The 288,358-nt window shown below is 39.1% G+C and overlaps 2 protein-coding genes across 5 annotated transcripts; one reads left to right on the forward strand and one right to left on the reverse strand.

Annotated features, from left to right (window-relative positions):
• Positions 1-74,552: 74,552 nt before the first annotated feature.
• Positions 74,553-198,163, reverse strand: LOC126163067 (RNA-binding protein FUS-like). 4 transcript variants are annotated; one of them, XR_007535152.1, is made up of 11 exons: positions 198,040-198,163; positions 197,132-197,259; positions 185,791-185,925; positions 170,733-170,815; positions 164,841-165,039; positions 157,283-157,354; positions 150,152-150,444; positions 138,935-139,033; positions 134,153-134,221; positions 103,861-104,012; positions 74,553-76,192 (listed from the first exon to the last, which is right to left on the reverse strand). XR_007535152.1 is itself a non-coding variant. In XM_049919971.1 (9 exons), exons 2-9 carry the CDS (start codon positions 197,248-197,250, stop codon positions 137,723-137,725), a joined length of 1,062 nt encoding a protein of 353 aa, XP_049775928.1. In that variant the 5' UTR covers positions 197,251-197,259; positions 198,040-198,163; the 3' UTR covers positions 136,960-137,722. The 4 variants fall into 4 exon arrangements, 3 of the variants coding, with proteins under 3 accessions (XP_049775928.1, XP_049775930.1, XP_049775929.1); XM_049919971.1 differs by lacking the exons at positions 74,553-76,192; positions 103,861-104,012; positions 134,153-134,221 and adding an exon at positions 136,960-137,784; XM_049919973.1 differs by lacking the exons at positions 74,553-76,192; positions 103,861-104,012; positions 134,153-134,221; positions 185,791-185,925 and adding an exon at positions 136,960-137,784.
• A 14,621-nt stretch (positions 198,164-212,784) lies between these two features.
• LOC126161097 (zinc finger MYM-type protein 1-like) lies at positions 212,785-213,668 on the forward strand. The gene is made up of 2 exons (XM_049916959.1): positions 212,785-212,844; positions 212,943-213,668. The coding sequence occupies exons 1-2, from the start codon at positions 212,785-212,787 to the stop codon at positions 213,666-213,668; spliced, it is 786 nt and encodes a 261-aa protein (XP_049772916.1).
• Positions 213,669-288,358: the final 74,690 nt, after the last annotated feature.

Genomic DNA, 288,358 nt, shown 5'->3' on the forward strand with positions numbered 1-288,358 from the left:
TAATCTCCAATTGAAGTGACGATGACAAGTCATCGGGATAAACTGAAAAAGGACTGCTGAACACCTTAAGTTCCATTTCCAAACTACTGAGGTCTCGGAATCGTGTTTCAAACGACGTGATGAGCTGCTTTAACTTTGTTTGGTAATCGCCGAAAGTAGTACCTTCAGGTAGTTTTAAAGAAGCAAGACGATTGCAGAACGTTAAATGTACATTACTCATCTTCCTCTCAAGTAAATGTTCCTTTTCCATGAACGCTTTGATCTGGTCGTGCATATCAACGATTAGCTGCCCTTTGCCCTGCAATGACAGATTTAATTTATTCAGATGCATAGTTATGTCAGCTAGGAACGCCAGGTCTGATATCCATTTTATATCTTTCAGACAACGCATTTCTTCCCCTTTCATTTCGAGAAAAAGGGATATTTCCTCACAAACGGCAAAGAAACATCAAGAACTTTTCCCCGAATCAGCCAACGCACTGTACTGTGGTAAGGTGTATCCCCATACTCCGCTTCCATATCTTTCAGGAATCCTTAGAATTGGCGATGATTCATACCGTGACGCTGCACAAAATTCACACACTTCACGACATCTTTCATTACGCCACCTAGCTCTACTGTTTCACCACACTGTGCCTCTTGGTGAATAAACAATGAAGAGTCAAAATGTCTTTCCCGAATTCGTCCATGAGTTTATTTTTCAAACGAGAAGCAAAACCTTGGTGACGCCCGATCATTTGTGGTGCACCGTCTGTCGCTACAGAATGGAGCTTATCCCACGGCAAATTCATATTGTCCACTGATTCACAAACAACTTCAAAAATGTTACGTCCTGTTGCGGTGTAATCGAGTGGTACCACATCCAAGAGTTCTTCAGTAACTTGCAGCTCCATGTCGACACCACGCTCAAAGATTGCAAGCAGTCCGATATGTCGGTGCTTTCGTCAAGCGCTAGCGAAAATTCAAAAAAGCTCTCCGCCTTTTTTCTGAACTGTGTCTCTAAACCCGCTGTCATGTCCAGGATTCGACGAGACAAACTACATCAAATGCCTGCACCTCCCTGGGAAACAAACATTCTGCAACTGCTACCATGCACAGTTTTACGAGTGGTCCCACCGAAAACGGTTTGCCACTCGTCGCAATGCTGTGAGCGACCCCTGTAGGTTGCTCGAATTGCAGATTCAGTAGTTTTTTTCCGCTCTCATTCACCTGAAAATTATAAACGCATTACAGAACACGAACTATGTTGCACGTTTTGATACCCTCCGTATTACGAAACCGATTTTAAACTTACGTCTCCTGGTATGTCGTTCTTAAGCCTGACTACCAGTTCTGTGCGTGCAACGCCTTCTACCTGTTCGTAGTGCACTGCATGAAGGCGTATGTAATGTCGTTGTATATTGTACCTCTTCGCAGAATTAAATACTTTATGACATACAAGACACTGCGGACGACTATCCCTCTCAATGAATAGAAAGGTATCCTACAATAGAAGTACAGGGCTCCCGCGGCTAGTCATAGCTGTCATTGAACACGGATTATTGCGTCAGTTGCGGCTGCATGCGGCCAGGGGGCAGTGAGTTCGCTTTCCCCCTCCACGCGGGCTCCGAGCTGCCGCAGTGAGCGCTCCGGCTCCCTGGAGCTCGGTTGGAACAGTCTGCACTACAGTTTTAAAGGTAATACATGTGACCATAGTATATATCTAGCCCCCACAAACTGTGCAGAAATAATGGGCATCATCAGCTCTCTAAATCCCTCTAATTCAGCTGGGCATGATGGCCTAAATACTAATGTTTTGAAAAGTCTGTAGCCAAAATGTCTCTGTACCTCTGTCTGCAGCCGTCAACAATATAATACAATCAGGCACCTGTCCAGATAGACTAAAAATAGCACAGGTCACACCCACTTTTAGGTCACACCCACTTTTAAGAAAGGTGACAACAACAAAGCAGAAAACTACAGACCAGTCTCAATCCTTCCTGTCTTTTCCAAAATAGTAGAGAAAGTTATATACAACAGGATTATAAACTTTCTTAACAAACACAACCTGATGTTCGAAAATCAAAATGGATTCCTAAAAGGTAAATCAACTAGCACTGCAACTGCTCAACTAATTGAAGAGGTGTTAGGGGGTATCGAAAGCAAGGAACATGTGACAGGTGTATACCTAGACCTGTAAAAAGCCTTCGATTGTGTGAACGTTGACATCCTATTAGACAAGCTATGGAACATGGGCATTAGAGGCATTGCTTATGACCTAATAAAGTGTTATATGAGCAATAGAAAACAGTTTGTTCTGCTTAAAACGTAAAGTGGTGTCTACAAATCAGAGATCACTTGCATAAAATATGGCGTGCCCCAGGGCTCGGTGGTGGGCCCCATTCTGTTCTTGATCTATGTAAATGATATTAAATACTGTACTATAAATTCCAAAATTGTTCTGTATGCCGATGACATGTCCATTGTATGTAAAAAGGAATCCTGTAATGAACTAGAGGCCGAGTGCAATAATGTGACAAAAGAAATTGTTCAGTTTTTTAATGAAAGCCACTTAAATGTAAGCACCAGTAAAACATGTTTGATGGGGTTTAACAAAAGTAGTTTGAATAATGAAATTAAATTATACATGTGCAACGAATTGGTAAAGAAAGAGTCTAGTGTAAAATTCCTTGGCATAACAATCCAAAGCAACCTGAAATGGGACACACATATTGACTCCCTAGCAACTAAGTTGTCAAAAAATATATTTACAATCAGTACTACTAGCAAGTTCTGTAGAGACACTGTAGTCCTAAAGACTGCATACCATGCTCTTTTCTCCTCTCACTTGAACTACGGTATTGAAATTTGGGGGGCAACACCCAAAGCTAATCTAGATAAGCTACTCATTCTTCAAAAAGGGGTGTGAGAATAATCTGTGGAGCAAAATATAGGGAATCTTGTCACAACTTGTTTCCAAAAACAGAGGTGTTAGCTGTTATAAACACATACATTCTAAAAGCCATATTGCTTGTGAAATGACTGCACCCAAACACTTATTCAGATTTCCACCAGTACAATACTAGAAATAAAGAAAGATTTTACATTGGCAGCCACAGAACAGCACTTTGCGAAAAGGGGACTCAGTACGCAGGTATAAAATTAGCTAATGCACTGCGTAGTGCAGTCATGGCTCTTCCTACAGTTAAACTGAAACATCAGCTTAAGAAATTTTTAGTAAAACACCCTTTCTACACATTAGAAGAGTAGCATACTTATATGAAGAACAACAAATGCTTTGTGAAATTATGTGAATAGAAATCAGTAAACATCTTATTGTAATTTTGTTGTAAATTAACGACATATTCAGAAGAATGTGTCTTGTGTATTGTACAAATAACTTTAATCATTACTGTTTCTTTGTACATGTGCAGTGTACCATTCGATGTTGAATAAAGCTATTATTATTATTAAAAATTTTCCTTGATACCATAGCCCCAAAAAGAAAGAAAGAAAGAAAGAGAGAGAGAGAGAGAGAGAGAAGTTCTCTCAGATGCCATTTGATTCACTCACTTGTCCCATGACATCTGCCCAATGCTTCAGCCACTTGCAATGTTTCAGTCTCACTAAACAACTTGAGGATATTGTCTACATATGTAGGAAGTAACTTCATATATCGTGCAAAGTAGCGGAAATGATGTCATAATAAATATAGCCAAGTAGATAAAACAGGGTTATGAAAACTTCTTCACATGTGAGAGAATACATGGACATTTCTTCCAATCGGAACAAAAGTTACTCAAAATTCATTAACTAAGAAAGAATGGACAGATTGATTGAAGGAGACAACTTTCATATGTTGACAGAAAATAAGTAGAGGCAGCATTAGAAAATCCTACATAGATAGGAGTACTTGTGCTCTTTCAAGGCACTTGTCTTGACATGAGATTGTACCCACATTTTGAAAAACTACAGTAATGATATAGAAAAGTGTTAATGTTATACATTTCTTAATCTAACCATTCTCAGTATGACTATTTTTTGGTTTGTCAATCCACATCTTCCCAATATACCAACTTCTCCGTGACAACATTTCTAGCTTTCTCAATCTTCTAGAAAGATAGGCATTTTCAAAACTGTATGTTTGAAACAAACTTATAAGTAGCAGTTTGAGTCAAATCTATTAATTTCACAGTTTGGTTAGCTAAACGATGGTGGGATTTCCTTGGGAGAATTTGCTGTAGTGTTCTTACATTTTCAAAACGTTGTACTCTGTAAGGTTACACACATTTTGGCCAGCAAATCAGCCGCCCAGTATTGGTATGAGTTAAGATGAATTTATTGTGCACACTACCAGTCCAGTCGCGTCCAGGTGCTGAGACAAGGAGCATGTGACTGGGAACAGAAAAACGTCAGTATGGAAAATTTTGAAGCTTAAGAGGACAGATAATACTCCAAGAAATGGCAGTGTGTCAGAAAATCTGAAAGATGGCTAAATTATAGCTCTCTGAACTTTGACACTAAATCACAGTTACATATTAAAGTGAATTTGAATACATGTGATCTCAGAAAAATGATGCACATCCAGTGATGCAATAATATTTCAAGATCTTCAAAACCACAGAAGTCAATACTTCACAGCGAAGAAACATTTTGACAATGACCCTCCGAATTAACGACTTTAAATTGCAACAACAATTCTAACATGTTACAGTATTCTGTGATCCAGGTCCCAAATACTATTGCAACACAGGCAGTTTGGATGGGGGCTCTGAGCAAATGATTTTGCAACAGTTGCATGCATGAGAATGGATGGCAAAAGTTAGGTGCCTAGAAGTTTACCATGGAACTTCAAGAAAGAATAAAAATGCTATGCAGAGGCATACTGAATTCAACTGGAGAACTCGATGGCGGCATAGTGGCAGTGGTGGCCATGGCAATGTGAGTCACCAGCGGCGACTTCGAGTTAATCAGCATGGACAGCTCTGGCAGCAACAGTATGGCAGAAGCAGCCAGCATGATCGACAAGTTAGGTACCTGGGCCAATAGTGTTAACGTGTGTGGATCCATCAGTAATGGAGCTTTCAGCGATTAAGCAATCACAGATTATGTGTGGTTCAAATAATACTAGTGGGTCAGGCAGTTCAAAACATGAACATGGTGACAGGTACCTTGATAGGGACAATATTAGTGGGACAAATAGTCCGAAACCAAACACTGGTGATTATTTGTGACTGACTTAACGGCATGGTTAAGGGAAACTCTGGAAAATTTGAGTTCTAAAATGGTAATATTGGGGACAGAGATAGGACTAATAAAAACAGAGATAAGTTCAGTAGAGGCAAGTGTAGCAGAAACAGTAAAACCAGAGGTGCAGAAAATTAAATCAGGTATTGAAGGCATGATTGAGTCAAAATTAAAAGCTATAAGGGCCGATGTGGGCAAAATTTCTGAGGAGGTTGGGCTTGTTCACAGCAGAGTCAACACTGTAGGAAAAGATTTCAGTGACACATTAGAAAAGATACAGATCAAGCTGGGTGGCGAGATAAAGAAATGTGTGCAAAGGCAAAATGCACTTGAGGAAGCGACTACTAAATTAGCAAACAATTTGCCAGGTAGAGTAGCAAAATGTGAGAAAGAGGTGCTTAAGAACAGAGACCATTTTGAAGCTGTATTAATTAAAGAAGGTGTGCACTACGCACAGCAGTTTAGAGACATGAGGGCAGAATTAAATTCTTTGGCAACAAATCAGTCTACTACACTCACAGGTGTTCCATGGGTTAATTTCTATAATATATTGACAGACGTTTACTGGCAGTTGTTACGAGACTTAAGTGTAATAAAGTTTGTCATGATTAAGCAGAAATAAGTGAGGATTTGTTTAAGAGAGAACAGGTTTTATGTTGGCAGTTAATTGTGCGAATATTGCAGCTACTGATATCGTCAGTTCAGAGGAAAGAAACATTATATTTGACGCTTGTGAGGATGAGAAGATGCAGGATGACTTAGAGGTGGATCAGGAGTATAGAGAAGTGGATAATTGGGAAAGTACGTGTTTAGGAGGTGATGTTAGTACTGAATGTTACAGCAAAGAAGAAAGTGCCTGCTCTATAAATGACTGGATATGGTATGGAAAAATAATGAAGTTATTACTGCCACACTGCTAGGCACAGGAGGAATTTAAAGTAGCTAGATGTCTTGAATATGAGAAAAGACAAAACTGCGGCGAAGGAAGTGTTTAATAAATTGTTTGATAATGGTAATGAAACTGACGGTTGGTCAGATATCATGATGTGTGCCATAAATATGAAGGAGAAAGGCGGGGATAATGAAAGTGATCTTTTGAAGGAACAATGTTCAGAGAGGGTTGAAATTAAAAATGTGTAGCCTACAAGTAAAACAATCCATATTGATAAAGAAAGACAGTGTGCATTTCTTCAATCAAAAACATAAAATCATTACCTCATACTTTGTCGTCATACTTGTGTGTTTGTTTACTGAACAGTTTACTATTTTTTCAGTTTATTTATTTAAATGATGATTGCAAGTGCAATAAAAGACTGTGCTAATTTAAAAATAGTCAATTGCATGAGTAAGCAGACACTTAAAAGGAGAACCAAAAGGCACTTCTGTCAACAAGGCATAAATGATTGCTTTAACAAATATTTAATGACAATCTTTTGTTTTTTACTGTGAGCTTGTTTATTTATTTAAAAAAAAGCTTTACTTATATCCCTTGAGCAAGATCTGGGTGTGACCGAATGTTTGTAACATTTATTTTATTTAAATATTGTTGTAATATATTAGTTTAATATGGAAAAGTGGTCAGATAAATCACATCACATCTGCAGTATGTAAGAATGATGTGTTTTGGTGGGGATGGCCTTCAGCCAACAGAAAACCAAATAGCAATGGAACACTGCAGGAGTAAAGTGAAGACTGGGACTTTTTGAGTGAAGAGCTCAAAGGAGCAATTCTGGACACTTTTATGTTTTTGCTGGAAGACAGACCAGCCTGCGGTAATGTGCATGATTTGGACATATAGAGGACAGATTCTGCACTGTGAAGAGCCACTATGAGACACATTTCAGTGATGGTACATCTCGAAGGGATGCTTTCGTCCAGTAGTAATGAGCGATATTCGATTATGGAGGTGTTTGATTCTGGGTGGTGAATGGCAGCTACCGTATTTCAACTTCTTAACAGACTTTGTGTGTTAATCAGTAAATTGTCGTGTTGAACTCTGAACTGTTTTGAGCTGGTGAACATTTTTGTGTACTGTATTACGAAAGGGACTTACTTTTCCCATTTCTTTGATGACCATTTAGTTTGGGGATTCTGCTACCATTCTCATAACACTCTCAATGTAACTTAATTGCTTTTGATAAAAACTGAATACCATAGGACCGCATACTATTTATTTGAGGTATCATTTCTTGAATAAATAATATTCAACACAATTACAGACTGTAGAATGCAACCTCTATTATTAAATTATTGATTTACCTTTTACTTTATATTTCTGTGTGTTTTAGTTATTTTTCAATCTAGCCAATGCACAGATAATTTGAATGCAGAATGAAAGCTGCAGGGTATTATTTGCAATGAATTAGCTGCTGGGCATGAAACCAGACTTTGCAGCTTGACCCTATGAATAAATTGAGCTATCCTTTTTTAAAGAGAGCTGTGCTTAGCCCAAGTACATAAGGCATGGGCAGTATCAGGCAAAGTTGCAACAGGCTTGCTCAAATGGAAAGCTGCTTAGAAGAGCACCTATGCTAGCAGTAACTATTTTGTACTGTCACACCTCCATGTTTGTGTTTTTACGTTGTCATATGCCACTAAACATTAAATGACTTCCCCACAGTTACTGTTACAAAACAGAATTTTATCACGAATTGAAAATACTCTTTCACCACACTTGACACAAGCTGCTGTAATTTTAGTTGAATACTTTCACTTGAGGCATTGTGTAAATTATACAGCACATGCTACCAACTTCAAAAAGATTGAGTAACACAATGACACACTGTCTGCAGTCCAAGGTTCACAATGGCTTATGGGGAGTGCTACACAAATGCAAGAGTAAATCTTTAAAAGTTGTCAGTTGTTGTAGCTCAATGAGTTTTAAAGTGCATGTAATGTTTACTGTCTTTGAATATATCTTTTGAAGACATTTTGGTGTATGCACCATAGCTTTTGGTCAAACCCTTTTAATTCAGGTGTATTTTGTCTTGCAAGTGAAGTAAAGCATGTTAATTCTGTATGTACAGCTCCAGTGCACGTATCTTGAAATAAAAACAAAATAGAAACTTTACTTTCTCTTGAAGTTCCTAACAGTATTACCTTTAAAGTAGAAATCTGAAAGGGTGTGGCTGGCATAAATTATTTTTATCAAACACTTCAGCAATTTAATTGAATAGATAAAAAGTCGACTCACTAAGTGGCAGCAGAAGACACACATAAAAGAAGGTTGTAATTAGGCAAGGTTTCAGAGCCAGTGCCTTCTTCTTCAGGCCGGGAGCAAGACTGACTGACTTTCCTTTTCATCCCATGTGGTAAGTCTCCCCTGACCCAGTTCTGCGTGCCTTTCCCGAAATTTACCCCTTTTCCTAGACTTCTCCAGTCATTTTACTTCACCCCTTTTCCATTCCCTTCAACCCTTCTGCCTGAAGGAGGAGCCACTGACTCCAAAAGCTTGCATAATTACCACCTTCTTTTGTGTGTGTCTTCTGATGCCACTTGAATCTAAAAACACTAATACATCCCAGGTTCATATTCATCTTATTCATAGTGTTCTTCTTCCTTTTTCTTTTGCAGAATTCTTGTTTCTTTGGTGGCTTCCGACACTGATTTCTCTGCTTCAAAGAGCCGCCTGCAGTCAATGGCAATTAAATCTCATTGCATATTTGATCCACCAGGCACTCCCATCAATTCCATAACACTAAAGTTTGACACTGTGCCATCGCTGAAAACTAGCACAGCATCTGGCACACCTACACTCCTGGAAATGGAAATAAGAACACCGTGAATTCATTGTCCCAGGAAAGGGAAACTTTATTGACACATTCCTGGGGTCAGATACATCACATGATCACACTGACAGAACCACAGGCACATAGACACAGGCAACAGAGCATGCACAATGTCGGCACTAGTACAGTGTATATCCACCTTTCGCAGCAATGCAGGCTGCTATTCTCCCATGGAGACGATCGTAGAGATGCTGGATGTAGTCCTGTGGAACGGCTTGCCATGCCATTTCCACCTGGCGCCTCAGTTGGACCAGCGTTCGTGCTGGACGTCCAGACCGCGTGAGACGACGCTTCATCCAGTCCCAAACATGCTCAATGGGGGACAGATCCGGAGATCTTGCTGGCCAGGGTAGTTGACTTACACCTTCTAGAGCACGTTGGGTGGCACGGGATACATGCGGACGTGCATTGTCCTGTTGGAACAGCAAGTTCCCTTGCCGGTCTAGGAATGGTAGAACGATGGGTTCGATGACGGTTTGGATGTACCGTGCACTATTCAGTGTCCCCTCGACGATCACCAGTGGTGTACGGCCAGTGTAGGAGATCGCTCCCCACACCATGATGCTGGGTGTTGGCCCTGTGTGCCTCTGTCGTATGCAGTCCTGATTGTGGCGCTCACCTGCACGGCGCCAAACACGCATACGACCATCATTGGCACCAAGGCAGAAGCGGCTCTCATCGCTGAAGACGACACGTCTCCATTCGTCCCTCCATTCACGCCTGTCGCGACACCACTGGAGGCGGGCTGCACGATGTTGGGGCGTGAGCGGAAGACGGCCTAACGGTGTGCGGGACCGTAGCCCAGCTTCATGGAGACGGTTGCGAATGGTCCTCGCCGATACCCCAGGAGCAACAGTGTCCCTAATTTGCTGGGAAGTGGCGGTGCGGTCCCCTACGGCACTGCGTAGGATCCTACGGTCTTGGCGTGCATCCGTGCGTCGCTGCGGTCCGGTCCCAGGTCAACGGGCACGTGCACCTTCCGCCGACCACTGGCGACAACATCGATGTACTGTGGAGACCTCACGCCCCACACACACCGGAAGCAGCTACTAGGGTAGCAGAGTACGTGTGGCGTGCACACGGGGGTTTTTTAGGTTAGAGGGACCCCCCCTTGGGCGAAACGATAAAATACCTGACGGCTTACCAGAGAGGACATTATCATCGTTGATAAAGAACGTCCGTCCTCAGAGACCAAAAACAGGAAAAGTTAACGTAATATTGGTAAACTGCAGGAGTATCCAGGGCAAGGTTCCTGAATTAGTATCTCTTATTGAAGGAAATAGTGCGCATATAGTATTAGGAACGGAAAGTTGGTTAAAACCGGAAGTGAACAGTAACGAAATCCTAGACACAGAATGGAATATATACCGCAAGGATAGGATAAACGCCAATGGTGGAGGAGTATTTATAGCAGTAAAGAATTCAATAATATCCAGTGAAGTTATTACCGAATGCGAATGTGAAATAATCTGGGTTAAGCTAAGTATCAAAGGTGGGTCAGATATGATAGTCGGATGCTTCTATAGACCACCTGCATCAGCAACCGTAGTAGTTGAGCGCCTCAGAGAGAACCTGCAGAACGTCGTGAAGAAGTTTCGTGATCATACTATTGTAATAGGGGGAGACTTCAATCTACCAGGTATAGAATGGGATAGTCACACAATCAGAACTGGAGCCAGGGACAGAGACTCTTGTGACATTATCCTGACTGCCTTGTCCGAGAATTACTTCGAGCAGATAGTTAGAGAACCAACTCGTGAAGCTAACGTTTTAGACCTCATAGCAACAAATAGACCGGAACTTTTCGACTCCGTGAATGTAGAAGAGGGTATCAGTGATCATAAGTCAGTGGTTGCATCAATGACTACAAGTGTAATAAGAAATGCCAAGAAAGGAAGGAAAATATATTTGCTTAACAAGAGTGATAGGGCACAAATCGCAGAATATCTGAGTGACCACCATCAAACGTTCATTTCTGAGGAAGAGGATGTGGAACAAAAATGGAAAAAATTCAGAAACATCGTCCAGTACGCCTTAGATAAGTTCGTACCGACTAAGGTCCAAAGCGAGGGGAAAGATCCACCGTGGTATAACAATCATGTACGAAAGGTACTACGGAAACAAAGAAAGCTTCATCATAGGTTTAAGAGTAGTCGAATCATAGCTGATAAGGAAAAGCTGAACGAAGCGAAAAAGAGCGTAAAGAGAGCAATGAGAGAAGCATTCAACGAATTCGAACATAAAACATTGGCAAACAATCTAAACAAGAACCCTAAAAAGTTTTGGTCATATGTAAAATCGGTAAGCGGATCTAAATCCCCTATTCAGTCACTCGTTGACCACGATGGCACCGAAACAGAGGACGACCGAAGAAAGGCAGAAATACTGAATTCAGTGTTCCGAAACTGTTTCACTGCGGAAAATCGTAACACGGTCCCTGACTTCAGCCGTCGCACGGACGCCAAAATGGAAAATATTGAAATAAACGATATCGGAATTGAAAAACAACTGCTATCACTTAGTAGCGGAAAAGCATCCGGACCAGACGAGATACCCTTAAGATTCTACAGTGATTATGCTAAAGAACTTGCCCCCTTTCTATCAGCAATTTATCGTAGATCGCTGGAAGAACGTAAAGTACCTAGCGACTGGAAGAAAGCGCAGGTCGTTCCCATTTTCAAGAAGGGTCATAAATCAGATGCGAATAATTATAGGCCTATTTCGCTTACGTCAATCTGTTGTAGAATAATGGAACATGTTTTGTGTTCTCATATTATGACGTTCTTAGATAATACAAATCTCCTTCATCATAACCAACATGGATTCCGCAAACAGAGATCATGTGAAACTCAGCTCGCCCTATTTGCCCAAGAAATTCACAGTGCCGTAGACACTGGCGAGCAGATTGATGCCGTATTCCTGGACTTCAGGAAGGCATTTGATACGGTTCCGCACTTACGTTTAATGAAAAAAATACGAGCTTACGGAATATCGGACCAGGTTTGTGATTGGATTCAGGATTTCCTAGAAGAAAGAACACAACATGTCATTCTTAACGGTTCAAAATCTGCAGATGTAGAGGTAATTTCGGGAGTACCGCAAGGAAGCGTGATAGGACCTTTATTGTTTACAATATACATAAATGACTTAGTTGACAACATCGGTAGCTCCGTGAGGCTATTTGCAGATGACACGGTTGTCTACAAGAAAGTAGCAACATCAGAAGACTCGTACGTACTCCAGGAAGACCTGCAGAGGATTAATGCATGGTGCGACAGCTGGCAGCTTTCCCTAAACGTAGATAAATGTAATATAATGCGCATACATAGGGGCAGAAATCCATTCCAGTACGATTATGCCATAGGTGGTAAATCATTGGAAGCGGTAACGACCGTAAAATACTTAGGAGTTACTATCCGGAGTGATCTGAAGTGGAATGATCACATAAAACAAATAGTGGGAAAAGCAGGCGCCAGGTTGAGATTCATAGGAAGAATTCTAAGAAAATGTGACTCATCGACGAAAGAAGTAGCTTACAAAACGCTTGTTCGTCCGATTCTTGAGTATTGCTCATCAGTATGGGACCCTTACCAGGTTGGATTAATAGAAGAGATAGACATGATCCAGCGAAAAGCAGCGCGATTCGTCATGGGGACATTTAGTCAGCGCGAGAGCGTTACGGAGATGCTGAACAAGCTCCAGTGGCGGACACTTCAAGAAAGGCGTTACGCAATACGGAGAGGTTTATTATCGAAATTACGAGAGAGCACATTCCGGGAAGAGATGGGCAACATATTACTACCGCCCACATATATCTCGCGTAATGATCACAACGAAAAGATCCGAGAAATTAGAGCAAATACGGAGACTTACAAGCAGTCGTTCTTCCCACGCACAATTCGTGAATGGAACAGGGAAGGGGGGATCAGATAGTGGTACAATAAGTACCCTCCGCCACACACCGTAAGGTGGCTCGCGGAGTATAGATGTAGATGTGGATGTAGATGTAGATGTGTTGAGCAATTCGGCGGTACGTCCACCCGGCCTCCCGCATGCCCACTATACGCCCTCGCTCAAAGTCCGTCAACTGCACATACGGTTCACGTCCACGCTGTCGCGGCATGCTACCAGTGTTAAAGACTGCGATGGAGCTCCGTATGCCACGGCAAACTGGCTGACACTGACGGCGGCGGTGCACAAATGCTGCGCAGCTAGCGCCATTCGACGGCCAACACCGCGGTTCCTGGTGTGTCCGCTGTGCCGTGCATGTGATCATTGCTTGTACAGCCCTCTCGCAGTGTCCGGAGCAAGTATGGTGGGTCTGACACACCGGTGTCAATGTGTTCTTTTTTCCATTTCCAGGAGTGTATTTTCCAAGTATTTAGTATTACAAGAAAGGTTTTTGGTATTCATCCCCATATACAGTTGTTAAAACTTGGATTTTGAGTCTACAATGTGAAAGCTTCACTGATAATCTTTTTACTAAGATCCCTTGAAGTGTTTTTGACCCTCTTCTTATTCGTTTGGAACTGAGTCGGAAGACTCACATTTGATCTGTCACCTGATCTTGTGTTAAGTCACCATTAATTATCTTCTTCATGTGGAGGACCTGAAAGGTGTATCTCTACAGAACAATGTGTACTCCTGGAAAGACTTGAACTCTTCTCCTTTGGAGCTGTTACTGGTGGAATGAAAAACAATATCTACTCTAATTATGAAATGGCATCAACATTTCATCATTGACTGTCTCATACTTGTTTCAATGGGTATACAAATCAAAATTACTTTGTAACTTGGAGCATATACAATTTAATTTGAACAGAACATCAACCTCAAAGGCTCAACAAGTAGTAGTTCATAAGCATCATACTTCATTTTAGAGCTCCTTTGTTCATTGCTGTTTACATTCTTGAAAAGCGCGTCTGCTTCTTGACAGTCAAGACACCATCAAGTCATGACATCAAAACATAAAATGCTCTGACCACAGCAGGTGAAGATGTTTACTCACCATGGCATCTTGCCAATTACTCGAGCAGCACATCGCTCCATTCAACTGTGCATAAACGTGAAACAAAATGACTGCACACAGTGCCTATTTTGTGACTTAGGTAGGGATAACTAATCTACTTTACTATTTTTTAACAACAGTCTTTCCTTATCAAGAATAGGGAGGGGGAAATGTTGGTTGCATAAATGGCATGTAACAGTACAGATTCTCCTGATTTAAAGGAAAGATGTTACAAATCAATTCTCATAACATAAAACTATGAAACACCTAACTACTTAAAGCTAATTGACCCCTTGTTAAAGAGAAAATACTTGATCTTTGATAGGCACAAGTCTGGCATAGTCCCACCCATTTCCAGTTCTCAACACTATTTTTAGTATTGTGCTTTCAGTTTTAATGTTTTAAGAAAATTATTAGTATTTTATTTAGTTTCAGGCAGATTCTGCTATCAGTATTACTTTATGAGTATTTATTTCACATATTTCACATTCTGCTTATTTAATGCAGTATACTTGTGTAATCACCAGTCTATCTACCAAGATAGATATATCATTTTAATATGTATATGGATTACCTTGGCAAGATTTAAATAAAACAAATTGTTTAAACATCTTCTTGTAGGTTTGGCATTTATGCTCCTAGCTACTACGCTGACTTTAATCTCGTGTACAATACATATTTCTGTTTCTATTATGTGATAATTACATTCTTATTTTATTTGAAGTAAGTATATGTACGTACGTGAGTTTGAACATACACACATCAAAAACAGTTTTGCATCACCCCAGTTCCCAGAAGTCCCGAAGATAGATGTTGACTGTGGATATTGTATCACAGACACAGTCCCTTTGACTGTTCAGAGATGCCACTAAACCCGCCCAAAGATGTAAGCAAGCATGCATGAGCTGTGCCTATTAGACGGAGGGGATCCGACAGCTGATCAGTTCCTGTCATTCCACCACGAAGGAGGTACATGGCTCGTGTTGTCTGTAGTTCAACCATGCCTAGACGGTCAATACCGCGGTTCAATCATGTCCGCATTGTTACTTTGTGCCAGGAAGGACTCTCAACAAGGGAAGTGTCCAGGCGTCTAGGAGTGAACCAAAGCGATGTTGTTTGAACATGGAGGAGATACAGAGAGACAGGAACTGTCGATGACATGCCTCACTCAGGCCATCCGAGGACTGCTACGGCAGTGGGTGACCGCTACCTATGGATTATGGCTCAGAGGAACCCTGACAGTAACGCCACCATGTCGAATAATGCTTTTCATGCAGCTACAGTATGTCGTGTTAAGACTCAAACTATGCACAATAGCCTGCATGATGCGCAACTTCACTCCAAATGTCGATGGCGAGGTCCATCTTTGCAACCACGACACCATGCAGTGCCATGCAGATGGGCCCAATAACATGCCCAATGGACCTCTCTGGATTGGCATCATGTTCTCTTCACTGATGAGTGATGCATGTGTCTTCAACCAGACAATCATCGGAAACATGTTTGGAGGCAACCCGGTTAGGTTGAACGCCTTAAACACACTGTACAGCGAGTGCAGCAAGGTGGAGGTTCCCTGTGTTTTGGGGTGGGATTATGTGGGGCCGATGTACGCCGCTGGTGGTCACGGAAGGCGCCACAGCGATTGTACTATATGTGAATGCCATCCTCTGACCACTAGGGCAACCATATTGGAGAAGCATTCGTCTTCATGGACAATGATTCATGGCTCCATTGTGCACATCTTGTGAATGACTTCCTTCAGGATAATGAGATCGCTCGACTAGAGTGGCCAGCATGTCCTCCAGAAATGAACCCTAGTGAAAATGCCTGGGATGGATTGAAAAGGGCTGTTCATGGAGGACGTGGCCTACCAACCACTCTTGAGCGATCTGCGGCGAATCGCCATTGGGGAGTGGGACAATCTGGACCAACAGTGCCTTGATGAACTTGTGGACAGTATGCCAGGACGAATACAGCCATGCATCAATGCAAGAGGACGTGGTACTGGCTATTAGAGGTACTGGTGTGTACAGCAATCTGGACCACCACCTCTGAAAGTTTGCTGTATGGTGGTACAACATGCAATGTGTGGTTTTCATGAGAAATAAAAAGACAGAAATGATGTTTATGTTGATCTATATCCCAATTTTCTACACAGGTTCCGGAACTCTTGGAACGAGGGGTTGTGCAAAACTTTTTTTGATGTGTATACTTTCCAACACTCTCATTCACTGTTGTTAACTGAGGAGTTTCCTGTCGAATATATGTCTACTATACGATCTCCAGAGCCAGATCTCAGTACATATGAAACTTTCTGACAGATTAAAACTGTGTGCCAGACCAAGACTCGAACTTGGGCCCTTTGCCTTTCATGTGCAAGTGCTCTACTGACTGAACTGCATGAGCATGACCTGTCGTCACAGCTTTACTTCTTCTTGTCTCCTACCTTCTAATCTTGACAGAAGCTCTGCCGTGAAACCTGCATGACTAGCAGTCCTGGAAGAATAGATATTGCAGAGACATGGCTTAGACACGTCCTGGGGACTGTTTCTGCAATATTCTTTCTTCCACGAATGGTAGTCTTGCAAGTATCACAGCAGAGTTCAGTGAAGTTTGGAAGGTATGAGCTGAGGCACTGGCGGAAGTATAGCTGTGAGTCATGCTTGTGGAGCTCAGTCAGTAAAACACAGCCTGCAAAAGGCAAAGGGTCCCAAGTGCGAGTCTTGGCCTGGCACAGTTTCAATCCATAAGGAAGTTTCATCAGTGCACACTCCACTGAAGAGTGAATTTCATTTTCAGTATATGCTCTCGTCAACTTGTGTAACCATCCTTCATCTCACTTTCTGGGTAAGTCAATTCAATTTTATAACTAACTTGGAGAAAACTTCCATATCATGAACATGAGTCACTATATGACTTCAAACTTACATATTAACTCCACTTGCACTCGTTCTAAGGACAGACACTGTGTCAAACCTCTGCACCATTATAGATGTGGGTGTTCCCATTTTCACACAAAAAATAAGGTACTGGTCATAGGCCACCCTTTCCAAGGGATTCACCTATACCTCTCCTACCTTCGTAAATCGATTCACCTGACCAAGACATAGGCCATTCCTCCTATGGACCTACCTAAACTTTTCTTCTCTGGCAGTTATTTTGTGATTTTTGGGTATGCCCCATGTTAACTTCATCAGTAACACACAGCTACTAGCCCTTATCTATTAGCTATACTCATTTTAAGTGAGAAGTTTCTCCATAATCATTATACGCCGACTTTACCTGATTACTCTCTACTTCTGCATTTTAACTCCTCTTTTTTTCAACTTTTTTTCCCTTTTTACTATTGTTTATGACATGTCAGACTTTATACGTGGACAATGAAAAACATTCCCGGATTTCCCGACTAAAAGTACACTTTCTCCCAGGTGAAAACACACTTTTTCCGTGTTAAGTGACAGTATATTTTCCCTCGGAACTGTAAAACTTATCAACCTTTTGAATGGTTACCATTTTATACACGGGCGTAGAATTTCCCGGCACTTTATGAAATGAAACTCAGGTGAAAAAAAAACACGTTTTGGAAAGATATTTGATGTTAAGCAACATTTACCCTGCGTATTTTCGTATTAAGAAAGTATAAATTCTAATTCCACCAAAAACCGCATGTTACTTTCCCAAGCACTGAAATTGAGATTGCGATGCACTTTTGTAAGCCAGTCATAGCCCATGTCACGTGATCTCGCCAGCCGATGACAGTGGATATTCAGAGCATAGGACACGTGATGTAGTCAGCCAATTAGCAACATCACTGTTAAGTAGTGCGGACACAAAAACAAGAAAAGTTAATGGTTTAAATTGCTATACATAGTGTTACTACTAGAAAAGCAAAGCTTTCACGTATAATGTTGGTTTCTAACGTTAATAAGCTGCAAGAGAAGCTATGCTTCCATATATAATGTTGAACTTTTTTCGTGTGTTACACTTTAAGTGGGGGGGGGGGGGGGGTTGGACGTCAACCGGGCCGACTTACAGCAGGAGAGGCACCACAGGACATTTTAATTTCCTCTGTCTATACTTTGACAAATAAATTCATAAAAATTTGTCAGCATGACCAAGAAGTATTCAGGGCTCACACTGATGGCAGTGGACATTGAAAAACATAACAAAAGCAATTTGTTTTATATGTGAAATTCGACCATTTTTTCCGTTACCATTGGCTGCATTAATTGCTTTAGGTACACTTTTCTTCATAAGTAAGAGAGATTCTTCAATGAATTTTCCACAGCTTACAAAAGGAGTATGAAACTCTAGAATTCGTGTAATTAAGAAAAATTGACTGAGTTATTACATTTTAAACTTCATGTTTGAAAAAACTCAAATTTTATCGTTGATTATCCCAATTTTTAATAGATTTGGAAAATTCTAGAGTTTTGCATTAAAGAGTTTGTGTTTAATAAGCATACCAAGTTTGATAGTAATAGGATAATTATTTTGGATGCTACATGTACCTAAGTACAGAAAATTGTGTTTTGCGGAAATGGCTGTTAAAGTTTCTGCTTGTATTTGGCATAGTTTTAGAACTGTCCAGCACCATAAGCAGGTTCTTTTTCGTGTTCAATATCAGTTTCCTTCCTCTTCACATTCCTATTATGCACTCTTCTTGATTTTATGACCTACAGAAATGATTTATCTACTTTCACTAGACGCTTTCTGTCTATCGCATACAAAGCTTTGATACAGTTCACTCCGGGCTTAATTCCCACTTTCTCTAATACATATTTCCTGCTTTGAACACCGGCATTAAAACGTGAAACTGCATCATAAACACCAATAGCAAGTGCATTTGTTACCACAAAAACGGTTTTTGGCAATCTTTTCCATATACATTGGTTAAAAATTTCATTTGGGTACCACCATGAAGGAATTTCTTCAGTAAGTTTTCATTTGCAAGGTCCCTGAATAAAGGTTTGATGGCTTCCATTACAGCAGTTGGTAGAGAATTCCTATGATGATATTCTTCACCACCAACAATTGACCTTCGGTAGCCACACCGTGATTCACTTCCTTTTGGGCATAAGTTGGGGATAGGGTTATTATCTGTGGACTTTTGTGGAAGTATAAGGCCCAAACTGCTTGCTTCATATTTTTCTAAGTCCCCTGTGTTTCTTCTTATTGCCAAACCATAATATGTCCGTAGTTTGTCAATTTCTGCATCTGTCAGCAGCCCTCTCTCTCCCTTTCATTCCCTTCCCATCAGATAATTTTTTCCTGACAAATTTTGTCTCAGCCTTCTAAGTCTAGTGCCAAGTCTTTTCGGTACATATCCCACACATTCTAACTTCTGCACAATAGTCTCAGTTCCATATGGTGCACATTTTTGAACCTCAAAGAAAGCTTTACTGTCACCATCACATGACACAGGCCACGTGAGGCAACAGATCTGGTAAACAAGCTTACAACTCCCTGCACTTCCATACCTCCACTTGAGCCTTTATAGTTCATATTACATACATGATCTGCAATCCCTTTCACACACCTATGACAAAATTTACTCAGCACTTCAACATCTAGTACCTTACCAGTGTCAACAGATGTTGTTACAACTGCACGCCTTTCAAAACATAGAACAAACAAAACCAGCGATCTTGTTCCAAGATGGCCGCCGAGTAAGTGACGCCAGAAACCATTTCCAGAAAGTTAAGTGATTTAGACAGGAATACAATTTAGTTTAACGCTGACAACAAATTAAATACATGCATTAGTCTATAATTTAGTCTTGCCGTTAAAGGTTTGACTTTTCTTTGCGTATTTTTTCAGAAAACACGAAAAGATCGTAACTTCGCGAAGTCGCGCTTAGGCTTAAATTTTGTAAACGTGTTTGTTTCTTGTTTCACGGTAATTTAACTAATTTCTCGGTAACAAATAAGTAAACTACCGTAAATAGCGTATAACTTTATTGTTTTAATACAGATATCAGAAAAACAGCGTAACTCTATATCAGGAACGTGCTTATATACATTTGTTTATAGGCCTAATTCTCGTAACGTTTTTGGAGAATCAAAGTTAAAGTATCTCGTTTAATTGTCCTTTTTTTCATTCCATCGAGTGAAATATAAAATAAATAGCGTATACCTTCATTGTTTTAATACAGATCTCAGAAAAACAGCGGAATTTTAAATCAGAAACTTGCTTATATACATTTGTGAATAGGCTTAATTCTTGTAACGTCTTTTTTGATTTTCGGTAATTTAATTGATTTATTCTAGCTAACGTATTATTTTTGCCATGAGTGAGAAGTGCCTGACTTGCCGTAGAATTGTTAGTTCTGGGATTTGGTGTGATGGATGCAGTAGTTTTTTTCACTGGGGGGACTGCAGTGGCGTGGGTGTCGGGAAAGTGGATCAGGCTCATCAGTGGTTATGTAGGATTTGCAGCAGAGATAGGAAGATAGTCGAACAGGAGGGGAAAATTGCTGCCCTTCAGGCTGAGCTAGATCAGGCTAGGGAAGATCTGGACAGGTTAAGGAGGGAGAAGGGCAAAGAGAGGTGGGAAGTGGCAACAGGTAGTAGAAGGAACAGGCCTAGAACTAAGTCTGACAGTTCTGTGGTGAATGTCAAAAATAAGTTTGACCTGTTGCTTCAGTTAGAAACTGATGAGCCTCAAGCAGAGGTAGGTGTAGACAGGACACAACAAACTTTCAATAGGAAATTGAAAAAGAATGTAGGAAAGCCATCGAAAAGGAAGAAAGTTTTGTTGTTAGGTAGCTCTCATGCCAGAGGTGTAGGCCAACTTCTGCAGGAGGAATTAGGACCAGAATACCAGGTCACAAATTTTTTCAAACCAAGTGCTAGTCTGGATCAGGTGACAGAGGATTTAGGTTCACTCCGTAAAGGATTTACCAGGGAAGACACCGTGGTTATTGTGGGAGGGCCAGGGAACAGCATCGACAGAGATCCTGGGTACAGTATAGAGTGTGACCTGGTAAAGATTGCGTCGGCATCGAGACACACCAATGTTGAATTTGTATCTGTCCTGAGACGCCATGACCGGCCTCATTTGAACTCTTCTGTTGGGAGAGTTAATTTGGAGTTGGAACGGCTGCTTGGGTCGGGTGCGGGGGCTCATATTGGTGTGGTTCCTGTTGATTCCCTCAGTAGGTGGGACTATACCAGGCATGGCCTACATCTCAACAGGAAAGGGAAGGGTAAACTGGCTGGGGTAATAGCAGGAAATTTAAGGGGGGGAGGCACTGCCATGAATGGTAAAATACCAGTGGTTACAGGTGTTGGAGCAGCACCTTTTTTAGGATAGGTAAGGCAGAAAGCTGTCAAGTTCTACGAGAGGTCAGGATTGAAACAAATCTTCAGTTTAGGAAAGAAATTAAACAGCACAATTCTAGCACATTGTATCACCAATCACAGCTGTCAATTATAAATTTTCACCAATCACCAGAAATTTTATCTCCACCAAGTTGTATCTCAGTCCTAGGTAATTGCATTGATGAATTAAAGTCACCCAACCCAGTTGACATAATCTGCCTCTCTGAACACCATGTGACCACTGGTATAGCAACTAGGCCTAAGCACAATGAGAAACTCAGACAGGAGAGTACTGCAAATGTTAGAATAAGGAAAGGTTCTCATGAAAGTATAATTAAAAATAATGTAAGTATATTTCATCAAAATATCGGGAGTTTAAAGAATAAAATAGATGAGCTTCTGGTTTGTTTAGAAGATTTAGAAGCTGAGGATGAAATAGATATACTATGCCTGTCTGAGCACCACATTGTTACTGATATGGATAAGGTAAATGTAAGCGGATATAAGCTCTCTGCACATGTAATGAGAGAAAATATGGAGAAAGGAGGAGTTGCCATATATGTCAAAAGTTATCATTGTGCAAAAAGTATAGAAACAAAAAAAGTTTTGTGTAGAGAAACATATAGAAGCATGTGCCTGTGAGCTTAAATTAAATAAAGGCACATTTATAATTGTAACTGTATATAGGTCCCCATCAGGAAATTTTCATCTATTTCTGAAAAATTTGGACTCCTTGTTGTGCTATCTGTCAGACAGGGGGAAGCAAATTATTATTTGTGGGGACTTCATTGTAGATTCTATGAAAGAGGGTAATAGGAAAAATGACCTCGAAGTATTACTCGGTTCTTTCAATTTGATACCCGTTATTGATTTTCCTACTCGGGTGGTAAAGGATAGCAGCTCACTGATAGATAACTTCTTTATAGACCAAGATAAGTTTAACCAGATAAATGCTCAGCCTGTTGAGAATGGTCTTTCTGATCATGGTGCACAGTTAGTTACAATATATGACATAGATCCATTCAGCAATACTAAACAGTCCTACAAAGTAGTACGTTCAGTCAACGATTTAACAATTGCAAATTTCAGGGAAAGCCTACAGCAGTTAGACTGGGATGAGGTGTACCGTGAACCTGATGCCAATTTAAAATATAATTTATTTCATGACATTTTTGTAAATGCATTTGAAAACTGCTTCCCCAAGAAAATAGTTAAATATACTCGTAAGAAACCTTGTAACAAACCATGGCTTACTAAGGGTATAAAAATATCTTGTAACCGGAAAAGGGAAGTGTATCTGACAGCAAGAAAGAGTAGTGACCCAGAAACTATCAAACATTATAAAAACTACTGTGTTATATTAAGAAAAGTTATTAAAAAATCCAGTAGTATGTGTATCATGTCTGAAATCAGCAACTCTGATAATAAAATTAAAACAATCTGGAATATTATTAAAAGAGAAACAGGTCAACCAAGAGCACAGGAAGACAATATTACCATCAAATTGAATGAAAACTTTACGAACAAAAAGTCAGATGTTGAAAATATTTTTAATAATCATTTTCTAAATGTTGTGGATATAGTAGGATCCAGGTGTTCATTAGAAGATGCTAGGCTGTTACTGGAAGAGGCCATACCTATGCAATTTGATACAATTGAAATCTCACCCACTTCTCCCTCTGAAATTAGGAAAATAATAAATTTGCTTAAAAGCAAAAACTCACATGGAATTGATGGCATTTCCAGCAAAATACTAAAAGCTTGTTCTCAACAGATAAGTAAGATTCTCAGCCACCTGTGTAATAGCTCTCTGGAACAGGGCATTTTCCCTGATAGACTGAAATATGCTATTGTTATACCTTTGCATAAAAAGGGGGATAGATCTGATATCAACAATTACCGTCCAATCTCCCTTCTAACAGCTTTATCCAAAATTTTTGAGAAAGTAATGTATTCAAGAGTAGCTTCACATATCTGTAACAATGAAGTACTAACAAAATGTCAGTTTCGTTTCCAAAAAGGTTTTTCAACAGAAAATGCCATATATGCTTTCACCAATCAAATTTTGAATGATCTGAATAACCGAACACCACCCATTGGGATTTTTTGTGATCTCTCAAAGGCTTTTGATTGTGTAAATCATGAAATTCTGCTAGACAAGCTCAAGTATTGTGGCATGAGTGGGACAGTGCACAAATGGTTTAACTCGTACCTAACTGGAAGAGTGCAGAAAGTTGAAATAAGTAGTTCTCATAATATGCAAAGATCAGCACATTCCTCAAACTGGGGAACTATCAAGAATGGGGTTCCACAAGGGTCAGTCTTGGGTCCTTTGTTGTTCTTAATATATATTAATGACTTGCCATTCTATATTCATGAAGAGGCAAAGTTAGTTCTCTTTGCTGATGATACAAGTATAGTAATCACACCTGACAAACAAGAATTAACTGATGAAATTGTCAATACTGTCTTTCAGAAAATTACTAAGTGGTTCCTTGTAAACGGACTCTCACTGAATTTTGATAAGACACAGTACATACAGTTCCGTACTGTGAATGGTATGACGCCATTAATAAATATAGACCTTAATCAGAAGCATATAGCTAAGGTAGAATATTCAAAATTTTTAGGTGTGTCCATTGATGAGAGATTAAATTGGAAGAAACACATTGATGATCTGCTGAAACGTTTGAGTTCAGCTACTTATGCAATAAGGGTCATTGCAAATTTTGGTGATAAACATCTTAGTAAATTAGCTTACTACGCCTATTTTCACTCGTTGCTTTCATATGGCATCATATTTTGGGGTAATTCATCACTGAGGAATAAAGTATTTATTGCACAAAAGCCTGTAATCAGAATAATAGCTGGAGTCCACCCAAGATCATCCTGCAGACATTTATTTAAGGATCTAGGGATATTCACAGTAGTTTCTCAGTATATATACTCTCTTATGAAATTTGTTATTAGCAACCAAACCCAATTCAAAAGTAATAGCAGTGTGCATAACTACAATACTAGGAGAAAGGATGATCTTCACTATTCAAGATTAAATCTAACTTTGGCACAGAAAGGGGTGAATTATACTGGCACTAAAGTTTTTGGTCACTTACCAAATAGTATCAAAAGTCTGACAGATAACCAACAAGTATTTAAGAAGAAATTAAAAGAATTTCTGAATGACAACTCCTTCTACTCCATAGAGGAATTTTTAGATATAAATTAAAAAAAAAATTAAAAAAAAAATAAAAATAAAAAACAAAAAAATGAAAGAGTTGTTATATTAACTTCAGTATGTTGTTAAATTAACTTAATTATGTCATGTATTGGAAAATTTGACTCGTTCCACATCATTACGAAATATCGTATTCATGATCCATGGAACTAGTATTAATCTAATCTAATCTGCATGTCGTAGCAGCAGAGAAAGTATCGATATCGACAGTCCTTTGTTTCACGTATGACTATCTTCGGCACAAATATTACATTCGAATTCTACAGAGCGAAATACACTTAGGTATGACAGAAGAATACTGTGCAGAGTGGCGTGCCGCTGCACCTTCATACACTTAAGACCAAATTACGTACCTTATAACTCCTCAAATACATATGTTTTATACATCAAATTATTCAGGAAGATGTGCGTTACAAAATAAGCATATTTTTAAAAAATCGATTTTTTAAAATTTTTGACGTCCTACCCCCCATAAGATATATCACACAAATGTGCCAGTAAAAATTTTAATAACGAGATAAATGTCTGATCTGCTGGGCTCGAAATTCTTCTAAATGACTCGTCATCAAAGAGTTGATTTTTAAATGAGAGTCAAACGCTGTGCGATTTAAGAAATTCATCGTACATTCTCGCATATAGTTCAACTTGCGTAAAAGGAAATTTACTTTGAAAGTAACGCTTTTCAAATCACTATTCGCAATATTTTCCCGCGATCTGTTAGAAATAGGTTCGTTTCAGCAGTTGCCAGAGAGCGCCAGATGGCAGGAGCCACCGCGGTTCGGCAGCTACGATGACGGCGGAGGCCCGTATGTTCGTAATTGTAAAACATTAAAAGATCTTACATTATGTCATAAAAGAAACAAGATATCAGAGGAGACCCCAGGAGCATCGGAATGTGCACATTTAAAGTGCATACTTAAAGTGCACATTCATATGTCCAGATTCCCAATGAAGTAGTCCTCGACCTGATAATATAAGCTTTTCAGTGTGGTTTTCGGGATGTAAATTTTCTTGGAGTGCCAGTACTGTATTATCTCACGTTTGGTTCTTTATTATGGCATAAATCCACACGTGCTAGAAGATGAAAACGTGCACTTGAAATGCAGTGAACAGTTGAACCTAGCCAATAGTGTGGAATTAAACACTTCGTTTCAAATACACTGACTGCCTCAGCGGAAAAGATTAATAAAAGCCTAATTTCTTTAGCATACCGACAAAAACAACTTCGTTAATGCTTGACTATCAAAAAGGTGGAAATAAAATAATATCTGAAAATAATAACAAATTTTGCCTTCTGTAATTATGTGAATGAACACTCCTGGAAACTGAAATAAGAACACCGTGAATTCATTGTCCCAGGAAGGGGAAACTTTATTGACACATTCCTGGGGTCAGATACATCACATGATCACACTGACAGAACCACAGGCACATAGACACAGGCAACAGAGCATGCACAATGTCGGCACTAGTACAGTGTATATCCACCTTTCGCAGCAATGCAGGCTGCTATTCTCCCATGGAGACGATCGTAGAGATGCTGGATGTAGTCCTGTGGAACGGCTTGCCATGCCATTTCCACCTGGCGCCTCAGTTGGACCAGCGTTCGTGCTGGACGTCCAGACCGCGTGAGACGACGCTTCATCCAGTCCCAAACATGCTCAATGGGGGACAGATCCGGAGATCTTGCTGGCCAGGGTAGTTGACTTACACCTTCTAGAGCACGTTGGGTGGCACGGGATACATGCGGACGTGCATTGTCCTGTTGGAACAGCAAGTTCCCTTGCCGGTCTAGGAATGGTAGAACGATGGGTTCGATGACGGTTTGGATGTACCGTGCACTATTCAGTGTCCCCTCGACGATCACCAGTGGTGTACGGCCAGTGTAGGAGATCGCTCCCCACACCATGATGCCGGGTGTTGGCCCTGTGTGCCTCTGTCGTATGCAGCCCTGATTGTGGCGCTCACCTGCACGGCGCCAAACACGCATACGACCATCATTGGCACCAAGGCAGAAGCGGCTCTCATCGCTGAAGACGACACGTCTCCATTCGTCCCTCCATTCACGCCTGTCGCGACACCACTGGAGGCGGGCTGCACGATGTTGGGGCGTGAGCGGAAGACGGCCTAACGGTGTGCGGGACCGTAGCCCAGCTTCATGGAGACAGTTGCGAATGGTCCTCGCCGATACCCCAGGAGCAACAGTGTCCCTAATTTGCTGGGAAGTGGCGGTTCGGTCCCCTACGGCACTGCGTAGGATCCTACGGCCTTGGCGTGCATCCGTGCGTCGCTGCGGTCCGGTCCCAGGTCGACGGGCACGTGCACCTTCCGCCGACCACTGGCGACATCGATGTACTGTGGAGACCTCACGCCCCACGTGTTGAGCAATTCGGCGGTACGTCCACCCGGCCTCCCGCATGCCCACTATACGCCCTCGCTCAAAGTCCGTCAACTGCACATACGGTTCACGTCCACGCTGTCGCGGCATGCTACCAGTATTAAAGACTGCGATGGAGCTCCGTATGCCACGGCAAACTGGCTGACACTGACGGCGGCGGTGCACAAATGCTGCGCAGCTAGCGCCATTCGACGGCCAACACCGCGGTTCCTGGCTTGTCCGCTGTGCCGTGCGTGTGATCATTGCTTGTACAGCCCTCTCGCACTGCCCGGAGCAAGTATGGTGGGTCTGACACACCGGTGTCAATGTGTTCTTTTTTCCATTTCCAGGAGTGTATTTTAATTCACTTGATAGCTTCCGGCCACAGAAATCCGTTTTGTTTTCATTTGACGTGAGATATTTAACCAAGAAGAAGCAGCAAGATCACGGGTCACGTGGAGACTACCCACTTTCCCACTATAGCTCATACTGCTCAGCACATCAGCCCCGAATCTATGATATTTTTGAAGCGGGACAATACTTGATGCCCCCCCCAGCGATTGAGATAGGACGTAAAAAATTTAAAAAAATGGAATTTTCAAAAATATGTTCATTTTGTAGCGCACACCTTTCTGAAGAATCTGATACATAAAACATATGTGTTCGAGGAAATGTAAGACATTTGATCTTAAGTGTGCCAACGTGCCTCTCCACACGGCATTCTTCTATCGCACGTCACTGTATTTCGCTCTGTGGAATCGAAACTTGTATATTTTGTAATGGATGCCATCAAACTATATTAAGGATTGTGGAAAATAAAATGCCCTGTGGTGCCTCTACTGCTTTCAATCGGCCGGTCTGACATCCTGCCCCTCTTAATATTATTATATTATATTAATATTGGATGGGAATATTTGTAAACGGGAGAACAAGAACTCTTCAGAATATCTGCACTCTTTATTGCCTACTATCTAGTAACTTGATGTTTTGTGTGACGTAAAATTAAATGTAGGATACATAAAACCAGTAAAGACAAGTAACAAGCAAGACAGCACACATTTTTTCTTTCAGCCAGTAAAGACAAGTGACAAGCAAGACAGCACACATTTCCTCAATCCTCAGTTCCTAGCATTTTTTTTTCTCTCTAATCTTGCTACAGCTTTACACGGCGTGCTTTCCTTTCTGCGAAAGACTCTTGTTACCTTATCAAAGGTCGTTAAACGTTTTCTACATGAAAAATAGAAATGACGTTGTCTAATACTGAAAAAGCTGTTAATTGAAATAGCGTGGTTTCTCGATCTGATTTCGTCTATTTTGTCACTGTTTGCTCAATAAAACAAAATTGGCCTTTGTAATATTGCAGCAGTTTTAACACACGCCAAATAACGAGCCTGTTTTGACACAAATAGTCAGTTTTATAACACGACAGAATATAATTCAGGAAGTACCAATATCAAATGCCTTTTAGGCCTACTACAAGCAAAAAGCTTTACGTTAGGAAATAGTTTCACATTTCATTCATACGCTCCACTTTCTCAAGCATGAGATAGAAAAATAGTAGTACGAAATTGTTTTATAAATTTGGAATCATGATATTTTTTCCATAATTTGTGTGATGTCCCCGTTTCTTCTCCTTCCTCGTTCCAACAAAGAATCTAATCACTAATTCTGTAACTATTCCTGCCACTGTCAAAACTTATTCGCTGGTTAACTTTACTAACCCTGTCAGAATCGTCGATTTCGTTACCCCGCGATTATTCTCCGGTTAGGCGTTGTTAAATGTCCACAGAACACGTTTTCCTCGCTGCTTCCAGAACAGTCCGCGGCTGCTAGCCTGGGACTGTACAACCGGCACTTACTAGTGTAGCGATCTGGCCAAAAATTTTCTGTCAAAATTTCATTTTCTTGTATACACTGAGATGATTCGTAATCTTTCTTACGTGTTATTCCTGTTAGTCGTTCATTTCCACTCTGGTAGTCTGAATCTATGGATTTCGCTAGTAAACATAACAACGCTGATCATTCGTAAACCCAATCAACCACGTAATCAGACAGCGATTGGCATTCATCCGCTCGACTTTATTTCACTCAGCCACGGCCGCCTGTATTACAGGCTGAACATTGTTTACATAACGTTGGTATATGACATGTGTCATTTCACAGTGGCTCTCCCTTTCATAATATATGTATCGAGGAGTCATACTGTAGGGAGATGGATCAGAAGGAGCGTAGGTTCTGACAAGGATATTGCGGAGATTGGGAGGGTGAGGTATGGTGGGAAAAATCTCCGACAGGATGGATCTCCCTTCAGGGCATGATTTTAGAAGTCATGGCCTTGTTGAAGTCCCTGATTAATACATTCAAGACCAGGATAATACTGTGTGACAAGTGGCATTCACTGAAGTTGTTTCTTGGAGGGCTCAGCAGTACCAGGATTGCATGTGATGGCCCCGGAGATCAGAATTTGTACTAGCCTGTTGGGAAAATTAAGTCCAGTGAAGGCTGAAGCGTGAGTGGTGGTGTATACAGCAAAGAGGTCATCAATGTACCTAAACCAGTGGCTGAAGGCTTAGGGATCCCAGGAAGGCGTCTCCAAGCGTCCAGTGAAAAGGTTGGCATAGTAAGAGGCTAATCTTGTTCCCATGGTCATACCCTGATCAGTTTGTATGTCTGCCCCTCAAGTACGAAGTAATTGTTGTTAAGTACAAAGTTAATTGAGGTGAGCAAGAAGGATGTTATAGGTTTGGAATCAGGATGGCGCTGACTGAAGAAGCAGAAAGACCATATATGTGGGGGATGTTGGTGTAGAGGGAGATGGCATCAGTTATGGCAAGCAAGTTGTGTGGTGGGAGTGGAACACACACAGATTTAATATGATATAGGCAATGGTTGGTATCTTTAATATAGGAAGGAAGTCTTTGTACTATGAGTTGCAGGTGTTGATCAAGTAAGGCAGATATACGTTCAGTGAGTGCTCTGAAGCCAGCAACTATAGGACAACCAGGATCATTAGATTTGTGGATGTTAGGAAGAAGATAAAAGGTGTGTGTGTGTGGTTTGGGTAGGATAAGAAGTTCTATGAATTTAGGTGTAAGTCCTTGTGAGGGGCCTGAGGTTTTTAGGAGGGGCTGCAGTTCAGTTTGAATCCGAGGGATGGGATCTTGATGGTAGATGGTGTATATAGAGGTGACACACAGCTGGTGTAGACCGTCACTAGATACTCCTGTCAATCAAGTACTACAAAGCAGAGAATTCTAGTGGAGTGGAAACTGGCAGATAAGGCATGTAGGTCACCGGTTAGTCGGGTAAGTGCAAGAGAATGCTGTATTTGAGACTGTAAAAGAGGCTGGTGCAGAGTAGGACTAAAGTTGGAAAGGAGTAACTTCAAGGGACAAGCAGGTTCCAAAAAATAGAATGTGGGACCTTAATTTTGATGGTGCAAAAACATGTTTTCGAAAAGAACGGATTTAATATTTGAGGGGATTCCTCATGGCAAGAGAGGACAGTTTACAATGTTCGTTGGTGGGTGTGGCAGAAATGAGAGGCAGAGGATGGAAAAAAGATATAAAAACAGAAGAAATGCAGTGGAAAAATCATAAAAATGAAAAATTATGGCTGGCAGATGTGGCCGGTCAGTTCTAGGCGCTTCAGTCTGGAACTGCACGACTGCTATGATGGCAGGTTCGAAGCCTCCTCGGGCATGGATGTGTGTGATGTCCTTAGGTTCATTAGGTTTAACTAGTTCTAAGTTCTAGGGGACTGATGACCTCAGATGTTAAGTCCCATAGTGCTCAGAGCCATTAGAACCATACTTTGAAAAGTTATGGTTATCAAGAGGCAATGATCGGGTGAGAACTTCTCGCCACAAGAGTGGTCTACTATGATTGGAGGGGGGGGGGGGTGTGGAAGATACACAAAGTCAAGTCGTGAAAGTGGCCAGACAGCAGACAGAAACAGAAGCTCACATGAAATAATGTGAACTACTTTGCTTGGTAAATGGTCTGTCTGCTGCTGAGCATTTCCTCAGTCAGCGTCAACCTTATTCCAAACCTATAACATCCTCCTCGCTCACCTTTATACTTACCAACAATTATTTCACCCTTGAGGGGCAGACTTACGAACAGATCAGGGGTGCAACCATGGAAACCAGATTGGCTTCTACCTATGCCGACTTTTTCATGGGTCCCTTAGAAGGGCCTTCCTGGGATCCATAAGCCTTCAGCCACTGGTTTGGTTCAGATAAATTGATGACATCTTTGCTATATGGAGTCATGGTGAGGCTGACTTGTTAAAATTCTTGGAATCTCTAAATACCTTCTCCCAATTAAATTTCACGTGGTCCTATTCTAAATCCCATGCCACTTTCCTTGATGTTGATCTCATACTCACCAAAGGTCAGCTACACACTTCTGTCCACATCAAACCTACAAAGAAACAACACCTACATTTTGACAGTTGACATCCTTTCCATGTCAAATATTACCTCCAAATACAGCCTTGGTATTCAAGGCAAGCATATTTGTTCGAATGCAGACTCTTTACAGCAGTACACTACCACTCACACTTCAACCTTTACTAAAGGTAATTATCCAAAATCATGCCCTGAAATGAGATCCATACTGTCTGGGATTTGGCCCACCCCACACCTAGAATAGCTTTTCATCACTCTATCAATCTCAACAATATCCTTGTTCCTTCTGCATGCATCTTTCTACCCCTGATGCTCCTACCCTTGTGACCATCCCCACTGAAAGACTTGTGCTATGCACTCTCCTACCACCACTCTGTAACTGGCAAAACACATACTACCGTAAGGAGAGCCATCTGTGAAATGACATGTTATATACCAGCTGTTGTGTGAACACTGTTCAGCCTTTTTACATCGGCATGGCTACCATCCAGTTATCAGTCAGGATGAATGGCCTTAGGCAGAGGATGTATACAGATAATACACAGTATCCTGTAGCAGAGCATGCTGTATAACATGACAGTGATGATCTCCATGCCTGTATCACCCCACACACCAGTTTTTCAAAACTCTGCATGTGGAAACTAGCACAACAACATGTCTTTGGTTCTCGCCACCTACCTGGCCTTAATTTAATTCCTTCTGTCTCTGTATTTCTTCACTCCATTTTAGTTTCCTACATATTTCATTTTCTGGCTTGTCTATTTTTCGCCGTCCCCCCTCCCATCTCTGTTACATACAATGCACTTAGCTTTTCATTCTTATTAACTCATGCAGAAGATTTTTTTATCTATCCATTTCTATTATATTATCAATAATTGATTATTTTCATGAGTATACTCAATGTACTTCCATTTAATATACTAGGAGGACGTTTGCATCTCCTGTGCTGTAAAATCCTTCCTTGTGAACAAGAGTTAATGTTCTAAACTCCTATCCTGGATAACATATGTCTTGTTGGAGATAAGTTAGCATACCACCTTATTAGCTTGTTGACTCTTTAAGCATTCTATCTCTTGTTCTATTACACGTGTTAGCCCACCATCAATTTCCCTACCTTATTATTTACACATGACTGACTTCTCTAAACAAAAAACATTTGTAAACACAACCATAGCATTCTTCTTTATTCATTTTTTAAAATGTATAAAAGCAATAACATTATTCTATTAATTTCTAAGTAGTCATTTTAATATATTCATAGTTTTCACCTTTCAATGTGTTTTACAGTACTATACATTATCCCAACTCCTAACACTCTTATATGAGAATACAACTAAAATCATTCTTATTCTGTTTTTCATGTACCACATGTACACAGTGACATACAATTACATAAACAACTTGGAAATATTAACTGCCACATAGTCATGACAAATTTAATCTATGGTACAGTTAAATTTATGGAGTAATTGATCATTTATCATCTGAACTTGCAGTTCAAGTCACAAAACAAGCACTAGACACTATGATTTAGCTGTTGTAGACATAGGGGCCTTCCTGACCATTTTCGCATCGAGCTCACTCCCTTTCTGGTTCCTTACAATTAGTTTTACTGTAGCAGTAGTAGTAAAAGGTATTACTTTGTTAAAAGATAATAGGATAGTTGAAGAAAAAGAAACTGTCTTTAGGAAAACTAAAAAAGAAATATGGGAACAATTTTAACTGGTGTGGTGGATGCACACATCAATTGAAGATAGACTGTGAACTTATGTAGCATGCAGGATGCACCAGTATGGACAGCTTTAATCTCTTTGGTTCTGATTGTCTAATGTTTATTCACCATAAAGTCTGTGAAGTTGTTCTCTGCATATGTGGGCATACAGGGTGAAGCGGAATTCGTGCACTTGGGCTACGCAGCACGACTCCTCACATGCCAGTGATTAAAAATATCTGTCTCACAAAATTTTGTCTGGCAAGTACATCTGGCAGAAAGAGGACGTTGAAGAGTGGAAATCTGGCAACACTGTAACCACATGCATGGTAATTACCTCTGTCAGCACATATTAGTAGTGCAGAACAGTTGTTGCAGGGAATAGAGTTTTGGGTTAGCATGCATGTGGTCGATGGTTTGATCCTGGGTTGAGACATATGTTTTTTATTTGGTAAATGTAGTCCAGGTGCTACAGTATCTGGCATCTTAATCATCAGCAGCAATTGCAGCGGATCCTCTAGAAAACATTTGCACTTACATACTACAATCGTAGAAATGAAAGACAAGTCAGCCTTGAAAGAAGCCCTTCCACATCGTGGGCATGTATTTATCTGGACCACTTCATCTAACAAATGCGAAAGCTGTTTAGAGAACTCCAACAAATGTGGAAGAATTGGTAGCATATATTCATGCTGCTCTTGTTACTGTGGATGCACCTTTGCTGTGAAGGGTCAAGAGCTATATGATCCAATGGATTGCGCAATGTTTGGACATGCAGTGAGGTGGTTTTGAGCATCTTTTGTTCTGAGGACAACGTATTCTGCTGTGAAGGTCATGTGGTCATTAATATGGACATTATTACTGTCACTGGTTGCTGACGTGAGACATCTGAGCACTTATATTACACGTAGTATAAATGACAAGTAGATGTGTTATTGTTCTGTGCTACCATTTTTAGCATCTCTAAATTGATACTGTTGTTGCAGTTATTCTGTCCTGTGCCAAATCATTTGTTTCAACTGTCTATGTCTTATTTATCTAAATATGTATTTGTTATGTTCAATGTTACAAAATGTCGTAAACTCAGGTTACATGTGACCTAAGAAACCCTGTACATAAGTAAAAAAACAGCCCCAACCCAGGATCGAACCATCCATCTCCTTCATGCTAACCATTGCACCACATGTACATCACTACTGATGCGTACTAACAGAGATAGTTACTGTACATGTCCTTACAGTGTTGTCAGATTGCCACTCTTTAATGTCCTTTTTCTGCCGGATGTACTCACTGGATGAAATTTAGTGTGACCTTTTTTTACCACTGGCATGCGAAGAGTTGCGCTGCGAAACCAGAGTACACAAATTTTGCTTCACCATGCATAAATAATTGTGAATAATAAAGGGGGCTCACACAGGGTGTGTGTGTGTGTGTGTGTGTGTGTGTGTGTGTGTGTGTGTGTGTGTGTGTGTGTGTGAGTGTGTGAGTGTGTGTGTGAGAGAGAGAGAGAGAGAGAGAGAGAGAGAGAGAGAGAGAGAGAGAAACGGAAGATCTATTTTTGCCGTCAGCTTCTGGTGTTGTACAGGCATCTGCTGCTCCTGCATATGTCTACAACAGCACCAATGATAACAGATTTTCAAACATTACAATTCTGCACTTCTGGCCCACACGAGCACAACTTTGGCTTACCCAAGTAATAGCCATTTTCAGGCTAAATGGCATTGCATCGAACACTGACGGATTTACTTTGATTATTTCTCAACAGGATTTGAGTATTATTGAATAACTGGATAACATTTTGACCCATCAATTGTATTTATTGTTCATAGAAACTGTGCTGCAGCATATCCTTTTACCGGCAGAGGTGCCGTTGCTGTGCATTTTAGATAATGACGTTTGTGTCAGTGATTCCCCCTCCCAAATGTTCCATTCATTGCACTTGTTGGCAGGAAACCCACTGTTGTCTGAACAATCATGAGAGCTATTCCAGCTCTGCAAGTTGCTTCAGAATGCAAGGGCTGTCCTTCCTGCTTTCTCCGACTTCTCTCTAGATGAACTCACATGCAAAGATGATGCTGTGGCAATTGCTTGTTCAATTAATAATTATTGTGCTGCAACGAGTAAGGTTATGGACGGCAGCCCCAAACCGTGCACGCTAGCGTCGGCATCTGTAAACACCCTCCAGGTCTCTGTATTTCACAGTGCACAGCCAATGCCGCAGCTCCAGAGCCATCTATGAACAAACTGCTCAATGAATTGTCCACGCTGACAGCACAGCTTGCAAAGAAGGATAGCAACAGTAGGAATGCTCGTGACTCCACCGCACACTATAATTCTTGGAGTTGGTTCCACAGGCGTTTGGAAAAGCTACAAGACAGTGCACCCGTTCTTGCAACTACCCAAATGCAGTTGACGAGTGTCCGTGGGCACGCACGCTCTCGTCCAGATTACTCACAGTGCCTACCTTATACACCAAATGATATGGTGTCGGCAGTAGACTGATCTGCAAGATTATTCATTACTGACCGAACGTCGAGGATTCATTTTCTAGTGTTGTTCCACAACAGGAAGATGACTGCCAACATTCCTCTAATCCACAACAGGAAGATGACTGCCAACATTCCTCTAATCCACTTGCAGCTCCGATTTTGAGTTGGCAAATAATGTGCACATCCCCATGTCTGCCAAGAAGACTAAGGAGACAGGGTATTTATAAATGGTTGAAAAATCGAAAATTTTTTAATGAATTTATTAAATTCTATAGTCTTTCCTGATTACATTGATATATACATTGTGGGGTTTCAAATGAAAAATGGCCTTTATACAACAAATTTTAAAGTTACTGTCATGTATGCCGCCACACCCCCTTTATTTCTGTTACGGAAAACAGTATTATTTCGAAAAGAACTATGAACTTTCTGTTTCCAGCGATTATATATATGATACATTGTATATGTTGGTAACAGTTCAAGTTTCTAGTGTCTGTAAATGATTATCTTTGCTACCCTTTAGTGCACAATAAATAAGAACTATGCAATGCACCAAGAAATTCAATAAAAGGACATTCCACGGTAACCATTCGCAAGCAAAGCAAGCCACACTGTTGAAAGTAAGCTAGGTATCAGTTCTTCGCAGAAGAAACTCCCACACGGTATGCCTCCTGGTGATTAAAATTTTTGTGCAAACGACGACTCTGTAGTGGATTTGTTGTTGATGATGATGATTACATCATATCTTCTTTGACAAAGGAAGTGGCGAATGTAAACAATGTGATGGTGTAGGCTGACTGGAAATAACCGAACAACGAAGTAGCAGGAAGGGTTTAACATCAAAATTAGTTGTTCTGTGGACATCCTGCAATAACTTTACCTTGTTCATGAGTTCGAACATTGTGCATCATTCATATGATATGAATTTGAAGTTGGTGTATTCAGTGCAGGCAATAGGAAAAAAAGGCTGCTCAAACATTTTGTGGTTTGATGGACAGTCCTCATCCTCCCAGTAGGATCATCATCATCATCATCATCTAAGACTGATTATGCCTTTCAGCGTTCAGTCTGGAGCATAGCCCCCCTTATACAGTTCCTCCATGATCCCCTATTCAGTGCTAACATTGGTGCCTCTTCTGATGTTAAACCTATTACTTCAAAATCATTCTTAACCGAATCCGGGTACCTTCTCCTCGGTCTGCCCTGACTCCTCCTATCCTCTACTGCTGAATCCATGAGTCTCTTGGGTAACCTTGCTTCTCCCATGCGTGTAACATGACCCCACCACCTAAGCCTGTTCACCCTAACTGCTACATCTGTAGAGTTCATTCCCAGTTTTTCTTTGATTTCCTCATTGCGGACACCCTCCTGCCATTGTTCCCATCTACTAGTACCTGCAATCATCCTAGCTACTTTCATATCCGTAACCTCAACCTTGTTGATGAGGTAACCTGAATCCACCCAGCTTTCGCTCCCATACAACAAAGTTGGTCGAAAGATTGAACGGTGCACAGATAACTTAGTCTTGGTACTGACTTCCTTCTTGCAGAAGAGAGTAGATCGTAGCTGAGTGCTCACTGCATTAGCTTTGCTACACGTCGCTTCCAGTTCTTTCACTATGTTGCCATCCTGTGAGAATATGCTTCCTAAGTACTTGAAACCGTCCACCTGTTCTAACTTTGTTCCTCCTATTTGGCACTCAATCCGTTTATATTTCTTTCCCACTGACATTACTTTCGTTTTGGAGATGCTAATCTTCATACCATAGTCCTTACATTTCTGATCTAGCTCTGAAATATTACTTTGCAAACTTTCAATCGAATCTGCCATCACAACTAAGTCATCCGCATATGCAAGACTGCTTATTTTGTATTCACATATCTTAATCTCACCCAGCCAGTCTATTGTTTTCAACATATGATCCATAAATAATATGAACAACAGTGGAGACAGGTTGCAGCCTTGTCTTACCCCTGAAACTACTCTGAACCATGAACTCAATTTACCGTCAACTCTAACTGCTGCCTGACTATCCATGTAAAGACCTTTAATTGCTTGCAAAAGTTTGCCTCCTATTCCATAATCTTGTAGAACAGACAATAACTTCCTCCTAGGAACCCGGTCATATGCCTTTTCTAGATCTATAAAGCATAGATACAATTCCCTGTTCCACTCATAACACTTCTCCATTATTTGTCGTAAGCTAAAGATCTGGTCCTGACAACCTCTAAGAGTCCTAAACCCACACTGATTTTCATCCAATTGGTCCTCAACTAATACTCGCACTTTCCTTTCAACAATACCTGAGAAGATTTTATCCACAACGCTGATTAAAGAGATACCTCTGTAGTTGTTACAATCTTTTCTGTTTCCATGTTTAAAGATTGGTGTGATTACTGCTTTTGTCTAGTCTGATGGAACCTGTCCCGACTCCCGGGCCATTTCAATTATCCTGTGTAGCCATTTAAGACCTGACATTCCACTGTATTTGATGAGTTCCGACTTAATTTCATCCACCCCAGCCGCTTTATTGCACTGCAATCTATTGACCATTTTCTCCACTTCCTCAAATGTGATCCTATTTCCATTATCATTCCTATCCCATTCTACCTCGAAATCTGAAACATTACTGATCGCATTTTCACCTACATTGAGCAACTCTTCAAAATATTCCCTCCATCTGCCCAAGGCATCCACAGGATTCACCAGCAGTTTTCCTCACCTGTCCAAAATACTTGTCATTTCCTTCTTACCTCCCTTTCGAAGACTGCTAATTACACTCCAGAATGGTTTTCTAGCAGCTTGACCCATAGTCTCCAACCTGTTTCCAAAGTCTTCCCACGATTTCTTCTTGGATGCTGCAATTATCTGTTTGGCTTTGTTTCTTTCTTCAACATAACTTTCTCTGCCTACCTGGGCTCTGGTATGTAGCCATTTTTGATACGCCTTCTTTTTCCTTTTACAGGCTGCCTTGACTGTATCATTCCACCAAGCTGTTTGCTTCATCCTACTTTTACACACTACTGTTCCAAGACATTCTTTAGCCACTTCTAGTACTGTGTCCCTGTACCTTGTCCATTTCTTTTCCAATGACTGTAATTGACTACATTCAACTAACTGGTACCTTTCTGAGATCGCTGTTATGTACTTGTGCCTGATTTCCTTATCCTGAAGTTTCTCCACTCTTATCCTCCTACATATGGACCTGACCTCCTGCACTTTCGGCCTCACAATCCCAATTTCACTGCAGATTAAATAATGATCAGTGTCATCAAAGGATCCCCTGAATACACGTGTGTCCCTCACAGCCTTCCTGAAATCCTGATCTGTTGTTATATAGTCAATGACAGATCTGGTTCCCCTGCCTTCCCAAGTATACCGGTGAATGTTCTTATGTTTAAAAAAGGAGTTTGTGATTACTAAGCCCACACTGGCACAGAAATCCAAGAGTTGTTTCCCGTTCCTGTTGGCCTCCATATCCTTTCCAAATTTACCCATAACCTTTTCATACCCTTCTGTTTGATGTCCAATCCTGGCGTTAAAATCACCCACGAGCAGAACACTGTCCTTGTCCTTTACTCTAACAACTACATCACTGAGTGCCTCATAAAAACTATCCATCTTATCTTGATCTGTCCCTTCACAATGCGAATATACTGACACAATCCTAATTTTCTTGCTAGACACTGTCAAATCTATCCACATCAGTCATACCTTATTGCAACTACGCTGGGTTCCATTTCTTTCCTGATGTAAAGCCCTGCACCCCATTGTGCTATTCCTGCTTTGACTCCTGACAGGTAGACCTTGTATTCTCCCACTTCCTCTTCTTTCTCACCCCTTACCCGAATGTCACTAACAGCTAAAACGTCCAGCCCCATCTTACTTGCAGCCTCTGCCAGCTCTACCTTCTTCCCAGAGTAGCCCCCATTGATATTAATAGCTCCCCATCTCATTACCATTTGTTTGCCAAGCTGTATCTTAGGAGTCCCTGGTTTGTCATTTAGAGGTGGGACTCCGTCACACCCAAAGGTCCGAGGCATTTTGCTCTGATTGTTGCCAGCATCATATTTAAAGTACCAGGGAAGCAGGTTGCTAGCCTTACTTGCCCCGAGTCCCATTGGGTTTTACCCCTAATGGCTAAGGGACTAACCGGTGGATTTGGTAGTCTTTGCTGTATGAGCACAAAGGTGACCACAACTCTGTTCCAAGACGGCCGCCGAGTAAGTGACGCCAGAAACCATTTCCAGAAAGTTAAGTGATTTAGACAGGAATATAATTTAGTTTAACGCCGACAACAAATTAAATACATGTATTAGTATATCATTTAGTCTTGCCGTTAAAGGTTTGACTTTTCTTTGCGTATTTTTTCAGAAAACACGAAAAGATCGTAACTTCGCGAAGTCGCGCTTAGGCTTAAATTTTGTAAACGTGTTTGTTTCTTGTTTCACGGTAATTTAACTAATTTCTCGGTAACAAATAAGTAAACTACCGTAAATAGCGTATAACTTCATTGTTTTAATACAGATTTCAGAAAAACGGAGTAACTTTATATCAGAAACTTGCTTATATACATTTGTTTATAGGCCTAATTCTCGTAACGTTTTTGGAGAATCAAAGTTAAAGTATCTCGTTTAATTGTCCTTTTTTCATTCCATCGAGTGAAATATAAAATAAATAGCGTATACCTTCATTGTTTTAATACAGATCTCAGAAAAACAGCGGAATTTTAAATCAGAAACTTGCTTATATACATTTGTGAATAGGCTAAATTCTTGTAACGTCTTTTTTGATTTTCGGTAATTTAATTGATTTATTCTAGCTAAAGTATTATTTTTGCCATGAGTGAGAAGTGCCTGACTTGCCGTAGAATTGTTAGTTCCGGGGTTTGGTGTGATGGATGCAGTAGTTTTTTTCACTGGGGGGACTGCAGTGGCGTGGGTGTCGGGAAAGTGGATCAGGCTCATCAGTGGTTATGTAGGATTTGCAGCAGAGATAGGAAGATAGTCGAACAGGAGGGGAAAATTGCTGCCCTTCAGGCTGAGCTAGATCAGGCTAGGGAAGATCTGGACAGGTTAAGGAGGGAGAAGGGCAAAGAGAGGTGGGAAGTGGCAACAGGTAGCAGAAGGAACAGGTCTAGAACTAAGTCTGACAGTTTTGTGGTGAATGTCAAAAATAAGTTTGACCTGTTGCTTCAGTTAGAAACTGATGAGCCTCAAGCAGAGGTAGGTGTAGACAGGACACAACAAACTTTCAATAGGAAATTGAAAAAGAATGTAGGAAAGCCATTGAAAAGGAAGAAAGTTTTGTTGTTAGGCAGTTCTCATGCCAAAGGTGTAGGCCAACTTCTGCAGGAGGAATTAGGACCAGAATACCAGGTCACAAATGTTTTCAAACCAAGTGCTAGTCTGGATCAGGTGACAGAGGATTTAGGTTCACTCTGTAAAGGATTTACCAGGGAAGACACCGTGGTTATTGTGGGAGGGCCAGGGAACAGCATCGACAGAGATCCTGGGTACAATATAGAGTGTGACCTGGTAAAGATTGCGTCGGCATCAAGACATACCAATGTTGAATTTGTATCTGTCCTGAGACGCCATGACCGGCCTCATTTGAACTCTTCTGTTGGGAGAGTTAATTTGGAGTTGGAACGGCTGCTTGGGTCGGGTGCGGGGGCTCATATTGGTGTGGTTCCTGTTGATTCTCTCAGTAGGTGGGACTATACCAGGCACGGCCTACATCTCAACAGGAAAGGGAAGGGTAAACTGGCTGGGGTAATAGCAGGAAATTTAAGGGGGGGAGGCACTGCCATGAATGGTAAAATACCAGTGGTTACAGGTGTTGGAGCAGCACCTTTTTTAGGATAGGTAAGGCAGAAAGCTGTCAAGTTCTACGAGAGGTCAGGATTGAAACAAATCTTCAGTTTAGGAAAGAAATTAAACAGCACAATTCTAGCACATTGTATCACCAATCACAGCTGTCAATTATAAATTTTCACCAATCACCAGAAATTTTATCTCCACCAAGTTGTATCTCAGTCCTAGGTAATTGCATTGATGAATTAAAGTCACCCAACCCAGTTGACATAATCTGCCTCTCTGAACACCATGTGACCACTGGTATAGCAACTAGGCCTAAGCACAATGAGAAACTCAGACAGGAGAGTACTGCAAATGTTAGAATAAGGAAAGGTTCTCATAAAAGTATAATTAAAAATAATGTAAGTATATTTCATCAAAATATTGGGAGTTTAAAGAATAAAATAGATGAGCTTCTGGTTTGCGTAGAAGATTTAGAAGCTGAGGATGAAAGAGATATACTATGCCTGTCTGAGCATCACATTGTTACTGATATGGATAAGGTAAATGTAAGTGGATATAAGCTCTCCGCACATGTAATGAGAGAAAATATGGAGGAAGGAGGAGTTGCCATATATGTCAAAAGTCATCATTGTGCAAAAAGTATAGAAACAAAAAAGTTTTGTGTAGAGAAACATATAGAAGCATGTGCCTGTGAGCTTAAATTAAATAAAGGCACATTTATAATTGTAACTGTATATAGGTCCCCATCGGGAAATTTTCATCTATTTCTGAAAAATTTGGACTCCTTGTTGTGCTATCTGTCAGACAGGGGGAAACAAAATTATTATTTGTGGGGACTTCAATGTAGATTCTCTGAAAGAGGGTAATAGGAAAAATGACCTTGAAGTATTACTCGGTTCTTTCAATTTGACACCCGTTATTGATTTTCCTACTCGGGTGGTAAAGGATAGCAGCTCACTGATAGATAACTTCTTTATAGACCAAGATAAGTTTAACCAGATAAATGCTCAGCCTGTTGAGAATGGTCTTTCTGATCATGGTGCACAGCTAGTTACAATATATGACATAGCTCCATTCAGCAATACTAAACAGTCCTACAAAGTAGTACGTTCAGTCAACGATTTAACAATTGCAAATTTCAGGGAAAGCCTACAGCAGTTAGACTGGGATGAGGTGTACCGTGAACCTGATGCCAATTTAAAATATAATTTATTTCATGACATTTTTGTAAATGCATTTGAAAACTGCTTCCCCAAGAAAATAGTTAAATATACTCGTAAGAAACCTTGTAACAAACCATGGCTTACTAAGGGTATAAAAATATCTTGTAACTTGAGAAGGGAAATGTATCTGACAGGAAGAAAGAGTTGTGACCCAGAAACTATCAAACATTATAAAAACTACTGTGTTATATTAAGAAAAGTTATTAAAAAATCCAGAAGTATGTGTATCATGTCTGAAATCAGCAACTCTGATAATAAAATTAAAACAATTTGGAATATTATTAAAAGAGAAACAGGGCAACCAAGAGCACAGGAAGACAGTATTACCATCAAATTGAATGAAAACTTTATGAACAAAAAGTCAGAAGTTGAAAATATTTTTAATAATCATTTTCTAAATGTTGTGGATATAGTAGGATCCAGGTGTTCACTAGAAGATGCTAGGCTGTTGATGGAAGAGGCCATACCTATGCAATTTGATACAATTGAAATCTCACCCACTTCTCCCTCTGAAATTAGGAAAATAATAAACTTGCTTAAAAGCAAAAACTCACATGGAATTGATGGCATTTCCAGCAAAATACTAAAAGCTTGTTCTCAACAGATATGTAAGATTCTCAGCCACCTGTGTAATGGCTCTCTGGAACAGGGCATTTTTCCCTGATAGACTGAAATATGCTATTGTTATACCTTTGCATAAAAAGGGGGATAGATCTGATGTCAACAATTACCATCCAATCTCCCTTCTAACAGCTTTATCCAAAATTTTTGAGAAAGTAATGTATTCAAGAGTAGCTTCACATATCTGTAACAATGAAGTACTAACAAGATGTCAGTTTGGTTTCCAAAAAGGTTTTTCCAACAGAAAATGCCATATATGCTTTCACCAATCAAATTTTGAATGATCTGAATAACCGAACACCACCCATTGGGATTTTTTGTGATCTCTCAAAGGCTTTTGATTGTGTAAATCATGAAATTCTGCTAGACAAGCTCAAGTATTGTGGCATGAATGGTACAGTGCACAAATGGTTTAACTCGTACCTAACTGGAAGAGTGCAGAAAGTTGAAATAAGTAGTTCTCATAATATGCAAAGATCAGCACATTCCTCAAACTGGGGAACTATCAAGAATGGGGTTCCACAAGGGTCAGTCTTGGGTCCTTTGTTGTTCTTAATATATATTAATGACTTGCCGTTCTATATTCATGAAGAGGCAAAGTTAGTTCTCTTTGCTGATGATACAAGTATAGTAATCACACCTGACAAACAAGACTTAACTGATGAAATTGTCAATACTGTCTTTCAGAAAATTACTAAGTGGTTCCTTGTAAACAGATTCTCACTGAATTTTGATAAGACACAGTACATACAGTTCCGTACAGTGAATGGTATGACGCCATTAATAAATATAGACCTTAATCAGAAGCAGATAGCTAAGGTAGAATATTCAAAATTTTTAGGTGTGTCCATTGATGAGAGATTAAATTGGAAGAAACACATTGATGATCTGCTGAAACGTTTGAGTTCAGCTACTTATGCAATAAGGGTCATTGCAAATTTTGGTGATAAACATCTTAGTAAATTAGCTTACTACGCCTATTTTCACTCGTTGCTTTCATATGGCATCATATTTTGGGGTAATTCATCACTGAGGAATAAAGTATTTATTGCACAAAAGCGTGTAATCAGAATAATAGCTGGAGTCCACCCAACATCATCCTGCAGACATTTATTTAAGGATTTAGGGATATTCACAGTAGCTTCTCAGTATATATACTCTCTTATGAAATTTGTTATTAACAACCAAACCCAATTCAAAAGTAATAGCAGTGTGCATAACTACAATACTAGGAGAAAGGATGATCTTCACTATTCAAGAGTAAATCTAACTTTGGCACAGAAAGGGGTGAATTATACTGGCACTAAAGTCTTTGGTCACTTACCAAATAGTATCAAAAGTCTGACAGATAACCAACAAGTATTTAAGAAGAAATTAAAAGAATTTCTGAATGACAACTCCTACTCCATAGAGGAATTTTTAGATATAAATTAAAAAAAAAAAAAAATGTTAATAAATAATAAAAATAAAAAACACAAAAAATGAAAAAGTTGTTATATTAACTTAAGTATGTTGTTAAATTAACTTAATTATGTCTTGTTTTGGAAAATTTGACTCGTTCCACATCATTACGAAATATCGTATTCATGATCCATGGAACTAGTATTAATCTAATCTAATCTAAAAGAATATGTCCGAGATGCCCAGCCTTATTCCAAAGTAACTGGTATCCCGACTGTCGGGACCACTCACTTGGCCACTCATACGTTGCCCGTGGTTCATGAAATAGGACATGACTACAGGAACCCACACCATGAACCAGTAGGGTCAGCAAGTACATAAAAATACTTTTAGGTTCCTTTACAAGTCTAAAGAATCTATGAAGCGTGCAGTAGAACAAACTGTAAATATTAGTGGAACCAGGGAGATTGCTGTTGCACTTAAGGGGCCATGGCAACATCAAGGACACTGTTCCTTGAATGGCGTGGTAAGTGCTACTTCTCTGGAGAACGGAAAAGTTGTTGGTGCTGAGTGCTTATGTAACTACTGCCGCATGTACCATAGTAACACTGAAGGACATAGTGATCATCAGTGCTCTAAGAATTGTGATGGTTACAGTGGAGGTATGGAGTGTGATGGAGCTATAAAAATATTTCAGAGGTCAGTGCCCATTTATAATGTTAGATATATGAAGTACCTAGGTGATAAGGACTCTAAAGCTTTCAATAAAATTAATGAGTTCACAAAACTGGAGTATTGTGGAAATGTGCAAAAGAGTATGGGTGCTACATTGAGGAAGCTACAAACAGAAATATAGTTGCTATCTGTTGGAAAATCTCTGCCTGGTCATTAGGCGAACTGCACCTCTGAATGAAATTACAGAAATGAGAAAGGCTGTATGAGCCACCTACTTTCATAAGTTGACCACAGATGACTACCCTGTTCAGGGACTTTGTCCTACAGGAGCAGATACTTGGTGCGGTTACCAAAAAAGCAAAAGAAAGTGGTCAAATATACCATCGTAAGTATTCTCTACCTGAGCCCATTATGAATGAAATAAAACCAATTTTTAGAGAACTCAGTGACCTTGTTTTGCTTAGTACATGTCTTTATGGGGGCACTCTGAATACAAATGGAAGTTTCAACCATTGCATATGGGAAAGATTACTCAAGAATATTTTTGTACGACTAAATACATTAAAAGTTCGTGAATTAGATGCAGTGATGTTTCAATGATGGAGTGATGGGAAGTTTGGAAGTCCTGAGAAATCTAGGAATAAAATGTGGCTCTAATACGGAAGATGAATTGCTTGCGTGTGACAGACAACAGGTGCATAAAGCTGAAAGATTTGCTCTTCACATTACCAAAGAAGCAAGAAGTGCTGAAAGGAATGCCAAGAGGGAGCTGAAGATGAAGAAATGCTGCAGGATGAAGATTATGCTTCAGGAATGTTCTGAAGCACAGTTTAATTGAACTAATATCTTCATTCACAATTTACTGCATGTTGCATTCTTTCAGAAATCAGGTACAAATATTTCCTTAAGTTTATAAAGCATTGCTCAAATTTTTCTCTGTAACTTGCAGTAGTCCATACTTATGTAGTACACCTAAGCTTTATTGCTGAGTCAACTAAACCATAGGGAAAAAAAAAAAATGTTTTTATTGGGGAAAAATTTATAAAAATTAAAATGTAAGAGATTTTTTTATCCTTGTAATATACATAATAGGTGGAATTAAATGGTCTAGTACCTCGGCCATCATGTCATGCGTATCTGGTAAAAATTTGGTCTCCTTCAAATGTGTAACACTGGATTAAATGGTACCTCAATTTGAGAAAGCATTTTGGAAAAAATTGCATCTATTTTTTGTAATTTTTTTAATAACCCTAAGCAAGTTCAAAAATAATCAAAATACTTCTAATATGTTTAGAAAGTGAGCTGCATTACCTGATACCAACAAAAAATCTGTAAAACATATACATTATAAACAGTGCCTGAAAGAAATAGGTGTTGATTTTTACATAATATTGAGCCAGAGAAGTACCCTGCATCTTTAAATTTGATGACGAGTTTTCCCCTTTGTGGATGTTTGTGGTTGCTGATGTTTCAGGTCTGATATTGGGAGCAGACTTCCTCAAGCAGTTTTCTTTGTAACCTGATTTGGTACACTGCTGCTGATGAATTTACCCGTGTCTTCTAAGTGCCAGGCCGCATACTATGCGAAACCAACTTTGGCTGTGTGAAGAGTTCTGGGACAACCACACCTACCGTAATTTAAGTTGTTACAGCCTTCGTGTTTGCTTGAATGTGGAGCGCACACATGCACTACGGGAGAAGATGTTGCCGTTGCGTGACAGTTTCAAGCTTGCTGTGTTACAGGTGGTATATGTGACGCTTAACGCAAAAATCTGCGAGATCAGTGTCTTCTATGCCAAGGAAGTGCAGAATATTGCTACACTATGATGGAACAGCAGCTGGAGAGCAAGCTTGTGGAGCTAAGGTGCCTGCGTGATGCAGCCACTTCCCCTACCTCTGTGACCCCCCTCCTTTTCCTTGCAATTGCCACCAGTGGCCAATGACCTGAGACAGCTGCTTCTGCAGGATTTCCCAGCGCTGACAGATCCTGTTGTGGTCCAGGGTAAAGTGAGGCATTCCATTATGCACCACATACGCACTATCCTGGTCTGCCCGCAGTTAGTAGGCGTAGATGCTTACCTTCTGAAAATTGCACTCTGCTCAAGATGCTGTGACGAAGCAAGCTGGGATATTTTTACTTCTCCTCTTGTTTTGACATCTGCCTCCTTGAAATTCATTTTCACTTTTAACTAAGTACCATTATCATATGTGAGCATAATCTGCATTTTCATAAAAGAGAAAGATTCGCCCTCAGTTTTAAAGAATATAACACCAAATCAAATTTTGTGCTTAATTTTATGTATATAATTTATTTTTTAATTTATTTTCACTATTCCTAGTTAGTATTTTTTGTTATAGGGCGAAATAAGTAATCGTTTCGTAACTTAAATTCTATTGTTGACATATGAACAAATATAAATTCTGTAATAATTATAAACATTTGGAAGACGAAATATTAGTAATCTTAAAGTATCTATTTCACTCTATTCAACAACTTGTTAGCAAAGCCAGCCCTTAATTAATTCTAAAGTAATTAACAGTTTTATATCAAAAGTGATGCTTGTGTAACTATATTTGTTAATTTCATGATTTAAACAAATAATTTGGCCTAACTCTTGCAGTAGAAGAAACTGTTAAAAAGAGGCAATTTTTCGACATATTCAGTTAATTGAATGAAGTAACTTTTAATTGTAATTTCTATAAATTTAACTTCGAACAACGTATAATTTCAGTATCTATTATTGCGACGGTACATACGGGCCCGATTTATGGTCACGACACAGTCTGTCCACGGACGAGGAACCTTTCTCGGCTAGAATGACAACAATGCATCGACTTAACAGTAAAGTAAGTGTAACACCAATAGGCCATGTGTAAAAACAATGACATTGTCTGTTTCCATACTTACCTGTTTATCTTTCAAGAACTGTGTACACTGTGGTAAGGTTTTTACTGCTCGTAGATGTTCAACAGTATACTATTGTAGCAGTATGCGGATGTTCACCTGCAATCTATTAATGAGGCTTATGGAAGTTTAAACAATGGTGCAATGGCAATATAGCTGTGTAATATTGGGTGGGTGGGTGGGTTTGTGAAAAGTGAAAGTAAAAGACAGTGAAACGCAAGTGCCCATCTGTCGGTTACATAATTTACCGTAGTCAACGTCCAAATTACAAACATCATTTTTCAGCCAGTGTAGCAGGATGATAGTTTTTAAAGGAAACAAAAAATCAATGAGGATTTGTTGAATGAAGAACATCACATGGTAAGCAAAAAGGAAGTGCGTCACCCTGTAATAACAGCAAGTGTACAAGGGATACAAGTTAAGGGTTTACTGGACAGTGGTAGTGATTTGAATGGTATGTCACAACCATTTTTTGAATCTATTAAGAACACTGAGGATATAGTAGTGATGCACGTTTCTGGAATAAAACTTGTCGTGTACATAGTTCTGCGTAGTCAGTGCGTACACAACTTTCCCACTACAGCGGGCCCGGTAAGCACAACAGTGCAGGCGCAGCGCTCGTCCGTCTCCCCACTATGAGAGAGATGGACCAAATTCTGCTTCCGCCGATCTGTGTATTAATATGTCACGCAGCCAATGAGACTGCTGCTAACGTAGAACCTTTTCGCCTCGCGGATCACATTCGCGCAGTGATACCTGAACGCGCGAGGTATTATAACGAGTGGACAGACCTCCGATTAGTCAGTCTGCATTTGTCTGTACCAATCTATAGTCAAGTTTCAGTCTGCACCTAATAAGATTATCATATTCCTGTACATAGCCATGAAAATAAATGTGTTCAACATTCTGTGTTGGATTCATTATGTGGCAATAATGCTTACCCCAGCTGTCTGTCTCATTGTTAATGTTTCCTTTGGCAGTCAAACTCTTCTCTTATCCTATCTGTAGTTTATAAGTGATTCACAAACATTCTATCTTTGACTTTCATGTAATTTTGTACAGTAGAATTTCTGTCAAACAATGGGGTAAGGTAAACTGAAAATGAAAGGTGTCAGCATATGTGAAGGATAATTAACATCTGAAGTAATGAGCTCATTGGTGCAGCAGCAGAGGCAATGTGCAGTATAAACCATCTTAAATAATAGATCTTAATATTAACTGTGGTACAATAATAGTGTTTGTGCTCAGTTCAATCAGTGTATGGAGATAACTATCAGTGACATGGTACAGCCTGTTCTAACAGTAAGGAATTCCAACTTTAAAAATAGTTGCCTGGAGTAATGTCTGTGGAAAGATCAAGCAAGATTTGTACGTACCGGGTGATCAAAAAGTCAGTATAAATTTGAAAACTTAATAAACCACAGAATAATGTAAATAGAGAGGTAAAAATTGCCACACATGCTTGGAATGACATGGGGTTTTATTAGAACGAATAAAATAAAATAAAGTTCACAAAATGTCTGACAGATGGCGCTGGACAGCAAAACTGCTACCGTGATGGGTGAGAGGTACGCCGATATGTTACAGAATCGCATCATCCCCAGCCTGTCTGATGCTGGAACGTATGATGTTTATGGAGGATGGCGCTCCACCGCATATTGCTATACGGGTGAAAGATCTCTTGCGCACGTCGTTTGGTGACGATTGTGTGCTCAGCCGCCACTTTCGTCATGCTTGGCCTCCCACGTCCCCAGATCTCAGTCCGTGCGATTATGGCTTTGGGGTTACCTGAAGTGTACCGTGATCGACCAATATCTCTAGGGATGCTGATAGACAACATCCGACGCCAATGCCTCACTGTAACTCCAGACATGCTTTACAGTGCTGTTCACAACATCATTCCTCGACTACAGCTTTTGTCGAGGAATGATGGTGGACATATTGAGTATTTCCTGTAAAGATCATCATCTTTGCTTTGACTGACTTTGTTATGCTAATTATTGCTATTCTGATCAGATGAAGCACCATCTGTCGGACATATTTTGAACATTTGTATTTTTTTGGTTCTAATAAAACCCCATGTCATTCCAAGCATGTGTGTCAATTTGTACCTCTCTATCTACATTATTCCATGATTTATTCAGTTTTCAAATTTATACTGACTTTTTGATCACCCGGTATATCGCCCTTCTGGCTAGAATGTCAAACAAATAATAGTTTTTCTAAGTGATAATTTTGTCTGTTCAGTAATGAGAGTCACGTTTGCCATAGCGTAAGGATCTGTTACTGTGGAATGTTTTTCTGTAGAATCAATTTTGCATTCAGATGTTAATTTATTAGTTAATGAAGCAATGATGATATAATAAAACAATGAATAATGTTATGGTCTTAATGTTTAGGGAGCCTGTCTCTGCAGTAGGGATATTTTTTGAGAATGCACTCCACAAGTTAACAAGGTAAAAAATTTAAGTGAAATAATGGTGCTGACAGACATGATTAATGCAAAAAGTAACTGTATGCACACAAATGTGTTGTAACTGTATTGATGATTAATTGTGAACTAGGCAACACTTGGTACTGTTTATACTGTGCAATTCATGACAAGGTAGCTGGGAATGAGAGATTAACATAAACAGCAACATTTTAGTGAGGTGCAAGAAATATAATGCTGCATAATTGGACCTGTATGTTATCTGAAAACTTCTATTAAGAGCTTAAAGTGGTAATACTGAAACAATGAACAATAATTTTGCTGATTCACTGATAACTGTGGTGCTAAACTGGTGTGAATATTCTGAGAAGTCAACTATTTGGTAACATTTTGTGAGGATTTAGATTCGTGTTTGAATGAGAGCAGTGCTCAGAGTAGAGAAATAGGACAATGATTTGGTACAACTTCCATCCCCTTAATTTTGATTTGATAGTAAGTAAGTTAGGTGATGGTGACTATTGTTTATTTCATAATGTAATGATTACTAAAGCTATGCCACCGCACAGCTTGAGTTTTTATTAGAGGTAATGAACATATTTTAGGTGATATTTTGCAAATGGGAAAGAAACAAAGGTCTTTCAAGTTTAACCAGTTTCAGACGGTTATGACTTAAAAGAGTCATATTTAGCAGTGTAATGTGCATTTGATTTGAAAATAAAAAATAAAAAAAAACAAAAAAACAAAACAGAAGTATTGGAGTGCTTTTGACAGGGAACTACAGGCTTTCTGCACCCCACGTCTGGTGTGACACGTCAAGCAACAGGGCCCGTCCTTTCGTCCCACCAGGTTGGTGTCAGTTGCTTGTGCCTCCGTTAGTTGGTCGAAGTCAGGGTAGGCCGATGTGGTGGCAAGTTATGAGAGGTTGTCAGCCATCATGTTTTCTGCTCCCTGTACATAGCAGACACCCATAGTATATTGTGAAATCAAGTCCAGGTGGCGGAATCATCAATGGCACGTCCAAAACCTGCTATCTGGAAACACAACGGGCCTCCAGCTCAAGCAGTGCACCATTGCCGGCACAATCAAACTAGTTTGGTGCGACGTATCCCATAGTAGATGACCAGTCATCCCATAGAATTTCAAGAAGAGTTTTCGACATCCTCTGTAACCTGTCTCATCCCGGAACATGCCCAACACTGAAACTCATACCAGAACGTTTTGTTTGGAATAACACTAAAAAGGACTCTGCTGGTTGGGCGAGAGCCTGCATCCAATGCCGATGCGCCAAAACAATGTCAGGCCCTACCACCCTTTGGGAAATTCCCCATCCTGAAGGGCTGTTTCCAACTTGTCTACATGGTCCTGGTGGGACCACTCCCAGATTCAAACGGATACCAGTACATCCTGCCAGCTACAGACAGGACAACTCGATGGCTGGAGGTCACACCTCTGATTGATATCTCAGCTGTCTCCATCGCCTGCGCTTTCATCACAATATGGATTGCAGGCTTCGGCTGCCCATGGTCCCTGAGAACTGACCAGGGCCAGCAGTTCGAGTCAGCTATGTTCTCAGAGCTCTGCCACCAGTTCCACATGATGGCCTACCATCCTCAATCCAACGGTCTTGTGAAATGGTGGCACTGCACTCTCAAGACAATGCTCTTATGCCATGACCAGGAGTGGACAAAGGCCCTTCCATGGGCACTGCTGGGCATACGAACTGCCTAGTAAGTTCTAGACACCTCGCTGGCAGACGTGCTTTACGGGGAACCGATCACCTTTGCAGCAGAGTTTGTATCACAAACTACTAACCACCAACCCCTTGGACATCAACCTGCTGAACCTAGTGAAATGTGTCTGCATCCCACCACACCAAACCAAACATATTTGTGCACAAGGACCTCCAATTGCATACACACATCATGCTCAGGTCTGGCGCCGTCAAACCCGACCTCCACCTGCATAGGGGCCCGTACAAGGTGTTGAAATGAAGGGCAAACACTTTTGATATCTTGTAAGCTGGAAATACAAGTGTCGCTGAACTACCTAAAACGAACATGGACTTTAGCAGACACACCCAGTGTTTACCATCCACTGGCCCCAGCTCAAGGCTCCACAAACCAATTTACAATCTGCCCAGACATGCGAAACTACTTCCCAGAAGACATTTCCGTAACACTGCAGCACTCACTATTTATGGTTATTGCCAAATTCGAAAATAGACAATCAGACTACAATACAGTCTCAAGGTCATTGGAGCACTTCACACACATTCTGCCTACGATCAACACAGCAGGTCTTAAATCCATTCCATGGGTACTAGCTGATGTTTGCCCAAGAGCACTTCATAATGAATGACACCCCAGACCCTGCCACCATTGGACCAACAGCCTCACCAACACTGGACAACACACCACCAGCCATCAACACTTCAACGGACACTGCCATCGCCCCATTGGCACCACCGCCACCATCATGAGCCTGTTGCCCTTTACGGTGCCCAGGCACCTAGCAGACTACAATGTTGGCCCTTGTCATCACACCAGCGGGGAAAATGCATTACGACCAACCAGTCACTGTGCTCCGTACTGGTGGTGGTGGTGGTGGTGGTGGTGGTGGTAGGGGCTCTGGGGGCACATGGAACCACTGGCTCTACCATGAATATTGCTGCGCTACCGCAGCAAGAACTTTGCCTGATCAGTTCTCTGTAGTATGTGCTCTATGCTGCACACATTGTGCATGTGCTGTGAGAATAAAAGTATTCATAGTCAGGGACGGGAGTGCGAGTGATTATTTATTGTCGAAATTACTACGCCTGCTCCCCACCACCTACACTGTTTTTCTGTATAGTGAGAAATGGCCATGTAAACCTTTCCAACATGGGTTCTACAAATGTTTTATTCCTATCTCTACTGAGCTAATCCTATTGACATATGCTGTAGGTCATTTCGAATTAGCTGAAATTCTGAAACTAGTTGTTCCCATGTAGTACATTTCGTAGAACAGTACATTCTGCAAAATCGTCCGAATTTATTTTGTTGTTCTGCAGAATCTTCCTTAGAATTAGTGCTTGTGTTAGTTAATTCTACTTTCTCTTGTACAGCATAATTCACAAAATTCCTGTAACCATTCCTTCAAATCAGATATAGACTTGGGTGTTCTAATTATTTCCCCGAATTCTTTGAATTTTTCTAATGCCGTAATACATTCACACGAAATTGACTTCAGTTGATGTATTTGTTGGTCAACAATTGTAGAACTGTGGAATGCATTCAAATTTCATCACATGTCCAAAATATATTGATTCACTTTCTTCATACTACTGGCAATATATTCTTAAGTCTACTTTCTGTTCCTTTGGCAATACTGTAATCTCCCACTTAGGCCGGTATAACTCCATCATATTTATTTTTCAAAGCTGATATGTCAAAGAAATTTGATAGTGTAATATGGAACTTTGTCTGATCTTGCCTCTTGTCAAATAAATGTGATCAATGGCCTCACTGTAGGTTTGATCATAAAAGTCATACATAATCTGTTCACCACAATACAAGTGTTGGCATTGCTACAGCTATTTTATGTCTGCAGGGTGTACTGTGTTTGTAAACATGGCTAAAATGTTTAGTTGGTGTGTTCCTGCGACTAACAATCTAGGTTTGACTGGGTGGGGTTAGCAAGGGACACAGCGCATGTTAATCGTGTACTGATAGGACGGTGGGCTATGTTGCAGGTGACTTCAAATCCACAATCAGAGCTACAGCCATCCACCTCTACATCTAGAAACATCCAGGCAGCGTTTCAGCAAGCTGGGATGGAGGATGACACACTGTTTCTTCTTCTTTTTTTAAAAAAAATCTTAGTTCTCAATTGAACTTTGTCTAATTTTGGATTCTGGACGCCACAAAATGCACTTCATCATTTCGTATCTTTTATCAGTTTTGCAGTTGTTGGAAAACCATCTCTGTTATTTAAATTATTCAAAAATAAAAATAATTCTTAATAACCGTACTGTGTACTAAATTTATCTTCAGATGTTACTCCTTCAGTGCTCTATAAATAACTTCAAATGACCATGGAATTATTTTGGTTAATGTGCACTGTGGTATATTGCTGTATTGTTAGCTCGAGTAGCTCTCTGCTGTAGCAAGAAATCGCAGCATTATGGTGAGCCCCTCTTCTGCAGACACAGATTTTCTGGAGTGCGTATGCTAATATGAAGACCCATATCATTGAGCAAACACTGAAATGCACTCTCATCCATTCATAAGTAATTTATACACAATTCTGGAATTTATATACAGACTTGATGTCCTCCACTTGAATATCTCTTAACAAATTTTGCTGAATGCTTTTATCATGTTGACATAAAATCCAAGTAGGTTCCTCTTTTTTCCTGCTGCTTCCTTTCCAAATGCTCTCACGATGTAATTGTGGCACATGCAACTGCATCACATAATAACAAGTTGTTGTCCGCCGTCTGGAACTTTGATGAAAATATGATGAACGTGTAATACCCCCTTTGTAGCACCACATCAAAGTTCTTTGTAAAAGAAACTTGATGAATATTTGATCACCCTGCAAAACAGCATCTCCGTAGCACAATGTGTAGCCCTTGAAAGACTCGAACTCTTCTCCTCTGCAGCTGTTACAGCTGGAAGGGAAAACACCATCTACTCTACGAAATAACATTGCTACCTTATCAATGACTGCCTCGTATTTGTATCAATGTGTGTACAGATTGCAATGTCTTAACTTTAAGCAGATGCAAAGTGACAATTATTGAACTACATGGGGGGGGGGGGGGGGGGGGCTGAGAGAGAGAGAGAGAGAGAGAGAGAGAGAGAGAGAGAGAGAGAGAGAGAGAGAGAGAGAGAGAAATCATAAATTAGTTACAAACTACAGTGTGTGCACACTTTATTCAATGTGTACTTGTCACAACAGATATTCAGATTTCGGTTTTGAGACATTCGATATGTAGCACAGATGAACACCGAAATTCTCAATGACCAACTGGCAGTTTAGTGGTTATTGCTGTAATCTTGTCTTTACTACAGCCCCACAAAAAGGAATTACATGTGTTCAGATCCAGAGAATATAGCGGCCAATCTAAGCCCATGCCAGAAACCTCTGGGTACCCCAGAACCAGAATACACTTCCCAAAGTGCTCTTCCAGGACATCAAACACACTCCTGCTTCCATTGGGTCAAGCTCCTTCTTGCATGAACATCATCTTGTTGAAATAAAGTTCACTTTGGATAATGGGGATGAACTAATCTTCCAAAACTTTCACGTACCGTTTTGTAGTCACCGTGCCATCAAGAAATATTTCACCAATTATTCCATGACTGGACACCATACAGTCACCTACTGAGGGTAAAGAGCCTTCTCCAATTGTGAAATGCCAATTCTCAGTCCCCCAAATGCGCCAATTTTGCTTATTGACAAACCCATTCAAATGAAAGTGGATTCCTCGCCAAACCAAACATTCATGCACATACTAATTTCCACCATGCCCCGTGGCCAACCATGCAGTTTGAACGTCCTAATGCACACCGTTCAGAAGTTATGACAATTTTCTTTCAATTGCTCAATAATTGTCACCCTGCACAATTTAACTCAAAGAGCAGCCATGAAAAGAAACCCACTACTTCCATTCTTAATACATCTTACTAACTTCATGCCAACTCTCAACTACTACTTTGAAGAAATGGTATTCAAACAAATCTGTGGCACAGTCATGGGCACTTGAATGGCACCCGCCCTGTGCCAACCTGTTAATAGGCCATCTAGAGAAAACCTTCCTAGCCTCTCAAATCCATGGTCTCATAAAGTATCATATACTATATCTTCATCACCTGGACTCTGGGGTAGGACATCCAATCCTCATTCTTTTACAACACTTCCTCAACACTTAACCTTCCTTCCACTTCACCTGATCCTCAAACCAACATGTCCCCTTCCTGGATGTTAGTCTCAATCTCTCTGATGGCTTCATCCCTGTCCTTTTTAAACCTGCTAATTGCCAATAATATCCACATTTTGATAGCTGGCATCCCTACCACAGCAAAGAATCCCTCTCTGGCTACCTGGGGACAGCATATCTACAGCGAAAAAACTCCACAGTCCAGTACGGTAAAGGTCTCACAAAGGCCTTCACAGACAGGAACTTCTCCACAAACCTAGTCAGGAAAGAGATTTCCTGTGCTATAATGTCACCCCCTCTCCCCCCCTAGAATCAGATACAAAGTAATGCCCACTCGTCACCCTGAAACACAACCTTTGTCACAACAGTCAATCATTATGCCCTGAAATGAGATACATCTTACCAAATATCCTTGTCACTCTCCCCCTAAACTTCTGTTCCATTGGCCACCCAACCTGCGCAACATTTCATCCATTCCTATGGCACTCCCACTCCCTTGCTTCATGGATCATATCCCTGTGGAAGACCTGCCCACTCCATCCAGCCAGCAATTCCTCCTCTGCACCTGTCACAGACTTATCCCATCCCACAGACTCTGCCACCCATTAAGAGCACCTTTTTCACATACCAACTCAGCTGCAAACACTGCACAGCTTTCTATGTCAGTAAGACTACCAACCAGCTGTCCACAAGACTGAATGGCCACCACCAAATCGTTGCTTTGAACTAAGTTCACCAGCCAGTGGCCCGACATACACCTGAGCATAAAATGCCCAATTTCAATGTCTGCTTCACAAGCCAGGTCATCTGGATACTGCTCTCCAGCATCAGCTTTTCTGAACTACACAGCTGAGAGTTATCCTTACGACACATACTTGCTGTAACTGTCCTGACATCAGTCTCTGTTAACTTCACCCAGCAGTTCCTCATCCTCCGTACTATCACTGCCTCACAATTAACGCCACTGCATATCGATGTGATTACCAGAGCCACTACTTCTCAGTCAAGTAGCTCTTCAAATGGCCTCACAAGGGCCAAATGCAACCCATTTGCCAACATCACTCAGCAGATCTGGATGGTTACCCACCTTACAGCTAGCCAATCCCAACAGCACTTAACTTCGGTATCTAGCAGAGCCAGTGTTACTACTGCAGCAGTTGGTGTTTCTACACCCACAGATGCATTATTCATTTCACTTGTGGTAATAGGCTGGACCTGCATTGTACTGGTTACACTGTGAAGCTGAAATGATTTCTCAAGCCAGGTAAGGTAATTGAACAATTCAGTGGAACGTAATTTTCATAGTCCTTCCCACCACAGCTAATAACTTGTCACCTGCATAGTTAAATACCTTGCTATTGTGCACTGTTGATATGTCAGTATGTGGTATGAACATTATAAATACAAAATCAAGTATGGGTAATGCAGGAGTGGGTTTAATAACTAACAAAAAGGGAATGCAGGTAAGCTACTACGAACAGTATACTGAATGCATTATTGTGGCCAAGATCAGACACGAACCCGAATTTGTTTGAAGGTAATGCCTTCAAAGGATAAGTAATTGTGGGTGAGGATGTAGTTGGTCATGATGAGGATGGAGGTGGTTGGTTTGGAATCTGTCAGGCACTGTGAAAGGTAGTGTTCAATAGCGGTAAGGCTTTGGGCATTAGGAATGTTAGTGTACAGGGAGGTGGTATCAATAGTGATGAGCAGGGCACTATGTGGTAAAGAGACAGGAGGAAATGTGGAGAGTTGATGGAGGAAATGGTTGGTTATCTTTTACATACGAGGGTACGTTTCGAAAGGAGGATATAAGATGAACATCAACACGGGCGAAACAAGGATAATGGAATGTCAAATTATATCAGGTGATGCTAAGGGAATCAGATTGGGAACTCGTAGAAGCAGTAGATGCTACTTGGGCAGCAAAATACTGATGATTGAAGTAGAGAGGATATAAAATGTAGACTGGCAATGGCAAGAAAAGCGTTTCTGAAGAAGAGAAATTTGTTAACATCGAGTATAGATTGAAGTGTCAGGAAATCTTTTCAGAAAGTATTTGTATGGAGTGTAGCCTGTCTGGATGCGAAATGTGGACATTAAACAGTTTAGACAAGAGAATAGAACCTTTTAAAATTTGGTGCTAGAGAAGAATGAAGAAGATTAGATGGGTAGATGATATAATTAATGAGGTGGTACTGAACAGAACTGGGGAGAAGGTGAATATCTGGCACAACTTGATTAGTAGAAGGGATCGTTTCTTAGGACACATTCCAAGGCATCGAGGGAACACCAATTTAGTACTTCAGGGAAGTGTATGAAGTAAAAATCATAGAACAGAAGGATGTAGGTTGCAACAGTCACTCTGAGATGAAGAGGCTTGCACAGGATACAGTAGCACGGAGAGCTGCATCAAACCAGTTTGTGGACTGAAGACTACAACACAATTATTACTATTGTTATGTACCAGATCATAGTGTAGTTGAAACTGAGTAAACTTTTCAAAAACCATGTTTTTCTTGCAATAAATTTTTGATAATGTTTTCTAACCTCACTGCAATATTTCTTGTCAAACACTTAAGATCTGAATTAAATTGATCAGTAGTACTATAGCGTAATACTGTTATAAAAACAGTTTTTAAAACATTGAAAAAATGTTGGACCACTGTGTGTATCAGTACCATCTTGATGTAAGAGAGACAAGTAATGATCCAGGAACAGTTTAATATTCCATCAACATTGTAACATACTAAGTAAAGTTGTGGAAACATTCAAGAGTATGGGTATCTTGTCCGACTGATCAGACAATAAAACAAAATCAATTTGGAGTATTGTCGAGAGAGAATGACCACAGGAGATATGATTTCTGTTAAAGAGAATGGGGACGTTTAAAAATAAAGTTAATGTTTAGCAGGTAATTTTAATAATTATTTCTTGTGTGAGCAAATAGTTCAGAACAAAAAAGAATAGTATACCAATGAATTGAGATACAGAACATTTAGTAAAATAATTAATCTCTCTCACCTCATTCTGAAGTAAGCAGGATCATGACTAAAAATTAAGTTCACATAGGGTAGCTATCTCCAATAAGAAACTAAAAGGTTGTAGCTCTATAATAATGTCTATAATGTTCTTTGTCACGTATATCACGCATCATTAATTCGGGGGTTTTCCTTGATACCAATATGTCATTGTCAGGCCCCTTTGTAACAAATGACTCCAGACACCAGTAACTACCAACCAGTGTACCTTCTTTGGCTCTTCTGTGGCTTATCAATGTATTGGTAATTGATAATACAGGTTGTTCCACAAAAAATCGGTATGCCTCACATAACAGTTTATCATCTCTATAGTCCGTTCATCATAAGAATAAACCTGATGTAAGCAAACACAAACCCAATGATTTGTCAGAAGCCAGAGAGAGAGCGCGCGCGCACACACACACACACACACACACACACACACACACACACACACACACACACACACACACACACACACACTGGTGGTGTTACGTTCTTGGAAGGAGGTCATACTTGTGTATCAATGTATTATTACAAAGTTACGTTAAATGAAACTTTACAAGATATTCAAATGCATTAACAGCCATTAATGTTTTTCTTAATCACGCTTTAGCTATGTAGTCTTTATTTAAAAAATTCTTTACATTCACAGCCTCTGCACTGCTGTGCTCAGATTATCACACTGTTAATATGTAGTACAAAAATGGCCGAGGCTGCTGCTTCCTGTCCTGTCGTGAATTACGCATGTGGAGCACAGTTAAAAAGTTCCGAGAAATAGGTTGTTCTTAACATTTTTTGAATTTACAGAGTTAATCGGCTTTGAAGTTTTCCGAAGGACTTTATTAGATACAGTTGAGACATACAAGCACGCCGAATACGTAGTGGAGATTGTTGGGTAATAGATTCATAACCTACTGCTATTCCCTCTTCGCTGGTTCAAGTCTTGCCTCAATCAAATGTTTTCCTCATTCAATCTGGAATACCTACGTATCTTAATTGTACAATTAATTATTACTTTTTATGATTAATGCACGTCTCATTTCCAGGGGCAGATGTGGACTCTGACCACAATCTATTGGTTATGACCTGTAGATTAAAACTGAAGAAACTGCAAAAAGGTGGGAATTTAAGGAGATGGGACCTGGATAAACTGAAAGAACCAGAGGTTGTACAGAGTTTCAGGGAGAGCATAAGGGAACAATTGACAGGAATAGGGGAAAGAAATACAGTAGAAGAAGAATGGGTAGCTTTGAGGGATGAAATAGTGAAGGCAGCAGAGGATCAAATAGGTAAAAAGACGAGGGCTAGTAGAAATCCTTGGGTAACAGAAGAAATATTGAATTTAATTGATGAAAGGAGAAAATATAAAAATGCAGTAAATGAAGCAGGCAAAAACGAATACAAACGTCTCAAAAATGAGATCGACAGGAAGTGCAAAATGGCTAAGCAGGGATGGCTAGAGGACAAATGTAAGGATGTAGAGGCTTATCTCAATAGGGGTAAGATAGATACAGCCTACAGGAAAATTAAAGAGACCTTTGGAGATAAGAGAACCACTTGTATGAATATCAAGAGCTCAGATGGAAACCCAGTTCTAAGCAAAGAAGGGAAAGCGGAAAGGTGGAAGGAGTATATAGAGGGTCTATACAAGGGCAATGTACTTGAGGACAATATTATGGAAATGGAAGAGGATGTAGATGAAGATGAAATGGGAGATACGATACTGCGTGAAGAGTTTGACAGAGCGCTGGAAGACCTGCGAAACAAGGCCCCTGGAGTAGACAACATTCCATTAGAACTACTGACGGCCTTGGGAGAGCCAGTCCTGACAAAACTCTACCATCTGGTGAGCAAGATGTATGAAACAGGCGAAATACCCTCAGACTTCAAGAAGAATATAATAATTCCAATCCCAAAGAAAGCAGGTGTTGACAGATGTGAAAATTACCGAACAATCAGTTTAATAAGCCACAGCTGCAAAATACTAACACGAATTCTTTACAGACGAATGGAAAAACTAGTAGAAGCCGACCTCGAGGAAGATCAGTTTGGATTCCGTAGAAATACTGGAACACGTGAGGCAATACTGACCCTACGACTTATCTTAGAAGAAAGATTAAGGAAAGGCAAACCTAAGTTTCTAGCATTTGTAGACTTAGAGAAAGCCTTTGACAATGTTGATTGGAATACTCTCTTTCAAATTCTAAAGGTGGCAGGGGTAAAATACAGGGAGCGAAAGGCTATTTATAATTTGTACACAAACCAGATGGCAGTTATAAGAGTCGAGGGACATGAAAGGGAAGCAGTGGTTGGGAAGGGAGTAAGACAGGGTTGTAGCCTCTCCCCAATGTTATTCAATCTGTATATTGAGCAAGCAGTAAAGGAAACAAAAGAAAAATTCGAAGTAGGTATTAAAATCCATGGAGAAGAAATAAAAACTTTGAGGTTCGCCGATGACATTGTAATTCTGTCAGAGACAGCAAAGGACTTGGAAGAGCAGTTGAACGGAATGGATGGTGTCTTGAAGGGAGGATATAAGATGAACATCAACAAAAGCAAAACGAGGATAATGGAATGTAGTCGAATTAAGTCGGGTGATGTTGAGGGTATTAGATTAGGAAATGAGACACTTAAAGTAGTAAAGGAGTTTTGCTATTTGGGGAGCAAAATAACTGAAGATGGTCGAAGTAGAGAGGATATAAAATGTAGACTGGCAATGGCAAGGAAAGCGTTTCTGAAGAAGAGAAATTTGTTAACATCGAGTATAGATTTAAGTGTCAGGAAGTCATTTCTGAAAGTATTTGTATGGAGTGTAGCCATGTATGGAAGTGAAACATGGACAGTAAATAGTTTGGACAAGAAGAGAATAGAAGCTTTCGAAATGTGGTGCTACAGAAGAATGCTGAAGATTAGATGGGTAGAGCACATAACTAATGAGGAAGTATTGAATAGGATTGGGGAGAAGAGAAGTTTGTGGCACAACTTGACCAGAAGAAGGGATCGGTTGGTAGGACATGTTCTGAGGCATCAAGGGATCACCAATTTAGTATTGGAGGGCAGCGTGGAGGGTAAAAATCGTAGGGGGAGACCAAGAGATGAATACACTAAGCAGATTCAGAAGGATGTATGTTGCAGTAGGTACTGGAAGATGAAGAAGCTTGCACAGGATAGAGTAGCATGGAGAGCTGCATCAAACCAGTCTCAGGACTGAAGACCACAACAACAACAACAACATTGTTTTTAATTACATACTACACGCAAAATACCTGTTTTCATTTCAAATATAAATTCTTAGTTATCAATATTTTATGAAAGACTTTTAATAAAAGTTTCTTAAATTAAGAAAACCTAAAAATTTAATGTTTGAGGCAATAATGAAAAATCAAACACACTGTTTGGACAATGGCCATTGTTTTATACTACAGATGCAGATAATTGTCGTAGAAACATGAAAAACAATCATTTTCACAGCATCGAGCACACCATACAAAAGTTGCACTTCTCCATTCCCACTGTACCATTACAAAATGAACCCAACAGAACTGATTTGGAACCAAGTTAATGGATTTGGCCTGAGAAGTAACAGGCCTGTTAAGCTGTCAGACATATAGGAACTAATGCATGCAGTTTTTCCCATGTCACAGCTGAACCTGGCAGAATATAGAATGTCATGTCATAAAAGAAGAGGAGAAAATGCGGCGCCTGGTTGGCATCATGGATTCAGTTGTTGATCGACTCGTTATCAACATAACAGATGACAGTTCAAGAGCTGAAATGTATTTCTCGAATTCGAATAAGGAAGGAGTTAAGATATTACCAGATGACTGACTGTAATTAATACCTTCAGTGGCTTCAGCATTCAACAGTACAGTGAAATCCCTGCAGTATGCTTTTGCGTAACACATAGCTCGCTCAGAAAAATTAACCTGTGTTTAAGTTAGAAATTTTCATCACTCCTGTTTGTAATTAGAATATCATGTCAGGTGAGAAGGAGAGCATTTTATGCTTTCCATCTGGACACCTAAGAAGCGCGCAGAAGTGCTGTTATCCCATTCTCTTTAAAAATTAAATGACATTTGAAGCTATACTGTTTCTTAAGCTCATATTTTTTTTTTATGTCTAACTGCAACTGCTCACATCATTGCAGGTTAGTTGAACTGCTGGCTGGTCAGCTCTTTCCAAGATTACAGCTGTTGTCCCGCATTATTGCTCAGTTTACGTGCGTATAACACAGCATAAAACGTATCCTTATGATCGTACCTGACTGACTGGTCACAGCTTTGCTTCCGCTCCACGTGAAATGAAATCCAATGAGATTCCAGAAAACGCTGAAGAATACAAGGTGTAGTGTTCACATCAGGTTTAATCTTGTAATAAACAAAGTATAGTCAAACTGCTTGTTAAGTGGCAACAGCAACTCTCAGTACGCAAGGCCATCACTTCTATCATCTGTTATAAAAATGTACATGCATGTTTCTTAACATTACACTAGGGTTGAAGAAAATACATTTAAAAATGTTTAACAACAACGATGCTAATTACTTATTTGGCTAACTGGTTTCAGGCTTTGCCCATTTTCACAAATGACCTATTACAGAGAACAAAATTTGTTATGAGTGGATGCACTGAATGTGGATAATAAAGGTATCAGTAAAAGTGTGGTTCTTATGGTACTTACTTACCTGTTTTATATTTTGGGTGCACTTGGTGTGGACAAACTATTTAAGTCTTCATACTCAAATGTGGCTCAGGACTGTGTTTACACAATGGTAGCTACACATTACTCTATCATGTTATGTATGAGCATAATATATATTTTCTTGGTTGTGGTACCCCCCATTATTCACCGTGGTCTGATCCAAGTGACAATCATATTTTATATACAATGGAGAATATGTTCTCATTGTAATGCACTGTGTGCCATCTGACATATTTCATAGGTGTTATTGTAAAGTTTACAGATGTTGATGGAAAGTACTTTATTATCATGTCTTTGTAGCTATAATCTCTGATACACCCATCGTTAGACTGTTCCATCACATCACAGTTTTACAATAACTTGTTTCATTTCATTTTCAGCACAACTCAACAGGAAACACATTTCATTTGTATTTCAGTGGAACCTATGTACGATAGTACTGTTATACTTGTCAGAGAATAGTTTTCATTTATTTGGTGAGTGGTTAAGGTGGGATGGATAGGTTTATCATATCAGGAGCTCCAACGTTTGGTGAGTTATGGAGCCCCTTAGGAAGATTCAGGGCTGGAAAGAAAGTCAATGTGTACTTGACATCTGCCATGGGGCCTTATCTGAGACATGGAGACGACTTTGCCTGGCTATCTATCGTGCAGGGTGCGGTTGTGGCACAGCGAGATGTAAGATGGGGACCCATAATGACCATTGATTCTGCACAACTATTCTATTAGCAACCATAAGGATGTGACTTTCAAATGGGAACCACAAACGTTTGATGACAAGTCAACCAAATCCTTCACCAAGAAACATTCTGGTGTGTCATATGCTAGGACACTCTTATTGACACATCTCATTTGTCAACTGTTTCACGAGTTAGACATGCCTACTTACCTGATATAGGTGTTCGTATGAATGTGATCACTCCCAAAGAAATGATGAAAACATAATAGTTTGTCACATAAGCTGCAGCAAATGAATGCACCAGTTTCACAATCACACAGTTTCTCTGTGCTCTACCAAAACATATGTTTTCTAAGTTTGTTAAGTTGTGCTCAGTTTTGGAAGTCTTGACTCTTGAATTCCTTTGTTGTAACACAGTTCACACTCATTTATTTGTTGTTTTCCTCTCTGTGAGATGTCCATGGTCACTTTGCTTTTTTTACAGTTCAGCACACCCTCTTCGTTTTCATGCTTGATGCTTGAGCTGTACCCAGTTTTTGATGGTCTATCCACTGGGTCATCTTACAACTAAATCTGGGGGAGGGGGGGGGGGGGGGGGGGGGTGCGCAATGGGGAGTTTTCCTTGCTAAAGATACAGCCGAGAACCTGAGAAAGTTCTGGTCCTACGTAAAATTGCTAAGTGGGTCTAAGGCTTCCATCCAATCACTCATTGACCAATCTGATGTGGCAGTTGAAGACTGCAAGAGGATAACCAAAATTTTAAATATCACGTTTAAGAAATTGTTCATTCAGGAGACTGCGCAAACATACCAGTGTCTGACCATCACACAGAGTCCCTAATGAAAAACATAGTAATAATTATCCCTGGTGCGGATAACCAACTGAACGAAGCAAAAACAAATAAGTTGTCAGATCCAGATGGAATCCCAATTCAATTTTAGAATGAATACTCTACAACACTGGCTCTTTACTTAGCTGCATTTACTGCGAATCTCTCGCCTAGTGCAAGTCCCAAGCGACTGCAAAAACGTGGAAGTGACTCAAGTATATGAGTGTGAAAGAACAGACCCTCAAAACTGGAGACCAATATGTTTAACACTGGTTTACTGCAGAATATTAGAACACAAGCGTGAATATAATAAATTTCCTTTGGACCAAAAAGCATATGTCCATGACTCAGCACGGTTTTAGAAGTGGTCGTTCATGCAAACTCAGCTAGCCCTGTTCTCACGATATACTGCAAACTATGGATGAAGGAATGTGCACAGCAACATGAAATGGCATGAGCACGTGAGGATGGCAGTAAGTAAGGCGGATGCTCGACTTCAGTTTATTACATCAATTCAGAGATGGGCTGCTAGATTTGTTACTGAAGACTCAAACAGATGCTATGGGAATTCATCTGGGAATCCCTGGAGGGAAGATGAAGTCCTTGTCTAGGAACACTATTGGTAAAATTTAGAGAACTGGCATTTGAAGCTGGTTGCAGAACAATTCTACAGCAGTCAACATACATTTTGTTTAAGGACGAAGAAGATACAAGAAACTGGGCTCATGTGGAGGGTTATAGATAGTCTTTTCCCTTGGTGTATTTGTGAGTGAAACAGGAAAAGAAATGTCTAGTACTGGTGCATGTTACCCTCTGCCAAGCACAATATGCTGGCTTGCAGAGTACATATGTGAATATGTTTTTGGGTCCAAACCCAAACATATTTTTGAAATTACTTAAAAGTCTTAAAAGTTTAGAGCTAATGTGGATGTTTTAGGAGAAGATGGGTACGTCGAGTGCAGACTTCTGCTGCACGCAAACCATCAATGCATCTGCATTACATGAGAAAGTGAAACATCTACAGGGAACTAATAGGGAAGAAATGGAGCTTTGTTACTGCAGCTCATGGATTTGTGAAACCCAAAAGGTCCATTACCAGCAATGCCACTCATGCAACATAGGATACCAACAGGGAATAATGCTCCAGTGTATATCAAATTCCAGAGTGTATGCACTCAATAATGGAAGAATTGACCGACCAGCAGCTAGATTGAGTATACTGACAGTCCCTGGGGGAACTCTCATAATCTCGGTCCTAAAAAAGTCACCAGATAGCATTAGAACGAAATTCTGATTTTACTGTGATTACTGATACATCAACACATAAACAATCACTGATGTACATCCGCTACCAAACATTATAGGGGCTCTTGATGACTTAGGTCAGCATAACTATTTCTCCACTATAGATTTAAACAGCATATAGCAACTGGAATTAGCACCAGAGGCTCGACAAAAAACAGCTTTCTCTGTTTCTGGGGAAGGGGTCACTTCCAATATTGTCAAATGGCATTCGGACTCAAGAATGCACACACCAACTCTGAGACTGCTGATGGTATACTTGAGGGACTGATACCAAACAAATATATAAATTATCCCGTCATCACACTGTGTTTAAAAAGGATATGGAGGAGCATGTATGACAGTTGGAGGACTGAATATAACGACTAATACTAAGCATTGATACACATTTTGCAGTGATGGAATTAAAGTAGCTGGGAATGTAATTAGCAAGGAAGATCCACGCTTGGTCTCAGCCATCCAGAATTTTTCCACCATTGAAGGCAGTTACACGGTTCCAAAGTTTTGCCAATCTCTGTAATTAGTGTTTGATATGTTAAAGTGAGCACTGACACTGGATCCAGTTTTGATATTCCCAAATTTTGAAAAGAAATCTATCCTGTTTTGTGGTGCAAGTAATATGACTCTTGGATGTGCCAGGAACAGAACACAAGTAGTAAAGAGCATCTTTCATGATATGCAATCTAACAGCTGAATAAAGCGGAGGAAATTTATTCCACATCTGAGGAGGAAATGTTAGCAGTAGTCTACGGTATCACTTCCGTTGTTATTTATATGTTCGAAAGTTTAAAACAGTAATGGATCACGTTGTTCTCAAATGGTTATTAGGATAGAAGGATGCTTGCAGCAGATTAACAAGATGGGCCTTTTGAATGAATTTGCTTACAAGATAATATACAAGCCTGGTAAAACACATAACACCACCAACAGTTTGTGGAGGAAAATTGCAGTTTTGCAAGCACCACTGCGGGAGTGTTGCTGAATGGTGAAAGGCTGAAGCTGCTGACTGTCAAGAATTCAAGTTGCAACCTTTGCTTCTGACGCACAACGGTTTGCTGTGCAGAACAACAAAGTGCGGACTATGAATGTTAGTACTGGCAGCTTTCCAGAACAAAGTTTTGAAACAAGCACTTTATCATATGTTGTCAGGACATGGTGTGTGAAGAGCAACTGATAGACGACTTACCGAAAAATTTTGCTGGGGACTAGAAAACGAGATGTCAAGCAATAGTTCAGAAACTAAATACCTTGTGCGCAAGCTGATCTTAACCACCAACTGATTCCATTACAACATCTACTGGAAGCTTCTAAACCATTTCAAATTCCTGGGATGGGCAGTTTAGGCCTATTTAATAAAACAATAGCAGGAAAGAAATACATATTGACTATAGCTGACCATTTATCATGTTATATAGTAATGGCTGCAATTCCTAACCATAAAGCTATTATAATTGCTCAAACATCAGTTACTGATTGGTAGCTCACATTTGGCATTACAGATACATTAATTACAGACCAAGATACCTATTTCATATAGAATATTATGAAGCAATTTATGTCAGCTGTTCCAAATTTGCAAGCTTCGAACAAGCCCATTCCAACCTCAAGTCAATGGGAGAGCAGGGTGTGTTCATCGCACGAGTTTGAAAATGTTGAACTATTACTTGAGCATCGGTCATGCAAATTGGGATGTATATTTAAATTTCGTGAATGATGCATACAGTTCTAAACAAAGTTCATACAACTGCTGGTCTTTCACAATGCAATGTAATATATGGAAGAAAAATGCCTTTTTTGAAATTATTAAGTCAAAGCTTAGATTCAAGTAAAGAAGTTTACTAAGAAATTACGAGATGTATGGTAACAAAACTATAAAAGCCTAACAACAACAGCACATAGGACAATGCATAGTGAAATTGCCGCAATGCAGGGTTGGCCAACGGTTATTAGTAATGGATCCATATACAATGAAAGGCAAAACAAAGAAATTCTTGACCCGACACCATCCATAATAAATAGTGTAAATGACTTCACCTGTCAATGTTAAAATAGAAATGCCCACAAAAAGTTCAATTAATCACGAGGGACTTATTACAGCTTTTAAGGCAGCTGTCAATGCATTACCACAGATGCTAGCGGCATAGTGCAAAACCTTGTGGAATACAGAAGAGACAGATTGCTTGTGACCAGCATATGTCTCAAATTCCTTAAGCCACATATGAAGTCTTCACGGGTTGTCAGTCGAGTAGCATCGTTGTCTCGTAGCAACGTTTCGATGGAATGCGTCTCCATCAACTTCAGGCGAAGTGTCGGGATATCGTTGGTCGCGGGCTTATTCTCTGCTGGACTGCTCTCCGCTTCCCGTGGCCGGCCAAACACGCTTCCCGCGGAATCGCCCGATGCGCCTGGATCAGCCAGTGGTGGGGGGTATGCGTGCGCGGGGTTCGAGTCCCCCCAACACCGGCCGATCCAGGCACATCGGGCAATTCCGCGGGCACGTGATTGGCCGGCCGCGGGAAGCGGTCCAGCAGAGATATAAGCCCGCGACCGACGATATTCTGACACTTCGCCTGGAGATGGTGGAGACGCATTCCATCGAAACGTTTCTAAGAGAGGACGATGCTACTCGGCTGACAACCCGTGAAGACTTCATATATGAAATTTGCCGAGAAAGCCTGCACTTGCATATCCTTAAGTCAAGTCAACAGATAAGATCCGAGATTGTTATTCACCCATATTACATAGTTTGTGTATAGATTATTAGGAAGTCATCCAGTTTTATTTTGTACTATTTGTAATATGTTTTAAAGTATTTGTTTATTTTTCATTATTGAGGGATTGATACAGTGCTGTTTCATATATATTGGGGTTGCATAGTTCTGCCTAGGTAATCTGGCCTTCTGAAGGGAGATAATGATGAATGTTCCTTTCTCACAGGTCGCATATTGGAATCAGGGTCCCAGAATAGTGTCATGGTCATGATGATGCTGCACCTTGCCAGAAGGGGAGTACCAACTGTTACAGGCACAACCTCTTCAAGTCTAGTGTACTGTTTTCTCCAGGCAGCCCGACGTCCTGCTGACAAACCACTGATGCATGCTTTAACTTACTTCCAATGCAAGGGAGATTACGAATGAAGTGCGTAGACTGCCAGATGCATTTTGGGAGTTGCATCAAGATGCACAGAAAGAAACATATTCAACTGCAGTACAATCAGAATACCCTCGTCTGAAAAACCAAGAGAACGAATTAGACAGGTAATGGGCCTGGTACCATGAACCTTAGTACATAAGAAGAGGGGTTGGTTAAATGCTGGTGGGAAACTACTACAAACAGGTTCTGGCTCAGCCAACAGTGAAGACATCCAGAATCTGAACAACACGATGGGATGAATACAAGTACGGAGGCCCCTAGATCAAGAATGGAATGACGTCACCACTCAGCTGTCAAACTTAGAACAGCATAGGCTACACCACAGGTTCCCAACAAAATTTTCTTGAGGACCCCCTCCTCATCGAGCGTGACTGGTACCTTGTCATATCACAGTATCAAGTACCTAAAAGAGCCAAATTAAGAGTCTTTTTATATGTTTTCTATTTTTGGTACTTAAAAAATGATATATTCATTATTGAAAAAATATTAAACTTAAAAGGTTTTCAAATTAGCCATCATTGTTATTGTTAAATTTTTGATTATTGCTCAAAATCTTTGTCTTCAAATCTGGGTGTTTAGCATAACAAACTCCTTTAAAAAAAGAGTGTGCTAGTGTCAGTTGGCTCTAGGAAGATGCCAGACGCAGCAGTTAGCATTCGCTAAAGCTCTGCTCATGTAGGAAGTGGCCAAAACAAAAAATCTGTTATCATACGAAATATATTTTTTATTCTTATAGCATCTTGTGGACCCCTCTGGCATAGTTCGCGGACCCCTGGGGGTCTGAGGACCACTTGTTGGGAACCACTGGGCTAGACAATACCAGCATAGTGCAACAACTGATTGCCGATTGGTGCAGAATAAGAGATACTGCGGAGGCCTTGAACAGTGACTCACGGACAGTGCAAAATTGACTGAATGCATTGGACAGTAGAGTGGGCATAGCTAGGCTGCTATGTGCACTGAGAGTCTGAATGATGCAATGACGGGAGTAGCTACACTACAAAAATCAGTGTATCACACCATCCACGGACAGTTAAGTTCTACTTTAATTTAATACCACCACAGCAATTCCTAACTGGTCTACGCAAAGCACAAAAAGACTATACAGCAGAATTACGGCACATACTAGAATCAACAGAATTTTTTAATGTGTGTTCTATGTTTATACTGTAGATATATTCCACAATGTTTATTGTAAAAATGACCTACGGAAAACAATTAACTAGCAAAGTATTTTCTTTCTAAGTTTCTCTCTAGAAGCAATAAAGTTCTAATCAAATTGGGTAACAGGCAGAATAATTTGATACAATGCGAACATCTACTTCATCTTTCTGGTATTCTGTGGCGAAAGAGGCATTGATGGAAAATTTAATTAATTCAGAGCAGCTTCATTTTAGATGTCACGGAATCTGGCACTCTCTGTAATAAAGACAGTGTGACAATCTGTGCAGGCACAGATATAATTAATACACAATTATGTCTTTGCCGCTGATCAACGTATCTGACACCTCACATGTGCAGTAGTGCAGTCTGTGAGTTTAAAAAGGATTGAGTGAGTACTGGAGCTTCTGTCTTTTGGCCCACTCTGAAGATGGCTGAGTGATATACAGCTGAAATATAAGAAGCTGACTTGATGTAGCTGCACACTCACAATTTAATCGAACTAGGCTTGACTGGTTTGCAGGTTCAAAGGTAGGTAGGTAGGTAGGTTCCAGTCATTATGCAGAGATGAAGAGCTACGTACAATGTAGACTTGTTAGGAGAGCTGCATCAAACCCGTCTTCACACTCTAAGAAAACATTTACTATTCCTCCACAGTTACAAGAAACTTTGACAACCACATAGGTGATGTCAGTACATGCGAACAGCAATTATATCTCTGATTGCAACACCAGGGCAATAGCAGAAGTTAGGAACTGGCACACATTCAGTCTGTAGAATTGGCAGAAATACCAACTGCCACATTGCAAGCAGGATATACATTGTCTTATGATCTGGTGAAGCAGTCACACTTGCTTCTCTGGTGGTCCATGGCAAAGTTAATACAAATTCTTTAATTTTCACAGCACAAAAATGAATGCTGTCTGGTGGCACAGAGGGCATGACATGATAAGGAAAGTATGCAAGTGCAGACTAATGGGGAATAAGTCTAGCAGTAATATGGTACCAGAAACGTGTTCCAGTGGTTTGATGAGTGTGATAGCTAACTTGCATTGTCTTGACCACTAAAATCACAAAATCTAAATAGGATAGAACACATCTGAGACGCTATTGGGCACCAGCTATGCACACACAATTCACAAGCCTGCAATTTACTGGAATTAGATGACAAGTGTGGACATCTACTGGCATCATAGATCTAGGAAGACTTGGCGAAACCTTGCCATGCTCGTAACATTTAGCTTACCAAGATGAGCAGAGAAAGTCAGTAAATGTCAATTAAAATAAATTGCTTGGTCAACTTTTCTAACTGATTCCAAGAATTCATGAACTACCAAATTAAGTAAGTGTTGCATTCAAAAACAAAATGCCATGTGGCAGCTGACACAGAAACAGTGCAGAGTCACACATGAAAAATGTTGGGAATAGATTTTATTTGGGGAAATCTTCACACGTGCCTCGAGGAAAAATTTATGCACGCTGCTTTGGAAATGTTATCTTTTAAGATGTCAACCGAACCAGCATTCAACCCGTGGTTATTGGTGCATTTGTATCAGTGCTAAATGTATACTGTACTGTGAAAAGAACCGACTTCAGTGTGATGACATTAGCTGAGCAATGGCTATAAATAGTGGCAATTAATGCAGTATGTCACAAGCATTTCTAAGAAAGTTCTGGAAAACTACCTGTGATTTTGATTTTACTGTATCTTCTGTATTACAAAAGGGGCAAGAAGAATTGCTCCACAATGGGTGCCAAAATGTAGCAGTCCAAAGGGTAGCTGTGGAAAAACCAGTGTGGAACCTGAGCAGTTCTTGCTTCTCAGAGAGGGTTCGAGTCTTCCTGTGGGCGTGGTAAGGTCCGTAGATGGTTTGGGTGACAAGTGTGGCGTATGGGAAGCGTGGACAGACAAGTGTGGCATATGGGAAGCGTGGACAGACAAGTGTGGCATGTGGGAAGCAGCAGACAGACCAGTGGTGGACATATACACAGTCCTATAACTATCATCCAATGAGATACCTCCAAAGACATGAACATATCTTTAAGTATTCCATCTGGCTCATACATTATCAAATGCACTTTCGTTCTTCACGTAGTATTTTACACTGAGCAACTGGTATAGTCACAACCAGTGGTACAGGCAGGTAAGCTGCTTACACAGGGAGTGCTGTCATGGCGTGCTGACTGACAGTGTCGATGCTGCATGTGGATACAGCTGGTGTGGCAGTAGATCACGGAGATGCCCAGAATGTAACTGAATTGCTGGCTGCGTTGGTGGTGGCGAGTGATCCTGAAGTGATGTTGCTGGAGCAGTGTTGGCCACCCAGGCCAGAGGTACCTCCTCTGTGGGGTAGGGGCAGCAAATTACAGCAATGGCACTGACATGACACAGACTAGGCATCACTGCCCAGCTGGCTGAATGATGATGGCCGGTACAGCTGTGGTTAAACATTGCTTACATGTGACAAGTTGCAGAAGGTGTAATGATGTGACTGTGTGCCATGCCGAATTACCTGGGGTGAAGGCAATGACTACCTGTTGAAATTGGCAGTGGATCGAACTGCAGTTCTTCCTGGTTACTGGCCTGGTTTCACCACATGAATGGTACTGCTGTGGACGCTATAGAAACCCACTCCGCTCAAGGGTCGCTGACTGGTGCCTGGACGACTGCTGTACATGGCCTTGTAGGAGTTCAAGGTTCTGACTTATGCTTCAAGTTGTTCTAGAGTTTTTACAATACCAAATTCAATAGCTGGTGAGGCTGGATATTTCAAACTCATGTTTCATAATTTTAGGGGAAATGCATGCAAGACTCCTTAATTTTAGACCAATTATTCTACCTGAATCATTATCTATAACTAAAAATTTATTGGTAATACTACAAATATGAGATCACGCCACGAGAAAAACTTAACTATTTAAAAGACATCAATCAAATTTTTTGCTATGTTTCGTTGGTGATGTTAGTAACATTTTGTTATTGAATACTGGGTACAAAAATATATTTGTACTTTCGCTCCTACCATGAAGTAATGATGGAAATAATGAATTATTAATGAGCAAGTTCTAGGATAAAACAAGAACATGTTGGAACAGGTTGCAAGTTTTTCCATCAGTTTATTTCTTTTACAAAATAAATACAGGGTTTAATCAGTAAGAAGCAGAACTGAATTAATTTCAATATTTTTAATGAATTACCTGGTACTAATCCTTAAAATTCCTCGAAGTAGCACCCTCGTACTTCGACAAAGCGTATGACGCGATTCCCACTGCACGTATGCCTTCTGGAACTTGCTTTCCATGATCCTCTTTAGGGACACTGTCACAACATTTTGGACGCCTTCTACGGAGCCGAATTGGTATCCACTGAGGTTCTGTTGGAGAGGAAGAAATCAGACCTGGACTAAGGAGGGTGAGGCAATGTGGCAACCCTGTGCTTGGCCACGTGTTCCAACATCCGCAGCATGCTGTGACATGGCATGTTGTCATGGTGCAGCTTCCAACAAGCAGCAGTCTGGCCATACTCTGAGGACAAATTTGCACAACCTTTTAAGCACTTCCACATAACATTTAGCATTCACACAGCTCCCAGTGAACCACACCCTACCAGAAAAAAAAAGGGCAATGTGCCACTCAGCACTCTGGTGTTTGGTCTCTGGGTTGTACTCTAAACACCACAATTCGTCACTGGTAATCAAATTGTGAAGAAAATTTGGGGTTTATTGGACACAGTTCAGAATCTCCTGGGAAATTTGCACACAATTCAGTTTTTGTTTGTCACTCAGGATTTTAAGCATAAACTTAGTGCACAGCTTTCGCATGGGCAAATCCTCGGTAACAATTTTTTGTATGGCACCTTACAACATCCCCAATGCATCACCATCAGATGAATGTTTAAGCGCCCGCCAGAGTCCAGGAGCACTTTCACTTTGGCCACATTTTCATCAATCCTTGTAGGATGATGGGGGACCGGTGTGCTGGTCATCTCCAACGAGCTCCCACCCCTCTAGAAACAGCTTGTGCCACTAACAGTGTTGAGCAGTTCAGGGGAATATCCCTGTAGGCGTCCTTAATCATTCCAAGAGTCTCCATTGAGGTTTTCCCAAGTTTCACGCAGATTTTTCTCCATCTCTAAACGCGACCACACTATGGATCGGAGGACCACAAAAACCGATGTGCTCCTCACCGTTTTCCTGCATGTAACTGGAAAAAATATCACTCACTCCGGAAGGTTCCTAACTATGACGCCCAGATGGTCCAATCCCCTCCACTGCTCTGTTCGCGCTACAGAAATTCAGTCCTACTACTAATTGATCATACCCTGTATGTACTTCCTTTTAATGTTTTTACAGAGTTTAATAACCGTAACTGCATTCTCTCAAGACACAAAAGGAAATTCATTATAAACTTATACACTACTGCCATGCTCTGGTACATTGTAATAGGAGTGGCATCATGTATTACAATATAAAGGCTTTGTGTGAATCCATCTATTCTCCCAAATCACTGAATTACATTATAAAAACTATGTGTGTGTGTCCATATACTCCCAAATCACAACAATTCAAATCCCTTCTATCACTTCCTGTGCCCCACATGCAACACAATCTATTCTTTTCAGCAATGTCAGTATTTTGTTTTTCCTACTTTGATACCTACCTGTAACAACTGATCAAATTTCTTTGCTTTCTTCTTAACGCATCTTTTTTCTTTTTTATACTGCTATCACAGCATTTTCCAACTCACTGCTAAGAATGTCAGCTCAGCTGAGTGTACTAACTGTAATCAGGAGAGCACAACAAACTAATTCTGTAAATTAACCAGACTGAGTTTAATATGATGTGACTCAATAACAATTGCAGGGAAAGAAAGCTGTTTCCTGTTAGAAATAAATTAAGGATAAGAATACAAGTGTAAAGTGTAAATTATCATGATTATAATATATATTACAATAAAGTTTTACTTTAAACAATGGACAGTCCAGGTTGGAATATCACTAATATTATGAAAAGGATACATTGCTACCACTGTAAAGACAACATACTGAGCTACAGACAGGTATAATGAAAAGACTATTAGTCATTCAGCTGTCCACCAAAGCCTTTTTCAGAAAAGAAACACTCTTGCATTCACACTCACAGGAACATGTCATGTACACATGACTGCTACATCTGGCATCTGCAGCTATAGTGCAATTCTTGTGTTGAACAAAAGCACCAATCCGGAGTTAGGGGAGGGGGTGTGTAAAGAGAAGAGAGAGCAGGGTATGGGTGGGGGTGCGGAGGAGGAGCACTTTCTGGGAAAACATACAAGGACTAGATGGTAGCAGGAAAAGGCTGCCAGGTAGTGTCAGGAGGCGGCGGCAGTGGTGGTGGTGGTGGTGTGGGAGGGGGAATTGGGTGGGAGGGGAATGGGGACTGGACAAGGGAAGGTGAAGAGAAGGGGAGAAGATCAATGGGGCATTAGCTGAGATAAGCACACAATGAGGGTGAGGGGATGTGAATTGGGTGGAGGTGATAAAGACAGAGGGGACAGAAACTGTTGATAGAAGGGTGTGGGGACAAAGGCCACCTGAAGTTGAGGCCAGTAGAATAATGGGAGTGAAGAATATGTTGGAAGTATAACTCCCATCTGTGCAGTTCACAAAAGCTGGTGGTGGAGGGGGGATCCAGATGGACTGGGTTGTGAAGCAGCCATTGAAATCAATCAGGTTATGTTCAGCCGCATATTGTGCCACATGATGGTTCACTTTGCTCTTGGCTAAAATTTGGTGGTGGCCATTCATCATGTTGGACAACTGGTTGGTAGTCATATCAATAGCAAAAACTATGCCAAAATGATCCCATCCAAAAAGCCCAACAAACCTCCAATCCCTGCTTGAAGCCTTACACCCCCTTCCCAGACTGTCTTCCCTGAATCCTTTTCCCTTTTCATCCTGCACACCCACAGACTACATGCTCCTCAAAATCACAAACCCAACAATCTTATACACCATGTTGTAGCTTCTTATTGTGTCTCAACCGAAAGAATTCCAGCTCTAAGCCAACACCTCCAAAAACTAACCAAAATCTAGCCTTCCATCTAAATAAAGACACCAACCACTCCCTTCAATGACTCTCCACAATCCCCATCCCTTTACCTTCTGGATCCATTCTTGTCACTGTTCTACATCTAACACTGATACTCCACAAGCAGCTGTTCCACCTGCAAATAGAGCGTGGGGCATAAGCAAACATCTACATGCCTCTTTATGAGCCCTAATTTCTCAAGTATTTATCTTCTTGGTCCTTACGTGCAATGTATGTTGACTGCAATAGAACTGTTCTGCACTAAACCTCAAATGCTGGTTCTCTACATTTTTTCAATAAAATTTCTCGAAAAGAATGTCGCCTTCCCTCCAGGGATTCCCATTTGAATTCCCGAAGCATCTCCGTAACACTTACATGTTATTTGAACCTACCGGTAACAAATGTAGCAGCCTGTCTCTGAACTGCTTCGAAATCTTCCTTCAATCCAACCTGGTATGCATCCCAAACACACTAGCAGTACTGAAGAATAGGTCGCACCAGCATCCTACATGTGGTCTCCTTTACATGTTAATCACCCTTTCCTAAAATTCTCCCAATAAACCGTAGTTGACTATTCAGCTTCCCTATTGCACTTATCACTTGCTCTGGGGAGGGTGGTGGTGGTGGTGGTGAGTGCCCTCCCCAACCCTCCTAGCCACATGATCAGCAAGCTCATTAGCCAGGAAACTCATGGGGCTGGGAACCTAAAGGAAAGCAGGATAGTCAAGATCAGCGAGAAGGTCAATAGCCTGAAGGCTACTCATCAAATACATACATAACAAAACTTGGGTGAGTGTTTGCCATCAGTTCCACATGAAAAACCACTGAGAGTGTAAAAACAGAAGCGCGAAAGATGGCAACCTCGAGCTGTTGCTTCGCTGAGGCCACAGAGTGGGAACTAACCTAAATACAGAATCATACACACAGAGAGCAGGGGTGACTAACAGTCCAGCAGAGGCCGTAAGTCCATTAATAGCAATGAGAAATAAAGAGGACACTTAATATGGCCCCTCAGAATGCAATTATCCTGGATCAGTGGTCAGTCTAGAATGTTGCCAACCGTCACTCTGAATGACCGGTGGGACACGAACTTGCAAATAACCTTCGGAGTGGGACCCGAAAGCCCCATTCCAGGAATGGAAGAGATGTGATGATGCCAAGCAGTGATGTAGGTCTTACGACAGAAAACAGACAAGATGATAGCGCTGAGAAAAGGCCTGCCAAAATGTGGTTTCCAATTGAAGCAGGTAACTGTTGGGTGCCATCGCCCCTCAAATGCGTACTAGCAACAAGACAAAAGGTACCGAGATTCAAAGACCCAATTGAGCTGACGGTCCACCATCTATTCAAATAACTCACAGTGGACAACACTCAAGACTGATGCACCAGTAACTATCAAAAGACGACATATCCTTACCAGGCTTAACCATAATGCCGTACCTCCACTGAGAAGGGAAAAAAAAAAAAGCCTTGCAGCCAAATATGGTTAAAAACTCTGACGAGATATTGTCATTGTGGAGGACTGAGGTATTGTAGTAATTGGTTATGAATGGAATCAGGGCCTGGGGCCAAATCATGGGAAGAGTAGAAGGCCAGAAGTTTCCATACAGTAAAAGGTTTTCTGTATGATTATGATGGACAAGGGGTAAACACACATGGGAAGCTTCACACCACTGTCTCCGAAAGATGGCGGCGGCTTTATAGGAGGCTGCTGCCGATTCTGTCACAAAATGGGTCGCCAGGCCAGGGATGGAAGACTGCCGCTAGCAACCTTGGAGGGTGCAGAGAATAGCCCACACCCGTGATGAAGGGACTGAGGGAGCTAGGGAGGAAAAGTGGTCCCAACACACTTGCTTGCTCTGTTTAAGTGAAGGGCTTTGGTGCAAAGACATTTAAATGTAGTAAGACTGGCAGGGACAGGTGCCACTGAAGACACTGGAAGGCCCAATGGTGATCACAGATGGCAATGGCTGCGCTCCACCAAAGGACTAGGCAGCAGTGAAAGACACCAACTGAGTGGAGATCGGCAATGCCGCTGGTGTGAATAATTCTGTTGGACGTGTACAGGAAGATTTCATCAGCAAAACCTGACAAAGATGGGGTGAACAGGAACTGGGAGGTATACAGAGGCTCAGTGTGATGGAAAGTGCAGCAAGGTAACCTGGCCGTCAGGAGACAGGAAGGGAAAGGGAGAATCAATGGGAAATGATTACGATCTCAGATGTCACTGCAACAACCAGTGTTATGAAGGGAGAAGGGGAGCAGAAGTGAGCGAAAGGTGTGTGACAGAGAAAATGTCATAAGCAGCACTTAAATGGGTAGGGTCTGCAAGAAACTTGCCTATGAGGTACCCTGACTAGATGAAGAAGCACTGCCTGCTCCACAAGGAGTGGTGGGTGTTAAAATCACTGAGGAGGAGGAAGGGAGGGGGTAGTTTCTGAAGGAGGGAAGACAGGGCAGCGAGTGTTGGTGACCTGTCAGGTGTAGCAGAACAGGGTGGTACACATTCCCATTTTGTTTTGTTATTTGCCTCCTCAGATGATAAGGTTTTTCTTTCTTAATTATCATTAGTGCTAGTGAGAGCTGTGCCAGAAGATAAAGCTGTCGTTTTGTAATTCCGAGTACAAAACCAGGCCCAACTTTGCTAAATTACTTTGGTCTGAATAATTTCCCAATTAATTTGAAACCATTTTGAGGAACTCATTTCCTAAAGCTCAGTTTAGTTAAGTAACAATTTTTTCCTATTCTAGTTGCATTGTTGACATGTACGCAGATGAAATTACTACATTGCTGACAAAATTAGAAAAATAACCTATAGAAATCCTTGAAGTATTCATGTAGGTAATTTCAATACATTGCTGGGAAATCAGCACTTAATTATTTTCTGAGTAATTAACACACATGTATGGAATTGTTTATTTATATCTGAAAAGAAAGATGATGAGACTTACCAAACAAAAGCGCTGGCAGGTCGATAGACACACAAACATCACACAAAATTCTAGCTTTCGCAACCAACGGTTGCCTCGTCAGGAAAGAGGGAAGGAGAGGGAAAGACAAAAGGATATGGGTTTTAAGGGAGAGGGTAAGGAGTCATTCCAATCCTGGGAGCGGAAAGACTTACCTTAGGCGGAAAGACATTTGTCTGCTTGTGTCTGTGTATATGCGGATGGATGGGTGTGTGTGTGTGTGTGTGTGTGTGTGTGTGTGTGTGTGTGTGTGTGCGTGCGCGCGCGCGCGCGCGTATACCTGTCTTTTTTCCCCCTAAGGTAATCTTTCCGCTCCCGAGATTGGAATGACTCCTTACCCTCTCCCTTAAAACCCATATCCTTTTGTCTTTCCCTCTCCTTCCCTCTTTCCTGACGAAGCAACCGTTTGTTGCGAAAGCTAGAATTTTGTGTGTATGTTTGTGTTTGTTTGTGTGTCTATCGACCTGCCAGCGCTTTTGTTTGGCAAGTCTCATCATCTTTCTTTTCAGATATATTTTTTCCACGTGGAATGTTTCCCTCTATTATATTCATATCATTAATTTGAATTGTTTATTTAGCTATTTTTACAGTTTTCATCATCAAGAAGGCTTACTTCAGTCAAAACCCCAATTGTAATATAAAGTTCAGATCAAAACCAATTTTTCTGGACTATCCAATAAGTCTGAGATATAAAATTTAATTGTAAATTATGCACATTATGTATTTAACAATGAGAAACTTTAGCAAGCTTTTTGTAAAGCTATATGAGCACTGGGCCTGAAGCCATTTAAAGTCGGCCTGTTCCAGGATTTCGTGGATGGAACCCGTCTCAGTCAAAACCGCAATAACATAATGGTACAATGATGTGTTGTTGTGAATATGAAGATGGACAGTGAAGGACAATTAACAATGATTACTGATTAAGTTGTTATATTAAAGTGCCACATGTATCGTTCACTTGAGTGACTGCTGTAGGTTGATTAGATTTTACTGCACAGTGACTACTGAATAATTTAGAAAGCGCAGTACGTGCATATCTGGTAAATGAGGCTTAACAACTTAATTAAGACATGGACTAGCCATAACTATACCAGGGCCGGTGAAACATGTCACTTGACGGCTCGCATGTGTTTGGCTACACTGTGATTGCAAAGTTGCAAATAGCTGCCACCGCACACGCCCACAACTCCGAAGTAAATTTTGTAAATGTAAGCTACTATCAATGTTTATACGTAAGTGCAATAAAGTAAGTTTTTCTAACAATTGAGAGAACGACGGAGACTAAGCATTTGATAGTATATTAAACCAGGAAATAAAAACACCCGAAGTTAATGACAATATCTACGAAAAGTCATTCCAAATTGTTACAGTAATAGCTGCATGTAAAACGTTGTATAATAATGTAATCTAAGCATACCACGTAACAAGCTAGAAAGATTAAAGCAAAACATGCATAGCCTACCCGATTGCAGAGAGAAAAAGAATTAATTCTCTGTACATTTACACTCGCCAATTTACAATGTCAATGGTGCAATTCCATCCTGTTCTCCTTCACTGTCATCGGAATCGGTGCCAAAACCACTATCATCATCATCAAGAGAAATCATTAATTGTTAAGTTTTCATTTATAATGCCATCTATAGCCTGTGATTCTCTTATTAGTTTAGCAACATGGTCTACTTTTTTCCTCCATGTGGTAGCATCTACAGTGTCAAGACCATGTAGCAGTCTTTCCACTTCTGTAACAGTAAAAGTCTTGTTGTTACTTCTAAAGTACGCCTTGACTTCACTCCAAACCAATTCAATTGGATTAAAATTACAGTGATAAGGCGGTAGCCTAATTACCAAGTGACCCTGATCGCTTGCAATTTCATCTACAACGTATTTAGGCATCACTTGTTTTGTTTCACGAGCGAGTATAACAGCAGCTTTGTCATGTCCGCAGCTATGTCTCTTGCCTACAACCATTACACCATAGTTTCTTTACGGTCACTAGTGGTGGGAGTTTTATTTAAAATCATGGAATGGTACAGTGCATTGTCCATCACAAAAACTGTCAGAACACTAAACTAAAGCAACAAATTTTTAAACCAGTGTAGAAACCGTGGGCGGTCTATATCCTCATGATACTCATCTTTTTTTCCATCAAAAAACTAGAAGTCCTTCAGGCACAAAGCCGTTTGAAGATCCTGCATGGACCACAATTAATCGGGATCCTCTTCCTGTTGACTGATGACTGCTGTTTTTCGGAGTACCATCTGTCCAGCATTTCTCAACTTATTCTCCAGCGTTGACCCGGGTTTCGTCTAACCATATGACTGAGTGTATGTCCTTTCCTACAATTTTGTGTAAGAAAATGGTATGAACCGCAATGACGTGAGCTTTTTCTAGTAACAGTTTTCATCCATCTAACTTTTTAAAATGGAAGCCCATACTTTTTAATATCATCTTAAGTGACTTTTCCCCCCTCAGAAAAATTAACTTTCTTTTAAAGAAAGTAGCAACTTAGCTATTGTGGGGTATTCTTTCCTTTTATAGTATCCGTGTATGTGCCGACGAATTGCATCGGATTGGAAAGAATCAATATCTGTAACAGGACAATGCTGCTTTTTCTTTCTTGCCCGGAGTACTGTTTCTTCCACAGGGGCTTTGTTCCACACTTCACTGTCTTGTAAATCTTGAAGTAGCACCCCTTTCCTTATAACTGTTCTTTCACTGAGTCCTAGAATTTTCGAGGTTCGCTCTAAAACTTTATTGGCAGGAATCGACGCATGCCCATGAACAGAAACAAAACTTTATTGGCAGGAATCGACGCATGCCCATGAACAGAAACAAATTCTTTTTCTTGCTTGAAAAACTCATGGGTCCTCCGTAGCAATTCCAACGCATGACTATTTAATGGCACTCCACGGCGCAACGAATTGTCGCTTGCTGAACGACATTGTTTTGGACACGTTGTTTAACAAACTAAAACTGTAGTCGAGGTGGTAACACAACACAACAGTAGGCATTCACACACCAACATACAACGTTTACATGGAAACCGGCAGTGTGGTAGTGTTGACACAGGAACCGGCTTTTGTTCGGGGCTGTTACTGGTTCAGAAGACGTGGAGCCTCCAGTTCCTCACTTGTTTGTTAGTTATACTACCAACTCAACTGCACTTAGGGAGTGACATGTTTCAGAGGCCCGGATGTAATTCAGTGAGGGGATCTGGCATTTACGGAAGTAAAACTTGTGAAACCAAATGAATGTGAATGTGTGTGTGTGTGTGTGTGTGTGTGTGTGTGTGTGTGTGTGCGCGCGCGCGCTGGGCGGGGGGGGGGGGGGGGGGGCTGCAACGCCACTGTGGACTGTGGAACTAGAAGCTATTTGATGACCAGGTATGTCAGGAGGGGGGGATTGCAAATCATGACCGCAGAGTCCAAGTGGACTGACAGCAACCACTTCCAAATCACTAGAAACAGGGAGTGATGTACTAACAATGTCCATACAGACGAACAAGCAGAAGTCACCGAAAGCCCTTAACGGGAGACAGAAGGCAAGTGGACTTCAAAAATTCGATTTTTAAATTTTAGCCTATTTGAAATGCCTGGTCTTTCCTGCGTGAAACAGTTTTTGTATATGTATGACAATTTTCTCGTGAGAGATGATGGTTTTCCTGACGTTCTGTGAAATCTGGGGATGGTGACAGCAAGGCTTATGACCGGTTATGTGCAGAACAACCCTGTGGTCCTAATGTCACAATTTCTAAATTAGAGTGCATTGGGCATGTCCAGAATATTATGGGGTCCAGGTTGAGAAAATTATTGAAAGGAAAGTAAAAAATAGTACCAGAAGATTGTAAGAAGATAGGTGGTAAAGGTCACCTGACAAATGTTGAAATAAATAGATTACAGAATTATTATGGTTTGGACATAAGAAGAAATGTCGGGAATTTAGGTTGGTTGGTTGGTTGGTTTGGGGAAGGAGACCAGACAGCGAGGTCATCGGTCTCATTGGATTAGGGAAGGACGGGGAAGAAAGTCGGCCGTACCCTTTGAAAGGAACCGTCCCGGCATTTGCCTGGAGCGATTTAGGGAAATCACGGAAAACCTAAATCAGGATGGCCGGACGCGGAATTGAACCGTCGTCCTCCTGAATGCGAGTCCAGTATCTAACCACTGGGAATTTAGAAAACATGAAAAAAGCTGTATGGGCTATCTTTTCCCAAAGCTTTCCATAAATGAAAACCCAGTGCACGGTCTTTGCCCAAATGATGCTGACACGTGGCGCAAGTGCCAGATATGACCACAAACATTCTTTACCTGCATCAGCAATGAATGAAATTAAACCCATAGAGACCTTTGTACAGATACCTTGTTGAAGAAATGTCTTCATGAGAAAACCCCAAATTTAAATGAATGTGCGAATTCTGTCATTTGGAACCAGTTATCGAAAACTGTATTTGTTCAGCTTACAACCCTCAAATTTGGTGTTTGTGATGCTATTTTATGTGTCGATGATAGTGTAATTAGAAAACTAGATGTTTTGGAATTAATGGGGAAAAAATCTAGTGGAAATACTGCAAAATCCTTGGTGCAAATAGATGAAGAGAGAATCCGCAAAGCAGATATTGCTAATTTAAAATGCACAAAAGAACCAGACAGAAAAGAAGAGGGACCAAAATAAGAAAAGATCAGTATGGTGCAGAAAAATATTAGTGGTAAGTAATTCTCATCAATAACTATACTAGAATTGCAGTATTAAACTTTAAATGGAATTTTCTCAGAACTACATATTTTTACTTTCAGATGACATTATTTGATAAAATAATGGGGTTAGAAACATGAAATTTGGTAAATTTGTACTGCAGATGGTAATAAGTTATTACAAGTAAACTGAGAACCACCAAACAATCAGAAACTGTTTTATAATAATTAATGTACAAAAAAGTTAAATTTTACTAGTGAATGAATAATTTTTTTTTCCCTTCAAAACCATAAGAGGTATTATGTTCATTTTACTTGCAAACTGAGGCATATATATATCTCCTCTCCAACCTCAACTCCTTTGGTTCCATCAGATTCACCTGGTCCTACTCCAAATCCCATGACACTTTCCTTGACGTTTACTTCCATCTGTCCAATGGCCAGCTTCACACATCCGTTCACATCAAACCCACCAACAAGCAACAGTATCTCCATTAAGACAGCTGCCACCCATTCCATATCAAACAGTCCCTTCCCTACAGCCTAGGTCTTCGTGGCAAATAAATCTGCTCCAGTCCTAAATCCCGGAACCATTACACCAACAACCTGAAAACAGCTTTCGCATCCCACAACTACCCTCCTAACCTGGTACAGAATCAAATAACCAGAGCCACTTCCTCATCCCCTCAAACCCAGAACCTCCCACAGAAGAACCCCAAAAGTGCCCCACTTGTGACAGGATACTTCCCGGGACTGGATCAGACACTGAATGTGGCTCTCCAGCAGGGATACCACTTCCTCAAATCCTGCCCAGAAATGAGATCCATCCTTCATGAAATCCTCCCCACTCCACCAAGAGTGTCTTTCCGCCGTCCACCTAACCTTCGTAACCTCTTGGTTCATCCTTATGAAATCCCGAAACCACCTTCCCTACCTCTGGCTCCTACCCTTGTAACCACCCCCGGTGTAAAACCTGTCCCATGCACCCTCCCACCACCACCTACTCCAGTCCTGTAACCCGGAAGGTATACACGATCAAAGGCAGAGCCACATGTGAAAGCACCCGTGCGATTTACCAACTGACCTACCTACACTGTGAAGCTTTCTATGTGGAAATGACCAGCAACAAACTGTCCATTCGCATGAACGGACACAGGCAGAAAGTGTTTGTTGGTAATGAGGATCACCCTGTGGCTAAACATGCCTTGATGCATGGCCAGCACATCTTGGTACAGTGTTACACCGTCCGGGTTATCTGAATACTTCCCACTAACACCAACCTATCAGAACTCTGGATATGGGAACTTGCCCTTCAATATATCCTCTCTTCCCGTTACCCACCAGGCCTCAACCTCCGCTAATTTCAAGTTGCCGCCGCTCATACCTCACCTGTCATTCAACAACATCTTTGCCTCTGTACTTCCGCCTCGACTGACATCTCTGCCCAAACTCTTTGCCCTTACATATGTCTGCTTGTGTCTGTATATGTGCAGATGGATATGTGTGTGTGTGTGTGTGTGTGTGTGTGTGTGTGTGTGTGTGTGTGTGTGTGTGCGCGCGCGCGCGCGCGCGCGTATACCTGTCCCCTTTTCCCCCTAAGCTAAGTCTTTCCGCTCCCAGGATTGGAATGGCTCCTTACCCTCTCCCTTTAAACCCACATCCTTTCGTTTTTCCCTCTCCTTCCCTCTTTCCTGACGAAGCAACCGTTTGTTGCGAAAGCTTGAATTTTGTGTGTATGTTTGTGTGTCTATCGACATGCCCGCGCTTTCGTTTGGTAAGTCACATCATCTTTGTTTTTAGATATATTGTTCCCATGTGGAATGTTTCCCTCTGTTTATAAAAATTTCATTGTTTTATCACTTATAGTTATTTAAAAAAGGGTACCTATTCAAAAGGTAAAATAGCATTGGCGGAACAGGTATAAAAATTGCCTTCCGTCTTCCCTTAACCGGGCCGACCTGGTTCTTACAAAGCACAGAGCCCATGAAGGGTTGGTGAGAGACCATCAGGAGAATGAGATCCCTGGAGAACGACAAGCTGCGGAGTAAAAGGAAATAACGGATTGCAGCTCTGGAAGTTGACTGTAGTATCAACTACAATTTCATTGTATAAGCGTGGAGCAGGGATCCAACTGGTATGAGAATGGTCTGTAACCTGTCACACTGCTGGGGTGATGTCCATAAACGAGGTCCGACTCAGATTATGAAGGAGAGTTGCACTTCTGTGGGCACTGGATGGGCCTTGTCCTCTGACTTCAACCTTAGGCATGTTGACTGTGGGTCCTGTGGACGACTTGTAGCTGCAGGCTTTTGCTGCTGCATCTGGGAGATGCCAGAGGGAAGGGGTCAGGGGAAGACATAACAGGTTGATTTCATCATACAGGCCATGTCAACTCATGGTCATGAATTTCTCTGGAAAAAATATATTAGCCCTCTAGATCACAAGTGTTAAGAAGCAAAGTATTTTTGTTTTATCTTAATTTTTGTAAATGGTATGGCCCTTTGGAAAATGTATATTTTGTAAATGACTCCTAAAGCAATAGAGAACAAAGAAAGTAGACTAAAAAACCAAACGTACTGGCGACCTGGCAGATGTTTTGCATTAAAGTTCCCTCTTAGTGTGTTGAAATTTAGTTGACATCTGCACACTAACAGGCTTCCTTTAACTCACAAATTTAATAGCAAAATACGAAACTTAAGTTAATTTTTTTCACTTACAATTTCTTTTTCTAATTTGGAAAGTGACAGAACCCTATCTTTTCTGTCATATTACCAGATGCTACAGATGTAATTAGTATAAACAATATCTTCTCTCCAGCTATTTGTATTATGTAAATATTAATTACTAAAAATGTAAAACATTGCATTTTTATGAGTTTTTACAAACCCCCATCTGAAAACTTTTGATAACAGCACAAAATATTGTTTGGTTAAATGTTTGTAACCAGTGCAAACACAGTGGGCAACATTTTTCAGCGTTAAGCGTTAAATTTTTTTTTCAACATTTTGCATATTTTGCATCACTGAATATCTAGTGTAAAATAAGAATGTTGGCAACACTCACATAAACTATTCTGCATCAAATTTTGTGTTTTGTTTGAACATTTTGTTACATACAATTTCAGTGAGGAAGTACAGCAGTGAAAGAGTTAGGTGTGTGGATTATGAAAAAAGACACAATAAGATGGTGTTTCAGAAAGTGAAAATCCCTTCACAGTTGTTGGAAATCTGTCAGAGGTGTTGCAGAAACACCTTGGTCCTCAAGTAATGGTATTAGCATCACATCCATGTGCAGGAATACACTAACTACAAGAAGAAATTTAGTGACACCCCACCTGAACAATCATCATCCGAATGTGAAACTGAAGACAGTGTGGATGGTTTTATTCATGGGCCTGAAATTATAGATGCACTGAATGTCCCCCTTAAAGGTCCAGGAGAGATAAGAAGCACAAAAAGTAAACAGTATGTAAAAAGAAAAGTTGAAGAAATTGAAACTAGTTTTATACAAGCAATATCTTCAAAATTTTGTGAAGTGTATAATGTAGATGCACTTGGTGCAGAACCTCAAGAAAGTGATATGTGCATTGTGATGTGAGGTTTCAAAACCTAAATACTCCTATCCCAGCAACCACCCATACCAAGAAGGTATAGTTACTAACACTGATACCAGGTAACTAATCCAAGCAGCAGGTACAGAAATACATACCCACTTCCTCGTATTACTTGATTTCAAAAGCTCATAAAATAAAGAATGAGAAAGGTATTTGGGCATGCCCAGATTCTCACTGTGGGGCATCTGTTGCAAGATGATATGCTTACTGTTGCTCTCTGGTATCACGTAAATGATGACAAAGACTTCAGCAGGCAAAGTCCTGACCAGGCTGATGTTATCTCTGTTAGTAAAAACTGTGAAAAAGTTAAGAAGGTAGAAAGATGTCTGACAAGGTCAATAAGAGAAGCATGTCGCCTAATGAAATGGAGAACCTGAATCTAAAAATTGGATTCTCAAAATTTTATTCCTTACAACTAAAATTCCAGACACAGAACAAAATACGCAGCACCAATTTGAAACTTGTTTGTTTCACCACAATCAGTGTCAATGGAAAGAAGTACACAGAGATGGACCTGATGCTTTTGTGTGTATGACAAAAGCTGCAAGGTGGTAAATGTTGGATGCAGGTGTTTGCAATGTGCCCTGGTGCTGAACTGATGACTGTTTAAGCACTGCATCTTTAGGATACTGACACTGATGTACCGTATTTACTCGAATCTAAGCCGCACCTGAAAAATGAGACTCGAAATAAAGGAAAAAAATTTTGGTAAACATTTTTGGAAAGCAGTGATCAATTAATTGTTATATTTTGACTAAAGTTCAGTCTTGATCACTCATGTATGTTTTAATGATATAGGTAACCGGTTTCGGTTCTTTCTACAGAACCATCATCAGACCTGTGGATAAATTTTAAGAAATACTAGATACCAATCTTTAAATAAAATGAAAGTGTCTAATGATGTCAAAATTTAACAAGATAAGATAAAATTAATTATACCCATGGCTCCCTTAGGATGGTAGGCGGAGCTCTCCTCGCTGCTACGCAGTCAACTGATGGTTTGAGTGCTGAGCACGAGCTTAAATATGCAGAGGCTCCGCCTACTTCCTGTCACACTACTTCACAACTGCCAATCAGCGTTCATAATATGACGCCATCGTCAAAGTATGAAAGTAGGATATACACTAATAACATAAAATTGATTCATTTAAATGTCTGATTAAAAGATAGTTAGTATGTCTACAGCTTATTTATATTTTGGATAAAAACAGTGAACTACGATGTGTGATAGTTGTGCCCTCTATGGGCAACCTTAGTACTATTACAGTGCCGGTTACATCAAAGATGTGAAAGTCTTTGGCGTTGTGGTATATATCGATTATACCGAGTCGCCTGCATCATAATTGCATCTTTGTTGGATGCTGCATAATCGTCTTACTTTAACTGCAGTTTTTATAGCAATATTCTTTATAGTTGTAGAGTAGCAGCCAAGAGTACGTTCCACATTATGTATATCTGAATAACTGATGAGACTGCTGATTAAATTTTTTAATCATCGATCTAAAAGTTCTTATAATAATCAATGTCAATTTAATATTTTTTTATGTTGTGCTGTATATTTTACATACATTGCTTTTGCCATGGGTATAACTAGTCTTATATTTTATAAAAAAACGAAGGAGTAGATGCTTTTACTATAAAATTTCGTCAAAAAGGTCGTAATAGTATTTTTCGCGAAAATCTAATTGTTCATTGAGCAGCACTGATGATTTGGTTTTCAAATGAGCATATATCTCTATTTCTTCTAGGATATTCATAAGTAAGCCTTTATTTGCATAATGCAGAACTTGTAAATTCTGTTCTACTGTCCCCTCAGCATGATTATTGAATGCTATATGATGGCCAAATACAGACTTTGTTCGTGAGGTACCCGACGTATGTTCTTTGTACCTTACTGCAAAATTTCGACCTGTTTGGCCGATATATATTTTCTCACAGTCTCTACATTGGATCTTTTACACTCCTGATCTGGTAGATTTTCCATCGTCTTTACTTACTGTATGTCTTAATTTTTGTTGTAAAGTATTGTCAGTTGTAAATGCTACTGTTATTTCAGAATTTTTGAATAAATTAGTAATTCTATCTGATATGTTTCCCATATATGTCATCTTCATATATTCTGGATTACCTATTAGTGGAGTGCTTTGTGATTGTTGTACTTTATTAAAAATGATATCTACCTGTCGTGTGTCGAAAGAGTTGGTTTTTGCAATTTGTTTTAAGATGGTCATTTCCTTTTTGATTTCATTAGCTTCTAGCGGTAATTTTAGTATTCAGTGTATCATAGACTTAAAAAATTCTTTTTTATACTTGTCAGGATGACATGATGTGGCATTAATAATAACATCAGTGGTTGTAGGTTTCCTGTATATGGCAAATAAATGTTTCCCATTGTTATTAGTTATAGTGAGATCTAGGTAGTTGATAGATTTTCGATTTTCATGCTCAACTGTAAATTGTAACTTCGGATGCGTAGAGTTTAATTTTATAGTAAGTTTCTCAATTTCATCTTTTGAGCCATTATAAAGCAATAATGTATCGTCTACGTATCGCTTGTAATATATGATTTTATTTGCGATATCAGGGTTATTTTTCAGGAATTGCGTCTCAATGTGGTTCACGAAAATGTCTGCAACTGTCCCAGCTAAAGAATTTCCCATTGCTAAGCCATCTTTCTGACAATAGATTTTAGTATTAAAAGAGAAATAATTGTAATCTAAAGTGCATTCAAGCAGTTCTATAAATTCGATTATTTCGTCTTTAGTCATATTTTTGTATTGTATTAAGTTATCCCTAATTATATTAATTGTCTCATTAATGGGTATATTTGTATACAAATTTTTAATAGACATGCAGTAGTTGGAATGTCTATATAGACATTCCAACTAGTGCAAGTTCCGCCTCATTAGATATTAAAAATGGAAAATCTACCAGATCAGGAGTGTACAAGATCCAATGTAGAGACTGTGAGAAAATATATATCGGCCAAACAGGTCAAAATTTTGCAGTAAGGTACAAAGAACATACGTCGGGTACCCCACGAACAAAGTCTGTATTTGGCCATCATATAGCATTCAATAATCATGCTGAGGGGACAGTAGAACAGAATTTACAAGTTCTGCATTAAGCAAATAAAGGCTTACTTATGAATATCCTAGAAGAAATCGAGATATATGCTCATTTGAAAACCAAATCATCAGTGCTGCTCAATGAACAATTAGATTTTCGCGAAAAATACTATTACGACCTTTTTGACGAAATTTTATAGTAAAAGCATCTACTCCTTCGTTTTTTATAAAATATAAGACTAGTTATACCCATGGCAAAAGCAATGTATGTAAAATATACAGCACAACATAAAAAAAAATATTAAATTGACATTGATTATTATAAGAACTTTTAGATCGATGATTAAAAAATTTAATCAGCAGTCTCATCAGTTATTCAGATATACATAATGTGGAACGTACTCTTGGCTGCTACTCTACAACTATAAAGAATATTGCTATAAAAACTGCAGTTAAAGTAAGACGATTATGCAGCATCCAACAAAGATGCAATTATGATGCAGGCGACTCGGTATAATCGATATATACCACAACGCCAAAGACTTTCACATCTTTGATGTAACCGGCACTGTAATAGTACTAAGGTTGCCCACAGAGGGCACAACTATCACACATCGTAGTTCACTGTTTTTATCCAAAATATAAATAAGCTGTAGACATACTAACCATCTTTTAATCAGACATTTAAATGAATCAATTTTATGTTATTAGTGTATATCCTACTTTCATACTTTGACGATGGCGTCATATTATGAACGCTGATTGGCAGTTGTGAAGTAGTGTGACAGGAAGTAGGCGGAGCCTCTGCATATTTAAGCTCGTGCTCAGCACTCAAACCATCAGTTGACTGCGTAGCAGCGAGGAGAGCTCCGCCTACCATCCTAAGGGAGCCATGGGTATAATTAATTTTATCTTATCTTGTTAAATTTTGACATCATTAGACACTTTCATTTTATTTAAAGATTGGTATCTAGTATTTCTTAAAATTTATCCACAGGTCTGATGATGGTTCTGTAGAAAGAACCGAAACTGGTTACCTATATCATTAAAACATACATGAGTGGTCAAGACTGAACTTTAGTCCAAATATAAGGAAAAAAATATTTCCCGAATCTAAGCCGCACCTGAAATTTGAGACTGGAAATTCAAGGGGAGAGAAAAGTTTTAGGCCGCACCTCCAAATCGAAACAAAGTTGGTCCATTGTAATATGAGACACAATTTAGGTCGAATGAAAGACGATACAGCTACAGTAGTTTGGTTAGAGTCATAAGCTTAGCAGTTAAGCTTTACCAGGTAGCCACTGCTATGCGTCAGGCGCTCCGTCCGTATTTATACGGGTACCATTCCTTTTTCACGTGCATCGTTTGGTTTGAATCAATTGCTTATTTTGCTTTGATCTGATAAGTGCAGTTTTCTTTGTTATAGGTGTTTACGACAGTAAGCTGAAAATGCATTACTGTACTGTGTCATGCATTGTTTGTCGCATTCTGATAGTGCGTGTTTACGGCCTGTCGCCTTTGATAATGATCAACAAGAACCAAATAATAGATTGCGTATGATGGAACATGTGCTGAACGAGAGTTAGGCGCAAATTTTTCTCCGTTTGAAAATCTTTGCGGCCGCTTCTTTAGTACGTCAAATTCTGCACAGAAATTAGTCATCTTATATTTAAAATCTAGTCAGTTGCTGTGCTTCATTTCTGACTATATCACTATTAGGCATCAGAATAATACGAATATAAACATGACACGATACGTATATTCTTCCGCGTTTGCTGTTGTCTCACTCTAGTTTCGTAGTTTATCAGGCGGACAGGATTTAAATGAGATAGCAGCAAACACGAAAGAATACATGGCAAAATGTTTATATTTGTACTATTCTTATGGTGAAGAGAATACTGCATGTGATTCACACTTCATCAGGTTCCTATTAGCAACCATCTCTTCTCACAGGTAGGAAAAAAATCTGAACGTAGAGTTGGCCATATTGACAAACATCCCTAACAGTCTTGCCAGTCGGATTTTCGTAGTACATTAAAATTCTGCTACATTCGAAGATTAACAATACAGAATTTGTATTTACTTCGTTGGATAATGTATGAAAATGCAGTGGTCGAAACTCGGGGCGAAAAAAAAAAAAAAAAAAAAAAAAAAAAAAAAAAAAAAAAAAAAAAAAAAAAAAAAAAAAAAGGTTTTGGCGCCAGTATTTATCTTTGTGCCCACAAAGCATGCTTGTGTAGCACTACATATATTCGACGGCAGAAGTTAGTTGTGGCGGCACCTACCAACATTTTTCAGAACTTCCGCTTGCTTTGCACTTGATTCTAAGCTGCAGGCGGTTTTTTGGATTACAGAAACCGGAAAAAAAGTGCGGCTTAGATTCGAGTAAATACCGTAACCTATGCATTGGCGAAGAAGACAGTACAGCCACAGAAGTTCGTTACAGAGGTTAGGCATTGGGCCATGAAAAGAAAACCCCATCATATCCGGAGGATTCACTGACAGGCCACAGCAGAAGTAAAATCAGCCACATCCCAGAATAGTGACACATTAGTTCCGCATTTCAATTATATAACAGCTAGTTGAAACTTTTATTTTCCAGTAATACTCTCTTCCTCAGATATGACTGTGCATCAGGAGTGGTGCACATAGCCATATAAAGCTTCTAGTTTCATCTAAAGTTTAAAATGGGCCACGTGCATCATATTCGATCACACCATATTTATCAGATCAATACCAATTTAATACAATTTCATGCACGATCAGATATACTAACTTCAATATTTTAAAGTAATATGTAGAAAAAAAGTCACGGCCAAAATGAAACATTTACCAAAATGTTTCCGGCAGTCAAAGAGTTAAAAACCACTTTCAGCTTTTTCATTACTGAAGTTCACGAATTATGACAAAAAAATGGATACATTCAGCAACAGGCCATGGACAAAGTGTATGTGATGGGGTAGGTCACTGTAAACACCTTGCAACAAGATTTAATCTCCAGCATGAAGCTGTTGATGCTATAAGAGGTGCTACTGGATTTGTACACATCATATCAACATTAGTAACACACATAAAACTCTTAATTCTAAGTGAAAGTATATTAAGGGAATTATGTTTAAAAAAAGATAGAGTGGTCTGCTATGAAGCCTGTGGTAGGAATTCAATTAAGTCACTACTGGGCTGCAATCCAGAGTGGCACATACATTGCAAGAAAAGTTCTCTACGAAATGCAGCCTGTTACTGTGTGTGAAATGCAGATACCTCCATACACATTAGAAGAGTTTGTAGTGAGACATTTCATTTCTTGTGTGTATGACCACCAGTGGTGGGTGGGGCAGATGGTTAGTGTCTCTCATGGACTACAAGATATAACCATCTCCTTTATGACAGCCCACAGTCCTGCTAATGCTTTCAAATGGCCACCATAAGATCAGTGTACAGTTCCCATTTCAAAAGTACTGCTCTCGTTGGATCATCCTTGTCCGTGTGCAAATTCAGCTTGGCTATGGAAGTTCAATGAGGAGGAGATGAGAAAACAAATTAACTATTTTCAACAGTGCAGTGTTGATTGTTACATTGTATGCAATTTTAATTCACGGAAAGTCATGAAGCAGTAAAATGGCGCAAGACAATAATAATTTGTGAATAATATGAAAAGAAAAATGGGTATAAATATTCTACATCTCATTTTTGTTATAAAATGCTTTCGAACAAAATTATGAGTTGTTTTCCCACTCACGTATGTCACTAACTTAAAATCAGTGATCAATTTAAACATAAAATTTCTCACATTTTGCAAAGCCAAGTATTGCCCACTCTGTACATTCCCTAAGTACAACGACCAGCTGAAGTACCATGAAATTTTTAGAAAGGTGTGTTATATGTACCATTTTACAGTTATTCTGTGACTTTTATTTCGAGAAATACACGAGTACACAGCGTACAAACTGCCAGCAACTAACAATTTTCTTCTTATTGTCCATACTTCCAAACGTTTTAAGTGCCAAAACGTACTAGAACAAATAAAATGTCTATAAAACGCCACATTTTACAATGTGTTGTGGCGAAAGTCTCAATTCCTTCAATCCATAGCCTCTGGCCTGCTGAGGAGCACCACAGTTTTGGGTCCATGGATACACTACGAAAATCTACTGCATTATGCAACACAGAAATAGACCTGGCCTCTGGTCAGACCAGTGAGACTAGATTTGATGGGCAGGGCCTGCACATTAGTGGGAACCGAATGGCTTCAGATCGGCAGGCCCGATCCATTACAGATACCCGCAGAAATGGCCTGCAGTTTTGGTCCGTCGTGAAAGTCCAATCTTGTGGACAGCTATTAATGAGTCACAGACATAATGTTGATGAAAATAATAATGAGGATAGGTAGTAACTCACCATAAAGATGATTGCCAAGCTGCAGACAGGTGCGCAGAAATGACAGCACTCTCACAAGTAAATTTTCAGCCACAGCTTTTGTCCGAAAATGGAAGCACACACTCACTCACACTATCACTCAGACAGCACACATGCCCACAGTCTCCAGTCCCTGCATTCAGTGTCTGAGAATCATATCCAAACAAACCACTCCTCATGCCTCCCTGTCTCTCGTCGGCAGCTGCTGACTAGTGGCAAGAAGTGGTGGCAGCATTGACTGCAAACTGAGGGGAGTGGTAGGAAGGGCAGAAGCAGTAATAATGAGGAAGCAGGGAAGTGGCACACATTCTCAGCTGTCCCCACAGTGACAATCACGACACCTCAGTGAGCGAACCATTTCACCTATTGAGGCAAAAGTGAGATTTTTCCAGCGGTTTTTTCAAATTTCCCTAAAGCGTTTTGAATTCCCTGATATTCTAGAACCTGTGACAAACCTGATCTTACTTAGAATCCACTTCGCCAAACTTCTGAAGAAAAGTTTCTACGAAAAATAATGGGTAGAAGTGTCCCTGTCATTCCTGGCGCAGACCGGATAGCAGGGAAAGTGTTTCACTCCAAGCCAGCAAGCCTGGCCCTTCTCCCTGGGTGTAGCCACAGAAGGAAAGCCCGTAGTGTTACAAGCAGCAGCACTGAAAGGTATAGTGGTAACTAAAGAGACGGCCTGGTTGAAGCTTAATATATCTCACATGCAATGTGTTTGCCCTGACACCACCCACTCCTATCTATGGCTCTCCCGTGGGTGCCACCCACCTACAGCAAGGGCCATTTGGCACAGCGAGCATTGCCTTGAGTTCTCATGTTCCAGAATGACAAGCAACCACTCGTAGGCATACACGAGAGGTATCAGCTTCTGTATCAGAAGTGAGATCCCTGTGTTGTCAGGGGGCTCAACCAAAAACATTATGATCCCACAAAATTGACCGACTATACAGCATTGAATGACAACAGTGTCAAGGCAAAGTTGGAAGAGGTGGTAAGGCACACACCAAAGATGCTAAGTAAAGTGTTCTTTCCCAGATGGCACATACTATGGAGAGAAAATTCATAAGGGCAGATCCAACCCCAAAAAGGGACCAACAACATCAAAAGGAAAGGTGAAAAGAAGAAAGCAAGAGGAACAAAAACTGGGAGCAATACCAGAAATCAGGAGAAGAGCCAGGCAAATGTAGGAAAGGACACACAGAGAGAGGAAAAGGGAATTCAACCATAGAGGGAAGAAAGGGCCGCAATAGCTCCAGGCCCCATGTGATCATGTATGAACTCTCAAAAGGGTTGTGAGCCACTGGGGTGCCCGTTACAAATTTCTCCAAACTACACAGATGGATGTTATCCTTGCAACACATCCTTAGCTCCAGTACCTATCCTGGCATCAATCTCTGTTACTATCCCCACACCCTCAACCCACAGTTTTTGCCGCCTCTGACCTATGATCTCCTCCCAATTCACATCCCATCACCCTCGTTGTCTGCCATTCTCTGCCAAAGCAGCCACTGATTCCCCCCCCCCTCCCCCTTCTCTTCTAGTCTCTTTTCCCACTCCCTGTCCCCCCCTCCCTCCCCCACAGCCTTTGGATGCTGTACCTGGCAGCCTAGCCCTACCACCACCTTGTCCCTACATGCTCCACCAGACATTGCTCATCCCCCCCTCCCCCAACACCTTGCTTTCCCTCCCCCTTCCTTGCCCAAAGAGTTGCGTTCTAATTGCAGCACCCAGAAATTGCGGTCATGTGTGAGGGAGGTGTACCTGCTTGTGTGTGTTTCGTTCTCTGAAGGAGGTTATAGCCAAAAACTCAATTTATAGCAGGCTTTTCATTGTGCCTGTCTACAACTCTACGTATCATCTTTACAGTCAGTAGCAATCTATTATTTTGTCGATAAAGTTTTACTTTACTCAGTCATAGTGTCAAACTGGCAATTTGCATCAATCACAAGTATCGAAACTGAAGAAAAACACACAATAAAGGAAATGTAGCAATTAACAACATTACAATAAACTTAATGCATTTGATACATATTTAGTTCAAGAAATTTAGTTCTTTCTCTGTATTGGGATTTATAAACCTTTTTCACTAACAACATAATTTCAGGGTCATCTGAACTGATATCTATAGCTGAAAATAACCAACTATGTTATACATATGAAGATGAAAATACAGTATGTAGATCAAATTTGTGTCTGGTAGAAGCTTGTTAGAAATGTAATAAAACAGTTGGATAAGGCTGAAGGAACCAGCATAGCTTTCACACGATGATATTTAGTACACCTCATTTGTCAGTTATGTGTGTACTTTTTCACAGAAAGAATGAAGACTAGCCTAAAATGTAGTTAGTAAGTAATTGTAATCACAAAGCAACTGTGAATAAACCACCATCTAATTATTCAAGCCATTTCAGATCCAATCACCAATTCCCACAGTTCAACCTTGCCAGGTCTTCCAAAATTCCTAAGACCCATTAGCTTATAGGTGTGAAGAAAAATTATCTTCAGTTTGTAACACCATAGCTCTACTGCTCTACTGATTTATTTTGCTTTTGTTTTATTTAATGTTACATCGTTGAGTTTCTGTAAATGTGTTTGATTGAATAGATAACATAAAATTGTTTACTCCTTTCTTTGTTAAAACTTTGATGTCATGGTTTGATTTGATGCAGTGTAGTATAACTGTCGTTTAAATTCTTTGTCCCAATTGGAGGGAGACAAAACTTACTGTATATATTTGGAATTTGTTTAAATAATTTTGTTTAGAGCTACCTATATGTGCAAATGATATGTTTTGTTTAAAATGATTGTTCTCTGCTATGTAAACTGCTGACCTTCACTTAGGATTCTTAGTTAAGTTGTATGTAAAACGTCTAGTGGTTCCCCTTGGGAATGGAACTGTGTAGCGCGCACAAATTGTGGTTGGCTAGGTAGAAAAGGTGGAATCAAGAGTCAGTCGGGGACGAGCTACCAAACTGTGCACCGCCATGTAAATGTTGCATATTGTGCTGGTTCCGAGAGAGGCTTTTTCTGCTACTTTTCAATGCCTCGGATGGATGGATAAATAGATGGAACGATTCTGAAATTGGTATTCATCATCGCCACCAAGAAGGGCCAGAGTCCGGCAATTCCGCCTGCGAATCCACCTACCAACATGCAGTTGCCACCACATTGCGCAATCACTGTAACGGAATACTATAATTATGTACAATGAAGGATCAGCTTATTGGATGTGTTAGTGTGCTCAAATATAAGGTAACTTATAACTGAAATTATGTACCTACCTTAATTTTTTCCTTATCATAACACCTCTCAGGTTCCTCTCCGTTTGAACTAAAGTAATTACCGAGTGTCCCTACTGAAAGAACATTAAATACCAGTGTTTTGATAATTAATGCCTCTTGAACATAGCAAAAAGAAAGTTAAAGTTAGATTGAGTTAAAGTTAATGATGCTTGCTGAAAATAATTTTCCTAGTAAAACTGCTTATTAATGTGTTGTTGCCAACTTCAAAATTAAAAGTTCTTAAGACTGAGGCTTATAAAGTTTTGCTTAGTAAATGATCACATTGCTGTCTGTAGCAAATTCTAAAAGGCGAGTCAGTTTCTCGCAATTTTGTCAACATTGTGTTTCACTGTAGTAGAAGTGGAAAACTGCAATAGTAGAAAATTATATGTTCATGATCGCTAAGTGTTTGTCTCTCTTGTGTATTGGAAGTGCATATTAATAGTATAACAGGAACCTCAGTTTGTCTATTATGCTAACGCTAGGTAACGAGTAATGGGAAGACCACTATTTATGAAAACCATAATTTCTTTATAGTGCAAAATGGCTAAGCAGGGATGGCTAGAGGACAAATGTAAGGATGTAGAGGCTTGTCTCACTAGGGGTAAGATAGATACTGCCTACAGGAAAATTAAAGAGACCTTTGGAGAGAAGAGAACCACTTGTATGAATATCAAGAGCTCAGATGGCAACCCAGTTCTAAGCAAAGAAGGGAAAGCAGAAAGGTGGAAGGAGTATATAGAGGGTTTATACAAGGGCGATGTACTTGAGGACAATATTATGGAAATGGAAGAGGATGTAGATGAAGATGAAATGGGAGATACGATACTGCGTGAAGAGTTTGACAGAGCACTGAAAGACCTGAGTCAAAACAAGGCCCCGGGAGTAGACAACATTCCATTAGAACTACTGATGGCCTCAGGAGAGTCAGTCATGACAAAACTCTACCATCTGGTGAGCAAGATGTATGAAACAGGCGAAATACCCTCAGACTTTAAGAAGAATATAATAATTCCAATCCCAAAGAAAGCAGGTGTTGACAGATGTGAAAGTTACCGAACTATCAGTTTAATAAGTCACAGTTGCAAAATACTAACGCGAATTCTTTACAGACGAATGGAAAAACTGGTAGAAGCCGACCTCGGGGAGGATCAGTTTGGATTCCGTAGAAATGTTGGAACACGTGAGGCAATACTGACCTTACGACTTATCTTGGAAGAAAGATTAAGAAAAGGCAAACCTACGTTTCTAGCATTTGTAGACTTAGAGAAAGCTTTTGACAATGTTGACTGGAATACTCTCTTTCAAATTCTGAAGGTGTCAGGGGTAAAATACAGGGAGCGAAAGGCTATTTACAATTTGTACAGAAACCAGATGGCAGTTATAAGAGTCGAGGGGCATGAAAGGGAAGCAGTGGTTGGGAAAGGAGTGAGACAGGGTTGTAGCCTCTCCCCGATGTTATTCAATCTGTATATTGAGCAAGCAGTAAAGGAAACAAAAGAAAAATGCGGAGTAGGTATTAAAATTCATGGAGAAGAAGTAAAAACTTTGAGGTTCGCCGATGACATTGTAATTCTGTCAGAGACAGCAAAGGACTTGGAAGAGCAGTTGAACGGAATGGACAGTGTCTTGAAAGGAGGATATAAGATGAACATCAACAAAAGCAAAACGAGGATAATGGAATGTAGTCAAATTAAGTCGGGTGATGCTGAGGGAATTAGATTAGGAAATGAGACACTTAAAGTAGTAAAGGAGTTTTGCTATTTAGGGAGTAAAATAACCGATGATGGTCGAAGTAGAGAGGATATAAAATGTAGACTGGCAATGGCAAGGAAAGCGTTTCTCAAGAAGAGAAATTTGTTAACATTGAATATAGATTTAGGTGTCAGGAAGTCGTTTCTGAAAGTATTTGTATGGAGTGTAGCCATGTATGGAAGTGAGACATGGACGATAACTAGTTTGGACAAGAAGAGAATAGAAGCTTTCGAAATGTGGTGCTACAGAAGAATGCTGAAGGTAAGGTGGGTAGATCACGTAACTAATGAGGAGGTATTGAATAGGATTGGGGAGAAGAGAAGTTTGTGGCACAACTTGACTAGAAGAAGGGATCGGTTGGTAGGACATGTTCTGAGGCATCGAGGGATCACAAATTTAGCATTGGAGGGCAGCGTGGAGGGTAAAAATCGTAGAGGGAGACCAAGCGATCAATACACTAAGCAGGTTCAGAAGGATGTAGGTTGCAGTAGGTACTGGGAGATGAAGAAGCTTGCACAGGATAGAGTGGCATGGAGAGCTGCATCAAACCAGTCTCAGGACTGAAGACCACAACAACAACAACAACAACAATTTCTTTATTCAAAAGGTAGTGAGAAGCAACCTGTTAGTGGATTCCAATTAACTTCCATTTCAAATAGTAAAGTATTGATTTGAGAGAGACTTAACGTATGTCCAATTTATGACCCTGCAGTGAATATTAATAGTAATGTTATAAAGACCATTCAGTTTGAACAAGTTCTGAAAGTAATAGAGTGTTTCGGTATCTGTTATATTTTTGCAAATAGTTTGTGCTGCTCTAGTTATTAGCTTCAATCTTACCATAAACATACGTATGTGTTGGAGTTCATTGCACTCGCGTGTGACAAAGTATAGGTTAAGTTTATCTGTTAAAGTTACTAATAACTATATGCTCGAACAAGAATGTTAATCATTCTCTTGCCTAATTAGGCTGGTGACCGTTTTCTTTATGCATTAAACAGTGCAGATAGGCAAAAAATTCATTTGTTACTGTTCAAATATTTACGTAATTCTGACTTTCATTTCCGATAAGCCATTTCCGTTAGTTACAACACAGTCAACCTAGCAAAATTCCTCTCAGAGGGTAACAATGTTCTGCTGCGTTATACCATAATTGCTTTAATAAGATAGTTTTATTTCACAACCTGCCTCCAGCTTCGAGGTTATGGTATAGCTGTAGCAGACGGGGGTGTTAAGTTACACTGCAAAACATTTTACATTACCTAAATAACTTTTTCAAAACCAAGAGGTATTATCTTAAAAATTATGACTGCCTTAATAGCCTTCTCTCAGGAAGAGAACAAATTTTGGATTCCGCCACATTTATAAAATCTGAGTTATTACTGTGGTCAGAATGGGATTTTCACTCTGCAGCGGAGTGTGCACTGATATGAAACTTCCTGGCAGATTAGAACTATGTGCCGGACCGAGACTCGAACTCGGGACCTTTGCCTTTCGCTGGCAAGTGCTCTACCAACTGAGCTACCCAAGCATGACTCACCCGCCGTCCTCACAGCTTTACTTCTGCCAGTACCTCGTCTCCTACCTTCCAGACTTCACAGAAGTTCTCCTGCGAATCTTGCAGGACTAGCACTCCCGAAAGAAAGGATATTGCGGAGACATGGCCTGCCACCGTTGCTCAAAATTTGTCTGAAGAACATTCTGAACAACTGAAGCGAATGAATTAGCCACCCATCAAACAATATGAAACATAATTGAGGGATCAGTTCATGAGTAACATCTTGCACCGGTGAACTTTCACTATTATGAACAACTATAGCGACAGCATGGCTCAATATTTCTGCAGGGGACTACTAATGACTTGCTGAGACCATGCCATGTTGAGTTGCTGCACTATGCCAGGCAAAATAAGGTCTGGCATGATATTAGGAGGTACCTCATGACTTGTAACAATATATGTGCAGTGAAGTTCCTTGTACAAGGCTTCCACAATTAGAATTTAATGGGGCAATTCCCATTAAATAGCAGCAATTTGACATGAATAATTGCACACCTCACCACTGACTACTGTGTGATCTGCTCATGAAACTTCACATGCACACTTCAACTATTCCTGTTTGAATGACAGGCCACATACTCTACTGTGTGTGTACGTTTTCTCAGTAGGAATAAAGACTAGTGAAGATTTTATTCCACAAATTGATTCAACACAATGCAGGTATTTTTGAGTTTTTTTGTAAACATATGAGCAAGCAAAATGTTTTGCCTATTACAACATTGTGTTTATTAGTGAAATCTCTCAAGATTTCTGCTCACATATTACACTGACTAGGGGCTATTGTGCACAGGAGTGTAACTGGCAGTGGACAAATGCCATACTCTTGTTGCCCACTGCAAACTGATACGGCTTGCTTGAAAAATAATACCACCAAAAACAGAGGAGAAAATGTAGGTATTATGACTAATTGATAAATTGTGTTGTGTATTATTTCAATGAAGCAAAAAAGTTATTTTTGTAACTACACCTATGAACAAAGTGTTTGCATACAGAGGATTATGAGATTGCTGTTTGAAGTTACTGACCTGTTTTTGCTGACAAATTGTGCTCAATTGTAAGACAGCTTGCTTGCTTTCCTTCCAACAACAATATTATATGCAAGATCAATATGTATTTCCAAACCGACCAACGATTATAGATGCTAGGAGGAGTCTTACACAGTCGCATTTCTTTACCTCTGCAAAGAATGAAACACAAACGCAATTAAACAATACATATATTTGGAAAAATGGTTCAAATGGCTCTGATCACTATGGGACTTTACATCTGAGGTCATCAGTCCCCTAGAATCTAGAACTACTTAAACGTAACTAACCTAAGGACATCACACACATCCACACCTGAGGCAGTATTCAAACCTGCGACCGTAGCGGTTGCGCGGTTCCAGACAGAAGCGCCTAGAACCGCTCGGCCACAGCGGCCGGCATATATTAGGATAAAATATGAATGCAATGCAACTAAAATGAATTTTGAACACAATTCAGGAAAGGTTGTGCTAACTTAATAAGCCAGGTCTTTAGTAAGATATGTAATGAACTACTGGCAACAGGGAATTTTCCAAACCGGTTAAAATATGCCACTGTTAAACCTCTTTATAAGAAAGGTGCCACGAGAAAAACAGTCAAATTTCTTAACTGATATCTTTTTCCAAAATATTCGAAAGAATAATGTGCTCAAGAGTAGTCTCACATTTAAATAGAATCAATTTAATTAACACATAACAGTTTGGATACCACAATCACTTTTAAGAATGCTGTTTACACATTCGCCCACCAAATATTACAAACCTTAAATAATATAGTAATAAGAGTTGGGACTTCTTTGATCTTTGAAAGGCTATTTGGGCTGCATTAAATGCAACTGTGGGGCAACAAGAATCAGTTAGGCCACAATCAGAAACCCGAATTCTTCCCACAGAGCTGAATCTTGCTCCTGTGCACGTCACTGTTCATCTTATCAGCCAAGAGAGGGTATAGCAACTTCATTTTTTCCCCCTTGCTCAGAACATTCAGCTACTGTATTAGTAAAATTAATAATTTTTTTTTAGCTCCACTTCAAGTACTGGCCCTTGCCCTTCTCCAAGGATGTGAAAGTATCTCGCATAATCCTTGATGGGCCAGAAACTGCTTCGTCCCTCATCACGAGCTGTATTAATTTGTAACACAAGTTACTTCACTATGGCTACATACTCAAGGTTCTGTAATTATATAACTATGGTTGGCAGCATCCAGACATAAAACATGAGCCGACCAAAGCTGACTGACATTGACAACTACTGCCGATTGAGAGCCCTTGTTCATCACTTTGTGTACAGACTATAACTAGGTAGGATAATATGAATCAAAGTTATGTTTTAAGAGTGTGTAAGAAAAGTAAGAGAATTATTTAATAAAGTAAGAGAAATAAGAGAAAGTAAATTAATAAAGTAAGAGAATTATTTAATCACATTTTCTTTCTGTAGTTCCTCTGATTACGTAGACACATAATTTGAGGTTGAGAGGGTCGACTGATTACTGCGTCTTATCACATTTACCCTAATAGCATTTATTATTTGACATTTGGCTTCATTATGTCATTGTTGGATGGCAATTAATTATGGGCCTTTTACGCAAACCATCGAAGCTGGAGGAGCTGATGTTTTACCCTGACAATACAGATGATTTGAAACACTTTTACAAACTTAAAAAATTTCAGGCGAGACACACGGACAGAATGTTTGCTTTGAGATCAGGGACACACGGACACACACTACGGGAGAGGGGTGGGGGTGGGAATAAATGCATCTTGTCTGTTCTTTTGGATAAGCCTGAAAGAATGGATGCCACACATTCATATAATTTACTTGTTTTGATGGGCAATAAATCCACAACCTTTACTTCATGGAGGACACTGATGGGGACTGGAGAGTTGATGCTAGATGGGAATGTGGGCTGGCTGGGCAGCGTGCATATACAGGGTGTTACAAAAAGGTACAGCCAAACTTCCAGGAAACATTCCTCACACACAAAGAAAGAAAATATGTTATGTGGACATGTGTCCGGAAACGCTTACTTTCCATGTTAGAGCTCATTTTATTACTTCTCTTCAAATCACATTAATCATGGAATGGAAACACACAGCAACAGAACGTACCAGTGTGACTTCAAACACTGTTACAGGAAATGTTCAAAATGTCCTCCGTTAGCGAGGATACATGCATCCACCCTCCGTTGCATGGAATCCCTGATGCGCTGATGCAGCCCTGGAGAATGGCGTATTGTACCACAGCCATCCATAATACGAGCACGAAGAGTCTCTACATTTGGTACCGGGGTTGCGTAGACAAGAGCTTTCAAATGCTCCCATAAATGAAAGCCAAGAGAGTTGAGGTCAAGAGAGCGTGGACGCCATGGAATTGGTCCACCTCTACCAATCCCTCGGTCACCGAATCTGTTGTTGAGAAGCGTACGAACATTTTGACTGAAATGTGCAGGAGCTCCACCGTGCATGAACCACATGTGTCATACTTGTAAAGGCACATGTTCTAGCAGCACAGTCCTATGTTATTTGTATTGTTATGTGATGAAAATAATGAGAACTGCGAACGATTATTCCTTCACACTAAGTATGCTGGTTGTCAAAAGGTTCATGCTTAACAAGATTTTTTGAGATGTTTTAAGAGTTTTTGTACGCCAAAGATCCCATTTCTACAGAAAATTTAATCGAGTGGACACCAGACATTGCTTTTTCAACAGATTTGTTTACTAAAATTGATGAGGTAAACTTGCAGTTACAAGATGAGAGTCTAAACATAAAAAAACACTATGCTTTGCGCTTTCCTTGCCAAAATGAACCAAAACTGTACAGCGCAAATTTTCAGTTTCCTAATTGGTCACAAACTGCCAGGATGAGAATGATTCAACATTCAAATGCCCCTTGAGGGAGGGAGGGAGGGGGGCGGGTTCTTTGGACCTCTCATCCAATGCACTCCCCCCCCCCCCCTCAAATTATCTCCATTATCCAAGAGTCTCCCTTTCAACCCTACACCTGCATTTTATCATGCTCCTTTGTTGAAGGATCTGCTTTCCTTTACAAGTAATGTCAACTGGAAATATCACTTTGCAGCCCAATCCCAAAACCTTTCCAACAGCAAACCTGAAAATCAGCCCTGCCTTGAAGAGATCGCAATGTGATCCTCCTCCTCCATCTTTCATTTTCTGACTCCTATTTTTCACTGTCCCCCCTCCCACGTCTGTTACATACAATGCAATTCTCTCTTCATTTTTATCTCTTATTACATCGTGCATTAGTAGTAATCTCTGTCTTGCGTATTATCCTGTCTGCCACCTTTATAAGCTCTCGTCCAATGCAGTCCCCAACAATCAGTCTTTCCTTCTCATCAAGTCTGGTAAGCCGCCTCTGACCTGGAGATCCAAGTGACATTTTTAAACTGTACCCCCTTTCCCTAAACCTCTACAGTCCTTTTCCTTCATGTCTATTCCTTGCCCTTCAACTCTTCTGCCAGAAGGAGTTGCTTGCTCCGAAAGCTTGTAAAAGTTAAATGTGCGCCCACGCGCCCACTTGGTGAGTGGATTTTTTATGCATCTATTTACATTATATTATCAATAATTGATTATTTTTGTTGTATTGTGGTTTATGATAGCTTCTCCACCTACATACCCCATTCCAATGTGTTTCAGTGCACTTCTCTATCTTCTTAATAAATAAATTAAATCACTGATCAAGGGGATTTAAGATTACAACTAATTAAATTGTATTCAAATCAGGGTGTATACGTGGTCGGGGGGAGGGGGGGAATCGCGGATTTTTCCCAGTTAAAAGTAAATTTCCACTTTTTCTGTGTTAAGTGAGAGAATACTTTTCCTCAGAACTGTAAAACTTATCAGTCTTTGGAATGGTTATGGTTTTATGCATGGGCGTAGAATTTCCCAGCACTTTAGAAACCGAACACGTTTTGGGAAGGTGTCCGACGTGCAGCAAAATGTACACTGCACATTTTCATATTACGAAAGTATAAATTCGAATTCCACCAAACACCGCATGTTACTTTCCAAAGCACTGAAATCGTGATTGCGATGCGCTTTTGTAAGCCAGTCATAGCTCACGTCATGTGATCTCACCAACCAATGACAGTGGATATTCAGAACATAGGACACGTGATGATGTCAGCCAAAAGCAACATCACTGTTAGCTAACGCGAACACACAATAGGGAAAGTTAATGGTTTAAATTAATATGCATAGTGTTGCTACAAGGAAAGAAAAGTTTCCACATATAATGTTACTCCTTTTTTGAGCGTGTTGCACTTTAAGATACATCACACAAATGTGCCAGTAAAATGTCTAAGAACGACATAAATGTTAGATCTTCTGGGCTCGAAATTATTCCACATCATACTCAGAGTGTTGATTTTTAAATGAAGAGTCAAAAGCTCTGGGATTTATGAAATTCAGCGTACATTCTCGCACATAGTTTATCTTGCGTAAAAGGAGATTTACTTTGAAAGTAACGCTTTTCAAACCACCATTCGCAATATTTTCCAGCGACCTGTTAGAAATAGGTTCATTTCAGCACTTGCCAGAGGGCGCCTGATAACAAGCGTCTTACATAATGCCATAAAAGAAACAAGACATCAGAGGGCACTAAGAGCACGGGTATTTCATGAAGCATACTAAAATTCATAATTCGTCTTAAAGTGCACATTCATATGTCCAGATTCGGATGTAAATATTCTTGGAGTACCAGTACTGTATTACCTCATGTTCGGTTCTTTATTATGGCATAATGCCATAAGTTCTAGAAGATGAAAACATTCACCTGAAATGCAGCCAACAGTTGAAACTAAGCAATAGTGTGGAATTAAACAACCCGTTTCAAATAAATTGGCTGGTTCGGCGGAAAAGATTAATAAAAACCAAATTTCTTTTGCAAATTGATAGAAATAACTTCATTGTTCTGCAATGCGATTAATGCTTGACTGTCAGAAAGGGGAAATAAAATAAAATCTGAAACTAACAACACATTTTAGCCTTCCGTAATTATGTAATTAATTTGATAGCTCCCGGTCACAGAAATCTGTTTTGTTTTCATTTGACGTAAGAGCAATAAACGAAAAGGAAACAGCAAAATCACCAAACACAAACATGGGTCATGTGAGACTACCCACTTTCCCATTACAACTTAAGACTGCTCTTTAGATCTGCACCAGATCTACAATATTTCCGAACCAGGGCAATACTAGATAGTTTGAGGTAGGACACCAAAAATTTAAAAAATCGACTTTTCAAAAAATGTCCATTTTGTAGCGTACATATTTCTGAAGAGCCTGATATATTAAAATATGTGTGTTTGAGGAAATGTAAGGCATTGTTTGGTCTTAAATGTGGCAAAGTGCAGTCCCACACCTCTTCACACAGCATTCTATCGCATGTCACTGTATTTCGTTCTGTGGAACTCAAACATGTAACATTTTGTAATGGGTGCCATCAAACTATATTCAGAACAGTGGAAATTACAATTTCTTGAGGTGCCTCTCCTGCTCCGAATCAGCCAGTCTGACAACCTGCCCGTTTTAAAAAAACTTAATAGATACTGGATGGGATTATTTATAACCGGGAGAACAGTAACTCTACAGAAAATTTGCACTCTTTATTGCCTGTTAGCTAATAACTGTATGTTTTGTGTGACATAAAATTAAATATAGACAAGCAAGACAGTACACATTTCTTCAATCCTTAAGGCCTTGCATTGTTTTTCTCACTAACCTTAGTACAGCTTTACATGGCGTGCTTTCCTTTTGGGTAAGAATCTATTAGCTCAATGAACTTCGTCAAATGTTGTCTATACTGAAAATGCTATTAATACGAATAGAACCGAAGACTGGCGTCGTTTCTCGATCTGATTACGTTTATTTTGTCATGAAATAGGTCTGCCTAATATTGCAGCAATTGTAACACACACTGAATAAACGACACTGTTTTGGCACAAATGGTCATTTTCATAACACATCAATGCCTATAAGGCCTACTACAAGCAAAAAGTTTCATGTTAAGAAATAGTTTCACATTTCATTCATACGCTCTAGCTTCTGAAGCAGTAGTACGAAATTTTTATATAAATTTGGAATCGTCATATTCTTCCATAATTTGTGTGATTCCCCGTTTCTTCTCCTTCCTCGTTCTAACAATCTTGTCATCACTAATTCTGTGAATATTCCTGCCACGTTTAAAACTTGTTCTCCGGTTAACTTTACTAAACCTGCCACAATCACCGTTTTATTTATCCCGCATTTTTTCTCTGGTTTGGTGTTATTACGTGTTCGTGTTTTCCGCGCTGCTCCCACAATAGAACTTTAGCTGCTGCTAGCTGGGGACTGTACAACTGGCCCTTATCAGTGTAGCGTTCTGGCAAAAAAGCCGGAGAAGGTACTACTTATCCACGACTGAACTGCGCATGCGCATGAGCTCACTAGCAACTGCTCAAATGAATCTACTGTAAGCAGTTGTGACGTCACACTAATCGGAGGCAATTTGCTGTTATGAAGCATTGCATACTCTTCCTAAAGCTGTTGACACATTTTGCTGTTGGCAGACGCTGGTATGAGCACTGTGTTTTGTTGCTGTATATGGCACATTTCCTTGGCAACTTTGTTTTATTTTCGTTTTTCTCTCTCTCTCTCTCTCTCTGAGCACTATGGGACTTAACTGCTGTGGTCATCAGTCCCCTAGAACTTAGAACTACTTAAACCTAACTAACCTAAGGACATCACTCACATCCATGCCCGAGGCAGGATTAGAATCTGCGACCGTAGCAGTCACGCGGTTCCAGATTATAGAGTATAGAACCGCACGGCCACTCCGGCTGGCTTTATTGCTGCAGTATTGTTCTGCAGTAGTGAAACACAGTAATGTCCTTTGTTAGAGTATTGGTTCTTACCGGTCAAGGTCAATGTTACAAAAATTTAACTGAAAACTAAAACAATGACAAATTCCCCGGATGAAAAATTCCCGGGTTTTTCCTGGCTCTCCCGGATTGTATACACCCTGCAAATATTGAAAAATGTGTGAATAAATCATTAGGCGACTTTCTTCCATTAAAAGCACCCAAGTATTAATTGTACTGGACTTGTGTTTAATGTAATATAGTTTAAAACATGAAAGGTGGGGCCTACACGATGCAGAAAAAATTGACACGTGGTCTACGAGACGAGGTTAGGGAACCTCTAGTATACACCACACTGGCCTCCCATGAAAAACACATTTTAAGGAATTGATGGCTTTACATACAACTGGTCTGAACCACACTTTAACAGAATGCAAAAAGATGTGCTGAATAATTCAGCAAACAATGAAAAAGCAAAAAAATACTAGTGACGAAGTTCAATTTTGGGTCCAGTTCTATTCCTTATATATGTTTTTTTTTTTTTTTTTTTTTTTTTTTTTTTTTTTTTTTTTTTTTTTTTTTTTGGGTTTGTGGTTTTAGGGCGCAAAACTTCTATGGTCATTAGCGCCCAGCCCGTGACTTAAGACAGTAAAAAACCGAAATTGAAAACCAGCAGCAATGGGAACAAAGTCAGAAAATTGGAGAAACTAAAAATAGAAGAAAGCTTAAAAATCTGCTACAGAAAGGGGGTGGTTGTCCCCAAAAAAAGCTTCAAATGACTGACGTCATTTCACTGTCACTAATAAACTGGAGAACGCGGTCGGCTGAGCGCGTGTCATCTGCTAAAATCGACGATAAATCAGGCGATAGCTGTAGACGGGAGCGTAACGGATTAAAATAGGGGCATTCAATTAAAAGGTGTCTTACCGTCCACAGCTGAGAGCAGTGGGGACAGAGTGGGGGAGGATCGCCGCTTAAAAGATGTCGATGGCTAAAACGACAGTGCCCTATCCGGAGTCTAGCTAAAATTACCTCCTCCCGACGATCCTTATATATGTGAATGACCTTCCATTTAACATGCAATGAGCACAATTCGTACAGTTTGTAGATTGTAGTCTTGTTTTCATCAATTCCATTAGAGAGAAAGCAACATTAGAGATCGTTAACTGGTGTTTTACAATGAACTGTTAATTGGTTCACTGAAAATGGATTACCCTACATTTTCATTTTCAACAATGTAGGAAAAGATACGATTGCTATTAACTGAAACAAAGACACGTTAAGTTATACACAGGCACAATTAAAAAACATTTACATACAGCTTTCAGACATAGCCTTCATCAGCAGAAGAGAACATACATCATTCATACACAGAAGCAAGCACACCACCTGCAAAAAACCGCCTCATATTTCCAGTCAGTTATTATGGAATAATTTTCTGGAGTAACTCATCACTTACAGACAAAAGTATTAATTGCACCAACTTCAGCAGCATGAATAATACAGTGTTCGTCTGTGATCGTTGTGTACATACTTCAAAGAACTGATCACTTTAACTGACCCATCACAACACATGTATTTGGTACTGAAATTTGTCATACATAATCTGTCAAAATTTGATACTAGTGATATCCATATCCACAACCCTAGAGGGGAAAATGACCTTTATTACTAGTTATTAGAGCAATCAGTGGATAAGAAAGGAGTTCAATGTGCAACAACAAAAATTTCTGATCACTTGCTCAGCAACATAAACTGTCTGACAGGCAGCAAAACAAGTTTTAAACCTACCCTAAAATCATATCTCCCTGACAACTAACAGTCCATGGACCACTTCACTTTTTTAACTGGTAGCCAGTAAAAAAAAAAGCCCACTCAATACGAAGTGTGGTAGTATGAGTAGTGCTAAAATAATGTGTTCATTAATTGTAACACTAATAATGTATATGTATTCTGTAAGCAGACTATTCACATTTCAATAAAACAATACAAAGAGGACTTGTCTATGAAATACAACCAAGCATTCTCTTTTTAGATAAACCTAAGTATACCCCCCTACATAGGTATGGCTTTTTTTAATTCCACACGTAATATCACAGTCATTTGTCCAATTGCCAAATTATTATGTACATGCATACCCTCTCCTTCCAGCAAACCCACTTAACAGTAATTCCTTTAACTCCGATAGCCTTTATTCTTACTTCTTGCAAATTCACTTTTTTTTGTTGCTATGGGGGGTGGGGGGGAGGGGGTGAGGGTGGGGGGGAGGTTGTGCTGTCCCTCTGTTCCTGTTAATCTGTTTCCACTGCTTCTCCCTACTTTTTCACACTTACTCATCAGAATTTGGCAAGTAGTAAAACAGCCCCATGCCTCAATATGGACCCTAACCTTATTCTCAGAATCCTTTCAAGAGTACACAGTGGAAGCAGATCTCAAACACACTGAGGTGACTAAAGTCATGGTACACCATCTAATATGTGCATAGTGCAGCAACTCTACATAGCATGGACCCTGCAAGTTGTTGGAAGTGCCCTGCAGAAATACTGATGAGGCACACTGTCTCTACAGCTGTCCATAATTGCAAACGTCTTGCTGGTGCAGGATTTTGTGCACAAACTGACCTCTCTATTATGTCCCATAGAAGTTCGATGGGATTCATGTTGGGCGATGTGGGTGGCCAAATCATTCACTAGAATTGTTCACAATGTTCTTCCAACCAATCACAAACCACTGTGAACCGCTGACATGTTTGCAAATGTGAATGCTGTGAATGACTGTAAATGGTCTCCAAGTAGCCGAACAAACATTTCCAGTCAATGATCAATTCAATTTGACCAGAGAACCCAGCCCATTCCATGAAAACACAGCCCACACTATTAGGGAGTTACCATCAGCTTGCACAGTGCTTTGTTGACAATTTGGGTCTATGGCTTCATGGGATGTGGGCCACACACCGATCTTACCAGCTCTTAACAACTGAAATCAGAACTCATCTGAGCAGGCCATGGTGTTCCAGTCATCTAGGGTCCAACCAAGCCCAAGCCCAGGAGAAGTGCTGCATGCAATGTCATGCTGTTAGCAAAGGCACCTGTATTGGTCATCTGCTGTGGTAGCCCATTACTGTCAAATTTCGCCACACTGTCCTAACAAATGCATTTGTTGTATGTCCTACATTGATTTCTGCTGTTATTTCACACAGTGCTGCTTGGCTCTAAGCACTGACAACTCTACGCAAACGCCACTGCTCTGTCGTCAAGTGAAGGCCGTTGAACACTGCGTAATACATGGTGAGAAGTGACGTCTGAAATTTGGAATTCTCGGCACTCTTTTGACACAGGGCTCTTGGAATATTGAACTCCCTAATGATTTCCAGAATTAAATGTCCCTTGCATCTAGCTTCAACAACAATTCTGCATTCAAAGTTCTGTTAATTCCAGTCATGCACCAGTAATCAATTTGGATACCTTATCACATGAATCACCTGAGTACAAATGACAGCTCCGCCAATACACTGCCCTTATGGTCTCGCGTACACAATATTACTGCCACCTTTTTATATTGCTATCCCATGACCTGACACTTCCCAATGTACAGTCCCTGTAAATTTATCCAAATCACTTCCAAAAGAATGATGTCCCTTTTCTTCCACATATGTCCTTTTCTTCCACATATGCCCTTTTAAGTTCTCTCCTTTTTGTGAAAACTATACTGACTTGTTGTGATCCTAGCAATGCATCTCTGAATTCATTCTACACCTACTTCATAGAACCTAACCTCTGGAATTGCACCAGAACTAGTCACATTGTCTTTAACAGTGTTTCTCTTAAAGAGGCTTGTAACTTTCGAAGACACCCCCCACCCCCAAATCCCATCTTCCGTTCACCCATCTTAAAATCAATTTCATGTTTGTACAAATTAATCACTTCATAATACTTAACGATGAACCACACACACTGTGATGATATTGTGTGATGTCCTTAGGTTAGTTAGGTTTAAGTAGTTCTAAGTTCTAGGGGACTGATGACCATAGATGTTAAGTCCCATAGTGCTCAGAGCCATTTTTGTGATGATACTACCAGGTTACTTTGTTGTAGGTGTTATCTTCCGTTTATTCATATTTAAAGAACTGCCACTCAATACATCTGGTATAGTATCCAAATTATTGTCACACTGCCTTTCAATTAACTATCAACACTGTTTTTATGCTCGTTGCCACACTGAGAAGGGTGCTACTGAACATATCTGATGAATTATTCTCTCTCTCTCTCTCTCTCTCTCTCTCTCTCTCTCGTGTGCTCCCACACTGACAGAGTCCTTGTGTGTCCGTCCTGGAACTTACTTTCATTTTTTGATAAATATTGAACACAGCAGATGAAAAAAGCCTTGACTCATAAAATTATTATGAAATCTCTCAGATGGGTATCCTCTTTTTTAGGTATTTTGGAGATCTAAGATGAATTCCACCTGCATTTACTAGTTGCAAAATATCAGGAAAGTACAATTCAGTTCGTTTCACTTTAATGCTTTTCCTCCATCCAAACTGACTAAGGCTAAGTCCTACATGGGCGAACGACAGCTTCAGGTAACGACCATATATATAGATAAAGTTGATATCAGGACTACCTTTTAGTTTGATATTCTGGATGTTAAATATGGTGGACGGGTCGCATATTGGGAAAAGTGTAGTTGAAAAAAATCATGTTTCATAAAAAGTTCAAGATATCAAAATGAGATTTTTTGCACATGACAGCGAGCAAAGAGCATGTATTTCGTCTATGATTGAAACTCTATACATCTTGGTAATATGTTTGAGGTGAGTGGAAACAAAACCACTTATAAATTATACAATTGGTTTTCTTCTGAATTTTTGTAGCCAAACAGAGTGAAAAATGAACAAAATGGATACCTAGTTGACTACTGTCAAAAATTTTAATTACTGGGAACTAAATAGGCTAATTAAAGAAACTTTCTGAATTGTGGGAACAGTGAAATATTTCATGAACAGCTGTTGCTAGATAAGTAAATGAAATGCCAAAAAGTCTATCTTCAAGGACTAGCTATTCTGCACATAGAAAGCTACAATGGTGTGATTTTTACCTGCCACAAAGGCTTCCTCCGAATCAAATGCGAAATGTAGGACATTTTGAGAACAGAACGTGCTAGGAGGGCAAACAAGGTGTCAAAAAGATCATGCCTTCCAGTGGGGTAGGGGTCTCCACCAAATGTATTGTCTAAAAGGAAAAACGAATAAATTAAAGTAACATTTTTAAACCATGTACAGGAAATTAGGTGCAGCAAATGTTTCATTATCTCTTACTTTTAGACAAATTACTTCACAGAAGATTTGACCTTTTCTCAAAAACATTTTTATATTTTAAGGAAACTATTTAGATGAATTGAAACATCTGGTTGATCACTGATGAATTATGTTCCCAACAATCAAATTTCAGTACAATTTTGTGGTTGTTCATTGTGTCTTATTAAGACACTGAGAAACCATCCTAGTTGTTGGAAGGCAAAGCTCTGTTTGTTATGAGCTGCACAGCAATAGAAGAAAGAAGTAAATCTTAAGGAACTCGTAAGTGTCAATTTTGTCTGTACATCTTATAAGGATTCTAATTTTTTGTGTTACTGATGAAGACTATTATTACCTTTATTTTGTTGAGTATAGGATAAAATTAGTACTTTAAGCATACATCCATATGTTAACTATTGCTTTTATGAAAAGGGTGTCAACTTTAGATTTAATAATACAACACGAGTTTTGTACCTTATCTAAAAGCAATTTTAATGTTGTTCATAATGATATCAGTTTTATTAAGCTATGTCACTTAGAATGCATAAATGACACAGGGTGTCAGCTTTGAGCACTCGTTTCGAAGTGGTGAATTTAGGAGTTATCTTATTGTAAATCTTACTTTCTAGTGTAAGTGTCCTAAGTAACTTATTTTCACCCCCTCCCCAGAAACATGTATCCTAAGAAATATCAACAATAGTCACGAAGTCTATGAAAGATGCCACTGATGCAGTGAACCATGGAGTGAGCTATTGTTCTGCTTCAAAGTAATTTGGGATTCTAAAGGTAACTTCGATGAGCGAACACAAGGGGCAGGTCTCATTAGAAATGAAAATTGGTGTTGCTACAGCATTTTCAACAGATCAAGGAAATTTGCTTGCAGAATGGGTTATAATGAGGAAAACTGGGTTCCCAATTTCGAAAGAGACATTATTGTATTCTTCTAAAAAGTTGGCTGATGAATTAAAGCTTAAAGTAAAAGTGTCTTTTCCCAGTAAAAAATGGTACAAGTAATTTATGCGAAGACACCACACCTTAAGTCCAAGGACTTGCCAAAATTTAACTACATACCAAAGAAAAGTCACTTGAGATAATATTAAACACTAGTTGCAGGAGGTTCATGGTTATTTTGAGGAGAAGGGGCTAATTTCAGTGCTTGAGCCCCTAGTAGACTTTTTAATGGAGAGGAAACTAATTCTTTCCTCAATCCAAACGGCAGAATGGTTCCGGCTGAACGAGGAAGCAAGACAGTGTATCAAGAGGCTGCAAATGATGAAACTGAGAACATTATAACACTCATTATGTAAAAAGCTGTTGTGAAACCTGTTCTGTCAATGACTGTACGTAGGTAAATACAGTAGTTTTACTTGTTTGTTAGCCTAGTTTACACTATAAACATTTTCTTTCTGGTACCTCAGAATATTCAGCTACAATGGCAACAGCAATGCTAAAGGAATAGGCCATTGGGCATTCAGAAAGTGTGTGGATGAACAACGGAAACTTCCATGAATACACTGTCAACATTCTTCAGTTCCCAGCTGTTCTGTTTCTAGATGGTCACACATCACAAGTCATTGCCCCTGAGTCAAAGGGATTGAAATGGTGGATATATATCCAAATGCACACACATTTTGCAGCCTATGGATGTTGTGTTGTACAGAGTTTCAGGGAGAGCGTAAGGGAACAATTGACAAGAATGGGGGAAAGAAATACAGTAGAAGAAGAATGGGTAGGTTTGAGAGATGAAATAGTGAAGGTAGCAGAGGATCAAGTAGGTAAAAAGACGAGGGCTAGTAGAAATCCTTGGGTAACAGAAGAAATATTGAATTTAACTGACGAAAGGAGAAAATATAAAAATGCAGTAAATGAAGCAGGCAAAAAAGAATACAAACGTATCAAAAATTAGATCGACAGGTAGTGCAAAATGACTAAGCAGGGATGGCTAGAGGACAAATTTAAGGATGTAGAGGCTTATCTCACTAGGGCCAAGATAGATACTGCATACAGGAAAATTAGAGAGACCTTTGGAGAAAAGACAGCCACTTGTATGAATATCAAGAGCTCAGATGGAAACCCAGTTCTAAGCAAAGAAGGGAAAGCAGAAAGGTGGAAGGAGTATATAGAGGGTCTATACAAGGGCGATGTACTTGAGGACAATATTATGGAAATGGAAGAGGATGTAGATGAAGATGAAATGGGAGATACGATACTGCGTGAAGAGTTTGACAGAGCACTGAAAGACCTGAGTCGAAACAAGGCCCCCGGAGTAGACAACATTCCATTGGAACTACTGACGGCCTTGGGAGAGCCAGTCCTGACTAAACTCTACCATCTGGTGAGCAAGATGTATGAAACAGGCGAAATACCCTCAGACTTCAAGAAGAATATAATAATTCCAATCCCAAAGAAAGCAGTTGTTGACAGATGTGTGAATTATCGAACTAGCAGTTTAATAAGTCACTGCTGCAAAATACTTACACGAATTCTTTACAGACGAATGGAAAAACTGGTAGAAGCTGACCTCGGGAAGATCAGTTTGAATTCCGTAGAAATGTTGGAACACATGAGGCAATACTGACCTTGTGACTTATCTTAGAAGAAAGATTAAGGAAAGGCAAACCTACGTTTCTAGCATTTGTAGACTTAGAGAAAACTTTTGAAAATGTTGACTGGAATACTCTCTTTCAAATTCTAAAGGTGGCAGAGGTAAAATACAGGGAGCGAAAGGCTATTTACAATTTGTGCAGAAACCAGGTGGCAATTATAAGAGTCGAGGGACATAAAAGGGAAGCAGTGGTTGGGAAGGGAGTGAGACAGGGTTGTAACCTCTCCCCGATGTTATTCAATCTGTATATTGAGCAAGCAGTAAAGAAAACAAAAGAAAAATTTGGAGTAGGTACCAAAATCCATGGAGAAGAAATAAAAACTTTGTAGTTCACCAATGACATTGTAATTCTGTCAGAGACAGCAAAGGACCTGAAAGAGCAGCTGAACGGAATGGACATGGTCTTGAAAGGAGGATATAAGATGAACATCAATAAAAGCAAAATGAGAATAATGGAATGTAGTCGAATTAAGCCGGGTGATGCTGAGGGAATTAGATTAGGAAATGAGACACTCAAAGGAGTTTTGCTATTTGGGGAGCAAAATAAATGATGATGGTCGAAGTAGAGAGGATATAAAATGTAGACTGGCAATGGCAAGGAAAGCATTTCTGAAGAAAAGAAATTGGTTAACATCGAGTATAGATTTAAGTGTCAGAAAGTCATTTCTGAAAGTATTTGTATGGAGTGTAGCCATGTATGGAAGTGAAACAAGGACGGTAAATAGTTTGGACAAGAAGAGAATAGAAGCTTTCGAAATGTGGTGCTACAGAAGAATGCTGAAGATTAGATGGGTAGATCACGTAACTAATGAGGAGGTATTGAATAGAACTGGGGAGAAGAGGAGTTTGTGGCACAACTTGACAAGCAGAAGGGATCGGTTGGTAGAACATGTTCTGAGGCATCACAGGATCACAAATTTAGCATTGGAGGATAAAAATCATAGAGGGAGACCAAGATATGAATACACTAAGCAGATTCAGAAGGATGTAGGCTGCAGTAGGTACTGGGAGATGAAGAAGCTTGCACAGGATAGAGTAGCATGGAGAGCTGCATCAAACCAGTCTCTGGACTGAACACCACAACAATGGATGTTTCTGTGTTTCGTACTCACAGTATCTTGGAAGCAAAATATGTAAGAATGACATAGGGAGAACAGACACTTAAACAAAACTTTGCCCACGTGCTCAGTTTGTTTCTCGATGGTGTAACACAATGAGTTCCATAAATGTAGATTATTTCCCTGGAATGCAGCTGTTGTAATTCCAGAAATAGATATTCCTGTGCCACAAGTGGCAACAGCAATTCCAGAGATCCAGTTGAGGAACTATGTAACTTGGCTTGAAGATCAAATTGGACTTCAGAGATTGAAAATTTGTTGTGGGAAATAAAGGAGACTGGGCATGTCGAGCACAAGTTTTGTCCCTTTAGAACCACTGGAAGGAAGTAAATTGACAAGTTAGATATGTTATGCCTCAGTAAGCAATCTCACCAGCACCATCATCTGCACCACAGGATGCCTTGCTGTACTTGCCACAGTTTTCATCACTAGAACAACTTCCTCAACTCCAAAAAGTGGCAAAAATATCACAATCAGCTAGAACATAACACAACACAAAAAGCTGTAATGACAACAAATGAGACAAAACAGTCCATTAGTGCAGGTTTTGTACCAACACCCTTTATAAGAACTTTGCTTTGGCCTAGTAACACTGCTTCAACTAAAAATCCCAGCTGTTGTTACGTCTCCTTAACTGACAAACTACTTCCAGAAAATGAAGGAAAAGAAAACTACAAATGGAGAAACAAGGACAAAAAAGGCAAGACAGAACAAGAAAACAATTCAAAAAACAAAGAGGGAAGAAAAACTAGCCAAGAAATGGAAAAGGGAACTGGTGGTGTGCGATTCGGAAACATCAGATGAAAGTGAAGTTCCATTAATGGGTAGTGACTCAAGGGTTGTATGAAGAAGATTCTCATGAAATGGCATTAGAAAGTATCAGTGAAAAGAATAAGAAAGATGATTTCATCATTTCAAAATTTGTTGGAGGCAAACAAAATTCACCAGTCTTCAATTACCTTTGTGGTGTTCAAGAGGTTTCAAAAGATCTCATAAAAGTAATGGGATTCGGAAGTTTTTAGCTAATGAAACTGATATTTTATTTCACGCGGTCAAATAATATGTCTTAGATAGGCCTGAACTGTCAGTGATGGGAAAAAAGGATCAAATGTGTTTTCAAAAAAGCTTTTAATGTGAAAGAAAAGGAGGTCTAATACATTTTTCTGTCATTCTTTTGTAACCATCAATTTTCAATAGTAAGCTCCTTGCTTATTTTCAGATGCTTTTACTGACCTGTTTATAAACAATTTTGTAGGGAACATTAATTTCTAAGCACTTCATTTAAATGCACTTAAGGAAATTTGCATGTGCTGAAAATGTTTGCAGCTAATCTTAAATAATAATTTTAAAAAATGTGACTAGTATTGCAGTTTTTATCATCCTTGTCTAATTTTGTAGATATAGTCATCTACACGTGAAAAAAATTAGGGACACATCCATTTTACTGGGGATTTCAGGTGAAATTTGAGACAAGTTTCCGAAAATAATTTAAGAACCCCCAGTTACTTAATAGAGGGCTGTAATATTAGAAGGTAGAAAAAAAATTCTCTGAACACCAGACGTACCAGATTTTTCCGTATCCCTGAAAAGTACCATGTGGGTCATTTCTAGCTCACAGTAGAAAACCACCATTTTGATATTTTAGTGGTGTTTTGGGTGTGATCATGTTAACAAAACATTCAGGAAGATTCTAATATGTAACCTAAGGACAAATTGGTCTCTAAAATGAACAGTACACTGTCAAAAACATTTTCAGAAATAAAAATTTTTTATTTAAATTTTATGGAAGAAATTCCTCAGTATTTCATCAAACATTATTAAAACAAGCAAGTCTAACAATGTCACACAGCTTTTCCTTTATAAAAAGATTGAAACAAGAGTCAAAACATAAAGGAGTTCTAATAGTATTTTTACTTTTACTGACAAATAAGGTAAGTACCGAGCATTTGTAACAGATTCTAAAATGGAGCGTGTGACTAAAATGCACTGCATCTTTTCTTCCTTATTGCTTTCAAGGAACAAAAACTTAAGAACAACCAATTTCTATCTAGGATTATAGATACTGAGAAATATTTAGGTACAAAGGAGTGGAAAGAATTGTCTAAGGTGGGATGGGCTCTCAGTTTAAACATTCGGCAAATTTTGGTTTGGCAGAATTTGCACATGGACTAGTTGCACTTTGAACGTAACATTTTATTATAGTTTTTATCTTTGCAGCAAACCTGAATCTGTTCTAATGGTTCTGAGCACTATGGGACTTAACATCTGAGGTCATCAGTTCCCTCCTGAATCTGTCAACAAGCTGATCTGCTACTCAGAGTAGTCTTGCCATGAAACCTTCTAAGAGGTAAGTAACTTAACAATTGGGTGAACATTGATCATGGCAAGAAATGCACAGGCCACAGGTGGCTGACAGTTCCAACATTGAACAGTCTAGTCATCTGGTCAACTATATCAACTCCAACCACACTTTCATTATAAAACTTTACACTTTCTGAAAGTTGCCTCTTTGTATTCTCATTGGCCTGTCATCCAGCACGCATGTAACTCATAATAAGGACTTCTATTTCACTGTAAAAATACAGCAACCAGCCACTTTTTAATGCGTTTTATTTATGCTAATATGCACTTCGGGTTTGCAACCATCTTCAGCTGGCAAATTACATGGATCTTCAGTTACTACAGTAGTACAATCTCGACAGCAGTTTGGATGCTGCAGCAGGCCTGTGCAAAAGCAATTCCAATCATTTACTTCAATTTCGCGAGTTTAAAGTTACGCACTATCAGTTGTTCATTTTACTTACATTCTCATCTCCTTGTTTTTTCTTGGCTTTTCTTCTTTTTTGCAACAACACAAACACTTTTTATCACGTATTTTACACAGGCGCACTGCGTTATCCGCCATGTTGTCAAATGACTGTTTTTGTTCACATACAAACGTTTTATCTATGGACCGAGATATATTTTACAAAAGTTTTGAGGTCCTAAGATAAGCTACTGCTTTCTAAACATTGACTTGGGTGACAGAAGTATTTTAAGTACGATGTATACAATTTTTTTTTGGCAGTGCTGGAGATGATAAACTGACAACACATTTGTACAAAGCAGTAATTCATACATTTACAATATAACAAAGATAGAATTAAGATTTTTATGTTTTGTATTATTACATGCATTTGTTGGGTTTATATTAGATTATGTTATTTCTTGATTGTGCTTAGTAAGTGGTTTGATAAGTAGAGTGTGGAAGTTTTTCAGGAATGTTCGGTTTGGCAGCTCTGTTTGGTCGTTAAGTATGTCAGAAGGGGATGCATGTTTATGTGAATAAATTTCGATTTCTTCTAGGAGGTTCATTCTTTTTCCTTTGTTGGCTAGGTGGAGAACTTATAGGTTATGGGATATGTCTGTTACTTGATGTTCTTCTTCTGCTACATGTTGGGGGAATGTGGATTTATTTAAGTTTTTTAAACGAAGAGCATCCATGTATTCTCGCACTGCACTGTTATGAACCCTTATGCACCACGTCTACAAGCATAACCCAAGACCCATAAAGTTAACTGTCCCATACGTCCAATTGTTAATTCTCGGAGCAGCCCAACTTATAAAATCAGCAAGAAACTGAATGAGATCCTTATCAACACATTAAAATTCGAAGAGACATACTCAGTAAAGAACAGTTATGAACTTATTAATTGTCTATTCAGATTCCTGATACTGCTAGGTTTGCATCACTTGACATCACAAACCTCTACACAAACATACCGGTTAAAGAAACAATAGAAATAATTAAAAACAATTTACTTAAACATAAAAATTTGGCATTACCAGAAATATATGAATTCACTGATCTATTAACACTAGTACTATCACACAACAATTTTTCTTTTAATAACAAAATGTACCAGCAGAAAGAGGGCCTGGCTATGGGTAGCTGCCTTGCCAGTTTGCTTGCAGATATTTTCATCAGTAACTTAGAATGTAAATTTTTTAAAGAAAACCCCCAGATAGTGAACAAGATAATTTATTACAAAAGGTATGTTGATGATATAATAATCTTATTTGATGGCACAGCGGAAGAAATTGATAACCTTGTAAAAGAAATGAATAAAATGCATCAGAACATCATCTTCACTGTAGAACACCAAACAGAAGTAGGTTTAAATTTTCTGGATCTCTGCGTAAGTAGCTCCAACAACAAACACAAATTTCAAGTATATAGGAAACCAACATACACAGATAACACAATAAATCATCCTGCCACCCAGATAAACATAAGACGGCTTCATACAGAGCAATGCTAAACAGAATTCACAAAATACCACTAGAACCAGCTGACCAAATAGAAGAACTAAACACCATCAAAGCAATTGCTTACAATAATGGTTACAATCCAAAATTAATAGATGAACTAAACTCTAAGATAAATCCCCACATAAACAAATACAATAACAAAACATTAAAGAATACCACAACACAGCCAAAAAGAAAAATATGTAAGCTTGCCATTTGTAGGAAAGCTGTCATATAAAATAGCAAACCTGTTCCGAGGAACAGATATCAAAATCAGCTACTATACAAATAACAAAATAAAGAACAAAGGTATCCATAATATTAAAAATAATACCAAACTGTACAATCAATCAGGAATATATGAACTTAACTGCAACTCATGTCCAAAAACATACATAGGCCAAACAGGGAGAAACTTCAGCATACAGTTTCGAGAACACATGGATGCTCTTCGTTTAAAAAACTTAAATAAATCCACATTCCCCAACATGTAGCAGAAGAACATCAAGTAACAGACATATCCCATAACCTACAAGTTCTCCACCTAGCCAACAAAGGAAAAAGAATGAACCTCCTAGAAGAAATCGAAATTTATTCACATAAACATGCATCCCCCTTCTGACATACTTAACGACCAAACAGAGCTGCCAAACCAAACATTCCTGAAAAACTTCCACACCCTACTTATCAAACCACTTACTAAGCACAATCAAGAAATAACATAATCTAATATAAACCCAACAAATGCATGTAATAATATAAAATGTAAAAATCTTAATTCTATCTTTGTTATATTGTAAATGTATGAATTACTGCTTTATACAAATGCGTTATGTTAGTTTATTATCTTCAACACTGGAGGAAAAAAAAAGAAAGCATACATCATACTTAGACTACTTCTGTTACCCAAGTCAATGTTTAGAAAACAGTAGCTTATCTTAGGGCCTCAAAACTTTTGTAAAATATAACTGTCCATAGATAAACCGTTTGTATGTGAACAAAAACAGCCAGTTGACAACATGGCGGATAACGCAGTGCGCCTGTGTAAAATACGTGATAAAAAGTGTGTGTTGTTGCAAAAAAGAAGAAAAGCCAAGAAAAAACAAGGAGATGAGAATGTAAGTAAAATGAACAACTGATAGTGCGTAACTTTAAACTCGCGAAATTGAAGTAAATGATTGGAATTGCTTTTGCACAGGCCTGCTGCAGCATCCAAACTGCTGTCGAGATTGTACTACTGTAGTAACTGAAGATCCATGTAATTTGCCAGCTGAAGATGGGTGCAAACCCGAAATGCGTATTGGCATAAATAAAATGCACTAAAAAGTGTCTGGTTGCTGTATTTTTACACTGAAATATCATTATCCACAGCCACGGAGCTCAACAGTCCAAATATAATGGGCAAATTGTTATAAGGACTTCTATTTGGTTTGAATATCTGACTATTTTTATTCAAGCTCTAGATTAAGTGTTAGGAAGAGAACTACTACAGGCACTATTTACATATGTTGTTGATAGTCTGTTGATGTCTAAAACATTGAGAGAACATTGGACGCTGTTAACTAGAACCACACAAAAGTTTTATGAAGAAGGTATTATGATTAATCTAGCAGAACTTTATTTTGGTAGGGAAGAGATTTAAGTTTGTGCCATTTAGTGGGGTAGGTGGTATAAAGGCAGACCCCAACAGTTTAAGAGCTATAAAATTCTCCAGAACCACACAATGTTAGGCAATTACATTCATTCCCAGGATGAACTGCATTTGCAAATGTTAGTTTAAGCAAACACTAGAGGAATTATACATCCACACAGAAAGAACTGTGTGCCACTGTCTGGAGCACAGACAAATATCTTTATTTGGGTTTGAAACTAGTTATATATGTATACACACTGACCATCAAGCATTAGCCTTTCTCGTGGAGAGCAGACTGCTGCATTATCACTTGAAGTGGGTTCTATTTCTACAGCAATTTCCACTAGGGATTAACTATGTAAAAGGATCGGAGAACCATGTACCCAATGCAATGCATTATCCAGATTACCATTAGGTATGAACAATGTGAAATATATTAAGGACCCTTGGGTGATGTTCACAATTAATTTCTTAGGTATTAATGAGGTATATAGTCAAGCAAGGTATAAGAGATGACTACTTCAGTGAGAAGCATCAACGGTGTAAACAGGGCTCCCTGGTACCATCAGAACAACTTTCATTGGTCACAATAATATTTAAATTTAGAAAGTGCACTTACATACTGCATCTTGGAAATTACGCATACATCATTGTGCCGAGGATGCATTAATAATGGTTCATATACAATGGTTACACTAACGTATGAATAAATTTTATTAATCTAAGACTCTTAGTCCAAAAGTAATTAAACTATCACGAAATTAAAACATATCTCAAAAGGTTACAGAAGATAATAGTGATATAAACTATAAGCAGTATATCCTATAGTACCAAAGGGTTACATGATCTTACAATAGCTGACTTTTTTTTTTAGCAACTACCTAATGGTAGAAGGGGTGTGACATTTTAATGCTTGTAGAGTGTTAGTTGAAATATTTAACTCTTTCTCCAGTCAAGCAAGCGAATACAACCACAGTAGTCAATTGTTGGGTACGTCGTATGATCACATCAAAATAGCCTCCAAGAAACATTCTTTCCTGTTCCAGTGTTGTATGCTCTGTAGCCCTTACTATTCTATCAATATTATCAAAAGGGAAGCTTCCATTCACCATACAGCAGAGATGCCGAGTAGCAGACAGGCACAAAGAAAAGCCGGTCACAAATTAGCTTTAGGACAGTATGGCTTTAGCCCAAAAATAGGTAGCGCGTGCGTGCGCGCGCAGATACGCACACGGGGTTTCACTGTAGTATCTTTTTTTGAAAGAAAGAATATAACACTCTAAGTTGCTATGCAGATAACTGGAATGATCAGTTATGTAGTCTGTTTTCTACAGAAAAGACACACACATGTATCCTGTTGTGTGTAAGCGAGATTTTCAGTTTTTTATGAGGAACAACACAGTATGGGAGGGTTTCTATTTGTCTTGTATGTTCTGTTCTTTGTAGGTAGTTGAGATAATAGGCACATCGACTTCTGATTATTTTTTCCTTTTTTCTTCCGCACACTTACAATCAGATTTGTTAAGGTCAATTTTTGAGGTCTGCGACTGAAGTTTGTGACATGTCCGTTCAATACGGAATGCCAGACACTTTCTTCTTCCATAACAAAGAAGAACGTTAGGAAAAGCATGAATTCCTAGGGGTGGGGTAGCGGTAGTGGTGGTGGTGGTGGTGGTGGTGGTGGTGGTGGTGGTGGTGGTGGCGGCGGCAGGTGTTCTGTCTTTTGCGGCTACCTTCTTTCTGATGAAGGTAACGGGAGAAATCCTAAGCGTGTAGGGCAACTGTCTGAAATATGACACGCTAATGTTAAGTGTAATGAGCAGAAGACAGCAGTACGATCTAGTGAGAAGTTGAGAAGTTGATAAATTGATAACGCAGATGCGCATCAATAAAACGATATTGTTCTTCCAGCTTTCAATAGGGAGAAGGTGCTACACAAAGAATAGAAATAGCAGACACGAAAATTAGGTTATATAGAGCGTTTGAAAAAGAATTCCCAGGTTTTAAGTATAAATGTAATAGGGAAATTAATGAAAATTACATCAATGAGTATGTATCACAGAAGAGGATTTCTTCAAGTTTTGTTTGATGTTAGTAGACGTCAACATGGGGTCCATTTGTTGCCCTGCACACATCGAGACGATATTCCACGTTTTGCCTCATATTCACCAACGTTTCAGGTGCAACTGTCCCAACCGCTGCAACAATTCTTTCCCAAAAATGATTGACGTCTCTAATCTTTTCACTGTACACATTTTTTATATGGGGGAAAAATGAAACTACCAATCACACGATCTTCCATCAAACCACACTAGAAATTAACTTTGGGAGAGTCATGTTGATGCTGAGTAACTCAAGTTTTCACAAGCCAAATTACACACTGGTTTCTGTTGCAGAGTACACACAGTTGCTCTCCACAGCATGCAAGATTGGGCTGAACTGAACTCAATTGAACTGAGGAAAGAGAGAAAAAAAACAGCACGGTGCCGTCTCAAGGTCAAGCAGACCTGCCAATGCAGGGGAGCCAAACTTGGAGAGTTGATGAATCAAACATCACAAACTAGAATATTAGTGTGTCACTTTTTACAGATTCTAAGACACATTAAAACTAGATAGTTCTTTTTCAAACACACTGTATTTAAGTAACAATACTGTATCAGTCTTAGAAGACATGATTGATAGTTGATCACCCAGCTATACATTATGATATTAGCGATTTATAAAATAAGTGGAAATGGAGGGGAGAAAGAGTTACCTCGACTACCCTAGCTGGTTTTATCGTGAAGATAAAATCCATAGACTCTTCAAGGGATTAAAGTGGCAATTTCAGCCCTTGCTTTGTATACCTTGTGCAATGTTAATGATGAAGTGAGCTGTTTGTGTTGGCTAATAATAATTTTAAATACAAACATAGTAGTGGATCTAAACACCCTGAGAAAAAGAAAATGAAAGTGGAAATATTGTTAACCAAAGCTATATGTTAATGCAGATGTCTTTTGATGCTAAACAAGCATGTAGTTAAAAGCAACTCTGTACAGGCAGTACGATGCAGTATGCTTCGAAACTGGGTAAAGACAATTCATAAATGAAGCAAATCCTCCCTATTGGTATGTGAGAAATGAAACTGAGGTACTGTGCACACAGATTTTATATGGTGATTGAGCAAGTTGAAATGGACAGGTAGACTTATAGACGGGCTGTCTTACACCTAAGGTCAGCCGCAGTCAAAAAGAAATGCCAGTACCATATTTTCTGTACAGGAATATGGGGATAGTTATACATTATAGATGTTAAGTTCTTTGATTAGGTGAATACACAGAGATACCTGAACTTTTTGGGGTATGGAATGAACAGGGGACGTTTTCATCTGAAAGAACAAATGGTTAGACAGTGTCTTCTCACAGAAATGGTTGTGCTCAGTTATTAAAGTCGGAAAGGACAAGCTGCGTGACAAATGGTCACTCTGTCGAAACAGATATCCAAACTAGTTAGGAGCAAACCAATGTGTGGTAATCTGCTGATATTTTCAAATCTGAGATTTGGATGGTATGGAATTAAGGATACTAGTAATCACGGTTAATTACTACACACATCTTTCATGCTAACTCTTGAGACCAAGTAAATGATCATGCATGAACATTTGAAGAAAACATTCCATATATTGAGAATAAATGAAATGGATAACAAATTGTTACATGGTATCAGATAGATTACATTTAATTGTAAAGTATGCATTAAAGTAGTTTTGCATGACACCTTCTGTCTTAGTTGAGGTTTCTGTCACAGCATAGTATATTCGTGAGAATGACCATATTCCACTGAGGATGCACATCCTGGTGAGATATAGTAATGTGTGTTATAAACATTTTATGCAGTGTGAAAAATACACTGTGCACCCAGATCTGTCATCTATGCACATTGTGTGTATACAGTGACGTAACATACTAGGGGGCGAGGCTTGGCAAGGTGAGTGCATTAGCACTTGCTGGATGTCGACACTTATGCCTTGGTGATGCCCCTTGAAGGCGCCTAACATCTATAAAAAGTGTGCGTAAAATACTACAATTTAAACGCTCAAGACAAATGAAGATTGTAAATCTTATAAGACTTCTACCTATGAATGCTTATGATCTACACCTAAATATTCCTCTTGGTTAGTATACCTATGAAGTCCAGTCACCCTGAGACCTGTAGCATACGCAAGGACTGGCAGTGCAATTTTTATACTCACACCAGCTACTAAGGTCAGATCCAAGTACAAGAAAACTGGCACAGACACTAAGAACACCCAATGTGGATAATTCCAAAAATTTAGTTTCAGATAGAATGATTGCTTCTCTGATCTATATGGAACAGTGTATGGGGGACTTGGCCGCGTGCTCTCACTATCACTATCCTACGATTTGTTTTGGACCGATACACTATTTTGGAATCTGGCAGTTTTTAATCCATAACATACTGCCTTTTAGCAGTGTTTTGTTTTGACAGGCAACGAATGTTGGGGAAAAAAGATTCAGAGTTTTTCAACTGAATATGTGGCTTTTAGCACCCCAAACCAGTAGGGTACAGTAATGAAGGATCAAATATAGGTGAAGCAGTTAATACCCAAGATGAATTCTATTAGATGAACTTTTCGGACTACTCTTATATCTGAGAAAATTCTGTAGACTTTGATTTTCATTAACAGGTTGCAATGGGATACTGTCAGATGCAATTTGCCTGTTGCCCTTCATCCATAGTTCGAAGGATATCTTGCAAGAAAAGAGCAAGTTGAGTTGTGCATGAGGATGCTTTGTGTATCTGTATTTATTTGTTTACACACACTTCACTCCCCATCAAGGAAAATCATTAGACAGGGTGTACACAAAGTTCGGGAACACTTTCAATTTTTTATTGCACAAGAACTAAACACTGTACAGACATCATACGTATTGCATACATAAGCAAAACTCTGAAATTTTTAGTTTTTCTTTCTTTTTTTTTACAAAGATTTTATATGCGAATCGTGAATGACCCAGCAGACATCAATATGGTAATCGAATTCTTGCCATACTCGTCCCAGCATGACATCGTCGACTGTGGCAGTTGCTTCCCATATTCCTTCCCAGAGCTCTGCTACATCACGTGGCAGAGGCAGTACATATACCGGATCTTTAATGTGTCCCCACAGAAAAAGAGTCACACGGAGTGAGATCTGGTGATCACGAAGGCCATGTTATGAAACAGCTGTCCCCTTCTGTAGCGCAGCCGATCCACTGATGCGGCAGCTCCATCTTCAGGTACCGACGAACATCACAACGAAAATGGGGTGGAGCCCCATTCTGCTCAAGGATGAAAAGAGAGTCCAACTGAATTTGAGGCATCAGCCATCACCGCACCATGTTCAAGTAGGAATATCCAGTGACAGTGCTCTCTGCGAAGAAAAATGGTCCGTACAGATTTCGACACGACAAGGTACAAAAAATATTTACCTTTGGAGAATCGCACTCAAATCTGATGCATTTGTGTGGATGCTTTGTGCCCCAGATTCAACAATTAAGCCTGTTCACTTTCCCATTAGTGTGAAAGTAGCTTTGCCATTAAAAATTAAGTGATCAACAATGCCATCCCCATCCTCATTCAATTGCTGCAACTGCGAACAAAACTCAAAACTCTTATCTTTTTTGTTGTCATTGAGTTTCTGTCACCGGACTTTCCAGTCATCTGAGCCATTTCGAGTTCACAGGATGCATGGCGTACCAATTTCTTTGGACTCCTTATGAAGATCTCTCATATGCGAACCCCATTCACTTCACTCACACTGGGACGATGAATCTCTCTCATATGCGAACCCCATTCACTTCACTCACACTGGGACGTCCACTTCTGGGCATAAACAAAAAGTCATAAGGAATTTGTTGTGCTAGTGGTAAATGGCCTTCCTTGTTGGTGGCTTCTTACTATACTTGGTTCTAAACGTACGTTGAACAACTGTAGCACACTTTTTTTGTCGAACTCCAACACACAGCAAGCTCGCTCCGCACCTGAACTCACCAGGTTTACTACTAGTGCTGACTATGGCAAATTACCAATCCACGCTGTGGTGGTACACGTGAAAAAACTTCCAGGGTTTCTCTTCAAAATTTTGTGTGTGATATCTGTACAATGTTTGGTTCTTGTGCAATAAATAATTGAAAATGTTCCCACACTTTATGTACACCCTGTACTTTAGCGTAAGAGTTATGCTCAAGAATTCTACAGGAAATTGATGTTAAGGCTGTTGGCCTGTAATTTTTAGGGTCCAGTTCTTTTTTACCCTTCTTAGCTACTGGAGTCATCTGTGCTTTTTTCCAGTTGTTTGGGACCTTCTGCTGGGTAAGAGATTCACAATAAAAGCAAGCCATATCTGGCACAAATGCCAAGCAATACTCTGTAAAATCAAACTGGGATTCCTCAACATATTTCCAACTCTTTCCGCTGGTTTTCAATGCCAGGTATAGGTACTTCCATGTCCTCCATCAGGGAGTTTCCCCAGTTGCTAATGGAGAGTGCGCAATCCTGCAAGGATGATTTTTTAAATGTGAACTTTAAAATGTCAGCTTTCCTTTTGCTGTATGATATTGCTACCCAGATTAGTCTACAAATAACTGAATAGATCCCTTTGATCTGCTCAGTGATTTTACATAGGATCAAAAATTTCTAGGCTTCTCGGCATTACCTTTCACTAAAGTATGACTGTAGAAGCACTTGCTTCATGCATTCATCTTGGTGAATGCTGCAAAAATTTTTATACTGCTGGCTGTCAACATTTAAGCACTCTGTTTTGACCCATGAATGCAACAATATTTTCTCAGCATTTGCTGAATTTTGTTATTAAATCATGGCATATATTTTCTGTCTTTAATCCAGTGAATCACCACACATTTCTCCAGAGCACAATGTTCAAATAATTTAAACTTGCCCACAATTTCTTTACATCCATCACATTTGAACTATGTGACATCCATTTACTGTGGAAGTAGAACGCAAACTACTGCTTATCTTCTCCAGCATGAAAACTAAATCACATTGATGGATTTATTAACATTAGCAACCATCGTGTCTATGATGACATCATGAGTGCTAATCCTTTCTTTATACCTACAGTAGCACTAAGGTCAAGTGTACTTGTAGCTAAAAGGTCTCCATATTTCTGCTAAACGTGGCTTGTCACACTAGTTGCATAAGACACTTCTGGAAAATTTATTCAAAGCTACTACTACAGACTGAATGACCATATCGTCTGCAACAAATCCATAGATACTGTCCTCTATACTTTGTACATTAAAACTGCCTCTAATACTGCATGAATGCAATACTTCTGTGTTACTGAGCAAAGGTATTCTTTGAATGAATCTAGAACTGTTACATTGGAATTGGGTGGACAGTAAAAATTGTTATTATTTATCGTTTTTCACTGAAGGTGGTTACTCACATCTACAAACCTTTGTAGTGAGAATCTGTTGACTTCACTTGGCATAATATTCTGTAAATTACAATGAAGACTTTTGAAACCTCTCTTCTTGACATCTAACCTGTCTTTTCAATATACATTCCATATCTCAAATATTTTGAAGCTTTCAACTTTGGGACCCATACAGAGAAGTACAACCAGGGACTTAGTGACAAATGCTTCAGCCATTTATTGTTACAATCATGACATTAGAAGTTCTTTCCACTGTGGTAAGATTTCATTCTCTGCATATTGACTGGTAAGCATTCAAAGAACCTCTAACTTGTCAAGCCTAAGAATATCAACGAGCACTCAAAATTTATTCTGCCACCGGAGTAGCTGCTGCTTGTGTTCATGTACCCCTGACTTACCTAGTTGAATCCTGTATCTCTCCACTCCATACCAAAGGCCTAGAAATCTGCAGCAGAGAGAGTCAAGGAAACAACAAAGCTTCTGTCAACAATGAAGGGAACAATCAACGGAAAACATCTCTCCTATAATTATTGTTCATGAATAGATATGTAGAAAGCTAACTTTACTGGCCACAGCAGGCAGAGAGAGTGATCATGCGTGTTTCTTTTATTTCAGAAGGCTTTGTGGCCAGAAGCTGAAATGTGTAGCAATTTTTTTCATTGCACTGGTCTTTGACTCAGCATCTTCTCCGTATTTAAGTAGCAACCTATCCTTCTACAATAATATGAAATCTAAGCCTTAAGTCAGGTAAATTTACTTTTGTTTCCAGCACGTATTATACAGTTACACAAAATATTACACTTATACTGTCAAACACCACTTCATACTCTTTTGGATAAACTTACAGCAGTAAGGCATTGTGTTCTGAAGTTTCTCCACATTAGCCTATAAAAATTCTTCCAAGTCCAAAATAAGAACGAGTTCTTACCAACATAGGAGAGGGAGAAACACACACACACACACACACACACACACACACACACACACACACACACACACACACACACGACAATGTTCTTCAGTCAGTTTTAAAGCTATTGCGGAGCTTACATGTTTCTTCCCATGTAGAGGAGCAGAGGCAGCAGTGAGAAATGCTTTATCCCAGAGGTCTCCAAACACCTGTCATAGAAAGTAACAAAAATTAGTAAGAAGGCGCAAACATCTATGGTATGAGTAACCATTAATGCTTTTACGTAAAATAACATGGGCAATAGCTTCAACGTCACTAAATACTTTAAAGTATTAATTGGGTTCCTGAAATTTCTAATTCAGATGAAGAGTGCAATGTCTTTTTATCGTGCATGGAGTTTCATTCAAGCTATTTCTTGCCAGCCAACCAGCTGTCTTGATGGACATAGTAAAAGACCAATGAATTCTGTAACACAATTACAGGCTCATTTATAATAACCATTTTATGAAAGAATAGGACTTAAAATATGAAACCAACAGAATATTCGGAACTAAGGAAACCTGACTGCATCACTCAACTATTCATTACTTTGCAATAACAGTGACGAACAGAATCAAGACTGTCACTTGACTGCTTTCAATGAATTCTGGATATATCATCAATCAAATCTTTATTCAACAAGCTTCACTACTTGAGAACCAAATCAATTTCATAGATGCACCGTAGAAACTCACTAGTAATCCACTCCATCTTACCAATGGTAACAGCAAGCTGGGTTAAATGGTTCCACGCATGCTGCAATACCCATTTAACAAAAGCTGGCTTCAGTCCTTGACAGAAACTTAACATATTATGGTGTTCATTACATACAATATCAAACATGTAATCATGCCCTTCCATAAAAAACAGGCTCATAGGCGAAATTTAAACCCAAAATTACTCAACTTGACTACCTCTTCCTCTCAACGAGAATAATAGTTGAATGTTGCTATAAATTGACAATAACATGGAAACTTTTTATAGTTTCCTTTGTCTAATTACAACTTATTGCTTCATGAGGCCAAGACTGTCATTCTTATTAGTAAAACGGATTGCGCCACAAACAAATTCTTTCCATTCTACTTTACTGTGATCAGGTATATCCCTGCAGTAAACGCTTTAATTGTTTAAACACTAAGTGCATACAGTGCAAAAGAAATGCCTTATATATATTTCTAAAAGAGTGGCAATGAAAAAGAAGTTCTGATAATATACTTTAAAACCATTATATATATTATGCACCTGCCACTCACCTGAATTTATGTATCTTGTGTGCACTATCTCCTGGTGTTCTATTTTTTTGTTAATTTGTTTTCATCCCTGTGTAACACACTAAAGATGAAATATATACTGTAAAATGTACATGTGCCCTTGAAGATGCTACAATGTCTTGTACAAATTACTTACATAAATCCAGTTTATGTTACCCATTATAGTCTGGGATAATCTGACAACTCTCGTTTACACATTACGCATAAGTTCTGAACAAACTTCAGAATAATTGCCATTAAGAAAGCACAGTCTGACATGTAAAATGTTCAATGAAATTTATAGATTCTTTTTACTGGTCAGTGTATATCAAGTGCACCTGGATTCTAAGCATCAGACGTTTTAAACCTTCCTATAACAGAACCAAGTTTTCAACTAAAACTCTAGCAGAACATCAATGACATCTTTTTACACACATTAGGCATTCAGCATCTAAAAAATTCAATTTACAGTCTAAATTTTACTTTCACTTCCCTAAAGAACTCCCCACCGGATGATCAAAATGTGTACAAATTGTGACTAATTTGATTGTATTATTTCATCTTTGTACACATTTCACCAGCACCTATAATTACAGAATGAATTTTGTTTGTCTAAACTACCACATAACAGCATTACGATTATTAAGGGCAGCCCTATAAGCACTGAAGAGAGTGTGTGTGTGTGTGTGTGTGTGTGTGTGTGTGTGTGTGTGTGTGTGTGTGTGTGTTTCAATCTCCTTTATGCACTAGACAAATTATTGTATTATTTTGATGCTGTTAAATGTACGTACCACTAATTCAGCCCACTTTGCTAAACTTGAAGTGATGTATTAGAAAGATTTGTATGTGTCTAGCAAAATAACTGCATCTCCCAATCATCCTGTTACAACGAACTATGTAATTTGATGGGTGGGTAGATTGTCTATATATTATTGTCACTGATTAGGATAAATTTTAATTTCATTATTTAATAAGCTGTCAAAATTTATTACAAAATGTTCAATGTATTAAAGGACTTAATACTCACAGGCTCAATTCAGTGTACCCATTTTAACGCATATTTCTCAGTCAAACATTATGGAGACAGTGATCACTCACCTGACCAATTAGACCACGATAGCATCAGTGAAAACATTCCCATGGGAAGAAATATTTCAACTCTGATACATTTTTCTTCTAACGTAGTACTAGGAGACGTTGCTTTAAGTTGCAATCTCAATTTTCATCTTTCTCAATTCATGTAAGTAACCTTCCCTCCAACAATACACCCGGTCTGTACATACACGAATTAATCTCTTAATTGCTGCCTCTTCTTTCAATATATATTTACTGCTCACCAAGAAGACATAATTTTAAAACTAACTATTTTGCATTATTCAATCATCATAATTTGATTTCAGATCACAACCGTATAATCTCTTTTCAACTACTCTTGCAAAACAACTTTAATACTGATCTCACTGAAAGTAATGTACACAAAAATACTCTTTATTGATAGGCTTGGGTACATAAATTTTAAGATGATTTAGGCATGTCTCTTGCAACACCAGTAAGACATGTCATCCCAATTTGAGTTCTCATGCACTGCACCGTGAAGTGTTGAGATAATGTAATAATATGGGGTTATGATCAGTATATCAAATAAAACAACTTCTAAATCATTTTGTTATTAGTATGTCATTTTTGTTTTATTGATTTAATTACTGAACATGAACATTTTTAGATACAAACAAATCAACAGATCTATTAACTGTCAAGTAATAAAACCACTGTCTCAAATAATCCTTTTCGTTGTCCTTTTATCTGTAACTGCTGACAAGCTGTTCTTCAAAAATAAATACAAAAACTGCTGGAATGTTGTCATGTTCATTACAATGTTTAAAGGCGGCTATGAAACATGGAATTCAACAAATTCCAAATACCATCTGACATTACTCCACTATATAACAGAACTGTTAACTGTCATTCTGATAATTTACTTATTATACAAATGCAGGCCAACAGTCAAGTGAAAGAAAAAAGTGTGTATAAATTTTGTGTGCCAAGAACTAAGTAAAAATCTTCGAAATAAATTACTACTGGCATCTGTCATGCCACAGTTACTCTTATACATGTATAATCTAAAAGACACCTTGCAGTAAGAAGAAATACCCACAATCTACACATTTCTTGAAGTATGCTGTACTAGAAACCACAACTCTACATTAATTAAAGAAACTGTAGAACCTATGGGGTGATCAGTTCAGATCTTCCTTTCATTAAAATAGCAAGAAAGTCTTAAAACTGTAAGGTGCTACTTTAAACATCACTTTCGTTAGGGACACCACAAAGTTGCAAGAAATCAGATACTCAATGGCCTCACTAATCACACCATTATCAGGTTAAGGGCCATAACAGTACACTGAGTCATTTTGTTTGTTCTTAGTAGCGGCGTGACTGACCGCCATAATCACGTGATTGGCCATAGCCAGCAGAACTGCCACCTGCAATAAATTCAATACCAACATACAATCTTTTAAAATTGTTTCCTTTCTAATTTGTCTCTTAATACTAAAACAGCAAAAAGAAGAAATTTTTGAAATCAAGTAAAGGTTGGAAATATATCACCAGAGGCAGTGAGTGCATTTATGTTTGTTAAGAATGACATGGATGATTAAATGTAACAAGCATTTTTGAAGTTCTCCATTATTCTGACATTTTGCTACTGTACCATCTTCACTGTGTCTTCAAAACACTTATCATCACTACAGGTAATTCGAGACTACATTGTTCAGTAAAGTATGTTTATGACTTTTCCACGTTTTGTACTTTTTACACCTTTATCACGTGGTTAGCACTTTTTCATCAAAATGGGCTTGTCAGCTTAGGGTTTGTTACATCTACTTAAATGCTTCTTTTTTGTACTTTTCCTAACACAACTGAGCACAAAGTTCTCAGCTCACTACAACTGACCAGTAATTATGTTATACATCAACTGCTTTCATATTCTTGCCTCATGAAGCTTACACAATTTCTTGGTATTTTTGTTGTACGTGGATTTTATTGTATCCCCACTGATACAAAATGCCTACAGTACAAATCTCCTACAATGTAACTTCGTTTGAGTGCTAAAATGATATGTCAACTTGCATTTTGTATCATCACAGCTAAAAAATTTCAAGTGTAATTTAATCATAATGGTAAAAATACACCATTCACCTTCAACAACAGCTTTGCAAAATGTTTTTATAAGAAGGTAACATTACCACCATTTGTCATATTTGTCTTATTTCACGAACTTCCCCGACATTAGTTCTCCAAATTGATGCATCAACAAACACAAACTAAAGAACATTACGGCTTCAGTAATGGCTGCATTATTTTTGCTGAAGGCAAATCGTCCAAGAAAAGTGTTATATGACAACCGAAGCCCAAAGTTAAGCTATTCAATCAACGTTTATAAAGCTCAAAGGAAGTCTATTGTTTGAATTTTGTGCAAATCTTTTGCAGGATTAAGTTTCCATCAAATTAAAATCTCAGAAACTTGCCAATTGACTTTAGCAATTTATCATCAACAATTTCAGTGACCTTCCTTTGAACTATATCCTTGCAATTATTAATGGTTTCACGATGTTATAATTACTGTATACATACCATAAGCACCTGTTGAATATCCTCTATCATCATAACCAGATGCAGTGTTGTATCCAGCACCACTGCTGTAACCACCACCATACGCATCATGAGCTGGTGCTGGAACAATTTTACAGAAACATCATATGACTTATGCATAAACCTGCAACTGGTCGATCTGTTAAGCAGTCTTTCACTCTGGTTCTAGTACACAAACAAGGACATGGTAGCAACACTGCTGTTCCACTTTCTTTATACAGTACAAGAAACTCACCCCATTTTTAGCAGTAAATGCTTGTGTCAATGACATCTGGTCAAAGTCACATTGCACCTACACAATTACACAAGTGAATGACAAAGGGGACATTAATTTTATCATTAACATTTTCCCATTTCAGACAATAATCGTATCACTATTAACATATTCCCATTTCAATCAACAATGGACTGTGATGATGATCCCATTTAACAATATGTAGGATCTATTTAATTTTATCTTCTTGGACTATATGAAAGGTATCTGCAAATTTTCTAGCCGAAGTTTAAGAAATATCAACTACTACTTTTAAGAGTTAAGGTTATCAACATTTACATTACACTCTCTTCTTAGGAAAATAAAGCTGTAATCTTAAAACACACTGTCTTCCGAATATACTGCTCTTGGCTTAGAGCACACAGTGCTGTCACCAGCATGAAGTTAAATCACGATTATCACGCAAATTTGTGGGCGTCTATAGAGTCACGCTAAAAAAGCAGGATAGCTGCCATCGTTGTTGAATTATTATTGAAGAAAAATAGTGACCAAAATCAGAGTTTTTAGAGATGTTTACGTGAAAAAGTGAGAACCAAGAGATCACCTTTTAATGGCTCTGTATTTCTCGCACACATTCCACAAACAATGTGTTTACAGTAAAACCCACTTTTAACTTTTTCAGTGGACTGACCATAAAGTGTAAAACGCAGAAAGTATAAAATAAAGGAAAGCATGGGGAAAACAAGCAGTAGCTTTCGTGCATGTTGTTCTCCTTTTACGAAGACTGCCAATTCAATGTTTTAATCAGTGGTTTTTTTTTTAGTCTTATTTACAGTAATTTTTGTAATGATTATCATTGTCTCACATTATAACAAAATTTTGTTTCATGTGGTTTCACAAACGACTTTTGCGCACGCGTGCGCTATGCTATGCTATGCTGACAAACAAATAAATGCCTTAGTTCTGATCGTGTCCAATAGAGTAAATGAAACAAGTAAGCAAACATCTTTCGTGAAACCACATCAAAAAGATATTAGTGTTCTAAAGTCAGATTTATCATTGATAATCATTATGAAACTATAGTAAATAAAACCTTTAACATAATACTAGTTAAAACACTGAATTGGCAGCCTTCATAAACACAGGACAACAGGCTCGAAATCTACAGCTTGTTGCCCCCACGGTCAGGGATGTAGTGGGTGAGAAAAGAGGGTGGAAATTGTCATGTTATGGGGCATCTTGAGGAGGAATTTTTATTTTTGACGTCAGGTCGTATCAACCTACAACCAAATCTAGTACAGATTAGCGCATTTCATGCTGAAGTAATGATTTGTGAAAGCCCATTATACAGATGGGTGCCTTCAAAAGAAGCATTTCTTTGTATAAATGACAAATTATATTATAGCTGTTGTAATAGAACACAATGAGCAGAAGGAAGGTTGCTGCTAGAGCCTATCGTCAGATCGTGTCGTAATGCAGCGGATTTTCATGGTTTATCCATGGACATTGGCGATGGATTTCAGGAATTTACTGCCTCACTACTAGCACGATGTACAATGTGGCATTTTATAGACATTTTGTTTTAGTACATTTTGGCGAAAATTGTGGCAGTCACTGATGGTTTGTATGCTACATATGTATATTCCTCAGAAGAAAAACAACAAAATACCTGTAAAATAATAGATATAACACAAGGGTAGTAACCAACCATAACAAACATAGTAGAGCCAACATTTTGTTGGCAGTCACCTACAGTTTTGGTTTATGCAATTCTTCCCCACCTTTACACTTTCTTCAAGTGGCCTACCTTTTTCTGAAGTTGTTTATGAAATCAGTGAAGGTATTTTAAATCTGTCTTGCAACTCCAAGGAAATGTGTAATTTTTATGAAATCAGTGAAGGTATTTTAAATCTGTCTTGCAACTCCAAGGAAATGTGTAATTTTATCACCAAATGTGTTTTGTTTTATTGAAATAAAATAACATCAGTGGTCTGAATGAAAAACACATACTGTTTGGCCTGCTTTCTCCATCTAAAAACAGTTCATTACATATTATGTTGATGTTAGTACTTAAGATTTTTGCTCCCTTCAGGAAAGGCCATCTGTTCGCAAGTTTTTAGGCATTTCTTCATTTGCCCTGTTTCTTGTACCGTAGCTGCGAATACAGACTGTCAACTTACATCTTAACTTACCATAGAGATCTCAAAATTTGTAGGGGAAAGATGCTAGAATTTGTCTGGAAATCTAGGAAGTATCAGGGAATTTCACTTCGGGATATCTGTGGCAACCCTCCATTAAGTATGGGTATTGATGATTCAAAACACTGATGGATTCTTATGGTTCAAAAACACTGATGGATTCTGGATCATTTGCGGACAGTGTATCTAGGACTCGTCAGAGAAAGGGTTACTACATGTAGTGAGATGTCACTAACATATTTCGAAGCTCAGTTCCAAGCACAAACCTTAAATTTAGTACTAGAACAGAGATTGGCAGAGCTTGCTAGCCTTCACCATTTGTCTCAGCAGGCATTTGGTGCATTGGGGGAGAGCTTGCTTTCTCCTACCAAATAAACTTCAGCAAGTTGGTTGCAGAAAGTTACTTCTGCATGTTTTATATGGGAACACTCTCAGCAAGTAACTACTGCTAGTTTGGTGTACTTGGCAGAAGCAGCTTAAAGTTTGTGGACGTGGGAACAGCCCTCATCCCCACCTAAGAGATTTGCTTGTTGACTTTTCGTCACACACACACACACACACACACACACACACACACACACACACACACACACACACACAGAGAGAGAGAGAGAGAGAGAGAGAGAGAGAGAGAGAGAGAGAGAGAGAGAGACCCCCCACACACAGATCCGGCCTGCTAGCATATCGCCGAGACTATATCTGATGGGCAGTGTCTGCGCATCAGTGGGAACTGAATGTGCTTCGGATTGGCAGGCCCAAGCCATTACAGACACCTGCACATACGGCCAGTGGTTTTGGGCCGTCGCGGAAATCCACTCGTGGCTAGCTACTCATGAGCCATAGGCAGCATGTTGATGAAACGAGACCACAGTAATCAATCCATGCAACAGATAACTTATTCAAATACTCTCGAGAATCAATAATAGTAGGACAGATAGCAACTCAAAGTATAGATGATTGCTGAGCTGCAGACTGAAAAGTAGAAAAGACAATTACACTTGCACAACTAAATTTTCAGCGATAGCTTCTGTCGAAAGACGAGAGCACACACTCATTCACACAATCACTCAGACAACTCATGCACACATTCAAACAAACCACTCCTCAGGACTCCATGCCTCTTATTGGCAGCTGCTAAGCTAGTGGCAAAAAAAGTGGTGGCAGCACAGACTGCAAGCTAAGGGGAGTGGTAGGAAGGAGAGAAACAGTAAGAATGAGGGAGTAGGGAAGTGGCACACACACACAGCTGCATCCGGCCAGTGATGATGCATGACACCTCAGTAAAGAAACCATTTCATCTACTGAAACAAAAAGAAAAATATTTTTGAAGGTGTTCTTTTCCTTTTCTTTTTTCCTCTTAACTCTTAAGTTTGCTTGATATTTCCCTGATGTGATATACTCCCTGATTTCCTAAACTTGTGGCAATCCTGTTAATGGCTAATGCAATGCTATATACGCTACTCTTATTGTTGGTTAAGTTAAGATTCACACTGGACAAACAAAAAAACACAAATGGGCTTCAAATTATTACAAATGTGGAATGAAGGCACCTGGTAATAAATAACAGTAATATTAACTGCCACTTCAAGGCCACTTTAAAGGGTTTGTATTCCAGAATGAATTGTGTAATAGCTGGGTGTCAACATGGTAAGGGTGGTGGTGGGAAGTTAAGGAAATATTGGTGTTGCAAAATACCTTATTCTTGTGAAAAAATGAGTTCAGTCACACATGATTTTAACCAGCTAACCAAGTCAGTTATCAGCAAAGAAACAAGAGATCAGACATGTAGAACTTTTTTGCAGTGGCCATGGCACTGATGGAAACAAAGCTCACAACTCATTCATCATTAAGTCACAGATGGCAATAGCACTGCTGTTTGCAAACATGTGGTTGATGAACTGTGTTTCAGTTGAGAAGTTAACAGTGCAATTTAAACTGTTGTTCAGAAATATTTTATATTACTGAATTGGCCTAGGAAGGTGTGTGCCTTATCTCCTGGTAAGTCAGAATGAAACTTCCATTTGGATTGCTGCCAGTGGATTATGGATTGGTTCACAACTCCCTGAGGGTGTTAGGAAATTTTTGCAGTGATACTGGCTGAACATGAGGCACTGAAATGGCTACCATATTTACTCTAATCTAAGCTGCACTTTTTTTTTCCGGTTTTTGTAATCCAAAAAACCGCCTGCAGCTTAGAATCGAGTGCAAAGCAAGCGGAAGTTCTGAAAAATGTTGGTAGGTGCTGCCACAACTAACTTCTGCCGTCGAATATATGTAGCGCTACACAGGCATGCTTTGTAGGCACAAAGATAAATACTGGCGCCAAAACCTCTGCGTCAGTAAAAAATTTTTTTTAAAAAAGGTGGAAGACGAGCTTTTTTTCTCCGCCCCAAGTTTCGACCACTGCAATTTCATACGTTATCCAACGAAGTAAATACAAATTCCGTATTGTTCATCTTCGAATGTAGCAGAATTTCAATCTACTACGAAAATCCGACTGGCAAGGCTGTTTGGGATGTTTGTCAATATGGCCAACTCGTATGTTCTGAATTTTTTCCTACCTGTGAGAAGAGATGGTTGCTAATATGAAGCTGATGAAATGTGAATCGCATGCAGTATTCTCTTCACCATAAGAATAATACGAATATAAACATTTTGCCATGTACTCTTTCGTGTTTGCTGCTATCTCATTTAAATCCTGTCTGCCTAATGAACTATGAAACTAGAGTGAGACAACAGCAAACGCGGAAGAATATACGTACCGTGTCATGTTTATATTCATATTATTCTTATGCCTAATAGTGATACAGTCAGAAATGAAGCACGGCAACTGACTAGATTTTTAAATCTAAGATGACTAATTTCTGTGCAGAATTTGATATACTAAAGAAGTGGCCGCAAAGATTTTCAAACGGAGAAAAATTTTTGCCTAACTCTCGTTCATAACATATTCTATGATACGCAGTCTATTATTTGGTTCTTGTTGATCATTATCAAAGAAAGCAGCAGTGTAAGTAACAACAAATAGCACTCTCTTGCCATTGTTTCGCTAATGAGACGATTCCTCTCTTTTTTTTAATTTTAAGCGGCGGTAGCGCGCACAAAAGCGAGCCATGCCGCGATCGGCGACAGGCCGTAAACACGGACTATCAGAATGCGGCAAACGATGGATGACACAGTACAGTAATGCATTTTCAGCTTAGAGTGATGTAAACACCTATAACAAAGAAAACTGCACTTATCAGATCAAAGCAAAATAAGAAATTGATTCAAACCAGACGAAGCACGTGAAGAAGGAAGGGTACCTGTATAAATATGGACGGAGCACCTGACGCATAGCTATGGCTACATGGTGAAGCTTAACTGCTAAGCTTACGACTCAAACCAAACTACTGTAGCTGTATCGTCATTCATTCGACCTAAATTGTGTCTCATATTACAATGGACCAACTTTGTTTCGATTTGGAGGTGCGGCCTAAGACTTTTCTCTCCCCTTGAATTTCCAGTCTCAAATTTTAGGTGCGGCTTAGACTCTAGTAAATACGGTATTCAATCTCCCTTCAGTTAAGGAACCTAAAAATCTCCCTTCAGTTAAGGAACCTAAAAATCTCCCTTCAGTTAAGGGACCTAAAAATCTCCCTTCAGTTAAGGGACCTAAAAATCTCCCTTCAGTTAAGGGACCTAAAAATCTCCCTTCAGTTAAGGGACCTAAAAATCTCCCTTCAGTTAAGGGACCTAAAAATCTCCCTTCAGTTAAGGGACCTAAAAATCTCCCTTCAGTTAAGGGACCTAAAAATCTCCCTTCAGTTAAGGGACCTAAAAATCTCCCTTCAGTTAAGGGACCTAAAAATCTCCCTTCAGTTAAGGGACCTAAAAATCTCCCTTCAGTTAAGGGACCTAAAAATCTCCCTTCAGTTAAGGGACCTAAAAATCTCCCTTCAGTTAAGGGACCTAAAAATCTCCCTTCAGTTAAGGGACCTAAAAATCTCCCTTCAGTTAAGGGACCTAAAAATCTCCCTTCAGTTAAGGGACCTAAAAATCTCCCTTCAGTTAAGGGACCTAAAAATCTCCCTTCAGTTAAGGGACCTAAAAATCTCCCTTCAGTTAAGGGACCTAAAAATCTCCCTTCAGTTAAGGGACCTAAAAATCTCCCTTCAGTTAAGGGACCTAAAAATCTCCCTTCAGTTAAGGAACCTAAAAGTTTTATAAGCAGTGAAATTCTTTGTTGTTGAAACTAAAAAAGGAAATGTTTAGTTTTTAATTCTGTTAAGAAAACCCTTGTGAAAGTATCCAATTAAATCTGAATAGCAACATGCTCAGCAAATTGTAGCAGGAGCAAACACATGCGAAAATTAAGGAAATATGCAAGCTTTTGCAGCCCATGGCGGCAGCTTTTGACAAAAGGGTTGAAGGGGGAGGAACAAAAAAGAAGAAAAAACGAGTGGCAGTTTAGATAGTGGGAGAATAACAGAAAAGCCACCCACAACCCTGGGTTAGGGGATACATACTAGGATGAAAAAACAAACTTCCATCCCCCGAACTGGAGTTCTGAGCAACTTTTCTGTAATTCCCCATTCCCTATGCTTCACCACTCCTTTTCCTTTGCCCCCTTCAGTCCTTCTGCCAGAAGAAGAAGCCATTAGCTCCAAAAGCTTTCGTATCTCCTGAAGTTATGTATTTTGCACTCCTGCTGTCACTTTGAGAGTAGACTTGTTTCTAGTCAATTATATTTTTAAAACATTTGATTATTTTAGTGAATAACTCTGAAATTCCTGGCTGGAACAATAAATAACGTAAGGGAATGCAACAGTTCACCTACAGCTGACAAATGTGGCACACACGCACGCGCACGCACGCACACACACTTTCTACTACAAGTAGAGCCAGAGACCTTGGAAACTATTTAACACTTTTCTGTTTGGTGTGTATATGTGCCATATATCAGTCTGCTATAGCTGAGGGGTTGTCTCTAATTTTAAAGATCTTTTAAACCTGAATAACCACTGGTCGCAATGATTGTAGTACTCCAATTATATTTACGCTTGTCCTGTGTTGACTACAAACAATGTACTAAAAATGTTCCTTTGACTAAATAAGTAAAGATCAAAAAGATTGAAAAAATGCTAGACCAGATAGTGAATGAAGTATCACTAATACTTCATGTAAAAGCTTGAGGATACTACAGTTTCTCAATGCCAACAAATCTGAGCCTGCCACTGGTCTCATTTGTAATGGAGCTTATGTGCGGTTTATTTTCTTTATTCTGACTGACTGACCGACACTTTTTTCATGTTTGTTGAATTCGACAGTTTTTCTACAATAAGAGATAACTGCCACATGTGGACCAAGGTTGCCGTTTATGCAGAAACCTTATTATATACTACTACAATTTTTATTGAACACTTTCTTAAATACCCATTTAATCTGCAAATTGTGATTTTATTATCCAACACTCGCGAGTGAGCAAGTGAGTGAGTGAGCGAGCGAGCGAGTGCGCACACTAATTCAGAACAAGGATTTTTGGCCAAAAGTTTAGCTGTCTTTTTGTTGTGCCTGTCTGCAACTAAATATCTGAACTTTATGGAGAGTAGCAATCTATCCTTTTCATAATATTATCACTAATTCATTCTGAATATTAAAAGTTACAAGTTTTCAATCCAGTCACATAGCTTCAGATATGTGCGAAAAACTATTTTGGTACCTTATGATCCATTTTGTTTAAGCAATCATAAAATGTTATACATGCACCCACAAGCAAAATTTATGACACACTCACTGGTGCATCAAATGGTAGTTTGTCACTACTGTGTATCTTATCTCCCTATCACTTGCCTCCTTATGAGCACAATACTTTAACAGCCTGGAGATACATTAGGTCTCTCCCATGTAGTCTCTCACACAACACAAGATTGCACAGCAGCATATTAATTGCTCAGCAATCCTACTATGTTTGCACAAAGGAAGTACGATCAATTTTCTACAACTTTTTTAGGGAGAAAACACCAGTCAATGAAAATTATAATTTGATAATTTATTGAAACCCTCAGCTGTCGACAGGTGTTGTTGCTATACCTTGACGGGGACAGCTGAAAACACTTTCAGCTGTCCCCCATCAAGGTATGTCAACAACACGTGTCGGCAGCTGAGGGTTTCAATTAATTATCAATTATTCTACAGAAGCTGCGCGGTCTGCAATGGTATCTGTTCTTTCGAGAACAGTTACTATCTTCATATAGAGAAAATTATCATTTTTTGTTTATAGAAAACCTTTCATTATTTAAAGGACTCAGATAATGTAGATTCAGCCTATCTTAATAAAACTGCGCAGAATGCAACCAGCAACTGAACAGGAGGCAGAAGTTTGACAATGTCAACAGTGAGGTCATAGTGATGGAACACAAGCTAAGACTGGTGAATAGATCAGTAATGTCCTTTTCAAAGGAACCATACAGGCATTCACCTCAAGTAATTTTGGGAAACTACAGATAACTTGCCTGGATGGCTGCATATGTATTTAGACCAATGTCATCCCAAACGCATCTCATATCAAGTTTCGTAACTGCCTCATTTGGTAGCTTAACAGAAGATACCTCATAGGTTTTACACAAGAGTAAGTCAAACATTTCAGTTCACAAAATTCAAAATTAATGTTACTTTTATAAAGTTAAATGCCTGTGCACACACTAATTCAGTTATAATGTCCTTTGAACTTTTGATAACCCTGACATTTTAAATACTGTATTAACCAGTTGAAATGAAGCCTTTACAACCTAATTAAAATACAAGTGCCATCTTTATATCCATATGAGTACTAATGAAACTTTGCAACACAAAAGGAGACCTTTCCTTAGGCAGTTTAACAGAGATTTTTCCGATAATGCAAAACAGATGCCTCAAAATTTGAGATTACTTAACAGACGCTGTTCCATAGTGAATTGTAACCAGATGAACTATTTATTGGAGACAGGTTGAAAACGCAAAAATCTTGCCAATCCTGGCCTATGGGATGGAGGTTATATGGGACCACCTAACAGAAAAAAATCTAGAAACACTAGAAAAGGTAAAATCGACCTATCTAAAAAGAGCACTAGGTCTCTCAAAGACAACAAGATCTAGACTAGTGTACCTGCTAGCGAGAGAGACATTCCTAATTGAAGACATCAGACTTCGATATATGATGCCACACACCAGGGCTTCCAGAAAGCAACTGAAGATCATGGAGGACAAACGAGAAAAAATATGGCCGGAGTTTTATGGCACCGAAGCAATGACGAACCGCTCATGGACAGCACCAAACTTCGAACAGCGACATGTTGTAACTAGACTTTCTACTCACGGCTTTCATCATCTAATCTGCAAAAACAAAACTTACCACGACCCAACCGCAACATGTGTATGAACTGTGTAACGAAGCCTGTGTGCAATAAAAGAGTGAAATCGATAAATAAATATGCAAAAATGTAAAATGTAAATGTAAAATGTTACGCAAAGTAACTGTATATGGCTATTTGGCTGCAATTTTATTAAATAAGAAAAATCTTTACTTTTGCATAGAATATCGAAAATGTAAGCAGTTACTGGCATTAAACATCTGGCGAAGCCCAATTTGGAAAGATATGTGCGCAAGAACCTATGTGCGAAATGAAATGGACGGATGCAATGATGTATCAATATGCCAATGATCTGGTGCCATTCCAATTGCAAACAGTCGAATGGTCTCTCTACGATATACAACACGCAACGCAACTTAGTACTCTGCTACGGCACCTAGCATTTTATAAGGAAGAAACGTATAGTTTTTGTTATCTAAAGTTCAAGAAACAGTATAATGCAGACAGTTTTAACATGGCAAATTAGGCAGCAAATGTTTTGAACTGTAATTGCATAGAATACAACTAGAGCTTGGACCTGAGCTGTCATTAACAATATTCTGTTATCTTCAAAAGGTAACTGCGCAGTAGCCCATCCCCAATGCTTTGCTTGTTTTCTTATTTTGAAATAAGGGCAGTGACTAATCCTGGTATATCAAGGACACTATTACGACCCTTACAACACGAGGAAAGATTGGCGATCCCTGTGACAATGTGTCAGTTCTGCTGTAAACTGCTGCACAGCAAAATGGAGGTGGGATATGTTTCGCTGCACCACTCCTTCCCCTTTGTCAGTCAAAATTATAGTCTGCTTACACTTGCCACCATCTGAGACTATATCCTATAGCACCCACACTAAGTGACTGGAGAACAAGAAACTTAATTTTTTCAACAGCACCAAAAATGTTTCCCGTAACGTTAAAATCTAGCTGACATACATTTGGTTCTACTTTACGCTACGTGCCTTGCCAGTTCTGTCTGTAGCGATGTCAAGCATGGATATAGGGCTATAAATGCCCACGATAAGTCGAAATTAATGGTACGCAGACTTTCCTCTTCAAATTGGGCGAGAAAAGAATGTCCAAAAACATCTTAAATCGAAGACACATTCACTTAAATGGTGGGAAAATGCTCCTGCTTTTCAAGAGAACGTTCATTTTTGAAAGCTTAAATACGGCCAAACAAAGGAAGCAAAAGGCCATTTTGGAAGAAAAAGGAAGTTTTTATGAAAACAGAAACTCCAGTCAAAGCTCCCAATTTGCACTAACAGTGTGGCAACCTTTTAAACTTCCACATCTAATTTACAAACAAAGAAAATAGACGCTAATTTCAACAAAAATAGATGCCATATTTTCTGGTCCATTCTTATAGCATGTAATTCACTGAAAATCTGATTACAACATACAGCAACACTTACCTGGTTTGTTGTAGGATGGATACGGCTCTGGTGGTGCAGCTGAATAGCCACCAGAAGGTGCTGGGGGAGGAGCACCGTAACCTGTTCGTGTATCTGGCGGTGGAGCATTATATGCATAATCTCCGCCATCATAGCCTGAGCTTGTATAGCCACCCCCATATGACTGATTTGAACCCGATCCTGGTCCATATGGTGGTGCACCATATGCAGGTGGTTCATTTACTGGAGCATCATAATGAGCAGAACCGTGCTCAGGTGGGAATGACTGGGGCTGATATGCATTTGGATCTCCCCTAAAAAGCAGTCATATAATTATTACAACAATTTTATAAGAAATTTATTGTAGTGAATCATAACATTCAAAACAGAACCTCTTAATAACCTTATAATCTTTTACTTCAGAATACGAAGGGTGTAAATATTTACATTGTGCATCAAAGCTTTTTTTGTGATTGACCACTGCTGTGAAATCAAATACACACGAGGATTAACCCAACTCCTGAGAAACGTATTCGATGAGACTAACAACAGCAATCACAATAAAATCGTAAGTGCCACCCATAAGGACTCGCCCACAGTGCAATTTTTATTTAAATCTGTTTATTGTTCAAATCCAACAATTACTGAGCATGTGTGTAGTGACTATCTCTTAAGTTATCGTGGCTCAAAGTAGAATTACACCAAAAATCAATTACAATATACCAAATACTAGTATGACTCCATTAAATTGTTCTCTGAAAGTGGGTTGATACCACTAGGTATCCATTTCACTACCAAAATACTTGAAGAGTATTTTGCAAGGGAAACACAGATGCAGAAGCAACATTGCCCTAGCAAACAAGAATGTTACTAGTGTAATAAAGAGAAATGAACTAGTGGTATGGGCACATTGTGCGAATGGATCAGAAAAGACCAGCCAGAAAATGAGATAAATGACCAAGGGTGAAGACCAAATGTGAGACCCAGAAAATGCTTGACACAGTTAATGATATGTGGGGAGGATAGGATCCCAACAGAAATATGTCCGCGAACAGATGGTAAGCACTTTAACAACTGTTATACCACACCAGGAAAACCAGAGCTGGGAAATAATTACTTGCCACTCACACGTCTCTATTACATATCTAGCACATCTTAACATCTCTAATCAAAATGCGTCCAATCCTCTCAGTCTGAAGTGTCTTTTCCTCCAGTAATTTTGCATTTACAAGCCTTTTTATGAAGGAAAACAAATTACAGAATCTAATGATTTAATTGTGAATTCTAAATAAAATAAAAAAAAAAGGAGAACAAATCTTTGCTGAATGCAAGCAACACTGCTTGTTAAACCACTTACAAACCAGTCTTTTCTCTACAGTAGATATTAAGCAAGCAACACAAGATTCTACCATATAGAAGTTTATCATTACTGGTTTTTTCACCAACTGGTAATTGACTTCCGAGGGTCAAATACATAAATTTTATTGATTTGCCCCATCCTTCTACGCGTAACAGGAATAAAAGAACAAAATTGTCAATTACATACTGTCACTAGTGTGTGAATATGAAAGCACTTTTAATTTTGTACAAGATGCTCCTAATTTCTGATATATGGCATCCACATCTGATATGTGTAAGTGGGGCTAACAAGGCATCAAACCACAGTGGCCAAAATTGCTAGTCTGGTGCAGCTATCATTACTGCCAACACAATCCCAATATAGAAACATCAAATAGCTGACCACTTGATAACTGCCAACGTGCTGAAAGTGGTCATCAAAATCAACATATTTTTATACAGCTGGAGTGACCATTTAATAACATATTATATGGAATAACCATTTTAGCTGTACAAGAACAATTCTGCCTTGACAGTTGTGGGTAGATTGCTACCTAAGAACACAGTCCTACATGCAGGTATCTTGACAGTTTTAGTGAAGTTTTTTCTTCAACCAGAACTGCACAGTCCATTTGAACTACCATGCTATCATTTTCATTTTCAATGGATTGACATGGTATTAATAAAAATATAGAAGACTTACATCTACACAGCCTGCTACTGAATTAACAAATGCTGATGTTAGTTTGGGCAGGACATTTATGAACAACAGATTTCAAGTGGTAAAGGAAGTTCACAAAACAACGTAACTTTTTTGGTACATTACAAAGTAATTAGCATGTCTGAACCTCAATGATCACAAGTCTAACACTAAATCAAGTTACAAAATATTTAGTTATTTATATATACCTGTAACGTTTACTCTGCCCTCCACAACTGAAAATGCATCCTTCCAAATATAAGACATCAAACTGAAAATCTCTCACAGCTATTTGAGAAATTCCCGAAATATACCGCAACCAAATTTTAGCAAATAATTCTTACAGTTTGCTCCTACAATGCAACTTGCATAAACATAACCTAATGATAAGCAGTATTTTGCAAAATCATTTTGATACATTGTTCAACATAAAATGAACACACATTGTTAACATTAAAGTTTTGGAACTGGGCTGGTATCTCTATGAATTAAGCACTTCTTACTGGCACCACCTGACATATCACTTCATTCCCATGCCAGAAGACTCATTGCCTTCATAATTTTACATGTTTTTACGTAACAAGGCTCTGGTGGTCACCAAAAAGCAAATTATGATTACTTTGTCACTGACTACAGTTGACTATAAAGGGTACCAACTGTTCATGTGTCAGTTCAGACAGGTTAAAGGAACGCAGTGCACAGTATTGCATGCAATTCAAATACTGACAACAGCAATTCCAGAAACAGCAAAAAGTTAGCAAGCAGTGCAACATACATTTATTAATCAGTTACTCATCTTTAGCCATTTATAGAAGGAGTCTCCGAAATACAGCCCACACTTGCATGAACGTTCTCTGGAGGAGAGAAATTCTTCCTGCAAATTTAACTCTAAGGGAGACCGCTATGAGTGTGGCAGCACTAAGCATTTCAAAATCATCTTCACTTGTTCATAAACAACAGATGCCACCAGAAGCACTGATTGCAAGTGATCAACTTCCTGTTCCTGGCTGGGTTTGCTATGTCAAGTGTTATTGCAAGTTTTCTTTGTTTGGAAAGTGCGTGCAATATGACTGCTGAAGCTAAAAGGAGATAAGTGGATAGTAAGTGGTGTATCTTCAGTAAAATGTGGGCTATGAAATATTTCACTATAGAAAAAGGTAACAAACCAATGTATTTTATCTGTAATGACATCATTACGGTTCTTATGGAATGTTGTATTCGTCACCACTACGGAAAATGCATGGTGCACCGTTTGGTAAATTCAAGGACACGATGTGTGAACATATTCGAAATCTTGAAATAAGGACTGTTTTCGACAAAACATTTTTAGGAAAAATGTTCAGGAAAGTGAAGCCTGCACAACTCAATGAACTGATCATGAAATCTAACAAGGAAAACCATTTACTAACTGATCACACAAAGAGGCACATTTTAATACAGCTGAAGACATGTTCCCTGACAAAACCGACAGCAAATGCAATGGCTCATTGAGTTAAAAAGATTTTGCTTCAAATTTATCAAATCAGTTACAGGAAAAGGGATTTAAGATAGTTTGGCACTCAATAACCCTCAATGAATCGTAGCTTAATTATTTCTGAATCAGGAAAAAAATCATTGTCAAGTCCTCTCAGACAAAGAATGGCTTTGGAAACTAGTTTCCTGGGCTGATGTTGCCATACATTTTAACGAATTTATTAAAAACTTCAGGAAGAAGACAATGTTATTTGTGACCTTCACACTGTTGAAGTTTCAGACAAAGTGATACTTTTTGAAGACACTGCATACAAAATTCTCACTTTGCCAATTGTCAGCCACTGAAGGATGAATATTGTTGTCTTCCACTCATTTGCAATGGAATTTCTTGGTGATCTAAAGAAAGTTCTCTTTCAGGTTATGATTTAAACACTCATCTCAACATATCAATTTTCCAGAACCCTTTTCTTGTGCAACAGAAGATGTTCAGACAGCACTGATCTGCAACCTCATAATACGATGAACTTCAAGTTTAAAGAATGAAGCCTTATTCAGGCTTACAAGTTTCTCCCAGAACAAAACTACCCCAACATCGAAGACCTTGCACAAACTTCGTCTTCTGTATTTGGCACAACCTACAAATGTTAAAAAATTTTCTTTGCTGAAATTGACAAAATCTAAATACAGGAGTAATCTGAGTGACATACACATTTACGACATATTTTATTCTAACAATAGCCTAAGTTGGAGTGTGTGATGTCATGGTGGCGTGGCATTTTTGAGTCAGGTAGTGCTTGTAGATGGTGTGTTGCAGTATTTGATGGCTTGAACATTTTGCATGTTCAGTTCGTTCCTGGGTGTAATTGCAGCTTTTGGTAATTTTGTGTGTGTGGTGTGTGTGTGTGTGTGTGTGTGTGTGTGTGTGTGTGTTTTTTTTTGTCAGCCTAGAATAATGTGAAGGTGGCTTTGATTGGTAATAATTTTTTGTTGTTTTACTGTAGCATGTGTGTATGTATGTAATTGTTTGTGTATATAAAAAATGTAATTGTGTATATAAAAACTGGCAAGGATTTTAGTTTTCATACCTCTCTCAGTTTTTCTTGTTAGTGTTTGACAATTGTGTTTGCTGGTTGCTGGCTATAGTCAATATTTGTTTACCATAACTGGTTAGGTTACGTTACATTTTTGATGGTTATGAGAGTTTTGACTTGCTGTACTGTGGACTTCATTTCAGATAGAAAGGGTTACATCAAGATTTCAAATACTGATTTGACAATTTGTGATGGGTTTTTGGTACTGCTGGTTTCATTTTAGCTATCACATAGGTCAAGTGAAAGTTGTGGTTTTGGGTTTGAAGTTATGTCTGGGTTTATGAAATTGAGGTCTTCATCTGTGCTACAATGGTCAAGCGAAACTAGCGATACTAGGCTTTCAAGTTGTGAGGGGGTTTTTGGTATTGAAGGCTTAGTTTGAAATACATTGGTCAAGTAAATTTACAATACCTATGGTTTTTATTTTTGCATTTTTTGGTTGCATTAAAAACCAAGAACATCTCTTTCTTGATCTTTGGATTAATATTTGTTTTGGAATGTTGTCTTCCTTGTTGTATATTTAATTTGTCCCTGTCCAAAATGCCTTACTTCGCACAGTTGTGCTGTTAATTTCCTTCCACTGTTGGAGTTAAAAATAGTTTGTGTGTGTAATGGGTCGTCATAGTTACCATACTGTATATGTAAGACATAGGGTGTCCCTCTCGATTTTGCGGGTCAGTGCAGATGGGTGGAACTGCAACCTTCAGTGATCCCAAAGTCTTATCTCGCCTCTATTGAGAATTTAAACTTGATGTGTTGCCCTCATGGTCTACTAATTTGGAGACCCCTGCTTCAAAAGATTATGTACTTAGACTTGTAATAAAGAGGCCAAGGATATTGCTATCCCAGTACCTCCCCCCCTCCGATGGTTGAATGCAAAGAAAGTATTACTATTTTCAGTAATTTAATTTAGATCTTGAAATACTGACCAGTTCTTGCAATTGACTTATTTCAGCACAGCACCTTGAAATTCAAATAAAGTGCTCTGTATTGGGCACAACATAACAAGGCTCCACTGTTAAGAGCAGCACACTAGAGCACAAACTTCAATGACCATCATGCAGTATGAAACAAAATGAAGAATTTATAATGTTTAACAACACAGCTACACAAGAAATTTTAAACAAAAGTTCCAATACATTTTAAGTTTCTAAAATTTTCAATGTATGCCATTTACAAAAATTAGTGATGTATACAATGGGGAGGCTGCGACTTAATATGCAAACTGACCAATCACAAAATACTGGATAAGGTTTAGGGTTTGATTTGACTTATTCCTTAGAATGCAATTTCTAGAAAGTTAAATGTACGAAATTCCTCTAAAAATCCCAACTCTTGCAATTTATGAATAAAAAGGTTGCTGATCCTGAAACTATGTAACAAAATTCAGTAATAAATCAATGAATCCAATTATTCTTACAGTTGATAATTTGCATATTGAGACTAGCCATTTTTTAAAGGTTGAAACATAAAACAAGCACACAAAGCTTTTTCCCAATAATCAGCCAACTAGATTTACACTCAACATACAAAAAGCTTGCGTGAGCATGCTTTCCCATAATTTGCATAAGCATGATACTGAAATACTGCTACTTAGTTTTTTTAATTCCTTAGAGAAGTAACATAGTATTTGTTTAACTTATTCCTTTTATTATTTCTTGTGATAGCGCAACAGAAGTTGTGCAAATCTCGATATTTCACATCCAACTAACCAAATCCATTAAGGTGACAAATCAAATGAAAATACAGAGCAGCAATGGATAGTTACAGTAAGTCCTTTTATTCTAAACATATAGTAACTTTACACTGGTAATCTTTGCTTGTACTAACAAGCCACAGTGAAATCCTTCATCAAATTTTATGACAAAACATTACTTCACTAATTGGGTCTTTGAAGTAGGTAAACCTCAAGACATATTGTGCATTTTGAGACATTACACAGACAAGCTTCAAGTATTAAATTATACGAAGTTTTTCTTACTCAAAGCTCTTCCTTAAGCATGTATTTTCTGAGATTTTCTTCCCCGGAGTCATTTTATGTATAACTATATCTACATTATTAACAAAGCTCTCAGCACAATTTGGTCTGATACCCACTTGAAATAAGGAAACTTCAAGAGATATTGTGCATTAAACAGTCCAGTTACGAGAATGCCACACACCAACAGTGTCTCTTTGACTCCACATTTACCTTAAAATTCTCTTTTTTAGTCCACAATGAAGGACAGTGATACAGAATCATTTGTTTCACTAATTTGACAACCTTCCTCACAATACAGCAATATTCTGCACACAAATATACCTCAGCTACCAATAACACGTGTGTGTGTGTGTGTGTGTGTGTGTGTGTGTGTGTGTGTGTGTGTGTGTGTGTGTTGTTATGAGCAACTCTTTGAAAATTAACAAACAAGCAAATTTAGAGAGCCATGAAAGATCAAAGAAAGTGCAAGACACCACAATGTTTCCCCCAATATATTTTCCAAATTTTTGTGAAGTCAACCAGCACCAAATAATGCATTTCAGAATTTTAAATTCAGAACAAGAACTCACCCATAATATGAAGCACTGGGTGATGAATAGTTATTGGACGTTGGTAACACTTGAGATTCATAACCGCCATAGCTTGACAGGAGAAACAAAACAAAATATAATTTATTGACTTAATAGTAAGATGTACATGCAAACTCACGACACTCAAAATACATTTCTGTACAGTAACTACAAAACCAATGTCACATGGGCATTTACTTGAAAATACATTAATGTTGTCCAGATCATGCCCAAGTAACTTCCATAAATTTATACTTCCATGGTAGCTTCTGCCTCTTGTATGACAATCAGAACCAATGGAACTTCTTAATTGAAATTGTGTAATCAAAACCAATAAATATTTAGCTGGTAACTTCTTTAATTCTACTATTTACTTCAAGACCTTTATCTTTACGAAACTAGTTTCAGTAGAAGTATAGGCCTTGTCCAGTTTATAGAACAACAAATAGCAATAATTGCCTTACAGCATAAAATATTTGCATTAAAATGAGTACTTAACATTTTCCATTAGACAGCCTGCCTGCATGCATGCATGCATGCATGTTCCTGAGACAGCAGATGATGAAAGATCTGCAGTCACCCGCCCCTGCCTATGTGCCTGCTCTTGCAACAAATTACTTATGCACGACTGACAAGATACTGCCTGGTATGTTACTAGCTCTAAACTAGAATGAATGAACTTCACACTGACAAAAGTATCCGGTGGAAGATTGCCTTGAAACAGCTTTGATTTCGCCGGAAGTACAGAAATACCACTTTCACATTCCTGGAATTAACATTTTCCCACCATTTACAATATTTTTCATCGTTCCCATCAAATTCCCTACGTTTAAATTTTAATAGGCACTAATTTTTGCACTAACATATAATTTTCCAAATTTTAATAGCCACCAATTTTTGCACCAACATATAATTTTCCCATGATTTAAAGCTTTATAAAACAATGGTTGAGGAGCAAAAACTCAATTGACATAAAATGATACTGACATGGTTGTTGCTTATGAACATTAAATGGCTAAGTTTCTTGACAACAGGGCACTCTACTCATTAGATTTGAACTTTTAAAATTTGAATAATTTTTGCTTAGTCTCCTTCCATTGTCACGCTCTACTCAGTGTGGTGGCTGATGGGAGTAACTAGATTTGTTGGAATAAATGTATCATAACTGATCATGAGCATCTTCAAATTATTTCTACTGCGCATGCACAGTTTCATGATAGTTGTGATCCTCTTAACACTTCTGCATTACTAGAACACACATTGCAGGTTTTTCGTTGTTTGGCCACTTTTAGCGCTAGATGACACCTTTGCTCTCTTTGCACTACTCAAATGTTTCTGGTTTAAACAATGAAACACTGCAACATTTTGTGCGGTTTTTCTGCACAATGAAGGTGGTCCATTACCTCATAATTTCAAAAACACAAAAACAGTGTAATAACACAAATGCAAAAATCGCACCAAAGCTTAAATATTTGTGTCTGACAATAGGACTAAATTCTTGAAATGTGCTTTGTTGAGTGTGAAAAAGAATCAAAATACACAACTGGTGCAATCCATTATTTAAATAATAACTCAGTAGCAGGCTTTCCAAAAAGAATTATAGTGTATAAAATTAAACATTTCTATTTTCCGCACAGTTACAAGTTCAAGTTACATCTGCAGGCAAACATCTTTATTAGATAATAAAGAATTTTCTGACAACTATTTTGATGTTTATTACATACATAATCTATGAAAACGTGAGGGGATCCTACACACAACCTTTACCACTTAGAAAGTTATTTCCCACTGTTTACGTGTTTTACATCTTTTTTGTAATCGATCGAAAAGTATAAAGCAGTGTTTTACGGTACTTTAAAAAGTTGCCTCACTATACAATAAACTTTCATACATATACTTTGTTTTTCCTTTTTCTAGAATGTTGGGTAAGTCTCATTTAACTATTTGCCACACATTTTCCAACGAACTGAGATTCAATCCACTATTTTTTCTCTAAATTTACAGATTTTCCTTCTCTTTATCGAGAGCTATACAGCCTTGTTGATACAATTCTGTGAAAAGCACAGATCTCTCACAAATTTAAGCAAATTCCAGGCTTTTTAAGTTAGCCATACTTGTCTTGTTACAATAAAAAATATTATAAAAAATTTTAAAACTTATAACAAGTATGCATGATGTGAAAAACCATAAGTCACAGTTTACTACCTTATTTCTATGACAACCAGCAATGTTTTATTTGATTCAGTTAAAACATACAAAAACTTATAAATCTGTGACATTACTTGAAACTTGTGTGTGTTCCAAACATTCCTGAAACCATTCATTTCTTAAGTTTAGAAGTAATTTATATTTTTCTTTCAGCCAGTAATCTCACTTTTATCCATTTACTGACCTCATTTTCAGACTTCTAACAGACTGGAGACGTAAATGCAATTTTCTCCACTGATTTTTAAATCTCTGTGTTCATGTCAAAACAGTGGCAAAGTACTAAAAATAAAAAATTCTGTTGGCCTTACGTTCCATTCTTAATCTCTGAAGGAAAATCACAAAAGTCTGGAATGCAATAGTCATACCTCACGTCACTGGACACCAATGATACAGTCATCAATGGCTATGTCAGAATAAGGAATGTGGTTGAGGAAAGAGGGCAGCATGTCAGGTGCAAGACAAGGGGGGGGAGGGGGGGGGGGGGAGAGAGAGAGAGAGAGAGAGAGAGAGAGAGAGGTGGGGGGGGAGGGAAGGGGGGGAAGGGGGGGGGGGAAGGGGGGGGGGGAATCCAACTAGAGCTGCTTCTGCTGTCTGCGAACTTAACTTTTTCAACCACGTACCTCAAGTTGGTTCAATATTAGTCCATGTACATTAACTAAATATTCAGATGCATGTGACAGCTACAAGTACAGTCACTTGTAAAGCATAACTTTGCGAAGATATTATGTATTCTAAATTGACTTGCTTTTCTGACTTAGCATCCATATAACTAAACAGTCCTTGATCTTAAGGCACGTAGTTCTTAGGTTCAATGCAGGAAAAATTTACTTCTGTTGCTACCATTAGATACATCTATTTTTACAGCTGTATAATGAAGTAATACTTTGAACATCTTGCCTATTATTACTCAGTTTATAGTTTGAACATTTCTAGAGCAGATCAGCAAGTAATTGGCGATGTAAAATGTGAATACCACAACTCACAAAACTATTATAGCCCCACATCTGGATGTGAAACCCATTTAAATCTTTTTAGCTCTACATTTATGAAGTCTTGAACTGGTGTTTGTACTGCTTCATTCTGAATATTTACATATATTTTTACAACTTACATGAAGATGAGTCTTCTTAGCAATTGCTAAACAGGAACTATTACTCTGAATGCAAATTTTCTATTTCACAGAAACAGTATTTCATTCAAACAATGTGTTGGAGCCAAATTGCAATGGATGAAATACAAATGCAATCAATACTAGTTAAAACTAAAGATTGTGAAAGACATTCAATGCCTGTTCACTGTGTGCTGCCACCCCTACATTCTCTCTCAAGTTTTGCAAACTGATGAAAACTTTTTTTTTGTTCCATAGTTTTGCTCCCATCGTGAAGTATTAACCCTCCAGCAGTGGATGATTATCCATTTCTCTGTATAACATCACGGATTAACTTTATTGAATAATTATAATACTTTTAACAATTGTGTTAAAGGAATATAAGAACAAAACCAGAAAACTGAATTTAGAAGTAATTTATAATTTTCATTTAACATAAATGACGCGAGAAAAGCTTCCACACGCAAGCTCACAAAATTGCTGTTGCAGAAATATCTGTGCAAGTCAAACCTGACAAGATATACAACACAACAATTTAAAGAGACTATATTGACTTCCAAGGCAATGTACAAACAGACCAGGTATTTTATCTAACGTAACCGCAAGCCCTGAGGAATATTATGAAAAAAGCTAAAGACACATCCGCAACTGGAGGGTTAAGTACACAGTTTCAAGCTGGATGACTTGCAGCAAGAACTATTCCCCAAGATGACCCAATACAAATCCATAACAAATGGAAACCTACCCACAGAAGAGCTTTCAGAAAATAATTCTTAACCACTGCATTCAAAAAAATTTTTCACACAGCACAATTTCAATAGTGATTTTACTAAAATGTTTCCATAAACTGAGAAATAGTGACATGTGATGTCTGGCTTCTGGAAACTGTTCATTACATCAGTCTGCAAATCTAGCAAAGTTCGTCAACGGAACACCTTAATTTGAAATACAGAAACTGTCTAGTTATTTTGCTACTTCACAAAGTTGTAATGTGTTTTCCAGTAATTACATTTTGTACACCTATTTATAAATTACACATAAAATGTAAAACGGAAATAAATATAGAAACCAGCTACATTCAGCAACAGAAATGGAACTGAACATGTAAATCTTTAATGCACTAAAGTCAGAAGTGCTCTTTAGGGGGAAACCCATTAATTATTTTTAACTTTCGATCTATTTTCCTACATTTTCTGCACCCTTTGTTACACACCATACTAAGTTTTATCCTTTCCTCTTTTCCACAATTCCTGCAATGCATTACTGTAAAGCTACTTCTTGAGTGCTAATGCAAGGGTGTTAGGAACAGAGGGTTCATGATTTGACCAGCACAGAGAAGTTAGCAGTTTGGGGGGGGGGGAGGGGGGAGTGCAGGAGAAACATCTTTTAATGGTGTCTCATTCCAATCCACCTCATGAACGCAGCCACTACATGCTTCCTGCTCAGATGAAGCACCTGCGAAGTTTCTGATCTAACTGCACAACCAACTATTTTTCAGCATTCGGTACTTGGAATGGACCGTCAACTGCTACTGATGTAACTTTAATACAAATAGCCAATAAAAAGCATTAATAGCTACTGCACACATTGCTGCTGCATTTATAAATTAGACTGTGATCAGTGACAAACTACTTGTTATCAAGTCTTCAACTTCTCCTTACTCAGGTTTAGGGAAATGAGCACTCAAGAAAAAGTTTACAGACAGCAGTCTGCCATTTGAAGTCTAAATAACTTACTCTGTAAGGTCAAGATCTGACAAATTTTCATTAGCAACTATGCCTCACTGCTGTTACTGAGATGGCAGTATTTCCCTTAAACAAATGGTATTAACATTTACACACAATATGTTCACACTGATACTTTTAACTGGGGCCACAGAAACAGTAACTAAAACTGCTAGTTTTCTCACATTTTCATTAACAGGAACACAATGCAAATCATACTTTTCTATATCAACATTACATTGCATTGCATTTGTTTAAATGCAATTATTTCTGTGAACTTTTTACATATTTATTCCTTCTTCTGTGGATCTGATAAATATATGTCCACAGCCAATTTTTGGGACATTCTTGGTGTTAGTTTTACCTCAGCACAGCAAAGCCATGAAAATCTGTTACATGTTTCACACCTTGTAATCTTTAAGTAAAATGAACTGAATATTGCCTTATGTGTGACACCATGCTATTTAAAGTCTATCCATATAGTTTCACCAACTATATTGTTCTGTAGATTAGTTTGTTAATTACCATGGTTATTTCAATTCACCAGTCTTCTGATCTCTTACTTGAATGCAAGTTTTACTGCTTAATTCTGTGCAGCCTTTGACCAAATCCAGAGGTGTTTTCAGTCAAATTTGGTGTCATATCTTGTACAATTTCAGTGCTATTTTTGACCTTGTTTCATACTTGGTTACATGAGAAATGAATTGTTACTTAAAGATTATACAAGTACATGACCCTCAGCCTGAAGGGAAAATTAAAGCAAAAAGCAATTTCAACATTGAACAACTATCAATTACAAATACAAAAAAAATTTTTGTTACCAGGTTTATTACATTTTTATTCAGGAAAATAACTAGTTTCAGTATTTTGTAACAAACACAAATTTCACGTTACTTTGCTAAAAAAAATTCCATTATATTTTTAGTGAAATTTTCCTGTCCCTACATATCAAAAATATCTAAATTCAATTTGTCAAGTAACACACTTAACTTGAAAACTGGAATATAACTACTCTAAATTTCTCCAGAATTTTAACCTTTCTATGTGTTTACAAAATACTGGTGAACTGAAATGGAACACTAGTTCAGCATGCTGTCCACAGTTTAAAATAGATCATGATCACACAGCGACAATTTGTTCATACATATTTTATGGAAATTTACAAAATGTAACAATAGTGAAAGCTTTTATTGGACAAGTAATTCACAACATGTATTGAATTAGAACTTGATACACATTAAGGATTTTTCCAGTATCAAGCCCAGATCAAGGAAGTTTAAGGGAAATGTTTTGAGCAGCTGAAACATTAAGACACACTATCGACTCTGGAGAGGTCTCTAGCATTACATTACAATGAGTAATAAAATAATTCGCATTATCTTTTTTACTGCTATAACCACACAGTGCTAAAATAATACCAACATTATAGCTGAAACACACCAGGAAGAGATCTGCCAGAAATCTTTAAAGATAAAGATGTAACATGAATCCTCAAATCTGAGATTTCTACTGGTGATTTGTTAAAATTACCAATATGGAAGCATAATTTCAATTATCAACATTACACTACTAGCATTATCTCCAAAACTTCTCAAAGCCAATGTTAAGTTTCACTGTGCACTGTTGGTTTATTTTAGTGTTAGCAAAAGCTTAACTACAAGATATAACTAGGAATACTAGTTGCTGCAAATAAGTTCTCAATATTATTGGACAGTCTAATAATTTGTATTCCACCAACATTAAGAAGTTAATTTCATACCTGAGTGCTCGATTGACTGTATGTACCTATTTTTAAATTTTGGTGATGTCTTCCTGGCAATATAGTAACCTCTAAACTACACAGGTAAGCAAAAAAGAAACCAGTAACACAACAATCTGTGCAAGAAGTTGCTTAGAAAGTCATTTTGTGTAAATAGCAAACTTAAAACTATAAGGACATATTTTCTCAGTTGTATGTATTCCACTGCTGCTCTGTTATGAACATCAAACAATTCATTTTTACGAATATCTGCATCCATGCTGGGAAGGATAAAACTTAAAAGCACCAATTAACCAAACTAGTTACTGGAATGGTACTATTTACCTGCAGTAAAATCAACCGATACTATAATGCCACTATTACTTAAAACCACCGACTAACAGCAATATTTCCATACTGGTTACAAGGGATGGAACTAAAACGGTTTTCTCAACACATCAACAAAAACTTCATTTGCACAGCATCTCAAATGATTAATAGTTGCATCAGTCTTCATCCTCCACTAGAAGTGCTCGTAAGTGACCCCAATTCAAATGTTTCAGTTCTATATTTCTGGCATAACCACTATTAATGATCCAACGAACTATAAAGCCCAAGACATATAAATGATTTCACTCATTCTTAAAATTTGTGGTACAGTGCACACAAAATTGCATAGTGGTAGTCTTGATACCATGACATTCTTAAATATAGCCAAGAATGTTTCAGGACTCTTCAGTGCACAAACTCCATCTGACAAGTTAACTAAAATTTTCTTACCTTGGAGGATGTGTCATGTATCCATTAGCCCCTGGACCTCCATCAAATCTGCCACGCTTTGGTGTTGGGCCTCCTTGGCTCATACCTCCTCTCTTACCTGGAGGTCCACCATACCTGTCACCACCTCCTCTCCCACCTCTATCACCCCTATCAAAGCCACCACGTCCTCTTCCACCGCGGTCCATTCCTCTACCTCTTCCTAGAAAGAGGATAATTATTTCAGGTCAATCCATTTAATACGTGTAGCAAAGCATGTACAACTTTTCACATAACAAAGTAAAAGCTGGGATGGAATAACAACATGAGTTAGGATAGATTGGTATGCATAACAGAGGAGGCACTGAGCAGCAGATTGGCACAATGTTGTCACATTTCTGTTGATGACAAGCTTCAAACACACTGACTTTTGTGCACTTTAACTTTTCCGGAAATCTTCTGTCTTTTCATATCGTTCCACAAACTCTAATTTTCTTTTCAAGTAACTTCTCTGCAAGTTCTACACTGTTATAATAATTATCCATGTATAGGTGATGCCACTTTCCATAAGAAGGTGTCATTAGTTCCATCACTGTTTTTGCTAAAGGTTGCCTAGCACCTTGAATGAGGAAATGTATCCCGTACTCTAATCACACAGCATCCGAATGAGTATGCCATATTTCGTAATTTTCGACAGATTGTAAAATTCAAAATTTAACTGTCCACGCCACAGATCATTTCTTCATCAATTGAGATGTTTTGACTCAGATTAAGCGTTTCTTTAAATTTTTTGGAAAAATAATGATTTGCGAATTGCACTTCGAAAAGCCAGTCGGCATTATCCGGTTTACTGTTGTTGGAAAAATGTAAAAATGATAATATTTGTCTGAATCGGTTGTGGGAAATCATTTTGCAAAATATCGGTGTGTCTATCAATGGATTCGTTTACCAGTAATTATCGATTCTTGCTTTTTAACAATTCCCGTAAGGGCAGCAAGCCCAAATCATTTTCTATGTTCAGGTCCCGTAACGTCAACAAATTGGGCATTTTTTTATCCAGTTTCCTTCTACTGTAATTTGGACTGTAAAACTTGTTGGTTTCATTGCTAATATGTTCAAATAGATCGTTCCCAATATATAATTCTAGGATATCCACATCACTCTGTATCTTTGGGTAATGTGTGTGGACCCAGAGATCCTTCAATTTTATTACTGGTCCTCAGTAAATCATTGTCTTCTTCATCTGATTCATCCGAATCAGTTGGCAACCATAGCGTTTGCAGAATACTTCTTGGACATCTTTCACTATCTTCCGACGATTCTGCTCCTCTTTCATTTTTTTTGATATCCAGTGTCTTCTTCCCAATCAGCCAAGTCGTCCGGAACGTCAGACAAGACGTCCGCACATTCATCGTAAATAATCGTATCGTCTCTTGTCTGCCATGATGAAAGTGCACAAGTACTTATAAAAACAAAAAACTTGTTGACGTGTGTAACTTCTTGTTACCTAAACAAAACACAAACAGAATGAAAAGATACTGAAGTGCTGTCACCAGCCACTGCACGATACTATGCTCACGAAACCACTGTGGTGTCGCCAGCCACTGGCCGCTATTTCATGCACGACACCACTGTGGTGTTGCCGGTTGGCAAAGTGTTAACAGCCAACAGTCTACTTCTCATTGTGCTGCTCAAATTTTCACTTTCTGTGCCATACAATAAGTTACTCCAATTCTTTGATCCATTGCACTATCTTCCTGCATTTAACTTTTCCACAAATAATACAAAATTGTCATTTCTTAATTAGGTATGGGAAATTTTTGGAAGTGGTCAGTAATTTTGAAAACTGAATAGACTTATTAGAAAACATTTTATACAAGTTTATGAGACATGAGAAGTGACCCACCGTATTACTAACGAAATTTGGAACAAATATAAAATACTGAAATTCTTGATAAGTCGGGAGACTTACGAGGAGCTCTGCACGTGACTGATCAGATTGCCATTGACATCAGAGACACAATGTTCAGTAATAGCAAATACTGGTGCCAAAAGAACTTCAACACCAGCAAAACACATACCGAACAAGTGAACTCAGTCTCGTCATCAGAATCATCATGTCAGTTTGCCAAAAGCAAATTAAGTATCATATCAATGCACGATAACCACTGCCTTACATTAGAAGTCATGTATTAATGTCATCCCATAATATTTACGGCACCTTCAATGAACGATCCAGTAATTTAGAATTTTGCAGTACACAGATGTGCAAGAACGTATTTTGGCAGTAGCATAGGATTTAAGTTAACAATACAGTGTAGGAGAATAATGATGGGAGTTCAGCAAACACTGCCAAACTTAACAAGTGACAGAACACCTACAGAAAACCAACAATGACTGACGGACTGTAACTGCTTACACTATAAAAGTATCGTACCACTTATTTGCTGACAACCCCAACATATTTTTTCAATTATATTAATACAATTTACTGCCTAACTTCCATAAGTTAGAGCTTTAACCGTCAATTCTGACAAACTTATTAGTTCTGAACATTTTCGTATCTGGTCTTTATCATTAAGTATATTAAATAACAGTATTATGATCATTGCAATACACATCCACAATTTGTCACAAACTTAAACACTCAAAAAAATCAATTTGGCTTCCAAAGTCATATTTGACAAAGAGACAGCAAAGGGTAGTCATAACATCAAAGGAAAATACTACTCGAAATGGAGAACTATCTCAAGGAGGTACTACAAGCACCAATTCAAGGCCCAATTTTTTTTTCTTTCATAAATACCAGTTTTAATTCGCTGATGACACATCGGTACCAACAAAAAATAAGAATGCACAAGAAATTCCCGAAAATGTCGAACTCTACAAATCTAGATGCGTGGTTCCATTTAAATGGCCTAAAACTAATTTAAAAAACACAGCTTATGCATTTCAAGATAAAATAGTCAAAAATAAATGATATTCGAATAATGAGCAAGAGTCTGGAACTACACAAAGCAGAATGTGTTACATTCTCAGGACTGCAGTTGGACAGAAATCTAAAAGTCTTCACATGTACACTATTTAAAAAATAAATTGAACAGCCTGACATTTGCTATGTCAATCTTAGCCAATGTCACTGCCATAGACACGAGAAAGGTAGTATACCATAGCTACTTTGAGGCAATACTGAGATACAGCATTGTCTTCAGGGGAAATGCCAGCAATTTGTAAAGAATATTAGCTTTACAGAAAAAAGAACATGTGTAGCACAAAGCCACGAGAATCTTGTCGGCAACAATTACAAGACCTAAACATAGTAACTGCTCCATTACTGTATTTATACAAAATAATTCTTTTCACAAATATTAATCCACTATTGTCTACTTCAAATAACATCTGGCACATATATGAAACTACAAACAAAGAAAGTATCATGCTTCCTATACACAGAATCTTTTTGCAGAGACCCCACAATATATGGGGATGGAAATATACAATCAGTTAAAAAAGACAAATTTTCTAAAAAGACAGACTGATTCAGTAAAAAGAAAAAAAATGCTATTATGAATTTTTTAATGATGATCTGACCATTTCAACAGGATAAAAATTAATTTTGTGTGTGTGTGTGTGTGTGTGTGCGCGCGAATGTATACCTGTCCTTTTTTCCCCCTAAGGTAAGTCTTTCCGCTCCCGGGATTGGAATGACTCCTTACCCTCTCCCTTAAAACCCAAATCCTTTTGTCTTTCCCTCTTTCCTGACGAGGCAACCGTCGGTTGCGAAAGCTAGAATTTTGTGTGTATGTTTGTGTGTCTATCGACCTGCCAGCGCTTTTGTTTGGCAAGTCTCATTATATATATATATATATATATATATACTTACCAAACAAGAGCGCTGGCAGGTCGATAGACACACAAACAAACACAAACATACACACAAAATTCGCATAAGCACTCAAGAAGTCCATAATGGACTTCTTGAGTGCTTATGCGAATTTTGTGTGTATGTTTGTTTGTGTGTGTGTCTATCGACCTGCCAGCGCTCTTGTTTGGTAAGTCTTTGTTTGGTAAGTCTCATCATCTTTCTTTTTAAATATATTTTTCCCACGTGGATTGTTTCCCTCTAATATATATATATATATATATATATATATATATATATATATATATATATATATATATATATATATATATATATATATATATAAAGATATTTCACAGGTCTAGTAAATGTTGTATTCTACATATAATCTATTATAGTTATTAGCTTGACGAGCCTCCTGTACACTAAATGATTTATCATGTATGTTACAAGACTTGATGGTGAAATATATCCTTAAATAGTAAATAAACAGCTTTAGTTTTGTAATATGAATAGAGCTCTTTGGTTTGATTACTTTCACTTCAAATTTAATATCTTGCCTGTTAGGCATTCTGAGAAAAAATGTACAGATCTCAGAAAAACTTTGATATTAATGGCTTTTTACTGATTCTTTAATAATTGTGTCACTAACTGATCTGGCCTTTCGACATGGATCAATTTGGTATTATTATGTTGGTACTGTTGTCAGCTGAAATCAAGAGAAAAATGCACCTCTACTGTCAGATTCAGATAGAATCTTCTTGGATGAAATAATCAGCAATTCAGATCTCTGGGTGGGGCCTAACGAGGCAAATGTTTTCAGCAAAAACAAATCTGATTATCTACAGAATATGAGAATGGCTGTGTTGAAGTTATATGTAGTGGGATTTAGTTGAATTAGGTGACAAAGAACAGAATTTCTGATGAAACAAAAGAAAGTAGATATGTGGATGGGTTATGAACAGCACAGTGAACACATCATAGCCAAGATAGGTTACAAAGCCAGCACCAATTACAGTGGTACACTTTGGTTCCATATATGAATACAAAAATACTTTACACTGTACAATGACTTAAAAGAAAAGATATGGGTAAGGATGAAATTTACTTACGATGGGGACTGGAAGTAGGTAGCAGAAGAAAAAAATGGGCACGCTGGCGAAAAAGGATAGAAAGGGAAACAGCTTGGCAGAAATTCACACTGAGCAGCATTTGGTTTAAGAAACAGGAAAGAAAATTTTACACATAGAAGAAACCTCGTCAGGATGTTTCAAATGAAAAATACAGTGCTAAAACTTGAGATTTGGAAACCAGATTTCAATCTACAGAACATTTAGTCGCAGATGTGGCCTGGCACATTCCCTGTTTACGAACTGCAGATTAAACTACAGAAACTTATAAAGGTAGTAAATTATGGATATAAACTGAAAGATGATGAGGATGTTTAGAGTTTCAAAATAGTATTGGGCAAGGGTTACAAACATATCCACACTTCCAAACTACTGGCCCAAAGCCCACCAAATAAATCATGAAATGAATCAACAGCTCAATACAATTAGCTGCCTGAAATCATTCTTATGAGCCCCTTACCTCCAATCGTACTTTTAAATCCATATTTGACATTTTTGCTTAAATTGTTCATTTCAGTGGCCGAAAACTCCACAGTTGCTTGCATATCAAAACTTCTGCCCTTCCCCAAGTAACTAATGTTCCTTCGAAGTATTTTACTGGGACAACGTTTATTTGTAAGGTGACATTCTATATTCTTAATGAGACACTGAATGGTGTCTGCTCATCTATGCAATCATTTAACAGTTAATGTTTGTTGAGCAACATTTACTTTTACTGTAGGTTCTGAAAATCCCAAATTCAAACAATAAACATACATGTTAAGGTGACTTACTGCATTACACAATTTCTTTTGCTTTTTAAATTTGAAGTTTACTGATCATTAATACTAATATACTAGTGTCAGATCTTCGCTAATAACTGAAATGTGTATTTAGGGCAAAAAAATGAACAGTTACAATGAATTGTCGAAGCACCATACATACCTCTTGTAAAAGTTCCTCTTCCATCACCACCACCTCTAGAACCGAATTCACCACGGCCTCTTGTTCCCATACCACCTCTGCCCCTGAAACAACCGTTAATAACATACAATCAATGTAACAAAATTTGTGGCTGAGCTGTTACGACAATGTCTTAAACATGATTTTTTTGGTAAACCTGTCATCTCTCATCTTCAAAGATTTTATATGTTAATTACAATAAAAAGTATGTTTACCAACTAACTTTTGAATATGCTGCTGTCCTAAAGATTGACCAGACTACCAACAAAAATCAGGGCTCACATTCAATACCAGGGAATATCAAAGGCATTAGAACTTCGGAACATCAACCCTTGTACTGAAACTATCTACTCAGTCTCATCTGAATCATCTTGTCAGTTTTACTACAATCTTCGAAGTAACATGTCAAAATATGCATAATAATTAAGATCGAAAAGATGCAACATTTTAGAGCATTTGAAAATAAATTTAACTCTACATTATGAGGTCAACAGCTCAAAGTATGGTGGGCAGAGGTGTGCATGCATACACCCAACCAGGACATTGTCGACTATTTTATAAAAAAGATCACCACACAGCTATATGCCATATTGGGAAGAACTTGAAAAGTTTTGTAAAGGCTGAGATTAGCAGCAATGATGCGGCCACGGTTTCTAAGAAAGGTTATGTGGCTATTTCCTATGGTTGAGCAGATGGGTAGAGTACACTATTCTCTTTCTAAAGAGCTATTCTGTGGCTGGCTAATACAAAATCATGTGTCTTAAATTTTCTATTACACTCCCCTATAATAAAATTATTTGGTAGGGGAAAAAACAATTTCAACATTAAGGGCCGACTGTGTACACACTAACATCCAAACAGCAATTTTGACATTAATTCAGAAATTTAACTCCATCCAAGGCTCTGCTATGTTGCAGAACATTACATTTGGATCCACAGGCTGATCTAAGTTAGACTGAAAAATGCTTGGCAATACCACTAGAATCAGCTGTTGACAAGATTATTATGCTTCGAACACAATCGTTACTCTTACATTGTAGGTGTCATGTAAGAAAGATGGAGGAAACAGAAGCAGAAAAAAGGGGTGCTCCTGAAAGTTCTCCCCATACAAAAAAGGAGTTTGTTGCTGGAAACCACATTGTGCCAATACAGAAAACAGAATGCAAAAGAACCAATAAAGTTACTATGGCCAACAAGAAAAAGACCAACTTTTTATGTAAACACACTTAATGAATTCTGCAATGTGAGTCCTGTTAGCTTCATTTTCTGTTGCTATTGGGATTTCTTTGTAAGCAGATTCTCATTCTGATGTCATATGTGGCACTTCATGTACATTTTAAGAGAGTGGTTTAGCTGAGCATCACATTCCTTGTACAGTTAATGAAACCATCCACGAATATTTCAAAATGTCTTTCCACTTTTGGCACCAGGAGATTTGATGGAGATATGGGTGCACCAAATAGCACTAAAACACCAGGAAACTCAATATTTGATAAAAATCATGCTGGGTTGTCCCAGCAATTTTTTGGAAGCATGTTGATAGATTGTTTATTCAGTGAGGCAATGCAGCCTGTTATCTTGTGTACAGCTCTCCAAGCCGTTTCTGCATCTGTTATAAGCAGATCACAAACTGCCATCTGAAGCTTACTTTAGCATAAAATCGAATTGTTAGAAATAGCATGCACATCAGTCATTGGGTAGTTTCCTTTGGTTGGTTTCACAGATACTGAGGAACCTTACTTTTAACTGCTGCAAAGTATTTTTGTGTAAGTAAAACTTCAGGTTAAATGATCCCATTTAATTTCGAGAATGAGTTTGCCCTTTGTCTTCCTGATTAGGGACACATCAGAATATTCATAACCGTAAAGTAAATGAAAGGGAACAAACAAATTTCATTAAGGAATAAATATACTGAGAAGCAAGGTTTCTACATGATGTTTTTGAACTTACATCACAAATGATTATTACTGGACACTTTTGCATGCTAAAAACTTTTGCTTGGTTAGATGAGTTACCCCAGAATATGATCACATATGACAACAGAATGAAAGCAAGCAAAGTATGCAAGTTTTATGGTTTTTATCTTCTACATCTGACAATTCTCCCCACAAATACAGACTTGTTTAGGTTCTTCAGCAATTCTATGGTATGCCCTTTCCAAATGAATTTATTATCGAGTTGTAATCCCAGAAATTTAACACTGTCAACCTCTTCAAACTGCTTGTCTTCACATGTTATATACAAGCTGGAAGTAAATCTCTTACAGGTTCTGGACTGCATGTAATGGGTCTTTTCAAAGTTTCATGACAGTGAATTAGCTTTAAACCATTTATTAATGTTAGTGAGGATTTGATTAGCATCTATTTCTAAATCTGTACTTGATTTGATACTTATTGCAATGTTTGCATCATCCACAAACAAAACAAATTTAGCATCTGACAATGTAAAAGACAAGAGACAATTAATGTACACATAAGAAAACGAGAGACCCAAGATGGAATGTTGAGGAACACCACATTTAATTAATTCCCAAGCAGATGAAGAGACTGCTTACTGCACTGGTATTTCACAATGACACCCTTTGTTTCCTGTTAGATACAACACAAACCATTTTGCAGCCCTGCCAGTGATACCGTAATACACCAATTTACAATGCTGCAATTCACACAAATTGGAGAAAAATTTCAAAAACTAGAGCTTCCGAAACAATAGTATGACTGATGCCTGATAAACACCTTGCTAAATGACTGTTTTATTCATCAAAAAACTTGCAATTGTCAAGACAGCTTAAAGTACTTTTTCAGTAATTAAAATTAACACATGTATGGTTACCATGAAAAAAATTATTGACAAAATTATTTAATGGGATCAATAGAGTATCTACGCACCTCGTGACGGCCACACACACACACACACACACACACACACACACACACACACACTCTTTCAGGCAAAAGGGTTGAAGGGGGAAGGAAGAGGGGTGAAGGAAAAGGACTGTAAGAGACCTAAGAAAAGGGGTAGATTTTGGGAAAGTCACCCAGAACGGCAGGTCAGGGGAGGCTTCCCATACAGGATGAGAAGGAAAGACATTGCTGTGGACTGCATCTGACAAGATTTGAAAACTGGAAAGCTTAAATGTGGAAGACAATGTAATATGCCGACAGAGGTTACTGCTTGAACATCATGCATGTGTTAGTAACAGTGAAAAGCTAAGTGCATTGTATGTAACAGTGGTGGGAGTGGAATGGTGGACAGTGAAGAAATGTTGAGAAGGATGAAATTAACATAAATTAAGGTGAGAGGCAAGGACATGTTTTAGTGCTAGTTCCCACCTGCGGAGTTCTGAGAAACTCTTGTCTGGGGCAAAAATCCAGATGGCATGTGTGGAGATATACATGCTAAGATCAGGAATGTCATGTTGTAAAGCATGCTCTGCAACAGGATATTGAGAGTTGCCAGTATACACCCTCTGCCTATGCCTATTCATCCTAATTGATAACTTTGTGGTAGTCATGCCCATGTAGAAGGCCAAACAGTGTTTACATAACAGCTTGTATATGATAGATGTCATTTCTCAGGTGGCTCTCCACTTGATAATATGTCTTGCCAGTCACAGGGCTGTTAGAGATGATGGTAGGAGGATGGATAAGGCAAGTCTCGCACACTGTGTATACGGGGACAAGGAAAAAAAAAATAAAATTCCCGGATTATTCCAGGATTTCTCCCGGATATCCTGTTTAAAAAATATGCTTTTTCCCAGGCGAAAATACACTTTTTCTGTTCTAAGTGACAGTAGGTTTTCCGTAGATTTTCCCTCGGAACTGTAAAACTTATCAATCCTTTGAATGGTTAACGTTTTATACAATCACATAGAACTTCCCGGAAAAAAAAAAAAAGAAAAGACGGGGCAAAGAAGTTTTGTAGAGACTTTTAATATAATAATAATAATAATAATAATAATAATAATAATAAAAGAGAGAGAGAGAGAGAGAGAGAGAGAGAGAGAGAGAAGTTTTGGGAAGACCTTTGATTTGCAGCAAAATATACATTGCATATTTTCGTATTACGAAATTATAAATGCGAATTGCACCAAACACAGGGCGTTAGTTTCCGGAGCGTTGAAACCGAGGTTGCGATGTTCTTTTGTAAGCGAGTCATATCTCAAGCCACGAGATCTCGTCAGCCGATGACAGCAGCTATTCAGAGCATATGACACGTGTTATAGTCAGCCAATAGCAAGATCACTGGTTACATGGTGCGAACACGCAAGAGGAAAAGTTAACGGTTTACATTAATGTACAACAGAACCTAAGCTTTCACATGTAATATTGATTTTTTTTGCATGTGTTATACTTTAAGACACATCACACAAATGTGCTAGAAAAATTTAAAATTATGACATAAATGTCTCGGCTCCAAATTCTTGTAAGTGGCTGGTCCTCAAACTGTTCAGTTTCAAACGCTCTAATTTAGATGTCCATCCCACTTTCTCACACGTAACAATTCATCTTGCGTAAAAAGAAATTTACTTTGAAAGTAACGCTTTTCTAACTACCGTTCTTAATACTATCTGGAGACTGTTAGAAATAGGTTCAATTTACCAGTTGCCAGAGAGCACCAGAAAACAGGCATTATTGTGCGTGTGCAACTGCAGTGGTGTAGGAAGCCCGTATGTTCGTGTGTATAAAGCACTAATAGAGCTTACATTACACCCTAAAAGAAACAGTGCATCAGAGGATACTCCAAAGAGCATCGGAATTTCGTAAACCATACTAAAATGCATAATTCGGCTTGAAGTGCAAATTGGCTTTTTCCAGATTCACAATGAAGTAGGTCCCATCTGAAGTTTTGCAGTGTGGTTTTTGGGATGTAAATTTTCTTGGAGTACCAGTACTCTACGATCTCATTCTTGGTTCTTTATTACGGCATAATGCCATATATGGCAGAAGATGATAATGTGCACTTGAAATTCTGCGAACAGTTGGAACTAGCCAATACTGTAGAACGAAACACTTCGTTTCAAATAAAATGATTGCCTCGGCGGAAAGATTAATAAAGCAAAATTTCTTTAGCAAACTTGTAAAAAGAACTTCACTGTTCTGCAAATGCTTGACTGCTACTAACTTGGAAACAAAATAAAATCAGAAAACTGAAATTAATAATATATTTTTGCCCTCCGTAATTATGTGAATGTACTTTAATTCGCTTGATAGCTCCCGGCCACAAAAATCCGTTTTGTTTTCATTTGACATGGGAGCTGTACACAAAGAGAAGCTGCGAAATCACTTAACGTTAACACGGCTAACGTGGAGGTTAACCTCCTCCCCACTACAACTCAGACAACTCTGTGCAAGCGTGAATCTGGCAGCTAGGCCGCGCGAGAAAAATTTTTCTTGTTTGCATCTGGCTGCTTGCTGCTACTACCGATACAGCTAACAGCCAAACTTCAAGTAGCGGGAGAAGGTACTGCTTAATACGTGAGTCAAATGCGCATGCGCAACAGACCGCTGGCAATTGGTCAAACGAACCTAATGTGAACAGTTGTGACGTCATGCTCATAGCAAGCAGTTTATTGTTACGAAGAATTACAGTCTGCGCCTTACGGCATTTGACATATATTTGCTATTTGCAGACGCTTGTGCGTGCACGGTTTTTTGTTGTCGTAAATTGCACATTTCCTTTGCCACTAAAGTTTTATTTTTTCCCTCTCGTTTATATTTTATTGTTGCAGTATCGTTCTCCAGTAGCAGGATATAATAACATTCTTTGCTAGAGAATCTATTCTGCAGTCAAAATTACAAAAATTGAACTGAAAGCTAAAACAATGAAAAATTCCCGGAATTCCGAAAAATTCCCGGATGAAAAAATTCCCTGGTCGTATACACCCTGCTTGCAGCATGGATGGTCACGTGGGCAGGAGCTATAGGGCAGGGAGATGGCTGCAGAAGCAGCACAGGGTCTGACAAGAATTTTGTGGAGATTGGGAGGACAGCGGTAAGCTATTTTAGGTGTGATTAGCAAAAATTTAGGATGGATCTCATTTCAGGGCATGATTTTAGGAATTCATGGCCCTGTCGAAGTAGTTAATTAACACATTCCAGACCAGGATAACACTGAGTCACCAATGGTGTGCTCCGAAGTTGTTTCTTGGAGGGATCAGCAGTACCAGGTTTGGATGTGATGAGCCAGGAAATCTGTTCTTTAACTAGGCTGGTTGGGTAATTACATGCAGTTATGGCTGTGGTGAGAATGGTGGTGTATTACTGTAAAGAGTCTACATCTGAACAAATACGTTTTGGATGCCAAGGCTGTATGGGAGGGAATGGTTGACACGTAAAGTATGGCAACTGTCAAAATGTAAGTATTGTCATTTGTTGATATGTTTGGTGTGGATGGAAGTGTGTAGCTGGCCTCAGTTGAGGGCGAGATCAACGTCAAGGAAAGTGATATGGGATTCAGAATAGGACCCTGTGCAATTTAATTGGAAGAAGGTATTCATAGATTCAAGGAATATTAGCAGGTCGGCCTCACCGCGAGTCTATATGGTACAGTTATCAGTGTACCTAAACGAAATTCCACACATCCAGCAGTGCTTCACTACCCTTCCTCAGAAGAAAAAGAGTTCTGTGCAGAATTCCAAGCTCTATGTTCCCTAAAAGCTGATGACTCCATCATATTCTCCCAGCAGACAAGGATCTACCATTGTAGTACTTAACCGAATTTTGAAAACAAGTGAAGCTGCATGGTTTGCCTGCTTTACCACTGCCTCCAAGAAGAAAGTGAATCTTATCCAATGATACAATGATTTTGCTACCAAGCATGTACTAGATCTAAACCTCATGAATAACAGTAGCATACCTTCTTTTTGTTTCTTAGAACACCATACAGACAACGAATTACACTGGCATATTTTCACTTAAATAATAGGGTGACATGATATGAATTATAACTTATTAATTTATCCCACAAAATTGAAAATGTACAGGGTTTCGCCAATTTATATATAACTGATCAGATTGCCATTAACAGCAGAGACACAGTGTTCAGTAATAGGAAATACTGGTGCCAAAAGAACTTCGACACCAGCAATACACATACCAAACACGTGACCTCAGTCTCGTCATCAGAATCATCATATCAGTTTGGCACATCAAATGTCCATCAGTTTACAATAACCACTGACTAAAAGTAACCTTTTGCTGTAAACACACAATATGTGAGGCATCGTGAACAAATGATCCTTCAGAATTTCACTACACACAGGACAAGTAACCTTACCTTACAAATTACCTTCCAGTGTAAGACAAAGACAAAATAATCTAGAACCTGAAGTTAGGCACAAAGTCTACATCATTGTAGTTTATTATTTTTTTAAGAGACTTATTACTTTAAATGTTCAACAAGGCACAAATTTATATAAATTCAGTATTTAGTTGTCAAAGAGAGAGAGCACTAATTTTGCTATCTAGGTGAAGCTTAGGTCAGGTGGTAATAGCTACTAAGATTATAAATCTGGGCCCTTCAATGCCATCATCCTCACTCTTCCACTGAAGCAATTATTTTAGTACAATCTAATGCCGAAGTATCCCAAAACTGTACACAGTGTTTACCCCATTGTAAGGCAAGCTTTTTCCCGAAATACAATTGTAAGGCAAGCTCTTCGCAAATTCCATAATTTGAAAAATACAGGGTCATCTTGCATTCATTCACAGATAACACTATTGCTGTTGATAACATTTTTATCTTTCACAATATCTTAATATAGACATCTCACAGTTACAGATGCAGCTTTGGTAACAGGTTACAGGCAGAGTTTAAGATTACTGTCTGTGTCAGCTACTGTCAGTATATATGTGAAACATACTAAGTAAGATTATCATTCTATTGGCTACCCACAAACTGATTTCTTCCTAACCTGTGAGCATTAGAGACATACTAGTGTGAGGGGTTGTTTCTCTGATCTAGACTTCAGCCCAAGGGACAGACTGACACTAACAAAGGATTATCTCTCAGAAAACTTGCACCATGACACAACAAATGAAACACTAGCTTTAATAACAGTGCCAAAGCTACCACTGGTCTACAGCAATGCTGATTTTTTTAAGTTAGCTAGTTTTAATTCGAAGTTGCAAGACTTCTGCCGATTCATTTATAAGGAGCACTTTGCTATTATTGTCAGTGTTGTAGGAATCTTAAATAGCAGGTACTGATAATTGATGCGAATTCTGAATGAAGACGGAGATAAATTTCTACACCTTCATACATCACAGAATTCAAATCATGTACTGTCTGGTCTGGTGGGAGTGGGGCTCACATGACTACTCATGACGCACTCAGCAACTTCACACGGCATACAATGTGAAACTATTTAGCATCACAACCAATCTAAAGAAACATCACGACTATCTGCTACACCGTAAGGCCATAAGTGACCAGAAGCCTGTTTATTTTGGTTAATGTGAAGGGCATGGGCATTGAAAGTATTCCCATACAAAGTTCTGGCAATGAGAAGGCCAGAGTAACAGTAAGTTTGGGTGCACTAACAGGTGGATAGAATTTCTACCATATCTGATTCTTCACATGAAAACAACACTAAAAGAAAAACTGCCTGCATGACTTATCTTCAGATGCCAAGAAAACATATGGACGACAAATGACCTGGCACCAGATTGGTTTGAGGTGATTTGGAACAGAATACCAGGGCCTATCCTTAACAGAAGGAAAATGTTGGTTTGTTTTCATGGAACACTTCGACCAAGAAATTAAGGATCTGATAGCAAAGAACATGCAGTGTGGGTAACAATTCCCTGCGGCACGGCCTCAAAACTTCAAGTAATAGAAGTTGTGATGAAATCTCTCCAGGCTCAGCTGCAAGACCTTCACAGCGAGTGGCTTCAAGAAGGGGAGGGTTGTCCCTCAATATACATTACTGCCTGGGACAGAATCTTGAGTGAATCTTATACTTGGCACACACTTAATATTCCACAATCAAAGAGTCAAATGACAGTCTAACTATACTGTTCTCATTAAATACATCCAAAGTGTATAAAAAACAAGATACACCATGCTAAATGGATGCAGACAAGAAAGATATTACCAGATTTCCCAGATGAAAACACACTGTTTCTATGTTAGGTGACAATACTTAACCTTGAAACTGTAAGACTTGTCATTTGAATGGTTAAGGTTTTATACAATGGCATAGGACTTCCGATAACTTAAGAAACAAAACACGAGAGGGAGGGACCATGGGTTTTTGAAAGATCTTCGAACAGCAACACATATGCTGCAAATTTTAATATTACAAAAGTATAAATTTTAGTTACACCAAACACAGCATGTTAGTTTCTGAAGCATAGGAAAAGTTAATGGTTTAAAATGATATAGTAGAATTACAAGAAAAGGAAAGCTTTCACACATACTGGTCTCTTTTTGCATGTGTTACCCTTAGACTCATCACACAAACGTGCCAGTAAAATTTTAAGTAATGTCATCTGGTTCCAAAATTTTTTAAGCAGCTAGTCCTCAAAAAATCCAGATAACCCCCCCACCCCATGAACCATGGACCTTGCCATTGGTGGGGAGGCTTGCGTGCCTCAGCGATACAGATGGCCGTACCGTAGGTACAACCACAACGGAGGGTATCTGTTGAGAGGCCAGACAAACGTGTGGTTCCTGAAGAGGGGCAGCAGCCTTTTCAGTAGTTGCAAGGGCAACAGTCTGGATGATTGACTGATCTGGCCTTGTAATAATAACCAAAACGGCATTGCTGTGCTGGTACTGCGAATGGCTGAAAGCAAGGGGAAACTACGGCCGTAATTTTTCCCGAGGGCATGCAGCTTTACTGTATGATTAAATGATGATGGCGTCCTCTTGGGTAAAATATTCCGGAGGTAAAATAGTCCCCCAATCGGATCTCTGGGCGGGGACTACTCAAGAGAATGTCGGTATCAAGAGAAAGAAAACTGGCGTTCTACGGATCGGAGCGTGGAATGTCAGATCCCTTAATCGGTCAGGTAGGTTAGAAAATTTAAAAATGGAAATGGATAGGGTAAAGTTAGATATAGTGGGAATTAGTGAAGTTCGGTGGCAGGAGGAACAAGACTTCTGGTCAGGTGACTACAGGGTTATAAACACAAAGTCAAATAGGGGTAATGCAGGAGTAGGTTTAGTAATGAATAGGAAAATAGGAATGCGGGTAAGCTACTACAAACAGCATAGTGAACGCATTATTGTGGCCAAGATAGATACGAAGCGCACACCTACTACAGTAGTACAAGTTTACATGCCAACTAGATCAGAAATTGAAGAAATGGATGATGATATAAAAGAAATTATTCAGATAGTGAAGGGAGACGAAAATTTAATAGTCATGGGTGACTGGAATTCGAGTGTAGGAAAAGGGAGAGAAGGAAACGTAGTAGGTGAATATGGATTGGGGCTAAGAAATGAAAGAGGAAGCCGCCTGGTAGAATTTTGCACAGAGCACAACTTAATTATAGGTAACACTTGGTTTAAGAATCATGATAGAAGATTGTATACATGGAAGAACCCTGGAGATACTAAAAGGTATCAGATAGATTATATAATGGTAAGACAGAGATTTAGGAACCAGGTTTTAAATTGTAAGACATTTCCAGGGGCAGATGTGGACTCTGACCACAATCTGTTGGTTATGACCTGTAGATTAAAACTGAAGAAACTGCAAAAAGGTGGGAATTTAAGGAGATGGGACCTGGATAAACTGAAAGAACCAGAGGTTGTACAGAGTTCCAGGGAGAGCATAAGGGAACAATTGACAGGAATGGGGGAAAGAAATACAGTAGAAGAAGAATGGATAGCTTTGAGGGATGAAGTAGTGAAGGCAGCAGAGGATCAAGTAGGTAAAAAGACCAGGGCTATTAGAAATCCTTGGGTAACAGAAGAAATATTGAATTTAATTGATGAAAGGAGAAAATATAAAAATGCAGTAAATGAAGCAGGCAAAAACGAATACAAACGTCTCAAAAATGAGATCGACAGGAAGTGCAAAATGGCTAAGCAGGGATGGCTAGAGGACAAATATAAGGATGTAGAGGCTTATCTCACTAGGGGTAAGATAGATACTGCCTACAGGAAAATTAAAGAGACCTTTGGAGATAAGAGAACCACTTGCATGAACATCAAGAGCTCAGATGGAAACCCAATTCTAAGCAAAGAAGGGAAAGCAGAAAGGAGGAAGGAGTATATGGAGGGTCTATACAAGGGCGATGTACTTGAGGACAATATTATGGAAATGGAAGAGGATGTAGATGAAGATGAAATGGGAGATACGATACTGCGTGAAGAGTTTGACAGAGCACTGAAAGACCTGAGTCGAAACAAGGCCCCCGGAGTAGACAACATTCCATTGGAACTACTAACGGCCTTGGGAGAGCCAGTCCTGACAAAACTACCATCTTGTGAGCAAAATGTATGAAACAGGCGAAATACCCTCGGACTTCAAGAAGAATATAATAATTTCAATCCCAAAGAAAGCAGGTGTTCACAGATGTGAAAATTACCGAACAATCAGCTTAATAAGCCACAGCTGCAAAATACTAACACGAATTCTTTACAGACGAATGGAAAAACTAGTAGAAGCCGACCTTGGGGAAGATCAGTTTGGATTCCGTAGAAATACTGGAACACGTGAGGCAATACTGACCTTACGACTTATCTTAGAAGAAAGATTAAGGAAAGGCAAACCTACGTTTCTAGCATTTGTAGACTTAGAGAAAGCTTTTGACAATGTTGACTGGAATACTCTCTTTCAAATTCTAAAGGTGGCAGGGGTAAAATACAGGGAGCGAAAGGCTATTTACAATTTGTACAGAAACCAGATGGCAGTTATAAGAGTCGAGGGGCATGAAAGGGAAGCAGTGGTTGGGAAGGGAGTAAGACAGGGTTGTAGCCTCTCCCCGATGTTATTCAATCTGTATATTGAGCAAGCAGTAAAGGAAACAAAAGAAAAATTCGGAGTAGGTATTAAAATCCATGGAGAAGAAATAAAAACCTTGATGTTTGCCGATGACATTGTAATTCTGTCAGAGACAGCAAAGGACCTGGAAGAGCAGTTGAACGGAATGGACAGTGTCTTGAAAGGAGGATATAAGATGAACATCAACAAAAGCAAAACGAGGATAATGGAATGTAGTCGAATTAAGTCGGGTGATGCTGAGGGAATTAGATTAGGAAATGAGACAAAGTAGTAAAGGAGTTTTGCTATTTGGGGAGCAAACTAACTGAAGATGGTCGAAGTAGAGAGGATATAAAATGTAGACTGGCAATGGCAAGGAAAGCGTTTCTGAAGAAGAGAAATTTGTTAACATTGAGTATAGATTTAAGTGTCAGGAAGTCATTTCTGAAAGTATTTGTATGGAGTGTAGCCATGTATGGAAGTGAAACATGGACGGTAAATAGTTTGGACAAGAAAAGAATAGAAGCTTTCGAAATGTGGTGCTACAGAAGAGTGCTGAAGATTAGATGGGTAGATCACATAACTAATGAGGAAGTACTGAATAGGATTGGGGAGAAGAGAAGTTTGTGGCACAACTTGACCAGAAGAAGGGATCGGTTGGTAGGACATGTTCTGAGGCATCAAGGGATCACCAATTTAATATTGGAGGGCAGCGTGGAGGGTAAAAATCGTAGGGGGAGACCAAGAGATGAATACACTAAGCAGATTCAGAAGGATGTAGGTTGCAGTAGGTACTGGGAGATGATGAAGCTTGCACAGGATAGAGTAGCATGGAGAGCTGCATTCAAACCAGTCTCAGGACTGAAGACCACAACAACAACAACAACAACAACAACATCCAGATAAGGTATGCAAAATAAGAAAACAGGCCTCGGCATAGTATTCATTTCAAAACTAATTGAAAGTACTCTTAATTACTTTGCTATGTGATTATTTTAATTAACATAGAATTTTTTAATTTCTATTCCGCAATACTGTTATGTAGCACCCACATACCACTGCAAATAAAGAAGAAATACAACTAAAAGTTGTTTCTATACACCAGAACTAAGAACAGTAAGTTTTTTAATGACTTTTCCAAACTGTGTAAAAATTTATGTTATTTGTGAAGCCAAGAAACTGGCAGTTTATATTCTATTCCAGGAGTAAATATAGAGCCTTGTGGGGAGTTACACCAATAAAACACTGGGTGCTGCAAGTTCACATTATCGAAGAATGGCATTCTGTAAATTTAAGATTTAAACATAAACTAACAAATGTTGAAACATGTCTTGTGACTGAAAAACTATGTTTCATGGAAGGCAGATATGTAAAATTCTGCTAAAGCTGTCAATATATTTGAATATATAAATTATATATACAGCTGTCAATATATTTGAAACAAAACATTTTACTGAATACTACCGACCAAATCTGCTTACTTATTAGCCTTGAACTGAACAGAGCAATAGAATTTCGTGAACCATACTAAATACACAATTCGGATCAAAGTGCACATTCGTATGTTATGATTCAAAATGAAGTAGCACCCAACTTATTTGAGCTTTTCAGTGTGGTTTTTAGGATGCAAATTTCCTTGGGGTACCAGTACTGTATTATCTTGTTGGTTCTTTATTAGAGCCTAACGCCTTACATCCCAGAAGATGAAAATGTGCACTTGAAATTCAGCGAACAGTTGAAACTAGCAAATAGTGCGGAATGAAACACTTTACTTCAAATAAACTGACGTCCTCTGCATACAAAATTAATAAAATTTCTTTAACAAACTAACAAAAGTAACTTCACTGTTCCACAAGATGAATAATGCTCGACTGCCAATTACATAGAAATAAAATAAAATCAGAAAATAAGCTAATAACATTTTACTTTTCTGTAAATATGTGAACTATTTTACTTAATTTGATGGTTCCCAAGCAGAGAATTTTTTTTCCATTTGACATGAGAGTTGTGAATGAAGAGAAAACAGCAAAATCATGAAATGTAAACATGGGTCATGTGGAGACTACCCCCGCTCCCCCCCAAATACAACTCAAGACTGTTGTGCCAGAAAATTTCTTCTGGGCACAGATAGCATCTGGCTGCTTGCGGCTACAGGTTATATTGCAAATAGCGACACATCAAGTACCCAGAAGAGAGAGAGGCACTGCCCATACACAACATCTGCACATGCGTGTGAGCATGCTGTAAACTGCTCAAACATAATGTTAACAGTTGCTACATCATTCTCATTGAAAGCAGTTTTTGTTATGAAGTATTGCAGTCTTCATCTTAAAGTCTTTGACACATTTTGCTGTTGATAGATGCTTGTGTGTGCACTGTTTTGTTGCTGTTATTTCCGAGTTTTGATGTAGTTTGTTTTACTGCTGTAGTATTATTCTGCAGCAGAGGGATAAAGTAAAATTCCTATCAGATTATTGGTTCTTATCAGTCAAAAATTACAAAAAATTAATTGAAAACCAAAACAATGGGAAATTCTCAGAATTATAAAAAATTGTGGGTTTTTCCCAGTTTTGGTTTTTTCCAGGGAGTATAAATGCTGAAATAGAAACCCTTTAGAGAGGCAACATTAGTCAAGTACTGCGAGGTGAGAACTAGTCTAAAAGAAAACAAAATTAATGGAGAGAGAGTGAAAGGTGGTGAAAGAATGATTCACTACAGGCAAAAGAGGTATACAGTGGCAGTAAATGTAAGGGCAAGAAACTTGAACAATGAAACTTTAAACTTTATGAAAATTTATCAATATTTGCTGACATACTCAATATCAATTTTCCAATCAATTCACTCCTTTGCTGCAGTGGACAACCTGATGAATAAATTAAAATGTTTGTAATATGTTATCATACTAGTAATTACTTGGTGCTACATTTGCCACAAACTACACAGTACACAATAAACGCTTATGTACCACTACTTTGCCTTGGTTCCTTACAACAAATCTACCACAAATTTTGCACCAATGTTCAAGAATAGCAAGGAAGAGGTGAGATACTAAAATCCCTACTAGCATCCTAGATGTTCCTTGCAAAATGTAACAGAACTTACCTCCCTGGTGTGAATCCACCACTACCTCCTCCATGATCTGCTCCACCACGGCCCATACTACTACCCCCCCTTGAGGGAGGTCCTCCCCTGCCACCTCGACTCGGGGGTCCGCCGCGCATCATTCCTCTTCCACGACTATATTAGGAAACCACATTTCAACACTTTCTTATTGAATACCACTGAATGCAAATAATTTTACTGTTTTACACATGATACCCAAATGTTCTTACAACACAACTGTATAGGTTCTTAAAGTTGTCTCCATGTGAAAACTGCAGAAACCATCTGCAAAACTAATGATTTTAATATTTACACAAAAAAGTTCTATTAAGAAGCAACACACATCCTTTAATTAGGGTTATTTTGCATACTGAACATTACTTAAGGCTACATGGTTTCCTGTAAGATCAAAATTTAGCCACCAAGTTCACTGCAGAAGTTGCTCAGAATCTTAGCTCTTTATAACTGTGGAGGTTTTAAGCCCCCCCCCCCCCCCCATATATATGAAATTAACCTAGAGCTTTAACTACTCTGAGTTGTGTGCACCATGATAGGACATGGGCCTGATGCACACTGTGCAGAGCAAAAGTAAGATGCTTTACTAAAGAACTTTACTGCCAGAAGTACTAACAAGTTTTACATCTATAACCAGTGCCTAATAATGCCAGATAGTCATCCTACTTTAGCTCTTGATCCATCTGGTAACAGCACTTTCACTGTTCTTCTGCAGCCAAACTCTCAGCTATTGAGGAGTAGCAAACAATGTCCTCATGCGGGCCCAAGAGCCACAATGGGGCAGGTGATTTCACTATGGGGTAATTTCATGCCCAAAAGTTCCCACATGACCATCACAGATTTTGATATTTTGTATGAACGATCACACATGTTCCAAGTGTCACTATCATTAATCCAGTACTTCTGCAGATATAGCAATTTGCTTAACCCCATAGCACAGTTATCAACAGTGCACATTTGAGTATTTTGTTACACATATGCCTAGCAATATTTTCTCGAAAGAAACAAAACTTGTATAACTTTTTGCACTCTCTTAGGCGAAATAAAACATTTGCACATGGATAATCTGAAGCAAAATTCGCAAAAAAATAACAAAACACCCGTAATAATGGTCTTACTTAGATCATAAAATTTTGTTCAACAGCTTTAAACAGTTACAAATTGAAGATGAAGTCAACGATTTTTCTAAAAACACCAAAAATGGCTATTATTGGCCCAGTTTTACAAAGGGGTCTTTTGCAAACTCAAACCATTTTCTGTCAAAACACCCATGTTCTAAACAACCTAAACTGTATTTGGTTTTCCAATGCATGCTTGGAAGGCCCTAACAAGAACAACAAGGTGGAGTTCGATTGAAAATGAGCCATGTTCTGCTGGCACTCTAATCTGACATTTTTTTTATTAAGCTCTACAATTGTTTGATACTGTCTGGGGAAGACAATTTCAAAAGTCCTAATAACTAGGAAGTGAGAATGTCTGAATAGCTCTAAAAACTTAAAAATGTTGTGTGTTGGCCAGATATCTATGAAGAAATATTGATAAGACAGGAGACAAGAAATTGCAGTTTTCGAGTGTGATTACCTCAAATTGTTAGAATCACAGACAATAGAAAGTTATTTTAATTAGGTAGCTTAGTCTAGTTCACTTTTTATAAAAAGAATTTCAAGTTCACTACCTAGTTATCAGGACTTTTATACTGTCATCCCCAGGTAGCACTAAACAATTTTAATATACAGTAAGAGACATCAGATTTATTGTGAGTACCAGCAGAACATGGACCCATTTTCAATGCACCTCCACCTAGTTCCTTTTTGGGGCCTTATATGCTCACATCACGAAGTAGGTTTTTTTAGTTGGTTTGGAACAGGGTCTTTCTAATGAAAACTGTTTTAAACAGTTTGCAGAAGATATTTGTAAAAGTGCGTTTTTGAGAATTTTCTTAAGTTACCATTGTTTCTGCGTGCTCTATGAAAATTTTTTAGTAAATCAGTGTTTGTGATTTAGTTACTGCAGCAGCCTATATACATTACCTGCATTTATCAAAAATTAACTCTGTATTAGAGTGTTCAAAGAACTATAATGTCCAAACAGTCTCAGAAACTAGTAATTTTTATTATGTTTTTGTGCTGTCTTCATTTTCTAGAAATATTGTTTATTGTATTTACAGAAATTCTTATGGGGCATAAGTAACATTTCACCTCAACAGATACAGGATCTGTCATACTCGTTCACTTGACTGTGTGTAGGGTGTCAATTGCAGATCTAGGCAGCCTGTTACAGGATGTACAGAGACCAGGAAGGACTCGGGATGTTGTACCAACCCCCAATCTGAAGTGCTGTCTTTCATTACAACTTAGCCAGCAAAAATGAAGGTGACCAGTCTTAATTGTCAGCAGTTCAAACAAAAGGTGAATGATGGTACCCCTTTGGGAAATGGCAGCAAGGGACAGGAAAGTACTCCAGCCACACTCTTATGTATGCCTGGGGACCTCATTCAACATGCTGAAGAGGCTGTTCCAGCAGCCACTGACAGAACAGGGTGCAACAAACTGCATATTGTGGCATGCATTGGAATAAATGATGCCTGTCATCTGGGCTCTTGAGGCCATTCTAGTGACTGGCACAGAAGGTTAAAAAGAAACCTTGTGCATGCTCACAACTTGCAGCACTGTCCCCAGAACTGATCATTGCCCTTTGGTTCAGAGTCAAGTTGAAGGACTGAACCAGAGCCTACGAGGGTTCAGTGACAACCTAGACTGACTTCGTGGACTTGTGGCGTAAGATTGAGAACTGTAGGATTCCCCTAAATGGGTCGGACATGCACTAGGCATCAGAGTCTGTTGTCAGGTAGCTGACTATGTGCGGGGGTGCACACTAGGCATTTTAGATTACGCGCCTCTTCATCCGATCCCAATAATGATAACAGTAGGAAACCCAGAAGTAGCAGTGTAGGACCAAAAGAAATGCCTCTCACAGATAAGAGTATTAAAATCCTAATGGTAAAATTTTGAACAATATGGGACTTAACTTCTGAGGTTATCAGTCCCCTAGAACTTAGAACTACTTAAACACAACTAACCTAAGGACATCACACACATCCATGCCCGAGGCAGGATTCGAACCTGTGACCGTAGCGGTCGCGCGGTTCCAGACTGTAGCGCCCAGAACCGCTCGGCCACTCCGGCCGGCAGCAATTAAAGTGCCAGAGTTTGTAGCCCTCATGAATAGCAGTGAAGCTCGCGTAACACCAAGTACAGAGAGCTGGTTGAAACCTGCAACTGATAACTGAGATTTTTGGGGAGAATTTTAGTGTACATAGAAATGATAGGCAAATAGGAAATGGAGGTGGTATAATCATCGCAGTAGACAAGCAACTCAAAAACACTTAAACATATATAGAAGCCACATGTGACACTGTTTAGGAAAGATTCACTAAAAGGGGTGGGCACAAAATAGTTTGATCCTCCGATTGCCCACCAGACTCATCTCCTGGTGTAATCTAAAACTTTAGGGACAACCTCAGTTCACTTTTGTGTACACTCCCAAGAATACTGCAATCGGCAGTAGAGACTTTAATTGTCCAACAATTAATCGGGAAAATTGCAGTTTTATTAGAGAGAGCCTGATAAGACATGCTGTGAAACATTAATAAATGCCTTCTCTGTAAATTGCCTAGAATGTAGTTCAAAACCCCACTCATGATGGAAATACATTGGATCTAATGGCAACAAATAGACCTGACCTCTTTGAGGATGCTATCATTAAAAATTATCTGTGAGCACGACATTGTTGTGGCAACAATGATTACCAGGGTACAAAGGATAACTAAATCAAGCAGAAAGATAAGTGTGTTCAGTAAACTAGACAAAAAATCAGTACTGTCACATCTCAATGAGAAACTTAACTTTCAGCACATGGCAGGAGCATGTAGAGGAACAACTGCACAAGTTTAAAAGAACAGTTGACTATGCACTGGATAGATATGTACCCAATAGAACAATCCATAATGGGAGGGAACCTCCATGGTTTACAGTCACTGTAAAGGAACTTCATGAAATCAGTGTTAATGTCAGTGGTGTTGACAAACAGCTGAAATCGTTAAAACGGAAAAAGCACCGAGGCCCGATCGAATCCCTTTCAAATTCTATACTGAACCTGTGGCTTTTCTAGCTATAATCTATCTTACATAACTAACAAAAACCCTTGCCAGGTTCTTGGAAAAAGCACGTCACACCTGCCAACAAGAAGGGTAGTAGAAGTGATTCATGAAACTGCCGCCCAATATCCACGAGATTCAGATTTGTTGTAGAAGCTTAGAACATATTCCGAGCTGAAACATAACGAGCAATCTTTAACAGAATGACCACGCCAACAACCACGAGCACGGATTTCGAAAACATCTATCATGTGAAACAACTTGCACTTTCCTCACATGACTTACTGAAAGCTTTGGATCAAGGCAATCAGGTAGATGCAGCAATTCTTAATTTCCTAAAAGCATCGGACTGAATACTACACCCACACTTATTGTCAGAAGTATTATCATATGGGGTATCGAGTGAAATTTATGACTGGATTGAGAACTTTTTGGTAGAAAGCATGTTATCTTGGATGAAGAGGAGTCATTAGATGTATATAAATAACTTCAGGTGTGCCCGAGTGGAGCATGCTGGGACCATTGCTATTCATTTTGTATATTAATGACCTTGCTAACAATAGTAACATCAGACTTTTTGCAGATGATGTAGTTATCCATAACAAAGTACTATCTGAAAGAAGCTACATAAATATTCAGTCATATCTTCGCAAGATTTCGAAGTGGTGTGAAGATTGGCAACTTTCTTAAAATGTTCAAAATGTAAAATTGTGTACCCCACAAAACAAAATACATAGTATCCAATGCCAGTAATATCAATGAGTCACTGTTGGAATCTGTCAACTCATATAAATACCTGGGTGTAACACTTTGTAGGGATATGAAATGATCTCTCAGCTTTCAATTATGAGTTAAGCATGTGGTATACTTCTTTTAAATGGCAGAGTACTGGGGAAGTACAGTCAGTCTACAAAGGAGATTGCTTAGAACTCACCTGTACAATCCATGCTAGAATATTGCTGCAATGTGTGGGACTAACGGGCTCCATACAAGAATGGAATGAGAAGAAACCCTAATAACTAACAACAGGAAGTACCCTTCCGCCATGCACCTCACAGTGGTTTGCAGAGTATGGATGTAGATGTATTGTACATTAACTACTCAAAACACAAAGGGCTAACTAAATAACTTTTGACCTGTAAAAGTTATTTGTAGACTTCTGCAAAAATGGTTCACCCTTTCTTCTTCTGCAATATATACCTGTTCCTGATTTAAAGAATTTGACAATTTTAGGTTTCCTCCCTACCCCTATCACTTCTATCCTAGGGTAAGTTGTCATGCCACACAGGAATCTAGCTAGTTGAACACACACTACAGTTTTACTTCCCAACATTATGAAAAAGGTAGTGTTACTAACCACATAGTGAATACGTTAACGACAGGCATAACTAAGGCAGCAAACAACTAAACTTTTGGCCACCAGTAGACCTGCCCTCTGCAGTTGTTTGTTGTTCACAACAATGAATATTTTACAAATACCCTGTCCATTCTGTAGTTATGGAAGTTGGAGGCAAGCCAATGGTAGCATTATTGGTGTTAGTTTATTACACACATTTTTATTCCAATAACATACAAATTAATTGCACTTTTAAAACATTTTCGTTTACATTTTGCCACACATCTGCATCTGTCTGCTGAAGTTGCAATGTTTTCCTCTGAAACCACATTTTCTGTGGTGGGTGGCAAAGCACAAATTATTCTGTATGGATGGCCATTTCATATTTTCTGCTTCTGCTATTTACAGGCTTGCTTTTATTGGCTTATACGACTTGATTATATTGTACCCACTAACCCCAGGGGCCAAAAACGATTCCATTTCAAAGATCAGGAGGTACATATGATAAGAACCACTAATTTTCATTGTAATCTGGAGACAACTGATGTCTCCTACTATTATGTCACAAAGATATATAACAGCTCTAAAAATGCAAACGAAAGCAACTAGAAATAAAGAGAACACTGAGTCCATATGCTTTACCTGTAATGTAGCCCAGATAACTGGCACAATGTAGGGATGTATTTTGCTTCCAAATAAAGTATGGTTGCTGTGAAACGATCTCCACGGTATTGTTTTGTGACATAAAATTGAAAATTGTGAACACCGGCCCACCGACTAGCTCTCGGGTGTATTCTGAAATTATATTGAAATCCAATACCACGTCCTAAGTCGTAGGGGGCTTTATCTACTTCCTGCTCATAAAAATGTTCAAAGTTCACTGGTACCCTATTACATAGAACACTCATCTGCTTTACAGATTTACACTAAATGTGAAACATCTAATAATAAGCAACCTCCGCAAAGACAACACAAACAGGTCCAAATACAGCACAGCACTTACTGTAGCATAGTCTGCCCTGTGTTGACTTAGAAGCTGATAGTTACATTATCCAACCAGTTTCAGTCATCTGATGATCATCAGGGTCATAAAAGTATTCATAGTATCATGTTATCATGGAATGGGATGAGACTGACCTTGGAGGGTGAGATTGAACAAAGTTCAACTTTCTATTTGAAAATAAATTTCAAGCTAACAAGTACAGCTATTTTCCTTTCTCAGTGTGGGCACTATTTGTGAACTATCTTTGAGAGTGGTGGCCATCTTAAATATCAAGTGATGCTTACAGTTTGGAGAGAAGCACATTTTGAAGTTCAGTGAATTTTTTGCATTTTTCCACTGATCTATTTACGAATGCATGCAAGTTAAATTTGATTTAGGTATACCGTTATTTAAATATTATCTTTAGAATTGTTATTCCTTGGTCATTTAGCACTGTTTATTAATATTTTTGCAACAAGTCAGAAAACTGACTATAACTTCTAAATCTCCATGGAGTGAGATTGATCATGGCAACACAAAAATTCTCTGCTGGATAAATAGACATGATATAAAATCTGGAACCCTTAAATATTAGGTAATTTTACTATTAGTGAAAAATACAGAATGTTTACACTTCCTTGCTTGTTTTATTACAGTGATTCAAAATGGGAAGAACATATAAACATGCCCTGGGTTGTAGAGTATACGCTAATTACTCTGAATCCCAATTTGAAGAAGCTTTAAAAGATGTGATTGGCAACAATATGTCACTGAGGAAAGCAGCTACAAAGCACAAATTAGCGTATGGTACTTTATATAACAAATACCACGGACTTAGAATTTAAAAAATCTGGTGCTCAGACAGTTTTTAGCCAAGATGATGAAATAGCATTTCTGACATCTCTTGCCTCCTGGCGATTCCCATTGACTGTTAGACTTATGAATGTTTGTTATATCTTTCCTGGATGGACAAGGCAGAGTATGCACTAAATTAACAGAATCTCCCAGTAAATACTGGATTCCTGGAATCTTACAGCGACAAACATTTTGCCGGGATGTGTCTAGCATCTAACATTACAGTGTCCCATTCTAGTGTCTCACATGAAGTTGTCATTGCATATTCTGACAATATGTGTGAAAGAGACTCTTGTGAATGTGCCTCCAGCTAACACATTCAATTATAACCAAATCAATGTCAGTAATGACTCCGGGAAATCTATAGTGATCTATATACGTGGAACAAAGTACCCCCAAAAAGTCTGCAGTCACTCCAAATCACTTTGGCTGGACCAAACTGCATGAGGTTAACATTGATCACTTTTGGTCACTAGTACTGTAGTTTCATGCAGTAATAACGAGGTGGTTAATCTCACCCCAAATCAGGTTTAGGGTCGATCGCCCATATTTAATTTTTTTATGCTTTATGGGTAATGAAGAAAAACAGAACTTTTTGTGAACCCCTTCAACTTATTTTTATGAACAGTAATTTTTATCCTAATGAATTAAACTATGTTAACTCCAGCAGAAGTGATCAACCTCACCCGACTCCACGGTACGCGAAATATAAAATAATTGTCAGGTGATGGAATGATGAATAATACACTGATCATATAAAATAAATTACAATATAACAGTTTATTATGGTTTTATCACAGACGTTCCTGATTCTATATTTCCAACTTATATGATACTGTTAACACTTATGAACGTGATGGTCAGGCAATTGAACTTTATTGTACAAATAAAGTATTGTACCACCAACTCAAAGCATTGTGCCAGCAGCTCATGGTCTTGGGTTGCATTCTTACTTCCCGAGCATGGGTCCCGGGTTCGACTCCTGGCGTGGTCGCGGATTTTCCCTGCCTCGAGATAACTGGGTGTTTGTGCTGTCATCATTTCATCTTCATGAAGTGGTGAGGTTGGACTGAGCAAAGGTTGAGAGTTTGTACGGGTGCTGATAACTGCGCAGTTAAGCGCCCCACAAACCAAAACATCATCATCGCAGTGATACGACATTTTTCAAATGAGCTGTAGGCACCACTTACAAAAAATACATTGAAAACATCATTAGATTATATAAATCCAGTCTTCTGTCATCAAAGTGCCGTCACCATTTGTGAAAGGCATTATCTACACTCTAAGGTTAGAGCGTGGATGGCCAATCTTAACAAACCTGTGCCCATTAGTGCTACCCTTCTCTGTACATATTCAATATCCCATTAGTCCTATTTGGTATCCATCCCACACCCTTGAGCAATATTCTAAATAGTCTGCACACATGATTTGTTAGACTGACTGCACTTCCCAGTAACCTTACCCAAAACTCAGCCTACGTGATGACTCCACCTCATATCCCGATGAAGTGTTACACGCAGACATTTGTATAAGTTAGTCGATTTCAATAGTGACATTGATATTATAGTTGCATGATACAAAATTTTTCTATTTTGTAAAGTGCACATGATTATACATTTCTGAACATCTAAAGCAAGTTGCCAATCATTGCACCATTTTAAAATCTTATCAAAAATCTGAGTATTTATGCAGCTTTCAGACCTAGTTCATTAAACATAACAGCATTGTTTGCAAATAGTGTGAGGTTACTAGTAATACTGTCCGAAAGGTTATTAATTAGAACATGAACAAAGACCCCAACACACTTCCCTGGAGCACACTAAGTTACTTCTACATCTGACAATGACTCTCCATCCAAGATAACATACTGTGAGTTCCCTACCAAAAAGTTCTCAATACAATCACAAACATTGAATCATATCCCACATGATTGTACTTTTAACACGAATAGTAGGTGTGGAACTGAGTCAAATGCTTTTTGGAAATCAGGAAATACTGCAGCTATCTGATTACCTTGATCCAAAACTTTCTCAGTATGTCATGTGAGAAAAAAGTGAATCCAGTTTCACATGATTGATGTTTTTGGAATCTTATGTTGGTTACCATGGAGGACATTCCGTTCAAGATAGCTCCTTAAGTTTCAGCTCAGAATAATTCCTAAGGTTCTACAACAAATTGATATCGAGGATATTTGACGTTAAGTTTTGTGGATCACTTACTACCGTTTTTGTATGTGAGTGTGACCTGCGCTCTTTTCCCAGAACTGGGCATGGCTTTTTGTTCAAAGGATCTACAATAGAATATAGTTTAGACGATAGGCTAACTCAGCTACATATTCAGTACAAAATCTGGTAAGGATTCCATCTGGGCAAAAGGATTCATTCAAGTATAACTATTTCAGCTGTTTGTCAACACAACTGACACTAATACTTATTTCATTCATCTTTTCAGTGTAAGTGGATTAAATTAGGGCAATTCTCCTGCATTTTCCTTTGTGAAGAACATTTGAAAATGGTGTTAAGCATTTCAGCTGATACTTTGTTACCATCAATTTCAGTTCTAGTCAGATTCGCAAATTAGGTGCCACTAACAGCCTTTATATACAGCCAGAATTTCTTTGGATTATGTGAAAGATCATTTAACAATATTCTGTTGCTGTAGTCTTTAAAGGCAACATGCATTGCCCTCTCGAAAGCCAAAAAATCTCATTCAGTGCTGCTCTTATCTACAGCCCTACACTCTCCACCTATTATGCAGTAGTCTGTTTCTTTGCAGTGCCTGTAAACCACAGAGGTTCCCTCCCATTATGGAATGTTCTACTGGGTACGTATCTATCCCGTGCACGGTCTACTATTCTTTTTACTTGAGCCATTGTTCCTCTACATGCTCCTACCCTGTGCTTAAAGTTAAACATTTCTCATCGAGATGTAACGGTATTGATTTTTTTGTCTAGTGTACTGAACATATTTACCTTTCCGCTTAATTTAGTTGTCCTTTGTAACTGTGGTAATCATTGTTGCCACAATCATGTCATACTCACTGATACCATTTTTAATGTGGACATCCTCAAGGAGGTCGGGTGTACTTTATGCCATTAGATCAAATATATTTCCATCATGAATGGGGTTTTGAACTATCTGCTCTAGGCAGTTTTCAGAGAAGGCATTCAGTAATGTTTCACAGCAAGTCTTATCAGGCCACCTCCCCACTGATGATTACAGTATGGTTACAGCACATATGGAAAAGTGAACTGAGGCTTTCTCTAAAGTTTCTGTTAGGGAAGGCGCCAAGTCTGGTAGGTGACGTGATACATCTGAAAGTGTCCGTAATGAACATACCTGCCACCCAAAAACATCTATTCCCAAGGAATCATCAGAACTGTGATAGTTATACATATGATTGCCCACAATCAGAATGATTGAGTAATAGTGATGCACAGTTGCCTTCTTGACAGTGTCACTAGTTGAAGACTGGTTGTGTATGATTCCTCACCGTGTCCAACACTTTTTACAAATATTCAATAAGCAACAGAAGAAACCAATCACAAATAGGAAGAATAAATCCTAACAATCGATCAGCAAGTTCATACAAACAGGCAAACTGTTGAGCCAAATAAGAATTCCAGCAACCTCAAAAATAAGTGGTAAATTAAATTTAAAACCTAATGTAGGCTACCATTTATGTTTTCCAAGTGCTGTGTCAACCTAAGCATTACCAAACACACACACACACACACACACACACACACACACACACACACACACACACACACACACACACATATATTCGTACTACACGTGTACCAGTTCCTTTCAGGTATGTGATGCAATGAAACTATTGCTAACTAATGTTATTTTACTAATAAAATAGGCCTTCATTTCTTGTGAAAAATACACTAAGTTCCAATACAACAAAAACGTTAAAACCTTGACAAAATCAGACAGTGTCTACAAACAACAAAATTTGGTGGATGACGCTCACTTCCAATGATACATACCTCGAACCTCTCATGCCGTCACCGTATCCACCCCTTCCTCGTGGTGGTCCACCTCTACCAGGGCCACCCCGACCACGACCTCTTCCACCTCCAAAGCCACCCCTTGGAACATCTTCCATTCTGCTCTTCTAAATGCATGCAGGAAACACGGAAGAAACAAAATTAATGAACTCGACAAAAATATATCTAGTTTCTACATCTGTAACGAAAAAATGTACGTAATTATCAGAAATCGTAGCCAACAAACCTAATATGTTTACACTCTTTAATATCACAGCTTGATTAGCACAAATATGCAATCCGATAGGCAAATGCATATTCGCTGAAATCTTCGTGCGGAAGAAAAAAAAAAAATCAGAAAAGCGTTGACTGTATTAAATAATCCATACAAATCCACACAACATGGCCAACATCCCGGTGGATTCTATGCCAATGAAACAGCGAAGGTTAAAAGTCTACGACTGCCAAACTTAACACTGCAAAAATAATTACATGCAAAAACAAAATGTGAAAAATGATACTTTGGTGCTGATTCTTAACGCACGTAGATGACAATATATTAGTATTGTACTATTGTTTTGGACACAATAATACCCAAATATAAGGACATTAGAACTATTTTAACTTCGAAACATTAAAATAATAGGTTACTATCACTATGGTAACAACGAAGTTATAATGAGGAATATGATATATACTGAACACATCAATTTGGGAGCTTCGCCTACCCGATATGATTACTACCGGCATACACTAAATTAGGTGTGAAGAACGACTTACAAATTAGACCGTATTTCAATCTTCTAAAAACTACCAACAGTAAGGACATATGGTTATTTTGAATACAAAAACGAACAAGTTTACCCCCAACACAAACACAAAAACTTAAAAACTGCTAATTTACACACCTTCGCGCTTTCCTCCAAAATCAAAATGGATCTTCCACACGTACACCGTTCAGTTAATAGCGCTGGCGTTATCGAGAATGAACGCGCTCCCTTCTTGTTTCCGCTTTGAAAATCAATAATGTTATCTATGATACAAGGAAGAAACAATGTCAAACATTTAAATTTTCGTTCGCTGTGCAACATTATTTTTTAAAGTCACACTATAATCTTCAGAAATTCAGAATTTGAATATATAATCTGAAGAAATAAGAATTTTATTAGTTCCTCATTTCGTACAAAACGGATCTCGAACTATCGCAAATAGATGAACATTTCAGCGAATTCAAATAAAATAAGTGATTGAGCTCGTCAGCCCTTGAATACATGAATTTGTATTACATTTCCAGACATCGTTTGATCTCTTCAATAAATCTCATAAAGACAATGCTAAAATGAAACCAATGTGGAAAAGCTAAAGGGTGACACATGGGTACAGGTACATTACACATAAAGCAATTAAGTACAAAAGTGAAGGAAATAAACTACTCGAGAAACAAAATAAATTTAATTATTTTATTGTGCTGCAGCCTGTCACCATGCAGTGCGACACACAATATTATTTTCACTTTCTTGACACTTCTGCACAATTCACGAAAGTACACTTTATTTGTGATGTAGATTTGCAACGAAATAAACTGAACAAATTGCATGGCCAAATATTGAGGAAGATGCAACATAATTCAACATTAGTTAAGTGATGTATAATAATGCATATGGCCACTATATACACAACAATTTTTATGTAAGGAAAGATAAGGACAGGCAAGGGAATTGAAAAACAAATGAATCTCCAACAGAACAGAAAGCCACTATATAAAAGGTATTGTTTTACAGTTGGACATTAAATCCCTTTATATCATAAAATAGTATTCACTCATGTGATTAGTAATAAGAGCTCGAATGACATGTACTACTGTGTAAAGTCACAATCTCTCTCTTCTCACATAATGTACAAATTCATTGTCCTACTAACATTGCGCAGCAATAAGTGCAGTAATCTGACAATTTAGTCAAATCCTATAGGTTATTTCTGGGACATAATGTCTTACACTTATAAGTAGGCTGAAATGTGAAGACAACATCAGACTGTATGCCAGACAGGCTATTGGATATAACTGTTTAACTTAGTGGACAGGATTCTACCAGAAGAACTTACCAGTAATAAATATAACTTAATGTGCAACCCAGGCTTAAGTTTATTCTCTCTTTCTCTGCTCTACGAAATAGAAACGATAGTCCCACAACTAACAAGTTATATACACATTCCGTAAATCATGAATATGATTGCTGTCCTTGATGTTGAAAGAATATAAAATGACAACATATTTTCGTAATGAAGAATATGACAATATGCAGACCATTTACATTAGCATCTTATTCCACCTTTATTTTTTCTGTACAGTGACTTATATTTCATTAGCTTCAATATCACACACACACACACACACACACACACACACACATACACATTTGATTAGATTTATTTTTCATTCCAAAATATCTGTAATAAGTAGATACTCCATGTGTAGAACATGTCAGAAAAACAAGAATAAAAAATAAATATTTACAAAGAAAAATAAATATGCTAAGGCACTTTCCACAGTTTCCAAGTGGAAGGGAATCAAAGACATGTTCAGAAAATCTTCTATGGTGTACAAGGACTTTTCAGGAAGATACAATTTCAGTTTGCGTCTGAAGTTAAACATATTTAGTATTAGAGCTTCACATTGTTCAGTAAGTGGTCAGAGACTTTTAAGTTTGAATTCTGTGCCACTCTGGGGCTTAATGGTGAATGGTTTAAATTATTTCTAGTGTTACCTATTATGGGTGCTAAGGTTATAGTTGCAGCTATTTCTATTGATGTCTGAGGACAGTGTATTGTCAGTATTTACCTCATTCGCAGACTTATGATTATAGCTATTAGGAGTAATATGTTTTTCCATTGGTTAGTACCTCCAAGTACTAGAGGCAAAAGTAAGGCAGTATCATTTAATTTCCCTGTGCAGCAGGTCAGGTATTGAAGGTTGGATGCCTGGGTGCAAAGCAGGAAGTCTATACTGACAAGTGTAGTAAATCTTGTGACACAGTTATAACCATGCAGGAAACATCAAGTAGTAAATTATATGATCTCTTTGCAGGGAGATTGCTTGATGCAGAAAAGAAACAACCAACACATTGAAGCTGGTACATATTAAGCAACCAATTATCGCAATATCTGTACCCATAACCTAATACCTTGTAACTGTGAATATTATTATTATTTTCGAATTCTGATTCTATAACACGGGACTTGCATTTAAAGTTCTTGTTACTATCAAAACCTAAGAATTTAAAAATATTTCACTTCTTTTATTTATCTTATCCTCATGTTTTATTTCAATGATGTGGACAGCTGTTATGCAGTACAGATTTGTGTGTACTCTGTTTTATCCAAGGGCCATTTGTACAAATTCATGACACCTTTCAGTTAATCTCTGTTCCCATAATAGTATGGGAAATGTGTTGAATCAGTGCAGAATAACAGCAAACCAGAGTATAAACTATCTAGCGATTTCAGGTGGACTAGAAAGGTTCCCTGGGGAGTAAGTTAAACTAGTAATCAGAAACATCTACTAAATCAAATAATGATTACAAGATCTGGTATGATTGTTCATCTTAATGAAAAAGAATAAGAAAGCCTGATGTAGGACCAATTATTTTGAAGAATCATTGACTCAGTATTTGCCACTGCATTTCATCTGCTGAAGTACACATATGCAAATTCTTCTACCTTATAAATGACAAAGTGGAGAATGTGACTGGCAGTGGCTTTGTACCCATATTTACTGTATTAGTCTGTTGTTTACTATACCTGTACTACATGGCGTTAATGGGGACAAACAAGTTTCCTTACTGGTATCTCAAAATTTAATGTCACTAGTGTAACAGAGTTTGGAGAACAATGTTTTGTAGTTACATTCGGTACATATACTGGAAGCATATCCATTTGCACATTGATAAGACTCAAATTTATCTCCTACTTGAAACTTTCATATCCTTGCATTATCGTTGTTATATTATATTTTAACTCAGTCCTTGATTTGGTAAACATTGTGCAAAATAGCTCTTGTGGTACTGAAAATCTCTCCTGTAAACATATTTATAGTGTCACAACTATTTTCTCTTATTTGCTGAACGACAGATTCATTGATGTTAGAAAGAATCAAAATTAGCTCTCACTTATCATCACTTTGAACACTTCTATTTAGAGGGGTCAGTTTCTGAGAACTATATGACAATACTTTTACCTCTATTTTTGAAGAATTAGCCTTCCACGTTTGGTGAAAATCCGTCTAAGCTATATGACTAATATTGACTTACTTTGACTCTCTCATGTTTCATAGTCCCAATATCATCTTCATAATGAACTGTCTACATTTCACTATTGGTGGTAGTTACTGTGATATTTCTTTATTAAACAAGGCACTGAGTAAAATTCCAACAGTTTGCAAAGAAAAACATTGGTTACTGTGATTTTGCGTTTGGTGGATGTTAGGTCATACGTTTACACAATGTAGATAACACTTCGAATTTTTCTTTAAACATGAGACGAAATCTACGTCCATCTTCAGTCTTGAGAAAAATGATTGTACATATTCCACTCATTTCTTGTAGTGCACCCAAACTATGGACTGAAAATGAAATATTATTATTTATAACATCCCTCATTTCTCATTTATGCTTCGCAATATTGAAAGGAGTGTTTGGTAAATAATAGTATGCAAACCAGGCAGTACTTCAGCATATAATGAACATGCTAAACTTTCTTATCTACTGTAACTACAGACTTTTTGAATGAAATAAACTAATTATTTTAAGGGTCATTGATAGCTGGTATAACAAGAATTATTGTGTGTTTGTAATAACATAAAGGAAGGGATCACACGTTTATTTTTATTTTGAGCATGAGTTTTCATAAGCTGATGACCTGGTTTGCATTCAGTTATTTCTTTTATAATAGACTGTGTCATGAATTTCTAACAACTGCAAGTGCATTGACATGTGCTATAGAACACCTACTGAAGAGCCATTTAAGCCTCAGATGCACAAATAAAATATTGTCAAACATTCGAATATTGCAGTTTGATACTAATTACTACGTGAATTACACAGCAGTAACTAAGCAAAACGTTTCTCTTTATGTGTAAATAAATTTAAACCACAAAAATAAAATAATTTATGTAAATCTACGTAAGAAACGCTGTATTTTTATATTAATTCCGTGTATTGTCTTTAAATTGTCTTATAATGTAAAACTGTAATTGATTCGTAAATGTGAGGGAACATAGAGATGTTAAATAGAACATTTGTATCTTTCAATTGGCAAGTAATGCATCACACGCAGCACAGGCGGTGTCAACAATCAAATGTTATGCGGTCAGTCACGCCAGAAAGGAGCACAGCAAAGTCTCTCGAACATTTTTCCAAGCAAGAGGCTTCCAGAACAGGAAGAGACTGAGGAAAAATGGCAGTAAAGTTGCCTTAAGTTGTCTACTTGTATACAAAACATGCACAGCATGTGGCTCGCTCTCAGTGTATCTCTCTCTCTCTCTCTCTCTCGATGTTTCTCTCTCTTAAAGACCACTCTCCTGAACAATTTTGTACCTGAAAGATATTTTCAAGCTGTGTAAAGTATTTATCTACGTAAAGGTATCGTCAATATATTATTACTGTTATTGTTTACCAACATTTCATTTCAACAGCATTAACCTTGCTTGCCAACTTTTCTATGTTTCAGCTAGGAGAACTATAAGACTGTCGAAATATCATTTGCTGGCCACTGCCAAACGTCATTGACATTTGTAGCAGCCACTTGTGCGTCCCTGAGATCTGTAAGGCCAGTCTGTAAAGGTAGTTTCTGGGCAGCACTTTTGTGCACAATGCGTAATATTAATGATCGGCATGTGGCCAACAAATGATGTGCACAGTCAGTCCATTCTGTGTTATCAAAGCAGGTTAGACAAAATCCTGAATTATTAGTTTTCTCTCTCTTAGTGGTAAATTTATCTGTGCTGTGTGACATTTTAAACCTATCATTTTCGTTTTCTTACTTTACTGCTTGTTTTAATTAACGGCACTTCAGTTAATTTCCTGTTATCAAAATTTATTTTCCAGTTGCTAATAAAGAGCGCCACACAAAATAGAGAAAACTTTCTTTTTTGAAAATAATAATGCAACTGGCACCCATGCACTGGTGGAGTATTGAGGAAATAGATGCTGAAATGGTAAATAGATTCCTTTCGTAGATGATGAGCTTCATTTCCACTCCACTGCATCGGTAGAGTATTGAGGAAATGGATGTTGAAGCAGAAAATAGATTCCTGTCATAGATGACAAGCCTCACCTCCACTCCAAGGTGCAGTACTGCATGAAATGTATGGTTGCTTGCATGCTACCATCGCAGTATGTAATAGTGTTGCCCTGCATAGTCGCATCATTTCGTGGTCAGCAGAACCATTGTATTGTGCTTTCAGCATAGAACACTGTCGCTATTTAGGCCCTGTAGCGTAGAATTAGAGCTATAACTAAGCTGTGCCGCAACTGCAAGCAAATTTTCATGTGTTATGTTTAAGTTGTCTTGGTATTATGTCAGTTGTTGTGTCTATAAAGTTTCATTTAGTTATTCAGGCTAGATCGATGGAGGGTTCCATCTTTAGGCATAGTGGTAAATTCGCAAACATGGATTCTGTACAAGGCTGGCTCTAAGCACTATGGGACTTAACTGCTAAGGTCATCAGTCCCCTACAACCTAGAACTACTTGAACCTAACTAACCTAAGGTCATCACACACATCCATGCACGAGGCAGGATTCGAACCTGCGATCGTAGCGGTCGCGCGGTTCCAGACTGTAGCGCCTGGAACCACTCGGCCACTCCGGCTGGCCCTGTACAAGGAACTACTAACTAAGACGTTGGCGATGTTAGCAATGTTGCAGCTGATTCGGTAGCAATTGGAACTGAGCCAGATAATACAGCAGTTGGCATAACTGAGGAGTCTCTATCTTCAGGGGTGCCAAACAAAGCCCTGCACCTGTTGCAGAGTCTTTTGCAGCTTTATTAGACAGAATCGCGCACTTGATGAATGAATGTGAAGAAGCTTAAGCTACAAAAGAAAGAGAATGCGAGAAAGCAGAAGCTGCTAGGAAAGAGAACGTGATAAAGAGCTCATTAAGCAATCATGAAACAAAACAAGAAATACAATGAAATGCAAGTAGCGAAAGAAAGAGAACGAGATGAAGCACTGGCAGCGAAACTGATTGCTTGTTCCAAAAGTATAACAAAAGAATTCTTAGCACTGCAAAAAAGTCACTAAATACCCAACTGAAACAGCAACTAAATTAATGAGTGATGTCAGTGCTGTGCAAACTGCACAGAAAACCATTGAAGATACGATAGAATAAGCGCAAAGTGGACAAAATATGAAGGAAGAATCCATTGCGCAATTAGCACAGTCAGTAAATAGTTTATCTCTCGAATCAGATCCAGTTGCTATGGCTAAAATAGCTGAGCAAAGTTAGGCTATAAATAAAGAATTCCATGACTAATTGAGAGAAAAAAAGACAAAATGACAGGTGATCGGATTAAATCCGAAGTAAAGATCGCGATAGCCAGCGCTAGCGGCGAAGAAGCCGCAGAATTAAATAAAACTGAGAGAATAATAGCCACCGAGACAGAGCAGCTTAACCCTCCTAGTACCACTATGATAAATGAGACCCCATAAGCACATTTGAAATATATACATATATATATATATATCCCTTGTTTTCAAAACGCTTATCTTCGAAATTTATGACTTTGTCTTTCTAAGTTGCTTGTATGCAATGACATATTGTTCAGTTTTGCTTTTACAACATATTAAAATTTATTCAGTACCATTGGCATCAGCATGACCCCAATCTAAATTTTTGTTTTGTTTCTTGACTGTAACATTATGAAAACAGAATGACGAATTTTACGTTGAACAAATGTTATATGAAACACCTACAACAATGAAACTAACATTTCCCTCTTATTATTTATATGCATTGTTGCTGTTTCTTGCCTCAGCTGCTGTTATGTATTATCTCAGTTGTTGCTAGTGTTTTGCCTCAGCCTGTGCAAGAACTACATTATGCTAGAAAACGTTTGAGTAGTGCTGAAATACAAGCAATTTTGAATGAAGAAGAGGAATTAGGAGATATACTATCTGATGACGATGAAGAGATTGATGCTATTATTTCTGGAGGTAGTGAATCAACTGAAGATTCTGATGAAGAGAGATTTGGAAACTCAATTCCTGAAGTTGCTGACATCTCAAATCAGAATGTTTTCAAGTAAGTATATATAATCTACCATATGTTTGCAAAAACTTAAATGATAGTACTACTACTAATAATAATATGTAAGTTTATATGTAAAATAGTAATCCCATTTTTTCAGATCGAGAAATGGAAATGAAACCTTGGGAAAAATCCTGTTAGATTACATGGGAGACAGCCAGCACAAAATGTATTGAAGACAGCTCCAGGTCCCATGAGGCAAACTGTAAGGAACATAAATACTGTGCAGTCAGCATTTGAATTATTTATGAAGCTCAGCAATTTTGCAGATTATTTTGAATTGGACCAAGATGAAAGGTAACATTACTTTCTGTAACAAATGGACCGATCTTCATAGAGAAGAATTTGAATACTTTCTTTGCCTGCTTATTCTTGTGGGAGTGTACAAAAGCTCACAATGAGAGCATAATGAATTTATGGAACGAAGAGCATGGCTGACTTATTTTCCATAGTTATATGGCTAGGAACCGCTTTACAGAAATATCACACTGTATTCGGTTTGATGATGCTCAGTACTGGCGACAGAATCGTAGCCCTGATAAATTGGCTCCTATAAGCGATTTATTTGAACAGTGGGTAAGCATGTTACATGAGGCATACGAACGACACGAAAATATTACAGTTGATCAACTGGCAACTTTTAGGGGTAGGTGTCCATGTCGCCAGTACATCCTCTCAAATCTTGGAAAATATGGTATAAAGATATGGGCCGCATGTGATGGCACTAATTACTGTGTCACACACCTGCAGGTGTACATGGGAGAGGGCGAAGGCCAGCATAGACAAAAAATCAGGGAAAAAGAGTAGTGTTAGAATGGACAGAACATTTATCTGGGAGTGGTAGAAATACCACAACAGATAATTTCTTTACAAGATTGAAGTTGGCATAGGAACTAGAACGAAAACAGATGACTGTGCTAGGAACACTAAGAAACAGTTGTCGTTAATTACCCGCAGAATTTATCGAAGCAAGGGGAAGAACTGCAGCTTCATGTCTCTTCGGATTCCAGAAATCAGCTACGATAGTCTCCTATTGACCAAAAAAAGGGCAAGATAGTGGCATTTCTGAGTACTATGCATTTCAGAGTGGAAATAGGTGACAGCAAAACAGCAAAATCTATTATAATTCTAGACTATAATGCAACTAAATCAGATGTAGACACAATGAACAAGTTAGTTAGGATGTACACCACAAAACATATGACAAGAAGATGGCCCACGTTTATTTTTTATAATATTTTGCATATTAGTGCCCTGCATGCTTTCATAATTTGGCTGGACGTAAACCTGGACTGGAATAAAAGAACCAACTACACAATAAGAGAATTTCTTCTGGAATTGGAAAAAATCTAGTACAGAAAAACAGAAGTCAATGCAGTGAAGCTTCTCTTCCTCATCCTTCTTCAGCAGAAGTGCATATGTGGGGAAAATGTGGACGATTCTCCCTATTCGAACGTTCAGTGGATAGAAAACATTCAGAAACGTGCAGAAGAAGCTTTTCTTTTGTCTGTAAACAATATTCAGAGATTCTTTGTTTTAAATGTAAAGATCTATAATATCAGCGATTAAGACAAGATCTGTAACTGCTTATATACATGCTTTACCTGGTTTCAATCAGTAATGTATGATTTTATGTCAGTTCATTAAAATAAATAAAATACTGCCATTATATCCTGTGTTAATTACTTGGTGTCGTACCCCAGCGGTACTCAGTGTAACAAAAAAATTGTTGTAGTAGGAGGGTTAAGCAGGTTGCTGCAGACGAAATACCAAAGTGGTGCTAAGAAATCGCGACACAAATCCAGAGCGTTCTTCGCGTTGCGAAAACATTGCCGCAACAATCACGTAGTGTACCACAGCGTGACGTACACATGCGTGTCGGGTAAGAATCTGATCCAGAAAATGCACAATCAATTTATGAAGAGTATCAGAGAGAGTATCCCGACTTACAACAATCGCCTAGAGCGACGGGGGGCGGACAATACTTTGATGGGTATTTTAAAGGATGAGAGAACTTATTAAAACATCGGCAGTTTCAAGTATTCATACCAGATAAGAAGTCAGAACACTAAGTTGTATTTATCTGGTCATTTAGGAACGTGCTTCCTAAAACGTGCAATGAACAACAACTTATAAGCTCGTAGCGTCGCACATCCGAGGTGATGGAGCCTTGTGGGCGGGAGAAGCTATCGAGAATTATTATACATATAGTCAATTTGAAAAGGCATACTTGTCGAAATATTGGTCAGGAGGAGTACAAGAGAGATTACGAAAAAAGGCCTTTTCGCCAGAACTGTATAACCCGAAACTAAGAGGGTTACTCCGGTATACGTATATCAATCTCACTCAATGGCACAGAAAGAAATGCTCCAGCTGTTAAAAACACAGTTGCCACCAACTATATGAGACAAATTAATTACTGTTCCGGATGGGGACATAATCATTTTCTTTCGGTGCTGGACAGTATCGATTTGATGAGGATGGGAGAAGTAGCAACCAGCACCAAGAAAAACGGAATGATAGGCGTAACAGACAAGGAAACAATCGCCATAACAACGGCGGCTCAGACCATAACGGGGATGCGTCGCATGCCGGCACATCAGCAGATGGTGCCGGTAACGCAAATGGTCAACGAAAACAACCACATGCATGAAAACCGCGCAAGAATAACAATAGACACCAACCTGAGTAAGATAACACGAATAATCGCAACGGATAGAGAAATAGTAACAACAACCGGAACCATAATTAGCAGGGGCAAGGTAATACATCTGACGCACATGCCAAGAATCGAAATGTTGACCCAGCTGACAGGCAAGAAGTGCGCATAGTTGAGGCGGCAGAGGTGCTAACCTCAACTACGATGCCATCGACAAACTAAGTGCGGCTGACTCGTGCTGCCAGACAGCAGCTGTGGGACAGAATAGGGACAGAACTATGCTAGAGCATAGGGACGGTGGCAAGAGGGGGGGGGGCTATGGGGGCTATAGCCCCCCTCCTTAATGGAGTACCATTTTACACTGGATAAAATAACTTCAGAAATCAGTGAATGTATTACTACGACAGAGTCAATCATTTTTTTATATAATTATGTGGCAATTGGGTTTCAATGTATTTCAAACACATTTTAACAAAAGAATAAGAGCGGCAAACAGCTTACTATCTAAACCAATAAATATCATTTAACTTAAAATGGTCGTCTTATTATTTATTAATATGCACTAGATGTATATTAATGTACCACTTATAATAATCAAGAAAGCTAATTATGCTGCGTATGCCTACCAACACTTATATTGCTAACCCCAGACAAAAACTTCGAAATCGCCGGACATCTGAGTCAAATCGTATTATTTTCCCAGGCACGTACATTCTGTAGACGCGTTGCAGTGTTGGCAATGCCAGCGGGCGCGTGCCACTTACCCACCAGTTTATATAAACTACACACGAAAGTTACAGGAATTTGTGAAAGCGCATTATAGAGATGTTCATATATTTGTAGTAAGGAATATGAACGTAAATTAAGTCCGTTTTAATACAGCTCAATGAGTAGAATGCAAATGATATTTAAATTATTCAGTTGTCTGGAGAGCGGGGTGACGTTGCGGTGTATACGATCACCGATTGTTGGCGGCTTTTCATTATCTCAATACAGAAGTAAGGAAAATACAGGGTGTTCCAAAACGATCTTTACAACTTTGGTCATAGCTATTTCAGAAATGTGTTAAAAGGTGATGGTTCATTTATACATACATAAATTTACAGGGGAGCATCTGGTACTAAATTTTAAAAACCAACCAAAAACTGATATGAAAACCGAAGAGTCCGAAAGAGAATGTAAATAAAATAACTCAAACCCGAAAACTGACTGTAAAATTTATATAACAGCCGCAACCTAATGAAGAAACCGACTGTACGAAAAAACAATCGACTGACCAATCGATTGTTAAAAACAGTCGGTTGTCCTTCCAAATCTTCCACGTGCTGTCAGCGAACACCTGTCTTCCGAGTACGATTACTGATATTACTGAAGTGTGTAACTGAGTAGTGTGACCGAACCATGCGTCGTGAAGTGTCAATTTGTTGCTTCAATAATAGTGTATTAGAGATTGGAGTGAGTGATTAAAGAGGTTGCTGCAGTGAATCACAAACTAACGGATTATTTTGGAAAACCTGAGCGTAGGGCCAAAAACTCTCGTAAGGAATCTGAAGCTTCTGCTACAGAATGGAAACCGTCACAGGTTTGTGCATCTAGAGTCTGCAATTTCGATAACACATAACAATTGGTAAGGCTAATATCTTCTTAATTTTAAATAATACTTCCTTCATGTTACTGAGATATTTAATAGTAGTTATTAGTTTAATTAAGTAAGATTGGTGGTATTATGTTCAATCGATAACTAATGGTAATAATACAACTGGTTGAAAACATAAAAAGTAAGGTCAATTTTTAAAGACGCCACTCGTCTATAAGGCGGTAAAATATTTTCTGCACAAACCAGCATTATTTAATTAATTTGTACTGAAAAATAACACTTTATTTTTGGTATTAATAATAGTGACAAAATTTGTAAGATGCGAGATGGTGGTTGTTAATTCTATGACTGAGGACACAACTGTGTATGCTGTAATGACATTTGTTTAATGTTGCAAACTTTTCACAGATTAACACGCTTTTACACAGTTTACAATGTGGCAATGTTAAGACAGTTGTGAAAATGACGCATCTTGTCCTCTGAAACTTAACCAATCCTAAACACAACAACATTAAATTTTAGCTAGAAGTTTCTTTACAAAATTATTCTTACAATTACGTTATGATGTTGGTTAGTACTACGATAAATCATCCGATTCCGGTTCAAAGTTTGGTACTATTTAGAATGACAATCACGTCTACGGAGGATGGTTAGTTTTGTGACAAGCTGAGCAAAAGATTACCCAAGGTCACTCGAGTTTACAGTGGACGCAAGCTGGTGAACCAACAAGTTTATGCCTCTGCACATGGTACTTACCGTAACTGTGATGAGCTATCGTATGCATGGCCGCTCTCTTCCTCTGAAATTTCTATAAAAGCTTATTAAAGTTTTGCTGAATTTTCCAGCGGAAATTCTCCCTATGTTTCTTGTTATACGAGAAAGCAAGTACTCATCGCTATTCTTCGAATATGGCGATATACACGCGCATGGCTGGAGCAGCCTGCATATTATAATGCCCTCTCAGTTCTCTCAAGAACAGTTAACTAACTGGCTGGTTCATTTCTCCACTGTTGAAGCTAAACGACGCTACAGCTAATTTATAGCTGGATGTCAGCTGCTGTGAATGCAGTGTTCACACAAATTTCTCCTCTGCATCGTACAGAGCATTATGCACCCCATTCTGCACCTGACGCCTGTTTAGAGAAGAGTCCTCTAAAATTTCCGTCTTGTCTTTCTCGTAGCTGAACTGTCTCCCCACCTGGGTTCTTTCGTTCTCCCTGTCACGGCTTTTTTCGACCAATATGGTCTGAGTCACCTGGTCGGTCGGTCGTTGACTCCTGCCTTGGGACTCGCCCAAAGTGATTTCCGTGGTGTGGCCTTCGCCTCTCCTCGCAATTTCTTGCAAACCAAATTGTTTCCTCTCACTGCTTGTCTCACCTTCTGCTCACAGATATGCATTATATGATCGGTGTGTTAATACCATCGATTGAGTGTCACCCCTTTTGCATTACATACTTCGAGGCAAATTTGCTCATTACCGCTGAATTAAGTTAGGTGTCATATTCACCTTCCCATTGTGATATATAAAGCTCTTATGTAATGTGCGAAATTGACCTTCATGTATTCTGTCACCTTACAAATTATTCAAAGCTTTCTTTCTCAACAATATCTACTAACTTTCAGTAAAAGTCTATAAACATGTGAGAGCGTTTCAGAAGTTTCTAAAAGCTTTTCATACTACTAGAAGAAAGCTTATAGGCCTGCAGTAAGTAATGTGATGCAGAATCTTTACTGGTTTCTCTGTTATCAATCTGACTGAGACCGACTGATGGCACAGGGCGGAACCAACCAACGACTTTCACTGACATAGATCGCTAATGTCGTGTTACATTTTGAAGCCTTTCTGTAGGAACATTTGCAAACAAAACTTCCAGTCAAAGGCCATTAAATTAAGAGAAACTTAAATTTTATGTAGCTTTGGACTCATAAATACCGTTCACAGACCGGTTTCACAAACAAATAAGAGTTACAGTGTGTAAACTGTATCCTGACAGTCTGGAATTAGTAGAAGGCAGGTGATGGCAGTCACTTGTTCCAGGTTGCTGGTAACATTAGGTAGCTGAAACACTGTCTGAAGTAGCCATTGTTGTCTGCTTTCTTACTCTTTACTGCTTCACTGCTCTGAGTCTTTTTTCCTTCTCATTACTGTACGGATTTGCTGCAGTTAGTACCTTCATTAAGCATGTCAATACACAAGACCATTTCAATACTGTTTACCGAGTGCACCCATACAAATGTTTGTATGGGGAGGGGGCAAGACCGAGGGATATGGGGTAATCTTAATGTTTTGGAAGACAAATGGTGCCTTTTTATTGGTGATAATAAATTAAAATTATTTATATGTGTAAATAACGCTATATACTTTTGTGTTAAGCCACTTGTACATAATACTGACATCTAAAGCAGATTTAATTCACACGAAGAAAGACTAGAAAGGACTGAAACACATTATGACCCATATGATACAAGAAGAGCTGTTAAAGGCGCCTTACGTGATGATGAGAAGCTTACGTTTTTTAGAGAACACTTGGAAGACTCCTGCAAACTTTTCTTTTCCTACTTAATTACAAGGGAAGCAAAACCTAAGATTTAAGCATGAGTGGATAAGCCAGTACAACTGGCTTTCATACAGTAAAATGTTCTGTGGTGGATTTTGTACTGCATGTGTTCTGTTTTCTCCTTCAGGTGCCAGAATCGGCTCCCAGGTACTTATTACAGCTTTCCATTATTCTAAATAATTGAAACCTTTAACTGGCTTGGTAAAAAACATAAATAGCTTGTAGGTGTCGTTTTTAATCAGAAACGCTTGAGATACAAAAACATAACTATTCAAATAGTTTTTAGGCTTGGTTTTCAACAAAAATTTCTTTGTTACTAACATTTTGAGTGCTTACAAGGTTTGGTGGTTGCACTATTTTTTCTTTACTTAATTCTTTATCTAAGACATTTTTAATTTATTTTTATGCGCATTGAAAACACTGGTGAAAGAACCATTGGTCAAATACAAAAAGGCTACGGAAGATCTTCATCATCATGAAAACACATAATATCACAAATTTTCCGTGGAGAAGGCTATAGAGTTCACCAAGTCTATGGAATCAAGTAAAAAAAGTATTGCCATTGTCCTCGATATCAAGAAATCTTCAGTTATTGTAGAAAACGCTTGAGGCCTATTATAAAAACTATAGTCCTGTGTGCTAGAAATAACCTACCTTTACGAGTACAACATGCTCATGGTTTAATTTCTCAGCTAAAAGAAGAAAGAACTTATGATCTTCTAGAGGGAAAACATGGAGTGTTTCAGAGTCTTTTGGCTTTTCATGTGGATGCTGGTGATGAAGATTCAAAACGTCATTTCAGTACATGTGGCCGAAACAGTTCTATGATAAGTAACACAGTCCAAAAAGAAGTCATACATTGCATTGGTGACGCTATTCGCTCCTCATTATCGAGGGATGTGAAAAAGGATAAAAATTTTAGCATTATGTGTGATGAAACAACTGATGTCACCACTAAGGAACACATGACATTTTGTATTAGGTTCATTGACATAGATATCTTTGTTACCAAAGAAGACTTTCTGGGTTTTACTGAGCTTAAATCAACTACTGGCACTTCGATTGCAGAAGCCATCGATGAAGAACTCAAGACACTGAGGCTGAGCTATCAATATCTTTGTGGACAGGGCTATGATGGTGGCTCAAACATAGCTGGGAGATTTAAAGGAGTTCAAGCTCTTATTTTAAGTAAACAAGCATTGTCTATTTATACCCACTGTTTTAGCCACTCTTTGAACTTGTGCATTTCTGAGTCTTGTGATACTCCAATAGTTAGAAATATGATGGGAATTTTATGTTCAGTTTCAGCGATCTTGTCTGCCTCTACAAACAGAAAAAGTTCCCTAGAGGAAGCTATATCACGACTACCATTCACAGAGTCAAAGAAAACAAAGTTGCAGCATATTGCCTCTCTTTAACTCTAAGACTAAGCGACAGTTCCAAGGTCCTAAAATGGATTTAACAACTGCCATAAATCATGGCAATGACGTGCTTGATGTGTTCAACAATATAGGGACGGATTCGGAAACAGAATTCGGTAGTATTTTTGAAGACGCTGTTAAAGTGGCAGAAGATATTAGAAGTGTAATAGCAATGGCAAGAACTATTTCAACGCAAACCAAAAGAGACAACGTTCCTGCTTCAAACGCCGAAGGATACTTCTGGTGAACAGTATTTTTACCTGTTGTGGATCGTTTAATTGCCGAGCAAGAAACAAGATTTCCCCAAGATTTTCACACCATATTACCACTTGAAGGTCTTATTCCTGCATACTGTTTAAAATACAGTGAGGATGAAGCGATCCAGGCATCTGAGAAATATGATCAGTTTTTGGAGAGTTCTTCGCTTTTAATGAAAGGAGAGCTGAAACTATGGAAGAAAAAGTGGGTTGATGAAAGTAAAAGACCTGAAACAATAACTGAAGCATTAAAGAACTGTGACAAGCAGTTTTTCCCAAATGTATATGTTTTACTTGAAATATTTGGGACTATTCCTGTCACTGCAAGCACACCTGATTGAAACTTCTCTACTTTGAGACGAATAAAGACTTATTTGCGTAACACAATGGGGCAGGTGAGACTAAATGGATTGGCTCTTGCAAATATCCATAAAGAAAGAAATATGGACATTGAAAATATCATTAACATATTCAGTAAAAAGAAACAGAGGCGAATGAGCATGACAAATTGGGCAGAAGACGGAAATATAAAGTGAATTTTGTTACAGAATTTTTTTATATTCATGTCAAGTTCAAGTTTTTACATTCATGTCACCTTCTGTATCCAGAAAATTAATGAAAACGTATTTGTTGTAAGTTGACCTTTTTCATGGTTTATGTAATTTATGAAATCTCCCATGTGAAAATAAGTTCCGAAACAGCTACCAAAAACTGTTTTAAGCAACAACAAATTTTACTAATTTGTCGGCGGAGGACCCCAACTCTCCTTTTGTTAAGCGATATTCCACTCCCCCAACCCCCCTCCCCCAATTAGCCCCCCCCCTTGACCGACTTCTAGAACCGCCCCTGCTAGAGCATGTGCATATGCTCCGATACAATGATGACCAGGACATGAGGAAGGATTGTTTACAGGTAATGGAACAACTTCTGAACAGAATTGTGAATTTGTGCAGGCTGCTGTGCAAGCCATAGTAGGAGGTATTCCTACACTCATTTTTGATACTTGCTAGAGTGCGAATGTTATCAAAACAAATTTTTTACACACAGTCACTCACTACGTTACCAGTTCAGAATCATGTGGTATCCGGTGATATAGGTTCTGGAGGCCAACGAATTACGATACAGGCACAAGTATACATTAAATACGAGTGCAGAGCCGATAGATGTACGTTTCTCGTCGCGAGAGGTTTCACAGTGTCCTGTCTCGTAAGCATTGAGTGTATGCAGGCTATCCTGCATAGCTATCGACCTTCCACGTGGTCAATGTCGTTTGAAGTAGCCTTGCACCAGATGAGCAGCACATCAGCAGTATGACGTAAACTCTATCACCATTCAAATAAGTCCAAGGAAACAACGTCTTTGTCGGACGAATAAAGACGAGATTTATGTTTACTTTTGTAGAGATATGTTCAGGTCTTTTCCAGAAGGCCTGACGTCAAAAAAGGATATGAATACCGTATGGACGTATACCCCCATAAGACCTTTGCACATGCAACCTACTCAGTTTTGTGGTCTAAGCGCGTGACCATCAAACAAGGGCATAATAACATGATTCAGTGGCGCATCATCGAACCATCTTTCTCCCCCTACAGCAGCCCTCTCTTGGTGGTGGGCAAAGTAGGTGGAGGAGTGCTCCTTGTCCTGGATGCGAGGTCAATCAATACAATTATTCTCCCAGTGAGGACTCGACCCAAGAGTTTAGAGGACCAATTGTAGAAATTTCATGGTCATCACTCAACATGTACTACTTGTACTGGCAAATACAGTTAGCAGAAAAATCTAGAAAGTACAATGCTTTCATCTTTGCTGGCAGGTCTTACCAATTTAGGTTTTTGTCATTTGGTCTTAATGTAAGCGCCAGAATGTTTATCTCCACCCTGGACACGGCCGAAATTGCTGGATCGAGTAACACTGTATGTGGACGATTTGTTAGTCGCAACATCCACGTGGGAAGAGAGTACCTGGATATTCTAGAGGAGTTATGTGTGTTTGGTGTAGCAGCCAACTTAAAGAAATCGACATTTGCTAGAGATAAATTAAAATTTCTTGAACAGATTGTTTCTCCCACTGGCACATCACTTGATCCAGAAACGATGGATGCATTTTGCAATCTCTCAGCACCTGATATCTTTCCTTGGACCTGCATCATGTTTTCGCCGTTTTATACACAATCCATGGTAGACATACGAAAATTTATTGAGAACGCCAGGTGCTTAGTTTTCTCCAAATGTGCCAATTGTTGCATCAGCAACTAGCATGGTGGACTCTGCTAGTCCAGGAATATGATTACAAGATTGTACATATAAGGGGTAGGGAGAACGACTTAGCAGACGCTCTCTCTCGTTTACCACAACATTTTATCTGAGTATTCAGACTTAGTGGAACAAATGTCCAATTTCAAAATTATTATGATGAAAGACCCTTCAAACTGCCAGTATTATTTAGAAATGTGTAGTAACATGGCTGATTTACAGGATGCAGATGACAGGTGGGCCCAAGTCAAGCATATGCTTACTGAGTGGCTGCACCACAAACTGTCACCATACTTTACAGTCCATAATGACATGTTTTCAACTGCCAACACAGACAATCAGAGTCGTCATGCGTCTGCATACTGGACAGGTATAAAGAATATGTGATGTGGTACACTCATATTGCATGGGAGCATTTTGGGGTGGAGATATGTATGAGAAAAATTGAGCAATACTGGTACATACCGAACCTGCATCAGTTTGTGCATAGATTACTTCACACCTATGAGGTTTGTCAGCGAATTACGCCTTCTAATCTTTCCTATAAAATAGCACTGCATCCAATTATTACTAATAAACCAGGAGAGGTGGTGGCAATTGACGTCTCCGGTCCCCAAAGCCAGGTGGGCGGAGGTGTCAAATACAGGGTGATTCAAAAAGAATACCACAACTTTAGAAATTTAAAACTCTGCAACGACAAAAGGCAGAGCTAAGCACTATCTGTCGGCGAATTAAGGGAGCTATAAAGTTTCATTTAGTTGTACATTTGTTCGCTTGAGGCGCTGTTGACTAGGCGTCAGCGTCAGTTGATGCTAAGATGACGACCGCTCAACAGAAAGCTTTTTGTGTTATTGAGTACGGCAGAAGTGAATCGACGACAGTTGTTCAGCGTGCACTGAGAATCCGCGGGAAACAACTCAGTATGAACGTGACTCGCCTATGGTGAACGTTTTCTGTGCCATTTCAGCCAATAAAGTTTTTGGTCCCCTTTTCTTCGAAGGTGCTACTGTAACTGGACTACAGTATCTGGAGATGTTAGAGAATTGGCTGTTCCCTCAGCTCGAACAAGAAGCACAACAATTCATATTTCAGCAGGATGGAGCACCACCACATTGGCACTTATCTGTCCGTAACTACCTGAACGTCAACTACCCGAGGCGATGGATCGGCCGCCAGGCAGCCCGTGACATAGCACTTCATCACTGGCCTCCAAGAAGCCCTGATCTTACCCCCGGCGATTTTTTCTTATGGGGGTATGTTAAGGATATGGTGTTTAGGCCACCTCTCCCAGCCACCATTGATGACTTGAAACGAGAAATAACAGTAGCTATCCAAACTGTTATGCCTGATATGCTACAGAGAGTGTGGAACGAGTTGGAGTATCGGGTTGATATTGCTCGAGTGTCTGGAGGGGGCCATATTGAACATCTCTGAACTTGTTTTTGAGTGAAAAAAAAACCTTTTTTAATACTCTTTGTAATGATGTGTAACAGAAGGTTATATTATGTTTCTTTCATTAAATACACATTTTTAAAGTTGTGGTATTCTTTTTGAATCACCCTGTACATTGTTGCCTTGTATGACCTCTTCTCGAGATATTTACCTTTGTATGCCACTAACTCAGCAAAAGCAGCACCTATCATTAAACATATCCGGGAAGATTTCTTTCCCAGTTTCAGGTAGCCAGTTGCTATTCTATCCGTTAATGCACCAAATTTCACTGGCAAGAGATGGACTAACTTCATAAAGGAAAATGTTATCTGGCGGATATTAATAAGGAATTTCCATTCAGAATCCCATGGGAAGGATTTTCTGGGAATTCAAGAGGTTCATTTGAACATACATATCGAAATAAACAAATCAAATGAGTAGAATTTGTTTCACCATTCGAGAAGGTGGTAAAGAATCTTCCCCACAGAGTGACACAAGTTTCGCAAACGTCTATTAAGTTCGGTACTAAAGAGATGAATGAATGGGTCAACACACTGCCAAAATATTCTGATGATGAATTATCCAGAAAGGAACTAATCAGACGAGTGTGTATTGCTATTAATGCTGATGCACAGACTAGGAAGTGTGCTTAGGATAAGCAGCTTGACAATGTGCAAGAATATGAAGTCAGAGATCGTATGTTCCTGTGATCACATCCAAAATCTTCTTTACTTCTAAGGCAGAACAAGAAGTGGGAAACCTTGTACACCGGTCCATATGAAATTGTATGCATTCCTCATGAAAGCAGTTATTTGCTTGCCTACCTGGAATCTCGGAAGATGAAAGGCTTATACATTCAAAATGATCTCAAGAAATATGTACAGTGATGAACAGAATTCATATTTATCTGTGTAAACAAGGGCATGCAGCATTTTGTATTGTTTACCTTATTATTGATATCTATATTATCTTATAGATTTTGTATCATATATTTGTTAAGGTAGACAACCATGCAGTATTTCCTATTATTTTCCTTATTACTGTTATCTATGTTATCTTATGGATATTGTATTCATATATTTATTAATATAGACAAAATATCGACTATTAAAGGAACAAACAGAAATTGCAAAGACTTGACTAATTAATGAGAAAGCGTGTTAGTGTATACAACGTACTTACTAGCTTAATGCAGGGATTAGTAATAGTTTTGGTACTCGTTTATTGTGTTTAGCTGTAAAGTATTTCTTATGTTTTCTCTTTGTTTGTATATTTTATATTCATTCCTACATTAATGACTGTCATTCACACACTGTCACTAATGAACTGAACAAAGATAGCACCTTCAGTGCTTACAGAAAATAAACATGAACTGAGAAATTTTGCCAGTAAAGTAAACAGTAAGTATCTGGCGTAACTTCTGTACATAAATTTGTAAATAATTACTTTAAGAAGTATTCCTATTTCTATCTTTTATGCAGACAGCTCTATGACTATGCAGTCATGTTACTGACTCCTATTAATATTTCATTTTTCTAGGATTTAAAGAACCTTTGATTGAGTCATTTAAAGAATGTTTTATTAGGAGATTTATTATTGACGTATTTGCTCTATGAATAGCATAATCTCAAATTTAGCACCAGAGATGTGCTACAGAAATAATAACATGCACAGATCTATGTAAATAATAGTTTTAAGTTTTTGAATTCATAGTTAGTAAGCATTTAGTTAACTTCTACGCATTTTCCTTTTTACTGGTGTTTATTTATTGTATATATCTATATGCATTTTTCTGTGAACACAGTTCATGACACAGATAACCTTGTAGTAATGTAGTATTAGTATTATTTATGTGTGTTGCTGTAAGTATAATTTTGTAGGACCATGAGATGAACCGATTATGCTAGGCAAGACATAGGCTTGAGATATGCAGCTTTTGAGGCACATTTAATTTTGAAAACTCGAATTTCGGGTTTAGCTTTCCTTGTTTGAATCTTTTGTGCTTTGTTATCTGTGGCGTTTTTTGTTTGCCATTTGTGATTCATGGTGTGAGTTCCTGTAGTCATGTCCTATTTCATGAACCATGGGCAATGTATGAGTGGCCAAGTAAGTGGTCCCGACAGTCAGGATACCAGTTACTCTGGAATAAGGCTGGGCATCTCGGACATATTCTGAGTCGTGGTCACCTTTGTGCTCATACGGCAAAGATTACCAAATCCACCGGTTAGTCCCTCAACCGTTAGGGGTAAAACCCAATGGGACTCGGGGCAAGTAAGGCTAGCAACCTGCTTCCCTGGTACTTTAAATATGATGCTGGCAACAATCAGAGCAAAATGCCTCGGACCTTTGGAGGTGACGGAGTCCCACCTCTAACTGACAAACCAGGGACTCCTAAGATATGACTTGGCAAACAAATGGTAATGAGATGGGGAGCTATTAATATCAATGGGGGCTACTCTGGGAAGAAGATAGAGCTGGCAGAGGCTGCAAGTAAGATGGGGCTGGACGTTAGCTGTTAGTGACATTCGGGTAAGGGTGAGAAAGAAGAGGAAGTGGGAGAATACAAGATCTACCTGTCAGGAGTCAAAGCAGGAATAGCACAATGGGGTGTAGGGCTTTACATCAGGAAAGAAATGGAACCCAGCGTAGTTGCAATAAGGTATGTAACGAACGACTGATGTGGATAGATTTGACAGTGTCTAGCAAGAAAATTAGGATTGTGTCAGTATATTCGCATTGTGAAGGGACAGATCAAGATAAGATGTATAGTTTTTATAAGGCACTCAGTGATATAGTTGTTAGAGTAAAGGACAAGGACAGGGTTCTGCTCATGGGTGATTTTAATGCCAGGATTTGAAATCGAACAGAAGGGTATGAAAAGGTTATGGGTATATTTGGAGAGGATATGGAGGCCAACAGGAATGGGAAACAACTCTTGGATTTCTGTGCCAGTATGGGCTTAGTAACCATAAACTCCTTTTTTAAACATAAGAACATTCACCGGTATACTTGGGAAGGCAGGGGAACCAGCTCTGTCATTGACTATATAATAACAGATCAGGAATTCAGGAAGGCTGTGAGGGACACACGTGTATTCAGGGGATTTTTTGATGACACTGATCATTATTTAATCTGCAGTGAAATTGGGATTGTGAGGCCGAAAGTGCAGGAGGTCAGGTCCATATGTAGGAGGATAAGAGTGGAGAACTTCAGGATAAGGAAATCAGGCACAAGTACATAACAGCGATCTCAGAAAGGTACCAGTTAGTTGAATGTAGTCAATTACAGTCATTGGAAAAGGAATGGACAAGGTACAGGGACACAGTACTAGAAGTGGCTAAAGAATGTCTTGGAACAGTAGTGTGTAAAAGTAGGATGAAGCAAACAGCTTGGTGGAATGACACAGTCAAGGCAGCCTGTAAAAGGAAAAAGAAGGCATATCAAAAATGGCTACATACTAGAACTCAGGTAGACAGAGAAAGTTATGTTGAAGAAAGAAACAAAGCCAAACAGATAATTGCAGCATCCAAGAAGAAATCTTGGGAAGACTTTGGAAACAGGTTGGAGACTACGGGTCAAGCTGCTGGAAAACCATTCTGGATTGTAATTAACAGTCTTCGAAAGGGAGGTAAGAAGGAAATGACAAGTATTTTGGACAGGTCAGGAAAACCGCTGGTGAATCCTGTGGATGCCTTGGGCAGATGGAGGGAATATTTTGAAGAACTGCTCAATGTAGGTGAAAATACGATCAGTAATGTTTCAGATTTCGATGTACAATGGGATAGGAATGATGATGGAAATAGGATCACATTTGAGGAAGTGGAGAAAATGGTCAATAGATTGCAGTGCAATAAAGCAGCTGGGGTGGATGAAATTAAGTCAGAACCCATCAAGTACAGTGGAATGTCAGGTCTTAAATGGCTACACAGGATAATTGAAATGGCCTGGGAGTCGGGACAGGTTCCATCAGACTGGACAAAAGCAGTAATCACACCAATCTTTAAACATGGAAACAGAAAAGATTGTAACAACTACAGAGGTATCTCTTTAATCAGCATTGTAGGTAAAATCTTCTCAGGTATTGTTGAAAGGAAAGTGCGAGTATTAGTTGAGGACAATAGGGTGAAAATCAGTGTGGGTTTAGGCCTCTTAGAGGTTGTCAGGACCAGATCTTTAGCTTACGACAAATAATGGAGAAGTGTTATGAGTGGAACAGGGAATTGGATCTATGCTTTATAGATCTAGAAAAGGCATATGACCGGGTTCCTGGGAGGAAGTTATTGTCTGTTCTATGAGATTATGGAATAGGAGGCAAACTTTTGCAAGCAATTAAAGGTCTTTACATGGATAGTCAGGCAGCAGTTAGAGTTGACGGTAAATTGAGTTCATGGTTCAGAGTAGTTTTGGGGGTAAGACAAGGCTGCAACCTCTCTCCACTGTTGTTCATATTATTTATGGATCATGTGTTGAAAACAATAGACTGGCTGGGTGAGATTAAGATATGTGAACACAAAATAAGCAGTCTTGCATATGTGGATGACTTAGTTGTGATGGCAGATTCGATTGAAAGTTTGCAAAGTAATATTTCAGAGCTAGATCAGAAATGTAAGGACGATGGTATGAAGATTAGCATCTCCAAAACGAAAGTAATGTCAGTGGGAAAGAAATATAAACGGATTGAGTTCCAAATAGGAGGAACAAAGTTAGAACAGGTGGACGGTTTCAAGTACTTAGGATGCATATTCTCACAAGATGGCAATATAGTGAAAGAACTGGAAGCAAGGTGTAGCAAAGCTAATGCAGTGAGCGCTCAGCTACGATCTACTCTCTTCTGCAAGAAGGAAATCAGTACCAAGACTAAGTTATCTCTGCACCGTTCAATCTTTCGACCAACTTTGTTGTATGGGTGCGAAAGCTGGGTGGAGTCAGGTTACTTTATCAGCAAGGTTGAAGTTACGGATATGAATGTAGCTAGGATGATTGCAGGTACTAGTAGATGGTAACAATGGCAGGAGGGTGTCCACAATGAGGAAATCAAAGAAAAACTGGGAATGAACTCTATAGATGTAGCAGTCAGGGCGAACAGGCTTAGATGGTGGGGTCATGTTACACGCATGGGAGAAGCAAGGTTACCCAAGAGACTCATGGGTTCAGCAGTAGAGTGTAGGAGGAGTCGGGGCAGACCAAGGAGAAGGTACCTGGATTTGGTTAAGAATGATTTTGAAGTAATAGGTTTAACCTCAGAAGAGGCACCAATGTTAGCACTGAATAGGGGATCATGGAGGAATTTTATAAGGGGGCTATGCTCCAGACTGAACGCTAAATGGCATAATCAGTCTTAAATGATGATGAATGATGATGATGATGAATAGGAATTTCACCTGCACTGGGCAACATGGGACAGTCATGGCCTCATATATGTGTGATGATGATCTTGCACATATGGGTCACTCAGTAGGAATGTTAAACCAGACCGCTGAAGTAAATTCTATAGCAGCACAATATTTCTATGCAGGCTTGGTTTCAATGCAAACAAGTTTAAGATGCATATATTTTGTAAATAGTTAGATATTTTGTATATCGATTTCGAGTATTCAGGCAGCAGGGACTCACTTGTAAATAAGATAGAAACACATAAAAGTGTTTACCTGTGACACAAATAGTACCACAAGGACAGGTAGACAATAAAGTGCACTATTAAGTGAACATGGGACACGCACGCGAGTGCAAAATGCGGACTTCGAAGTGTTTATGAAACTTATAATCACGCGAAAGGGGTGGTGAACAATGGCTATGTTCGAACTAACCATTTATCGACTGTTTGTAACAGCTGACAGGAGATGAATCGATGTCTTCAGCTTCTTCTTGCAGCCTAATTCAATGAGTAATACATTTTTACACACACACAAAGCAATATAGTGAAGTGCAGCATAGTGACATGCTACTTTTAAGGCACAAACTGTGACCAACTTCTCTAAAGACACAGTGTTGGGAGATGTGTTGTCGACAACACATAAACAGTGCAATTACATATCATGTGACACTACAGAGCGATGAATAAACTGTGTAAACAGAGACATTTCATAAATGCCTGCTTAAAAAGAGGTGTGTAACCACACTAAATAAGTGTAACAGACAGTGCTGAGACATGTTTGTTGTGGTTGTTCAAACCAGGAACCATTTTAAAACAGTATGACTAACTTACATTGCGTGAACTGTTAATGCTCTAGTGAATAAACAGTGACGGTTTACATGCATGATAGAGGGATAATTATCACACAACACATGTGCTAATCAGAACCTTTCTCCTATGACACTGTAGTGTGTAGTGATAAATAAAGGACCGGTTCTGCCACGATTTTTGCATTTCATTAAAGCAAGAAGCATCACGTAGATTGGCACCACATGTATACATGCACCAACCCAGCTCAAATCACGTGCACAGAGCATGACTGCCTTCATCATCCCACCAGCCAGCAGCAGGGTGCACGATATGTGGCGCATGATTGAGTGATGTCATTCCTATGAGATGGTGTTAACAGCGACGGTGTGGCGCCACTGCTGCTCGATGCTCTTCGCTTGTCCTCACACTGCACACTGAGCCAATATGTTCGATCAACTGACTTTTAACTAATTAAATGTGCAAAGTAGACTGAATTTTCTGGTGAAACATGAACAAATGTGTGCCAAGAGTACAGTAAAGAATACATTTTGTGTGTTTTCTTATTTGTGAAACATGTTTACAGATGAAGTGACATTTATGGAACTTTTATGACTTGTACATTAATTTGTAGAACTCTTAATGAAATGATTGATCAGTTGGGCTTTAGAGATTCAAGACAATTTTCGTAAACACGAACATTAACAAAACTCTAATTAAAAAGTGAAGGTCCTATGTAAAAGTTTACCTGCTACCTGACTTCTACATTCAAATGAATTTTACTTTTTATTTTGTATGTTATAAAACTAAAAAGTATTGTTCAAGGTGGCTATGAACCGTTTCTTTTTTTGTGTAAATAAATGTAAGCATTTATATAAACCTATGTAAGAAACGCTGTATTTTCTTTATTAATTCCGTGTACTGTCTTTAAATTTTCTTATAATGTAAAATTGTAATTAATTCTTAAATGTGAGGGACCATACAGATGTTAAAGAGAGCAATTGTATTTTTTAAGTGGCAAATAATGCGTCAGATGCAGCGCAAGCAGCGTCAATAATCAAATCTTATGCGACCAGCCACGAATATAAGGAGTGCAGCAAAGTCTCTGAAACATTTTTCCACACAAGAGGCTTCTAGAACAGGAAGAGACTGAGGAAAAATGACAGTAAAGTTGTTTCCAGTTGTCTACTTGTATATAAAATGCTCAGTGTCTGGCTCTCTCTCTCTCTGTATCTCTCTTTCTCACTCGATATTGCTCTCTCTTAATGATCTTTCTCTTGAGTAGTTTTGTACTTGAACAGATATTTTCTAGGTGTGTAAAGTATCTATCTATGTTAAAGTATCGTTAACATATTGTTATTGTTTACCAACAACATTTACTGTGCCTGCCAACTTTTGCATGTTTCAGCTAGGAGAACTGCAAGACTGCCAGTATATTGTATGCTAGCCACTGCCGAACATAATTGATGTTCGAATCTGTAGCAGCTACTTGTGCATCTCTGAGCTCTGTTGAGCCAATCTGTAAATACGTTTCTGAGAAGCACTTCTGTGCATAAAGCATAATAATAATGATCGGCATGCAGACACCAAAGGATGTGTGCAGTCAGTCCACTCCATGATATCAGAGTAGGTTTGACAAAATTGTGAATTGTTAATTTTCTCAGCCTTCGTGGTAAATTTATCTGTGCCATTTGATAATTTAAACTTATCATTTTCATTTTTTCTTGGGTGTTTCTTTTAATTAATGGCACTCTACTTAATTCCCTCTTATCAAATTTTATTTTCCAATTACGACTAAAGGGCGCCACATGAAATAGAGAAAACTTCCTTTTACAGAAAATAATAATTCAAAAGGAAATTCTTGATACAAGCCAAATAGAAATCTCATTACCACATCAGATTCAAGTACACTTAATATCCAGACTATGGAGTAGGTAGGAATATTTTTTGTCAGCACAGAAATCACTAATTAGCTAAATTCTTTAATGAGCACCAAAGCTCACTAGAATTTATACTTGTCTCTTATTCTGTTCACATTGTGTGCATTATTTCATCAGAGTTTTCAGTACAATAGATCAGCAATGTAAAATACTTACAACATTCTTTGTAATAAATGAGAAATTATGCAGTCCTTTATTAGAAATGTAAACATATACTGATTTTCAGCTTCAGCATTCATTTTTAACTATATGGCTACTATTAAATGGAAGCACATTTAATTTGTAACTCCAGTTTATGTTAGTAAAACGATGGAACTCATATTTTACTTATAAAGTAATCAAATGCAATTCGTATTGTTAATTTCTGTGTATTACCTCGTTTCACACTTCTGAACTGTTTCCTTCACAAACAACCTATACACACTCATCAGGAACTAATGTACCTAAATTACACTGTCCACAGTTTATCTCTTTGTATTAATTTTCTATTTTGTAAATTTACGTTTTAAACAATACTATTGATTTCACTAAAAGTAAACATGGATGAACAGCGTTGTCATTACTCAGATTGTAGCCAGAGAGCCAACGTGCAGGCAGTTTGTAACATCAATTGTTCATCGTTGCACAGCACCTATGTAGTAATAAAAGAGTTCATTGCAAGTCTTGAACTTTATTGGTTGTTTCCACAATGTGACAAGATTGCTGCAGTTTGTTACAGCAAAATATTATGCATAACAGGGCATCAGCAACAAAGCAGATAAGAAGATCTAAAACTTGAATATTAAATTTTGCTGCCGAAGTTACATCACCAAAAAACTTTATTGACATTTTCATTTTTATTAGTCTAAATTTTTGATGTAACACATCGTGTTCTGTACCTGGTGGAGAAGCCTTTTTTGTTATTCATTTGTGATGAGACTATTGAATGATATTTCAAAGTGAACATTACTAGTTAGCAGTTTTAAACAATTATATTTAGTCATATACCCAGCAGCAGTGTTTCAAAGTGTTTTTAGGAGCTGGGATGTGTTCACTATTTGCAGCGCTGATATTGTCTGAAAGTTTCAGGTTTGCATGTTTTTGAACGATTTGAACTGTGGACCATTGTGGACAGTTACTGAAAGGACCTGTGGGCATTCCAGTGAACGTTAATTCCATGCCATACTGCTGACCGACATCGCAGTGTAACAAAAGAAGTTAAGTACTTTCATCAGTAATGCTTTTCAGTTGGTTTATTAGTGCTTGATAAGCCATGTACAAAACTTGTGCTAGTATTGCACTGTGTTCTTAAAATTCAGCATGTGATGAATTTGTACTATTTTTTTCAAAATGAGCATCAACACTATAAGTGACATAGGCAAGTGGATCGTAATAACGACGAAGTGCAGCAATGTCTGTCAGCAAAATTCAGTATTAATTACCAGGGAGGAAGAGGATCTTATCTGGAGGTTTGTTCAACCTCTCTTTAGCTAGATATTTTGTCTAATACTAGATAGGCTTCATTTCAGTTGTATTTAGCAGAGCAGTGTTTTAACATTAATTTGCATTTATATCTGAATAAATAACGTCCGTCACGCTTTCGTAGCCATTGTGATTTACTTTTTCTTCTACTTATTTCATATGTCTATTGAAGGTTGAGTTTTTTATGTATTTATTTATTTGTCCATATAAATCTGATTTCCAGTACATATTTTGTACACAAGACATTGGACAAAAACTCTTATTGCCTATTGGTTTTACAACTAACAAACACATTATATCATTCAAATTTTTATAACAAATTGGGTCCATTTAACGAACACTTACAAATTTGAGTACATGCTGTACATTTACAACATATTGCTACCGTTAAAAGCATCAATCTCATGTTCCCATGCTTAAGATAATGGGATGTTTGAGAAAGAAGTTTTGTATAGTTTTGTTCCAGCATGATTTAAACCATTTTGGTATAATGTGGTGTTGCAATGACTAACATGTGTCACTGTCTTTCCTGATACCATAATCATAGACAATTTTGTTTTGTTTTCCTTCCTTAGTATAGATTTTCCGAGATGCTAAACTTCTTTCAATATCTAAATGCAGGGGATATCTTTAAAGAAAGGTTTCATAGTTTTCTGCTGCATACTAGTTTCATTATTGTTATAATTGCCTTTTGTTCCCTTTAAACTGTTTGGTCTGTCCTACATTTCCCCAGAAAATATCATACCTCAATAATGAATGTATGTGTACAAATCATATGACCGTAAGTGTTTCAGCATTAGTGTTGTTAAAGGAATTCTTAGTATATAGCTCATTTGTGTTAGCTTTAAGTTTAAGGATGTGATATGACAGCCTCATATAAGGTTTTCTTGAATATGAATTCCAAAAAATTTACCTTCAGTAACAGCACTCATGTTATGGTTATCCATACAAATGGTTGGCTATGCTGCATGTTTATTTTGATCTGTATCGAAATTCATGAGTACTGTTTTCTGGGAATTTACTGTTAGATTGTTTCTCGATAACCATTTGGACATTTCCTTCTTAATTTTTTTTGCATATGTAGAAAGATCTTTTTCGTAATTCACTTCAAGCAATAAACCAGTGTCTTCTGCAAATAGTAGTGATTCTGACCTGCAGTGAACAATCATTAACATTACTAAAAAAGAAATGGACCTAAAATTGAGCCCCATGGAAGTCATAGTTCTGAAAGGTGTGCCTAGAGTTCATTTAATTCCATGTACCTTACTTCACTTATCTCGGAGCGATACTCAAAATATTATTTAATCGAATTTTATCGCCCCATGTTATAATTTTCACCTGTTAGAAAATTTTCGTTTACTTTGCTGTTTATGACATTGGCATTAACTATTTGTGGAGTTGTCTACATCCATGTACATCCCCTCTACAACCTACAATCTTATTGGGATCACATAGCATCTTTCTCAGACTACTCACAACTTTACTGCTCTCCGCACTAAATCTCACTGTTCCATCTTTATCCAGTTGTGATATCTATCTTATTTCTGACAAAGTTGTGTTTGCTATTCTCTAAGTTCTACCAATTCACTTTTAATTATGACAGTTTGCTCTGTCACTACTGGATATAGTAACAGTAGTGGCGCATTTGCATTATTTGTGCACCCAAAATTTCTAGGGAAATGGATAGGTTAAAGTTAGATATAGTGGGAATTAGTGAAGTTCGGTGGCAGGAGGAACAAGACTTTTGGTCAGGTGATTACAGGGTTATAAATACAAAATCAAATAGGGGTAATGCAGGAGTAGGTTTAATAATGAATAAAAAATAGGAGTGCGGGTTAGCTACTACAAACAGCATAGTGAACGCATTATTGTGGCCAAGATAGACACAAAGCCCATGCCTACTACAGTAGTACAAGTTTATATGCCAACTACCTCTGCAGATGATGAAGAAATAGATGAAATGTATGACGAGATAAAAGAAATTATTCAGGTAGTGAAGGGAGACGAAAATTTAATAGTCATGGGTGACTGGAATTCGTCAGTAGGAAAAGGGAGAGAAGGAAACATAGTAGGTGAATATGGATTGGGGGGAAGGAATGAAAGAGGAAGCCGCCTTGTAGAATTTTGCACAGAGCATAACTTAATCATAGCCAACACTTGGTTCAAGAATCATAAAAGAAGGTTGTACACCTGGAAGAATCCTGGAGATACTAAAAGGTATCAGATAGATTATATAATGGTAAGACAGAGATTTAGGAACCAGGTTTTAAATTGTAAGACATTTCCTGGGGCAGATGTGGATTCTGACCACAATCTATTGGTTATGAACTGCAGATTGAAACTGAAGAAACTGCAAAAAGGTGGGAATTTAAGGAGATGGGACCTGGATAAACTGAAAGAACCAGAGGTTGTAGAGAGTTTCAGGGAGAGCATAAAGGAACAATTGACAGGAATGGGGGAAAGAAATACAGTAGAAGAAGAATGGGTAGCTCTGAGGGATGAAGTAGTGAAGGCAGCAGAGGATCAAGTAGGTAAAAAGACGAGGGCTAATAGAAATCCTTGGGTAACAGAAGAAATATTGAATTTAATTGATGAAAGGAGAAAATATAAAAATGCAGTAAATGAAGCAGGCAAAAAGGAATACAAACGTCTCAAAAATGAGATCGACAGGAAGTGCAAAATGGCTAAGCAGGGATGGCTAGAGGACAAATGTAAGGATGTAGAGGCTTGTCTCACTAGGGGTAAGATAGATACTGCCTACAGGAAAATTAAAGAGACCTTTGGAGATAAGAGAACCACTTGTATGAATATCAAGAGCTCAGATGGCAACCCAGTTCTAAGCAAAGAAGGGAAGGCAGAAAGGTGGAAGGAGTATATAGAGGGTTTATACAAGGGCGATGTACTTGAGGACAATATTATGGAAATGGAAGAAGATGTAGATGAAGACGAAATGGGAGATAAGATACTGCGTGAAGAGTTTGATAGAGCACTGCAAGACCTGAGTCGAAACAAGGCCCCGGGAGTAGACAACATTCCATTTGAACTACTGATGGCCTCGGGAGAGCCAGTCATGAAAAAACTCTACCATCTGGTGAGCACGATGTATGAGACAGGCGAAATACCCTCAGACTTCAAGAAGAATATAATAATTCCAATCCCAAAGAAAGCAGGTGTTGACAGATGTGAAAATTACCGAACTATCAGTTTAATAAGTCACAGCTGCAAAATACTAACGCGAATTCTTTACAGACGAATGGAAAAACTGGTAGTAGCCGACCTCGGGGAAGATCAGTTTGGATTCCATAGAAATGTTGGAACACGTGAGGCAATACTGACCTTACGACTTATCTTAGAAGAAAGATTAAGAAAAGGCAAACCTACGTTTCTAGCATTTGTAGACTTAGAGAAAGCTTTTGACAATGTTAACTGGAATACTCTCTTTCAAATTCTGAAGGTGGCAGGGGTAAAATACAGAGAGCGAAAGGCTATTTACAGTTTGTACAGAAACCAGATGGCAGTTATAAGAGTCGAGGGGCATGAAAGGGAAGCAGTGGTTGGGAAAGGAGTGAGACAGGGTTGTAGCCTCTCCCCGATGTTATTCAATCTGTATATTGAGCAAGCAGTAAAGGAAACAAAAGAAAAATTCGGAGTAGGTATTAAAGTCCATGGAGAAGAAATAAAAACTTTGAGGTTCGCCGATGACATTGTAATTCTGTCAGAGACAGCAAAGGACTTGGAAGAGCAGTTGAACGGAATGGACAGTGTCTTGAAAGGAGGATATACGATGAACATCAACAAAAGCAAAACGAGGATAATGGAATGTAGTCGAATTAAGTCGGGTGATGCTGAGGGAATTAGATTAGGAAATGAGACACTTAAAGTAGTAAAGGAGTTTTGCTATTTAGGGAGTAAAATAACCGATGATGGTCGAAGTAGAGAGGATATAAAATGTAGACTGGCAGTGGCAAGGAAAGCGTTTCTCAAGAAGAGGAATTTGTTAACATCGAGTATAGATTTAAGTGTCAGAAAGTCGTTTCTGAAAGTATTTGTATGGAGTGTAGCCATGTATGGAAGTGAAACATGGACGATAACTAGTTTGGACAAGAAGAGAATAGAAGCTTTCGAAATGTGGTGCTACAGAAGAATGCTGAAGATAAGGTGGGTAGATCACATAACTAATGAGGAGGTTTTGAATAGGATTGGGGAGAAGAGAAGTTTGTGGCACAACTTGACTAGAAGAAGGGATCGGTTGGTAGGACATCTTTTGAGGCATCAAGGGATCACAAAGTTAGCATTGGAGGGCAGTGTGGAGGGTAAAAATCGTAGAGGGAGACCAAGAGATGAATACACTAAGCAGATTCAGAAGGATGTAGGTTGCAGTAGATACTGGGAGATGAAGAAGCTTGCACAGGATAGAGTAGCATGGAGAGCTGCATCAAACCAGTCTCAGGACTGAAGACCACAACAACAACAACAAAATTTCTATTGTTTCAGCAACCTCTCAGTTTTCTCTTCACATCACAGATAAGCTTTTTTTGCATATGAGGTTTGTTGCCTCCACACTGATCGTTGCACACGTTTATTTCTACATGAAACTGCTTGTAGTTCATTTTCTCCTCAGTGTTATGACGAACAGTTTCTTGAGCCTTAGTACACAACTCCAGTTTGTCGCTAATTTCTTCAAACTTACTGTCAATTGACTGACTCAGATAGCCTAAATTACCGCTAGTTGACTGGTTCAAAGAGTCTGTTTTATTTCTTTTTGTTGTCTATTGACCTGACCAAAGACATTTTTCTACAATCTAGTTTACTGGGTACTGACCTGATCAAAGAATCTATTTTACATCCTATACATTTGTTCTGGCTATATTCCAAGTTTTCCATATTTTTCGTTAAAGTCGTTACTATTTAGCTATTCCTTGTTTGAAACATCCTCATCATTGTGCCCCAATTACACATCTGATTCGGTATTGGTACTGTTATTGCTGCAATCTCTCCATACAGTCTTGTAACTATCTCTCTCCAACTTTCCTGTTGGAAATCTATGATCTCTTGATGTATAGTTAGTTAATATAGGTCTTCCATGACTGCCAGATTATTTCTGTTAGTTACTAGCATAGTCTCTGTTAAACAATTCTACACTTGCTGCAAGTCTTTGTAGTGACGGTCCTGTCTCTCTTGTCGAGCTAGAAATTCCTTTCTTCCATTGTTTAAAAGAACATCAAACTCTGATGACAAGGTAAATTAAAACTTTGGTGGTTCTTAGAAAACCAGTAAATGTCGACTGATGGGCGCCATGTGTAATCGGCCTAAATGCTTTTGTATATGATCAATCGAGCATGATTTAAATGTATCTAATGTTCAGATAAGCTATCAATGCCATTTAATATAAACTGAAAGAAAACAGACAAGCATACTACTCATTGTTAAAGTGAGAGAGAAACACATTGTGCTATTAGCGACTAGAAACAAAACTGTGAAATCACATTGATTAATTTGGTTTATTTTGCAGAGTTTGTTATTAATTATGAAATTCAAATATGAAACAGTGATTATTAATTGGATTAGTGTGGTCACCAGTCTGTTTAAAGATAAATGTTATGAACTGATTATATTAGCTTCAATCTGAAATTACATAACAGTTACTGAAACAGTAAATATACAAGCAAAAGGCCAACTGAAAATGCAAGAGATTACAGAATGTTTGGAAGTTGATTACTGGCCCACTGAACACTTTAGTTGGCTTTCTGTAATACCACTACTGTAAAACATTGTAGTTAAGTTCAAACGATGTCACAATTAGGAGCAGTTAAATAAGGCAACGCTAAACAATAAAAGTCGAGATGAAAAAATTAACTAATACAGTAAATTAATTGTCAGTGCCAGAATAATTAGTTTAGTTATTTATCCTTCTCAAATATATAATGAATGTAGTTAATGACTGAACATGTGAAATAGTCCACTTCATTTGAATAATAAAATTTAAATTTCTCTTTCTGACATTTTCAAAATTTTCGTATTACAGTTTCTTACTTTTTGAATAATATGGCACTCTGCTGTTATAGTGACAGGAAAAGTATCCTACTGGTGGTAACAATGATGCAGAATAATCATCAACATAGGCTCAGAATTACAGTTTACAGAAACACTGTATTCTTTGATAAACTGATTATATGACAATGGCAAGTCTTGTACATTACTAAATGCCTGATATGGCACAGTCTTACTCTGAGACGGATCTGTTATTGAAAAGATGTAATGGTCTGGTGCTAACAATTAGTAAGCAAAAGGTTCTTCTTCCAGTTATGAACAAATTTTAATATATTTCTGCACACTGAACTCTTCTTTCGGTAATCCTCTTGAAACTTTTCCTTGAATAAAAATTGTACTGTGGCCCAAAAAATTGCTAGCTGGTTGCATCCACAACATCTAACTGTATAGTTTGTCTCTATGTCATCTACACAATATCCTGGGCATACTCTTAGAGTTTATTCACTGTTACAAAGTGACTCCTTATATGCACTCTGACATACCACAGGTACTAGCACAATTCAGAAAATATCTTTGGATTGTACAGAATGCGAAGGCCCTAATATTGCTAGTGTGTCTGCTTACATTAAAGATAAAACTATTTCCAATATTTTGCAAGAATAACACTTAACAACATTTCAGTTAATTAACATGGACAAAAAGACATTGAAAGTATATAATCTTATAATCAGAGAGTAACAAAAAAACGTAGAAAGACTGTTCAAATGTGTGTGAATTCCTAAGGGGCCAAACTGCTGAGGTCATTGGTCCCTAGACTTACACACTACTTTAACTTAAACTAACTTATGCTAAGAACAACACACACACCCATGCCCGAGGGAGGCCTCGAACCTCTGGCGGGAAGGGCTGCGCAGTCTGTGACATGGTGCCTCAAACCATGCAGCCATTCTACATGGCACATAGAGAAATGTAAAGTGCTAAGTATGAAGTACCATCTGTAGTGTTATACACTCTATCATTCTAGCACAGTGTGATCAATTGGGATATTTGGAATGCTTTTGTGGAAGTTTAAGGAAGTAGAATACTTAAGAGCTTTGATGTAACATGTACTTACTGGCAACTGTTATTATATGAAGCCACACTTCCAGAGAATGATGTAGATGCAGAAGATAGCAAAATGTGTATGGCCTTTTTACTTAATGGAAAGTGGTACCAGTTCATGACAACATCTTTTGATCTTTGAGTGGCCTATTTGAGAGCACTAGATGAAGTTCTTGGAGAAGAACTATCGAAGCAAGTTACACTGTATGGTATTCTAATTAGCAACACTTCATAGGAAGAACACTTAGAAATTCTATGTTGAGTACTAGAAGCTTTAACGAATGCTGGTATAGCAACCAACTTGGACAGATCAGAACTGGAAAATTCATAGATTGAATCCCTCACTTATATAATTCCTCCATGTATAACTGAATGGCATCCAAAGAAAATGGCAGCAGTAAGATATTTTTGTCAACCAAAAGTGCCATACAGAACTTAAACCTTATCTTCGTTCTGCAATCACTATTGCCAGCTTATTCCAGGGAAATTGACTACGATCATAGAACTTTTAAAGAAGGATGCATTATGGAAATGCTGTAGAAAACAACAAGATGCATTTGAATTAACTGGAAACAACTGTGTGAGGTGGCAATATGCCATCATCCTGATTTGAATTTCTATTTTGGTACCGACTGCAGTGCTTATTCTGTTGCTTCAGAAGTGTATCAGTTGATTGAAGTTAACAGTCGTTCATCACCATACACTTTGGTGAGCCATGCACTTACTAACTGTGAAAGTAAATTCACAGTTTTGGGAAAAGCAGCACTTTGCATTGTAAGGAGTTTTGAAATGTTTCTCTCCTACTTGCTAGAAAGGCACTTTAGTTATTGTTAGATTGCGAGTTAATGCACAACATGATAACCCAGTGTGCATTAGCACTTCAGGAATATGATCTTGAGATACAATATACACCAGGGTGACAAAATAATGTACTGGACGCTCTTTGAAAACCATAAAAGGAAAATAAATCTATTAATGTCGCAAATTCCAGGGAGTAACATGTGAGAATTCCTTTTTTAAGAGGTGTGCAACATGGCTACTTCATGCAAAGGTTTCCACACAGTATCAGATGAGAGAATGACGAGGAAGAAATTCTAAAATGATGGAAATACGAATATACAAATAAAGACAAGACACATAATCATTATATAAAGCATGATAATGTGTTATACATAAAAATTCAGATAACTGAAGTCTGTACTCAAACCCACTGTAGATGAACTTACAAAATATATGCATATTAGGTAAGCTTTGTAGCATGTGAATGCATGCTAGAGTTGCTAGAGAGAGTAATTTTCGACAACAAGACCCAGAAAGTCAGAGGATAATTAATGTCTTGTTATGTCTGTAACAAATTGCAGTTTCTACTTCTTAGCACAACGGTTTCATGCCCAGAGCATACTCTCAAAGCAGGGAGAAATTTGAGCAACTTATCTTTATGGCCACTGCCATTATTTAAAGAAAACTTCATACAAATAATGGTCATTCTGTACATCTTCTCGAAGTTTGTATGATTCTATCCATTAAGAAACGCTAATAGCAAAGTACTGATTAAAAACTGGAAGATGACAACAGAAACATCATTTCCCATGAGAGCATATTGTTAAATCTATTCATATCTTTGGACAGATTTTTTGAGGGACTTTTTTGATATTTTCTTATAAGCCATCATCAAATATACCTGTGTGACTAATGTATGAGGTGGGTCACCTATTCTGTGCTCACTATGGAAAAAGGTAGAACACATGGACTGAAAAGTAAGGTGACCTTGAAACAGTAATCAACTATTTGTGTTGTGACTCAACTGGATGACCTACATGCACTGTTATCTTTGGTAAAAGAACTAGGCTACATAATTTTCCACAGAGGAGTGAGCAGACACAAGATGATCAAGCTAGAATAGCATTATAGACCATGAGAAAATGGCAGGAGGAAGAAAATATGCATATGACAGAATTGTGAAGATTATCAATAAAGGAATAAAGAAGTTCTGTCGCTATTATCATGGACTGTCAAAAATTGGGAAGATTGTTCACCCTAATTCTGTCCAAGTGGATATGGTGAAGTCTGAAACATATCAAGGTCATCATCATGTTGAAAACATAAAATTTTATCATCATCAAGAAATTTTACAAAAGGATGTGAATAAATGAACAGCAATTTTCTTTCAACGAAGATGTCAGTCTGGATTAACAGACAACAGTCATAGCTATAGCGACCTAGGTTAGTGCACAGTAGTAGGTAGCTGCTGTAAATGTTTAAGTAACTGCAGCAGTTAGCAGCAATGGGCTACTGATAAGTATGTATTCGAGTGCTATACTATTACTTCCAGACAATATATTTTGAGACAAAGAGCAGGAAATGCTGTACACGCAGTGTGTCTGTATATTGTTCACAATGCTCCGGTAAATACTTTTTGTTTTTGCATGTTGCTGAGTGATCAAGTGGATTGTGGCAGGCCACCCCATGGAACCACAGGTGGCTGCTCTGATTGACTGTGTCACTCGACTCACATGGCAACAAATCATGGCCAGCACAGAGCAGCTGTATGGTACTACTGCATTCTGATATCTCTCAAGCTGCCATGCTTACCACATGTTCCTTAATTTCCACTGGCATCAGTTTAACAGTCCACAAGTTCAGGATATGATATAATTGTATGTGGATTGCAGCTCAGTGTGGGCAGTGTATTACAAGCAGATCAACTAATGATATGTTCACAACGTTTTTTACATTTGATTTTACAAGTGCTTCAAGAATTTTTGTGATTGCATGTGGCATACAGAATAACATCTAGGCAGGGTCTTAAATGCACGGTAACTAATGAAGTGTTTCGTTATTTATTAAAAAACCAATTGTTTGTTACCTGTATGTGAATAGTCTAATAGAATTTATGTGGGAAAATGTAAATTCTATTGTATATGTAGAAAGTAAACTACGTGCTAAAGTACTTGATATTTTTCAAATGATAATATTCAAACACTTAATAAAATGTACGTAATGCTATGATACTTTTTTGTGACAATGCGATGTGTAGCCTATACTGACTTAAATATGCTTGCTGGTGAAATTTTTCTTTAGTAGTCTGACAATACCAGAATCACATATGGCACTTGCTTAGACTTACCATTTGAAATAGTTGAATTTCTTGCAAATGCATTGTACACATTGTCTTACATAATTAAAAACAACTTGTCTACTTTTTGCTGTTTTGTGGTGATGACACTTGTTCAGTGTACACTTGTCTGTTTTACTGAGACCAAACATTACATTACTTTCTGTCGTTCGTTCAGATATAGCCATATTTATACATGACCTAAGGTGCAGATCAAGTCCTACTTTTGTCAATATTTGTATTTCTTATTTCACATTTATTTCCATGATTACATGTTGTGTCAACTTTGCATTTTTATGGAAGTAGTGCAATGTACAGGCAGTGACTGACTATTTACATAACATTACGCTATAGTAGGCTACCAGTGTACAATATATTTATTCTCTTCTGCAAATTTTGGAAAAACAGTGCTTCACTGGTAATATATCTTTCTTGCGCATATTTTTTATTTTTTTATGTAACTTTTCTTATTTTAGAGACAAGCCTCTTTCCTTTCTTGAACAATGAGTCAAACTATGATAAAACATGTATAGCACTTATATACTCTGCACGCATCTTTTTTTGTGGATATGAAATTGATGGTAGTGGCTGCGCCCTTTGTCTAGTAGTTAACATTATTTTTGTCAGTGCATTAGTAATTTACTCTATAAGGTAACATTTTTCTTATACACGCTACAGCAGCATGTAAGCCAACTACTATGTCACACACAGTAATTACTTGTCGACTTCTGGAATAATTTATAATTAACTGAATGTAGTTAATTTGTGGTCAGTGACTAATTAACATAATTTGTATGCTTCGTTTTTGACTGTCAATTTCTTTCTAACTTTTTATACAAATTTTATTTTACAATTCACTGTATGTGAAAAATTTTAATTTTGTTGGGGACATGTAAGGGTACATTACTCCTACACAAAATGAATATAATATCATTGCTGATGCTAAGAGTGCTATCTAACAGTCTCAACAAGTAAAAGGGCAGTACATGAGAGACTTTGCTGAGTCACAGGTGACTTATGACATTAGAGTGTTTCACATTTATAGATTTATATAGTGGCACACAGTATTAGCAACCAATGTGTATTTTGAAGCAATGTACAAGAAAGAGTTTATATGACTGAATAAATAGAACATGAAATTGAATCAACTAGATGTTTGTAATTTAATATTAGGAGAAATCTCAGCCATAATAGTGTTAAACAGTTGTTCAGGAATCAGTGGAGCTCACCAAAGGACAAATGGAGTATTTACTCTACAGTGATCAACACTAACAAACGTTACACTGTGACACAGAGAAAGGACTTGTAAATGACAATGTGTGTTGATGATACCTTCAGTAGCAACAAACAGATTAAAGATGTAAAAGAGGAAACAAACAAGGTTGTACCTGTGGGTAATAATTATGATTTGTTTGATGTGGAGATCAGCAACATTTGTTATGTGGATGTTAAATTGTCATAGCTATCTGTAATGTTGATGCTTGGAGGTACTATAGAAAGCTTATAGCGGTATTGCACACCTTTGAGATAGCAGTACATGTGAGGATTTATCGATTGCTGTTGCTGTTGATGCAAATGAGAAGAGTGAAGTGCAGACATGCTCATGGGAGATGGAAGCCACCTTGTAGTTGACAGTGATTTGTAATATGACTGGATGGAACAGGATGACTGTCAGTATAGTGTGAAAGATTGAGTGGATAAACCTAATTTCATAAATGTATTAATACTAAAAGATAGAAGAAAGTTCAGAAATTTTAATTTGCCACGAAACTATCAAATATAAATGACCCTAATGCATATAAAGTTGACTTTGTGAAAGTTTTTGAGGATGACTAAGATGCAGAGTCACTATTCAGAATGAATGTTAATTCTATGCAGAGTAAATGGATGAAAGTTGCAGAGAATAATTTACACTATTAATCTGAATTAATGAGAAAGGATATGGAGAAATTATAGATAATTATCAATGAGAATGACATATATTTTGAAGTTTTAGTGGAAGTGGAAGTCATATTTGTGAGTGAAAGGAAAAGTTCTATGTACTTAGAAAGGGATTACACATTAAGAATATGGCAAAGTTTCCTGCAACAAGTGTAAAAAAATAAGAATGCTGCATATCAGTTCAGTATGCTACTCAAAAGAAAGATTATGCTTGAGTTTGTTGTAAGTGGGGAATCATTTGAGGAGAATTTCATAGAGATACCAGGTTTACCTGCAAATACAGCGTGTGGGATGGATTTCCTGACCAAGAAAGACGTGAATGCTAATTTATGAAACAAGTAATTGAGTCTTCCTGTGGGCAGACCAGGAAGAGGATGTTGTATGAGATAATGCAATGTCAGTCTACAAGCAATATAAGAGGCAGATGATGCTGTGCACACAGAATGAACAAATTAGACTTAAAATAGCAGCAGTGTCTGAGGTGAACTTATTGTGTTTTTAATGGGGTATTGTTTGATTTACCATGTATGTATTTCCTGTAGTAATTTGAAGAGATTTTGAGGGTTTTATTAGCGATATTTTTGTAGTTCATGTCATGTGTCACAGGCGTGAGAATATGTGGAGTGAATGAAGTATGAATGATGAAGAGTTATTCTTAATTACAGTATCAATTATTGATACCACTATATCGATACTCACACTCAGAGTGTCTCTCTATGCAGTATTGAGTTGTGGGTTCTGTGACAGGAGGACACCTTGCACACAATGGAGGAAATTAAAAGGCCAGTACATATGCTGGACATGGAGAGTGCTGCCATGGGCCAGGATGCCAGTGGAAGGGGACAGGCTGGGCAACATGTGAAGGGCAACTTGCTTTTTGCTGTATGGGAAGGAATGCTAGAGGAGCGCATGAGGATTGTCACAGATGGTGGTGTGTCTGGACATGATCAAGGAAGTGTATGTGTGCCTGTATGTTCCCTGTTGCCAGCACATATGGACATCAGTTTTAGAAACTATGAACATCATTTCTAAATTACACTGGTCATCAATGATGTGTGGTTATGAGCCATTACGCTAAATAACTTTGTTGTCATCCTGTCCTTGCCAGCAGCTTAAGTGCACTAAGTGAAGGTTATGGACTATTCTGGCTTGTTAATGGCTTAGACTTAAAAAAGCAGTTCTTTAATGACATTGATTTATTGTAGCCCTTCTCACCAGATCACTGAATACTGTATCGATTTAATCAAAGAATGTTAATGATAGTTGCAAGACAAGCTGTTTGCCACTAATAAAATTTTTTATGTAGTACACTTTTGCAGTGAATGATTGTGGGTTTTGAGGTAATCATTGTTCACATTTTAGATAAGCAAGAGGCTCGCCACTAACAGAATTAGCTGTCCAGCATTTCTTTTTGTACATTCAATAGTCATATTCTTATAATTAATGTTTCCATTCGAGGCAAAGGCAAAGCTCCCACCATAGTAAATATAACTATGCTGTAATTTTCACCATGTTCTAAAGGACTATGTTAACTATAGGTGTTGGATAAAAGACAAGGTTATGGGGGCAAAATGTACATGTTTTAACCTCGTGCCTTTTAAAGGTTCTATCGACTCGAAACTGATTGGTGTTTCTCTGTTTCAGAAAGTGTATTTTCTTCTTGCTATGTGCCCATTTTGGGGGAGATGGCTTGTTTGTGCAGTGGCACTTACTGGAGGCATAAGATGGGCCACCTGAGTCTAAGTACTATGTGCTGGGTGATGGTACAGCGTGTATTCAATGCTATGACATATATTTTTAAGTGTTAAATACGAGTACATTCACCTTCATTGTTCATGAGACATTAATTGGTTTGCTCATAGTATTCTTTGCATATTTTTTTTATAAATAAAGCTTGAAAATTTTGGATTTTTAAAATAAAGACACAGCTTTGGATGTTGAACACACTGCAGATATGTAAAGACTTAACTAAACAATGTTGGTATGGATCCCATTACGTCACTGACGATTACAGTGTTGCTTATTAGAAAAGATTAATTAATTGATTTATATATGTGTATTTATACCTGTATGTAAAGTCTTAGAGGTGGCTATAACTTGGTCTTTTCTCTCGGATATATGCTGTTTCACCTATACATGATCAGGGGTCCTTATTGCTAGTGTGTACACTATAATTGTTGTAAGAAATCAAATTCATTCTTGTGTTTGCTTCTATGGGCTCAGTGGTTCCTACTCCTGGATCCCCATGTTCTTTACCACCTTCCAGTGGTAGTGGAGTGTGGTTATGATTCATGGACCTCTGGATTATGGACCCAGCACATTTCTACATTTCACTGGTATCGCGTAGCGTTGTTATCGGGTCAAATAAGCAGAGACTGTACACACTGGTAGTAAACAGGTAGTTTATATATTTGATGAACTGTCGTAGTACCTGAGTATTTTTTCTATTGTAACCTTGCACTGTTTCATGTTGTACATCATGGGAGCAAGATGTTTGATAGGCTTGACTAATTGCCTCCAGTGGAAATTACGATTTAGATAGAAGGCCAAGGAGGGCAGTGTCACGAAGTTGTGCCAATGGTTGCAGGCTGCCTTGAGCGAATTGGCAAACACCATTGCCTCATCTGTTGGGGAGGTAAATTCAGCATGCTCCATTTGTAGGGCGCCGCTCGCAAATATGCAGGAAGATGTTCCACTATTAGAAGTGCATTTCCCTCCAATAAGCAAATGTTCTGGCTACAAGCCATGTTACACCATCTAGCTAATAGGGTGCAGGATGTCTGTTTAATTAGTAACGATTCACAGAAATTGTCTGAAATTCAAACGTTGCAAGTATTATCTGTTCAACAGCAAGTTTCTTTCCTCAATTGGCAGTATGAGAGTGATGGAGAAAAGGTGGGCTACAGTGATGTGAATTAGAGATTTGATCTTGGTAAACAATTTTGGGAATACATAACCCATTAATTGATGTTCATGGTGTTCACAGACTATAAGTGGAAGGCAACAGAAAGGTGGTACACCTATTGTGGTTCAGGTTAAATTAAAAGAGCAAGTTGAGGTGTTGTACATTTCTTGTAGTGTTATTTTTCAAATTATTTTCCCTTTAAGAGTCAGTCGACTTAGCAGAATAATTTTGGAGTCCTTGCAGAGGGAGGAGACCTTTAGTGAGTTTCACAAGAAAATACATTGGAACTTGTAGGAAGTCGTACGAAGAAGCAGTTGATTGAGCAGCATGATTAGAGTACAAGCAGGTAATGAACCATTACTTGAATCCATTGATAGTGTGTGGATAGCCATCCTGGCCCTGTGTGTTGAGATTTTTGAGAGAGATGCTTCGGTCCACGTTCCTGAGGGCTTGTGGCTGGATGATTGTTCTAGGCTACTGTTTTCCGATAGACATCAGTTGTCCACTTATTTCGATAAGTTGGTAATGAGGAATTAGGATACTGTTATGGTGATGAAGAGTGGAGCAGTTAGATGAAGTAAGGCAGAAAACTAGGCAGCAGTGCTTTCGGTACGGCGAGTGTTTTCGTTGTGGAGATTGTGGACTGTCATACAGTAACCATCCACACAGCTAAAACACCTTAAACAAGGCCGTTTGGCAGTCACAGTGTGCTTGTCCAGACAGTAACTTGCATGTACCAAATGTGTGCGCTGAACTCAGCTCTAAACCTATGTGCGCTGTGCTTCACTATGAGAGTAATGACTGTTGAGTAGCTGGGTTACTTGATTTGCAAGCTGTTAAGGAAATTGTTGGTAGGTGTCCAGGCAGCATTACAAGTCCCCAGCAAATTTAAGTGGAACTGTAGGAAAGTCGACAGATTATTTGAATGGAGATGCTGTGCATGTAATCCGTCAGGTGACTGTGGTATAAGAAACAAGATTAATTCTACATCAGATCAGGGCACTATGCAAAGTATTGCTAGAAGGCATGTGGCATCCACAAAAGAAATGCACAGCTGCAGTACCAACTAAAACCGCGATATTTCAGGGAAACTAAGGGATGACAAAGCTGTGTTGTTGGGTATTGTCACATTAAGTAACTTCAGATTTGGGGCAATACACACAGCGACAGAAAATGATGTGAAGAGGTTGAAAATACCGCTTCAGTTGTAAATTTCTTTATTTTCACACAGCACAGTTACAACACCTGATAAAGGGCTTACAACAGTCTGAAACCGGTCATGTGAAAATAAAGAAATTTACAACTGAAGCGGTGTTTTAACCCCTGCTAAAACGTTCAGTTGCGGATGCTCTTCCAACAGGATTGTTTGCAGAAAATGATGTCTTAGTGTTAAATTGTGTAGAATTAAGAGATAATCTGAAGTTATGGATAGGCACTGGAGCACAGTCGTTCTTACTGAAGAAAAAGAAAGGTGTCACCAGCAAAGCAGTAAGTGCAATATGTGCAATGGAAATACACCTAAGTGTGGAAGGTGCTGGGAAAGTCAGACACATGTTTCTTGTTTATGAGTCAGGGTTAGACATTCCATATTATGGATTGTTTGGTAGAGATTTCCTAACATAGCATAATGTTAAGTTAGAATATGTTGGAAAAGTATTAGGGCTGCAAGGTCAAGACAACCCTAACAGCAGAAGAGGAACTGAAAGGTTACGAATTCGAGGTGGATCAGGAGTCCAATGAGGACTAAGACAGGAAAAAAAAATGTTATTAAGAGTGGATGATAACGTACTGTGAGATAGTGACAGGGAAGGAGGTTGTATGTGGGATGTAAGTACCAAAATCGTTAATGAGTCTTCAAAACTGCAGGTGTATAGTAAGTGCAATGTATTTATCAGATGACAAAATTTAGCTGAAGAACATTAGGTTAATGACAGAAGACTCAGAGCGAATAGGGTAAGTACACAAAGGAAAAGGCAGCAAGCAAGCCATAGAGAAGAGTGAAAGCTGTATTGGTACTTTGTAGTAATAAGTGGAAGTTGATCACTTAAATGCCAAAGGAAAGCGTGCATTTGTGGTGATTTGCACAGAGTATGTAGATAATATTCCATCTACCAAGTGACGAATTGTCTTATACATCCAAAGTAAAACACAGAATACCGATAGCACCAGAACTTGCAGGAAAGGTAGTGAATGCCAGACCATACTGAATTCCAAAAGCGCAAAAAGAAGTTTTAAAAGATCTTTTGAGCAAATGCTGAAAGCTGACACAATTCTTTGAAAGCAAGAGTGAATGGGATGCACCATTACACTACCATGGTTTTGGGGTTTTAGCCCTATCATTAATTTTATCTGCATCTAAAGTAAACAATAGATATTACCTACTCATTTAAAAAATTCAAAAATTTTAAAAATTAGCGATTAAAATTTATAAACAACGAAATTTTAAGAAATGTTGAAAAATTAGCCTGTCTAGCAGTAGTATGATGTCACATCCATGCTCAAACAACTAATAGGCAAACATTTACCATATATGGACCATTGTAACAACATCCCAAATTGTTACTGCAAAGAACCCCAACATTCAAGCATAGCCTGGGAAAATTCCTCTTGTCCCAGAATTGCCACGAGGAAGGTATGTTGCCTACAAAAACAAAGCCAGTGTAGGACATTAGGTGAAAGTCATACACTAGATCAAAGTTATACTAAGTGATGGTCCTGCACTGCAGAAAGCTCAAAGCATCTTTAAACGTCATGTGGCAAACCATGAGAATACAGTGATAGCATTTGAGGCCAACACTTACTGAACGGTAATACAGCACACCTGTGTGATCTGTGTGTCCACAGCAGGTGGACTGAGCAGTAATGCTGTACACTGTATACAATATAAATAACATGAAGGGGGTGCATAACCTGGGACTGAGAGGAACTGGAATACAAGTACATACGAAAGTCGAAAGAAGAATACAGAAGAAATAAAGGTAGTAACCAGAAGCAATGGTGGTTCAATATGAGAGTTGTTCGCCTGAACAAGCAACTAGGAAAAGGTAGCATGACTAATAACAGGTTCACAAGTATGGTATGAGTGCCAAAACAAATATGCAGAAGATATATAGGTAATAACTCGAAGTAATTATGGTCCAGCATGGGAGATGTTCGACTTTAAAAGCTAACGAAAAAAAGCAGCATGTCTAATAATATGTACACAACCTGCCACTTGTCATGTATGGGCTTTCTTCTATTGGATGCAGATTTTGGCATTTTTATGAGTTTCAGCATTTAGCTTATGTTATTATTTACGCATTTCACGTCATGTGTCTGTTGCTTTGTTGTACATCTTCTGTTATTAGTCATGAACATGTTGTGGAACAGTTGTGGATGTCCATAAATAAAAAATTTTAGCGGCTTTATTGCTGGTCCCAAAAAGGATAGATGCCAGTGGCAAACAGAAGTGGAGAATCATAGTGGACTAGAGGTACTTGAATGATATTGCTCAAGCCAATGCATTTCCGCAATAAGGAAGTAAAGAGAAAACAAGGACAGTTTTAATTTATTCAAGATGGTGGGCCCCCTACCCCCTGCTGTAGATGTAGCAATGACACACTGATGTTGTCACACTTTTGATATAAAAGTAATTAATTAATTAAATTATTCCTCTCCCCCCTGGGAAATCCCGAGACTTCTCCACCCCTCCCCTGCTCCCTGGTGTAAATATGGCAATATCGCACTGACGATGCCATGCATTGGCCCCCTTTCCATCTCCCCCTCCCTCACCCCTCCCTTCGCTATCCCAGAAAAGTATTGGTGGGGAAAATTGCTCAGTCTGTGCTGAGGATATCATGACATGAAATTAAAATCAACGTCAGTTACATTTAGGAGGACATAATAACATATTGTTTACTTATAAAATTCAGTTAATGTAACAAATTTGCAGGGTTTATATCTCTTTGTTTGTCGGGAAAAGCTCATCATTCTCTGTTCTTTTTAATTAATTTTGGGAGATGAAAGTGCTGTAAAATCTTTTGAAAAAAATTATCAGTCTGTCAAAAAGTAATTTAATACGCAAGCAGATCGTTTTTTTCCAATCGTTCAAGGAATACCAGCAAGAAATTGACGTCAACACTACCCGCACATAATTATGCTGCTACAGATAGCGCCAAAAAACGAAAGTTAAGAAACATCGTCACGTAATTACGCTGCTATAGATCGCAATCGTGACTCTAAATATTGTGAACCACACATATATGGCAAATCAGAGGTCTTTTTGACCGCAAGTCGTACATTTCGCGATTAGAACGTTATAGTTAAAACATCGTTACAGGTACATAAAACACTCATCGCACGTAATTACGCTGCTGCAGATAGCTACCGTGTCACTAAGTATAGTCAGCCTAGCCATATACGGCAAAACAGAGATCTTTTTGAAGCTAAATCATATATATCACGAAAAAGCGGTAGTTAAAAATATAGTCCCCGTTACAAATGACCGCAAAAAACCGCTCGAAATCGGTGGGAAATGCTCAGTCAGTGATCTCTACTCTACTCTACTCTACTCTACTCTAATTACTCTGCTACAGACTGGCGGCAATAACATATCACGAAAACTGTATCTATGAAGATACAAAAAAATCGGTAATAAACGTTTGAACATACCACAAAGACTGCAAAAAATCTCGCCTAACATGTACCGCAAATAGAGTCTATAATACATGCAACCTCAGCTGGTAAAAGCCGCGCCCGTTAACAGATCTGCACAGAGGCCAGCGACTGTCTCTGCTCGCGTTATACGCACTGATGACGTAGTTCAGCGTGCTGCTGTCAGAGGGCAGCACCGCACAGGTCGGCGGCAGCCACCAGCGCTGCCTACCTGGCTGCGACCCCCAACAGTTCCAAGGAAGTCGGAGCACCCTTTCTCCTGTGCGGGTCGAACGAAGTACCCCTGGCGGCGTCTTTCGTGTTGAAATCAGGGATAAATACCGAGCTGCTTTCTGTTTAACCGTCTTGGAACACTTGGCCACTTAACAATATGCTTCAAACGTTCTGTGTGTGCACTGACCTTGTGAACAATACAATAGGTTTTTCTGGGATGTGGACCTTGTGAACAGTACCCCTCCCAGAGGATTTGCACCTGTTTCGATGCAGACAATAACCGGTTTTTTCTGGGTAGGACTGGTGAACGCTGACAAAGGGATTCCCTGTTTTCCCACCTGCGCTCTGCATTTGGGTGGTCCTGAAGCGAGTGAACAATACCTGTCCCAGGGGATTTGCAGCTTGTGAGCAATACCCATCCCAGAGGATTTCACACCAGCTTTGATGAAGCAGACAACAGGCTTTTTCTGGGAGAACTGGCGAATTCTGACAAAGACATTCCTGGAGAAAGAAGAACAGGTTGCTGTTTCACCTGCACTCTGTCTGTGTGTATGTGTGTGTGTGTGTGTGTTTGGTCCTGAAGGATGTGAACAGTACCTGACATGACTGAACCTGCAGACCTGGGTTCTCTCCCATAGAAGCGTTCCTATTGGTTCCCACCAAATGCAGCCTGGGTTTTCCCCTGTAACAGCGTTCTTACTGGTTGCCTCTAAATTAGAGCATGTGTTTATCAAATCAGTGTGTTAGTACTATATTTTCGTTAGAAAAATATCCTCTGTTACAGTTTCTCCTTGTTGATGTTACAGCATTTAATTATTGTTACAGCATTTATTCCCAAAGTGCTCGCTGACCTCAGTCAGCAGCTGGAGGCTGAAAGGGGGCAGGCCAATGAGACAGAGATCATGGAGCAACCTTCAGTGGCAATTTGGTTGACGCAGCAGCCATGTAAGTACATAAACTCATTAGAAAAAAATAATTTTTTGTTCAAATTTCGTATTCAGTGCGGTGACAGTTGTTTGTAGTATACACCAATTCTTCTTCGTGCTGTTACAGTAAATATATTGCTCGAACACGATCGGTTGCTGGAGACTGAAGGCAGGCAAGCTAACAAATCTGAGATTGTGGAGCAGCAGTTATGTAAGTACATATTCTCGTTAATTTTTTTCGTATTGTTGTAATTTGATTATGTGTGTCTCTGCTGTATACATTTTTAAATCAATATGTTGTTGTAGGTGATTTCGAGGAGCAGGAGATTGATGAGCCTAAGGTTGGTGTTACACCACCTTCAGCAAACCCATAGCAACTACTGTGTAAGTGCATATTCTTTTCGTTAAATTTTTTTCTTAGTGCTGTATACATTTTTAAATCAAAATGTGGCCATAGGTGATTGTGGGAAGCCAGACCAGTGGGTCCATGTCGAGTCCAACATGGTGAGGATGTGGAGAGGGAGCTCTGGCTTCGTGAATTCTAGTCGAAGATACCACTGTGGATGGAGGCCACTCCTGACGGCTGCAAGGATATGGTTCCATTGTGGGTGGATGGTGATATCAGTAATTTCTATAGTCATACTGCTTGTTCTTTATTTTTTTGGATTAGTATATAAAATCAGTGTTCTTTCTTTGCACCAGGCTAGTTTAATCAGAGTCTGGAATGTTGTATTTATTTTCATTATTCTTTCCCTCTCTCTACAGGTGGTGAGCCAACAGTGCCTGGCACATTTATATGATAAGCCTGTGAGCTGTTGCATACAGTCTTATTAACAAAAAAGCATTATTTGATAGCAAAAACACTCCATAACTGTTCTCGTTATAATAATATCAACAGACATTGGACGTTAAGATTCTACCACACTTCCTCCCCTCACATGTCGTTAGAACTCCAACAACACAATTCTGTCGATGAGAAATCACAAATCAGGTAATACTGGAGCCTAATACTTCTGAGAGGAACGGTTGGAGAGCCTATCCGCACAATGATATTTTAAAAAGTCGATAGCACTAGGAGAAAAACGTTGAGATTAAAATATGCAGTAACTTAGATCATTTTTGCCATCATGATGGGAGTCATTAAAAAAAGTCTTCTGACAACGTATGTAGAGTTACATTATGATCGATGTTATCATAAGACAGACTCATACACTATTTCCTACGAAGAAGAATAAAAGAGCTATGATCAACTAATGTGTTCTATAAGGCTGCTGACCAACTCTGTAGGAGTCATTCATTTGTCGCTGCAACACCCAGTCCCCTTCTTACCAAGCAAATGACTTCTTGCATGTCTAATATTTCTTTAGAATTATATATTAGAAAATACTAGATCTTCAGTAAAAACTAGACTTCTATGGAAGTACTGTTTAAATAATTGTAGCCTACAGCCATTAAACCAACCTGATAATGGTCTCAGGCTGCTGATGAAATTTTGTATTTTGTCGTAATACACTATGGTAATCTTAAACATGTTATGTATGTGATGAATAAGTATTGATTTGAAGACCAATCATAGCTACCACCATACTGACATCAGCTCAGCGTAGTGGAACTGTGACGCATCTAGAAAGACGATTTTCTATCAATACTAGCTGCAGGAGCATAAGAAAGCTAGTCTCTCCATCTTGATTCTCTGAATTCCACCAGCACCTCTGCTAGTAGTATGGATTTTTTGTGTAGTCGATTTTCTCCTAAAAACTATAGGTACACAGCACATTTTTTCTATAAATCATTACAGGTCCGGATAGTCTTTTTTTTTAAAAGTAGAGTATCAAGATACTGCATCCTACCACTACCAAATAATCGAGTAACGCTACAGTCTTCTACAATAGATATACATCCAGCTAAAAATATAGGATGTAATAGAATTTAAGGAAGCTTAATCAGCAAAGACATCACAATCAATTCCGTCAGAACTAGTATTACTTACCTAAAGCAGAAAATGTGTGAAATGATCTTAGGTATACATATTCAGTAATTTTAATAGGTCAGCTTGACAAACAATGTCTGCAATACGTATTGGGAAGGCATCATTTATTCTTTATGGAACCAATCAGGCCCTCCAGAGCAGACATAGTTGTTCTTTCCATTCTCAGATTTATTCTCGTTAGAATTTTCCACATTGATTTGCTTACAATGAATAGACAGTCATCTGGATGTGCAGCATGGAATATCATGTGTACAGCACACTGTTTTATAGACCATTATAGCTCTTGATTTTCAAGTAGAGTATCGAGATATTACATTCTACCACTCCTAAATAATCCATTAAAACTACAGTCTTCCACGGCATGTCCACATCCAGCTAAAAATGTAACACTTACATATTCTAATTTTACGAGTAATAATCAGAAAAGACATGATCAATACTATATGATCTAGCATCACTCATCCCCAGTAGACAAGTTCCAGAATGATTTCACTGATACATATATGAAAAACTTTGATGGGTAATGGTCTAGGTCTGCTAAACAAATAATAGTAAACTATATGGACACAGATCTGTAACTTATTATCTGACCTGACTCTCAGGAATATTTGTCACTCTTCATATATTACCCATATCTATACCCATATCTACCTTAACTCCCTGGAATGTTGTGTTTCAGATCTCACATCGACCTGTCATAGTATTTACCATTTCTCTATCACATGTATCATCTTTTGTATGCATACAGTAAACAAAGGATGACGATTATTTATACTGATCATAGAAAAGACATCTAGGTAAAGATAGAAGCACTTTCGTTCATATGGGGTCACTACCCTTTCAACCATCTAATATACACCTGCTCGACACATTACCTCCTTTAGACACCTATACAACCACCAGTTAGACTTCTTTGTTGTTCCCTGGCTGGCTTGAACTCTTCTCTGACTCGAATTTTTTTGGTTGCTGGAACTCTGCCTTGGTTGATGTTTGAGGACCTCATATATGGAATTGGGGGCTGTTTGCTTACAGATGGTATGTGACTACGTCAGTTTTTACCTGTAATTTGCAGTCAGTGAGTGTGAAGTGTGCCTTTTTTTCCAGTGGATGTGACTTCTTATTGGACTGATGAAAGTGGCTTCCCCTGTACAAATCAGTTACATGCCTTACTGCTGATACCATGTCATATATGTGCATACAGATTTTCCAATGAATTCGGAATTAAATTTGCTTAGGAAGAAAAAACAATACTCAATACCCCAGACTACAATGGAATAAGATACGTGTAATTTAATGTCCAGTCATCTATCAGGGTTATTTAAGGATAGTGGTGTTGGGTAGGGTACTGCATTTCATCATTAACTAATGTTCCATTAAAATTACAGTCTTCTGCACCATGTACATCACATAATGATTTTGGAAATGTACTTTCATGCCAGCCGGAGTGGCCAAGCGGTTCTAGGCGCTACAGTCTGGAACAGCGCGACCGCTACGGTCACAGGTTCGAATTCTGCCTTGGGCATGGATGTGTATGATGTCCTTAGGTTAGTTAGGTTTAAGTAGTTCTAAGTTTTAGGGGACTGATGACCTCAGAAGTTAAGTCCCATAGTGCTCAGAGCCATTTGAACCATTTGTGCTTCCATGTTGCTTGCATTTAGACAGGGTCAAACTCAAGCAGTCCATCTCCATAGTTATAAATCATAGCCTAAAAGCCATGTTCTTTTTAGTGGAGGAAGATGTAAAACATTTCTCCCAAGTAGTTGCCCATATCCATTCTGATAAAAAAAAGTATAGCATTTTATCTGAATCCATAAGCTAGTAGTCATCTACAAAAGGCCATTGCAATAATAGAGGTTGATGGTCTATTTCAGTGTCAACGAGTTCTGCTTTAGATGTTTTTTTCATATTGACACTGCATCCATACGAATTTCTCCTAACATTAGATGTTAGAATATTGTGCAGGGGCAGCTGAATTTGGAGAAACTAAACTTCTTGTTACTGTTTAACGTCCGCCAACTCTGACTTCAGAGCATTTCTGTTCAAAATAGAGAGAGTTCTTGGTTCACTTTACAGGCAGCACCAAAAATTAGTTGTATGTGGCGACTTCAATATTAATTTTGTATGTGATTGTGCAAGGAAAAGGATTTTGTAAGAGCTCCTAAAGTCATATGAGCTGATGCAGTCTGTATGATATGCTGGGGAGCAGTAGCACAATTACAGACAATATTTTTATTCATTCTTCATTACTAGACAGGCATTCTGTTAGTAAAAGGGTGAATGGCCTTTCAGACCATGATGCACAAATTTTAACATTAAAAGGTTTATTTACTAAAACAAATGTTATATATAATTACAAACTATGTAGAAAAGCTAATCCAACAGCAGTAGAGAGTATTTTAAAACTCATTATAGAACAAGTGGCAGACAGGATGTTTGTAGGGCTGAAGCATAGATGACAAATATAATGCTTTCCTTAACACATTTCTCATGCTCCTTGAACGCTACTTTCCCTTAGAACGCTCTAAACAGCATACTAGCAGTAAAAGGCAGCCTGGTTGGCTGACTAGAGGGATAAGATAATCACATAGAATAAAGTGGGAGTTATATGTATAAAAATGTTAGAAGTAGTCACAATCGAGCTATAGTAGCTCATTACACACAGTACTGTAATATGCTTAAAATGTTATTAGTAAGGTAGAGAGTATGTGGTACACAAAAAAAATATCTAATTTGCAGGACAAATTAAAACCATATGGTCAATCGTGAAGGAAGTGTCTGGACAGCAGCACAAGATCGAGGATATAAAGTCAGTTGATAGTAAAAATGTTTCTGTCACTGATACGTCAGATATATGTACAGTATTTAACAGTCACTTTCTGAACATAGCTGGTGAATTAAATAAAAACTTCTACAGGGAATCACATAACTCTTTTAGAAAATGCCTTTCCAAGATTGATGTCTGAAATACTCCTCCTTGATAAAGACAAGGGGCAGACTGAGTCAATAATTAAATCACTGAAGACTAAGCACTCTCATGGATGTGATGGAGTGCTAGCAGAATACTAAAGTAGAGTGCTGCACATGCTAGCCCTGCTATTAGCCATATTTGTAATTTTTCCATTAGGAATAGTCAGTTTCCTGAATGAGCAAAGTACACAGTGGTAAAGCCACTTTATAAAAAGAGAGAGAGGAATAATTTAAACAATTTCTGACCTATTCATATGCCATCAACATTTGCTAAAGTTACTGAGAAGGTTGTGTATGTAAAGATAATTGATCACTTCATTTCACATAATTTGCTGTCAAATGCACAGTTTAGTTTTAGAAGTTGTTTAACAAGTGAAAATGCTATATTCTCTCTTCTTTGTGAGGTGCTGGATGGATTAAACAAAAGGTATTGAATGCTAGGCATCTTTCTTTAATTTAGCCAAGGAATTTGATTATATAAATCACAAAATATTATTGCTCCAGAAGTTGGACCTTTAAGGAATATGGGGAGTAGCTCACAATTGGTTCACCTCTTTCTTTAAGAACAGGTAGCAAAATGTCACTCTCCACAGTACTGGGAATGGCTATGGTCTGGGGTCTGATTGGGGTGCAGTTAGATTGGAGGTGCTCCAAGGATCAGTGCTGGGACCATCCCTGCTCCGTCTTTATATAAATGATATGCTATTCATTATTACAGGTGAGTCAAAAATATTTCTGTTTGCTGATGACACTAGCTTAGTAGTAAAGGATATTGTGCGCACCGTTGGCACTGTTTCAAACAGTGCAGTTTAAGACATGTAAAGAATAAACTAACGCTAAATCTCAGTGAGACTCAGTTTTTACAGTTTTTGACACACAGTTCAGCTAAACAGAATGGACATATGATTAGTGACACAGAAAAGTTCAAATTTCTAGGTGTTCAGTTTGACAGTAAACTGTCATGGGAAGCCCATGTTCATGGTCTTGTTCAAAGACTTAATGCTACCATTTTCACTGTTAGAGTAATGTCTGAAATAAGTTATAGTTCCACATGAAAGGTTGTCTACTTTTATTATTTTTGTTCGCTTGTGATTTATGGTATGTATTTTGGGGTAACTCTTCCCATTCTCAAAGGGTATTTTTGGCTCAGAAATGGGCAGTTCAGACAATAAGTGTTGTAAGTTCGCAGACCTGTTGTTGACGACTCTTCATTAATCTGAGTATTCTGACAGTCACCTCTCAATTTATATACATTCTTTATTGTTGTTTTTTAACAATATCAGATTATTCCCAAGAATTAGTAGCTTTCACTCAGTTAACACTAGGCCAAAATCCAGTCTACATTTGGATCGCATTGCCTTGACTGTTGTGCAGAAAGGCATGCAGTATTCTGCTGCATCCACTTTCAATAAGCTACCACAAGAATTGAGAAATCTTACCAGTGATCCACATGGTTTCAAATATAAACTGAAGATTTCCCTCATGGGTCACTCCTGTTGAGGAGTTTCTTGAAAAATTTAGCTGATTCCTGTGTTATATTGTTGATTGCATTTACATAAACGTATAGCTTGATGTCTTTTTAGGATTCATAAACATTTTATTTCATCTGTTATTACTTTTCTATTTTAATTTCTTGTACTGACACATTCTGTGACTGTGTACATGTGCTCCTCAATTAGATCCTACAGAACAAGAAATGTAAAATAAATAAATAAAATATACCATTCTCTTAACTATGGAATTTGGTAAAATGTCTCTGAAGTACATAGATTTCTCCCTGTTAAAGTACTGATATATAACATCTTTCCATCCAGTATATAGCACATTAAGAAAACAATCACCTTCATTGTACCAATTCCGATTACATCTGTTGTGTAGTGCTTAATCCTAAAGTGATGTAATGCATTGCCATAGACAGCATTTAGATTTTCTTTTAGATTAGATTAGATCAGTTTTCGATCCATAGACCCAAAAAATGAGATGTTTCTTGTGGGTGTACAGTACAGCCCAATACAGAATCTAATCGCTACTAGCTTAGTAGTGTGTACATGCCACAAAGCACTTGTTACCAGACCATATGGAACTCTGTAGCACAAATTTAAATAACTGTTATCTGCTGGGGGACGAAATGATGTCCCATGAAAGACTGCATAAGATGACAAATCTTTTGTATTGTGTGTCAAATCCATGACTAAAAAATCATTATTCTTGAATGCAGGTAAGGAGGTGTTAAGATCATAACATAATCATAGCTATGATTTTAAGAGTAGACCTAAGTGTGATTGATGTAGGAAATCACAAAATAAGAATGCATTTTAACGATTATGCTTTATTCTTCACAATGTGTATTAACAAAGTACAAAAAGTACATAATAAAATAATAGCATCGTCAAAAATGCTGTTATTCTAGCTAAAACAGGCTTCTAGCACACAGCACTTGAGGAAGGAGTAGGTCCACATTTAACATAGGTACCAGTATGTCTGCGGGGAAAGAATACTACTCCTATTTCTTCCTGGAAGCAGATTTTTCATAGGTGAAGATTGTCAGAAGCTCTCACAGCCACATGGTATTCTGATGCTGCTTTCAGAAGATTTGATACAGGTTTCATATTAGCTACAACATTTGCAGTAACTTTTGCATCTCTGTTCCGAGAAATTTTATCCACAAAATCCTTACACCTCACAAAAAGCACAAACAAGCATTTGGAAAATCACATAGGACTTTCAACTCATGGGTTATTCATTTCATCTCAATATTTCAACCCTCCAACAGAATGGACACACTCGCTTTCATCTCTATTCCCAATATAAAAGAATCCAGCATCACTTAGCTTGTCAGGACGTTGTTTAATAGCTAAAGACCAACCATTGTATGTTCTACATTTAAGGTGAGCTAACCTAATCTCCTGCACATTACATGTTGAACTGTGCAACAATGCTAATTAAGGAGATGAATGTGAAAGTGTCTGTGTTGTGCAAAAGTTATAAGTATTTACATCTGTCTTGGGCCTAACGCTGGTGAATCCACCTTTACACACTGCCACAGACATATTGCAGGTGGATTCACCCTCGTAACCCATCTTGAACCTACCGCTGGTGAATACACCTTGATAGACCACCCTGAACATATCATTGGTGGATTCACCATCGAACCCTATGCCAGCATTAGTGCATAGTGGATCCACTTCTGAACCCTATCCTGGATGTAATATGTAGTGGATCCACCTTCGTAGCATACTTCGGCAGTAACATGAGTGGGTCCACCTTTGACCCCTATCCCTGAAGTGACGTGTAGAGCATCCAGTTATGAGCTCTTATCGTGTTCCTATTCTGGACCTAACCTGTATCCTAGGGACACCCCATAAGAAACCAATACATACACATACAGAAAGATAGACAAACTGCACTGTGTATTTACAGTTGTACTACATTTATAAGCAGATTTATAATTCGTTGCCAGAAGTGAAGCAGAAGTGTCGGCATCTTGGATCTTTAGAGCAGGTTATATATAAAGCAAGCTTTGAAAACAGGTCGCTCTATAGAATAGTGGATGTCTGAGGATGTTGGGCAGGTACATCAGTGGGTCGAACTGTTTCTTTTGTACAATACTTGTAACCTATGCAGAATGGAGATACTCCCACATCCTTTTTCTGAATCAGCATTGTTACGCAGTTCAGTGTGTGATGTGCTAGAGATAAGTTTACCTCACCTTAAATATAGGACATATGATACGAGGCTGGTGTCTTTCAAAGTATGGTCAGTAGCTATCAAGCAATGTTCTGTCAAATCGGATTCTTTTGTACTGCTGATGAAGATGAAACCTTGTATTTCCATTGCGTTGGAGGGTTGAAATATTGGGATGAAACGAACAAACTATGAGTTGGCTCTGCTGTGTGGTTTTCAAAGTGCTTGTTTGTGCTTTTTGTGAGGGATAAGGATTGTGTGGATAAAATTTGTTGGAAGAGAGATGCACAAATTACTGCAAAAGTTGCAGCTAATATGAAACCTCCATCAACTCTTCTGAAATCAGCATCAGAGTAACCTGTGACTGTGAGAGCTTCTGACAATCTTCACATGTGTAACAGCTGGTTCCAGGAAGAAATGGGAGTAGTATTCTTTCCCTGCAGACATACTGCCACCTGCGTTAAATGCGGACCTACTCCTTCCTCAAGTAATGTGTGCTAGAGACCTGTTTTAGCTACAGTAAGGGCATTTTTAACGAAGGCAACGATGTTGTAAGAGATACTATTATTTTATTATGTACTTTTTATACTTTGTTAATACTCGTTGTGAAAAATAAAGCATTATCTTTAAAATGCGTTCTTATCTTGTTTTTTTTCCCTGCATCTGCCACACTTAGGTTTGCTCTTGATGCGGCCTGCACTGAAGAATCAGTGGAACTGACATACAGTATATGCTGTCTTTCGTGGGGATAAAAAATATAATTTCGTCCCCCAGCAGAGTACTATTGTTAAGGTCTGTGCTATAGAGTTCCAGTAGCGGGGTAAGGCCGAAATGAGGACACTTTCAATTCATTCAAGATGGCAACACTCCCCCCTTCCCTTCTGGGAAATCCGCAGCCCTCCCCACCCCTGTCCCCTGATGTAGATGTAGCGATGTCGAATTGATGATGTCACTGAATGACATGATGAGTTTTCCCCTCCCTTACCCTACCCCACCGCCCTCCCTCATTTCTCCTGCTCTCCCGCACCGCTACTCATCTCGCTCACTTCGAAATTGGCGAAATAAATCGCTCTGTCTGTCCTGAACTGTTGGTGTTGATGGACGTAGTGTAGTTTTTATTTTGGGTGTGATGTTGTTGGAAATTTTTATCATTTTTGGAGGTTAAAATTGGTGGTAAATTCAAAACTTTGGACTGATACAGAGCTGGTAATTACCCTACAGACTAGGTGTGTGATCTAGTTCATAATACCGCTCTCAACTCAAATTTTTGGCGGGAAACAATTGTCTACACCGTAATTACAGATCATCAATTATATGGTTCAATGCACAGTACCATAACCGGTGCTATCCCGACGGCAAATGTTACAAAAGTGGTGGGAAGATGACCTGCTCTAAACATGCAATGTAATTGAAGCTAAATCGTACATATCACAAAAAAAACGATAGCCAAAAACATTGTCACAGCTACATACCAGGTGTAGAAGTATGAAACCGGAATTACCCTATAGATGGTGCTAGCCGTCAGTATAGGGGTTGTAAAACCGCGTCTGCAACGCCATCTGCTTCCTGCAACAGCTGACAACGAATGTCAACACACAGAAACCCAAATTCCATACTTCGGTATCTGTTTCAAACCTGTAAACATTTCGACTTTTGTGCCTTCGAATCACGATTTGCAGGCAGCATTCGTTTTCTGTTATCATTTGAAGAAAACCGCTGCAGAATCGCAACGAATGCTTGTCGAAGCTTTCGGCGAAAATGGTCTTGGGAAAACACAGTGATTCGAGTGGTTGAAAACATTCAAAAGCGGTGATTTTGACGTGAGAAACGACGAGCGCGGGAAACCACCGATGAAGTTCAAAGGTAACGAATTGCAGGACTTATTGAGTGTAGATGATACTCAAACTGAACAGGAGCTCGAGGGACAATTGAATATGATACAGCAAGCCATTTCTCTTCTGTTGAAAGTTATGGGAAAGGTGCAGAAAGTGGGAAAATGTGTTCTGCATGAACTGAATGAAAGACAGCAAGCAAATCGAAAGATACAAAAGACATCGTTCTCCATCGAATAGTGACAGGTGACGAAAAATGGATATATTTTGAAAATCCTAAGCGTCGTAAATCATGGGTGAATCCAGGCAAACCACAGACATCCACGTCAGGACCAAATCTCTTCGGAAAGATGACAATGCTCTGTGTTTGGCGGGATCACAAGAATGTCATCTGTTATGAGCTGCCAAACCCGGTGAAACCGTTTACATTGATCGCTACCAACAGCAAATGATCGATTTAAATCGAGTATTACGTGAAAAACGACCGGAATATGGAAAAAGACAACACAAAGCCATATTGCCCCATGATAACGCCTCATCGCACACAGCAAAACGGGTCGGGGAAACAATTGAGGTGTTCAGTTGGGAAATACTAGGGCGTGCGGCTTATTCTACAGACTTGTCTCAGTCCGATTATTATCTATTTGCTTCACTAGGATACGCTCTTGCTGAACAATGCTTCAGTTCGTATGCAAATGTACGAAAATGGCTCACTCATTGGATCGCATAGCCTGCCGGAGAGGTGCGAGAAACACAGGGTGTTTCAAAAAGAGTATACGTATTACAAAGTATTATTTTGTCAAAACTATCGATCGCTGCGCCTCCTGCTCGGCTACTGGAGAAACGAATACATATTATAGATATATTAATAGCCGCTAGATGTCAGTTGTCTTCTGTTTTGGTTGGTAACCGTCATATGTTTAAAATGGCTACTCCACAGCGAAAATCATTTTGTGTTCTCGAGTTTGCGAAGTGCAATTTCGTGATTACAGTGCAAAGGCGTTGAGGCAACAAACTGATCCTTTGAATGGGTGAAACATTCGCAGATGGTATCGAAAGTTTCCAGATACAGGATGTGTATGTAAAGGAAAGAGTCCTGGCCGTCCTCATGTTCCTGAAGAAAATGTTGTACGAATTCAAACTGCTTTCCAGCGTAGTCCTTCAAAGTCAACTCATCGTGTCAGTCGGGAGTTACAATTACCTACAACAACAATTTGGTGTGTTTTGAGATGTTGTTGGCTATGAAGCCCTACGAGTTACAGCTGTTACAATCTCTGCGTCCTGATGACAAATGGAAATGCAATTTTGTTACGAGATTCTTGATGCTATTGACAATGATAACACTTTCTCACAACACATCGTGTTCAGTGATGAAGCGACTTTCCATGTTAGTGGTCAGGTAAACAAACAGAATGTTCGAATTTGGGGTCTACAGAACCCACATGCAGCCATTGAACATGTATGAGATTCGCCATAAGTGAATGCCAGAGAGGTGCAAGAAACACAGGGTGTTTCAAAAAAGATCCCGAGCTTCTGGTTATGGCCCATTCTTCTTTGATGGAAACACAGTTACCAGTCAGCAGCATCTCGCTATGTTACAAAACTGGTTGTTTCCGAGGCTGCATGAAGACAACTTCATTTTTCAACAAGATGGGGCACCCCCTCACTGGAGTCGCCAAGTGAGTGAATATCTGAATGAAACTCTACCGAACCATTGGAGTGGTCGTCATGGAGCTGGCAACTTAGCATGTCTCAGCTGGGTTCCACGGTCACAGGATTTGACTCCCACTGACTTCTTCCTGAGGGGTTCCATTAAAGACAACGTTTATGTACCACCACTCCCACAGAACCTGGAAGAGTTGAAGAATCGATTTCGTACTGCCATAACATCAGTGACAAAGGATATGCTTACCCGAGTATGGGAGGAAATTTGAGTATCGATGTGATATTGTTCATGTTGCTGATGGAGGACATATTGAACATCTGTAATCTGAACTTGAGAGGTTCATAAATATGTGTGTAAAGTTTCTTACTTGTATGTATTGAAGTTTAATAAATATATGCATTCAAACTATGTATATTATTTTTGAAACACACTGCATATATTTAGCAATGGAGAATATTTTGAATAAAATATTGTTTATCAGTTTCAAACAACACACGTGTAATTATTCAACCAAATTCCTGTTTTACACTTGTACTCCTGGTCAAACACTCACTGCATGTAATTACACTGGTACAGATTGCAGTTGTGTCCTGTTCTAGTTACTCTGGTAAATATTTGCAGGAATAACATATCGCAAAAACGTGTTCATAAATATCCAAAAGCGTAGCTCATGAAGACCTAAACATACCACAAAGATGGTGAAAAACATTGCCTAACACATACATGCACCCTCTATTAGAAAACGCAGTGCCAGCTAACAGCCCAGAGCTAGCGGCCAGTGACTGTGCCTCTGGTGCACTAACGACACAGTTCCATGCACTACTGTCAGAGAGCAGCATACTGGCAATGCCCATCTGTCTGTGGCTTCCGATTAGATTAGATGTATTTTTTGTTCTAATTAATCCATAGTGAGGAGATGCTCTGTGATGTGGAACAAGCCAGAAAACAACAATACACAATAAATATTTAAAAATGAAACCAGATATTTTAATGTACCTTCCACAATCTCCAAATGAAATTGACCTTGTGGATGTGGAAGCAGCAAAAAAACTGATCTTAATCATACTTATCTTTAAAAGGGTGTAGAACTTGTCCCCAAATATTTAATGTTCAATACATATAAGTGCATAAGATAATTCTTAGGATATTGTGGACCTGCACCATCAAATAAAAGAAATAAAATAAAAAATTACAGTGGTTCAAAAGAAAAACGTCTTTTACAAGCTGCACATAAAGCTTTTTTTTATTTATCTTGTGCGCCCAGACGCATTTTGCCATAGTTACAAGGCATCTTCAGTGTATGTCCAGAAATATTGTGCGAATTTTTCGTTTGCGATTCCATGTTGCCATTTGCACTTATAAGTTAAAGATTTAAAACAGTTCATTGAAGTTTTTATAATAAAATGCAAAGACCAGCATCTAATTCATTATTTTTATGGTCAGGTGGCAAACTGGTTGAATGTTCTGGGGTTTCGCTCTCAATTGCTTTTTCTGTGACTATATGTGTGTTGAAGTAAGTTCTATGTGTGTGTGTGCGTACGTGCGCGCGCGCGCGCGCGCGCGCGCGCGCGCGTGTGTGTGTGTGTGTGTGTGTGTGTGTGTGTGTGTGTGTGTACTTTTGCTGCTGTTAAACCTTTTGGGGCATAAGGCCATGTTCCACGAAACTCTTCCATTCCTAATGTTTAGTCCAGAACTGCACTTGACATTTTCAGAGGCATTGCTTAGCAGTCTGACAGCTAATTAGAAAGGCTCAACAGACGAGCAACGCTTCTGAAGATGTCCAGTGAAGGTTTAGACGAAACGTTATGAACAGAAGAATTTTGCGGACCATGACCTTATACCCATTAAGGTTCACCAGAAGCAGTGTCATCCAGCTGTGAAAGCCTTCATTCTATCAAGTGTGTCCTTTTATTTTATTATTATTATTTTTTTCCACATACATTTACATTCTTGAAAGAGAAACGGAATTTGTGATCGGCTATAGGGATTACGGTCTATTATATGAAATCAATGTAAACTGTGAGTAGATAGTCATATTCACTTGGTCATTCAGTAGTATCTTCCTTTCAGCCTTTGTTTTGCGTGTATGGTGATTTTCTTGTGAGGTTAGGAGGTGTCTTTCGTTATTTATTCTAACTACTTTAATGTCCTTCTCTGATGTAGTAGGTTTGTGATTATTTGCTCATTCATGTTCTGCAAAAGTTGAGTGGCTTGCCTCATATTTCCATGCTCTGAGACATCCTTTGTACAAGGTGTTGAATATTCTGCTGGTTTTTCCTATATATCTCCCATCACATGTGTTGCATTGTAGTTGGTATATTCCTGATTCCTGGCAGAAATCTGTTACTTTTGGGATGTACTTTTGGACTGGACTGCCTGTTTTGAATGCTTTGTTTTTGTTGACTTTTGAAAGTGTTTGTCGTTTTATGTGTGAGTTTGAGCTTGTAGGTTATTGTGTACCATCTTGAATTTCTTTCTTGTTTTTAGTTTTCTTCATGCCATTGTTGTTCTCTTGCTGTGTGTGCTTGCTTGTCTGGTGTTTTATTGTTCTATTGTTTTTGGGTGAGTATGTATCAGGTTTAATGACTGTATTTGTTATTTCATTTTTTTGTTCAACTTTGTATCTAGATTGCTATTGTACCTATTGTCTGTTGTTATTTGTGTAATGATGTGCAGTTCTTTCTGGCAGTTTTCTGTGCTGGTGTGTTGAGTCTATGAAGCATCTATCTGGGTAATATTTGCTTTGGGGGTATGGGTGATTTGGAGTCTGAAGTGTGATAGTGTATGTTGTTGCAGGTTTATGGTAAATTTCAAAGCTGTGATGATTGTTTTCTTTTTTATGGTTATATCTAAGAAGCTTATTTGGTAGTCATGTTATTTTTCCAATGTGAATCTTATCTTTTTGTCGATGTGTTTATATCTGCATCCAACTGATACAGTTTTGCTGGAGGTTCATCAGTTCAACAAAGGATATCATCCATGTATCTGATCCAATTAGAGTGTGCTGAAATCCTTTGTGATAATTATTTTTAAAAAAATCAGGTTTTCTATATGGCACCTGACTCTGGGAATCTCATTGGTAGCCCATTATCTGTACTTATTTCTGAAGTGACTGTAGTTCTGTTCAATTTTCAGTTCCAGCAATTTGCATATTTCTACGATGTGTTCATCTGACAGCCCAACAGCCAGGGATGATGGTCTGGTGTACCATTTCTTTTCATAGCAAGACCCCTTTGATTGTCATCCACAGCACCCTTATGGGACAGCTGTAAGTGGACGATATTCTATGCCCTGTTTTGTCGACATTCATGGGCCATCTAGGGCTTACATGTCAGTTAGATAATACTCATCTAGACAGGGCGAGATTTTTCTGTCTTTTTTCTTCTCCCTTTCCAAATCCTACCTTGGCCAGTAAGGTTGCTGGATCCCTCCTCAGTTGGGTACGTTTGTTACGTTATGAGCAGTGCATTCTGACCATCACTGGATTTTAACGCTCTAACATGGCAATTGGACAGAATCTGGTTCGATACCTCTCATGAGGACACCAACAACTCTGTCAATCAATGCCAAGCCAAATAACTACTTGCATAAGGGCCAGAGGTGGACCAGTGCGATAATGACTTGCTCAATTTATGAAGCTCTTTGCCCTGAACAAATCTTCCAATTTTTCTAAAATTGTTATCACTTATTTGCCCATAAATGCACATCAAATCTACCGATTTCAGTCCTAGTTGGGTAATTCCTTTGTGGTGTGTATTGTTTTTTCACCTTAGAGTGTATTTAAGCTGAACATATGATAAACTGAAAGACATTAAGTTTCCTGCTCCTCTAGCTGAATGATCCGGATATCTATTATCTGCATCAGGAAAACCACTGTGTCACTCTGTTTGCATGTTTAAACACACTAATCTCCAGCACTACTTGATGAATTTTCATTGGGTTTTGATGTAAGTGTAGCTTGGGGCAACGTATAGGCCTTATTTTATCAAAATCGGACAACGAAAAAAAAAATAGGTATCGAGATTTAAAGTTTTATCTCAAACTGTCACGTCTGTCTGCTTGTCTGTTTGAATACACTGATTTGTAAAACTACTAGACGAATTTTTGTGAGCTTTTCACAGGTAACTATAGTGTAGCATGGGGCAACTTATAGGTTTTATTTCCTCAAACTGGATCATGGAGAAAAAGATATCGAGATTTAAAGTTTTATCTAAAACTGTTGGGTCTGTCTGTTTGAGCATGCTTATCCCCAAAAATACTAGAGGAATTTCCATAGGGTTTTCGTAGCTAATGCGAGAGTAGCTTGAAACAAACTAAAGGCTTTATGTCATCAAAAATCGGAAAGAGTAAAAAAATATTTTAATTTAATATTTTATCTAAAATCGTTTGCTCAGCTTAGTAGTTTGGATGTCCAATCATCACGATGTTGAACACCAAAGAAACAATAGATGGTACAGTGAAACGAGATATATTTACAACTACAAATGTGTACACATGTTTCAGGGTGCAAAACAAATTATGTAATGAAAGCAATATATATATATATATATTGTGTGTGTGTATAACTATTTAGTGACAACTCTAAAATCGCCTACATATCATAGTTTATGCTGGGCTTAGGATGTTCAGTATTGAGTAAATATATGGGATCTGCATTCTCCAATGTTAATCTAAAGTGCAACATCGAATTTCCAGTGATACTTCACTTGTAGCAACACCCTTTATGCAATAATGTGTGTCAGACAGGGTATAAATTCAGAAATATTTAGTCTCTTTTTTAACTGAATGAAATTTTTCAAAAGAGGCTGTATCTAAAGTATTAAATTAAAACAAACTGTGGTATACAACTGTGAACATCACTTAAAGATGATCTGTCATATAGTTGCACGTAATGCAATGAAAAGCTTCAATATGTGGTTATCTAGTGACAACCCTAAAATCACTTACATCTCGTATTGTATGCTGGGTTTAAGATGTTCGGTATTCAGTAAATACATGGGATGTGCACTCTCCAGACAGCCCTGCTATTTGTTTCTAAGGTTATAGGTAACTTGCTTATGAGTAGTTATGGTTATAAGGCAGCATAAATTAATGATACTCATGGTCACGCCTCTTTACATATAATCTGATGGTGTTCATTTTAGTTGTCATGTTGGTTTCAAACAGATGTTATTATGTATACAGATTTTACATTTGGCTTATTTCTAATTGTATTTTGATGGCTATAACCACTACATTTACTATGTTTTTAGATTTGTTATGGATTCACTTAGGTTAACAGATGAATTTCACTTGCGAGAAACGCTCGTATCGTACGACCACGAAAGTCGATAGAAATATCTGCGGCCTTCGATACTGCGTTTGACGTGAAAACCCAGATCACGTAAGAAACAGATTGACTGTCCTTACAGCGGAACAGGCAACCGCATGAATAGTTTTCCCGTCGGTCAACAGATGTCGCAGGCGACGCTACAATGCTAACCGACCTGTCCATGTCACGGAATTGGCAACGGTGTATCTTCGGTGACGTGAATGAGTCTGATTTGTGTTCGGCTAGAGCGCTGCGCGTGAAATGCATTCGTCACACAACTGACTGTAGCTCAAGACCGACTGTTCGGTACGCATTCGGGGGTGCTCGTTAATCCATATTCTAGATGACGCATTATCGACATCCCATCAAAAGATACTACACATGCCTTTTCTAAATTAGTTTGTGCCTCAAATTTCTTGCTAAGTTGACTAAAAAGGTTTTTGTTAACCTGGTAGAAATTTTGTGACACCAATCCATCGTCTAATTGTGGACAGTCCAGGTAAAACAGTACCTAATTTTCGCAAAAATTTGCGCGCTGCAGGAGATTTGTAAAACAACATTAGAGAGAGATTTTTCTCAATAGAAGACCACGGACGTTTTTTGCTCTTGCAGCGCATTGCAGCCAGTGCCCTGGAGTAATCAGATGGGAAACAGAAACCGCTGAACTCCTACAATGCAACAATCTACCCTTAACTTTTGACAAGTAGGAAGTTTTGTTTTTCAATGATCTGTTCATATTATGTATTTTCTGTTTCAGTTTTTGTTTTCCAGGAGTATCCTTATCATCATCACGCAGCATACAGAGTTTTCTTTTAACTTGTCTCGCAGGCATTTCTATGATTTCTTTCGGCTCTGGAAATGGTTCACACTTTTGTGGTGTTGCATTTGTTTCTGCCAGAAGGTGACTAGCTGCACTGTTTGTCCCCCTTGGAATGTCACTTTCAGTTCAGGTGATGACAGACTAATCTTATCACTAGTTCTCTCACATACTGCTGAAGAACCAGTATCAGGTGTAAATTTTGCAGGAAATGCTGTGTGTATAATTCGTTGTTTCGTGCTGTTCATGAATGACTTTTCATCAAAATGCACATCAAACAGCAGTCTATTGTGCAGTTTTTCTGGGTCCATATCCAGCAGTTTGACATTGCCTGTAACAAGAACTACCTATCAGAAAAATACAATACTGTATACATTTATACCATTAACACATTTGGTAGCTTAGTCTACATTAGCATGATAGAAAGGAATCTCTCATTAAGTATTTGCTAAGAGAGCTCTTTGTTTGCAATCTTTTTGGGACTTGAAATATTATGATTAATTCTGGGAATGTGGTCCTACGGCAAGGACGTTTTAAGTCTGGTCAACAATGAGCGAACTAAATCAGGGAAAACTGCATTCTCATACGTGTAGACGAATTTGAGCAAACGACATTCAGTCGTGTTTGGTTCGTAAACTTTACTCTGTGTCCACAGTGCCTCTGAAGTTCCCGCAGAAGTTAAGAAACACGTGATTTCTAATCTCTTCTTCTGCGTGACATTACTTGCTTCGTAATTAAAACAAACCTTGTCTATAATGTTGTTTCCCCTTTAGTGCTTAGCTTTTTCACAGTGAGAAACAATTAAGTAGCGAAAGCATAACATCAATGTTTTCAAGTGTTTGCGTGATGAAATGCTGATTCTGTAGTGTTCAATTCCATTCGCCACTGCAAGACAGTAACATTCAGTCTTCTTTGGTACGCATTCGGTGGTGCTTGTTAGTGTTCAGGTTGTTGTCGGTTTTTGAGCAAAGCATCAAAAGAAGTTCGCCTCGTCTCCCCTTTGGCATTACCAGCACAGAGAGTCTTCGTCTTCTTGCGAACTGCCTTATGTTGCTGCTAGTAAATTTCCTCGTCAAGTGTGATGAGGAGCCGGCGAAACGTGTCAACCGACATATGTGCAAAATTTTGGAATAAATCTAAAGAAGGCTGGAGCTGCAATTCAGAGTTAAGTGCACTGTCTCTACTTCGAAGCGTTTCACATCTACGTAACAAATTAAGCCACCAACATATTTATTTTCTACGCCACTTTGCTTGCTTTGTCAAAACTAAAGGGCAAAATAATCCTATCTCAGTATCAAAGATTTACATCGTAGCTGTAACTAGAGGTCTGCGCGGACAGGAAAAATGCCGTCCGTGTGCGCACGGCACCCACAAGATCATTATCCACATCTGCCAAGTTGCGTATCCGCATTCTCAGATAATAATGTTTTGTAAAGCAGTTTAACCCGCCACAGCTCCGAAAAGAGACTTGTGCCTGACCTGAATTTTTGTCTGCTGATGTCCGTACTTAGTTATGATGCGAATTAAGCCTGGACATATTTCAGTGACAGTCATTTCAAATTTAAATTCGTTCACTTTGCATGTAACTTATCTTAAATGATATAAGAGTGGTATAAATGTATTTCTTCCTTATTTTTAAGTAGAAAGACAGTTGATGAGAAGACATTTGGTACCTGAGAATTTTGGATTGTTGTTGAAAGGGGGCTGCAAACGCGGTGATATACAAGTGAAGGCGTGTTTTTCGTGCGTATTTTGGCGATGTCAACTCTGAAGAGCCACAGACGGCAAACCATAATTATGTTAAAAATTTTCTTTGTACTGTTTAAAGATAACCCGCAAATATTCGCAACAGACGTACGTTTTATCTGCAACACATTTATTACTGGGGATATCCGCACTCGCGCAGACCTGTTGCTGTAAGTAGTCTTGTTTCCGAATGAAATTTGTGTGAGGATTATTACTGGATAGATAAAAAAAATTAAAATAGGCAGCGCCTATAGTTTGTATGCTATGCTCGTTCTCTGTTATTCTTCTCCCTTCATTCCAGTATAAACGCTTGTTCACAGGTTTAAACGAATTGGAGGGAATACTGGCGAATTATCTATGAATACTCGTTTGCAGCAGTGTAAACGAGGTTTTACACTCGTTCACTTCGTTGACTCTAGTATATATATCAGGATTCAGAGGGACCGAAGACGTAGCAGTTTGGTCCTTTCCCCCCTCTTTTAAGCCAGCCAACCAACCAGGATTTAGATGACAGCTATTATTCATTTAGTTCACTGTTGCGATTTCAGCTCTAGAGTCATTTTCAAGTACCAAGGGAAAGGTCTTGTAAAGTAATAATTCTTAAATTGTTTACCAAATGTTATCACACTATTCTTTGTATTTTGTTATCCATATCTTATATTGGTTTCAGTTTTCACATTGCACACAAAAATACCTCTACAGCCAAAATTACGATAGTGAAGTGAAAAAAAAACAGTTAAAAAAGGTCCAAATCGCAGCAATGATTTCACTTAAAAATTATATGATATGATTCTTGTACAGGAAGGGCTGCCACGTTGTATCAGAATATAAGATCGACAAAATTTAGGTAGGACCGGGTACTTAGGGCTCTTTATTAATTCTTACTCGTAACTAATTTATTGGTTTACCTGAATTTAAATTCCACTTCCGTAACCTTTATTTATCTTTGACGGGAAATCTGAACATTTTTAGTTCAGTGTTTGTCCGTCTACTTCTTTCACAGTTGATGTACTCGCAGGCACTCGGCATGACGACTCTATCCACTACCACCGGTATGTCAGAAACAGTTATACTTCACAGACGCCAGGCAGTGGAAAGCTGCACGCGTTCGGCCGAGGTTGTCACATATTTGACAGAACGGAGAGCCATCTAGTTGTTGGTGCCACAAGCAAGGGTGTGACGCTGTCGCCTCTTGGTGGCTGTTCCTTGACAAGGGTTGCCTGCTAGACCAAGCGATCGGGCAATCTGTTTCTTACGTGATCTGGGGCGAAAGTGACTGCACGGAGTCCTGTGAACTGTCGGTTACCCCTCTCTGGATAGGCTGCCCGTTGCGCTACCGGCAGCTGTGACGGCGGTGGCGGCGCTGAGCAGACCTAAAGACCGCGGCCTCTGCAACCCCCGGCGCCCTGCTGCGCCCCCAGGCAGGGGCGGCCAGCCACCCCAGCTCCTCGGGGCGCTTAGCTTTGTGCGCCCAGTCACAACTCGGTCCGCCGGCGACAAATGGCGATGTGAGCCGCTGTAAAGGTGCGGCATAAATAAGAATTACCGCGAGATAATAAGGAGCGATTTGTAAAAGTCACGGCGGTTAAAAGGAGCTGCCGAATCGCTACACGCAGATCCATTATGTAGATCGCCACGGCCGCGGTTGAATGCGGGGAAGAGCACGCCGCGTTTGATTGGACGCTCACAGCTGCGGTGTCCATTTGAGATTCCTCAACTGTGAACTGGAGTGTTTCCACCGCTAATCGAAAGGAGTTAAAGTCTTTTTTTGCGATGTGAGGTCGAGGATATTTTAGAACTCTCGAGCGAACCCTTCGTCACCGCCTCAAGCCTCTAACGCCGTGCTGACCGGAGACACAAAGGTCTACCCGGAGTACGTGCAGCACGACGACAATGGCTACAGTATTCCGTTATTCGTTTGGACACATTGTCATTCAAACTATACTTCGGTTTCCTCTTTGCGCTTCGAGAATTTCGTAATCATTGGCAACACGCGCTTTTTGTATCAAAGGCCTTCAACGTTTCATTATCATTTAAAAAAAGTGTAGTTAACATAAAATTAAATGGGGATAAGTTAAGAATTAATCCCGATCTCTGTCCATAAAACTCAGGATCATGTAAGAAATTCCATTATAAAAGTAAACAAGACCGTCAGACAAAAAATATGTAAAAGGTATCGGATTAGATTGTACAACTAGCTTCCTGATTATATAAAACCGATTAAGAAAGTTCACGCCTAGAGTATAAGAGGTTTGTCCGGAAAATACGCATAAAAGTTGAATAATGTCTTTATGTTACACGTTGCAGTCGCCGCGAGGTGGGACTACTGCTGTAATCAATCCCATCAACGCTCAGTTCGAGTCAGAGGACTCTGCGTGAAGGTGGAAGTGTGCGGCAGCTTGTTGACAGTTACCCTTTTTCACCTGCCGTCGGCATGGAGCTCTCTCTGATTGAGGAACAGCGCGTCAACATCAAGTTTCTTGCAAAGCTAGGCAAGAATGGCCGTGAGATTTTTGAGTGTTTGAAGCAGGTTTACGGAGACAATTCTCTGAAGGAACCAACTGTGAACAAGTGGTTAAAAAGGTTCCGGGATGGCCGAGAAGAAGTGAACGATGACCCTCGCCCAGGACGCCCGTCGACATCGAGTTCCGATGCAAAAATTGAACGAATTCGAGCTTGTGTTCTTAAAGACCGTAGATTGACAGTCATAATGATTGCTGACGAGCTGTCAATCCCCAAAACAATCGTTCACGAAATCCTGACACAATAACTTGAAATGAAGAAATTGTGTGCGAAAATCGTATCTAAGCTCTTGACGTCAGAACAGAAAGCAAAGAGGGTTGAGTGCTGTGAGGATTGGTTGGAAGCCGAGGAACGAGGGGACTTTCTCAACCGAGTCATCACTGGAGACGAGTGCTGGTTTTACGAATTCGATGTGGAGCTCAAATCTCAAAGCAAGGAATGGAAACTAGCAGGAGAACCGAGAACAAAAAAGTCGCGAAAATCAAGGTCCAATGTGAAGACAATATTGATTGTTTTCTTTGATTCTAGGGTCATTGTTCACAAGGAATTTGTCCCTCCCAGCCAGAGAGTGAACGGAAATTTTTACGTTGAAGTTCTGACACGTCTTAGAGCTCGTGTGGCCCGAGTTCGACCGGAGTTGGCAAAAGGGGGCAGGTGGATCCTTCATCACAACAATGCGCCCGCTCACACGTCGCTCGTTGTGCGCGAGTTTTTGGCCCGAAGCTCAATCACCGTGACAGACCACCCGCCTTATTCACCCGATTTAGCCCCGCGTGACTTTTTCATGTTCCCGAAATGCAAAATGGTGCTTCGGGAGCGGCACTTGGGAGATGTGGAAGCCATCAAGGCGCAAACGACACGGCAACTGAACAACATCACAACTGAAGACTTTCAGCAATGTTATCAACAGTGTAAACGGCGTTGGCAGAAGTGTATCGCGTCTCAGGGCGAGTACTTTGAAGGAGACCATATTGTAATACCTGAATAACTGTAAAATAAAGTTATTATTCAACTTTTATACGTATTTTCCGGACAAACTTCGTACAAACCAAACCGCTTCTGTGAAGTGTTTCAATCGAATGCCTTAAACAGTTGTTGAATCTTAGAAGAAATGACTTTACTGTCATAATTTAAATGAAATGTTAATGTTGCGTAATTACCTAGCACATTTTTCCTATTATTCTCATTGTTTCTCTTCGGGAGACACCGCCTTAACGTAGCACTGTCCGTGCGGGAGAGGAGGTTTGCGTGCTCTGGACCCGGAGGGCTACGCCGGCGGTAGTGTGGCTACCAGCAGGGCCACCCATGCCGGACAGGCCGAATGGGAGGAGCCAGACCAAGTGTGTCACTCAACGACCTCTCGAAAACCTGTCTCCTATCCTTTTACTATCCCTAGCCCATCCTTTTTCTTTTCCTTCCCATCTTCCCCCACTTAACCGGTGCTGGCGGTTAAACCACGTATAGGGGTGCGGAGGAAATGCCAAGCCCATATGCCGAACATCTGGCAAATCGTTAATGTCTGAGCGATAAGGTGGCAGCCGCACCAGTGGGTCAATCACCCGCCCTTCTTAAATAACCTGATTACTGAAACCGAGACGAGAATACAAAACCGGATGGATAAACTGGTAACGACCTTTGGCATGAAAAGGTAAACAAACAAGTGACAAGGGAAATGAATAACTATAAGCTTGACATTCTGGGATTGAGTGAAGTGGGCAGAGTTCGGTGAAATACAGACATCGGATGGAATTACGTTTTTATACTCAGGATGCGAAGAGGAAGAGGGAAACCAGGATGGAGTTGGGCTATTGTTGATCAAGGCAGTAAAGAAGAGCCTTCTAGAATGGAGACCTGTGTCCACTAGGATCATGACTGGCAGATTTAAGTCGAAAGTCCGAAACGTGACACTCATCCAATGCTATGGCCCCACTGAGACATCAGAGATTGAGAAGAAGGAGGAGTTCTATTACCTGCTACGAGAGACTGTAAGGAAAGTGAGCAAAAAAGATATCCTCATTGTTATGGGAGACATAATTGCCAAGGTGGGAGATAACAATGAGGGATTAGAACAGATAATGGGGGTATAAGGCTTAGGTGAAATGAATGATAATGGGGAAAGATTTAGTGACTTCTGTGCAATCCATGACCTTGTAATAGGAGGGACCTTGTTTCCTTATCGGAGATGTTATAACATGGGTATCCCCAGATAATATTACAGAAAATCAAATTGACCACATCGCAGTATCCAGAAAGTTCAGGAGGAGCCTGAAAGATGTGTGGAATAGAAGAGGAGAAGACACAAGTAGCGACCACCATCTTGTTACTGCCAGTTTCCAAATGAAGATTGTGGTTTCCAAAAAGAAATTCGAGCCAAGGAATGGAAGATTCGACGTAGGTAAACTGAAAGATCCACAGATAGCTGAGGGGTTTCAGCTGGAACTCCGGAATAGATTCCAGGCGCTGGAACTGGAGATGACTGAAGATAAGGACATGGAGGAAATGTGGACAGAAGTTAAGAATTCTTTTGTGCATGTGAGTGAGAGACAACCTGGCTTTAAAAATCGCCTACGGAGAGATTGGATGTCCGAAGATACCTGGAGGAAGATCACCCACAGAAAGGAGGCCAAGGGAAGAGTAAACCAGAACAGGACCAGGCAACAAAAAGCACAGGCACATTCTGATTATAGAGCAGCAGATAAGGAAGTGAAAAGGAGTGTGAGAAGAGACCACAGAAGATGGATAGATGAACAGGCTGAGAGAGCAGAACAGGCAGCGCGGAGGGGGTGAAAGAACTATATGATATCAGTAAGATGCTCTCAAAGAAAAGCTTCCAGAGGAATCGACTAGTAAGGAATAAGAAAGGTGAGATTCTAACTACACATGAAGAACAATCACGTAGGTGGAAGGATCACTTTAACGAAGTTCTAAATAGAGACCTTGGCGGTGAGGTAGCAAAGCAAGAACAAACGGAATACAATGATACTAGTCCCAGCATTGGTGTAAATGCATCCACGAAAGCAGAAATTCGGATAGCACTGAAGCAGATCAAGAATGGTAAGGCACCAGGACCAGATAATATAACATCTGAGATGCTGAAAACAGACTTGGACACCACTGTCGAGTGCATCCTCTTAGAGAAGATATCGAGAGAGGAGAAACTGCCTACAGATTGGAAACGAGGTATTATCGTGAAAATACCCAAAAAAGGAGATGTTACTAACTACAACAACTGGTGGGGCATTATCCTATTGTCAGTAAGGTACTTTCGAGGGCAATTTTAAACCGCATTAAGGATTCTGTGGAAGCACAACTGAGGAGAGAGCACGCGGGTTTTAGAAAACATCGAAGCTGTGTGGACCTTATCAATACTCTCAGAATTATTCTGGAACAAAGTGCGGAGTGGCAACACACCTTCTACTTTACCTTCATTGGCTCTGAAAAGGATTTCAACTCTGTCAGTCGAAGAGTCATGTGGGACACACTTGCAAAATATGGCTCTTCAACGACGATTATTAACATCATCAAACAAATGTATGAAGACTATGAATGCCAAGTACTACATAATGGAGAACTAACAGAACCTTTCCAAGTTAATTCGGGAGTACGACAAGGGTGTATTCTTTCGCGAACACTATTTCTTTTGGTGTTGAACCATGTGATGAAGAGAGTGATGGGGGACAGAAGAGAGGTGTGCAATGGGGGATAGGCTCGAAGATCTAGATTTCGCAGACAACATCCGCTTAATGGCACAAAGATATCGAGACATCGAAGAGAAACTGGCCAGGTTACAGAGAGAGACGGAAGTTGCAGGCCTCAAGATAAATGTTCGCAAAACCAAAGAAATGCGGATAAATTCGACCATCACGAATAGGCTGGCCATTAATGGAGAAGACGTAGAACAGGTCCTATCTTTTCTCTATCTTGGAAGTATAGTCACGAATACAGGAGGCCCTGAGGAGGACGTCCGTAGTCCCATCCGCAAAGCAAATGGTGCGTTTGTACAGCTGTACCCCGTTTGGAGAAATAGGAACATCTCAAAGGAGACCAAACTCCATCTTTTCAATAGCGATGTGAAGGCTGTTCTGATGTATGGTTGCGAAACTTGGAAGGTGACTAATCACATCAAAAACCAGCTCCAAGTTTTTATCAACCGCTGTCTCCGGCGTATTTTAAATGTGAGATGGCCAGATATAATGACAAATGAAGATCTATGCAGGGAGATAAATCAGCAAACAATCAATATACAAATCAAAGAAAAAAAATAGAAGACTGGGCATACATTGAGGAAACCAGATGGAGCTGTTGAAAGGGAGGCATTGGATTGGAACCCTCAAGGAGTTAGAAAATGTGGTCGTCCCAAATAGACCTGGAAAAGGACGGTTGAGTGAGAAGCTGCAGAGGATGGGAAAACCTGGAGTGAAGTGAAGAGACTTGCTAGAAATCGTACCGCCACATGTTCCAGAGGGAAGGACAGTAACTAACAAGGGGAGGCCGCCAATTGTGAAATTCAGATTCGATTCATACTGCGCATAATAAAAACTCATGGCCAGAGATGTAATGTGGCAAAGCACCAAGATGCACTTCTCAGCCGTTGTCGAGAAAATCGACAGTTAAAAGGAACCGTTGCGGTGAAATACTCTCTACGATTGATAAGTTTCTACAGCGTCGTGGCGCAGGCGGTAAGCGCTCGGGTTCGTAATCCGAAGGTTGCCGGATCGAAGCTCGCACCATGCAGTTTTTTTATTATTATTTTTTTGTAATTCAAATATGTATATAAAAACTATTAATGAATTGCTTATGCATGTTGGTGAAGGCGGATCGCTCTCCAATTGTACCGCCTCCATTTTTCCGTTTGTTTAACAAGCTGTACCAAAGCTCTCACGCCCGCACTGATTTTCGACGATGTTATAAGTTGCGCTAGGGGCCGCATCTACCTTCTTTCGAAATTAGCAGGCAACTACGCTGTTCTACGGCGGCTCGTTTCGGCCCATTCAACATCTGTCCTTCAAGTGTAACGAGCGAGTAACGGAGTTTATATTTCATACCTGCTGTAACCTCCCCCTCACTTATCGACCTTAATGATAGTGAAAAATTAAACCGCGTGTACCTAATGGAAATTTGGGAAAAGCAATCGTCATCGAAGTTAATCTGTCGGTAAAGAGGGAGGAAAGGGTTACATCTAAATTAAAAGGAAAAATGCAAATGAAACTGGTGGAAATTAATTTTGAAAAGGGGTAAAGTTAATAAAGAAAGTAAATGTGCGGCCGTTACGTTAACAATTAACTAGCGGTAATTAGATATTTGAGATTTAGGGGAAATTACGGTCGCCAGTCCTAAGGACAGTTCCTATAGTAACTGAAAAAGAAAGGTTATTGCACATATAATTAGCACTAGAAGCGTGGCAACTGAAGGTTGACACATGTAGTGTGAAAACTGAAAGTTTGTCAGAAGTAATAAATTTCGCTACACTCTGACTTAATTTAGCAAAAGAATTAATAAAACCGGAAAATCGAAAGTTAATTTAGTGACTGAAGTTAATAGTGAGCTTTCTTTCTGAAGCCCATCGAAATTCAGTAAAATACGGTTAGTCTTGGAATACCTCAACAATCATTTCAAAAGCTACTTGAATCTACGCAATTTAGAAATAAGAGATTTAACTTTGAATTTGAATTAAATGATTCTGAACAATTAACAATAGTAAAATTTAGTACGTACCAAGCTGAGCTGCAGTCACAGGTAAGCTAAAATACGGTAACAAAACTCGCACTCTTAATTTGTGCTTGTGTAATCTAAATATTGTAGCCAGCTATGAATACTTTACCTGAACTTTGAAATTAAAGCAGTGAAATCGAATCATATTGCTTTAATGCTGGCGTTTGAATTTCAACGACACTCGGGTTCATTTCGGAAAAGGAAGGAACCCTGCTTGGCAATGCAATTGGGACAATGAGCAACAAAGGTTCATGCCAAGTTGCTGTAATTTTGTGATGCAACAATTTTAAAAGCTGAGGTCTGCCATACAGTTCTGAAACTTTACGTGCTTTTAGTCTTCCTTGTTGGTTGATTGAAGGTTTGAAGTCGTCGATCGAGGAGGTGGCGACAGTCACTCATTGTCGGCCGTCGCTGTTGCAGAAGCTGGATGTTGGCGTGCCTTCTTCTCGACACGGTCACCAGGCGAAACGGGCTCTTGATGTGCGCCGGCTAATGCTTCCTGTCTGTGGCACCGTGTCAGAAACTATCACAGCAAGTCGAGCGCAATTACATGCTGCCCAACCCCGAAAGCACGGCAACTCGCGGGAGCGTCACACAACACACCTGCTCCACTGCACCACCCCAGCCAGACTCTCCCTCTGCCCGCGCTCCACGCGACAGAGTTAACACTACCAAAGATCCTAAACACTTTGGTTCTCCCCACGACCTATCGATGTATTCGTTCGATAGTATAGTTTTCCCTAGGCCAGACCCAGCGTATAAATACATATAATATTCACAAAACAAACCAATTATACATCGACATAAATGCATATATATACAAATAGTAAAACAATTACTATATACAAAGACACAGAAATGTTATATCTTCAGGTAACAAAATAAGAAAAAAAACTTGCAGTGCAATAGATGGAAATAGGAGGATATGCATTTCCGGCGTTACACTGCCACAGCAAATTTGTGTTCATGGGGTCTCTATTCTAATTCGAACGTTTGACTTACGCTATACTTATTCGTTTCGGAATATCGTTTCTACGTCTTCTGTTAACTATACATGGTTAACATTATGAAGACAATTAATAACATTTCTGAAATACAACTTTGTTTGCGGAAAACATAATGATGTTCGAAGTCGCCAGTTTTTTCACGACAAACGACTTTCAACAACTTATTATATGCATAATTGTTGCAACTGATTGTTGGGAATTATATATATATATATATATATATATATATATATATATATATATATATATATGTGTGTGTGTGTGTGTGTGTGTGTGTGTGTGTATACACACATTTGAATTACAAAAAACAAATACTAAAAAAAAAAGGTGCATGGCGCGAGATTCGATCCGGCGACCTTCGGATTACGAACCCTAGAGTTTACCGCTGCGCCACGACGCTGTAGATAATTATTAATCGTAGAGAGTATTTCACCGCAACGGTGTTTTTAACTGTCGATTTTCTCGACAACGGCTGAGAAGTGCATCTTGGTGCTTTGCCACATTACACCTCTGGCCATGAGCTTTTATTATGCGCAGTATGAATCGAATCTGAATTTCACAATTTGCGGCCTCCCCTTGTAAGTCAGTAAGTCAGTCTCATTGTTACTGTCATCCATTATTCATCTCTAGCTATCCAGATGTGGTATAAGATCGTTTTCCGTCTCTGTCTATCAAAATATAATTATTTCTCTTGATTTGGTGTAAATCCACTGACTGTCTTTAACTACACTGAAGGGCCAAAGAAACTGTTACACCTGCCTAATATCGTGTACGGCCCCCACGAGCACGCAGAAGTTCTGGAACACAACGTGGCATGGATTCGATTAATGTCTGAAGTAGTGCTGGAGGGAACCGACGCCATGAATCCTGCAGGGCTGTCCATAAACCCGTAAGAGTACGAGGAGTTCTAAACAGCACAGTGCAAGGCATACCAGATATGCTCAATAATGTTCATGTCTAGGGAGTTTGGTGCCCACCGGAACTGTTCAAACTCAGAAGAGAGTTCCAGGAGACACTCTGTAGCAGCTATAGACGTGTGGGGTGTCGCATTGTTCTGCTGGAATTGCCCAAGTCCGTCGAAAAGCACAATAGACATGAATGGATGCAGGTGATCCGACAGGATTCTTACGTATGTGTCATCTGTCAGCGTGTAATCTAAACGTATCAGGGGTCCTATATCACTCCATCTGCACACACCCCACACCATTACAGAGCCTCAACTAGGTTGAAAAGTCCCCTTTGGACATGCGGGATCCATGGATTCATGACGTTTTCTCCTTAGCTGTACACGTCCATCAATTCGGTACTGTTTGAAACGAGACTCGTCCGATCAGGCAACATGTTTCCAGTCATCAACGGACCAAAGTCGGTGCTGACAGGCCCAGGCGAGGCGTGAAGCTTTGTGTCGTGCAGTCATTAAGGGTACACGAGTGGGCCATTGGCTCCGAAAGTCCGTGACAGCAGCGGCGTTCTCGATATGTAGTAACTGGCCCAATCTGTGGGGTGACGCGGTTGTTCTTCCGGGTCGTGTGAGTGAGCAGTTCGGTTGGGGACTCCGGGAGGAACCAAGAGAGAAGTGCGAGAACACGCTGGGACCACTAAGTTCAGTGGTGTTTAATCCTAGCACTGAAACCTCCACCATTGTGAGATGTCGCGATTCTCCAGTGCCTTGGGTTCGTGTTGCTGCTCGCAGTGTCGCCGGGATGACGAGCAGTGAGTGGAGTGCTTGGGGAAGGCGGATCTAATTAGCTTTCCTCGACTTCTTGTTACCAATTGCTGCATTCTATGTGTTACTATTTGTTGAGTTCAACCAGCGGTATTTTTCTTGCCTGGTGGCCGCTAACGCCCCAGTGACGTGCACCTTGCCGCTGCTGTCCGGTAATGCCTGTAGTTTTGACAGTTTCCTTGATTTGTAGTTCGGTTGGTGGTTCAAATGGCTCTGAGCACTATGGGACTCAACTGCTGAGGTCATAAGTCCCCTAGAACTTAGAACTACTTAAACCTAACTAACCTAAGGACAACACACACATCCATGCCCGAGGCAGGATTCGAACCTGCGACCGTAGCGGTCGTGCGGCTCCAGACTGTAGCGCCAGAACCGCTCGGCCACCAGCGGCCGGCAGTTCGGTTGGTGTTTCTTCCACTCTGGCAGTAGTGGTTCCTTTCTCCTTTCGGATGCTCTAAACACAGCATTCTGCGGACATAGTGCTGACCGTCGGTCCGTGATTGGCGTGGTGTTACATCGTCGCATTGGTTATCGGACGTTAGGCAGCTTCAGCAGATTATCATTAGTCATTCGTTAGACTGCCACTAGTCTGAGTTACCATCTTGTGAAGTGAATGCAACTCTTGGCTGCCTTTCTCATCGCACGCGAAAGTGTTTTGGCCTGACCTACTAAGAGCTCGATTTCTGGAGCACCGTCTGTGACTAGCCCTTGTGTTTATTACTGTGTTATTATTTTATTATTGTATTACCAAGTTACCATCATTTGTCTCACCCGTTTGGTGATCAGTTGCTTGTCCTTTTGAATTAACCTTGTTATTATATTTGTTGTTTTATTGTATGTTTCTAAATTTTTTTAATGTAATTGCCGTTCTTGGCGTTAGAGCAAGTTTAAAGGACAGTGCTACCAAGTTTACTATCATTTTGTCTCACCTGTTTGGTGATAATTTGCCTGTCTTTAAAATTAACTTTCGCCATTGCCTTGCTGTTTGACAGTATGTTTGTTAAATTTCCTTCATAACTGCCATTTTTGGCGTTGAAGGCCTACAGCCGTGACTGTCGCTACTTGTCTTAAAAATATAATGTGGTAATTGTATTTTAGCAGTTAACCTTTAAGACCTTGGTCATTTGTTTCCAATATTTTAATAGCTGTAGTTTGTAAGTTGCAACAAGTTAAAAAATTCTTAATTTATTGCCATTAAGGCCTTCAGCCGTGAAACAATTCTTAATTTATTGCCATTAAGGCCTTCAGTAGTGAGTGTCGTTACTTGTCTTAAAATTTTAATTTGGCAATTGTATTTTTGCAGCGAGCTTTAAGACCTTGGTCACTTGACTTTTATATTTTAATAACTGTATTTGTAAGTTGCAGCAAGTTTAATCAATTCTTAATTTCTTGCTATTAAGGCCTTCAGCCGTGAAACAATTCTTAAATTATTGCCATTATTTTAATTTGTTGTTGATTTTAAATAAATTGTGTGTGATTAAAAGAAAGGCCGACCAATAGTAACTGATTATGGCCCCGTCCGCAGTCGTAACCGAATCGTGCCTTCCTTGTCCACCAGGTCTCAGATTTGTCTCATAAAGCTTTTTCTTGGTTCTAAAGCGGACTTGATTGTTCCACTTGATGTTAAAAGTGAGTTCCTTTTTGAAATGTATTAATAATTTCCTTGGACGGCTTGCTGTCGCGAGGCACGATACTGTTGAGGTACTGAAAGGGGTCAATGTCTGATAGCTTCTCTCCATCCAGAACGATGTTCGCTGGTAATCCTTGTCAGCTGACTGGCATCACAGTCGTATCTGCCTGGCTGATTTATATCCCAAATTGCTTCAATTTGTCGTTGCACATGTTTAATTTCTGTTGCACTTCTTCTGTGCTTACCCTCTTCACCAAATCATCTGTGAGGACATATGCGCTGAATTCCTTATCATCTATCGTTTCACTCTCTTCATCAGTCAGCCCGCAGCAGTGATGAACAAGAGTGGAGACAATGCGGTGCCCTGCTGCAGTCCTTCGCTTGTCGCAAACCTCTACTATTTGGACACAGCTCTGGCAGTGGTTGTAGGCTTGTACTTTTCTGATAAAAAATTATGGCACATTCCTCCTTATTAAACGTTCCTGTAATATGTATATTTCTTTGGAATTCTTGTAACGACACTAAGTCAAATCGTACAGTTTTCTCACGTCGTGGGTTTCAGTTTTTAATTTTTAGTGTATAGTAGTTATTTGGCTGCGTCTTCGCCAGTAGACGCATAGGACACACATATTTCACACACAAATGTATATTTCACATGTATTTAACATTTTCACACGTATCTGTGGGCATGTTTCATCTGTATCCGTCCCTGATATTTGTCTGATACTTTGGTGTTTTGCACCATGCTGCTCTGGGAGAGGACGTCAAGTGTGTCAGTGGTACTCATCTGTGTGGCAAGACGTTTGGCTCCGAAACAAGCTGACGTTATTATCGGCTGCTGTAATGCTCACTCTCGCGGCCTTGTTCACCCATTAAACTGCACGGATAAGAGGGATCCCGTCTCATACATTTAAAGTACTACAAGACAGCTAAATAGAGAAAGAAATTACCATCAAGTCGGTTTACATGTCACCCATTCTCATCCCCAATCTCCCACCTACAGTGTAGTGGAGATATCTTCCTCTCAAGGTGTTTTTGCAAAAATAATGCAGTACCAAGGTTTGTTGAAATTACTCAAGGCGTTCCAGGGTTATGGTTTTACGCCATCCCGTTTCACCCTATCCTCTACCATAGAGGTGTAGGGCTGTTACAGTAATTTTAACAAGATAGCAAGTGATATGTGTGCCTGATTTGGCAGAAATTGCTCCAGCCGTTACATAGATATGCTGATATGTGACCGCTGTTGCACTACTCACCCTACCCGGGGGTGAAACGACACACGTCTGTCGCCAGTGAGACTAGTACACCGAAAATTATGGATTCGGTACTAGTATCACCCGTTACCGAAAATTTTTAGGTGTCACGCCTTCCTACCCCCACCACTAGGAGTGCTAATAATCTAGCATATGCACAGTGTTTTTATACAAATACTGAGTTATGTACATAGAAAATTTGGTTTAAACTGCAAATGACATTCTTGACTTATTATTCCATGTCATTCGCTTCACACTGCCATCCCCACCCTCATTCCCATGATGGTTGTTATACATAGTGCTTCTTCCCAGATGGATAGTGATGTGTGTATCAAGTTTGATACATATCAAAACATACACTGATCAGCCGGAACATTATGACCACTGACCTCCTATGGATGTAAACCCGTGCCGGCCGTTGTGTTAGAGCGGTTCTAGGCGCTTCAGTCTGGAACCGCGCGACCGCTACGGTCGCAGGTTCGAATCCTGCCTGGGGAATGGATGTCTGTGATGTCCTTAGGTTAGTTAGGTTTAAGTAGTTCTAAGTTCTAGGGGACTGATGACCTCAGATGTTAAGTCCCAGAGTGCTCAGAGCCATTTGAACCATTTTTTGATGTAAACCCGTCCAGGCGATAGCAGTGTCACCTGGCGAGGAGTGACTGCTAGGCAAACACATGTACGGTGCATGTAGTATCTGTGACCGTGTTGTCCGTGTGTAGAATGCGGAAGGCGCGTGATCTATTTTAGTTTGACCGAGGGCAGATTGTGATGGCCCAGAGGCTCGGCACTACCATTTAAGAAGCTGCACGACTTTTCAGGTGTTCGAGGAATGCTGTGGTGAGTATTTTCAACACGTCGCGAAACAAAGGTGAAACCCCCACCCCTCATTACAGATGTCGGACGTCGTAGGCTGGGCAGACACATAAAACAGGACAGGTGGCGAACTGTAGCGGAACTAACATCAGACTTTAATGCTGGGCAGAGTACAAGTGTGTAATTGCAAATTTGTGGTACGTTCTATGGGACCAAACTGCTGAGGTCATCGGTCCCTAGGCTTAGACACTACTTAATCTAAATTAAACTAATTTACGCTGAGGACAACACACACACCAATGCCCCAGGCAGGACCCGAAACATCAACGGGGGGAACCGCGCGAACCGTGGCAAGGCGCCTTAGACCGCGAGGCTACAAGTGTGTACAGGGTGTTTCAAAAATGACCGGTATATTTGAAACGGCAATAAAAACTTAACGAGCATAGATATAAATACACCGTTTGTTGCAATATGCTTGGGACAACAGTACATTTTCAGGCGGACAAACTTTCGAAATTACAGTAGTTGCAATTTTCCACAACAGATGGCGCTGCAAGTGATGTGAAAGATATAGAAGAAAACGCAGTCTGTGGGTGCGCCATTCTGTACGTCGTCTTTCTGCTGTAAGCGTGTGCTGTTCACAACGTGCAAGTGTGCTGTAGACAACATGGTTTATTCCTTAGAACAGAGGATTTTTCTGGTGTTGGAATTCCACCGCCTAGAACACAGTGTTGTTGCAACAAGACGAAGTTTTCAACGGAGGTTTAATGTAACCAAAGGACCGAAAAGCGATACAATAAAGGATCTGTTTGAAAAATTTCAACGGACTGGGAACGTGACGGATGAACGTGCTGGAAAGGTAGGGCGACCGCGTACGGCAACCACAGAGGGCAACGCGTAGCTAGTGCAGCAGGTGATCCGACAGCGGCCTCGGGTTTCCGTTTGCCGTGTTGCACCTGCGGTCCAAATGACGCCAACGTCCACGTATCGTCTCATGCGCCAGAGTTTACACCTCTATCCATACAAAACTCAAACGCGGCAACCCCTCAGCGCCGCTACCATTGCTGCACGAGAGACATTCCCTAACGAGATAGTGCACAGGATTGATGACGGCGATATGCATGTGGGCAGCATTTGGTTTACTGACGAAGCTTATTTTTACCTGGACGGCTTCGTCAATAAACAGAACTGGCGCATATGGGGAACCGAAAAGCCCCATGTTGCAGTCCCATCGTCCCTGCATCCTCAAAAAGTACTGGTCTGGGCCGCCATTTCTTCCAAAGGAATCATTGGCCCATTTTTCAGATCCGAAACGATTACTGCATCACGCTATCTGGACATTCTTCGTGAATTTGTGGCGGTACAAACTGCCTTAGACGACACTGCGAACACCTCGTGGTTTATGCAAGATGGTGCCCGGCCACATCGCACGGCCGACGTCTTTAATTCCCTGAATGAATATTTCGATGATCGTGTGATTGCTTTGGGCTATCCGAAACATACAGGAGGCGGCGTGGATTGGCCTCCCTATTCGCCAGACATGAACCCCTGTGACTTCTTTCTGTGGGGACACTTGAAAGACCAGGTGTACCGCCAGAATCTAGAAACAATTGAACAGCTGAAGCAGTACATCTCATCTGCATGTGAAGCCATTCCGCCAGACACGTTGTCAAAGGTTTCGGGTAATTTCATTCAGAGACTACGCCATATTATTGCTACGCATGGTGGATATGTGGAAAATATCGTACTATAGAGTTTCCCAGACCGCAGCGCCATCTGTTGTTGAAAATTGTAACTACTGTAATTTCGAAAGTTTGTCTGCCTGAAAATGTACTGTTGTCCCAAGCATATTGCAACAAACGGTGTATTTCTATCGCTGCTCGTTTAGTTTTTATTACCGTTTCAAATATACCGGTCATTTTTGAAACACCCTGTATGAACACACAGTGCACCGAACACTCCTATCGATGGGCCTCTGCAGCCGATTCCCTCAGCGGGCTCAGCATTCATTTGCTGGGTACGGGCTTGGCGAACCCGGGGTCCTCGAGCTGTGGACTGGTGTGCGCCGCCAGTCTGCTGATACCGTAAGCTCTGGGCGTGCTTCAGCGACCACTGTGTGGCGCAATGGTGGAACGTTGTGTGTCGTAGGGACCGGGGATCTTCGCTTGATTGCCTGAATCGCGAGGACGGTACATACCTCTATAAAAGAAACCTTCAATCTTAAGGTGTGCTGCGCGCCGATAAGATGCATGGCTGTTGAGGTGGAACAGTCACTAGCGGGCAACCTCTGGGGAACCTGCCGCACCTCAGTTGTACAAGGCTTATCCAGGCATGCGGGGCTCATTCTGGATGGACGTAAGTTTCCCTAGCTGCTCGTGGGACGACCATGGATACCACGGATTCTTCCTCTTTTTCTCCTTCTAATTTTTCGCTGGCCAGTGGGACGGGTGGACCGCTGGTAGGCACTACCACCCAATCAAACAAGAGGGCTAGGTTAGCCAGTCCTCCTGACTCAGGCATCAGCAAACGTACAGCAGTTCAGAGTAACAGAGCACATACTGATAACCAGAATGTGTTTTTAATAATAAAAAGGAAAGAGGGTTCCTTTGAAAAGGTTTCGCCATTCTATATCCAAAAGGGTCTAGAAGGAATAGCTGGAACTTTAAAATCAGTGAAGCGTTTACGGAATGGCACACTGCTTGTTGAATCATCAACTTCTCAGCAAGCAGTTAACCTTCAAACAGCTAAAAGCTTGGGGGAATACACAATCGGTACAGAGCTTGTAACACGTCCGTTATTTTATGTATCCCGCTCGATCGGGATCTAATAGCAGCCCAAATGAATAATTAAATAATGTGACCGTGTACCTAATGGGGCTGGCAATCGGAATGGACTGCTACGGAGTTGTTACATTCCATTTTGTCCTTCTCAATGCTGTAATAATGAAATGTCTGGTGACAAGAATAACGCCAACACAGCTTCACTAATCAAGACCTATATTCGTCTCAAAAACACAAGAAAAAGGAGACAGCCACTGCCTTCGTCATACACTTTTAATAACGGCTAATCTCAGCACAGGCTTCTTCGTTATTCATATTCGTCATACGCTGATACAATCACTGCAATCAAACTCTGCAATCCAACACTGCAAATCCAAAATAATGCCGGCGCGGTAGACGCGAAATCAAAATAACGGCACAGAAATATCACTGATCACTCTCGTAATTATACTTTATCACTTTCACGTATTATTCTAACACAAAGGGGTTAAACCGCGGCGATGGCCACTCCCTTTGTCGGTAAACCTTGAATTACAACAACTGCTGGCTTCCGCCCAGCTCGGCCCGCCACGCAGGAACCACTGACTCAACTCTCCACTCGCTCTCGCCACTCGACACACTATCGATAGTTTGCCCTGTCGACCTGTGCCGAGTGCAAACTTATAGTAAGGGCCTACGGACCCCTTACAAGCTTCACAGCACCCTGAAAGTCAGTAAGGGTGTTGTGACCTGTAGGGATCTCGTTGACATTCCTGTAGAAGAATTAAAGAGTGAGTGGGCTCAGGAGGGAATTGTTGACGTTCAGAACATCATGAAAAGGGTGGATGGGAACCTGGTGAAATCTGACTCCTTCATTCTTACTTTCAATACCCCCAAACTCCCAGAACACGTCAAGGCAGGATTTCTTCGCCTAAACGTACGGTCGTATGTCCCAAACCCAATGCGCTGTTTTAAGTGCCAGCGTTTTGGGCATACAATTCTAGGGTGTAAAGGAGAAGCGATGTGTGGCAACTGTAGTAAGGCTGCCCATGACGGAGTTGACTGTTCGTCTCCTGTCAGATGTATAAACTGTTCTGAAAGCCACCCTGTTTGGAGTAGGGACTGTAGAATCTTCCTAGAGGAACGTAAAATACAAGAAATAAAAACAACTAAGCGTGTACCCTACAGTGAAGCCAAAAAGATCTTTAAGGCCATGCAGCCCCCAACATTCGTTACGTATTTTGCCTCCATTGTTCAGAAGCCGCCTCCAAAAGTCGATGCATCTACACAGACGGAGGTTGTTAGTTTTGGCACGAACACCTGCACATGTCAGTGCACTTGCAAGGCAGCAAGTGTATCAGAGCCTGTAGCCCCTCCTCGAACAGCAGAGAAGAGTACAGTAGCTAACACTGAAGAGCCCCAGGCATCTCCGATGGCTGAGGCTGTTCCAAAGCCCAGCATGGTCATAAACACCCCAGCTCCAGTTCCAGCAAAGCCCCGTAAACAAAGGAAAGCACACGTCAAGCAGCACCAACAGATTAAATCGGCTGGTAAACCCTCGGATCATGTTAATGTGGTCCCACCAGACGCTTCATCAGACTTTTCCCCAGAGCTGATGGAGTCTGAGAATATGGGGCAATCATCTCGCCCCAAGACTGAGCCTCCACCCGCTGCAGTCTCCCCACCCCGGCGGAAAGAGTGGCAGAAAATATAACCACCTTGATGGCTCAAATATTACAATGGAACCTGCAAGGGTTCAGGACACATGTGGAGGAACTACGTCTACTGATTCAGGATAGACTATGTGTGTATGTCTGTAAGAGACAAATTTCAGTGAAACATACACCCCTGAGCTACGTGGTTATGTCCTCCACAAAAAGGATGACCTGAGTGGATAGAGAGCTCGAGGAGGAATAGGTATCTTCGTCAACACCGATTACCACTCCTCGCGTCTCTCCCTCACAACGAATTTACAGGCAGTTGCAATATTAGTACATGTGCGTCATATGCTAACAGTATGTTCGCTTTACCTGCCCCCACATGATGTGCTCGACGAAGAGGCTCTCAGTGATCTTCTTACATAGCTTCCCCACCCCATCATCCTCTGTGGTGATTTTAAGGCACACAATATGCTTTGGGGCTCTGTGAGTACTTGCCCCAGGGGTAGAGCAATCGAGAGGCTTCTTCAGTCTTCCAGTGCCTATTTGCTAAATACAGGTCAAAGCACGCATTTTTGCATTGCAACTGGGTCGTTCTCTGTCATTGATCTATCACTTTGCTCTCCAGCCATCGCCCACACTGCTGAATGGAAAGTGGTTGATGACTTACACGGCAGCGATCACTTCCCCCTCTGGATTCACCTGCCCCATGCAGTGGAACCGGAAAGGAAACCGCCTCGATGGGTGCTCGGTAGAGCCAGCTGGGCACTGTAAGTCAGCTAGCCCAGTTTGAACATCGGGCCAGTGTCCAGAAATGGGTGGATCATATTACTGAAGTGATCCACCACGCCAGTGAAGCGTCCATCCCACAGTCCACGGGACAACCGAAGCGGCAGCCTGTCCCTTGGTGGAGCGACGAATGCCGCTCTGCAATCAGGGCTAGGCGGGCAGCTCTGCATAGGTTCAAATGCCGGCCAACTGTAGAGAACCTTGCAGCCTTTCGGGTGACGAGGGCAAAGTGTCGTCGGATTATACGAGAGAGCAAGAAGAAGTCGTGGCAGCAGTTCCTGAACACCATTAATCGTTCTACACGAAGTTCCATTGTATGGGAGACCATCAGGAGGATTTCTGGGAGAGGTGGGAAGTGCCCTATGGCTGCTATAATGTGGAATGGTACTCTCCAAACGACCCCAAAAGATATTGCCCAGTCTATGGCGGCTCATTTTGCAGCTATTACTGCAACCACC

This window comes from Schistocerca cancellata, chromosome 2 (genome assembly GCF_023864275.1).
Source record: "Schistocerca cancellata isolate TAMUIC-IGC-003103 chromosome 2, iqSchCanc2.1, whole genome shotgun sequence".
Taxonomy (NCBI): Eukaryota; Metazoa; Arthropoda; class Insecta; order Orthoptera; family Acrididae; genus Schistocerca; species Schistocerca cancellata.

Coding starts and splice junctions, on each gene's coding strand:
- LOC126163067 (XM_049919971.1), bottom strand. CDS start 197,250: ATGGAAGATGTTCCAAGGGGTGGCTTTGGAGGTGGAAGAGGTCGTGGT. Junction 185,926..197,131: donor GACGGCATGAGAGGTTCGAG/GTATGTATCATT, acceptor TTCCTAATATAG/TCGTGGAAGAGGAATGATGC. Junction 165,040..170,732: donor AAGAGGAACTTTTACAAGAG/GTATGTATGGTG, acceptor TCCTCTTTCTAG/GAAGAGGTAGAGGAATGGAC.
- LOC126161097 (XM_049916959.1), top strand. CDS start 212,785: ATGGAATCAAGTAAAAAAAGTATTGCCATTGTCCTCGATATCAAGAAA. Junction 212,845..212,942: donor TCAAGAAATCTTCAGTTATT/GTAGAAAACGCT, acceptor TTAATTTCTCAG/CTAAAAGAAGAAAGAACTTA.